General features: G+C 41.8%; 5 protein-coding genes across 8 annotated transcripts; 2 read left to right on the forward strand and 3 right to left on the reverse strand.

The window, feature by feature from the left end:
• Positions 1-5,016: 5,016 nt before the first annotated feature.
• Positions 5,017-64,081, reverse strand: mdn1 (midasin AAA ATPase 1). The gene is made up of 101 exons (XM_070987059.1): positions 63,845-64,081; positions 63,319-63,545; positions 62,014-62,238; positions 61,740-61,847; positions 61,257-61,449; positions 60,968-61,177; positions 60,351-60,482; positions 60,038-60,141; positions 58,894-59,008; positions 58,502-58,686; positions 56,335-56,416; positions 56,031-56,126; positions 55,685-55,797; positions 55,127-55,275; positions 54,958-55,018; positions 54,094-54,305; positions 53,906-54,009; positions 53,510-53,654; positions 52,635-52,731; positions 52,157-52,270; positions 51,072-51,219; positions 50,673-50,780; positions 49,633-49,784; positions 49,154-49,332; positions 48,015-48,223; positions 47,174-47,320; positions 46,922-47,063; positions 46,705-46,839; positions 45,085-45,223; positions 44,207-44,339; positions 43,841-43,971; positions 43,259-43,397; positions 42,866-42,980; positions 41,892-42,152; positions 41,601-41,798; positions 40,670-40,878; positions 40,464-40,586; positions 40,112-40,309; positions 39,290-39,397; positions 38,956-39,144; positions 37,322-37,411; positions 36,965-37,228; positions 36,607-36,871; positions 36,351-36,510; positions 35,901-36,017; positions 35,560-35,768; positions 35,302-35,450; positions 34,440-34,639; positions 33,386-33,609; positions 33,109-33,222; positions 32,737-32,866; positions 32,247-32,353; positions 31,968-32,101; positions 31,111-31,277; positions 30,728-30,848; positions 30,319-30,532; positions 29,010-29,250; positions 28,790-28,913; positions 28,094-28,258; positions 27,801-28,015; positions 24,752-25,139; positions 24,496-24,608; positions 23,160-23,835; positions 22,863-23,024; positions 22,242-22,527; positions 21,859-22,097; positions 21,312-21,407; positions 21,036-21,130; positions 20,709-20,833; positions 20,119-20,271; positions 19,082-19,191; positions 18,893-18,966; positions 18,573-18,756; positions 18,318-18,459; positions 17,305-17,578; positions 16,757-16,862; positions 16,459-16,574; positions 15,552-15,959; positions 15,233-15,459; positions 14,970-15,107; positions 14,186-14,382; positions 13,725-13,886; positions 13,468-13,605; positions 13,132-13,267; positions 12,578-12,747; positions 12,296-12,424; positions 11,563-11,704; positions 10,332-10,651; positions 10,080-10,238; positions 9,854-9,955; positions 9,540-9,738; positions 9,259-9,432; positions 8,946-9,100; positions 8,614-8,703; positions 8,392-8,507; positions 8,123-8,297; positions 7,465-7,538; positions 7,171-7,285; positions 6,869-6,935; positions 6,281-6,423; positions 5,017-6,199 (listed from the first exon to the last, which is right to left on the reverse strand). Exons 1-101 carry the CDS (start codon positions 63,938-63,940, stop codon positions 6,014-6,016), a joined length of 16,602 nt encoding a protein of 5,533 aa, XP_070843160.1. The 5' UTR covers positions 63,941-64,081; the 3' UTR covers positions 5,017-6,013.
• A 323-nt stretch (positions 64,082-64,404) lies between these two features.
• On the forward strand, positions 64,405-79,795 carry casp8ap2 (caspase 8 associated protein 2). Its single transcript, XM_070987625.1, has 10 exons — positions 64,405-64,525; positions 65,935-66,002; positions 66,302-66,376; positions 66,557-66,657; positions 68,256-68,330; positions 69,027-69,142; positions 69,357-71,824; positions 74,942-77,759; positions 78,465-78,564; positions 78,667-79,795. Exons 2-10 carry the CDS (start codon positions 65,969-65,971, stop codon positions 78,727-78,729), a joined length of 5,850 nt encoding a protein of 1,949 aa, XP_070843726.1. The 5' UTR covers positions 64,405-64,525; positions 65,935-65,968; the 3' UTR covers positions 78,730-79,795.
• Positions 79,796-84,441: 4,646 nt separating this feature from the next.
• Positions 84,442-87,989, forward strand: gja10b (gap junction protein alpha 10 b). Its single transcript, XM_070987139.1, has 3 exons — positions 84,442-84,550; positions 84,646-86,076; positions 87,699-87,989. Exons 2-3 carry the CDS (start codon positions 84,667-84,669, stop codon positions 87,735-87,737), a joined length of 1,449 nt encoding a protein of 482 aa, XP_070843240.1. The 5' UTR covers positions 84,442-84,550; positions 84,646-84,666; the 3' UTR covers positions 87,738-87,989.
• A 5,493-nt stretch (positions 87,990-93,482) lies between these two features.
• On the reverse strand, positions 93,483-183,018 carry bach2b (BTB and CNC homology 1, basic leucine zipper transcription factor 2b). The gene is made up of 5 exons (XM_070987940.1): positions 182,716-183,018; positions 122,633-122,884; positions 108,225-109,736; positions 98,040-98,246; positions 93,483-96,188 (listed from the first exon to the last, which is right to left on the reverse strand). The coding sequence occupies exons 2-5, from the start codon at positions 122,870-122,872 to the stop codon at positions 95,706-95,708; spliced, it is 2,442 nt and encodes an 813-aa protein (XP_070844041.1). The 5' UTR covers positions 122,873-122,884; positions 182,716-183,018; the 3' UTR covers positions 93,483-95,705.
• A 19,410-nt stretch (positions 183,019-202,428) lies between these two features.
• map3k7 (mitogen-activated protein kinase kinase kinase 7) lies at positions 202,429-227,901 on the reverse strand. 4 transcript variants are annotated; one of them, XM_070987047.1, is made up of 18 exons: positions 227,679-227,901; positions 226,976-227,095; positions 226,743-226,853; positions 221,667-221,732; positions 221,460-221,505; positions 220,270-220,408; positions 218,185-218,309; positions 216,861-216,989; positions 216,190-216,320; positions 215,745-215,826; positions 215,326-215,456; positions 215,085-215,232; positions 214,216-214,296; positions 210,867-210,934; positions 207,645-207,741; positions 206,978-207,039; positions 206,514-206,629; positions 202,429-204,196 (listed from the first exon to the last, which is right to left on the reverse strand). In XM_070987047.1, the coding sequence occupies exons 2-18, from the start codon at positions 227,066-227,068 to the stop codon at positions 204,016-204,018; spliced, it is 1,806 nt and encodes a 601-aa protein (XP_070843148.1). In that variant the 5' UTR covers positions 227,069-227,095; positions 227,679-227,901; the 3' UTR covers positions 202,429-204,015. The 4 variants fall into 4 exon arrangements, with proteins under 4 accessions (XP_070843148.1, XP_070843149.1, XP_070843151.1 ...); XM_070987048.1 differs by lacking the exon at positions 214,216-214,296; XM_070987050.1 differs by lacking the exons at positions 214,216-214,296; positions 220,270-220,408 and having other exon boundaries at positions 227,679-227,890.
• Positions 227,902-288,358: the final 60,457 nt, after the last annotated feature.

Consider the following 288,358-nt stretch of genomic DNA (forward strand, 5'->3'; position numbering starts at 1 on the left):
AAACAAAGAGAGAATCTCAAATGGTCACAAAAATCATAAAATTATTAGGTAAAATAAATCTGTCTGAAGAAGAAATGAAAGATCTGACGGCTGCACAAGCTGAACTAGACAAAATATGTGAAATATGTTAAGTATTTCTTTAACTTAGAAAAAAGAAATTATGAACAGTCATCTGGGCAAACTCAGAATTAATGATGCAATATGTGATAATGAAAAGGAAATCTCACAATATGTGGCCAAGTTCTATGAAACACTGTTCAGTGCTGACTTATAGTCCAAGATAATATTGATGTGCTCCTAAAAGGCTTAGAAGCAGGTGTTAAAAAAATTGAAGATAACTTTAAGTTGATCATATAAATCACCTGGAAATGACGGGTTAATAGGAGAATTCTATAAATATCATAGAAAGACATAGGCCCCATTTGAGCAGCAATGTTTGAAGAAGCCTTAGAAAAAGAGGAGTTACCTCCAACCCTGAAACAAAGGCTAATTAAACTAATTCCAAAACCAAACAAGGACTTAGCATTGAGAATTAGAGACCGATCAGTCTACTGAATAGTGATGCCAAAATATTTGCATCAATTTTTGCCAAAAGACTAAAACTTGGATTAAATGACACTAGTGATGAAGAGCAATCAGCAGCAGTGTTGGGAAAGTTCACTTTCTACATGAACTAGTTCAAAGTTCAGTTCACAAATTTTAAATTGAACTAGTTCAGTTCATAGTTCATAATTCAAAATTTTGAACTAAGTTCACCGTTCCAAAAATGAACTAGTTCATATTCTTTTTTTCCATTTGTTGCTGTGAGCCATTATTTTTTCAAAATTATTGCCACAGCCCATATAGAACCACAGAAAGCAATTATTTTATCAGTTTTAACATGTAACTATGCGTCAGATTTCATCTGCATATCCAATTTTGAATCGTTATCTAACCAGGGTTTACATTAGCATTGAGGGGACAGCATTTCCCCATTGCTGCTTTAACGCTTTGTTACTGTCCACTCAGTCCACACTAGTAGCAGCTGCAGCTTTCACCCCATGTGACTGAAGTGCGGATTTTCTTTCTGAAAGCCGGCGGGCAAAGTTTGCACAGAAATGTAAGATTTTTCCCATCCTCACCGACCTTGTCATAAAACTCGTTTAAGTGATCAAACGACGCCTCCTTGCTGCTTTTTGTTTTGATGACGCATGCGGCGGTGCGACACTGGTGGCTGCTGTTGCCACATTGGGTGTTTTGGCCTGTTTTTAGCCAGGTTTTCGCCTGGAAGGCTCTATAGAAATCTGGCACGAACGGAGTTAAACTGAGAGCGTGCCGTTCACAGACACCAGAATGAACGAGTTCACAGTAACGTTCATCAGGCAGTAATACAGTACGTTCAGTTCACGTTCACCAAAATATGAACGCGTTCAGTGAACTCCTTCAGGGACAACACTGGCAATCGGGATTTATGTCTGGAAGGAACATAATCAATAACATAAGATTAATATTGGACATGATTGATTATAATCATTATATTCCTGATGAAAGCCTTATTTTGTTTGTTGATTTCTATAAAGCATTTGATACAATCAGTCACCAGTTTATGATTAGAACTATTACATTTTTTGGATTTGGAGAAAAGTTCCAAAAAGTAGTAAAAACTTTATATAAAGGATGCAACAGCTCAGTAAAACTATCATGTGGTACAACCCCCAGATTCTGTATTTAACCGTGGAATTAAAATTTGTTTTGGTTGCACAGGTCATGGCTGTACATATAAAAAAGAATCCATTTAAAGGTATAAACGCTTTAGGCAGAGAATTTAAATGAGCTCAATAGCAGATGATACAACAATATTTTTAAAGGATAAATATGAAGTATTTAAAGCAATCAGCTGTATTGATGAATTTTAAACTGTATCAGGTATAAGAATGGATTTAAATAAATCTGTGCTATTGCCAATCAAAGAAAGTGATCTGTCAGACCTGGATGGTATTCCTGTGAAGAACACGGTCATTTATTTAGGCGTGGTTGTTCATAAAAACGAAAATGATTGCTGCAATTTAAATTTTAACCCAATAACACAACAAATAGCCAAGAGGCTTAATATGTGGTTGGTGAGAGACCTGTCACTGAGTGGTAGAGTTCTTCTTTCTAAAGCTGAAGGTATATCCAGATCCGTATATCTGTCCCTGTCTCTGGAAGTGCCCCCAGCAATCTACAAAAGCTTAGATCAGACTGTATTTAACTTTATATGGAGGAACAGATGTCACTACATAAAGAAACAAATTTTATGTAAGCCTAAAAGTAAAGGAGGCATGGAGGTGTTAAGTTTTGAAATGCTAAACACCACTTTCAAAGTGCAGTGGTTAGCAAACCTAATTAGACAACATCTGGAATATTTTTCCTAAATCTGTATTTAATGATGTTGATGGAATCCATTTTTATTGAAATGTAGTTACAAAATAGAAAAACTATCGGTTAAACTGTCAGACTTTCATAAACAAGCTTTACTTGCCTGGAAACTGATTTAGAAGCTTCTCACAGCTTCTCACCAACTAATCTTTACATTTGGAATAATGAAAATATTCTCTATAAAAAATAAATTGTTATTTTACAGGAAGTGGTTTGATCATGGGATATTATATGTTAAACAACTTGTTAATGATGGAGGACAGTTAATCTCTTACCAAGAATTTATGAATAAGTTTGTTTCCAGTCGCACCCAAACAGTTTGCAGTAGTGTTTGATGCTGTACCAGGGGGTCTGCTGCAGCTCCTCAGAAGCTCAGGAACTTAGGATTTTATTTTTCCTACTGCTGGATCCTTTAATAGCGAAATCGATATAACAAAGAGGAGATGCTCAAACAAATATATTAGAAATTGTATTCAAACCACAACTTTACCTTTAGGACAATCTTTTTGGAACTCGTTTTATGGAGAAATTAACTGGCAGAGAGCATGGATGGTTGGTGAGTTTTGTTTAAACAATAACGTTAAAGAAGTTTCATTTATCCAACACAAAAAATACTGGCAAGGTTTAATATTGACATTGATTTGTTATGTAAATTTTGTGGGAATGAAGAGGAAACAGTTCACCATTTGTTTTATCAATGTGAATTTTCAAAAGCATTTTGGACTGATGTACAGCATTACATAAGGACAATAACAGGACAAGTAATTCTTTTGCAAGAAAAGGACATTTTCATTTATTTTGAAGAAAACCTAGGCAATGATACAGTCTTTCTTGTACAACTAATCCTGATGCTTGGGAAATTCCACATTCATAAGAAAAAATGGACAGATGCCAAACCAAACGCTGACCTCTTTGTTCTGGAATTGCAGCAAAATGTCGCTACAATTGAAGACTGTAAAATAAGAAAGCTGTCAGAACAAACCATGTGCTTCAGACTATCAATATTCATCCCAGTTAATGAGGTATGTGTACACCCTCACTGGTAAACCCTGGCAATACTGGTTGTAATATTGTGCTCCTGCATTGCTGGCATTTTCTTTTGTTTTGCTGAGCTGTTTCTTTTTTTTTTTCTTTTCTTTTTTTTTTTCCTGGGGTCTTTGTGTTTGTTTGTTTGTTTGTTTATATATCTGTATTGGATGTGATCTGTAGCGGTGTCAATAATAATACAAAACAACAACAACAACAATGAAACTCATCAGAGCCTGCTCAATTTTCAACAAGTTTCCACACAAGTAGCATTTAGCTACACTACAGCAGGCATCATGAAGTGTAAAAAAAAAAGGTAAATATAAATAACTATAAAGAATAGTTAAATAGCTGCATGATTTTGTCGCATGATGTGCACGCCTGTCCTGGATATGCTGACCTGGTCCATGTTTCCACATAATGTCCGACTTGTTGTAGGCTGTGTTTCTATTGTGTTGATAGGTTAATTAGAAAACGTTAAATGAAATGATGTAGATATAAGTTCAATTAGGTTGATTTCTAAAGTTTTTCATAAATAGCCAAATTAGAATAAACACCAGTTATTAATTTTCGGTAAACATTTCATTACCATGGTGAGATTGTAATCTAAACGTGTATGACGAGACGTGAATTTAAAGTGCTGTGAAAATATAAATGCTACACATGCATCTGTTAAAGGAAGGGTAGACAACCTCTATTTTATCCATGTATTCCTCTAATAAAAATGTTCCTTATTTTTCTATAAGCTATAATTTAGTACTAGGAAAATTATCTTATAAGATTCAGCACATAAAATACTGCAAAACAATGTCTCATCTGTGAAATGTTTTTTGTTGTTGTTTGTTCTTGCATTTCCTTCATCACACCATCCAAAAGCAGCACTGAAGTGTGGCATTATCTTTTCTTTGAATGGCTCAGAGCACCGCTATAAGATGGCGGCGGCGGAGACGCTTTTCTCAAACCGGAAGCGGCCTGCGCGAGCAGCAAGCCTCCCTGCGGATGTTGTGATAAAGTTATACCAGCCAATATAGTGTTTGTCTCCATCTGGTGGAGCGGAGGACAGCCTGTGACCCTCTCACAGCAGACGTTTCGGCACGTCAGAGCTGGAGCATGAATTCGGGGATCTATTTGGGTTTAGCAGGGTTTAGCAGGGTTCTCGTGCTGCACATGCATGGAACATTTAACGTAACTCAACACGACTGTTGTTAATTACACCTGTCCTTTTCCTAGTACTTGCTCCATCCCATCCATGGGAACTACAAGATGTAAGTCCTCCGATATAATACATAATAATCATCTGTGCCCTGATGATGAAACTAAAATATTTGAACGGAGCACACAAACTGCTGCCAACACTGAGCGATGGCTTTACAAATGTAGAACGCACAACTGAATATTCACCATCTTAATTTTGCTTCATTTTTTTGTGTTTGCAGAGAGCCTAGCTTTTTCTCCCTTTCCAAATAAAACTAACTTTATTACTTGAATCTAAAAATTATTAAAATTGGCAACATATTTGCCACATTTAACAGTTAAAGGATTTTCTTGCAAGGTCAAACACAAATTTCTGCTCTGAAAAGACAAGCACAGACCAACCTTGTAAACGGTTTATTGTCAGGATCATTCATGTCAGGGTTTAACAGATGGATACGATGTAACAACCTCTTAAATATGACCGACGTCTGCTTACATGTAAGTCCACATTACAAAACACAGAGGTGATAATAAACATTTCAACGCACATTTCATCAACACCGACTCTTATTGGACTCAGTGAGGAGTTCTGAGCTCTGGTTTAGCAGAAGTCACACAGTTCGGATGGAAGATGAACACAGCAGATATGCATCTTTAAACCACTAAAATGGGTTTTACTGGGGCATTTATCAAAACTGGAATCTGCAGTCCCTGTGCTTCAAAGTGCATGAGAGCTGATTTTCTACAACCCTGACAGAGCTGTGACCGAGCCTCTGATCCATCAGCCCGTCAGCTCATTCAGGCGTGAAGTGACATGCAGTACTGTTCTCCTCTCCAAGGCACATTATGAAGTTCCTTTGAATGTCAGTCACGACCACACCACCATGCTACTGTTCTGCTAAGGTTCTGCTAAAACACAATCCAAAAGCTCTGCACGGTCAGCTCTGTACATCTGTCGTCGTGTCCACACTGGAGATGAATGATGACGTCGTAACACTGACTAAAACATCCACACAGACATGATTTTGGGCTTATAATACAGTTGGGACAGAGGTATTTACTGACTCTTCACTGAGGTGTTTCACACGCAAGGGATCACATTTTTGTTTCTATCATTTCCTCTCAAACGTGCAAGTTAAAGCAATTCTTGTTACATTACAAAAGAAACTAAGAATTCCCCTGATAACAAGGACAAAACAGCAAAGGTTGCTATCAAACTCTACTAAAATCTACAGTAAAAATAAGAAAATAAAGGCACATGTACAGCGGCAATCCGTCTTTTTTTTGTTTTTTAAGTCCCTTTTTTGAGTTGTGACAGAGGCTAGCAGCAGAGTGGCATTGTGCAGTTGGTTGCTGTCCACGCCTCCCTTCCTGTGAAAGATGGCTTCTCATTGGTCTACTGGTCAGCTGCCGTGACGAGTTCAAACCACTGTCTGAGTGCGTCACTCAGGGTCTCCGGCAAGGCGTTGACATCTCGCAGGATGACGTAGAAGGGGAAGGGGAACTCTTCCATGTAGGAGCGGATCTCTGGCAGTTCTCCTGGTCCTTTGAATATGGGCACCTTGATGTCCAGGATGGAGTCCTGCAGCACAGCACCAGGGTTTACTCACATTTTGTGTCTGGACGTTCAGAAAAGGAAAAGGTCAAGCTCTTCGTCACTTACCCGCGAGTTGGGGTTGTCAAGCACCATGAAGATGATGAACACGTTTGCGCTGCGTGCTGCGCGCACAGCAGCCATCACCCGTTCCTTCCCCTCCAGGTACAACCCCCTGCCGTCAGACACGATGACCAGCAGCTGGGCTGTCTCTGTGGAGAGAGGTCAGAGGTCAGAGGGGAACAGTGAGGGGGGTATGATAACATGTGGTAAGTCATGCAGTTAAAAAAGGTGCCAAATGGTCTGACAGCCTGCAGTGCACTCTATATGTCACTGCCACAAGGTGGGAAGTTTGCCACTGAAGGTCAAATTTGGCATTGAAAAAGGAAACACTGTCACTAAAACATTTAAATTGGAAAATGAGTGTTAGCACTGAAAACTGTTGCACTGAAAAGTATACTGACCATAAAAATGAGTTCATTTGATTTTGATAGTTTTTGTATTTTGATGCATTTTTCAGTGACAGTCTTCTGATGTTTTCTTCATGTCTGTCTTTTCAGTGACAGTTCCAGCCAATGTCAGCTGTCAGAGCTAATGATACTGACTGAGCTGGCTTCTCTCCCTTTTGACTTGGATATGTGCGGCGTGAATAATTACCTGAGTTTACAGATCCAGAAATCTGCTGTCGTGCTGCTAGAAACATATTTGTTGAGGCCTCCAAAAACTACAGAGGAGAGGCATGAAGAGAGTCAGTGTGGCAGGATCACATCATGTTTACCACAGGCCACATCACATATCCATAACAAACTCAGATCAAGAGACAAGAAAAAGGGAAACTAAACGTCTAATAAGGATATTTTTTTAATTCAGCCGTAGTACACTGAACTGTGGTTGACTTAATGGATGGCCTTCCTGTTACTTGCACCTGTAGCATGAACTGTTTGTGACTCAGTCCTCACCTGTGCTATTCTGGTCTTCTTCTGTTGGAACTGACAGAGGCGGAGGATCCGAGCTCCTGACTCATCGTTGAACTGCTGCTGGAAGGGGTGGAGCAGCTGTACCTGCTCGCCAAAGCTGGACACACGAGCAGGTGTTAAACGCCAGCCTCGCATTAAACACGTGTACACAGTGTGACAGCACAAACCGCAGATTTCAGTGTGTTCAATTTTGTGATCTGGCTCCATTAGCTAATGTACACAACATATTCTTCTTCTCTACTTTCACTGTGTCACATTGCGCATGCATCATCTTACCTGCACACAGACACCTGTCCCGCCTCCAGCAGAGTGAGAGCGTTGATGATCACTGACAGGGATTCAAACGCCAGCTGCATCACAGACACACAATTTTACAATTCAGCCAATTGGCTTTTGGCTGTGAACATGTGACAGGAAGTGCTATTGTGTGGATTTCTCTTTATTCCAAGCATGTTGAATGATTAACACTGTTTCATACTGATGCGAGTTTGTAGCGCCCCCTAGCGATGGTGGTCCACCGCGTATTGTTTCAGTTGGTGGTTAATATTATAACTTGTGCCACGTTTTGACCGGTGAAGCCGAGCTGGTGAGTTCATATGTATAATAATGTTTGTGTATGATGATTACGTAATGGGTAATGTATCTGTGGCATTAATGTAGCGATTTTGTCAGTTGATTACCTGCTTCTGTAGCCTACTACTGCTACTGACGGCAAGTTCAATGTTTATACTAGTTCATAGCATGTGTGGAGTTGCTAACGAAGAGAATAAACACCTGGAAAAGGACAGAGATTGTGTCGGAGCTGAGTATGACACGGTTTCACCAGTCAAGATACACCCCATGCGGTGGGAGTTATTAGATTAACCAAGTTAGTTTAGTAAAACCGTACAGCTATACAAGCGGTGTGTACAGTCAGATAAGAGGGCTTCCTCACCTGCTTGGAGTGGTTGTCCACCATGCTGGAGGAGTCGTCCACAGCCAGACAGATCTGGTACTCCCTCTTGCTGGGCTTGGTCCTCCTCAGCCAGATCTTGTCTTTACGGAACTGACTGGCGATGTAGGGGATCACCTTCCTCATGTTCAGACGCTTCCCTGTGCGGTAATCACCTCTGTGAACGGTGGAAAGTCACACATACCTTTAACAACATCACCATTTAAACCTTCCATTGTGACACATGAGGTGCTGAGTGTGCTGGTCCTGACTTGAGTTTGGCGGCCTGTGTGGGCTCCAGGATGAGGCGGAGCTGCTCACACAGCTGCTGGGACAGAGCTGAGGTCAGAGTCTGGTACTGGTGCCACATGGACACTGCTGCGCTCTCCTGGAACACAGACATTAGACAACATGGACTTTATGCTCATGTTCTGAGGACACCTGATTGATATACTTTAAAACATTTCTCAACAGAACTCCAGGGTCACACCCACCTCCTCCTGAGATCCTGGAGCCAGTCTGTGCCAGGCCTCCAGCTGCAGCTCCATCTCCCTCCTGATCTCCTCCGGGTCGCTCTCTGTTTTCTGCAAACACACACACACACACACACACACACACACACACACACACACACACACACACACACACACACACACACACACACACACACACACACACACACACACACACACACACACACACACACACACACACACACACAACCATTGGGTCTAATTTTGATAACTCAGAACAATTTAAGGATTCTCTAACAGCGCTCATAGCAGCAACAAACAAGGCGTTTGTTTGATGCTCAGCAGGTCTCTACCTGCAGGGTGTCCAGCAGCAGCTCAGGAACTGTGTGAATTGTGGACTCTGTGCTTCTCTCTGCTCGCTCTTCTTCTCTGGGATTCTGTCTCTCCTTCCTCCACTCCTTCTCCTCCTCCCCCTGCCTCTGCACCTCCATCTCTCCGCTGTCGACTCCTGCACAAAAAAAAAAAAAGCAGGGAGAAGTTAGAGGATGTGCAGGTCACAAAGCCACAGCTGCATTTTCAAATGCTCTCTGTCAACTCAAAACCTAACACAGCCTGTCCACCAGTCAAAGTCAGTGTCCTGACGGGCAGGATGAGAGGACGGGTCACCTTTCTGGGAGGCCTTGGTGGCGTCCAGCTGCTCAGGCTTCAGCTCCTGGACCTCAGCAGCCTGGAGGTCCTCTTCCTGGTTCTCAATTTCCATGGCAACATCCTCATCATCCTGATCTTCGTTCTGCTCCTGCTGAGGCCCTGCTGCTTTCTGCTGGTCTGCACTGGCAACATCTGGAAACAGCACCACCAGCAAAGATCAGCAAATATGACATCCACTATTCCACTGGAAAGCCTGATGTGGGTAAACTATCTGAGACGCTGTGGAGGTGATTACTGACCGTATGTCTGCGTGTCATAGGCCGTCTCTCCCTGTTTGATGTGTTCATACAGGTCAGACTCCTGCTGGGCGTCACTCTGCCTGCTGTCCTCGGTGCGATCCTTACGGCTCTCCACTGTGCGCAGACGCTTATTAACGCGCTCGTTGTAGTCACCAGTCGAGCGCTCGTTGTCTGCTTGTCCAGGTTTCCTCTTGAAGCTCTGAATAGTACAGGAAATAAAAAGGGTTGTCCAATGGATTGAAAGACAAAGGGAGGCGGATATGGAGATTGATCAGGAAGTGGATTTTCTGGGCTCTCTGATTGGCCAGTTGTACCTGAGTCTTGTTCTCAGTCTGTGTCTGTGAAGCCATTCTCGCTGTCAGCTTGGACTGGTGGCCCTCTGATTGGCTGGCATCAGCGGCTCCGCTTCCATGCTCCTTATAAAGCAGAAAAATGGAAATTGTTGAGGTGAAAGCTCTGCAGGTGACTGTGTTCTAACGGCCTCCACGCACAGGTTCATCTTAGTCATTGTTAAGAAGTGCTGAGTCACCGTGAGAGTACCTCTTTGGCCTGGTCTCTCTCTGATGCCTCTCCTGCCAGCTCCACAGCAGTGTCACTCTGAACGTTCTGCTCTCCAGTCTGGGCGCCTGTGTCATGCTCCTTCCTCTCAGCTGACTCTGGCTGCTCCTCATCCTCACCTGCTCCTTCCTCCTCCTCTTCCTGTAAGCATTACAAGTCCCAAAAGTAACACAACATCAAAGCTATGTGCTTATCACACACTGCAGAAGTTCACTAATTCTTTGACATACACACCTTTGGTTTGTGTCCTTTGTCATTTGGAACAGTCAGATCTTCATCTCGTCCTGCCTCCTGTCCTCTCTCCTCCTCCTCTTCTTCATCTTTCTCAGCAGACTCCTCATCTCCCTCAGCTTTCTCTCCTCCTCCCTCCTCCTCCTCCTCCTCCTCCTCCTCCTCCTCTTCTGTCTTGGGCTCCTGACTGTTCTCCTCTCCTGCCTGGTCCGTCTGGTCCTCCTCCATCCCCTCTGCTCCTGCCTCCTCATCTCCATCTTTCTGTCCGTCCTCTTTCTCATCCAGGTCTGTCGCTTTCTCCTCGATGTCAAATGGATTCTCCTCTGAGGAGGGCAAAATGTTCATTGAGCTGATTCGAATACCAAAACAAACTAGTATTTGACAGTTAATCTTACAGGGACTACATGTAGCATTTGAATGTCTTTATCAGTTTATGGAACTTCCATTAACAGCTGTCTAAACGACAGACAGCCTTCATTCAGCTGGTGTTATTATCTCCATCAGGCGTCATGTCATGTGTGATGTCACGTCAGTGCTGGATTGTTTTAAATTGCTGGTGTTTTGGAACTTGCATATTGTCTCTGCTTCATTCCATGACTCTCGTGCATGTGAGACACACATTAGACACACAGCCTGTCCTGCTCTGACTGGCTGGTGCCAGTCTCCCAGGTGTGAGCATTTGCTGCTTTTCTTTGACTTTCATGAGGTTCAGTGCAGCCCCATCACAGAAAAGGATGTTGCTACCTCTTTCATTTTTATCTAAAATTCTTTCTCTTTTCATTGTAGGAAATGTGTTTCCTCTGGACCACCTGCCGTCACAGATGACGATCATGATCATTGCGATGTGAAATGTGCTCAGTAGTGCTGAATGTGGTGGTTGCTGACAGAAAATGAATTGGTTGTAGTTCTGATAATTGCTGATAGAAATGCCACTCACTATGACTCAGAGCCCATGGCAACATCTTGAAATTGCATGTACAACACCTAGATGTATTCTTTAAAGCAAATGATAAAATTTGAATAATCAGTAACGTCAGTGATCAGTCCCTGCAGCAGTATAAAATGCACTGTGGAGGCCAGCAGAGAATGCCTGTCCACTCGTACATTGTCTCATCTGGTTACAATTTCTATAAGTATAAATGCTCGTGTGACATTCCACTTCATTCCCTCATGCTGTGTTTGAGATCCAAAGCTCATCACAGTTATCAATGGAAATTTTAGGCCTATGTCTCACCATCAGCCTCGCCCTCCCCATCGTCTCCAGCCTCATCATCCTGGTCCAGGTTGAGATCCTCGGGCAGATCCATGGCCTCAGGCTCAGGTCTCTTGTCCTGCTGACCGTGGTAGGGGTCCACTTCATTCTCATCAAACTCCCTCTGGAAAACAGCAGAAGCACAGGTGAGAAAGAGGAAAGCCATAAAATAAGAGATTTGTGACCGTTTGGAAATATCTGACACTAATCCTGAAAGAAACTTGAACTAACAAAATAAACTAGAAATATGGATGCTGCTGCTGAAGCTGCTGCACAATCAGCACAGTTTCAAGGTGGACACCCAAAATTACAGTCACCGATTCAGTATCTGAGCAAATGTGAAATATGGTCCCAATCTCCCCTTCTGTTCCTGAGTCATGGTGTTTAATAATGGCCAGAAAAGTGTTTTTGCACAACATTCTGATCTGACCTTTAACCTTTTGGATATAATATGCCATCACTTCATCATTTTATCCTCTGGGACATCAGTTCATCTTTGAGTCAAGTGAACATTTATGCCAAATTTGAAGAAATTCCCTCCAAGTGTTCCTGAGATAACGTGCTCCTGAGACATCAGATGGATGGACGTCATACAGACATGTACATATGCGCATACAGACAGACGGATGGACGGACAACTGGCACACTGAATGGTAATAAATAAATGCTTAATGACTGCTGCAGGTCAGGGAGTGTAAGCAGGGACTTTCTTCACCTCATCTCCTTGTTCATGGATTTTCTCTTTCTCCTCGTCCATCTGTTCATCTTTGTCCCGGTTTTTCTGGTCTTTGTTGGGGTCTGCAGCGTCCAGGTTGTCATCTTTAGCCACCAGCTCCGACTCACCCTGAGAGAATCAGGTGACATGGAAGTGGTTTCAATAACGAATCACTTCAAAACAGCACCTAGAAGCATGTGACGGGCAGCTTCTCGGGACATGGAAGCTGCTGATCTTTGTGTTCTTCCTGCATGTGTGTCATGCTCATGTTGTGCTCAGTACCTGGTCCATGCCCTGGCCAGACTCTTCCTCCTTGTCACTCCCTTCCTCCTCATCGTCCTCATCATCCCCCCACATTCTCTCATCCAGAGTGTCCGTTTGTCCTTCGCCAAGGTCACCCATCTTTTTATCCAGCTCCTCCTCATCCTCTTTTGAAGACTCATCATCGTCACCTGCACATTATTCAAAGAAGAATAATCCACTGTGCAGCAGTTCTTGTGAAACTCACACATTATTTGTGGTTTTAATGTCCACATCAAAGGCATTTCATTTCTGGTGGTCTTTTGGGAAATAAAGCTACAGTCGCTAGCCTACTGACCTTCAGTAACAACAAAGTGCTCCAGTTCCATTATTGTGTCTTTCAATGCTTTGTCCAGACCAGAATGTGAATGTGTTGTATAGACTAACATCTACTGCTTGTGATCGCCACACACCAACATTTAAGCAAATATCTGAGCAGGTTTATAATGTACTGTTTACTACAGCCAGCAATACCAACCAAACCCCAAAAGGAGCGTGACACCTAAGGACAATAGGCTATAGACAGTGCAAGTTACCTGGTTCATTCTCATTCCCATCATGCATTTGACCATCAAAGTCTTCTGACATCTCGATAGCGTTGTCCTCCGCCTTGATATTCTCTTTGTCCTGCTGTTCTTCCTTTTCACAACCCTCCTGGAAAGTGTCTTCCACCTGGGGAAGAATGCAAAGACAGTTTTATGAAATGTTGGTCAAATGATCCACCGTGTGCATCTGATAAACTCCTGTACTGTTTCAGCTAATCACAGCTACTTGTCTTTAGCAGCTGATGAGGCCATGACATGCAGTTGAAAGCTTGGAAAGAAAGTTAATACATGGACCTCGACATGAGATTATTGTGTAAAAAAATGTACCTGATCTTCATTCTCGATCTTGTCACTGACGTCTTTGGTGCCCTCGCCCTCTCCTATACCACCGCCCTCATAGTCATGAAACTCAGTGGCACCTTCTCCATCTCCCCCGGCCATCAGCTCCTGAGGCAGGCAGAAGCCCTGAGGAGACCACAGCAATCACTAACTCACTGCTTTTGTTTCACTTGAGAACTTTCTGTCTGTGTTACTTTTCTTTAACAAAAATGTGAGTAACTGAGTAACTTGTGTTGTGCTTGTACCTTTTGAGCGAGCTCAGTGAAGATGCTGGCCAGCACAGACAGCAGTTTGCCTGAGCTCCTGTGCACGCCCAGTGACACTGCCAGGTAGTAACGCACCAGGTCAGAGTAAACCCCCAGCAGAGGCTCCAGACGCACCAGCATCCTGCACGCCCTGTCCACCTCCTGAACACACACACACACACACACACACACACACACACACACACACACACACACACACACACACACACACACACACACACACACACACACACACACACACACACACACACACACGCATGCACAAAGACAGATAAATGTAGTTAAATTTGCCGTACTTTTCTAAATTCTGATAAGAGTGAATATGAGAATGGGCTCATGGTGACTGAATTCAATACTCGCTCTCAGACTCTTCTGTGAATACAATCCGTTTTAATTGGACGGTCACATATTCTAGGTTTCACTTGAGCTGTTCTTGGTACCTGGAGCTGTGGCGGCTGACAGGAGTCTCTGTGTGTCCTCAGGTGGCTCAGCAGCCTCTCAAGTCCAGCATTAACATCTCCCAGACGCAGAGCCTCCACTTCAGCTGCCAGCTCCTCCTCCAGGAGCCGAGTCAGGTGACCGGGCTTCAACAGGTCCTCCATAGGCTCTTCATCCTCCTGCTGCTCTTCAGCATCGCCTGAAACATTAAACAACATCATCAGTAGATAAACGTTAATGCTGTCAATTGGATACTGCAGCTGCAGATTCAGGGAGAAAATGTTTATTTCTCGCTGGAAGAAATCACTTCGCTGCAAAACAAGGGAGCGATTCAGATCGTACCGCTAGAGCCAGAGCAGTTTCAAACGGCAAGAAAAGCACATCTCCCATAAACACAGAAGTATCAAACTGGACTGTTGAGTGGTGGGAAAGAGATGCTCCAGCATACCCAGGGTACACCTCGCTGACTGACGGACTAGAATTTGTTGCTAGAAACATGAGGTCATGTAGCCATCCTGTTTCAAAAGTACAGGTTGGAGCTGGCAGCAAGATGATGGAGGAAAGGTTCAGCTGGCACACGCCCTGACACCCTGAAGACACTCTGAACAGCTTGTAATAACTGTTGTTATAACAGTTCATACCTCATCATGGCTACAGTTTCTCCATACTTTGACGGCCTGGTCTAAAGACCAAAGACTGATACCAGGTGTGCCTAACACAGCAGCAATCAGTGTTATACTGTAACAGGATTTTGAATTTGTTCCCTTTGGTGTGCACCATCATCACCTCTCTTGACGTCTCCTGGCTGCTCTCTTTGTTTCTCCTTCTCGCTTCTCTTCACAAGCGTCTGGACAGCACACAGCACTGTACTGATGTTTGTCTCCAGCTCAGCAGAGAACTCAGTGATGAATGCAGGCTGCTGAGCTGTGGGGGAAATAAGGAAGCAAAACTTTTTTTATCCACCCTAAGTTTGTCTTCATGTCTCTTAGCAGGATGTTGGTAATATGTGAATAAATGATAGCGTTAGGCTCTCTGGTCAGTGTATTCACCTGACTTCTGGTGTCCCAACGAGAGCAGCTGGGTCTTCCAGGTGGTGAACTCAGTGATATTAGCCTCCACCTGGCCTCTGACATACCGCAGGCTCTGGGTGATGGCCGGCAGGGTGTCTGTGCTGCCAACACTTATGGCCGGGGTGAAGAGTTTCTCCACGCTGGGCATTTGAGCCACTACAGCTTCCAGTCGGTCGAAGGCTGAGCAGCATGTGACAAAATGGCTCCTGTGCAAAATAACAGAGTTGTTAGGACTCTTTCTGTCTTTCATTACTGCTACATCCAAACTCAAATAAACTCTTGAGTGATTGTGTTTTACCATGTGTGGAGCACTTTTTCAGAGGTCTGCTGTGCAACATTGTCCAGCTCCAACTTCAGGCTCTGAGTCTGCTTCAGCATCACATTCATGTGCTGGTTTAGCTGGCACCAGGTGGCGTCTCCTCTCCGCATCAAACAGCCTGGGGGTTGCTGCTGTGCTGCCAGCGGGGAGGGGCACCTCAGGGTGTGCTGCCTGCAGCTGCTCGCCTCCTCTTTATGCTGGAGGTCCTCCGGGCAGCACTGATGCAGCCAGGCCAGCTGCTGCAGGAGGGTGGTGCACTGGGCAGCCAGCACCTGGCCTCTGCTGACCCAACCCTGGAGAGCTTCCTGGGGTGGGAGGGTGCAGCCTGGGTCCTCACTGTGAGTCTGCAGGCTGGCCTTGATGCTCTGGACACTGTTTGTTAGCCTCCTGGAAGTGGTGATGATACAAGAAGAGATAATGGGTCAGTGCAGTAATAAACAACACGCAACATGTAATAAATGTAATGTAACCAAACATATTATTCCAAATTAAACCAGCAGAAAATGTTTCCATGTTACACTCTCATACCCCAGCTTCTATGATACTATGTTTGATGAAGTCCTAAAAGAGTTAAATCAGTGAAAAAAATATCTTCATCATCATATACACTCCCATCTTAAGAGGAAATCCTTGAATTGAGTTTAGAACTGAATTTTTCTCACATCTTTCATTTTCTATAGCTTTCCTTGAACTTCCTTTCCAGCTACAGGCCAGCTACGGCTGCTGAACTGTGCTCGAGCCTGACCTCTGACCTCACTGTCAATCTCCTGTGCTGGTGAGGGGCACCACCATCCAGTACTGACCTCTACAGTTAATGTATTTCCAAAAAGACTGGCCCTTCGTTCCATACTGTCTTGTAAACACAGTTGTGCGGCGGCAGACTGACCTGAGGTGGACCCACTGCTCAGTGAGCTTGGCCAGTCGTTGCCTCTGTCTGAGGAGCAGCTTGAAAAGGTGAGAGGAGAAACCTCGGCAGCGCTCTATGTTCCCGAGACCCAGCTCCTGAGGACAAATAACACGCACACTCTTTAGACTATAGGGCCAAAATACACAGAGGAACAGCTAAAATTTGCTCTTCATCTGTGACCCCCGGCCTTCACCATCTTATCGTTTAGACAGAGAGCTGTAAGGGTAGTAAATCTGTCATATTGTGGACCACCAGTGAATCAGTATCTGGGTCTCACTTTGGCACTGTGCTGAAGAGCAGTCTGCAGGGCTGTTCTCCTGGCCCATGAGCGGTAGAAGTACTTCTGACATCCATCCCACGCTGTCAACAACTCTGTGAACAACCTGTGACATCAAGACGGCAGAGAAAAGCTTTCAGAGAGCAGAGAATTTTAGAGTTGTCCACTATCTGGATTCATCATTAAACATGGTTCTTTAGTAAAAAAAAATTATAAAACAAATTCAATTAATAAGATCAAGTAGTTGCTGATCAGTGGCCACTGTAGCCATATTACAGGATAGAGGTAAATACTAAATTGTAGTGCACATTTTGATACATTTAGCTAACGTTAGCAACCATATGACACTGGGTATAAGAGAACAAACAAAACTGTAGCAGCAAAACCAAAGTGTGTTACACTGAACAGAAATATGTCCTGTTGCTAGTGAAGGAATGTAAGTCTGTTAACATTAGTTACCATTAGCTGCCTTAAGCTACTTATATTCTTTCAAAAACTACCTGTCTCTATAAGTTGGGGTATTGAGTGATATTAAGTGATGTATTTACATGCTCTCGTCCTGCTCCTGGTTCCTGACAGCAGAGAGAGCGGCGCTCATCTCCAGAGGCTGCATGCAGAGGGTTTTCTCTGGGTCAGCTGTCCTGTTCCATGTCAGGCCTTTACGGTACGACAAGCCTATTTCTGTGAGCATCTTGAACAGGTCTGACAGAGCTCTCTGCTTCTGCTGCAGGATGTGCTTCACCTCAGCCCTCTGCTTCTCTTTCTCTGCTGATGAGTCGATGGTGAGGCTCTGCAGGTCCCGCAGGTTGCTGATGACCTCGCCTGACAAGAAAAAAGCAAAAGGATGCTGGATTAAAGCTGAGGGTTTGGAGCAATGCCACAAACTGGGAAGCGAACAACAAACACATCTCTTCCATCAAAGTCATCCTGAACAAAACAAACTGGACCCTAGAACGCTGCAGTGACTAACCTCATCCAGCAAGGACCTGGTGCCTTCTACATCACATGGTTAATGCCAGTCAAGACAAATAACTCTCCTGTTTCAGAGTTGACAGGTCCCTTGTGACTTTGTTTTATAGATCTTTTATTGAGTTTTTACTTCCTCTTTAATCTGTTTGTACACTTCTCTCAATCTCAGACAGAAACACTCTGTAGCAGCATCACGGGCACTCAACAGAATAGTCTGCCCGATTTACGTAACAAACAGTTGTCAAAGAAAGCAGAATCCATCCCGTCTGACAGCAGCCACCTCCTACACCTAGAGCACGATTGGTTAATATGGTCTTGCTTTCATTTTGGAAGTACTGTGTTTCTATGTTGTATCTGACTGCCTTGTGTGTTTTCTGGATACCGTGTGACTTGATACTTCAGTCTGGACTGAAGTGGTTGACCAACAGACGGTAAAATGTAAATGATCTTGAGGGTGGCACCAAAGGAAAGGCTTTGGGGTCACTCAAATCAAAAGTGTGAATCCGTCTGACAGTCTGACTGTGCTGTGTAAATACCACGTCGATATGGCCATCAGACTTCGGTTTTCACTGTGTGCGAGTGGGTGTCTTACCAGTGAAGCAGTCCAGATCTTCAGCCAGCTCAGGCACCGGGTTTTTCTCCAGCAGCTGCACACACATTCTCTTCATCTTCCTGGACAGAACAGGCAGACGTCCCTGCAGAGAAGACGCTTCAACGCCATCTGGGTCATCATTCTGAAATACACAATTTAGCTTGTATTATTCATTCATTACTTCTAATAAGAAATATTCAAGATCATGAAAAATAAAAAAGGAAATGAGAAGACTCATTTGAGATCATGTATAACCTGCAGATCTCGGCCCTTCCCAGGCGGGCTGCTCCTCAGTGCCTGGTGAACCCGATGGATGGGTGTTTCCTCTGGGTTGGCATCCACACTGTCCAAGCCGGCGCTGCTTCCCTGCTCCACCAACGTGGGAATACTCGGACCATTCAGAGCCTCCTCAAACTTCTTGACAAACTTGAAGAGAGTCCTGAGAGAAAAAAAAATGTAGGAATAACTATAATGGTGGCAGAGCAGCCATCCATCCTGTCACAGAGTCCCTGAGCAGGACGCTAAGTGGTAAATAATAAATATACAGCACAAATCAAATCATGGTAATATCTTACCGATGGGTCTTCTCCACTGACTGTTTGATGGCCCAGAAGCTGACATCATTCCACCTGGAGATCTTGACAAAGTCCTGGGGACAACAATTCACACGGAGCTTAAGAACATGCATGCACTTTATTACCCTGACATATATAGACGAGGTTTTGAAGTACTGGTATGCCACAAAAAAGGAGACTAATATCAACCTTGAGCTCCTTCTCGATGGGCTGTCTGAGCTGACTGATTCTGGTCTGGATGTAGTCAGAGAACTGACTGTAGTATTTGTGCAGGTTCCACAAAACACTGGACAATGACTCTGCAAAGTAAGGAAAGAGTTAGCATGTCACCCCCCATCAATGGAGCAGTCTCTCTCCCAGTCAAAAAGCAACAAATACTGGGGTGGATCAATTATGCTTTGGGCTTGTGTTGCAGCCAGTGGTTCAGGGAACATCTCACTGGTAGAAGGAAGAATGGATTCAATTAAATAGCAGCAAATTCTGGAAGCAAACACACCGTCTAATGCCACATTTCCACTAGCGCGGCTCGACTCGACTCTACCCGGTTGTTTTGTGTTTCCATTAGGGATAGTACCTGGTACCCGATACTATTTTTAGTAGAAAAAGCCACAAACTGAGCAGCAAATACAACATCGCCTCGATGTCCTCCATTGTTTGTTGGCTCTGTTTGCATCGCGTACAAACTGACGTCATGGCAGTTTCGCGCAGCCGTGGTATGACGACCCCGCCTACGTTGAGGAGGTACTATGAAGTACTCAATTGTAATGGAAACGCAACCAAACCAAGTAGAGTAGAGTAGAACCGAGTCGAGTAGAGTAGAGTAGTGGAACTGTGTAATGGAAATGTGCCATAACTGTCTGGCTTCTACACCAGGATAATGATCACACCTCAAAACCCACAATGAACTACCTCAAGAGGTGAAAACTGAAGGTTTTTCAGTGGCCTCTCATAGTCACTGGACCTAAACATCATCAAATATCTATGGATAGGCCTTAAAAGGCCAGTGCATCCAAGACAGGCCAAGACTTAGAAAATCATACAAAGCACTAACATAAAGCACCAGTAGAGTTAACAGTAAGACATGAAATAAGCAACAGAGCATAGGTCTGCAAATGAGGCAGAAAATGACATCGTAGTAAAAAAGAATTAGGATGCAGTCGATGCAGTTACAGTGAGTAAGTTAGTTTAAAGAGACTGGATTAAGATAGGAGAGAGTGATGGCTGACCTTTCCCACTCTGGTTGGGGATGAGCAGGAGGTGGCAGTGGAAGCTGAGCAGCATGGCCAGGCGGGTGTGGAACTCTCCCAGGGTGGAGCCCTCAATGAAGGCCTGGAGGGTGGAGGACACTGAGGACAGGGAGAGGAACTCCACCTCCTCACCTGCAGACAACAGTAACAGGAAGTCCAGGCAGTCAGCTTTTTGAATGGTGTATTCATTTGTTCTGTTAAACTCTTGCTTCACTGTAGGAGAGACTGTGTGCTTTATTTGGAAATCCATACTGATTAGTAATGTTGCTGTAGTGAGCTAATACTGGTGAGCTGATATCATTCTTCACTGCTACTGGTTTCCATTTGCAGAGACACATTAATATTGACAAGCAGGTAAATTGTGCTGAGCTTCAATTCACTTCAAATATATAGCTTTAATTTGAAATGTTTAATTTAACATGTCTTTGAAACCTCCTCCTTAAACAGAAGATTATGGGTGTCAAGCCAAGTAGAAACATAAACAATAATGAATACATCCGGATCATCAGCTGCTCGTCCACCCGAATGAGCACACATTCAGAGCCGTACATCAAGCATTGCGCATGTACCTGTGTGAGCATCCATCCTCTGTTCCTCCAAATATCTCCCGACCAGCTGGTAGATAGAGAACCAGTGTTTGGTTGATTTCTCAGTGTGCCGCTTCATTGCGTTGTCCAGGCTGCTCGACCAGCAGCTGCATGTGACAGGACAGGAAACATTTACATTCTACACACAGGAACAGGAAGCAGCTTGTGAACTGTGGTCATAGTACGATATGCTGGTTGAGAAAAACAGAGGACAAGTTGAAGATTCTGGTCCAGTTTTCTAATTCCAGTTTTGATCTCTCTAATCTAGAATCTAAAGAGTTGGCTGGATTAAAACCCTTTGTGTCTTACTTGAGCTCCAGTTTGCGCCACTGGACAATGAGCTGGGTGACTGGTTCCAGCTCCTTACGCAGAGAGACTGAGCGGCTGGCGTTGTTCTCCCAGTCCTGATGAGGACAGAGGTGATGGTAAATAACACAAACTCTGTGCAACGAACTAACATTTGACACTATAACTTGCAGACTTTTGATATTTTTACCTGATAAATGATATTAAAAATGGATGAACTGTATCAACACTACATGAAATACACTAATGCAATCATGAATGGCATGAGACAGAGATCACCTGTGCTTTGCTGAGCAGTATCTCCAGACCATTAAGGAACTTGGCCAGTGGACAGGCCAGACTGAAAGCCATGATCCTCTCTATCACCACAGTCAGCTGGAAAACAGCACAGGCGAAGAAGATTTCACATTAGAGCAACCAAGAGCAAAGTTTCAGCACTCATCTGAGGAGTCCATTCTACAGCAACAGGTGTACAACAGGGAGATGAGTCAGTTGACAAAGAAGATCAAATAATGAGGAGATAATGTCTGTTTTTTACTGCTCTGGTAACTTAAATACGGGTATTTAATTGTATCTAATTGATGCAAAAACTATGCAAATCAAATGTAGCTATGAAGCAATAGTAGCGAGGTATGATATCACCTCACAGTATACATCATCATTTTGCCCTGTTGTTGAAGAGAACGGAGGAAAAGGTCACTGATTCAATGCTGGGAATGACCAAAGCATGTCCAACAGGCCTTGCTTCTGATTCCTTTCCTTGCTTGAAAACATTGAATGCTCTCATGCTAACTCACTGCAGCCTCAATGTAAAGAGGTCACTGACCTGTACGAGAGCCGGGTGCTCCGGCCACTCCTCCAGCCTCTGCTTCACTGCAACACTCAGCTGCTCCAGGACAGGAAGACAGAGACGGGCCTCGCTCATGTTGGGCTGTTGATAGAAGTCATAAGGTCCTTCTGAGGTGATGCCTAGACCATCAGGACCCCCCAAGCCCTGCACCATGTTCTGGAGGAGGGCAGAAAGCAGCAGGCCACTGCCTGTCAGCTGCTGGTCCAGTTCAGCATCTGAGGGAGGAACACAGAGGTCATCATCCCTGTTCCCTCTGAAGCTATAATCTATTTACTGCTAAAAAACAGTGACAAATGTTCCTGTTATTGAGTATATATGCATATCTGCATATATGAGTGATGGCAAATCAGATCACTGACCAATCAGATGATAGAAGCGTGACATCATAGGAGATGCAATCTGATAGGAGGCGACCAGGGCTTGGATGTGTTCTTTGCTGTCATTGGCTGGTGTTGTGCTCTGGTACCACAGTGACTGTGCATATCCCAGACAGAGGCGCTGATGAACCTGGACCAGTGTGTTCATAGCAGCTGGAGACAGGAAGCTGCTCTTGCTTGACTCCTCCTGTGCTTTTTCTTCCTCCTCCTTACGTCCTGAGTCTGCTGGACCCTCCAGACTTGGTTGGGATGTGATGTCTTCAAAGTCCTGATGAAGTATGGATATATACAGTGAGCTAGTACTTATAAAGATCCTGGAATGTTTTTCATCTTGACTGCAGGGCCTTGGGTTGGCCATGTCACTGCCTTAACTCTTTACACTAAGAAAACTGGACCAAATCTTATCTGGGCAACTGCCAGCCAGACTGGCCAAAATGTAAACATTGCACATATGCAACACATGTAATAACCTAATTTCCAAAGGCAACTGGACTTGGACATGGTTCTGCTTACTTGAAATATAATGCTTATCATCAGGAGAGACAAGATGGACGCACTCAACCAGGTGCACCGTCATCCTAGCTAAGAGATCTATGTGAATACCTGGTTGAACTGAGGGAATTGGCGTCTGAAGTCCCTCTCCTCCTGCTCGTCCTCCGTCAGCCCTGAGCCGTGCAGTCGACTCCGGTTGCGGTACAGACTGGCCTCCAGCTGCTCCTGCTCTCTCCTCCGTCTCTCCTGGTCGTCCCACTCATTCACCAGAGCCTGAGGAGCATCAACTTACAGTCAGCACAGAAAAAATTGCATTGGAAAGTTTGACAAAAATATGTAATTCTTATTAAACAGAGTTAAATGCTAACCCAGAAATAAGAGGATCTAGGTGTAAACTGAAGCTCTGACCTGACAGATGTGTCTGAAGAGGCTGCGTGTCTCTTGGCTGAACTCTCCGGTGGACAGGGTGTGGCACTGCACATACAGCAGAGCGTTCAGGAGCAGTGTGGAGGACTGTGGAACCACATGTTCGGGGTCCTGCTGCTGGGGCAGAAGCTTAACCAGGCAGCGCAGAATGTCCATACAAGGCCTGGAGCAGAGGAAGTCTGCCCGGGCCAGGTAGGACGGCAGGCTGTGTGACAGGGAGGGGACGGCCAGGAGGCAGGACACCAACTTGGGCAGACCAGGTACAGGTGTGAGCGAGGCAGCCAGCTGAGAGGCCACCAGCCTCATGCCGTGTCGGAGCTGGAGGATGCCTGTCCGAACTGGCCCCACCACGTCAGGGTAAAGTGGGTAATCCTCCAGCAGTCTCTGGCAGAAGCGCTGCTGGGAGTTCTGCCACACAGCCTCCTCCTTTAGCAGGCCCTGCACCACTGATCTAGACTTGGTGGAGGAAGAGCTCTGCAGGGCCTTCAGCAGGTGGGACAGGAGGTCTTCCACTGCAGACGCTTGGCCAATGCTACAGAGGTAGTGCTGCAGCTCCTGGAAGAGGCGACCATACTGAGGTTCATGTGGGCGACAGGCCTGCTTCCTGGAGAGCTCAGCGATCTGCTCCTTCACCTGCTGCATACGGATCCACAGGTACCTGCAACAACAAGCATAGGTTCAATGGTATTAATGTCTTAATGCGCTACTCGCTTGTCATATGTACACTGAAAGAACTTTTGTCCTTCCATACTGGCAGGAAGGCGATACCTTCCTAGTGAGAGCATGCTGTAAAAGGCTGCTCAGGTCTCATGTTAGCTTTAGCTGAACTTAAGAGAGAGTGAGCACTGTGGATTTTGTTCCCCCCCGTATTAGATCTCAGCTAACTTTCTTTATAAAACTACACAAACCATTACTGCAAGTAATATCAATAATTCATACAATGCCATAGCAAAACACTACTGTAACTTTAGCTAAGACTCTTTAGCCAGCAAGCCAATAAAGCTAACAAAGTTAGTGATGATAAATGCTAGTAAATTAAAGTTAGGTACCCGTGTTTCCACATAAACTAGCTAGCCACAAAGTCCTCTCATTTGTTCTGAACATTTGAACATTTCATTTTCATATTTATTTCTACGCTGCTTTTTAATTATTCAACTATCTTCTTTCTCATTCCCTGTCTGGTCTGGAGGTCAAAGTCTGAATGAGCATGAGTGAAACAAAGTTCCTGACCTCCCCTGGTAACAATCACACTTAAATTATGGTCACTTGTGAGTTGTACACAAGATTCACTCAATGAGAACTTGCAGCTGTATCTGACCTGACTCGAGGATGCTGGAAGCCATCTGTGATGCTGCTCTCCTCCAGCTCTGCTCCAGTCATGAGCTGAGATGACAGGCTGCGTCCTCTCCACTCCTCCTGCAGCAGAGCCAGCTGAAACACACAGAGGGACATGCCAATCCAATCACCAGTTCAAAAGATTCCTAAAGAAATTTCTAACACTCAGGGGCAGGACGGAATACTGCTTTTTATGTAACAAAATGGGTTGAAAAAACAAAAAACAGGCAGTTGCTGACCTCCTGCTGAGCATAGTTGAGTTTGTAGGCCCTCTTCACAGCTGGGTCAAAGATGGTCTGCGGTGTCCACACTTTGATCTGCAGCAGGCCCATATTGACCCAGAACACTCCAGAGCGGGCCAGCTGGTTGGAGCCTTGGATTTTGCTTTGGACGTACTGCTGCAGGCAGGTGATGCAGGCCTCCACCAGCCCATCAGGGAGCAGATTGGGAGGCAGGAAATCTCTGAAGACAGTCTGGATCTCCTCGGCGGCTATCAGAGGGTCAGGGTCCTCCACCAGGCTCTCACAGCTCTCCATGTAGCCCTCCTGCAGGCTGGGAGGCAGCAGGTCAGCCATGCTCTGAAGCTGCCGACGCAGGACTGCACCCTGGAGCCTAAAGTCTGTGCCCCTGAGGAGGTATGGGGGTGATCAGTAAACCAAGAAATGCTAGACGCTTGTGGAGAAGTTTTTCATAATATGGTAACATTCTGGACTTGATAATTGCAACTGTGTTAAACATTGAAAACGTTTCAGTATTAGAAAGACCTTGTTTCAAGTAATGTCCTGAAGATCATAAATACATATCTGCAAAGAAGCATTCTCCCAGCTCTTATAAATCCCTTGGTAAAGAAACCCAACCTAGAAGGTAATACTCTCAACAACTATAGGCTGATATCCAACCTTCCCCTACCAGTGAGATACTGGAAAAGATGGCCAGTTTCAGTGCAAATTAACACCTTTGTAAAAGAAAATAACATTCCTGAACAAACCCCAGCACTGAAACTGCTATGACTGAAATAATCAGCGTCCTCAGACTAAATTCTGATGAAAATAAGGTCTCAGATCTTGTCCTCTTAGATCTAAGTGCAGCCTTTGATAAGATTGACGACGATATCTTAATCAATCGTCTTAAACAGTTGGTTGGTTTTTCTGACTGTGTGTTAAACTAATTTAAAACAAACATCAAAGGGAGAAAGTTTTACGTCAGTCTGGAGATCATGTGTCTCAGAAACATCTGTTTTGGGGTTGCATAAAGGCACTACCTCAGTACATTACTGTTCTCACTATACATGCTGCCACACGGTGACATCATCAGAGAGCACAATGTACTTTTCCATAGTTATGCAGATGATACACAACTGTACATCTGAGCTGAACCAAATGATGCGGAACCTATATACTCCTTTACTACCTGTTTTTTTGTCAATAAATAAATGGATGAGCAACAATTTCTTGTTTCCTATAAGTCCACAAAAAGAGACAAAAAGAGAAATGCTGTTCAATAATCTACAGAAATTAAATGGATTAACTCTGAGGTTGCAAGTCTTCTGACTAAAACTACTGAGAGACTTCGACTCATTCAAACTTCCTGTAACATTCAGAACTGGTTCTAATGTCCTTCTCCTTGTACACAAAGCCTGAAATGGGCTAGGACTAAGCAACATTGCTAACTCATTTATCACTATTTGCCTTGAAGAACACTGTGATCAACTGCTGCTGGTTTATTGGAGGTAGGGCTGGGTGATAAAACGATAACGATATGTCTCGCAATAGACACGTAGTCAAGATAAATAAAAAATGCATTCGATAAAACATTCGATAATTTTTTTCTTCGTCGGAAGAAACAGTTGCAAAGCAAGGTTGGTTGCATGAACAAAGGCACTCGCTCTCAGGTAACCGAGCAACGTAGGAAGTAATTGCTGATCAGTGGGAGTGACACACTAACACGCCAATCATGTAACAGTATCAAGTTTGGTTGCTTCATCTCGTTGTCTCGTGTTTGATGCTTCGCGATGAGTGAGATGAGAAATAGAAAGTGAGTCCTGCAGCGAGCGAAGAAATTGTCGATAAAACAGGGAAAGTCAGCTCGCCAGTATGGAGTTTTTTGGATTTTATAAGTCGGACCGTAGTCAGACCAATGTGGTCTGTAACTTATGCAAGACTGTCGTCCCCACCAAGACCAGTAATACCACAAACTTGTTTAACCACCTTAGCCACGCTCACTCTTTGGAGCGCAGCCGTATTCGCTAACGTCCGCCAACGTCCAACAACATCTGCAACCGCAGCACCACCATACAAGCAGCAGACCATCATGCAGAGGTATCTGCTTCAGTGCCTGATGACAAATCATCTAAAAGGCACAAAGACATAACGGAGGCAGCGGCATATCATATAGCTAAAGACACGCTTCCGCTAAACACTGAGGAGAAGCCAGGTTATAAACATCCCTTATACATGTTTTTTTTTGTTTGTTTGCAATAAAAATAGAATTGAATAGTTCATGTATGTTTAGAGTAAGAAGAGTGACTAAAGTTGTTCATATGTCTAGGCTGGTTTTATAGTTCAATCAATCTTACTGTGCTGTCTATCATGTTTGTTTACAGATGTCAAGTCTACCTTAGTTTCTGCTATGTTTCCAAAACACTGCACACATTTGAAGACATACTGACCATACATATTGACCAGAAGGTGAATCAGCTTGTGAACTTCCTGCACTAAACCTGCAGAAAAAAAGTTCTCAGGTTTCTCTCTGTTTTCTCTCATTTTTACACTTCTTTTACATTTATTATTTAAGTGTTTTCCATGGTTGTGTTGACATTACCTTTCCTTTCTGCCTTGATAGCTGAGGGGATTATAATCAGAGGAAGGTTAATTTTAAAATAAAAATGTTTAAATTGAATGTATTTTTCTCCTGGTCCTTATTTTAAATAGGTAATAAAAAATATCAATAATTATCGATATCGACCGATATAAAACACTTATATCATGATACAGTTTTCAGCCATATCACCCAGCCCTAATTGGAGGTTTACCAGAAACAACCAAATGAAAATCAGGGTTGCAGTCTTTGTCCATTTACGCCCCAAAGCTCTGGAACACACTACCTACAGATATCAGGGAAGCAGCTTGCTGAATATTTTTGAAAAGAAAGCCAAAAACGTCTCTCTTCACTTTAGCCTTTAAGTAGCTATGACTTCCTTTGAGGCATTTTTTTTTTCAATTCTTACCATTATTACTATAATTGATGCTATTATTATTATTATTAATAGTAGTAGAAATCATAATCTACCTGAAGTCAGCCAATGTGGGGATGGCCATATTGTCCCACAACACAGCAGACACATCCTGCAGCTGCTGTATCCTCTCCTTCCACTCCCCCAGGGTGACATGCGAGAGGGAGAGCAGTGCTACCCCTGATGGTTCCCACTGAGCTCCAGTCTCACTGCTGCTGAGCACTCCCAGCATACAACGTGACCACACTGCTTTACTCAGCAATGCTGGCCCCTGAAAACAACCCGGACATGTATTAAACCACATGTATTAAATACAGTCACATTAACAGGAGATGTTAAAGGCTAGTACCATGCTGTCTGCTCCGTGGTGCAGCTTAGGAGCTGGCTGGGTTTCAGGTCTCAGAGGGTCCCATTTCAGCCAGAGGTCAGGGTTTGATGTCACACTGCTGGTCCACAGGCCAGCCAGAGCCTCTGACAGCAGCTCACACCACACAAACTGCAGCTCCTCAGCCGGCTGGAGGGGAGAAGAATGATAAGCAGCATTCTTTACGCCTGAAGCTTTGAATTACTGTTTTTTTTCCCTCTGTTTTTGTTTCATGTATATAGGTTTCACTCGACCACGAAACAAAATCTTTATTAGGTTTCAAGCTAATAAAGCTTGGAATCACCACTTGTGGCTATATTTGTATTGTTCATTTAATCCCTGTTTTTCACATCCAATAATGGTTTTTCAGATCTTTAAAGATTTTATGTATTGATCTCCTTCAGATGTTTTAAGAGATAAAAATATGCTGCTTTTTTTGTTTCTTTAGTTGTTTTTTCATGAAAAAGTTTAATTACTCTTAAAATGACATCTTCTCCTTCAATGAAAAATCCAGAATCTCTGAATATGCAAATAACGTTCATTTTAAAAGTGTAACTGCTGTTACACTACACTTACATCTAAAATTATACGTTCATACTGGCCCACAAACATACACCATTCTCACATATTTTTGAGTGAGGAGGAACTTTCATCTTATTACTGAAACAGTATGGTACTGACCTTGTCGCTGCTGAGCAGGAACCACAGTGGCTGGAGCTGACTGACGTTCATCGGTGTTGACTGCAGGCAGTAGCGCAGATGTCTGGAGAGTTCTCGACGTAAGCTGTCCTCAGCCTCCTGGTCGCTGCAAATCAACAGGAGGAGTTTATGAAACAATCAACTATGTCAAGATCATCTCTATAAAAATTTCTGTTTTGTCAAGGAGACAATAGAGTTTTACCCAGGAGAAAGAGCCAGGTGGAGAAGGTCAGTGCTGAGCCGCAGCTGGTTGAGTACAGCCAGTTCCTCCATCAGGGGCCAGAGCTGAGCCCTACGGCTGAGCTGCTGCAGCTCCTCTCTGGCCAGGTGAACTCTGTCTCCTGTGTCCTCCCCCTCAGACAGGGAGCAGACCTCCAGGAGCCCTCTGAAGGTCATCTGACGCTGCTGCTGCTCCACACTTGACACCAACCTCTCCAACACTCCTGATGGGAGAGTATAATAAGAGTTTCTATGCAGGCTGCAACATCCATCACACCCCACAATATGAACGTACTGGACAAGATAAACAATTATGAAAGAACAGCTAAAGATGTAATGTTTGTCCTGAGGGTGGTCCTCAGCACATGGAGCGAATACAATCAGGAGGCTTTATGCCGATGGGATGTGCAAAATCCACAGCCATGGACTCATTAGATTCTGACTAAGGCTTATGACTGCCACTTTTTCCTTCTTTTAAGAGAACCAATGGAAGTCAGCAGAAAACACGATTTTCAGCTGCTGAATCTGAAAACTTCTCAGAGCCAATCCCCTAAGAGAGGTCTAAGAAAAGAAAACAGAAACATTCTTTATGAGGCCCCATGTTTTAAAGGAGCAGACTGGTTTGAGTTGAAGTGCAGCGAAGAAAAGTGAAGGGAATGATTTGAAAAAGCTCCTGACCATGAATCAGACCGATGAATCAAGCTAATAGTGATAAATGGTTCAGAGCTTCTGCACTATTTATGGCATTTGTTAAAAATTCAATTTTCACTCTCATTTTTGAATCATGGGTATTCAATATCCAATTTTCTCCTCTAATTTTCTGAAAAATTGTTGGATTTTGGGAGAAACAAAAAACACTGAAAACAGTGAAACCTTCTTGTGAGATACAGCTTCTCATGTACAAGTTCACATTTTGGCCTGAGGATGGCACAAGAGGGCAGAACAAACTGTGAACACTATAGAAAGGGCCCATGGTGGCATGAATGCATTCAGTAAACTTCAGAACAATCTGAGCACTGGATTCATAAAATAGGATTCAAACTCAGTACAAGCAGAAGTTCTGACCTGATGATGGCGCTAGACAACCTTTGGTGACAATGTCTCACCAAAATCATCAGAAGTCAGTCTGAACCAATTGTGGAGGGAAACAGTAACAAATATTGGGATGTTGTGCTGGATTAAAGAACTGAACAGACCACCAACAGACCAACATCACCAGCACCAGTCTCAGGCCCTGTAGCCACCACAGCAGGACCGGTCCACAGCTAGGTCTTTCTGTGGCAAAAGCTCACCTGACTTTTGTGGATCCAGCTGGTTGTTCGCCAGTAGAACGAGACCACAGGCTTCCAGCAGACTCTCTTTGATGTCCAGCCCGAGTCCGGCACCCTGAAGTCGGACCAGCTCTTGCTTCCAAGGACCTGTGGTGCCATCCAGCCTTAGATCGCTCACATCCAGGGCTTTACTCAAGAGCCTGAGCCGAGACGCACACTCTGCCACCGCCTCCAACTGATGAACAAGATGGATAGGGCTTGTGGAGTGACTCACATAACATAAGTTGTCAATGACAGACATTACACTAAACATTAAACACTTTCTTCTCTTCTATTAGACAAGATTAAAGAAACATAAGAAAGACAGTAAAACCAACTGATGATTAAATATCTTCAAAGACTAAGTATGACTGATGAGGTGCCTCCACACCTTGAATGGCAGAGCTTTCCCCAGGGTTTTCTGGATGCCTTTCAGAGCCGTGGCCACAGACACCGGCGTGGACAGAACAGTCTGGATGGCTGCCGAGACCGCCTGCAGCTCCTGGTGACCTCTGGAATACAGCACAGTTAGATGCATAAAGAAATGGAAATGCATTAAGTGTAGAGAATACAATTCTCCTGGAACACAATTAGATATCACACATTAGTAATTTGTGAAATAAAAATAAAAATATTGTATCCACGAAAGAACGTCTATCACAATCTTACAGTCATACCACCTCTGTGATGTTAGAGCAAATATAAATAAATTGATGAAATCATTCTGAATAAATGAAATGAAAATTGTCATTTAGTGTGAAGCAGAGTGTTTACTCGAATGTGGCGTCGTTGTCTCCCAGCAGCAGCTCGGGCAGCCGGAGGATGAGGTGTTTCTGCACCCACTGCCAGTGCAGGGACAGCACAGAGATGCCCTGAGAGTCAGCCGGCAGCGTGCTGCAGACATCCCAGAAACGATCGAGCCACTGCAGCAGCTGCAGGATCTGAACACACAACACAGGTAGAATATCATGAGCAATGCAGCGAAGTTTGAAGCCATTTTAACCTCTGAAGACTTGCATTTCCTTCATGATTATGGAGAAATTTTATGGGGGTGGTGGGGTTTTACATTATCTTATATTCCATTCCATTCTGTGTGCTCTTCCTGCAATGACTAACCTGCAATGTTTATTGTTAATTATGCAGCTAAAAGAGTACAAAGCAGTAGAAATGATTTTAATATTGAAGAGTACAAGTACAGAAGGTAGTATAGTACACACAGCTATTGAACAAGCAGTACCAGAGATATAGGTGTACTGTTATTTCTGTTTCAGTAATAGTGGTTATAGTAACTGCAGTAGCAGTAGTGGTAGGAGAAGAACTGTAGTACTGCAGGCAAGAGTGACAGCAGCAACAGCAAAAGTAGCAGTAATAATAGCAGCAGCTGCTATCAGGAGCCATAAGAGTAGCATTTTTAATAGTAGTAGCAATAATAGTGGTGGTAGCAGTACTAATAATAGTAGCAGTACCAGCAGTAGCAGAACTTTACCACTACTAGCAGCATAGCAGTAAGATTAGTAGTAACAGTATTTGTAGTAGTAGTAGTAATAGTAGCACTAGTAGCAGCAGCAGCTGTAGTTGCAGACTACAGAAAGAGCAGTTGTAGAAAGTTGTAGAAAGACGCGAGTTCTGACCTCAAACATGATGTGGTCTGAGATGTGGGGCTGTCCGCTCTGCACAGCCTGCAGGGTGAACGAGTCCCACAGGTCAAAAAAGGTCCGCAGGTGCATCAGCACTGGGTGGGGCAGGTGACCAATGTCCACAGTGCCTGTTCAGGGGAGGAAGACATGTTCTCAGTTACGCACTGTGCTGCATGCTGCAGAGGGTGGACACTCTGCTGTTGTTTTGAATTGTAACTGTGGGAATTGCACTCTTGCATGAGTTCATCATTGTCCACAGTGTGCTGTGCATACCTTTGCTGAAGGCTGTGGCTATTCTCAGGGCACAGTTCTGAGCAGACAGGTTGATCGCACAAGTGCAGATGACGGAGCGCTCCTCTCTGTCCATCATCAGAACAATCCTTCCAAACACACAAATTATTCACACCTTTGAGAACATTTTCACATTTTCAGTAAAAGTCTCTAGCTTTTACTTCATGGTTCATATATTTAATACAAGATTACTTTGCATAATAAGAAAGAATATCAAAGGTTTTCAATTTCCAAACATTCAAGAACTCTGAAAAAAAAGATGTTATGCATTTCCAGATACCTCTCACTCTTTGCATTGGATATTGTGTTTTGCACTTGATTTATTACCCCTCCACTTGATATGCTGACTCACTCTACTGCAGCCATCTTTAACTCAGTGAGCAGTAAGTGAGTCATGCATGGGCAATATGCCTCAGACCAAATTCTGCATGTGGCAAGCAGCACAAAGCTGACTGGCGACCTCCCACTCTACCTGTTGGCGACGGCGTTCAGTGCCTCCAGAAACTCCATGTATCTTTCCTCGTCTTCAAAGTTGCACTTGTTGGCTAAAATATCCAGGTATTGCTTGTTCCACCGCATGTCCACCAGAATCCTGTATTCATCTGGCAATACAACAAACATCACAGTAGTTCCCTGAGATTTCTGTGTTGAGCATAACCTTAAAACTAGCGTCACTGTGGACAATGATTTACACCTTGATGACAGTATTAACTATTTCTGAAGGCAATCTAAAATTTCAGACTTTCTATCTTATACATTAAACATATTTATACATATTAACATATTTACATATTTATATTTGCTCGTGTTTTTAACGGGAGAACAAGACAACCAAAGAGTTTACCAATGCTGTGAGGCTGGAGCAGCTCTGCTAGCGACTTGCCCTTGGCAGCAAGTTTGCTGCCAAACACGGCCTTCAGAGCCCTGTTTCCTGCCTCCACCTGGACCAGAGCTGGATCTGGAAGATTCAAGACGCACATTGTTTTAGTGGACAGTGCTGGACAATCCTAAATAAAGAAAACTCCCATTTTAAATTCTGCAAGGTTGTCTGTCACTGCTCATGAAAATCTTGCTTTGAGTGTGAGGGTGCTGTGTGTGTTTGTGTGGGCAGAGTAACACACCAGGGACATATTTGTAGCTCTTCCCCAGGTGTGAGAGCCAGCTGCTGCGGAGGATCCAGTCTCCATGAGAGGCTCTCTCTGTGAGCAGCCTCACCGCTGTGGGGATCAGCCTCAGAGCATCGCCCTCTGCCAGATCCACCACCCCTCCAGAGAACACTAGGCCTTCATGGACGCCGCTGCTCTGCAAAGCCCTCTGCAGGTCACTCAGACTCAGTGGACGATTCCTGTGCATAACACACGAGTGTGTCATTATTTTCTAAAAGTACTCGACTTAACAACTTTTTTAACTGCCATTTCAAGTCTTCTCAGTGCTTTAACTTTAACTGAATTTAGCTGCTTTCAGTGCTTACACATCAACTGACACTTCCACTACATTTCTCTTTAGACTTGAGTCTGCTTTTAGTAATTACATTTTAACAGATTCTGCAAATTCTTTGTCCCACATGTCTTCATATGGTTCCTCTTCAGCTGTTATTACAAGTGACATCTTCATTTTAAACAGCTGAACTGATATTTGAACTGAAAACTCCTCCTTCCACTGACACTTTGAGCTGAATATATTCCCCACACTTCCACTGACATCTTAACTGACTGACTGACAGACTCTCACTTCCACTCAAGACTGACTGACGCAAACCTGGAAGACCGACTGTGAGTAGCATCATCATCATCACTATCATCTGACATCAGCAGCCACACCAAAGACTTCCAGTCATTGCATTACAGTTTAGTGTGATGTATGTGTTAAAATAATTTAGTATGGCCATCAGAGATGTTACAAACACTGACATGAGTCTTAGGGGGGAAGGCTGTTCCCCATCCCTGGTTGAGTGTTTGTACTTTAAATGCTTGAACTTGGACTGAATCTTGAGCTTTTTCATGTGAACTTTAGGTGCTTTCAGTGTTTCAACTTCAGGTCAAACTGTGTTTCCTTTCATATCTTTTCCTATGCTGGGTAAGTCCTTCCAGGATAGATTCATAGGCTCATGCTCACAGATAGGTAGTGATGTGTTTCTGCTGCAAGCTCATGTAACTGTATTGTTACCATCCTTACCGTTTGCCCTGCAGGCTGAGGGTGTTCAAGCAAAATGAAAGGACCTGTCCATCTCGGAGTACAGCAGAGAAGCAGGAGTCCTCCGTGGAGAGGAGGGCAGAGGGGAAGCCATCAGGCCAAACTCCAGCACACAGCAGCCCACTACCCCAATCCTCTGTGTCCAGGATGGCCAAGTGCTGCTCAATCAACTGCTGGGCTTGCTGGAGGGAAAACAACGCATCTATGTTTACTTCTTTACCCTCCAGCCAGCGTACATGTGCTCAGTAGATTCCTTTATGCCAGAGGAAGGTCAAAAACACTCAAATTTATGCTGTGAAATCCATGAATACACTAAAGGTTGGTCTCCCCTGGTAATATAGTGCATACTAGGGGCAGCCAGGAGAACCTTGCCTGAGGACTTCAGGCTGCGTTGAGGCTCATAGGGGTTCAAAATATAACTGTGAGCCTGACCATGAAATGCTTAAGGAGTTATCAGCAGGATCTTACACCAGGCAACAGGAGCCAGTGAAGAACGGTTTGTCTTTTTCTAGCCTGGGTCAAGAGCTGGGTGCGAGCATTTTGTATAAGCAACTAATTTAAGGCTGAGACCAGAAAAAAAGGAAATTTAAATAATATAAATCAGAAGAAATAAAAGCAAGGCAAACCTAAGACATTTAAAAATGACTTAATTTTGGCTTAAATCCCCAGTTGAAGGAAGAATGATTGATTCCAAATGACAGGCTTGAGTCAAATATCACACTCGTTGTGCACACTATTCTTCATCTTCAATGGTGGATGACTCAGCTGTGACTGGACAGGAACAGTGAAAGACAAGGCCAGAGAGAACAATCCCTGATTTAGACTGATAAGGCAGCACTGATACCTTCTGGCTGGCAGTGGTGCGTTGGCACAGTGAGTAGGCCTCTCCACAGGCGTGCTGCAGGGCGCTGGGTAAATCTATACCTCTCTGCAGCTGGCACGACAGCAGGGTGGCGGCATGGAGGAGGGAGGCAACTGATGAGGCCGGGGAGTCTGAGAGATAGAAGGCAGAGTTCTTTTTTATTTCACTCTGCAGACTGACTGGCTGACAGCTTATTATCTGTTGTATCCACAGTACAGGCTGTCATTACTCAGTGCTTACCCCAGATAGCAGATTTGATGCTTTTATGTATTTCTATCAGCAGATCACACACACAGTCTCCCGTCACCCCTGCAGTGTGAAGAAGGGTCTTCAGGTCCAGTGCGTCCCAGCAGAGTCCCTCATCTTCCCCTGGGATGTAAATCTCCACCCCTCTGTTCCTCATGGCTCTGGAGAGCTCCCCATGCACAGGGTCCATGGTCAGGAACAACCTGCACAGACACACATCACTTCTTTCAAGGAAAGTCCTGACTGATGCCTGGCCTTTGGGTATGAGCTCTGGTGCATCTCCACATCTTTCATGACTTAAACAAAAGTGAACAGGCAATAATTTTGCATACTACCTGAAGTTAGGATGTGGGGTGATCTGGGGGGTCTTCCCATCTATGACACCACGTTCGTTGATGGTGAGAGATCCACTGGGCTCAAGCAGCGCATTGAGGCGATCTAGGACTGAGGCACTAAGCACAAAATACACCATCAGTGCAAAAGAACAGGATAGTTTACCTAGTTGCTATTTATTTGATTTCCGTGTGTATTTTATTAAGCAAAAAATCCACTATTATCCAAAAAAAGTGATTACAATCTGACAATATTATGCACTGATTGCAGTGCATCTTTAAATGTTTCAAGTCTTTGAGATATTTCACATCATTTCCCTGGATAAGCCTTCTGAGTAGTTCGAGTACATCTGTAAACCTGAGTTTTACCGTGTGTGTGAAACAACCGTCCCTCTGTGAAACTCAGCCCAATGATGTCGCCAACGCACTGAAACACACTGCACTCTTCCTCACCTGCAGAAGTTGACGTTGTCCATGAGCAGCCAGTCACCGGCCTGCAGGGCCTGGACCAGCATACCGTCCAACCACTCAAAGCCTCCGTTTGTCCAGCCATCCTCCAACTGAGCCAGGCGCTCCTTCAGCAGCGTGAAGTCCATCTGCAGTTTGGACATGTCTGGAGGACAAATGCAAGCATGTTACAGCACTGGGAACACATTCTGGCAGACTGACTGCCCTGTGTCTGAGGCAGTATTCAGCTATCAGACATTACCAGTGAACACTTTGAGCTTGGTGTTGAGCTTCTGCAGGAGGAGGATGATGACCTCGAGCTTGTTCAGAGCCTCTGAGTTGACGGTTCCTCCAGTTCTTTGCAGTCCTTCCTCTTTCAGCCAGTGGCAGAACAGACCCCAGGTCTGCAGCAGGAACTCTGTGTCCTGGATGCCAACATCCAGTGACATCAGGCCCCGCCTTATGACCATGGCAACGATGTAGTCGACGCTCTCCAGAACTTGTTGCCATGGCCGCATAATATCCACCTGGAATGAAGAAAAGAGGGAAAAGTGATGCACTCTGCTGTTTTAAGACAATGAAAAAAGCTTAGTAAACTAGAACCCTGACGTCCTGGTTACCTGTTCGAAGCCCCCCAGCAGCTCTGTGGTGTCCATGGCACTGTTCATGGCCATGACCCTGAGGCGGTGTCCCGTCAGCAGAGACAGCAGTCTCACCAGGCTGGTCTTTCCGCTGGCCGTAGGGCCGACCAGTATGGTCATCCAGCCCTTCTCCACACACTTCATTATGGATTCCAGGGGCCGCAGGGCCTGATGTGTGATAGACAGCGGGGGGTCCAGGGCCACAGGGGCTCCACCGCTGCGCTGCAGAACAGAGAAGCCCACCTACAGAGGAAGAAGAAGAACTCTTAACTTTGTCCATATGATTCAAAACATTTGCTGGTGAAAAACAGGACGAGGTGTCATTTTCTGACAAACCTGCAGGTTGAGTGGAGTGATGTGGAACTGTCTGGAGCCGCTGTAAGGCTCAAAGTCCTCCCCAAACACCTTCCTGAACACAGACAGCACCTGTGTGGGACAGGAGGGGTGTTTTTTCACTTCACAAAAGCAGTGAAAAGGAAAAGGCTTCCAAACAGGTCACAAGTCAAGATGCAGTTTACATTCTTGTCATATTAAGCATCTTTTTATGGAAGGAAGTAATCACTATTTTGACATCTATGATTTCAGTGAATAATTTCCAGTGAGAAATATGGCGTCTTCACGTGGAGACTATTCTTCCAGAGGAGCACGGAGGACTGATGGAGAATGGGGTGCACGTAAGTACAGGAGGATGGACAGGCGACCTGAAAACATAACACCTTCTGAATGCAGAAAAGTGAGAGAATTTAATTTGCTCACTGTGTGCTCAAATAGAGTCATGAAGACCGCACATGCTTGTTTTCAGTCCAAGTCCACTAACAAGAGGTAGCATAGAATAAATGATATTAGACTGTGGTGATTATTCTTGTTCAATGTACAATGGTAACTCATTGATAAAGGAAAATGACCCATGCTGGTATAAAACCTCACAGTTCACTTCCTCTGGTGTGATGGTATGAATTACCCCAACATGACAGAGGCGGTCTCTGAGACAATGACCACACTGAACAGTCAAAACAAGATAATTGGCCTGCTGCCTCAAACTTTCTTTACTGATTAATTTTGGTTTTCTAACCAAAAATCTGGTTCTGCTGTTCACTTTCCCAGAAGGCCACACTCTCTCCAGCCAGACGACAGTGTAAAGAACATCTTACATAACTATCAGAGGGTTTGGCAGAGACCATCTTCAGTGTGTCCTCGCTCTTATACGAAACCAACATGTCTGGGTCATTACACATGATAACCACAGCAGCCTGTGGGACACCACAGATCAAAGGCTGACCTCCAGACAGAGGACTCTGAACCTCAACTCCCCGAAATCTATAGATTAATTATGAGGCAAACCATTTTAACACAAATGGACAGAACACATTCCTTCAGTAGCAGACTGTGGTCGACAGCATGAAATGTTTTTGTACGTCATTTACAATCATTCCACATAACTCCTCTGGAACCACGTAACCAACAGTAACACCATAAAAAAATCCATCCATCCATCATCTATACCCAACTATCCCTTTTCGGGGGGCTGGAGTCTATCCTGGCTGTCAGCGGGCGAGAGGCGGGTACACCCTGAACCAGTTGCCAGCCGATTGCAGGGCACATACATAGACACAACATTCACACTCACACTCACACTCACACCTTAGGACAATTTAGAGTCACCAATCAACCTAATGAGCATGTTTTTGGTCTGTGGGAGGAAGCCGGAGTGCCCGGAGAGAACCCACACATGCACGGGAAGAACATGCAAACTTCACACAGAAAGGCCCGACCCAGGGATCGAACCGGCAACCTTCTTGCTGTGAGGCACGCGCACTGCCTACTGTGTCACCGTGCCACCCCCATAAAAAAATCAAACAAAAGAAAAGTATATATCCTTCTAATTAAATTTTGATTGAACATGAAATGAAATTCATGGATAAATGAAGTTTCTTTGGACCCTCAGGTAGAAGCTGTTTTTGAAACTGTACCTGAGCCTTGTCAGCCTCTGATCTCATCCTGTCAGCATACACCAAGGCTACATGCTGGCCTGGGTTGAAAAATCCTGGTGATTGGTCAGCCTGCATCAGCTGACACCAGCGGAACATGTCGCGCAGGTTGAACTCCCAGGGGCTTCCTTTCTGACCCCACTGCCGCTCCACACACACCTCCTGGACAAGCTGTCGAGAGCAGAAACAAACCTTTATGTGTCTTTTGACTCACAGCTTCACACGTGTATGTTGAGCAGTCAGTCTGTAACTCAGCATGTGAAGTCCTTTCAGCAGACAGTCAAAGTCATACAGCAGTAAGGGAAGAGAAACCCACCCTGTTACTGAACTCCACCATTTTAGCAACGATTTCCTTGTCAATGCTGGGGAAAATGGAGTCTCCTATGAACTCCATGTCTTTGCTCGTCAGCTGGTCCACAAAAACCTGAGAACACAGAGGTCAGTCAGAGTTCGTGAACAGGGATGAAAAAGAATCTAGTAGTGCTTTTACTTTGCTCAGTGATTGTGGCTTTTTCTCTGAATTTTATTTTATTTTTTTCATTTTAAATGTCTCATTTTTTCTCAGCAACAGCCTGAAAGCCAAAAGATATTTAGCGTAAAAACATTTAACAAAGAGAAAAGCAGAAAATCATCACTTTTGAGAATCTGCCACAGGAGAAAGTCTCGAATCTTTCCTTGAAAACTGACTGAACTGATTAATCAATCATCAAACTAATTTCTGTTGATCAAAGAATTGAGTAATCAATGAATGAATCAATCAATCATGAATTGTTTCAGCTGTAAACAATGAATGAACAACATATTGTTTTAAAGCATATTATCATTAATGATGCTGTGCTAAGCAACAAATGCATCTGCAGGATGTGAATATCAATGCATTTAAATTTTAATACTGAATGTAATCCATTTAAATGTGTATTGGGACTAACGTTAATTCTATGGTAAATGGCGCCATTGTTCATTCTTAGTGCAGCTGCTGTGGGCCTTTTCATTAATATGTTTTAGTGTTGTGATATTTGCTTTTGAAATAAGTGTTAGGTAAACCAAAAAAAGTCTGAACCCTGTAAAAGTAATGTTCTTTCAAATTCAATTAAACTCTTTACAGCAAAGAAGCAACAAATAAACAGACAAGCCTTGCCTGAGTGAATCTGTTGAGGAAGGATTTGGGCAGTCCCTTACGCCCACCGCCCTGGGTGAAGGGGTTCTGGCAGCCAAAGATCTTGGTCTTCTCATGCTGAACCTGGAAGCTCATGCAAAGTTCAGGAATGTAGACCTCCGCTCGGTGATCAAAGCAGGCGTTCAGACCCTCCAACACTGACTGGGAGGCCAGGTTCAGCTGGCAGAATGAGGAACAAGTCAGTTTAACATCAGATTATATCTCAATCATCAGATAACCATTTATTTTCTGAAGGTTTGCTAAGAGCAAAAAGGCTCCTAGCCATAAAAACTGGTGTTCAAAACTGTACAAATGTCTCAACAGTGGTCCTTACCTCGTCCAGAACAACCCAGTGGCCTGCCTTCAAAGCAGCCAAAAGGGGGCCATCGCGCCACGCAAACTCTCCTCCTTTCCCTCCCTCCACAGGGAGATCAGTCCCAAACAAATCCGTGACATCCTGCCAGAGAGTGCACATCATCAGCATCAGAGCTCAGCCAGGAGCACAAAGGAGAGTGTCTGAGTATTCACAGAAAGGCTTACCGTCTGCTCTGACAGGTTGATTCTGACCAGGCGGTTCCCAGAGGCCTTTGCCAGCGCTGCCACCAGGCTGGTCTTTCCCACACCAGGCGAGCCCTCCAGCAGCACGGGTCTCTGCAGCTTCAGCGCCCGAAGAAGCCTCTGGGCGTTCACGGCGGTGGTGCCTGCTGCGATGGCGTAGTCTGAAAGGTTGCGGCTCTCGGTCTGAGGCCCTGAGCGGAGTAATGGTAATGAGCAATTTGACTCAATCACAAGAAGGGAAATTCAACATCTCAGTCTCAGACTCTTCAAGCCTGTCTTAAAACAATAGTCAGGAGCCCAAATGTACACTGCAAAAGATTTTTCTTGCTAATCTTTTCTTTGGTTGACACTGAAAAGACCCTTTCCTAATGCGTCTGCAATGTAAGTGATGGGGGACAAAATGAACAGTCCTAGTTCATATGAGACTTCAACCGTCCGGGCTACACAAATAAAAATGAGTGTTTTAGCTCCCTTTGAATTCCTAGTTTGTGTAGCTGAGCACTGTCACACTGTCCATGGACACACAAAGAGGACATTTCATACTAAACGGTCCCTTTGGAAAATAACCACTTAATTTGTTTAATATTTGAATAACAAGCTGGTGAGCTACTACCGAAACTGTGTCAGAGCATCATCTAATGTCAGACTTGCATAAATCATTTGAATATGATAAAAATATGCAAATAGAAGACAAGAATTTGGTCTCAAGTCAAAATTGCGAAACTGCATTTTGCATTTTTCTTTGAACTGCAAAAACATGTTCTGGGCAGATGAGGGCAGGTCTTCCACCAGCAGATTTATGGAAGGAACGTGAAACATTTGAATATGTAATATACAGTTTGCACGAGAAGCAGATGATGACATGGGATATGAATGCAGCGGCTCATAAATCTGAATTAATTGGAGTCAGTACCTAAGGCAATGTAGAAGGGGTCAATGCCGAAGAAATCTTCACCCCACTGGGGTTCCCGCGGCAGGCTGCTGTCATAGACTCTCAGGGCGTCCAGCATGTCCTGATCCAGCTTGGTCATCTTGCTCAGCCGCTGTTGCAGGAAGCCGAGGCACAGCCGGCGTGCCAGGAGGGCGCTGTCTGCGCTGGACACTGTGGTCCCTGCAAGACAAGGGAGTCTCAGATCACATGACCTCAAACACCTCCCTCAAGAGAGCAATTCTCAGTAGAAATAAAAGTAAGCTGTCAGCTCACCAGAACCAATGCCATCTATGTAGACGAGACATGCGGCGTGAATGAAGGCAGTGACAGTGTCCAGTCTGAGGTCCCACTCTGCTTCTTCTTCATCTTCCAGGGCTCCCATGGTCATGAAGCCGTCCTCGTCCCGCTCACACACGGTGTTCAGGAAGTTAACCCAAGACAGGATGTCCCTGACACTCAGGATGCAGCGCCGGCCGAAGTCCTGTTGGCTGAGCCACTCCATGAAGTCCAGCATCAGCTCTGCGATATCGCCGCCTGCATTTGAGGCCACACAAACCACATCAGTTTCAACTCTGACCTTATTTGCTGTGAGCTGTCAGTGATGCTCTGAGTTTTCCGAACAGTAAAATGTTGTCCACAGGCTGTAAACACAACACCGGCGGAAGAGTCAGCGAACAGTTGCCTATTTCCAAATACAGCAGACGCACAGCATCATTAGCTGTCACTTGGAGCCATCTTTGTGTCCAAATGATGAATTAATATTCAATCTCTTTTGCCTCTGTTTTTGGTCTCCACCAACGCCTGAGAAAACATCAGGATCTTTAGCTGCTTAATGCTCCACTTTCTCTGCAAGCTAGTCTCTAACTTTGTATGCTGGTTAGTGCTGAGCAGGAAGTGCACTGTGGGTTGATCAGCACAGTCACATAGGAACATATGGCACTTTGCAGGTAGCGAGGGAAACCTGGGCTGACTGCATTGTGCCAGAAAATGTCCCTTAAGCCTTGCTGCTAAAAAATAGAATTTGAATTAGCATTTCAGAACAATTTCATGAGGAAACCAGTTGTTTCTCCAAATCATTTAACACAAAAGATCAAAAAGATTTTATGAGAAATAACTCAAACTTTCAACAAGAATTATGGTACAACGATTATGTAATAATGGCTATGTACAAGCTGTGTGTCTCAAATTTGTCAAGCATTCAAAAAACTAAAATATTCATCATATAATATGAAACAGTTTGAGTTTACCGTCGAGAGAGAGGCCCGAGCGCAGGTTGTGCTGGATGATCTGAACCAGGTCACTGCGGCTGTTGCTCTGAGGACACCAGATCTCTGTGAAGCGGTTCCTGAGTGCAGGAGAGAGCTATGCAAAGACAGACAAGCACAAACATCAGACTCTACCTGCACACTGTCATAGTTAATTACTCTTAAAACACATTCATACACTTTAAAAAGCATGTGAAAGCAACATCTGACCTTCATTCATTCAAATGAATTACAGGTAAAAACAGTCAAAAATCAGCAGGTGGGACTTCAGTGTCTTCTGTGCACTGTATCAGCAGTTTTACTTTTCTGCTGCTTTTGCTACCTTTATCCAAAGCTCCCTTGGCACTCTTTATCTTTTTCCTTTTTTGTTTTTACCTCCTTCTTGCCAAAGTCTCCTCCAGGGTTCATGGTGGCCACTAGACGGAAACCTGCAGCTGCTTCGATCAGCTCCACGTCGTCACTGTCCCCGCTACCCTTCTCTGCCAGTACGAGGGACTTCTCCGTCTCTAGAACACTGACAGCAAACACAACACGCTGCCAGGGGCTCTTCTTCTTACTGTTATATTTCTACTGTACCAGTATGTGGTTGACTATGGGGCAATGTATCATGTTCATGTTGGATTGTTGCTCAAAATACAATGTGAGCTAAACGTGCCATATAAAACATCATACCAAGTGAAACAAAAGTAGACTTTATGGTACTACACACTCACGAGTGTCGTGCAGTACACTGTGTTACACACAATTCTTATCTCTGTTATCGAGATGTGCAATAGAAGCTTGAAAAGGATCAGTGAAGCCAATTTGTGGTAAATAGATTTTTAAAGTCCGTATTTGACCTGAGAGTGGCCTAAATCCAAACTTGTTGATATCACTAATGTAATGAAATGTAAATTAGAATGTGCACACATTTTGGGTCACAAAAGGGTTAGCTGCAAAAGCTGCATGTGTGTCTACCTGTTGAGCCTCTCCAGCACTGAGTCGTCTGCCAGGGAGATCTCATCCATGAGAAACACTCCTCCCTCCTTCATGGCAAGCACCAAGGGGCCGTCATGCCACTGAAACAGCCTGCTGTCCTCACTGTCAGTCTGCACACACACACACACACACACACACACACACACACACACACACACACACACACACACACACACACACACACACACACACATATGCACGCACGCGCGCACGCACGCACGCACGCACACACACACAGCAAAATAACAATAAACAGATTTTTTTTCATATGTTATTGAATATGTCTGATTTATTTCCTGAGTTTTTCTCTCTGATGTTTTCCTTCCACCACACACTTGTCCGTACCTGATGTGTGTGTCTGACAGGTCTCAGGCCTCCCAGGAAGTCAGATGTCTCCATGTGAAGGTGACAGTTGACAGAGAAAAACTTCTGTCCACCCAGAGCAGCAAACAGCTGGCAGATTGTAGTCTTTCCACACCTGGTGAGGGAAGAAAAATAATCACACACTGTGACGGCTTTGTTGTGAAACTATTATTTCATTCTCATTTTACGGGGCCAGCCAAGAGAACTTGACAAAGCTCAAGTCACATATGAAGTCAGCCAACACAAAGGATGTATGCTGCAACGACTACATATTCATACTCACACACGCACGCACGCACGCACGCACGCACGCACGCACGCACGCACGCACGCACGCACGCACGCACGCACGCACGCACGCACGCACGCACGCACGCACGCACGCACGCACACACACACTGTGCTGTCTGTGCTGGCTCAGAGTCTGACTGTCTTGTGTGGTTTCAAATACAGAACAGGGCTATGCAGCCATACAAGCTGCTCTGTGAGGCTCCATTTACAAGCTGTAAGCTAAATGTTAACATTGCCATGCTCACAGTGACAATGCTAACATGCTGATGTTAAGCTGGTTTACCATGCTCAGCATCTTCGTTTAGCGTAAGCTAATTTGCAAATAACACAAAGTACAACTAGGGTTGGTGGGAATGTTATTGGATTTGCAGGTATTTGTTTGAGACAAGGTTTCCTCTCTATCTGTCATGCAGTTGGGATATTTCAGTCTGGACCAAAGTAGAGGATCAACCATTACTGCCAACATCAGAGCCGTGCTGCTAGCATGGCTACAAACGGCTATGTCCATTTCACTCCGATCTTCTCAAGGACAGAATAAACTTGGCCTGGCAGTGACATTTGAATCTCACCCAGTGTCTCCTACAAGCAGGACAGACTCGCCGAATCGAAGCGCCCGTCCTACCAGCACAGCTAGCCTCCTCATTCCATGTGTCCACACCACATGGCGAAACTCCTCTGGAACTCCAGCGATGCTGTCGATGAAGGGACCTGCCAATCAGAGGATCAAGACAGCAGGATACTGTGTTCATCAGACAGGCTAGATGGCTCCATTCTCTCTGTCCAATCGAACAGTTTACTGTGAGTCTATAGGGTCCACATCTTCTTCACCCAAGAAACGGGAAGTTTAATGGGTGGTCTTCAACAAAAACCAGGCTAAATATGAGCTGCACAAAGCTAACAAAATGTATTCAGTTTGCTTATGACAAAATCAAACACACTTTTTTTGAAGGTGCAACTTAGTCCCTGTGAAGGAGGATTGTTACAGGTTACTGACAGTGTAAAAAGAACATATTACCTAATAAAGCATCCTCTTGTAAATTCAGGCTAAACTATAAGTTAAATTAAAGACTATGTAACCTCTGCTGCATAGCGGTCACTAAGGCCAAAAGTGTGAATTGTAGAAAAATGGTACCATGAATTTCTTGGTGTGTTTTACTTCTGTGCTAAAACCATTGAAATGTTCTGCGATAAAATAACTGTGACATGCTAAAACATGGTGGAACAGAAGTAAAGCAGCAGAGTCAGACAGCCTTTCTCAATATGTGTTCTTCTCTGTCCTTGTGTTCTTGTGTACTTGAGAAACGTCATCACTTTGAGTCCAAGTACTGTTCCAATTCAAAAGTCTGCATATCGCCAAGTACACTCAAATACCCGGATGTGTTCTTGCAACTCCCATTTTATCGAGGATGCATCGGATGGTGACTTGTGCGGACTTGGGGCAGCCACGTATCCCAGAATGCATTTTGTAGCAGCGATGGTGGAGGAGAGGACTCACAACTATAAGTTACGAGTTTGGAAATACTGCTGTTTTAGTAGTACAAAATGTGGTTTTAAGATTATTTTATGTGAGAAAGTGGATGTTAGAACTTAAAATCTGTGGTCGATTCATCACGATAGCGCATAGTTTAAAATTTGCTCCAAAGTTTTCGGAGATGTGTCGTCCTGCTAACGTCATCAAGTATGCTGCTGTCCCACCTGCAGAGTGACCGTCCTGCGTCCTCCCGTCCTGGAGAGACTGTACTCCCAGGTTGAACTTGCTAAGTCCGAACTGCCAAGTTCGTAAGTCTGAACTTGGCGTACTTGGTATTGAGAAACGGCTATACAGTCAGTGAAATATGACACAAGTACATCCTATCCGCAGTTTGCTAACATTAGCAACCTTGAGCTAATGATCATATTAAAACATATGAAGCCATACCAGCAAAATACCAAAAGGCACTGAACTGAGCAAGGTATTTCTTTTGAATTTTACTTTTCTATTTTAAGAGGACGACTGTGTCACACTTTCTTTCCAAAGTTACAGCCTCGCTTTAAACGGAGAGTATGTCATGTCTGCCACGAGGGGTCTCTCATTCGAAACAATACAGAAGACGTAGTTGGATGACATCATGAAGCAGAGACACCAAATTAAGGAAATGCTCATACTACAATGTGTTCTAAATTCTGAAAAGGTGATATGTTCCACTTACTGAACTGGCTGGTGACCTGTTTTTGAGAGAACAGGTTTTCAGGGTTCACTGTTCTCTTGAAGTGCTTCTCCAGGGAGGACAGGATGACGGCCTCTTCCTCTGGCTTCCTCACACGTCCTGCCAGCAGCATGTACCCTGAACACCAGATTTATTTTAGGTTCTCAATGGCACACACCTGTTGGTTGGTGATTTTACAGAAAGGTCTGACAAGCCTCACCATCATCAGCCAAATGCTGCAGCCAGTCCTGAGAGGCCACCGTCTGCTCCTCCAGCCTGTAGCGGTCTGCCCAGCGGAACAGATCTCTGAGGGTGATGAAGCCATGTTTCCCCGCAAACACAGAAGATCCCCTGCGTAAGGACTGGAGAGGGAAACACACATTCCACAAACGCAGTTAGAATCAAGCAAGACAGGCAGGTCACACAAAGGGTAGACAGACAGAACTACAGTAACGCACACCAGTGTAGTTACCTGAAGGTCTTGCATGACCTTGACCAGCTTGGTGCAGTAGGTTGGAGGCAGGCTGCACCTCTGGTGGAGGATGGTCTCCAGCTCTCCAGTGGGCAGCTCATCAAAGTGCAGCTCCACGAAGCGGTTCCTGAAAGCCCTGGAGAGCACCTGGAGATCAGTTAGTACGGGTTACTCAGACTGTTTTTAGGTTTTTCTTTCACATGTAGATGTGGAGCGTGATGCCAGTTAGAGACGTCAGATAAGATGTGATCCTAAACAACAATCAGCCTATTCTCGGTAAACTTCCTGTCTACATCTGCAAAATGCCTTCTCCTGTTTCAAACAACTATCAGAGAGTCTTCTGATTACAAGATTAGCTTCATTTCTAAAATCAAGCAACACGTGTTTTATGAAGAGTGGAACTGTCAGGCTCTCTTCTTTAAGCCCTTCAGGTTCGATGCTATGGAAATGATTTTTTCTGACTGTTACTTACTAGAAAAAAGTCAGAAACACATTGACAGTGCTAGAATAATGCTACATGTGCTATGTCCTTAAAATAAACACATTTTCAAATGAATTATTATAATACGACATGAATACTATAAACAAATTACACCAAAATGCTTTTATCTTTCTTTATATTTTCTACTTCATATATTTATTGTTATGCACCAAAATTAAAAGGGTTTATCCCCTTGAAAGATTTCATGCAAATTGATATATCTGTAATAATAACATTAATAATACCAAGAAGAAAAAGAAGAAGAAAAAGGAGAAGAAGAAAAAAGAAAAGGTTCTTGATCTGAACCTACGTGCGGCCAAAGTGAGTCTGAAAAACTCTCAGACTGAGGGAATGGTATACCTTTCTACCACCGTAGAGACCAGGGGGATTCTGGGTAGCAAACAGCATGAATCTGGGGTGAGCCTTGATGACTTCCTGTGTCTCGGCCACAAAGAGCTCCCTGTTGTCATCAAGAAGTCTGTTGAGAGCCTCCAGGACGTCGGTGGGGGCGAGGTTCAGCTCATCCAGGATGATCCAGTAGCCTTTCCTCATGGCGTCTATCAGAACACCTGCAGCCAGAGAGGAAACAGCACGTTAGTCTGAGGGGAGTTCAGTGGCAGACAGGGGCTGACTGGATTTAGACTTCATCAGGTTTTCAATGTTTTGAGTAAGTCAAAAATGTTGTTTCTGTAAACTTCCAAGGCCATTCATCAACTCTTATTCATTGTGACTGACTCTATTGTAAGTCCCACTCTAATTTAAATGTTAAAAGATAAGGCTGATTTATTCTAGATTTATTTGTTGTCAACAAATCTCATGAAAAGACCCAAATAAACAGTGTTTGTCTGTCTCTCAACACTTTCTGACTTCTATACTTTGTCTGTGGCTCTCTGCCCCCAGTGGGCAGCTCACATATACATGTATTCATTTAAAAAAAAGCTCATTTTCAAAACCAGCGGATCACTGTAGTTTTATCAAAAGTTAAACAAGAGGAAATGCATTTGTTGAGGACTATTTATAGCAGTAGATTAACTGACATTTGTAGTATTTGGAGCAGCAGGACGGTATGTGGGACTGAATGAAAATAAAACAATCTGTTCATGGTAAAGAAAGGTAAGTGTCACCCAAGTGTTGACATAAGACATCCCCTGAAAATTTAGTAAAAATTCTGCAAATTGCAATTTCTCATTGTTGAATTCATTGACCTGTATTATGTATTTTCTAGTTGTATGTTCCTGACTTTCTCCTCATAATGGTCAAAAAGTTGATTTCTGGTCTTTCTCTGCTCTGACAGGGATAAAAATTTGTTCTGTGATTTAGTTTATGCATTTCTTAATTTTTCTTTTGAGTCTAAGAAGTACTGTTAACCACTTTTAAAAACTTTCCCACATTATCACTGTGATCCATTTCTTTAGTTTCACAAATCCTTTCAAGTTTAAGTTACACTGCAATGGCCTAATAATTGTGAACCTTGTTCTTTTTAGCATGAGTGCTCGTACCCTCTTTGAACACCAGCTTTCCCCTGGCATCCGATGAGTAGCAACCTATGTATTCCTGGATGTCGGTGTGCTCGTGGTTGTTGATTCTCACACACTGGTTCCCTGTAGCTGCAGCCAGCCAGCGGATCAGACTGGTCTTCCCCACAGAAGTCTCTCCCTGGATCAGCACCGGGTGAGTCCTGTGAAGCCAAATCATTAAGAGAAAGAGTGATTGACATATATCAACTCCCATGTCAACATACTTAAGCGTGCATTTAGTTTGGGACTCTTTTTCAGGATCTAGGCCCATGACTTCCATTTAAGAGAAATATTTATGTTACACCAGGCCATGATATTTTACACAAAGCCAGCTTTGATTTGTCATGGACTCTGATGCATTCCCTTTCCTACAGGGCCAAAATTACCTCTGACAAAATGAACATCTAGACATTCATGAATGAACCTGACCTGATGGTCAGGCTTGGCAACACTTTTCCTACCCTGCAGACACCACTCTGGCGAGGTCACGGAGGTTGAGTTTGACTGAGGCGGTGAGGATGTAGCTGGGGTCTAGAGCCAGCTCCATCTCCCCCTGGGACACCCAGTAGCCCTCCACCTCCACACACAGCCGGTTTGAGGGCGCCGGGATGGGCTGCAGAAAACATAAGAAAATACTTCACCTATTCAGAAATATCCTTGTGTACATAAAGTACGACATTTAAAGCATAGCTATTTCTCTGAAGGTCTCTGTGGTAGTGACGCGCTGCTAATTATGAAATAATTTTACTGAACTGAGTTTCACTTTAGAGCTTTATTTTTGTTTTTTTTTTCCAAATGAAAGTTAAAAATGTAACCACAGTCAGTACATCACATATGCAACTGCTGGCTTCAATACAAAATCAATGGTAGGGACTTCAAAAACCAATATTAGACAAAACCTAAATATTAGTATGTTTTTGTTGAATGTGAATGAAGTGCATTTTATTTACAGATTTTAACACAAATGCTGTTTTCTTAACAAATTATTTTCAGTTTCTTCTACTTTGCCCTTTGTTTAGTCTAAAAGTCAAAATTACTCTCACTGAAAAATCATCCTTCCTGCAGATGTTTCACATTTAAAGCCTGCCAGGAAAGGAAGACATCATACTCTTTCAGCTGCTGAATGTTCTTTCATATGAAACATCTATGGTGGAAGAGTCAAATTTTCAAAAAAAAAAAACAAACAAACAAACAGCTCAACAGTTAAACAAAGGGATTCATGCGGGATGCAGTATATGAAAACAGCATTTGTGTTAAAAGAGCACACTAGCAATAAAGGCCTGTCTCTAATATAAGCCTGTTACAGGCCTGTATCTCTGTGCGATTCAGGTAAATAAAGGCTCTGGACATTAGAGTTTGTACTAATTGCTTCTGTTTTTAAGGTAAGATAGTTCAACAGCTCAAATGCAAAATATCCAAGCATCCATTGGCACAAATAACATTTACTGCAAAAAAATGACAGCAGTTCAAAAGGAAGACGCTAGCTCTCAGAATGTCTTACTTGTTTGAGACACTTGGTGTTGCCTATCAGGATGTGCTGACACACCAGTTTCTGGACCACAGGGTGGGAACTTCTGTCTAGCTGAGTCAGGAAGCTCAGGCAGAAACCCTGCAACCATGAATCAGGGAGATGGTCAACTTGGAATGCATGCAGGTGATGGGATAGAAACAATGTTACAAGATAACAGCAAGTCAAAATAATTCAACCACAAAAACACTGAAATTATTGACACTTATTTTAGCACCTCTCTGTACTAACCCCTGAGGAAAAAGGCAACAATAACCAAAAACACTGGCATGTCTCAATATCACTCAAGGTAAATGAGCAGATGTTCTCCTCTTGGATTTCAGTGAACTGACCCTGGGTCAGTTCAGATCACGCATCTCTCAAGCCTCCTACCTCATAGAGTGAGCGCTGCACACTGATGCAGGGGTTTGCTGCCACGTACTTCAGTGCCCTGCACAGAGTACGCAGGCTGTATTGAGGTCTGTGGCCTGTCCCATCCACCAGATGTGAGTTGGCCTCCTTTCGTACTGCTAGGTAAAAACTGCACACAAACACAATTTACTGTCAAGGATTAAATCAGCATCCTGTTTGAGCCCACTGTGTATTCTGAAAAACGCAACAAAGTAGACATGAAGAGTGAGGAAGGAGTGAGGGTTCTGTTGGAGAGCTGCTGTTTGGAAGAGGATGGGAATGCATCATTTTTTTAAAACCATGTCTTGGTGTTGCCAAAAACTTATGCCTGGTCTTCAACTGTATAACAAACACAAAACAGAAATGCTATACAAATCACTGTATTACTAATGCACTAACCCACTCAAAATCAGGTTTAGTTTTCCTAAATAGAAAACTTATGACAGATAATGTAGCATTAGCATCTTTGTTAGTTTACTGCCATTTGACTTTCTCTACAATGATTCAGTTCTAGAATATATTTCTAAATTACACAAGTGTATAAATAACTGGAATTAGTGCCGTGTGGTTGTATGTCTCCACCAACCAGTCCAGTTGAGGTCTCAGAGATCTTGACCTTTGACTTTAGACCACCAAAATGTATTCATTCAAATTCAGTTCATCCTTCAGTCCCAGTGAACATTTATGCCAAATTTGCTTAAATTCCCTCAAGGCGTTCCTGAGATATCACATTCATGAGAATGGGACAGAGGTCACAGTGACCTTTGACCACCAGAATCTCATCAGTTCATCGTTGAGTCCAACTGAACATTTGTGTTCAGGCTTTACTGAGATATCTTGCTCACAATGGATGGACAACAGGAAAAGCCTTTGGCCACACACAGAGGCATACAAATGTACATTAAGATCTTTTTTACACTCAAAAAACATGCAGGAGCCATTTGTTATCTCAGCCCTGAGCAGTGTCTCTCAGGCTGCATAAAAATAAGGTGGATTTTTGGTTTAACTGTCTGCCAAGTGAAATTTTTACCTGATTTTACCTGTTGCAACATTATGTAAAGGCTAACCTTATGATGCCACTGATGACACTCCTGTGTAGATTCAAGCCCTTGAGGTAGTCTGAAACCAGAATCCGCAGATCCCCCTCATTCTCCAGCTCCTCCACATACAGTTCAGTAAACCTGGAGGACACATGCACACACACATACACACACACACACACACACACACACACACACACACACACACACCGCAGATTACACATGAAACATGAACCATTTCTTTTGCACATCACTATTAGATTGACTGTGACAAGAACTACAGTAACTGTTGCTCTGAATGATATCTCTCGACAAGTTCATTCTACTATTTTTACTATTTTTGAGTTCAGATTTGTCTGGGATGTATCTAATGAAAGGAGAAATGTATCATGCTGTGCTGAGGCATTTCTTTCCCTCTTTAACATCATAAGTTGTTCATGTGTCTTATTTCTCAGAAATCAAATACTAGCTCAGTACATTGAGCCTATGAAATTAAGAGTCTCACCTGTTCCTGAGGCCCAGAGGCAGGTTTCTCTTGCCCACATCAGTGGCTGGGTTCATGCAGGCAAAGAGCCTGAAGTCTGGGTGGCGTAACAGGGGCTCTATGATCAAAAAAAAACACAACAATAGTAGCAACAATGCCAAGGAATATAAAAAACAGTTCTAAATGGCTAATGATCGAAATGACACTAATAAAAATCTGCCAATCTGTGTTATTTTTGCAGGTCATGTTAGCACGGTTAGAAGTTTAGCAGAACTAGTTGACACCTCTTAACTTAATTCCTGTCCATATGTTGAAGTGTCCTTGGGCAAGACACTGAAGCCCAAACAGTTCCCAGCTTGCAGAAAAAACCTTGTCAAGCACTTTGGATAAAAGCGTGTTATAAATGTAGTGTGTCTGTAGTACAGCAAGGCCAACGGAGCAGCAAGAAACGATCCAGCTGTGTCATGATTTACCTCCCACTTAAACTTTCAGTCAAGTTCTGTCATATGCACAACAATTCCAGTGAAGAAGTAGCTGGCAGTCAAACTCTTGTTCTTGTTCATTCATATCATATCAATATTTCTTAATATGTCAGAATCAGGACTACAAGGAGCTACACGTGTGACTTTTAATGTGTCGAACATGCATTTAATCAACATTTCATCTCACGTCATCTACAGGTTGTGAACATTATTTTGACTGCCACTAAAAAGTGTGTCGACCAACAAAAAGCACAGAGCTCAACCGAATCTACAGATGTTAAAAATGGAATCTAGGTGCATTCAACACAGAACTGTGAAGGATTTGGATTTGATAAGCAGACAAAGTACTGAGTTCAGATTCAATAAAATGCTGTCAAAGACCAACCCTATTGTAAGGGTGACAGCAGTCCTCACCAGTGTCTCCACGGTCCAGAAGCACCAGAGATCCAGCACTGCCCTCCAGAAGTCCACTCAAACACTCCAGGGTCTCTGCTGCTGCCAGGTTGATCTCATCCAGCAGGATCCACTGGCCCTTCTTTACTGCCTGAGCTAACGTTCCCTACAGAGGAATACACAGAGGTGACAGCTGTTCCACTCAGGATATACTGCACAGAAAGAAATCTCAGGTCACAAACTCGTGTACGAGACCTGTTTTGCCTTTTTGCCAGTATTTAACAGTAACAGTACAGACAGTGAGCGGGGGCGGGTACGACAGCAAAAAGAACAGTGGGTGTTGAGGTTATGTGCTATGTGCCTTAACCATTAAACTATGAGGGCACCCTTTAAAGAGCTGTTTTTAAAGGTCTTTACCTCCACAAAGGCGAAGACCATGGCGGTCTCACAGGCTCGGATCTGTTGCTGGGTCTGGCTCAGCTTGGCAGCCAACGCCTCCCACTGCTCCTGCAGCACGGCAGCTGCACAAACACACAAGACAGATTCGTCTTTCAATGTGCTACAGTGGCCAGTATACTCACTGTTTACTCCTTCTAGTTCACTACCATTTGATTTCTCCTGCAGCTCCTTGGTGAGGGCAGACTTGCAGACGTGGTCCATGAGTTTAAGCAGATCCTGCCAGCGCTTTCCCCTGAAGCAGGTCTGCACGTGACCCAGGAACGTCAGGTTCTGCTTCCGCGAGTACGTCTGGGAGAACAGGTCCTCAAAGGCCTCCCGCAGGGGGAGCAAGATCTGCTTGTGGTCAACGGGCTTGTACCTGCATTAGACAGATGCATGGCAGATACATTATATCAAAGCGAATGGCGTCGATACAGGATATGTGACCTGTGGCATTTTCTTCTAAATGCACAGTTGCATACATTTGCTCTTTCTCACCTAAATAAATGTGTGTTCTTGGGCCCTAGCATGAATTTTAATGAGCAGAGTAATGTTAAACCGAGGAGTGGGAGGAGGCATAATATAAGGTTTACTGCAAACATGATCTTAGATGCTCTTTGCTGCAACTTTTTGTAGTGTGAAGAAAGGTGCTGGTTCTTGCGCAGTAGATACAGTACATGCAGAGTTGCATGTTGTTCCTGTCTGTCATTGGTTGCTTAGCTCATCACTAGCACAGAGGTAAACGACTCACCCACGCCCAGAGACTGAAAGGATATAATGGTTGGAATGTTCACTGCGGCTGCTTTCCTTAATTCCCTTCATCGTTTGTCGGCTCATTTTTTGAAGACTTTGGTGGAATATGACAGCATGTTTAATAGATGCTGCTCTTTTGCAAGAGGGCTCCTCTGTCACATCATAAATAGTTTTCATCCATCAAAGTAACAGATGGTATTTGATATTGTACAGGCATTAAATTTCCAAGCGATGGAAAACATGTTTATTTTAATTCAGACAATCTGCGTGTCACTCACCCTCCAAGCAGGTCGGCAGTGTCACTCTGCTGGTTCATGTTCACAACCCGCAACCTGTGTCCTGGATTGAACACACAACAGGGAATATTTGAATCAGGAGTGGTATGGACAGCAGATGACGACCCGCTCTACCTGCTGAGCCACAGCCTCGCTAGGTTCCTGAGCTCACCTGTGACTCTGGCCAAATGTTGTACAGTGGAGGTCTTTCCAGTTCCTGTCTCTCCCACCAGAAGAACAGGCTCCCCTTTGTTTACACACACTGCCAGCTGTTCCAGCAGCACAGCAGAGGGACGTGTGGCAGCAAATGTCTGGTTGTCCCTGTCAAAAAAAAAAAAAAAAGTCATAGTCAAGCCCCCTCAACTGTAAAACGTGTGTTACTTTAACATGCCTGAAGGTTAAAATACTTTTTAAAAATCCTATAAGGTTACACTTCTAAAGGTAAATGAAAGCACATTATTTTGTAATTTAAAGCAACAATGCTGTTTTCGCAAGCTACTATAAAAAGTCACACTTTGTTTTCAGTCCAAACTTTGACACCCATTCACATTGACTTTGTGAAAGAATCAATGTGAATATTTGGGCACGTCCTGATGGCCAAGCCATTAGATGGGTTTGTTTACCATAATGCAGTTTGAAATCAATTCAATGTTTATTCAATTTACCAGCAGGGGGTCTATTTGGTTCTATCAGAAGGTGAACATTGGCACAACAACATTGTCCCACTTACACACTCAGCAGCACGGCCTCAGTCTGCTTTCGAGCCAGAGTCACTCTGCCCACAGAGGCCTCCAGCTCAGTCAGCATGATGCCAGGCTGGTACATGTGGCAGAAGTGCTGGGCCTAGAAACAAACAGACGCCACGGACCAAAATCACAACAGCCTTTATGTCATGTAAAAGAGGAAGATTTTTTCCCATATTGATTAAAGTGACTCTTAAATTCTAACTGGTTCATATTGTCTTCATGTGGCATCATATTAATGCCAAAATTTTTTCCCAATGAGTCAAATTTGTTGGGGGGAGCTTTGTATAAGGTCCCCCAAACACAGATGTTGGTCAGAGGCTTGTCAAATACCTTCTCTTTGGAGATGTTGAGCTTGCTTCCAATGATCTCGGCCATTCGCAGTCGACTCTCTGGACGAGACAGCATGGCTGTGAAGCAGTCGAGAGCCTGACACCATGAAAAGGCAGCAGTCAATAAATATAGGACACGCTGAATCACCACAACATACCAACAGTTTCATACACGGGCTTGAACGAAAAATGCATTTTCACTTTCAAATTTAGGAGCGGGCATGAGCAGTACAGTACTAAATAGACTATATGTGGGAAAACTACCCCTTGATTTGGTTACTTTGGCACAAATCTAACCCACTAACCTCTTGGAAGACATGTTGTGCTGTGGCTGATGAAGCGTTATCAAAGTTCACGTTGATCCGCTCACACCATTTCAGTAGGTCCCTGTGGAATCACAATGAAGATGCATCAAGAAAAGGTAATGAAATGAAGATGACCATAACTACATTATTTAATCCTTTTGGATGACAAAGAGATGGGATGTAATTCCTGAATAAAAAGCTAGCTGCAGAGTGACAGACACTCAACTACAGTCCCTGAATCAGCTTGTTATTCTGGTAGATCATATTGTCTCAGGGGGATAAGAATGATTAGAGACGACTGAATCAAAGTTCTACATAGAGAGCAGACCAATCAGAAGATTTAGATAAAATGAACATTTAATGATCCCAGAAGAGAAAGTTGTTATCATCACTAGCAGCGGGACAGGCCTGTAATAGAATATAGGGATGGGTGAAACTATCAGTAAACATAAAGAAGCACGAGTGTTGACCTAAAGTAAATGCATCTTCTTCAATAGCATGAACCCCAATGACCTACACCATGACATGAGCATCACAGGCTGAGCTATAAAGTTAATTACATTGATCCATGAAAAGCATATGTACTATTGAAGTGCAGAGCATGGAAACTGCCAACACTTCCAACTCATTGATTTATGGTTGAATCTTCACCAGCACACTTTGTATGAACCGCACTGAAAGCATATGGAAAACTCAGAAAGCACAGGGCAGATGAGGAAGGTCTCTCAGCCAGGACATGCATAAAAAGCTGTTACCTAATGAGAACGCCCCAGTGCGACCTGTAGAATATGTGATTCCAGCCCCTCGTCCAGAGGACATTCCAATCAATAATCTATCGAACACAGCAGTAGCTAGTGGAAAGCTAATTAAAGTCATGGAGGCTGCCGCTGCAGACTAGCTGGTGGTTTTGATTGGGCGGAATCTGACTGATGTAAGGCCAAAGGGGGGTAAAGCTTTCTATGTGTGCCCCCACTGACGATGCCTGTCAGGATAAAGGGCAGCTGGGAGTTATGGTGCAGAGGACAGATACTGTGTGACAAATGGTTGTTATATCAAGATCAGGTAAATGGCACATGGTCCAGTATGTCCTGTATACCTAACAGCGTGGGAGGAATGAAAGCACATGACCAGAATGAAGGAAAATGAGGCAGTTTGTTAGTTAATCATTCGTGATTAAATTGAGTCAAATTCTTGTTGATTCTTGCCGTAGATCATGTGGCTGAAGTGAAATACACACAATTCTCCCACTTTTTCCTGGTTATCAGTGATGCTATGAACTTAGATGATGACTTTTGTGGAATCAATCAGTTCAGCAGTTTGAATTAACGAACTTTTGCAGTACTGACACAACTACAATAGAACTTTTTGTTCATGATTGCAGCAAAGTGTGTCTGAACTTCGATTGAATGGCTCTGGCTGGAGTCTTAAGCTATTCAGCCTGTGAAAACAGTTACATAATTCTTTGTTAAGGCTGACTTTAAAGAAAGGGAAGGTCTAATAAAGGCACAACTGAGGTGCATTGGGGGAACTGAAGGATCCAGCGTTTTTGAAGTTGTCTCATTACAGAGACTGAAAGTCAGGATAGATCAGCCTCTGCTGCACCAACGGAAAGAAACTTGGTAGAAACTAGATAGTGACAGTAGAGAAGGCTGGGGTGAGCCATGCCCTCTTCATGCTGTCACTGCACCGCATCAATGCATTTGCTCGCTCATATGTTCCACTGATATTGACCAAATACTACATTAAAATTTGGCCAAACATGTTGTTCCTGGCAACAATGATGGAGGTTTCTCCCCAACTGCAACTACAGGAACATAGTCACTTTTCCTACAATGTAATAGGTTGAGTATTCACTCTACTTTAAGTAATAAAATAATAATAATAATAAAAGTAATAAAACTCGATTAATGAATGAAATGAATGATCATGGTCTATATGAGGTTTCAGTGTGGCTTTTCATTTGTAACTGCAAATCTAAGTGCTATACAGCGTAGTTTGCTGGCCACACCAGATATATATGTTCAGCAAAGAACAGCAGGATGTGATTGCTCAGTGGAATGTCTTACCTGAAATCACTGTCTCAGCATAAAACATCACTTTCTTTAATGAAAAGACCAGAAAAAGCAGAGTAAAGGGAGCGCAGAGAGAGCAGTGAGCTGGACCTCACCTCAGTGACAGGGCTCTCCCCTCCAGCGGTGTGCTTTTGTCCTCACACTTGTGCTGCTGGCTGCCATCAGGGGACTGGACGCTGCTTGTGTCCATGTCAGAGTGTCTCTCCCCTGTGAGCTGGCAGTAGATATCCAGGAGACGTTCTGACACCACCGTTAGCCGAGGATACCTGCTGGTGAGCACCTACACACAGAGGCAGCGGGTAAAATAAAATACATGAGGGTATTCTGGAAGAATACTCTAAGCTCTAAGCACTAACACAAATAACACTTAACAGGTTCAACAAAACAAAAAACAACAGAGGCGTGAGAGGTGGTCTGTCAGTGGAAGTGACATCACCTGTGCGGGAGAAGAGTAGGTGTGTGCGGCTTTAAAGCCAACAACACTCACCTTCTTCAGCTCTTCTCGGGTCATGTTGCCCATTTGCAGCTTGGTCCAGTACTTGTCCAGCAGCGCTGCGTGAGAGTTCTGTGGTTTGTACCAACTGCCACTGCTGTAGTACATCCTGCAATACACAAGCATGCTCATGTTCGACAACTGCTGTACCTCTCCAATGCACAGCCGGACAGTCATGCCCACTTCCTGCAGTGATTGGCCGGGTACGTGGAGGTGTCCCTGTAGGCTGGGTTTAAGTTTTCTCTTTTTATTGATCACAGAACTGCTTCTGTGACTGTCTGTGTGTACAGCTGAGTGTGTGCTGCTGTCGCTAAATATATGATTCACTGCACCTCATGCAAGGGCAATTTCTTATCCTAAACCTCTCGTAGAATTCCAAGTATTTCTAGTACAACCCCAATTGTTTGAAGCTTACTGAGACCTGAACAATGCAAGAGAATCAGAGGGGCTGAATATAAGCTGGCTGGTATCTGTGAGTGGGATGTGCATGTAGCTTCAACGTCAAGAGCATGACTTCGTTCATATGAGATCTTGACATGTTCAGACTGTGAGGGGACACGTCCAAACAGTGACAGATGAGACAACCATTTCCAAAAGAGTTGGGATGCTGTGTAAAATGTAAATAGAGATAGAATGTGATGATTTGCAAAACATGAAAACCCCATATTTTATTGAAAATAGCACAAAGACAACATATCAAATGTTGAAACAGGAATTTCACTGTTTTCTGAAAATTCTATCCTCATTTAGAATTTGATGCCAGCAACAAGTTTCCAAAAAGCTGCGACAGGGTCCTGTTTACCACTCTGCTGCACCACCTCTTCTTTTAACATTACTATTTGCCAGTGCAGTGCAGTTGCCACTGTCCAAAACCTTTTGAATCATGCTGCTGGCATCAAATTCTAAATGAGGATACAATTTTTAAAAACACAATGAAATGTAGTAGTTTCAACATTTGATATGTTGTCTTTGTTCTATTATCAATGAAATATGGGGTTTCAGTGTCTTGCAAATCCTCACATTCGGTTTCTATTTGCGTTTTACACAGCGTCCCACCTTTTTTGGAAATAGGGTTGTGAAACTGGGGCAGCCAAGCTGCTGTTGCAGAACTACATTTAGAATGAAATGATATTTTTACCGTCTTGTTGCAAAAAACTGAAATCCAGGAGCAACATCGATGCAATCCTCCCGTCCTGGAATCATCAGCTTTTTATTCTCCATCAAAGGCAGGAGCACAGATATCTAAGAAAGAACATTTCAGTCCAGTTGTGGTTAGTGGACATGATACGTTCACAACTAACAGGTCAAACATTAAAAGGGTTTATAAGTAAAAATATTCTCTTTGTTAAGGATCTATTCAGAAACTCTAAGCTAAAGGTTAAAGTGTATTGTGTGTGAACTGAAAATATTCATGTCTTATTCTATACTGTTCTCAACAAGTCTTCCCTCACCACATCCAGAGGTGCGTGGTCAATGTCTTCCAAGAGGATCCACTGGCCCTTAGATACAGCTTGTGTCAGTGTTCCTGGCTGCCACACAAACTTCCCCGGTATGTCAGTACAACGGTACATCCCTAGCAACATCTGTGAAACAAACAAAACACATTCACTCATTTTCCGTCATCCATCTAAGCTCCACTGATGTTAAAGGGATACCCAGTGGTTTAGTACTGCACTTCCATAGCAGTGGGGGACTCAGAAACACAGTATTCAAAAAAACTGAAGGAGCAGAAGCTTGAATATCCTCACTTTTAGGCCTTAGTACAGGCCACGTTTCAAAAACACTAGATGCTCCCAGGATGTGACTCCATGGTGCCTTTAATTAGACTGTCTCTACCTCCTAAATGTCCACATCTGCAGTTTGTAATGCTAGGACTACAACCCAGGCAGACGTTGATATGATGATAGTGATGCCAGACTTCGGAAAGCTCTGTCAGAGCCATTATGTGAGGACTTTATGTGACCGTGTTCATCGGCTGAGTAGCTCCTCTTGACGAGTAAACTGAATTTTATGTGTATAATTAGTGGAGTGGCCCTTTAAGTTTAGACTGATTCCATGCGCCTCTCACCTTGCTGTCAGTTTGATCCCCAAGCTGGACTTTGAGGATCTCTGTGGCTTTTGTATGTCCTGTGACAGCAGCCATAAACTCCACCAGGGCAGTTTTACCACATCCAATAGGACCCTCGAGCAGCGCAGGCTTTTGGGAGGCCACAGCCAGTGCCAGCCTTCTCACATTACGGCAGGTTGAGTCCACCAGGACCAGATCTTTTTGGTTCATCTGCAAATAGAGAGCAGCATTAGGACCAAAAAGGTCATGAGCAGAGACTATTTTATGCGGCAAACCAAAGAGTGCATGCCTGTTCAGCCTGTCTTGGAATGATCCTGGGTAGGACAACACCACAGACTGCCACAACGTTCTGGGACAGGTCCTCTGACACCACCTGGCCCCTTGTAAACTTATGAGCTTTCTCCTGGCGCCACATCACAGAGCCTTGATTGGTTAACACTAGGGCTTTCTCGACCTCCAGCTGCTGAGTTTCTTCCAAAGCTCTGAAAAAGGAATGAAGAAAGGACATGATTTTTGGTTCTCTACCAATTTCAAGGTGACCAAATGTTGGAATCGTACACTGAGAACTATTTTTTCTTATTGTTTATTCATTCCACAAACAGAAGCATTAAACAGAATATGTCAACAATCACACATATATTGAAATATACTGAAAATGTGCTGTTTCCATTAGGGACAGGCTTCAAGAATAGCACTGACACTAAAGGTTGTCCATAGCACTTGGTGCTGGATATGATCATAGATACAGAAAGGAAAAACAGAAGGTACGTACTTGATTTTCATGTGCAGGATCTCATCACTTGTGAGAACCTTTCTCAGGAAGATGGTTTTCTGATTATCAGTCATATGAGACACCAGTGCTAAACACTGAGCAGTGTACCTGTTAGAGACAGTAAAGGGGATGAAACACATTACTGAGCTGATCTACAGGCACAAAACTATTAAGAATCGTTTTGGATTTCTACCAATGGGACAACTGTGGTTACGGATTTGTTTCCCTGTACGGTTCATGAGGCCTTTTTGGGTTTCAAGAGGAAGGTACTTACCCTCGAACCATGACATCACTGGTGAGCAGCTGTGATACGCAGGGACTCCAGTCCCAGAGAATTCGAAACTTGGCACAATCACTGTGGAGGAAACGGAGGGTGGCACCCATGAGGTCACGCAGCTTCATCCTCCTGGGGCCATACTGAACCGCTGATGACTCTTCACTGCTGAAGAAGAGCCTCTGAAACACTGGGGGGGCATCGTTGAAGTACCTCGCAGCAAACCTTATGGACAGACGTAGAAAATTAGCCATGGTGGAACATAGCCTGCATCATGTCTGTTTGAGTGCATGACGATTCAGTATTTTTGAAGCTTACTCAGAACTAAAAGTCAAGATGTTTCAGCTTCATTTTCACTGATCTAGATCGTCTACATCTAATTTTTCGTTCTTTTTTTTTTCTTTCTTTTTACAGATATTGAACTGGTCATTCATACCATGGGCTCTATGTTAGGAGGTGCTTGGAAGACCCGTAACTCAAGGCTGGATGAGCAACTGGATCAAAGCGGGCAACTGCGACCAGACCTCAGACCCTCAAGGGTCCCAAGAGCCCCATGTTCACTGTGTTTGTACCATAAAATCATGACATCACCTGAACAGATAAGAGTCCTGCATTATCAGTTAAAGGAGTAGTTCAACATTTTTAGAAGCACGCTTGCACTGATGAGAAGGTGGATATCAGTCTCTGTGTCTGTGTGTTCAGTACAGAGTGGGACTCAGGACACTGGACGTTAGCCTAGCTTAACATAAAGACTGGCAGGCAGAAACAGCGAGCCTGACTCTGTCCAAAGTTCAAAACTCCAAAGCTCATGTTGTATCTCATTTAGTTAATTCCCACACAAAGAGGAATGTAAAAACAACAACTTGAACTTTCATTTAAACAATTTGAACTTGATGAAGTAGAAATCTTTCCAACAAACAACCCCCTTAAAACAAAGAATTGTCATCTTTATGTTTCTGTACTATGCTAGTCCAACCATGACTCCATCTCTGTACTTATCACAAAAAAATGAAATTATATCCAATCTTCTCATTTCACTCTGGGAATTAAATTAAATAAATGTATTTTAGAAATGCTGAACTATACTTTTAACCTTGATGTTCTGCGCAAACGAATGATTGTAATACCTTCATTACCTGAAAATTTATTTCACTAACACCCGATTTTTGCTCAAGGGCCCCCAATCAACTTAATCCAGCCATGTGTCCTGATGCAGTACCTCAGGGCAGCACCAGCAGCTTTACAAGCTGGGATGAAGAGGAGACATTTTCCTTGCTGTCTGTGAAAAGAACAGAGTACACTTACGCCTGTGCATCAGGACTGATGCCAAGGAGTTTGCTGAGGGCCACACACAGGCGCTCATGGAGGTCATGGTTGATCCTGCCACCAGCTTTGACCCTCTCTGCATTCCGCTCCAAAAGGTCCAAAACCAGTGGTCGTAGATGTCGAGCAATCAGCAAAGTGTAATCCTTCTCCAACAGCAGCTGAGTCAAACACTCCAGAATACACTGCCTGTCGTGCTGGCTCCATATCTGAGGGGAGATCATATGGCAGAAAGTTCCCAATTGATATATTGATTGGTTGACATAATAGCCACACATAAATCAATATTTCTGCTAAATATTTACATTCTAGGAATCATAAAGGCAGTAGAGTTGTTTTAATGATACACAGTGCACAAAAATTCTGTCATTTGTACAGTGACTCCTGACATGTGAAGGGAATGTTGCTGCATGCTGCACACAGGATACGTTTTGAGTCACAGTGTGAAAATAAAACACTCCGAACGCATTTCTTCTATTCATACAAGCTGGAAATAAACATATCTTACCTGTTTTGAAAGATACTGGCTTAGTTCGTTGTGACTTTTGTCAATATGTCTGGATATGGTGCCCAGTGATGACAGGCTCAATTCTAAATTTTCCATCGTATCATTTGTCGCCTGTGGAGGAGCGATCTACAACGAAAACTAACTCGCGTGGTATATGAGTAAGTCTCCTGATTTACTGTTATTAAACCAAACTGTGAGGTTCATCACGCGCTTGCCTGTCTGAGGTTGTATCACAACACACAAGCACGTTCCCGTCACTGGTGTTAAGATCCTGTCCACATGTGAGTGAAGCAGAAATCCTTCCGGGTCGGAGCTGGATTCCGTCGCGGTGAGATGACGCAACTGGACGGTGACGCCGGTACAGTGGAGCTCTCACCAGCGACTGCCAACAGCTTTCGCTCGAGCGAACTCCCAGATCTGCTGCTATTTTAATGCTTTCGTGTATGTCAGTTAGTTGTGGTGGAATATGAACCAGTGGAGAAGACCATAAGTCGCGGAACCATTGCTATCATTTAGCGGTTGGCTCCCTTTTCAAGAATATTTGTGAAGCCGAGGAGCTACAAGAACACCTCCACGGCGTTGACAGACCGCGGGAAAATGTCGTTACTTCCTGTGCACTGAAGTCTTGGCGCGACATTACATTTGTAAATAACAGGAGGACGCACAACAATACGCAAACAAGTAGGTTGACTAATTCGTAGTTCATAACTTACTGTAACAGTCTTCTTATGAGTGGCTGGCCGGTGCATAGCGCTCCTATTAGCACCCCACATTTACAGCCTGAGCACTTTTAACCTTATGGCTTAACGTTACCTTTTGTCCAAGATAATACTTTGGTAGCAGTTAACATTGATTTGAATGTGGAGCCAATAGTGGTTTAACTGATCCAAGTTTGTTTCTTTACAACAATAAAATATATATTCAGGAAGAAATTCATCTTTCATTATGAAAAAGCACATGAATACCTCGGTGACGGATTGTACATTTGAGTTAGCGTGAAAGGGTAGCGATGATAAAACGTCCATCAAATAACATTAATAAACGGCAAACTTGGGTTTACTGTTCATTCTGTCTTCTCTATTAGCGACTGTTACTTGCTTCAAGCATAAATTCAGGAGAAGGACGTGTGAAGTCGGATAGTTTAGGACGGGACTATAGTAGCTGTAGTAATGATAGTATTAGCTTGATGCTGCGCTGAGCAGAATGTCAAATATCAGATTTAGGTCAGGGCAGAAAATTGAGGAGATATTCAAGCACGACGGTTGACATTAAACTGAAACTCAACAGTATAACTTAAGATGTCCTCATTTCTGTCTGCCTAGCTGTGTTGGTGGCTTTGTTCTCTGCTGTCTTCTTTGTTTGGACAGTAGCGAACAAACGGAACAAAAGAGATTTATCTGAACGACCTAACCCCGATTCTAATAAACTGTGCTACACTGTAAAACGTACATAAGAGCGTGTGCAGATTAGCCAAGTATCACATGCTGTTTTATGTATGTTTTACACAGCGTCCCAACTTCTTTGGAATTGGGGTTGTATTTATCATGCGAACAACACAGAGATTCGCCTCAGTTTGTCCACCAGAGATAATACACACAGACAATATGTTCATTTTAGTGCTTTTGTATTGTACACAATCTGTAGAAGTGAACAATGTGGATAGATCCTCTATTACAGTATATTGTATTTTACTTTGCTATATCAATAATAATGGTGACATAGTGGTTCATTTTAAAATCAGTTGAAAAATGAAGTTATTCCACCTTTCAAAACAATGAAAGATGGACTTTACAGCACTAAGGGCAAGGTATAAGATTAAGATTAAGAAGTTATAATTTATGCTTAGGTTGGAACTGTTTCAGCTGGTGCAACCCTTAAAGTGTTCCTAACATGTAAACTTTAGGATTGGTTTATCAACTCTAGAATGAATTGTTGATTAATTATGTATGTTCCTGATTCATTTTGGTCTTGCCTGTGCTTTCAATGTATCCATCAGCCAGGTGTTGAGGGTTAATCTCCATCCTATGTAAAGTGTGTTATGGCTGATGTAGACTGGTAATAACTTGATTTTCCTTAACTACTGTTATCAGGAACTCCCTAAGAGCCCTAGAAACACTTGGAATAATGGATAGCATTGACACGAATGGTGCCTCTGGTCGTAAGTATAAGGATATCACATTTACATACAGTGTTACATTTAGATTTAGACTTTCTGGTATTTGTGTGTCATGTGGAATTGGGTTTTGCAATCAGGCTATTTTAGCATATCATATTGGTGTGAATAACTTAATGTGCTGTGTGATACCTTAAAAACATTCCTCAAACAGAATGATAAATGTAGCACTAGCCAAAGCACGTGAGTGTGAATGTGGGAGTGATTTCATGTGGGAAATAGGGTAGATTATAATTGCACATAACTGATGACATACATTTATAATACATGTATAATATCCACAGTCTTGGTACCTGATCTCAGTGAAGATTCTGTGGATATCTACGATGGCTTGGATATCAGTTCTAGTAGCAATGCAGGTAAAAGTCCTTTTTACAATAGTTTCACTTTGGTCTGCAACAGCACAGTATTATTACTAATAATCGTAATATTTTTGTATTTGTGTGCTGGAAAAATAGCTAAGCACAGATTCTTTTTCCAACACTGGGACTTCATACCATAATTTCACATATTTCTTGTCTTGTTTCGGTTTATTACAGAGAAATCACATCCAAATTCTTCTCAGCTGAAAGAGTCGATGGATCTTTATGAAGAAATTGTCACAGAGGAACAGCAAAGCAGAGAGTCAGTGTACTGTGAGGTGAGGTGCCATGTGCTCAATGCTTCCTCGTTCTCTCTCGGTCTTTTATAATAGATGTCTCAAACTGAAGGTGTGGTTTGAGATAAGCCTGTGCTTATGGTTTATGTGCAGTGATCAATATGCCTGTTTCTTGCTTGGCTCTGCAGCTTTGTTCCCAAGTTAAATTTTTTGCCAGTTGGATGATGCAGAGTTGTGGTATAAATAAGCAAACATGTTTTTTTTAAGCAAGTATAGGGTTTCTACAGGATTATGTCAGAAAGGTATGGGTACTGTTGTTACATGTTCAGGGTTTCCCTCAGCTACTTAAGCAGAGGTGGAAAGTCAACTAGACAGGGAAATCTCATGTCGTTAATCAGTGAGTAGACAATATCATATCTATTATTACCCATCCTTTAAATAGAAATGTTTAATGACAGTGAGACATCGTCTGTATGATAGTATTTTTTATTTTCAAAAACATCCATGATCTCAATAATATTTAATATACAGAACAAACTCAGAGATTATACAGTACATTTGTAAGGTCATAGAAAGAAAAGATGAAAAGATGCTGACTGTGCAGTGACTTTTTATATTAACACCACACAAAGCAGATAAATGATTCAGAGGGTTGTCGTTAGGATTTGTGTCCTTGTCTCAGACAGACGACTTCTCATTGCCATTTTAATTTTGTTCTGAAGGCTGAACCTGCACTCTGATGCCACACTGGAGAGTGGAATTGCCAGCACCAGTTCTGAAGTCATGTAACATTTCTCCCAAGGAAGTGTCAGGAGTCATAAGACTCACTGAACATGGGATTTCTCGTTACTACGAGCACTCATGTTCCTGGGAGGAAATCCCTCAGCATGAGCTCCCTCTGCACCAGGGGCAGCATTGCACCCCTCAGTGACCCATAGTGGTCATGGATGTGCACTGAGTTTATAATAATAATAAGTGAGAGTTTTCTAAAGAAACTTTGGATGCTGAGCTACCATGATATTTTACAATAGTTAGGCTATGTAGTGATATAACCTACAAATGTGATGGCCAAACCAACCTAGACAACATGGCCATACATATCAGATCAAAGACAAGATTAAGTAATAAGCATACTCCCTGGGGTCTACATGTGGTCATTTACATTGTTGCATTTGAATGACTTAACATTATGGTTAAGTAATGACCTTCAGATTTTTCTGTCATTGTGAACAAATTTCTCTCCATGATGGAAAATATTCAGTTTATGTGACCCTAGGTCTGAACAATAGCAATACTCAATAGCACCTCTGTTCTTTGCAATGAAGGCTAATGTTTCTTTTATAAAATTGGCTCTGTTTTGTAGCATTGTCTGAGCTCTCCACTGCATCTGAGGGGTCTTGAAATGATGGAAGTTTCATTCTTAGGTCACAAATAGTCGTATATGGGGTGAAAAGCAATCTGCAGTAGAATTTGCTCTGACCAAAAGTCTGGTGTGAATTGTCAAGTATGGGTTGAACCTTTGACTATTTTCCTGCTCAGACGCAACATTTGTGTGTTAAAGGATTTTCTGATTAAAATGAAGAGGGCGACTGCCAGCTGGCCAGTTATCTCACAATGGTTTTCCTTTTCTTTGTTTGCAGTTGAAATCCAGATTCCAAGCAGCTCAAAACCAAATTAAAGAGTTGCGCAGACGACTAGAACAGGTGGAGATGCAGGTTTGTTTTAGTTTCCTTATTTTTCAGCATTTGAAAAAGATGAGCTTTATTGCTTAAATATTATTAAGCTTCATACAGAAGTCTGAAAGAATTCTAATTCTAAAAAAAGTAAATTATTAGATATTTTTGACTGATATTCCATTTTAGTAGTCATTTGCCAACTGCTATTTCACATATACACATATACACATATGATTATCAGTCACAAGATGCCAAAGCAGTTTTTTTCTGATCAAAAGGCATCTAATGCTGCAATGAAACACAGGATTCATTAACAGATCTCTTGAGCTTCACTGCTTTTATCTTATATACCCATTATTAGCCCCCATCCTCTCACCTAAATGACACACTGCACCTGTTCATCAAGGCTTTTTTTTACTCTAGTACAGATAAATTTGAATATGTTGTTTTTGCCTAACAATATGCCATCATATGTACCCACTCTGTCTGTTTTTCCCAAACTTCTACTTTTATTTGGGTCTGACAGCATAGGCTTTGTGTACATGAATGGCAAAAACCGAAACAAAGCTTTGTTGTCAAATATATTTGAAATAATGGTATTAGGCACCCACTTGAACTGACCTTGGTGAGGAAACGTGTGTGTTCCTGTGAAATGGTTGTGAAACTCACCTCTGCAGAAAATTGAACAGCACTAACATGGTGTGCTGTCTCTGTCCCTCTCACTGTTTGAAACAGAATACAGGGTTGAACACTGAGAACTGCCGTCTTAAAAAGAATATCTCTGCACTCTTAAGAACAGCTCGACAAGAGGTGACACGAAAAGATGCTGAGATCCAGAGACTGAATCTATTGTAAGTGATTAAAGATGAACTGGTGGCTCATTGTAATTGTACTCTATGTTTCATAATAATCTATAGGGCTGTAGGTTAATGTAATGTATGAAAAGCTCCATAATACATTAATCTAACAGCTCCAAGTAGTACTCCTAAAAGATCATGTTAGCAGGTAAATTAATCAGTTTTCATTAATGAGTTAATCATTTGGTAAATCATTGTATTCCTCCAGGTCAGAAAAAGTTCGCCATCATCATCAATCTCACATTAATAATCTGCGGGATCAAAATTCATCCAGTCGGGCCTCCGCAGACAGTTCCAAGAGTAGGCCACCTCCTCTACCACTCTCCAGTCCTCTACCTCTTCCCCCTCTTCCACCTCTACCAGTTTCACCTCCCAGGAAGGATTGTCCTCCACGGGAACCCCCTCAACCTTCCAGAAAGGAAAGTGGAAGTTCCATCCAACAGCCCAGCGATTCCTGTATTGAGGCAAGAGCCTCAAAAGCTTCTTCTCACAGTCATTCAAAAAGTTCATCAAGAGGAGATTGTGATGTATCTGACAAACAGACTGAGCACTCTGTCAGCAAATCCAGCAGCTGTTCATCAACTCGACATAGTGAGTCAGACAAACACAAGTCCAAGAGGAGAGAGGAAAAATGTCAAAGTGAAAAATATGAATCAACAGATAGGCGACATAGAACCAGTTCAGATCCTAACAAGGACTGTTACAGGTCTCACAAAGCAGACCGAGACACAGGACGAAGACATGACTCCAGATCATGTAAAAGCAGTAACTACCTAAATGTTGAGGGGCACCACAGATCTGAGAGGACCAAAAGCCCTCTACCAGTGATTTTACAAAGTGCAGCTTCTGCTGAAGATAAGAAAGAGAGAAGTCGAGAACGCAGACAAGATAAAGCCAAAATGTCAACAACAGAATCTGAACATAGTGCAGGTCACAGGTCTAAAGAGAGTTACAGCCAAGATCATAGAAAAAGCAAGATTAGTGATGGACATACCAGAAGTTCAGACTCAAAGGACGGGAAAAAGTCCTCTTCAAGCCAACGAGATTCCTCCAAAGACAGGGAAGGGGATAGACTGTTAAAGGATTGTCAAAGGAAGGAGGATAGACTACGTAAAGATAAAATCAGCAGAGAGCATAAGAGGAGCACTGAGACCAGCAGAGAACATGAGAAACAGAGATCAAAAGAATCAGACCAAGGTAAATTGGCTGTCTGTAGTAAGGCAAGAAAAGAAAAGACACAAGAGGCCTTAAAAAGATCATCTAAAGAACCAAATTTCACAGAGAAATTGTCTGTGGAGGACAATAGTCCAAACAGGAAGCTGTGTTTCATGGAAACATTGAATCTTACCCTTTCACCAATTAAGAAGTCAGTGGTCCCGATCAATGCCAGCCAGGGTGACCTCACACCAGTGGATAAGGTTGTTGAAAACAGAACAGATGATGAGAGTTCACAATCAAACGTTGAAGACATGTGTGTAATCGATGAAGTAGACAGCAGTGAATTAGAAGCAGGGCTGGAAGATGTTGCCGAGCGATCTCAAGATATCCCCAAAACTCCAGGATCTGAAAAGACACATAAGAAGTGTGATGATAAGAAAGATGTCCAGGAAGAGGACAAAAACCACATTCAAAATGCTGCAGCTGACAAGCAACTAGAAGACTATTCAGTCCAAACTACCTCAGCTCATAGCCAACCCCTAGAAACTGCAGATAATCAGACAGCTGCGTGCCTCACACAAAAGTCACCAGAGAGTAGTTCTGTAAAATCAACAGTAATATCAAAAATTTCTGAGGACAAAGCCAAGCTGGTGTCCGACAGCCGCAAAGATGAATGTGGACCTTTGGAAGCTACAGATTGTGTCAGTGACACATCTGGAGGCATTTATGAACAACACAAAAGCAATTCTTTGCAAAAAGTAAACGATACTGATCAGTCTGTTGCTGTGACCTCCTCACCTATTGTGCTTGATTCAAGAGTTGAGCTGAAATGTAGTACTCCTAAAGCTGCAGTACAGAAAAGCTTCCCTGTGGATTCAGTCAAAGAAGGTGCAGCTGATTCACCCTCAAGGGGATATCCTGCAGCTGAAGATGTTCCTCACAAGGCCAATCCCCAAGGTCAGCAAATTTCACCTACTATCTCGCTTCAGGACTGTGAGCAAGGACAGTGTCTTCCAGCTTCCAGTTCCTTTCATGAGAAAGCTGTTGATCGTATGCAAGATGGTCCTAAAGATGCAGATGCTGTATCAAGTACAATAAGCCTGGAATCACTTCCACAAGAAGGCCTGAGTCTTCCTGAGGCGATTTACGTTTTAACTAAGACAAGTGAAGACACCAGTGACAGCAGTACCATCACAACTGAGCCAAGTTCATCCACTGGCTGTATCGCAGTGTCCAAAGTCAGCAGCACGACAGAGGAGACGGCCCTGTCAGAGAAGTGCAGTGACCTCACTTTCACACCAAAGAAGAGCTTCGGTCCCGGAAAGAGTCACGAGAATAACTTTGAGCCTTCCAGCTCTATGCCATTACTCCATGATGAAGACTCCATGATACGCACGCTGAGCAATCTGAAGAGGATCCCTGATGCCATAAGCCCTCTGAGGAGTCCAGTGCGGATAACCAAGAGAAGTCATCTCCATGTTCATGGCAAGCCAGGTCATGTCAAAAGTCTTCAAAAAGGTAAAGTTTGCCTGATGTCAAAGTCATGTCCCAGTAAACATTTTATACATATACATCAAGAAGGTTGCTGGTAATGTGTGAGGCCTGTTATCTTGTGATCACAACTATAATGCCTAGTTATTTCTTAGGCAGACAATTCACTCATTATTCTGACAGATATATTTTCAGAATTACACTAAATTATCTTCTTTACCAAGGATGGCAATTTGAGGCCATAACTTCACTGATGTTACACATCAAAGTGTGTTTCCAGGTGTTTGGGAGTACTACGGCATGTGTGTGTGAAGTCTCATAAATGTCCTCAAATTATGTTAGTTGGGTCTGCAGAATACAAGTTTGAAAAAGAAAAAATCTGAGCTGTGGAGTGAGAAAGAACTGGGCCAACCAGACTGTAGTCTGCTCCTCATCTCAGCTGCAGGCGAGAGGCTTGATACTACATTAGCTACATAACACACCCAAATCTCCAAATGCACTGTCAGCGACCAAGTTCTATTGTGAGTGATGTAGCTCCCAGAATTTCAGAAGGGAAAAAGAATGCGTGGAATGAAAAAGACATCTATGGTTCTGGTGCATTGATTTTTTTCCTCACTGTCCAAACATCTGAGGCCAACAATGTTGTAAAGTAGATAAAGCAGGATAAAATAATGCAAAATATAAAACAGCAAAATAAAAGGCATCATCATAAGATGAAACCTGATAAGAACGTCAGAAGAATCTAAAGGTCAGTTAAAAGCCTGATTAAAAAGGTGTGTTTTTAACCTTCTTTTAAAAATATCAACAGTCTCTGCAGTCCTGAGGCTCTCCGGCAGGCTGTTCCACAGGTGTGGAGCATAGTGGCTAAATGCCGCCTCACCGTGGGTTTTTGTTCTGGCTTTGGGTATGGATAAGAGGCCAGTGCCGGAGGACCTCAGGGTCCACGAGGGTTGATACAGTAAAAGCAGGTCAGATAAGTAAGAGGGCGCAAGGCTGTTAAGACATTTAAAAACAAGTAAAAGAACCTTAAAATCGATCCTGAAGCGGACAGGGAGCAATGCAATGACTGTAAAACCGGTGTAATTCATCAACACGCGTGCGGCTAAGTTTTGCAGTAATTGGAGGTTTGAAATACTCTTTTTGGGAAGACCAGAGAGCAGGGCATTACAATAATCTAAATGACAGGAAATAAAAGCATGCATTAGCACCTCTGTGCTGGCCTGAGAGAGAAACGGGCAGACTCTGGTTATGTTCTTCAGATGATAAAAGCCGATTTTTGTTATATTTTGATATGTGGGATAAAAGTCAGCTCAGTCAAAAATCACACCCAGGTTTTTTACAGATTGTGTTGGTTTAAAATCTTGTAGTTTTGGTAAAAGTTCTCAGTCTACCAATGAACCTGTTTATCAGGTGTTTTTGGAGCATTCCACATCTTCCCCAGTCTTTTGTTGCCCCTGTCCCAACTTGTTTGAAACGTGTTGCTGACATGGAATTCAGAATAAGCAGATATTCTGCTTATTCAGTCTTACCTCACTTAGGGCCCCTTGAAGTCAGTTTAACATTTTTCCACATGCATTTTCTGTTTCAATTTTTCTGAATTCTGTGTTTTGCAATTTAAGCACATATTCTTATCAGAAAGAGTGCCTAATCGTGAATAGAACTTTTCAGTAAAACAGTTCAACAATACATAAGAATTATTCAGAATTTAATGAATCAATGATTTTGATGGAACATTGCACTATTTCTTATCAAACAGATCCTCTGCAGGACAGCCTTAATGTGCAGCATGAACACATTTGGTAAATTGTCTGACGGAGGTTACTTTAACATTCGGGCAACTCTCCTCCTCCACCAGAAACAGATGTAGCTTTATCATTTCTTCCAACAGAATATCTGACTGTGCATACAGCCGTGAAGTCGCCAACAAACTCCTGTCTTGCATCTGTTGAGGTTGCTGCACTTCTAAGAGTTTGTTGAACTGTGTTACAGATCTTTCGAAACCCTGACTTTTATAAATTCCATCCATGTTTTGGCAGATATTCCTCATTTTACACCTGATTACGTTGCAATGGTCAAATTCCGCTAATCCATCCATGTTTTCTTCGTACAAATCATAGCGCCCTATTTATCCATCATCTCTATCTGTATTGTCACATCCAAAATACAAAACTTTCCACACATAGCCTCTGGAATAGTTTGTTGTTATCATCACCTGTTTGGTGTGGCTCACACAGTGATTTTGAATTCAGACAGATAATTACAGATCAAATAGTAAATGTTTGAATTTTGAGTAAAAATTATAACGTAGCTGTTCTTCCTGTGCTTGTGTGGGTTCTCTCCGGGTACTCCGGCTTCCTCCCACAGACCAAAAACATGCTCATTAGGTTAATTGGTGAGTCTAAGATTGCCCTTAGGTGTGAGTGTGATCGTGAATGGTTGTGTGTCTATATATGTGCCCTGCGATCGACTGGCGACCGGTTCAGGGTGTACCCCGCCTCTCACTCCAGCCCCCCCACAACCCCAAAAGGGATAGTTGGGTATAGAAAATGAATGAATGAATGAATGAATGAATGAATGAATGAATGAATGAATGAAGTATAACGTAGCAGCAGGGAGTAATATTAGCTATGGGATGTTGTGGCTTAGCTAAAAAAGGGAACTTTAAGTTTTAGCTGCAGGATTGGGGATATGGTTCATTACGGATGAGTCCATCTAAACACAAATATCTCTCCATGTGACCCTATACACAACAGCATCTCAGATTCAGATGCTACATCAACTCTAGTGGTGATTTAGCAGGACCATAGACTTGCTGGAGCTAACCTAAATAGATTAGAGTGTGTTTTGTCCTAAAGATGTCTTAACAATGTTGCCATAATACTAATAATGCTGTTTACTCTATGTAAGTGACATAAATATGTAAAAAAATGACATAATAAATTTGACATGATAAATGCGAATTACATTAGGTTTTGTCATCATAGCTTTGGCCTCTCAAATGGCACTGACTCTTAATCATGTTAAGAGTATTGTATCTCATAAATACAAGATCTAGATCCTTGCATTATAGAGGCCTTATGAGATGTTGTTATAACTGCCAGAAAAAGTCAATACAAATGTATTTTCTCTATCTCTACTGTGCAGATTTCTCCAGCACAGCTGTTGATGCCGGCTCAAAGAAGTTGGATGTAAACAAAGAAAACAAATATCCAGGTTCTCCAGCAAACAATGACACACAAAACGTGGTGGACAAAAAATCTGACCTGCCTTTATGTCTCTCTGACACTGAACTGGAGGAAGGGGAAATTTTAAGTGAAAGTGATGAGACAACTGCAGATTCTCCTGTTCCTGCAACAAAGAGGGCCAAGTTGGAACGATCAGTCAGAAATAAAGCAAGTCCTCAGACTGCCTTAAAGAGGACATCTGAAGAAAGGCGTGTTGCATCAAAAGAAACCAATGAAATGGCTGGTGTATCGACACGAAGTCCAAAGAGTCGTTTTAAAACAGTTTGTCCTGCAGCAACCAAAGCTTCTTTTTCCACCATAGAGGAAGTAATGGAGACATTCAAGTTGGTTCGTACTGAGATCCGAAAAAAGTACATGAAGCTTCATAAAACCTTTCCCAAGAAGAGTTTCTATGGTGTGATGGACAATTTCCAGGAGTCTTTTTTGGAATTTGTTGATGGTGCTCATTTTGGTCAGTTATCCAGTCAGGAAGGAGAGCTCAAATCCAAGCTGAAAAAAATGATTGCACTTGTGTTCAGTAAAGTATCAAATAATGGTATTGTGAAACGCATTTTTGAGCAGCAAGCAGTCAATCTGAAGCAAAAGCTGTGGGACTTTGTAGATGTCCAAATTGACTACTTATTTAGGGATGTTAACACAACACTGAAGAGTCTTTGCAAACCAACAAGAGCTCAGACTGAGGACAGTCGGCACAGTGGAAGTGAGAAAGTATCTAGACAGGCACAACTACAACAAATGGATGCACATTCGGGTTCGACCAACGTGAATGGAATCAAGCCTTGTGCTGTGGTGCCTTATAAAACAGGCCTTGGTAGCAGAGGCAAAGATATCAGAATCACACATGTGGAAAAAGACAAGAATGTTGACCCGCATCCAACAAATTGTCCAAATACACAAACTGTGGTAAACTTCCTTCATCCGAAAAACATTCCTTCAACTCCAGAGAAAAATAACTTGTCTTCTTTGGTTGTCTCTCAAAATGGCTCTTTGCTTGACAAAGCTGACTTTGAGCTACTCACAGAACAGCAAGCCTCCAGTTTAACATTCAACCTAGTAAGAGACTCTCAAATGGGAGAAATCTTCAAGTGCCTCCTGCAAGGATCTGACTTACTAGAAACCAGCGGCATCTCTGGAGACAACACAACCTGGTCTCTAGGTACACCAAGGAAGGACGGAGAGAGGTTTATCAGCATCACCACTCCAACAAAATTTGATTCTCCATCTAAACTGCTTTCGCCGGCAAAATTTGATACCCCCTCCAAACTTATCGCAACATGGTCTAGCATTTCACCTCGCAAGATGTCGTCTCCAAGGTCCAAAGATCAGATCCCACTGAATCCAGCTTTATTTGACGAAAGTTGCCTGTTAGAAGTGCCGTCAGAGAAAGCAATGCTGCAGTCAAGCATGCCTTCACAGAGGTCGTATTCCATTCTAGCTGAAGATCTGGCCGTCTCCCTTACCATTCCATCTCCTCTCAAGTCAGACAGCCATCTCAGCTTCCTACAGCCATCAAACATGCACATCACGTCCCCTCCAGACAGTGTCATCAGTGCTCACATAAGTGAGGATGCTCTACTAGACGGGGAAGATGCTACAGAACAGGACATTCACCTGGCCCTCGACACTGACAACTCCAGCTGTGGCTCTAGCAGCAGCATGGCCTCAGAAACTCTTGCCACACCTTTCATGTTCAAGCCTGACCTGCCCATGCAGGCGCTGGTGATGGAGAGGTCCAACGATCATTTCATCGTGAAGATTCGTCAGGCAGCCGCAGGTCCAGATACCACACTCACTGCTGATGATAGCTCAAGTCAAACACTAATAGAAGAAGATCAGCAGTATAGAGAAGACAGCATGGCAACTGAAGAAAGTCAAGCAAAAGTTGTTTTCTCCCGCAAATTACATAACTGTACTCCTTCAAATGCGTCGCCATCAGAGAACAACCTGTCTAACCTTTCTGAAAATTCTGGGACCTGTCAGGCTGCCACCAGGGCAGGTATTCATCTCACAAAAGATGAGAGCTTAATATTAACAAAAGATCCACCCCACACAATAGAGGACAAGCTAACTCAACAGAGTACCTCAAACGTTTGTTTTTTTGATGATTCACAGAAACCGTCAGAGTATCTGAAAACTGTGCCCAAAACTCCTCCTTCAGATAACAGTTTGCACAATGCTGCTCAAAGCTCTGATGGACTCTCTGGGCAGATCATCCAGGCACCCGGCAGAGAAGGTATCACAGCCCCTGCTGATGGGACTGCAAGTCGAACAGGCCACAGAGAAGGCACAACAACTCAACAAAGTCCCTTGAAAATTATTTTGTCTGAGTCTGATAAGAGTCCACATCACCCTGCTGAAAGCTCTGGAAAAACTAAAAGAAGCCAAGTGTTGGCATCACATGTTTCAGATTCAGAGAGTGGTGAAATTGAGGTGTCCGACTCGGAGAGAAGTTTTGCCTTTACAAAGGTGAACACAAGCAGCACGCCAGAGAAAGACCAAAGGGACTGTGGCAAAGGTAGTAAACGGAAAAAGCACAGAGAGGAATCGAAAGCCAAGCGGTCCAGAAGGGAGGAAGAGGGCAGTGCAGAAGAGATGGTGTCTAACTGTGAGAAAGACGATGGTGAATCCAGGTCCTCCCCAGCATCTCTGTCCCCCAACAGTCTCTACGCCAAGAATGTCATCAGGAAGAAGGGCGAGGTGGTGATGTCTTGGACCAGGTCAGTAGTTGGTTCAATCCTGTAACACTCCCCCTCCCCTGGAATTTGTGAATAAGAGATCTAATACATGTGACGCATCGTCATTATTTGCATTGGCTTGCTATTTTGTCCAATCCTTGCTGCATTTCAGCACATCTGATGAATGTTACAGAAATACTCAGCAGAAGACTTTTCTACTTCAAACCATTTCACACAGAATCACTGATACATGGTGATGCAAAGTCTCATGTTTGTGTGTTAAATGCAGAGCTGGAGTCAGGATGTGGTTAGCCTAACAGCATAAAGACTGGAAACGGGGAAACGACTAGCTCTATTCAAAGTGTAAAAATCAACTATCGACACCTCTGAAACTCCCTGATTAACAAATTGTACCCAATTTGTTCAGGAATTTACACACAGTCACTGCACCTTGTTCACAAGAAGTTCCAGCATGCAATTCTAAGTAAAACCACAAAATGTAATTTGGACATTTCTGTTTTGGTATGTATTGAGATTGAGTGTGTTAATTAGTGAGCTTTAGAAGTTGTGGTATATTTGAAGAAAGTTTTCTCTCACATTTGTGTACAGTAGGAGACACTGTAAGAAGTGTATGTGGCTGTATGAGAAGATGTGGTGATAGTAGTAGCAACACATTTTGATTGCTATGTGAAAACCAATGTTCCTGAAGAGGATTACTTTCCCTGACACGTGTTCTGCTTCTTCCAGAGATGAAGATCGAGCTATTCTGATCGACCTGAAGACAAACGGTGCTTCACGTGAGACTTTCTCTGCCTTGTCAGAGAAACTTGATAAGCCGTCATGGCAGGTAAGTTCATCTCTTGTCTTCTTTGTTGTAGTCGTGTGAAATGACTGTATGGGCTGTAATGAAAGTGCATACAATAACTGTTCACTGTTTTTCTTTTATCAGATTGCTCACAGATTTTACCAGCTCATGAAGCTTTTTAAGAAGCAGGAGAAGATGGACCCTTAATGGCTCTGAATGCGTGTGCTCTGTTTTATGCAAATAGTTCTTGTATTAGAACATTTCTACACACGTACAATGGCACCAACACAGGTCTGTAGGCTGCTGTACATGTGACATGGTGCACAGTCCCTGTGAGTCACAGCATGGATCCCCACATAAACTGCTCTGTCCAGTAAGATGTGGAGGACTTTTAGCCAAGCTTTGTTTTTCAAAGGAAGGTCAGAGATCCGGTCACTGTCCATGAAGGTGTGCTGTTCTTGATATTCAACTGTACCTGTTCATATTGTTTGCACAGAATTAAATGGTGAAAAATAATAATTCAGATATAACCTTCTTCCTTAGCACAACTGACAGCATAGATTAATGTCAGCTGTGAAACAGCCACTCAGTACATACAGTTAATATCAGTGTTATTGTTTTGATGCACTTTTTGCTTTATAAGAATCCACACTGCAGTGGTGCTAGATATTTTCTGATGTATGGTCCTCTTCTTTAAGATAAGATAGACTTTATTTATCCCACAATGGGGGAAATTCACCTTTGCAGATAACGATACGTTGGAAAATGTCTCAAGTCCTCAAGTTCATCTTACGTCTATTCCTAAACTTGTGTGTTTCTAAGACAGTGGGGAAAAACTGCCTTCAGATTTGGATAGTGTGCAAGTATGCTCAAATTCTTCTTAATGATGTGACATTTTAGTTCCTAAAATGAGTGGATACTCACTGGAAACAGCTTGAAGCATCCCCCATCAGTACATCTTGAGCTTTTGGTCTGAGAGGTTGGGCTGTTTTATTCTAATTTTGGGTGTGATATTCTGGATTTGTTTTAATGGATGTATTTGTGTCATGAGGGATGTGCTTGATATATATGTTTGAAGGCTGTTCAAAGGTTTACATGTCCAATTCTTGTACAGGACTGTACATTTATGTCTGTTAATACAAATGAAGCATTTTATCTGTGGGCCTAAATGGTTTTTCTTTGACTCATCCTATTGCTTAGAAATAGCATGGAATATGCAATATTGTCAATATTGTGCGGAATCCTTTACTGGAAATAAAGTTTTATTTATTTATGCTGGTGTCTGTTTGTATTGTACTCTTTGTTTATTGACAGAATTATGCAAGTATTATAGTAAAAATACTGTGTCACCATGACACAAATATTCATAAAGTAAGCATCAAAGTATGGAAATGAAGGCCAGTGCCTTGGGTGCCATTTGTATCTCAGTTGCAGGTCAACCGGTGACATGAAGTGGAGGACAGACACTAACCGAGATGATGCTGAGGTTTTATGCCACATTTTGGATAAATGTCCCACATTTCATTGTCCTACTTCATACTCTGTCCAACACTCAGTGATACAATTATGAATTATTGATTAAGTGTCAGGCAGTTAAGTTAAATCTAAGTGAAAGCTAATTGTTTTGACCAGAAATGTATGGATAATTGAATATTTTACCAGAGGTGAGTGCAGGGTTTTTACTCAAAGTCAAGTATTTTTGTGGTATCGGTATTTTAAAGTACAGTATTACCAAACTGTCCTTAAAGTGTCCTTAACGCACTCTCCATAATGTGTCCCCATATAGCTGACTGATCTATGATTTTATTGGATTGTTAATACTGATGCATCGATGTGTATGCTGCATTTTGCTATTGTAGCTTCTTGAGGTGGAGGTAGTTTGAACTTCTTTATTACAAAGTTAATTAGTTTAGTACAGGGGTCCCCAATCATGAAATGATTGATGGGAGAGGAAGAAAGAAAAAACTAAGTTCTGATGCATACATGAATATATATTGGACTTTTTCTTAATCTTTGCCATTGTGATTATTATTTTACCTCTTTGAGCATTTAACAGTTAATTCCATGTAACCATGTGAGAAGTTCAGAGGGGAAATCACTTTTGGTGGAACTGCTAACAAATTAGCAACATCTGAAATGTGTGAAAAGTGGCCCCAACTTGACACTTTATAAGGCCTTGCAGTACAAAAACCACTGGCTTAATCTAACAATACACTGTGCTCTATAAACTTATTACATAGTTTTTTCTTCCTTCATAGATAAGACTGACTCAGAGACAAGATCACTGGTCCACACTGCTTTGATGGATGCAGGCACTGTGACTTGGACCAACTGCTCTTTTTCACAGTTAGTATTAGACCGTAGACCATGTAATCTTTTTAAGGAACTGCTTTCTGTTTTAAACACTCCCATTTTAATTAATACCAATAAGTCACTTTCCGTGGGCTCTGCCCCTTCAGCTTTTAAAACTGCCATTATTAAACAGCTGCTTAAACCTAAAAAATGATCTGCAAATTCTGAACAATAACAGACCAGTTCCTTTCCAATGTCCCTATTATATCAAAATTACTTGAAAAAGCTGTCACTGAACAATTTAATGCCTACTTATCACACAGTCTTTTTGGCCTCTGATCCAATTCATTCTATTGAAGCTGCTTTGACCAGCCTAGTCAGCAATCTACTAATTACTATTGATTCTGTCTTTGACATTATTGTTGCTGCTTCTTGACTTCAGCGCAGCTTTTAATACTGTGGACCACAGCATGCTGACAAGCTGGTTGGAGCATCAAATTGAATTCAACGTGCAAGTTACAATGATATTTGCACAATCTCTTTATTTTCTGAAGTAATGTTTAGTGTCCCTCAGGGATCTGTCTTTGGTCCTACGCTCTTAAAAAAAACCTTAAACTGAATGGAATGTATGTAGTAATCAAAGCAGATCATAAATTCAGAAGTGGTGAATTCAAGCTTTTCCGACCTGTGTGTGTGTGTGTGTGTGTGTGTGTGTGTGTGTGTGTGTGTGTGTGTCTGTGTGTGTGTGTGCGTGTGTGTGTGTGCGCACACACACACACACACACTTTGTGCCACCCCAGCTCAACCATCAAAAACCTTGGAGTGATTTTTGATTCTCGTCTAACATTCCAGTCTCATAACAAGGCTTTTGCCAAGACAGCATCATTTTTTTCATTTTAGAAGTATTGCCTAAGTCTGTCGGAAAAGGATTCACTGCGTGACATTGAAACGTGACGTTGAAACCATAATCCATGCATTTGTAAGCAATTCCAGACTTGATTATTGGAATGCCCTTTTCACTCAGTCATTAGCTTGTTCAGAATGCTGCAACTAGACAATCTTGACAAAAATCTTGACAAAAGCTGGAAAATTTGATCATACAACACCCACTCTGGCCTCTCTTGGGTAGTTTGGTTGCAAGCTATAACTGATTTTCAGGTTCTTTCAACTTTGAAGGCCTTGAATGGATTTGCACCTGACTTGTCTGAGTTAATTATACCAGATACACTGACACACTCTCTTGGCTCTCTCGATGCTGGTCTCCTGGTCATTCCTTCTTTTCGCAAAACATTGGCTTCAGAGCATTTACTTATCATGCCCCTTACCTCAGGAATAGCCTTCCATTACATGTTCAGTTAAAATCGTTAAATTAAGACTGAAAACCTACTTTTATTTACTTCATCACATTCTAACCTGGAACTCAGAACTTAGTTGGGTCTGTCACCTTTTCAAACGTTATCTGTGATGTTTTTAATGTGATTGTTTTAATTTAATTTCTATTTATTTGCTCAATACATTTTAAGTCTTGTTTATTTTTTTGGAATGTGAACTGGGACCATGCTGCATGGTGATTCTGCACTTTGAAAAACTGATTGATTGATTGATTGATTGATTGATTGATTGATTGATTGATTGATTGATTGATTGACTGAATTTCATCTACATTTTTAATCTGAAAACTATATACACCTGTCAGATAAATGTAGAGGTGTAAAAACAAGGTTTTCATCAGAAATGCAATGAAGTAGAAGTATAAAATAAACAATACTTTCCACCATTGCATTCTACCCATTAAAAACAGAAGCCAGGAAAAGACAATAGTTCAGCATTAAGAATGATTAAAATCATTGAGCAGATATATTTACTTTAATCAAAAGCTTTAGCAAATAATACCCTGATTTAAATGAGCTGACAGTTGGTGCAGACCTCAGGTGTGCAGGGAGAATGTTCCACAGGTGAGGAGCATAATAACTGAAAGCTGCTTCACTTTGTTTGGTTCTCATTCTGGGAACACACAATAGACCTGTCCCTGATGACCTGAGAGCTCTGGATGCTTCATATGGGGTTAATAAATCTAGAATATATTTTGGTCCTAGACCGTTTAATGCTTTGTAGACCAACAGTAAGATTTTAAAGTCTATTCTTTGACTCACAGGAAGCCAATGTAGTGATCTGAGGACTGGTGTGATATGGTGCATTTTTCTGGTGTTTGTAAGGACTCGTGCAAAAGCATTTTGAATCAGCTGTAGTTGCCTAATTGATTTTTTGTTTAGGCCAGTAAAGACTCCATTGCAATAGTCCAACCTACTGAAAATGAATGCGTGAACGAGTTTTTCCATGTCTTCTTTGGACAGACATCCCTTAATTCTGGTTATATTTTTCAGGTGGTAGTAGGCTGATTTGGTAATGAGGTTTAAATGATTGATAAAATTCAGGTCAGAATCAATAATTACACCAAGATTTCTGGCTAAATCTGTTGTTGTCAGTGACATGGAGTTAAGGTGAGCACTGATCTTTGACCTTTCATTTTTGGGGCCAAATACAATCACTTCTGTCCTATCTGCATTAAGCTGAAGAAAATTCTGGCACATCCACTCATTGATTTGATGAATACACTCACTCAGGGGAAGTAAGGGACTGTAATCATGTGATGACATAGAAATATAAAGTTGTGTATTATCTGTGTAAGTATGATAAGAAATATTACAATGCTCCATAATCTGAGCTAGGGGCAACATGTAGATATTGAAAAGAAGTGGTCCGAGAATGGACCCTTGTGGCACCCCACACATCATTTTTTTGGGTTCAGACACATGCTCACCAATTGACACTAAATAGTCTCTATCTTGTAAATAGGATTTGAACCAGTGTAGTACAGTCCCAGTAAGTCCCACCCACTTTTCCAGTCTGTCAAGAAGTATGTCCTGATCAACTGTATCAAAGGCAGCACTGAGATCTAATAAAACTAAGACTGAGGTTTTGGAAGCATCATTGTTCAGATGTATGTCATTTAAGACTTTGATAAATACAGTCTCAGTGTTGTGGTATGGACAAAATCCAGACTGAAATGCATTAAAAAGATTAAAAAATCTTATATAGAAATAGTTCAACATGTGATTCCAAAACCATGAATATTCATGTGCTGCTATAACAGCTTCCACCTGGCTGCGGGGAATTGCTCCCATTCAGACACAAGAGCATCAGTAAGTTCCAACACTGATGTGGTTTGATACCGCCTGGCTCACAGTCTGCGCTCCATTTCATCCTGAAGGATGGGACTGAGGTCTGCGCTCTGCAGGCCAGGAATGTTCTAAGTGGGAAAACTATTTTTTCGAGGAGTCAACCATATTGAAACACAAAAGGGACAAACAGACTATTGCCACAAGGTTGAAAGCACACTAGTGCACACTATTGTACTTTGTCAGCAAGAAAGTTGAACACATTGTACATGGCTGTGTATTGACATCTCAGTTGGTGCAATTCCCAGTGTACTGCCCTGTTAAAAGTGACAGGATGAAACTAACCTCAGGGCATTATAGGGCCGTGTGGTGGATCAATGACTTCAAACTAGAGCCCTAGTTTGCAACACCATTGAAATAGTGTCAGCTACACTGCACAGTGGGGTCTCGTCTCTCTTCAAGGGATGATAAATGAGACCCAATGTCTCCACAAATTAACCTGCTCGTTTATAGAGGCTTTATGCTGAAGCACATGAGACAAGGACCCTAGAAAACATGTAAGTACAACCATTTATATTGCATTCCTAGCTTTCTATTTGATTAAAAAAAAAAAAAACTACATCTACTCACATGTTTCTTTATTCATTGACAGATAATAATAATGTGACAGAAAATGGGGGATTGGAACTTATTGGGGAGTATTTTAGAAGAGGTCCACATTCATTCCACCATTGTGGGGAAGATCTGGCTCACCATCCTCTTCATTTTCCGGATGCTTGTGCTTGGTGTTGCGGCAGAGGACGTCTGGGATGACGAGCAGAGTGAGTTTGTTTGCAACACAGAGCAACCAGGCTGCAAGAATGTCTGCTATGACCAGGCTTTCCCCATCTCACTCATTCGCTACTGGGTCCTGCAGATCATCTTTGTGTCCTCTCCATCCCTTGTCTACATGGGGCATGCGTTGTACCGCTTGAGGACCCTTGAGAAGGAGAGGCACAGGAAGAAAGCCTGTCTGAAAGCTGAACTGGAGGGGACAGACCCTGTCCAGGAGGACCATAAGAGAATTGAGCGAGAGCTCAGGAAACTAGATGAGCAGAAGAAAGTGAGGAAAGCTCCCCTAAGAGGCTCCTTGCTGCGTACATATGTTTTCCATATCTTAACAAGATCTGTGGTAGAGGTAGGTTTCATCATAGGTCAGTGTGCTCTGTACGGCATTGGATTGTCTCCCCTGTACAAATGTGAGAGGTTGCCTTGCCCTAACAGTGTTGATTGTTATGTATCACGGCCAACAGAGAAGAACATTTTCATGGTTTTCATGCTGGTCATTGCTGGGGTTTCATTATTCCTCAACCTCCTGGAGATTTTTCATCTAGGGGTGAAGAAGATCAAACAAAGCTTGTATGGATACAAATATGGAGATGATGACAGTGTGTACAGGTCAAAGAAAAACTCCATGGTCCAACAGGTTTGTGTGCTCACTAACTCCTCACCCCAAAGGTTGATCCAGCTAACACAGAAGAAGTGCTCTGTCATGTCCAATCCCCATGGGGAGACTTTGCCTTTGAATCTGACCCTGATGGCCCCTCAGAATCAGGAGGGGTCAAACAGCTTCAACAAAGAGCCTGTGGAGACATACCTGCTAAGCCAAGACATCCATGGTCTACAGCAGCTGGGGGCTGTGGACCGGCGCTACACCCTGGACAACAGGAAGCCCTCATGCAGCAGCGGTGAGTCAAATGGACCTCATGGCTCGGTCCAGCCACAGCACACAGGACCTCGACCCACAATGATGGCCGGCCATATGGAGAGCCCAGCAGTCTTGAGAAACCCGCAGAGGAAGCAGAGCAGAGTGAGTGTCTGTAAGGAGCTCAGTGACATGAGTGATTCTCCTGAGAGTGACCACTACCCCACAGCCAGGAAGTGCAGTTTTATGTCTAGAGGACTGTCAGAGGGCAAGCTGGCCTCTCCATCTGACAGCATGGATTCTCAGAGTGGAACAGACATGGAGGCCCAGCACCTCAACCAGGGAGAGAGTCCAGTGGTGACCCCACCACCTCCAGCCAGTGGAAGGAGAATGTCTATGGTGAGTACAGAAAGTGAACAAAGCACAAATGTCACTATAGGTTATCTGACATGTAATAATGAAGTAGCACACTGTCACTTATGAAAGACTTACAATGCCAAAAATAATAGTAAATCATATGTATTTCCTTTTCACATATGGCTGCCATCAGCTGGTGTCAGTAACACTAACACTCCAGGCTGTGACTGGACAGTTGATGGTTTTAATTTTGGCATGTCTCCATTTCAGAAAAGATAAAGATGCCTTGCACCCCCACGTGAATTCTAATAATAGTGTTTTGCATTCAGTACAACAAATACAACACATCTCTTCACTTTGCTTTCTGTGTTGTAATTTGATTTTAGTGTGGCACAGACAATTTGTGTTACAAAAAACTGCATGTAGTTATTAAAGATGGATGTGGAATGACTGGCACTAATTGATGGCAGTAGCTCAGTCTATTGGAGAACTGAAGGGTGATTGGTCCGAATCAAGCATGGATCAGTAGTCAGAGAGGTGCCAGTTCATCTTTACCTCCTTGGCCAGGTCGGTGCATGCCAACTAAGCCTAATGTACATTTCCATCACTTTAATAAATTAATAATATAATCATGCAATTTTCAACACCTTGTTGTTCTGGATTACTCAAGCATTGTTGCCTATTTCAGTCACTGTGGGTGTATGTGTGGTAATGTGTCAGCAAAACTGTATTTTGTAGTAATGTAAATTGCAGTACCACCAGAACACAGGTATCTGAAGAACCACAGTGAGGCTCAGTAACAGTGCTCTGTGTTGGGTTTGTGTTAACAGCATAATGCAGCAACAGAAATTTAACAGGGCACACAGGAACAGATTAGAAAACAATGAGGGTTTGTGCTAAAATGTGACTAAATTTTCTTATCTGAACTAGAAATAAAGGCCTGTTATACAAGCCTGCTTCAAATAAATGTCCGGTGGTGACTGCAGTTGTGGCAAATAAAGGCACCAGCCACTATTTGAGGAAATACAATGCATGTATGTATTTTGGGCCCATGTGTGTAAAATGAGAAATATAGAAATATCTCCAATAGGGATTCCTCTTCTTTTAGTGTGTTTTTAATTGAATCATGACATTAAATTCATACAGAAAAAAACAAATATATACAATATGTATTGCATGTTCTTTCTTTGCTTGATTTACTTTTATTCAGGCATTGTAAAACTTCCATATTCACTGCCCTATCTGGTTGGAAGCTTTTATTTTATTTTTCTGTACCTTTGACCACACCTGGGCGCAGTTGGGTGTGGTCAGGAGTGTGCTCCATCATACCTGTAACCACACCCACCAGTGATGTCATAGTGTTCGGACATACCATCCATTGTCTATACCCGACTGTCCCTTTTTGGGGTTGCGGGGGGGCTGGAGCCTATCCCAGCTGTCAGCGGTCGAGAGGCGGGGAACACCCTGAACCGGTCGCCAGTCGATTGTAGGGACCGACATACCATGGAGTGCAATTGTACATTGCTGCAGCAACATGAGAAGTTTAACCACCGACTGTTAGAAAAAACAAGATTTTCAGCTGCTGTTACATGTAATAGAAGTGAGTTTGTGTCTGTGATGTGAATAATAACCATGTACTGTCCACACTTCTTTCTGTCTTTCAGAGCATGATTCTGGAGCTGTCTTCAATCATGAAAAAGTAAATTTAAAACAACCATTTTGGGACTAGGATAGAGGCACATGGGAGTTCTGAAGGGATCTTGATCGCAAAGCGAAACTCATCCTGTCTCTCAACTTTATGTTTTCACACTATGTTTAGACAGTATGTATTGTGCTTGAGCATGAACCAATTCAAATATGACATCCCACAGACAAAGGATGCTTAATGCTTCATGTACTGTGCAAGTAATATCTCCTGTATCTGATTTCTTTCTATTACGAGTGCTGGATAGTTTTTCAAGACCAAGACCATTTGGCTCAAAGCATATGTGACAGCTCATAAAATGAGACCAAAACCTTCGCATTGATGTTTGACTGAAGATTGTAATCAAGATTGTGGAATTGGCAACCACAAAGATGAGAGAAAAGATGAGAGAACTCTCTAAACCCGTGTTTATGATTCATACAGAATGAGCTTAAGAAAAGAGGGCTCTGCAATTTCAACATTTTGTTTTGACTGAGAGTAGCCTAACATTGTTTAGGAAGATATCTGACAAATTTAAGCTTTTATTGTGAATGTTTCTATTATCTTGTGAGATTTTTTTCTATTAAATCTTTTTCCCTCTTCAGCAGGACCAAACTGTTTTGTCTGAGTGCTTTAGAATTGTTCTAATGAAGCTTAGCTTTACCAGCTATTGCTGATTCCTAAGGATGGTGATGCCAGCTGGTTGGCCAGCCTCTGTCCAAAACTGTCCACGGCAGAATATCTTAACAGCTATTCTGCTCAGATTATCACAGGATTTCCTGTGAATATTCATAGTCCACTGTACATAAACCTGGCTGACATATAGCCCCATGGCCTTTCCCCTTGAGCATAATTGAAAACAAATGAGCAGATGATTATACTCACTCTACTAAAAGGATTTGTCACTTGATTTTATACACTTAATAACAAATGGGTAGAATACTATAAATTTAGTGGTAGACTCCATTGAGTATGCATTCTGTTGCATGCATTCTTACAGCTGTACTGAATAATATTTTCATAAGAACAACTGGTTGAATGACTATGTGTAATGTGACATCCTGCAGCTTAACTCTTTTGGTTCAGTTTCACTGCTTTAAATGAAAATGTTCTACAGTAGATTAGAGTTAGTAACTAGCTGGTGAACATAGTGGAACATTTAGCAGCCAAGGAGTCACATTTTTCTCTTAGTTTTCTCTTCTGATAGTGGAGAGAGAAAACTGAGCTAAGCAGAGGACACATTTTAGGCTCACATTAATCAGGTGGACACAAACAGGACTCCAAAGGAATGACAAATAATGCTCTGTGTTTGTTGGATGGGTTAGGCAACTGTTTGTGAACACATTCACTATATCGACTTCATAAGATTTCAGACTTTGTAAGGTTGTATGTCAGATTGTTGTGTCCCAAAAAGATCAATGAATGCAGCTATGAAACTGACCGACATTTTGTCATCCTCACTAAAACTTGGACTTGGAATTTCCCATTGCGGGCAAATAAAGGTTATATTGAATTGAATTGAACTGAAAAATCCACAAAACACAAGCCATGATATGCACGTTTCTTTATTTCATAAAGAGAAATGGTGTCTAGACAAAAAAGTAATTTGTAGAACACTAGCAATTGAAATGAATGAAAATGGGGTTTGCACAATACCGTATTTACAATGGTTATTAAGTCATTTTAATTAATTAGGGTCATGTAGCATTTAAAAATTATAAAGGTAAGAACTCTTAGTAGAGAATAAGCAAATAACAGCTATTTCAAATTGACAATATTAACACAAAACAATCATCTAGAAAAATGAAAGAAAAAAACAACAACTTGAACTACAAGTTTAAGAGCTATTACATTAAAAATGATGCACCAAAATCTACTAATACAATAATCCATATAGTCTGTGTAAAAAGCATGTAGAAAAAACACCTGATGCAGTTTGCTGATACAGTCATTGACCAGTTATGAGAGGTATGAAGGATTTCACAGGTAGATAAGTGTGAGAAAGTCCGCACTGGTGACTCGGGGATGGGGGCCCAGGCCCCTGCATACACTCACTTCACTTGAATGTGAACGATGGCCTCTGCAAGTTCTAAGGCAAATATCGGAGGTGCACTTGTATCCATGTAATGCTGACCCATCCCAAACATTAGATTAAAGACAAGGTGAGGAAACTCATTCTTTGTCTCTTTACACGACACCAAGAACCAGTCCAATTGAACCAAGCATTAATTTTACATGGCAAAAATCAAACATGACATGACACCTATCTGTAAACATTTTCCATATTTATATTTTACTCAATGATCTCAGCCTGCGCTTTCAACCAGGATAACAGATTTTTTCTTCTTTTTCAATAAAGTTGAGGAATCTGTGAGAAAGGCATGATTTTTGTTCATATTCTTTTATAGAACAACCTTTGGAGTTGACAAGCCAGTGTTTGTTTCAGAGAAGCAGCAACAAAAAAAAAAGTTTAACAAGACAAATCCACGGCAAAAAAGGTACGAGAGTTCAGTTACAGTTACAGCGTAAGCAAAGTTGTTCACTTCAATCGATCTGCTGTAATGGCCACAACCAAAAAAGGGTTTGGCCTGCACAAAGTGACCTGGAGGATTCCTCATTTCATAAGGTATCAAATTCTTCCATTTATTTTAGGTGTTTTCTATGCATAGAATTATTAATACACATTTTTTAAAGCTGCACTAATCAAGATTTTTCTATGACCAATGGATCAGATGACTATTTGTTTTGTGAAAGGTGTTGCTCATAGTGATGAACCAGCTGAGAAATATTTTGTTTGGGTTTTGGTTTTATAACCAGCAAAATTCAACTGTCATCAGTCTCGTTCCCAGCAGCAGCAGGCAGCTGTTTAAGCAAAAAGCTTTAAAAATCACATTGTGTGCTAAATGCCCATACAAAATTAGCTACTGGCTGGCATACAAAGTGGAGGCTATAGCAGCTAAAGAGATGATATTTTTAACACAAAACAAGGAGACATTTACCAGGTGGACACAAACACCGTCTGTGTAAGCTGGCAACTGTTTGCTCATATGTAAGGCATTAAACTTTGCAAGGTGATAATATGTCAATGTGATGTTTATATCTTTTTCATTCTGCTGCTCCCAAACATCCATTAATGCAGCTTTAAAAAATATGAACATATTATTTAAGGGGTGTTTTATTTGACTGTCAAATAAAGCGAGAAAAAAAAAGAAAGAAAGAAAGGAAGTCTGCTTCAGAGTCATATAGAGAGCAGGTTCAAATGCTTGGCACCCTGAGACACAAAAGGATCAGTTCACCCAAATGACAAAAACAGACCTACTAATGTACCTCTACTGATAGCTAGCCAGTTTTGGTTTCATTGGGCAAAGTTTGGGGATTGTCTGAGATTTCTGCCACCACCCCAACTGAATGGACGTGAATGGACTTTGTTGAATTCATTAAAAAAAAAAAAGACAATTGATTATCCAGAGCAGCTGGACACTAATTCTGCAGACGTGTTGAATTTTGTTTAAATCTCATTTTTCAATGATGTAAGCACCACATATGATGTTCTTCCATTGTATTAGAGTGTAGGCAGAAATGTCAAGCCTGGAGAAACAGTTTCTAACCCATACAAACCAATTTATCTGGAGCACTAGATGCCACAAGAGGTAAGTGAGAATTTTAGCTTTATTATTTTTGTCATTTGATTGAACTGACCCCTTAAACAACAGTAGACCTGTTTTAGATGCTGACTGTTAACAAAGGTCGGTGTTGGAGCATGCAGCAAGACTCAAAGGACTTAGAGGACAAAAAGCTTTTCTGACTGGAAAGGGTGCTTCAGGGGCCACTGTTTGTCCTATCACATCTTTATCGTACAGCTCTATAGAAATCTAAAGGTTTGTCAAGATGAATTATCAACATTTAATAGGTATAACAGAAATTCTCCTATGCAAGAACAAGAAGGTAATCATATTTTTAGGACATCTGAAAACAAATTGAGGGGCCTTTGTTACAATAGTTTTGCTACAACACGAACGTCATGAATTCATATTCTCCATCAGAAAAACATAAAGTCAGAGTTGGTGCTCTCTAATGCAACGCCAGGCTTCCCCAATTTATGATCAAGCAAATGAAAAAGTACGAGAATATAAAATGAGTTGCATACTGTTTGCAGAAAAGAAGCTTGTGTGACGAAGAAGCTTGAATCTGGTAGAATCTGCACTGGGTAAATACTGTTCAGCTTCAGTAAGTATGTGTACAAGAATGAAAAGAGCACAAATAGGAAAAAGGGCTGAACCATTACTGCGCCACACTCAGGCTGTGCCACAATGTATGGACTGTGTGTGTATTGTATGAATATGTATGTATGTGTTTATGTGTGTGTATGTACTCTACAAAGTAGGGACCAGTCTTTTAACAATTTAAAGACGGGTTCAGAAAATACACTTAGTCTGCTTGGCTGTATAACACGTGAGATCATTTTAAACTACATCTAAAATTTACATCATTTAAAATCAGGGGGAGAACTTCAAAACATTTCTTTCAAACTTTAAAGCCCCAATCCTACATTTCTTTTTTTGGACCAAAAAAATACTCACATAGATTTTAAGAAATGATTTTTTTCTGGCTTCAAAATAATTTGAAATGGTGATGAAACATTATGTGTCAGCCTGTTCTGCATAATACGCACATTTAAAGAAATCCCCTACTCTGGGTGAGGGAGCGGTGTGTCTCTGTGCATCTGATTAATTGCAAGGTTAGCTTATTAGTGCCACCACTCAACCTGCTATATCTGGCTATGTGAGCCTTACTATCCATATTCTAAGGTAAATTACTATTTACTGCAACATTTTCTGTTAGACGTTTGTGGTTCTAACAAAGTAAGTGTAGTTCATCACGGGCTGCACGTGAACCACATGCCACTGTTAGTAAGGTAATGTTGCTGGTCTGCATTGTGTGTGTGGTTTTGAATTGGCTATTCCTTGAACACAATCCAAACACTCAGCTTTAACTGTGTAGACTGAGAGAGAGAGCTGAACCTGCCTTCAATAGTCAGGGGTATAAACATTGTGTCATGTCAGATTAGCTTGAAATCATGGTGTGATGTCATCAAAAAGTGTGTGGATATGTAGTAGTGGTTAAATTTGCAAAAGGGGGCCAATTTAATCTGACACGTCAAAAAGCCTTTTTACTGTATGTGTGTGTATGAGCAGAATCAGTCCTATGTGAATGTTTTAGATTTCCTTTTTGCTCACATGAGGATACATGGAATAAAATGACATTTGTGGTGACGTGAATGAGTAAAATCCAGCCCTACAACATAACCAAGATTAGCAGGCTGCTGTGTGGTTCGCGTCAGCACAGATAAAGGAAGGTAGATTTAAGAGTGGCCTTTAACAAACACCATTCCTCATAAGGTGAGCACCTTCACAGCTGAGTGTCACCAGCTCCACAGAGGAGCAGTTTGCAGCACGGTGAAAGCTGAAGAATGTTTTTTAGCCAGCAGGGATCACTGCAAAGTTACAGACATCAGACATTGGAGGAGAGTGCGGGCAGATATGGATGGGGAGAAACAGTTTCAATCATTTATGTTGGTTGGTTAAAGTTTGCGGAAGCTGCAGGTTTTTTGCATGCTGATTAAATTGTTGTTGTTTAGCTTCTTTAAAAAAATAAAATAAAAAATCGCAAAGGGTTATTGGTTATGCAGCACTTGCATTTTTAATGCATTTTTAATGCAAGTGCTGCATAACCCAATAACTATTTGCGATTTTTTTTTTTTTTTGCATTTTTAACGCAAGTACTGCAGATTTGTCTATGACTAAGGATAGTAAACGTCAGCTAGCCGAATAACGTTAAACTAACATGGAGGGCCAGTTTGGATTGGGGCTTTAAAGAGCATTGATCAAGCTGCACATTCCAATTGAAATCAACCTCAGTTCTGGAGTACGGCCCTGCTTGTGCATAAAGCCGACCTCTAGTGAGGGTTGAGATAATTCAGCTTGTTTATACATAGAAATTGAAAAAATATATTTAAGCAGACTGCTCCAGAGAGAACTTACGAGGCAAACAGAAGCTAGACAAACTAACTAGGCTTATAGCTATAGGTAGCATGCATTCACATCACAAAGTAGGATGTTCAAACAAATGCACAATTAGGGCAAACGTGTTACTATCTTATAAGATTGTTACTTAATCATTTGGACAACACATACACTGTCTTCACGTCAAATAAAATCTGAATTAGCTTATTCAATTCCTAAAGAAATACAAATATAAGGTGTGAATAATCCTATACTAAAACATTAGCTTCCTTTCATGTTTGGGTTTCAGATGCGTCTTCTTCATAGAGATATTTTTAATTGTATATTCTTTTAATCATATTAACAAGAAGTGCCAATTTAAGTGCTCCAGTCTCAGACTTTCAAGGGGTCTGAAACAAAGACAAAAGACCCTCATGGAAGTGCTAAATGGCTCTGAGCGCTTGGGACCAGAAACAAAGTGCCTGAATTAAGTCAATTTCTTTCTTTCTTTTTGTCAATATGTGTTTTATCTCATTCAGGATCATTGTGAAAGAAATGAAAGTATCTGTCACTTGGATGTTAGCTGCACCCTCTGTTTTCTCTCTGAACATCAAACAGCAACACTGAAGAAACCCAAAGCACATCTGCAAGAGTGTACACACACAGCATCTTTAAATACTGATAAGAAGTAAGATTTCCTCCTGAAAAACACAAGGCAGAACTCTTTTTTCACATTTAAAGAGGAGTCAAAGGTGGAGAGGAGCTGGCCTGAGCCACGTGTTTCAAAACACGTCCTGTATGTCAAACTTTTATACATGCATGGGGCTCAAAATTCTACGTGTGTGTGTTGACGCATTTGTGTCTGTATGTACTGTATGTGTGTGTCTACATGTGTATCAAGCTGATTTCCTGAGTATAAGAACACCCTCCCTAATGGGGAGTATTCGTTAGGCAGGGCAGGAAACAGCAAAGCAAAAGTTTTTCCCTTAACAAAAAGGTGCTTGATATAACCCCGGTGAAAACGAAACATCTAAGCCTCTACCTGTACAAAATCACTGTTACAGTCATCATGCTCCATACTATATACATTTCTGCCAAACAAGCACTTGAAAGTCACCATTACAACATCCAAATACAATGGTATTGCTGATGAGTGGGAAATAAAAATAGCCATTTAACCGCCTGCAAAGACTTTTTTTCCTTTCAGTTCAGTGCTGAGGAAGGCAAAGGAGGAATGTTTTCGGTTACAGCCTGTACATAGTTCTCCTGTACAGAAATACAAATGCGAGACGCTTGAAGACATTTTTGCATATGAACATTTTACAGTCTAACTGCATCGTAACTTCCTCGTGGACAGAAGCTGTATTCTCATTTTTCATGAATTAGTTTGAACATTCAGAGGATTTTTTTTTCCTGAGTTTGAATTGCTGTGACGAAAAGGGCCACTGAGATATAGCAAGAGAAGAACCACAGACAAAGAGAAAGAGAGACCGTGAGACAGAGAGAGGTAGAGAAGATTTATAGAGACAGAGTGGGAAAAAGAGAAGAGCAAATGTGAGAGAGAAAGGCAGGAACAGAGACACTGTTGGTACACAGAGAGACAGAGAGCTTCTGTTTAGGTCCGATGAGGTTCAACTTTGAGTTGTGATGTGTGACGCATGAAGAACAGGGTCTCCACTGTAGAGGTTGCTGCCGGGGCGAGTATAGCACCATTGTAAGGGTTTGGTGAGAAGTTCCCACTCTGTCATGGTAAGAGGAGAATACCTGGAGAACAGTATTGCTGCTGTTAAGACAACTTTAGTGTCAACCGTTCCAAAAAAAAAAGAGAAAAAACAGCACAAAAAAGACATAAATACAAACAAAGCTTGTTTTTCAGTGAACACTGGCGGAGGCTGACTGTCTCAACAACCCCAAGAGAGGGTTTGTCAGAAGAGTAAATTAAATAATAATAAAAAAAATCAAAACAACAACACAGAGAACCACCATTACTTAGTACAGTCCTTCCTCGGCTGCTCATCAGTTGTACATTTCTCAGTCATTTCCTGGCAAAAATCAACTGTTACCGTCTGGTTGGATTTTTCCGTGGACAGGCCTGACTTTGTGTACAAGCTGGTGTCGTGGCCATCCATATCTCTGTCTGCCCCGTTTCTAATGGCTGAGTCGGGCTCGCTCTCTGAGGGGCCGGGCGACCCTTGGAAGCTGGGCTCCGGTGTGGCCGAGCCCGAGTGGGTGGTGAGGTCGATGCTGGTGGTGGTGTTGGTGGCGGGGCTGGGCGCAGCGTTGTTGCTGGCAGTGGAGTTGGCGGGCCGCAGCACGGGGCAGTAGTGGTGTAAAGACTGGACCTGCTCTGGGCTCAGCTGGACGTCCCTGCACACCTCCTGTGACAGGCAGGAGAAGTTCTCCCACAGCTCCCCCATACACGCCTTCAGCTGGTTCCTCTCCGTCAGCAACTTCTCCTTCTCACACACCTGCACGCGCGCGCACACACACACACACACACACACACACACACACACACACACACACACACACACACACACACACACACAGACTCATTTTTAAAAGTGCAGTTTGTCTGCAGATTTTGACTGTAAGCAGCAGAAAAAGTTCCCGCTCAACTGCTCCTCCAAACTCAACTACAAATACATCATTTCGCCTTCCAACAGTGCCCAGATCTCATGACCTTACAGTCAGGATGCCATCATCTGTCAGTGCCTTCCAAAACTGTTAGAACAACACTTACTCATCCACCATTGTTTCTCATCTTTATTTTTCTTTCCTCTATATATTTATGTTTTTTAAAGATGACTTTTTTGGCCTATATTAGACAGCAGAGGCAGAGAGATGTTCCCAAGATGTTCCCATTCATACATTTCTTCTTATTCTACATATATGCTTTCCTTTCTGCAACATTAAATCTACTCAGATCACACATGCATTAGATCCAAACATGAATTTCTACATCATATCAACCGCCATCTTGCATTTATGTTTTAAGTAATGCTTGTCATTGTACATGGTTTGTGGATGTGCCGTTAAATTGCTCTTAAGGGAGCTCTAGTGTCCAGTCCAGTTTTTTCATGTTTTCATTGATGTCTTTTATTGGTCCAACTGTCTTTTTTGGATGTATTTTTCTTATACACACACTATAATGAAGACCTTCAAAAACAAATTGACCTTGTTTTTGAGGATGTTTGTTATTTCTTAATCTTGATCTTTCTTGAAGTTCAGTGGAGATAGAACAGGAACCAGTATCAGAGCCAACACAGGTTCTGAAATGTTCACTGTTAGATTCACTGCATGATGGAGATGCTATCAGAGCAAAACCAGCTCTACTCTTAGAGCCACAAAGCCTTGCTTTTAGGCCAAAGATGCAAATATAAATAAATAAATAAATAAAAAAAATTATTGGTTGACATGAGGAAATATTGCTTTGGCATTGCTTATATAGTTTCCTTGTCTGGAATGAAAAAATATGACTGATTATTTGTTGTTAACAATCTGAAGAAGAGAATTTTTTGATAAAATTGCAGTTCCTACTTAATACCAGCAGAGGTAGACAAAGCCATAGTTAGATAGGTTCACACTTTTCAATGTAAGCGATGGGGACAAAATCCAAGTTTTATCTGAGGTAAATATCAGAGATATTTACCTCAGAGTAAATATGTCTGAGTTAGACAGATCGGGTGGATATCTTCTAAAGTGAGTGTTTTAGTACAAAATTCCCTCTTTGTGCTCATCAGAGAAATAGTGAATTTTATATTAAAAAGACCGTAACTTTAGAAGATATCTATTTGATTCCTAAAACAGGGACTGGGATCTTGTTCCTGTCACTTCCATTGGAAAGGTATTAGAAAGAGATCTCTCATATGGTCTACTGAAATCTCATGTTGTCATCAAAGGTCAGCTGTACTATGAGGTGCTCAGTTGTCAGGTTGGATTGTTCTTACATTATGACACTCTCTGTCACTGCATACAGCTGCAGGGCAGTCTAGGAATCCTTCGAGTTGCATTTCATGGATGAAAAGTACTCTACAATATAAGACAGTCTCCAACCTGCAGACTGAACCACAGCTTCACCAGCCCACCTACTGCTCCACACATGCAGCATGGCGACTCTGATGGTGCTGATAGAGTGGAGCTACACTCAACAATTTCAACCCATCTGCAAGCAAGTACTTCATCACATCATCATTTCCTTTGCTTTGCTCTGGTGGTGGTTGAGGTCATCATTATCCTTAATGACAAGGTGTCTAGTGATAAGACAACAGTCTTGTGGACAGAGGACAGTTTGGGACACTTAGTCACGGTAGACTCACCAGTTTTCTTATCTCACACTCCAGGTTCAGGATGCAGTCGAGCTTTCTCTTGCGGCAGCGCTGTGCTGCAATGCGGTTCTTACTCCGCCGCCTCACGTCATGGATAAACTCAAGCTGTTCCGAGGTCAGTTTGTGCATTTTCACCAACATTTGGAAATCATTCCTTGGAAGATTTGTGATTTGATCTACGGGGAAAGGCAGCTTCACCTGGAAAAGGAAGAAAAAGACCGTCAAGAAGTTTCCCCACACCTCAGAGGTGCAACAAAGCCAACAGGAGAGTGAAGGAGATATCAATGAAACAGACTCTGTATACACCAGCACAGACCTGAGACAAGGTCTGATGTAAGTGAAATCACCTGTGTGGGTTTACAATGGATGTGCAGGGCCTTGATTTAAAGATTTTATCTATGCTTTTATTCGTTTTACTTTGATGAGTGAAGTAATGCCCTGGCTGCCATTGTGTCCCCTTCACACAGTAGCTGCCACCAAGATGGGACTGTTTCACGTTTTAAGTACCTCAGGATGAAGTTACATTATACACATGCACAGATGCTGCACATGATGGGTTTTCCAGAGGGGATTCTGATATATACTTATACACTCTGATATATTCTTAAATACTCTAAAACACACAGGATTTATCATTTCTTATATACAGTAACTGGTTGTGTGGAGGTGGTTTTGAAGCAACTCATCAGTATATTTCACTAACTTCTTTTGGTGGGAATCATGGGCTCTGAATACATTCAAAGCTCTTCCTCTCATCTTACCCTCAGTCAATACAGTTGTCTACACTGTCAGCATAACAAGCTTGCATTTCACTCATGAGTGTCTCCCAGAGGCTGTATGTATAACCTGCCCCTGTCTGTGGCAAGCGGAGAGGACAGCATAGAATATTCCACATTGCTGACAGTTGATTTCTTGTTTTTAATGTGTGAAACATGTGGCTAGTGTTACGGCCACCGCCGTTTCCTCCCTGCCTGTGTAATTCCTTTTGTCTTGTAGTTTCCGTTATGCTGATTGCAGTGAGGCATCTCTGACTCGTGGTTGGCTTCTGTGGAGGGGAGGCGTGGCCTGCATCAATCTCGCTCCTGCGCTGACCACCTTAAGAGTTCGCCGAGCAACCAGTCGGGGCGGCTGTCACCTAGACGCACGGCTCGCCATATGTGTCTCTAAGCCATATCTTTAGAGTCTTTGTCAGGAGGCACCTTAGTTATGTTGTGAGGAGCTGGGTCAGGCAAGATCCAAACACTGATTCTGATTTGTACGCCTGGTAGGAAAGAAACCCTTTGTATTAGATTACACTAGGCACAGGGGTGCTGACTCTTTTGTACTTATGTTTTACACCTGCACAGAATTTGGGTTTGATCTCCCCTTAGCTGTTGAGCATTTATCGTGGTTGGCTCAATTTTAGTGGGTCCTCTTTTGGTTATATTTAATTCTTTGTTTGTGTACTTAAAGTAGTTGGCTCAATTTTAGTGAGTCCTCCTTTTGTTATATTTATTTCTTTGTGTTGAGCAGCACCCTTCGGCCCTGTCTCCTCTAGTAATTGTTCTCTCAACGCTTGACAATTACTTGGCTTGTGGTTAATAAACGACTTTATTTTTACCAACTACATCTGGTTTAATGTTCGTTCCCTTTTACCATCACGAGCTAGGGGGTCGTAACACTAGACAATGTCACAGATTTTTTTCTTTTAGTTTTCATCACAGAATGACTGGATGTTCTTTTTCCCCCCAAATATTGCCTGTTCTAATGACCACTGCAGACTGGAAACAATTTCCTGTGTGATTCAATGAAGGAATTAATGATGGACAATGGCAAAATATACCAGGTACACAGAAGAAAATATACCAGGTGAGTCAGTGTGTCATTGTACCTATACTTGCTGTAGGACAGTTACTATATTTGACCACAAGATGGCAAAAGAGCACTGCTCTACATGCCTCACAAAGCACGACTTGGTGAGCCCTCAGCTCTTGCTGCCTCATATTTAACATGTAGCACATTCTCAAGCAGAGGGGAAAAGGTGATGCAAGAAAGAGTCCCTCTCCATCTGTCCCATAGCACCTGGAGGGGTGCCAGTATGACAGATTGAGGGGGGCAGTGACTTGTCAACCTGATCCAAATCAGTGTCAGGTGATTTCTGGGGGCATGAATATCTGCACTGGCAACTAGCAGTGGTCGTCACAGGCTGCAGAACAAAAGAATTAGTGGATTAAATGCAGCAGTGATTTGGCAGTCGAAACCAAAATCAGAAAGCTGTGTGGTATCTCTTCACTGATATGTGAACATATCAAGGTTGTTTGTGTTTATTCTCTTTTTCTCAGTTTGGAGAGCAACAATAAGTCAGTCTCACTCCCTCAGGTGATGGCAAACCTTATGATAAGCACATCATAGGCAGATTCGCCCCAGTGGTATCTGTGTGCACCAGGGAGCTGTAGCTTTAGGCAGCGAGAGAAGCGGTGGAGGCATAACAAAGAGCCAGAGGAAGACAGCCGGAGAGCTTGGCAGAGATGAGAGGAGCTGCAGCTCTCTTTCTCCTCTCCTTTTCCCTTCCCTCCCTGTGGCTGCCTCTGCGGAGTGCAGGAAGAACAAAGTCAAACAAAGGAGGAAGAGAGGAGAAAGAGGAGCAAGCGATGTGACTCCACATTCCCACTGTACCTGCCTGCTTGAGCGGGGCCAGATGCTCCCCTGAGACCCTTAACCGCTCAGATGACTGCAGACATAGGCTGCAGCAGAGGCAGCTCAGCTCTGTTTCTCCACCAGACGGTACACAGCAGTGGCTGAAGCATCACCTGGTGTAAGCACCACACACTGGGGGCTAAAGCAAGGTGCCTACTCATGACAGAACTCAAGCTATTCCTCACTGAAGAGCAAATCTAGATGTCAATCTATCCCTGAGAGAGAAAATGGCTTGAGTTTCCTCATTAGAGGTGCAGCCCTCTGAGCCGCCAGGAGCCCTATTTCTCATCTCAACTCGACATCTGCATGCAGACACATGAATAAATAATGGCCTGAGCTTTCAAGGCCACACAAGGCTCTCGCTACTTTGCCAGGGCATGACAACTCCAGCCTCAAAGAGAGGCGCGGAGAAAGCTATAAAACATCAGTATGAGCTGCCAGCATCGCCTAAAGCTTTAATGTTTGTGATTTGATAGCTTGTGCACCATAATGCACAGTGGTTGCAGGACTGTGAGCGTTCACACCAGAGGATCTGATGAGACCTTTCGACAAATCAGGCTAGAAAAAGAAGGGGGAAGGAGACGCTGCGACCTTGTGATGGCTTCTTTCTCCCCCTCATCCACCAGTCACTGGTACGCAGGGGACAGCTAAATTTAGCCACTCCACTACAAGAACCAGTTCAGCAGCAAGGCTGCAATGACAGAGTATGCTTCAACGGTGGTCATAAATTCACGCCCAACTGTTCTGGATTTACATTTCTTTCTCAATTCTCTTCATTCCTCCTCCCTACCCTCAGTCACTGCCTTTCTCTGGGTCATTATGCTGCAAATGGGCCACAGAGTGAAAAGTAGGGCTCATCTGTTATCAGGACCAGCACTGTGCTGAGCCTCAGCCCTGACACTGTGCACTGTTGAAAAATAATGGATGTTTCAAACTCTCAAATTCAGACTCAAAATAGTATTTATGTGACAAGTAAAAATTCAGTTGAAAGATTGAGCTGGTCAACAATTACAAAAAAAAACCCAAACTCTTTTAAAAGCAGCAGTCAGACATTTTTCCCTCATAGTTCCCAAAGTCAGATGTGAAGATTCATTGTATGTTTGCGCATCCAGAGAGAGTTCTGGGATATGGTGGAACATATGGAACAGTTTCTTTAAAAGAAAGTAATATTACCTAACTACTAATATTACGGATCAACCATTAAAATTCAACATTTTGGGAACTCACTTATTTGCTTCCTTTCTGACAATGTCATATCACTCAATGTCAATCTCATGCCTAAAATCAGTTGACCTGGCTCTGCTTAAAGTGAAAAAACCTACCAGCACATCTAAAGCCCACTCATTAGGAGATTGTATCTAATCTGTTGGACCCATAGATGAGCAGAAATGTGAAAAAAGTTACGTGAGTTACACACTGGAACTATTTCTTGATGAGCAACAGTCAGATGCAATAACTATGTGCAGCTTCCTGGAGTCGTGTTGTCACAGTGAGGATTCCAGATTTGCTGTCATCGTGCCTGAATAGAGAACAAAACCCAAACCTGTGCTCGCTGACTGTATCTGCTAATCCACACTATGGCTGGAGGCAATGCACAAAAGTACTAAGTGGATGAAGAAACTGCTGTTTGTGTAACATCCAACAACAACAACAACAACAACAACAACAACAACAACACACGTATGCTAATCTAGGTTAACCACATCCTGACTCCATTTAACACACAAACATGACACTGATGCCACTCTTCTCCTCTCACATTTGGAAAGAAAGCAAATAAATCTATCTCTCAAGATGTGGTTTTGCAATGACATAAAATTTGAGTAAATTCTTGCTGCATCCTGGTGAAATGATCTGTTCCAATAGTGTTAGATTTCTGTAGATGTGAGGACTGGTAAAGTAGGATATTTTTACAGTGTGTGTGTGGCTGGGCAGCTGGCAGCTTGCAGCAGGTGGAGAACTGAAGTGAGCTGTTGCAGGGTGGGCTGACTGGGTTGGTTGACCTGGACTGTGAGGGGTCAATGAGCGCTACGCTCACCTGCAGTCTCTTCACCTGCTCTGAAGCTTTAACATTCACTTCATTGCCACAAAAGCACTTTTTCTGTTCAGAGCACTATCATATAAGACCCCGGCGTATCAACTGGCAATTTGCTTTAAAAGCTGAAGCAATTTTCTGAATTGACTGCTGCCCCAGACCTCTGGTCCAGGTCTGTGTTCCACGTGTCTCTTATCTAATCCAAACTAAAATGAGATTTTATCTGGTGAAGTGAGACTAAGACTTCTGCATATTTGTGTTTCTCTGTAATTAACCCTGTTACATCTCACATGCTTGTAAATGGGATTATAAAGCAGCAGCAGCAGCAGCAGCAGCACACGCACACGCACACACACACACACACACATGCACACACACACACACACACACACACACACACACACACACACACACACACACACACACACACACACACACACACACACACACACACACACACACACACACACACACACGTCCTGAGTCAGATCTTAATGGAGATAATGCTGATGTTCAGCAGTAACTGTTTTGTCCTGGGGGTTAAAGTAATAATCTGCAAAATTTTCAGATAAGTAGATTATTGTTTTGTTGCTCTTGCTGAATAGTATACTCATGACTAATATTACTCTTTACTAAGTTCATAAAAAGCTTTATTTATGGATGAAACAGTCAGTGTCAGATATTTCCATGGAAAAATCCTCTGATGCTTTTTACTTTACTGGCAGCAACAACTGTTTATTTGGAATATACACAAGTACAGTAGAAATGAGTATTTAACTCGGAAAAATGTGTCAAACTTCATCAAGAGCAAATCCAACAAACAACCCCGACAAACAAAACTTGCAGTATTGGATACACTGTTTGATTGCCAAGGTATTTCTGGGAATTTGGGTGCAAAAACACCACAGCACTGGCCGCCAAGCTGCAACGACGCAGCCAAAATCAACATAACGAGAATCTCACAGATTACCACTGCAAGGTAGCTGGACGCTAAATGTCTCAGTGCTTCCTAAGGACCACCAATGGATGTAAGGCCCTGAGGAGGCATAGAGTCATCTCTGTGCTCCAGCTGACCCTGAGGGCCCATGTACTGCAACAGCATCCCGGGCATCTCCACTCCATCCAGATCACACACTACATGCATGATCTACCCCTCTGTCGAAGAGATGGTGCAAAAATATGTCCTCTGTTTGATCCTTATATTTGTCGTGATCCACTCAGTGCTCTAGAGAAATGCTGACTTTCCTCCAGAGGTGATCTGGGTGTAATGAAGAGGCACTCTATCTCCTTCCCTCCTTTGTAAATTTTTTGTACACGCATCTAGCTAAATAAATATAGATTACAAAGTGAAAATCTTGAGTAAACAGTACTCCTCTTACTCAAGTTGAACAAGTCTCCCTCTGATAAAATAAGGCTCTCTGTTTTACCATAAGTACATTTTGCATCATCCTTGTTAAATATATATTTAAGAGGGAAATGAAAGGGCAAACATGCCCTGAACATGAAACTTGAAGAAGCCTCCTTTCATATATCACACAGTGTGCAAACAAGACTCTCTCTTGTCTTTAACAGCTACTGCACCCAAATCTACTTCCAATCGTTACACTTATCATCAAATTTTTGATGCTGTGTTTGGATTCTACTATATTATTTAAAAAATATTGTATTTCTGAAGAGCATTTCTAACACTGCTATGTGTCATGTTACACATCGTGCCTGGGAATGAAGGGGTAACTCACTTGAAAAAGGGACCAGTTTTTGGCATTCCATCTGATATCTTATGTATATGCTATTATCACTATTGGATATGACTAAAACAGCTGCACAGCTAACATTATGAATGGCACACCAGACTCAGACCACAGCCACATCATATCTAGAGTAGAGCAAAGGTTCTCTGGTATTGTGCAAGGGTAGCAGAACTGATATTAAGGTTTGTGCACTTCCTGTCACACGTTCATTCTATTTCATGTTTTACCTGATAAAAAACAAACAAACAATGTGCTGATGTATGAGGACTACTTCCTCATTCTTCCCACTCGCTCTGAGATCAATATTTGCAATGCTGTGGCCAGACGATATGCTAGAATGAGCTCAACGCCTACACTGCAGCCAGGAGCTGGAGCTCTGAGAAACATAGAGAGAGAAGGAGACAGACTGAGGTACAAATTGTGCTGTGTAGAGACACATGATACATTCTCAGCTGAGATGCTGCTGGTGGTAGCAGCAAGGTCTCAGCACTCCAACTCTCTTTAGGGCTGTCCAGTCCAGTTGAGATTGTGGCAGCCTACACAACTTTAGCTGTGACCTGTGTGACTGCACACTGTGATCTCCTCACTGACGTGAGACCTGTCATGTGGTTCTGTTTAGAAGCCATTGCAAAAGAGTTCATCTCAGGGCAGTTAAAGTAAGCCTGTGTAACCGAGGAGTTATAAAGTCAGTGAACCGACTCAGTATTATCAGTCACACTCAACCTATTCAAAATTTGCTAAACATTATCCTCCATTAGCATACTAGTCATACCAGACCGGCTGTGTAGACAAAAAGGTCAGAGGAAACTAAACTGAGCAAGACTGTGTTTTATTCCTATTGTATTTCGCAATTTGCAGCAATAATGAGATAATGATGCTGAAACATGATGTAACAGCAGCAAAAGGACAAGGAGTCACAAAGCCAGTGGGCTGGCTCAGTGTGGTCAGTTACACAGCAATGTTTCTTTTAAGTTTGCAAACATTAGCTACCCACCTACTGGTTACACCATTTGCTTCTGAATTCAACTTTTCATTCTTTTTTACACTTCATTAAGTTCTCTCATTCAGTTTAGTAAACATCAAGCAAAAAATCCTCCATCCTATATCCACCTGGCTCCAACTTCTACCACTTGCACTAAATCCAGACTAAAGCCATTATTTTTAACTTTGATTTCTAATTTTCCTTATCTTAAATTTCACCAGTTCCTTACTTTTTGATGAATTCTGACTATTTTTTTCTTTTGAAGTGGAATTTAATCAGAGGTAATTCCATTACTCCTGTTGTGTAGGCGGTAAGTCAGACTTCCATTGTGGCAATATACATGACTGCATAAGTGTAATAAGTGAGGTCAATTAACTCTGAGACAGATCTAAACTACAGTGGGACAGTAAATCAGCACATATACGGCTGCTGTGTAAAGCTGCTGATGGGTCTCTACACAGATGTGGCTCATATGAATGCAACAGCCCATAACCACAGAGCAGGAGCTGCCCAGAGACCTCAACTGACTCTGGCTACCTTGAATGACTAGGCTTCGTTCAGACTGGCCTGCACTTTAACAACTTCCTTCCTCATCGAGACTCATTGTGTCCAGTCCACAGTCCTGGGCTGGAGCTATTTTTACCAAAGCTGCTTTCCCCCTCTGCCATTTGCTCTGTAAACACAGTGAGGGCAGCCTGTGTTTGTTTGCACGGCAGAATTATAGAGAGCGCTGGAAGGAAAAAGAGTGGCCCAAGATGCATGACGTAGCATTTCTTCACCACATAAAGGCCAAGGGGGAGTAACCTAACTCTGTACCTCTCTGTGACCCCACCAGTGCAATAAGCTGTAGAGCTGACAGATCTGAGAAAAATTCATTCATGAAGAATCTTATTAACAGCCTGTGATAGTGAGTGGAAAGCTGGCAGATAACCCTATGTAAGAGATTTGACAGAGGATATTGTGAGGAGTAATGGAGCACCTACAGTGGCTGACACATTCATATATTAACAGAGTCATACCCACACAAAGAATTGACAAAGGGAACTGAAATGTCTCCTAGTTATTTTTGGGCTGCTCTCCCAGTTGATAACTCAGCACTGTAAATCAATCACACATAATTTACAGCACCACATTCAGCAGGGTCCTCAAAGGCCCATAAATCTGATGGCAATGGGTGTAGTGTGCCACACTATGAAGGTAATAATTACACATTACTGGTGAGCCTCTTTATCTTGCAGCTCTGTTTGTGCAGTGGAACTGAATTCGTTTCAAGGAAAAGCACAATCCTGTCATGTATCTCCAACCCTTGCAACGCACCGACTTGCACTGTGAATACGATCACCATGGCAACACACCACTTTCTCTAACTCTCCCTTACTGCTCCCTCTGTGCACTTAGAGCAGCCCTCTTCACCAAGCTCATCAAAAATGATGGTCTGGTGGTAACATGCAACCTCCTGGAGCTAAAAGGTCATAAGTTAAAGCGCTGCAACAACCAGCTGCCTGCAAAGACATTGCTCGTGTCACATGAAAACCTCATAGCTAATTGTGGTGATGTATAATTTATTGTAAAAGTATTTCAAATCCCAGCCAGGCAAAGAACCGTTGCCAAGCTAAGAACAGAATTTGAGAGACATTTTGGAGATACAAGGTTTTCACCTGACAGCAACAGCATATGTCAGTGGAGGGCAATAAAAATGGAAATTTTAATCATTAAAGTGAATAAACACCAGCGCTACAATGAAGCAAAGCTATTCTTTGTGAATTGTTTTATTGTCTTTCACTTTCCCCCAGGTCAGAAATCTGCTCATTTGGATGTTATTACACCTGCACTGTCCTCAGTCCGTAAATTAGAGGGTCCCTCACTGATCTTTACCCAGTAAACAACAACAGTCGTCTAGTCTGCAGCTTGGAGGACGTCTGCCCAGGTGGATTAGGGGAGGATGATTAGAGGATTAGCTATTCATCCTTGTCAGCACTGTCTAGCTGCATTATAGTCCCGTCATGACACCAAGCCGAACCTCTTGCCCACTCACATTCAATTCACTGCAACCGCTGCTCAATTAAACTTTTATGGCCATAGCACATTGCTGCTATAATGTATTGGTTGTAATCCCTTTGTGGCCCACCGCACACCTTTACTGCAGCTGAGCATCATAGCTAATTTTTGATACATCAGAAATGTCAGAAGTCGGTTCGGCTACACTGATAATTAGCATATGCATATTTATAGGCAGATCGTGGATGTTAGTGTTTCTGTTGAGATAAAATGAGCTAGTTAGTTTGGTTGGCACTGGCAGGGAAATGTATTCAGCCAGAGAGAATCACTTGGGCCATTCTTCCCTGGGAGGACCCTGACCCTTCAATCACCTGCAGTGCCACTCTCTCTCACACACAACTCTCAGCTAAGACGATCAAGCAGTCAGAGTCTTAAAAACAGCATCACAGACTTCTGCATTTAGACTGTCCTACTGCGTTTGGGCTCACATATTCAGACTCATTACGCAGATCTCCAGCAGTGCATAAAGCAGATTAATAATACCAAAGCACATCTGTGCCCTTTGGTGGTACTGTAAATCTTGTACTGAACACTCTTGCTTCAATTACATGATGATTTAATGACTGCTAATGCAGACCTGGAGAGCAGGCCACTGCGATATAATTAGCCATGGTGGAATTGAGTGTGATGGCAACATTGTGTGTTACATGTGAAAGAAAATGTTTTACACTCACCTCTGGCCCTCGTTCCTGTACATGGCAGGACTCGCTGTCTCCCTCTGAGAAGGAGCCTGACTCGTCGCTGGAGTTGGTGCCATAGGACTGCTCACATTTGATCTTGGGCCGCACCTGGTTAAAAAGGGCATCCCCTCCCACACTTTGCTCCTGCTGGTCCACGTTGAGGCAACGTGCCACGTTGGAGCATGGCGAGGAGGAAAATTCAAACTGGGGCAGGCTGCAGGGAGAACCTCCACTGCCATCCTCCGCATAGGAGTATGAGGAGCAGGAGCTGGAAGTCCTGGTGCGTGTCTCACAAGGCGGCGAGCGTGGGCACACTCTGATTGGCACTGGGCAGCTGGTGTTGGGTCGTGGGCGGCACAGAACTGGGGGCTCAGAGGAGGTGGTGCTGGGAGAATAGGTTTGGGAGGTGGGGAGGGACTGGCTAGCTCCTGCCCACATGCCCTTTGGCATGTGCTCAGTGAGCTCCATCTCCAAAGAGTTCCCACCAGGGTAGGAATGCGCTGGGGTTCCCTGACGGTTGCAGGCCCCTGAGGAAAATATAACACTACGGCGGTCTAGCTCAGCTTCCTGTTTGCAGACCCCATCACAGGAAGTGGATTTGAGGGACAACCCTGCAGGGAAACCGTCCATGTCCTTTGGGGATGTAACAGACAGACCAAGCTCCCCAGTGAAAGGCCTGAAGTCTTTTTTATGATCTCCCTGAGAGTTTCCTTTGTCCTGGGGGCAGACAAGTCTGTTGGAGAGTAGCTGCTGTGATGTATTGGGCAGACCAGGGAGGTCCACCCCTTTCTTAAAGAAGGCTCGGAGGCAGGAGGGGGACTTGGTTCTCTTGGTTCTTTCCATAGATATTGGGTTATCCATCTCCATGGCTGTCACACTGTCCTTACCCCTGACGTCCTGCTCGTCCCCTGACAGACACAACGAGATGGCCTCTTCCTCTGCCTGTGGTTCAACTTTGATCTGGGCCAAAGGCAGCGTGCCCTGACTTGGCACTGCCCCACTAATGCTGCTGTCCTTTAATGTGCTTGGAAAACCTGAGGTACTGGTGTCTGAAGAGGTGTCATTATTGTGCTTGTTGCAAGCCCACTGGTATTTCCTGTACTTGGGGCATCGTGGCAGGTCTGACGCTCCATGCCGATCAAAGTCCAGCCGGCCATCCATGAAGTTGCTGGGCACAGCCATTGCTAACCGATCATCATCAGAGTGTCGAAAGGAGGTGAGGGTGTCAGCACATCGGCGTGCCCTGGGGGAGGTGGGCCTTTCCACCTCTGACTGCATACTCTCATCCTCTGAGTTGTTCACCTCCGCCGCCACCTTGTGGCAGAGCAGCAAGCCGTCCTCCTCACTGCGCAGCTGAGCTTCCAGGAAGCGAAAGCATGAGTCCTCGAGGTTGTGCATGCGCAGGAATTCAGCACAGCGGATGACCTCCTGGATGTTTTCTCTGCTGAGTAACAGCTTAGCAGTGTAGGCAAACTGCAACAATGGGGCGAATCCCCTGGCAGTGACCTGCAAAAAAACAGGGAAATTGCCAGAATTACCATCAGCACAGCCATTGTTCAGAGCACTTGGAGTGTGGTGAGACAACCCGACAGCTCCAACGACCATAAACAAACACTGTAAAGTACCGGTTAATCTTTTTATCGTGTCAGCACTGAACATTCTATATAGCAGTAAATAAGAACTGGTGCTCTGGGGACGTTGGCAGGTTGTGTGTCCAGCCTCATGTTCATAATAACAACCTGTGGGACATTCCAGCAGTCTACCACTGTCTGCTCTGTGGTCATATCATTGGTTTTGCCTTTGCCTATTTGTGTTACCACTTTGCATTTGTAAAACTTACTTGAGGTAAGATGTCACAAGTGCTCCTTTATAGTCTTTCAATTACATGTATTCACTGTTGGCAGAAGGAACCCAAATAGAAAAAGCTGCGTAAAGTGTTTTGCTGGAAGAGTCAGATGATAGCCATTTTTAATAAAGAAACTACAAAGATCTTTGTGACATGTTCAGTGAATAAGGCCTGGTTTTGAGTTTTAACCTCAGTGCTGAAATTTGGCATCAGTTCCTAGAATTTTGATACTGGTACCAAGCTAATACTAGTTTGATACCTTACACATTAAACTGTTAATTAAACAAAGGAAGCCAAAGTTCTTATGAGCTAAATATTGGATAAAATGATCAGAATCTGCAAAACTCTAATTTAAATCGAAAAACTACTCAAAGAATTAGTAAATAAGATCAGGGATCTGACTTCACATATGATTCCAGCTTCTGGCACTTCACTGTAAACCGCGAGTGCTATGAACAAAATATTTTGGTTTCATACTCAGTCCCTATACCTGGGACCTTCAGGTAAAAACTGATTTGCTTACCCCTTGTGCCTTCAGCACATTCATGACATGAACACATCTAGCAGTGCTCTGCACTGTTTGTGCTCTGATCAGGGCACAGCCTCACTTTCTGTGTCAGTGCTCTGCATCCTCAGGTCAAGTGCCTGTAAAGCCTAATGGTTTGTAAGACTAAGGCTTATCCCTGTTGTGGCCATGTGGTGTAGGATGATAGAGGGAAGCCTTCCATTTAGACTTAATGCCAGATAATTAGGTAAACTCCTGAGCCTGCAGAAGTCCAGGCTGCCCTCTGCTGCTGTTGTCACTGAGCACACAGACTAGAGAAAGGAGCCAGAGGAGCCGGCTTTAATGCAAGGCTTGTCTGCTGTTTGGAGATCAGCGTGAGGTTCACACTAGGTTGCGTTCATCACTTTACTCAGAATCTTGCACCCAATCCCTGCAGCTTTATCCTGGTTCATTCTCTGGTGACAAACAAATTACTGTTAAGCGCTTGGGAAATGTAATAAAACCACAGACAGAGAAAAGGTGTGTTCACAAATGCAATTCCAATGGGTTCACTTTGAATCTTGGATGGTATTGTTTGCTCTACAAAGCACCCTTTCAGAGGCTGAGTGATGTAAAATCTTTCTTACAAGACTTAACAGAGGCCCGGAGATGTAGGGGATGAGCAACACAATGTGGTTTTTAATGAGGCCACTGTTTACTGATTGTTTTGCTGCTTTTGTTGGGGGAAACAAGAAGATGAATTACCCTAGGTGGAATGGTATCCACTGTGTGAGCACTGCAGCAGTTTCCAGAGGTCTAACGGTCTCTGCCAGACACCCCACTTGTAAAACAGGATTTTCCCTCCAAAGCTCAAGCTTCAAAAACCACAGAATTTACTCTGTGGATTTTTCCGCCTGGAAAAACAACTAAGCAGTATGCATGAGGAAACACAGTGTCAGTAAAAAATAGCTTGAGGTCATCTGAGTGAGTCTAAGAATGTATTAAATCATTTGGCTTTGTGGATTTTCAGGAAGATGAATAAACATGTGCATCTGGTTGCTGCTTTTTGTTTTATGGAGGTTTAAAGCTAGTAGCAACAATACTTTATTTACTTCTTCCTTATTCACTTTCCAAAAATGATGCATGAAATTAGAGATAATGCATGCTAGAGGCTCAGAACTCAACAGCACAATGGAGAATGTGTCTGTGCCAATTTGAATGGAACATGACCCCAAAATACAGAAGGGGATTATGTGATTAAGGAACAGATATGAGAATTAGAGCTTTAAATTGTAAAACACCCAACTTGACTTTCAGCTAAACTCAATGATCTGCAAGATTCTGTGTTAAACAGCTGTACTAAAGAGAATCTGGACTTAAACTGCGTCTCGATGATACTATCTACATTGCCTCAAGCACACACTGACGCTCCTACTGTGCTTATTTGTGATGATCTTTATACAACATACAGTACATGTTAACAGTGCTTGTGCAGTGTCACGGCCAGTGTTTTACAAATACTGAGATCTTCCTTTACAATATAAATAACAGGCAACACAGTTTATATTTCTAGTAATTTAGTTTTTTTTTTCATATTTTATCTATGAACTTAACTGTTCTATTAAATTATCTGTAAATTTTAGTTCCAAACATTAAGGAATAAAAATGCTTTTTCAAACCATTAGCAGCACTGCTTGACTCACAACCTTTCTTTCAACCAAATCCCACACTTTCACTGGTCTAAAAGTAGTCAGATACAGATATACTGAGTCTAGAAAATGTTAAATGCTAAAACCCCCAAATTCCCAGGGAATATCTGAAGGAAATGACCTCAGTGCTCTCAGTGGCGGCTACAGCCCTGTGCTTGTGATTTTGGTGAAACTCTAGCTCAGTTACAGTTTACTTTCAGTTTTAACCACTACATGTAGATATTGTGTGGTGAGAGAAATTGAATTTATACAGACTAGTATGAGACTTGCTAAATGCTTGTGATTAATATTGCTAATTTCCAACCTTGTGTGTATTTTTCTTATCCATGGAATCAAATTTTAAGACCCACTACAATGAAGATTACCTTCAGAAAACAGTTCTGAGACTACAAATGCATTTTAGAGGTAACCTATCAGCTGTTTCAACACGTGTGTGATTTTTAATCTATATAGATTGATGTCAAAGTCTCTGAAGCTAAATATTCTATTGATTGGAGAGTACTGTCTAAGCAGTTGCTCCAAAATCTCCCTTTGTTTTGCTTTGTAATCTGATGACTGTGAGGCATATGAAAAGTCAAATTTATCATATCAGGATAAACTTCTTGAGATGTATCATCTTATTTTTACGATGTATACATGTTACAATGGATGATGTTAACTTATGTATGTAACTTCCATTCCACCATGCATTCAGCGTGTTGTCCCTCCATTACACATTGATCTTTTCCATGAACCACAATGCCTTATTAGAAGCCACCTCTATCTGTGAGTCTCTGTGGAAAAGCTAGAAATAAATGTGATTCTTATATCATAATGTAATCACAGCACTGTGAAGTGAGCTGCTTCTTCTTGACAACTGCAGCTTTCAAATCTTTGGACATTTCTTTCAGCTGGCCGTGACAGCTTGAAATATTTCCCAGATGGTTTTATAAGTCAGTGTTTTGTGGCCATATTTCCTACCTTGGCAATGCAGCGGAGGCTGCATTTGATCAACCATGTTAAAAAAAAAAGCAGTGTTAATTTACACTTGCATGATTAGATGTGTTTGCTGCTGCTATGTCTGATTTTTGGATAAAATCTTAGTTTTCATGTTAATACAATCTGCTGAATTTCTTAATTGCTGTGATATGATTACAAATAGTCCAGTGTCTATGATGAACACATCATACCAGCACCAGCACCATCTTAACAGATATGTGATGTACCCTAAATATGAATATGTTTGCATCCAATTAGAATGTGATGTAATATAATGTGTGATGGGACCCCTACAAACACTTAATTTAAGATATTTTAGTATTTTGTTAACTGCAGGCTGCATGACAGCTGGGTCTGGCAGTTTTTAGGGTCGTTCTGGTGTTCGCCCAGTATATCCACAGGCTGCAGCCTCCCAGCATGCCTCTGGTCTAAAGCACCTTGCAGTGAGCTAACAGACAGCCCAACAGCAATGGGCATATCAGTCATTGTTAAGAGGAAGCTGCTGACTCTACTCCTCTGTGAGGGGGGATGGTGTGTGTATGCGCGTGCCTGTGCCAGAGTGTGTGTGTTTCTGAGTGTGACGGATTGGGGGGAGGGTAGAGGCTTTGACTGCACTATCTACTCTTCTGATGAGCGCAGCATATCCACTACACTACTGCTGCAGCAGTGCTAAGGAGCACGGATAAACACACACACACACACACACGTAGATCAAGCCATGCCGACCGTAATGGTGAGGCTGTGGTAGTTTAAATGAGGCTGGGCGGCCGGCTGGCTGCATCCAGGGCTGCTGATAAACAGCAAAGCTGCTGGAGGAAAAGTGCTGAGCGTACTAGGGATCTATTTTCAGCTAGTATCAGCAGCTGCTGCCTGCAGGAGTGCATCTTTATGTGTGCCCTGCACCATATGTGATTACTCCACTGTTACAACCAGCACAGCAGCCTAATGAAGGAAAGCATTAAGGGAGCAACACAGGATGGAGGGAGGGAGGGGGTAAATACTGAGGGAGGATGGACGGAGCACAGAGGAAAATGAGAGGAAGGGAGATGGTCACAGTTTAGGAAACAAACTGCTAAAGGAAGAAGAGGGGGACAGGGAGGATACACAGTGTGTTTCCTGGTCATTAGCTAACTGCCATGATGTTTGAAGCATTTCAGTTGTTAGCAGCACTTAGGGTATGAGGTAAGACAAAGAGACAAATTCATCAAGATGACAGATTGGGGCCAATTTAGGCTAACACAGCCCTGCTCTGTGTCTGGAGTGGGAGACGATACCACTACAGGGCAGGAAATTATAGGCAGTGGCCAGTTACAGGCTGGGACAATTCGCATGACATTTTTAGGAAGCCTGCCAAATATCCTTTCATAAACAGGCTGAGCAATACTACACCATCCTCCCCTCTCCATCCTAAATGACTCTCCCTCTCCTCTCACCCAGTGATCCTCTCGTACACTGGCCTTTTGCCTCTCTAGAAGAGAGGGCTAATTTATGCAAATGTTCTCCAGTGAATTCCTGCATGTCATACATGCTAATGAGGACATGGCATGACATCACAAAGGAGTGCTTCCCCACACAAGAGAAAACACTCCATCTCCATTGGAGGGAGCAGCCGATGCTTTTAACATCAGATCTGCTGAGTAACCTGACATTAACCTCTGTGTTCGCAGACAAACAATAAGGAGCCTGAGTCACAGCACTAATGGGAATGAAACAGGCACAGTACTGTACTGTAGCATCTCATGACGACATTGTGAGTTAAGCTGCTATGCTGGAGGAGATGACAGGAAATGTGCAGGGACAATGTCCTGCTACAGAACAGAAAAGCTCTTAAGCTAAAGGGAAGTCTTTCAGAAAGAGAGCTGGAGCAGACTCACAGTAAATTATGACCCTATCAAACAGCTTCTATCTGTCCTGCAGCTTGTATCAGAAATACATTATATGGAGAAACAGATATCACAGTGTATCATTGTATGGGTAAAAAAACAGTAAAATCGGATATGCCAAGCTACTTGTATCATATTAGAAAAGTAGGTAAAGTGTCTGTTTACCATAACAGATTCTGCACATTCACATTTACATTTAAAATGTTTGCAATCATTTTCAAAACATACCATACAAAATTTTTTCAGATTTTAATGCAGTGGTGACCACAGAGTAGTTTGAAAACTCTGCACCATGTTACCAAGCAACAATGTAACTTTTACAGATGTTAAGTCAGACATGTTCTTCATTGTTATAGGTTACCCATCCATTTGTAAACGTATTTCAAGTATCTGCAAGCTAAAGTATGAAATGAACTGAAATAAATGGCTGCCAGAGGGAAGGAAGAAAGAGAGTGGTACTGTATGCTTGGAAAATGCGCAGCAAAAATGTAAAGAATACCCAACTTTAAAATGCAACAATGCTGGTATAGTTCTTCAGATTGACCCATACACTGTACCTAAATGATCTAACATGGTAAATGATGCAGCTCAGTGATGTTTGGGTGCACCTGTGCTGTTACTGAGCACTGTTAATTGATTGTTCGATGTAATTCACTGTTTGTTTTAAGCCTGCTGGTTATTTGTTTTACACTATGTTTTATGTTGTTTGTTTTACCTTTTTTTTTTTTTCAATTTTTTTTTTACAGTTTTGCATTAAGTCTGGTATTTGCTCTTTTGTGTGAAATTTCTACACTGCTGTCTTGGCCAGGGCCTGAAAAGAGATTCTGAATGTCAATGGGAATATTCCTGGTAAAATAAATAGCTAAAAATAATTAAGAATCAAATAGAACCTGACTAATTTAAGGCTATATTTAAGAAAAACTAATTTAAAGGCAAACAAATTTTAGTTTGGCCCCTCACATTTAAATTAAAAAACAGTCAAAATACATCACATGCAGCCTATAAAAACAAGCCAATATCGACCTGCTGCCATATCAGTCAGGTTCTATTAGTTGAGTCCAACTCTTCAGTAAAGGACCTGAACCTGTACGTGGGAAAGTTTGGTGCACATTAGAATCAGTGGTAACAGTGAAAAGAGGTTCTAGGCACACTGACTACATTCTCACATTGATGCTGACAGAATTGTAAACATAAGGAAAGTGTCATCTCAGTGACAGCAGAAGCTCAGACGGTCTTGTAGCTGAGCTGTGGTTAAGTAAAGCTCCCCCTGAAGGTGGATTAAATCAGATAGTGTACGTCCTAATCCTCTCCTAGTGTAGCTTACTGTACAGGCCAGACACTGGGGAGGACATGACCACACCTACACTATTTAAGAAACAGGCTGATTGTGTTTGGGCTGTTTGTTTATGACCATACTAGATCCTTCAATATGTTCAACTATATTAACATGTGCCAGAACTGAAAATGTGTTATTTCATCTCTCTGTCCAGCATTTGTTTTGTTCACCATGCTTGTATGGCAGTTTTGTCTGAGTATTCCTTTCATTAAGGGAAATATTCATTACTTGTCTGTGCTGAGTTTGGAGGTTAAACACATAGAGCATGAACACAGGGATCACACCGCAGGCTGTGGCACGGAAGGCTGGCTGCTCAAGGTGCTCCTCTACCCAGCCTCTCACACTCAGACAAAGACCCTGCATTTTCTCTGTCAGCTTACCACATGAGATGTGTCCTTGTGTTGGCAGAGAAAGAGAGACCCCCTGCTGGACCATGGGGGTTGGGTATTAGTGCCAGTCCTCCCACTGCAGTTCATCACTCCTCTCTCTACTGCTTCCTCTTCATCTTCTACCACCCAACCCCCATCTTAAAGGAAGGAAGGGCTCCCACCATCTGTCTAACAGGCAGTATTTGTGTGCTAGTGTCCTGGCCAGGCACTCAGTGTGGGGCCGGTCCAAGTGCAGGCCCCTCAGATTAGCCATCATTGTGTTGGTTGAGCCCTGATCAACTGTTTGACCTGAGTAAGTGGATGGATGTCACTCATGAATGCTCCTTAATCACCTCAAGAGCATTGCATTTGTCTCTGTTCTATCCCAAAGCAGCAAGACATTTTAGTCCAACAAGCCCTCATACCCAAACAACAAAATAGGTCTTTGGCAGTTGCTTTCAAAATGACCAATACTGTATGGGGATTTTCTGACCTGCCACCTCTACGGTTAAAGTCTAGCTGAATGTAGGTAGCTAGAACTACTGGGATTAGGCCATGATCATGGTCAAAGAAAGCAATGACCTTTCCTCTACAGCCAGTATTTGCCTTGCCAAACATTTTGTTACGTAATGAGATCCATACTCCTGTCTAAAACTATCTTTGTCTTGGATCTCTAACTTTCTGCTCCTGGTCTTTACTGGACCAGTCTGCCCTCACCCCAGCTGTCTCAGCTTGCATTCACAATTCCTCCTAGATGAATGGAGTCCACATGATGTGTGGAGTCTTGACTGTCATGTGCAGGCCTGTGCTCACCTTTGGCAACCTGCCAAACTGCCTAATCAATGGTCTTGGGTGGGGGGAGCCACCCAAGACCATTGCATTTTTTTTGCTGTTAACTTTTACATCACCATTAAAACAAAGTCCATCCAACATTGTTAATGTCTGTGGTTTGAAGAACACTAGCCTTTAGGGCTTTTAGGACTTTATGATGTTTTAAAACTAAGATGTGAGTGTGTGTGTGTGTGTGTGAGTGTGTGTGTGTGTGTGTGTGTGTGTGTGTGTGTGTGTGTGTGTGTGTGTGTTTTTAGATGAAAAATGTGCAGTGTTCCATGGCTCATGACTAAGGAAAGAACTAACAAACACAAGGTGGTTTGAGGTCTGTCAAGCTGAATCATAGTGCTGCCTCCTTTTTTTCCAGGATAAAAATCAAGAGAGGGCACATATGGGGGCATTGATGATCCACCACCAGCATTCCAGCCAGTCAGAACATTCCCACACTGGAGGTCAGATGTGCAAACAGGTGGAAAATGCAGTGGCCAATCATTGGGAAGACTATGTGAATAGTTATTATTTGATTGGTTCAAGTGAATAACATTATGCAGTGATCTAATTACTACAATACATTAGGTTTCTGGTGCAGTTGAGTAAAAACATACAATAATGAGGATCATCTGATTCTCAGGATCAACTTCTTTTACAGAAGAACAGAGCAGTTTGCTGTGATCATGGCACTCAAGACTGAATCCAAGTTTTGCACACATTTCCACAATATGGAGGTCATTTCTGTTTGTCACAGTGATGACGGCTCCTCTCCAGTGGAGGGCTCTCTCCCTGGCTGGTCTTTGTGGTATGCTGATTCTTATGAATCCCCCTTTGTTCTTACATTCACAAGAAATATGATGTAGAGAAACACTGTGTGTATTTGTGAAGCCTCCATCATCCAGCACGGACGTCGTGCTCGTCTGTTTGTTCCCCCTGCTGGCTGGCCCGGAGGACAGCATCACTGAGATAAAGCGGGATTGTTTTGTTCCCATGATGTGATGGCCAACAAAGCCCCTTGATGAAACTGGCTGCCCCTCTGCAACCCCACAATCACATTAGACATAGATGATGTCACTCACCCGCGCCAGCCCCGGCTACTCCAAGGGCAGCAAGAGAGAAGAGGTGGTGGGGGAGGTGGTCTTTGTTTCACATTTCATCTGCACCAGCCTCCCCCCCTCTTTCCCTCAGTGGCAGTCGAGGTCTGCCTAATTTGCCCTTTATTTCACATAGGTGGCAGCCTTCAGTAGCTGCTGAAGGAAAGCTCTCCATGACTGGAGGCAGACACAAAAGTGTCAGTGAAGTGATGCTAACCTAGTAAGCTGCTACTCTGAGCTGACACAGACCAGTGGCGGCTGAGTAGACCCAGCCCTCCCCCCATTATCAGAGAAAAGGCAATGTTCAAATCCAAGGCACGGATGCGTCAGCATGCTTCAGTCACTGACTGTAAAGCAAAGGGTGACAGGGGACCTTAAAAAGGTTGACTGGCCACATCACTGAAATGACATTCCTCCATGATGCGGCTGTGACTTGTCTAGACATTCAGAAAGGAGAATTTCACCTTAAATAAATGACCATAGTCACAAAAGAGTCATTAGCAAAGTAATTTGGCAATTTGTCGTTACTGTTACTTGAATTTCCTTTTATGCCACTTTATACTTTGACTCCGCAATAGGCAAATATATAAAACAACATACAATAGTGAAAATGAGCTCACCTCCACCAGCTGTAACATTTAAATTCCTCTTACATATGAATTAATGAATGAGTACAATTTTTTCTACTACTTTTCTACTTTTACTGAACACAGAAGTTTCACTTGTATTTTTTACATTGTGCTATTACTACTTTACTCAAGTCATTAAAGCATGAACATTGCATTCACCACTGACAACACCAGATATGATAACCGGTTAATCATTTTAATTCAAGACATGGCTCCTGCAAAACTGCATTGTTCCTGACACTACATTGATTAGATTAGTGATGATGAAATAACTGTATTTTGAAATGCAAAAAACTGCATTTTTGCATTTCTTCACAGTATATGATTGCATTAGCAGGATGCTGTTTAAGTCTTCAATGTGACAAAATAAAGCCAATGTGTTAATTTTATGTTGTTTTGCCTTTTAGATAAAAGGTTAAAAAAAATATGTGAAATATGTGAAATGTTGTCAAATAGAACACGGATGGAGAAAAGGGAAGAAGGCAAGGTGAAAACCTCAACGGGAGTATCTCTCTCTCTGGCACATTAAAGAGACAGTCATTGAAAGATGTTACTTTCCACACTCCATCTCACACCTGAAACACGCAGCAGCTCATGCGTTATTCATGAGCGCAGTGAGTGAATGAAAGGGATGCTGCTTTGAGCATCCAGGAGCCGTTCCCTGCAGTCATTCTTTGAGTTAAGGAGCAAAATAAAAGCCCCTGATGCTCATTTTACATAAGACGACAATCTGACGTTAACTTCTTTTTCAATGAGCACGGAGACAAAGTCGTTTGACAGGCGTTACTTTATTAATGTACGCTGGCCCCAGCATGGAGCCGCAGCTCCACAGCACATGCGGGATGTGGCCCAGTTTTCACAGCAGCACATATATGTATGCATGTGTGTGTGAGTGTGGGTGTGTGACATAAATACGTCAGAGGGGTACTTTCATCATGTGCTCAGTGGAGGAGCTCTGACGGGGATCAGTTGAAAGTGACAATGTGAGAGCTGAGGTGGGCAAGAAAGAGTGTTGCTGAACCTGATGAGCGCTGATCCCGAGGTGGCGTTAATCTCGCCACGAAATGCTACCTGCTGCTGACAACGGCGGTGGTGGCGACATCTGACAGGTGCTAATTGGCAATTACAACCCTATAGGCTCAATAATGCACTTTCTCACACCTTTTGTTGAGTCTTTATCCTCCAGTGAATGACAGAACAAATTAAAACACCATTTTACTACCATCCTCTCTGCTGACTGAAAAAAGGCTCTGAAGATAGAAAAGAAACCAAAAATAACCTTGGAAATCATTCAAAAGTCAACAATGAAATTAAGTTGAGAGGTGATAATATATCAAAAATGGAGCAGATTAAATAGAATTTTTAAAAATAGCATTATATTTCTAGCTTAATATTTCAAAAGTTTTTATTATAAAGTGGTAATATTTCTAAATCAAAAGAAGCATGAAATTCACTGTTGGAATTAAGCACAAAAGGACCCTCAGCTAAGACGATCTTACCCTGCCAAGTTATTTGGTAAAAAAAGGTTTTTTAAGATGGCCCAGCCAGTACAACAAAACAAGTCTGTCTTCTGTAGACATTAAAACTAGACAGGCACGTTTCACAAAACATGAAGCACCTTACTTTAATCGCACAAATTTTACTGTTGTGAAATGTAGTTTTAAATAGTTATCGCACACAACTGTATCAACAATAGCCGGAGCTCGCTAACAAAGAATGAGTAAGGGAATTGTCCCGGATCAATCAGAAGTTAATTGTGAAACACAGCGACCACTTAGTATCTTCCTGCAATATTAAGCTACAAAATGCCTCCTTTTGTCTTTAATCTGTCCAACTGTCAGTATTAATGACATACAAAGCCAATCACAGTCCTGACTAATAATGCTCAGGAGCAGTTGTTTCTTTGTGAGCCTTTTGTGACACCAGGGAAGATCAATATTCTCCTTAGGTGCAGTAAAATGCAGCATAATTTGCTGTCAGTCACCACAATTTGACTTCCCCTGTGGGTCCATGTAATGCTGATGATGCAAGATGGTAGCCGCCAAAACTGTCTAGAGAACGAGTTACTTGTTTGTTCCAAATGACTTCAAATTTATTCCTCTGGGTTGTTTTTTAAAAAAGCAGTGTGAACACAAATCAGCCCAGAACTAAAAGGCGACATTGTGTCTTTTTTCCCCTTGGTCTGGACCAAATCACCAGAACTGCACACGTGAAACAGCCTTGAAGGGAGATGTGAAAATAAATCTGAAAAATATGAATAGATGTTGAAATACTGCTCTGACCTTGGAGTCCCAGAATGTCAGTGCAATGGCATTAGAATCCAGCTCGCCTCCTGTGAGCGGCAGCTGCTGGGGACATCAGGTATACCAGCTGAGGATTCATGTGACTGTACTCCGGAAGACAGCTTTCACTGTTCCTTTGGACAAATGCATCTGCATGTGTTATCAGTTGGTGATTTGGTCGAGACAGTGTGTCCCTGTGATCCCCTCACTCTGAAGTGTATAGGCTATATTATAGTATAGAATTCTGTATCATTGTATATAATCTAGAGAATATTACAGATCCTAGATGAAACTGACAAAAGAGTACAACTAAGAGAAAAAAGCGCAATTACAACTACATTACCGTCTGTTCCTTCAGCACCACGGACAGTGCCGTGGATTTATCAATACACAGAAAAGCTAGGCTACTGATGTTTCCGAGCCGTGGTAGATTCAAACTTTGTCAAACTTCAGTCAGATAAAGGATCAGTGAGTCAGGCAGAATAGACTAATATACTCAAACCAACCAAACCCTCTGTCCCCACACTCTCTGCTACTAGGGGATGGAAAGAGGGGCGGCGGGTTAACAAAGGGGGGTTGCCACCCCCCCTGTTGAAATTGCCTGTTGAAATTGCCTACTTAGTGTGATACTTTGCAGACATCAAACTTTCCATGTTGACAGATGCCTTTTTAAGCTCGGACCTGGATTCTGCAATTGAAACAGCTTGTCAGTACTGCAGTATCAGATAGCTTTTTTTATGTGATGAACTTATAGTGGACATGGTACATTGCACTGCTTGAGGTGAACAGTTCATAGAGGGCTTTAGACCAGTGGTCACAGTTCATCAGTGTTTGTGGCTATGGCTGCTAGGGGAAGGTGCAGAAAAACCAGTGTCAGCTGGGAACTTTAGTGTTGCATTGTTTAGAAGTTTATAGCAGTTCTCCTATGCAAGAAAAAACTGTCATGGAAATGGTGTATTTGATGGACATACCTCTTCCGGAAGGCTGACAACCAAGTCATTCTCCTGGCCTACCAGTGCCTGGAGGAAATACTCGCTGCAGGCAGCCAGCACGGCCCGGTGCCCACGAAACTCCTTGCCCTCCACCAGGACAGTCACATCGCACAGGATATCCTGCTTCCGCTGGTCGTTGAGGCAGAGGAGGATATTGGTACAATGAACCGTTGACTCATACACATACATGGGGGCTTCAGTCTTCTCATCCACGGACATTCCGCTCACGCCCTGGAAATAGAAACACAACAGAGGGGGGTCAGCTTACAGTCGAATCCAGTGAGCACATACCGCAGTGCTGACATCAGCCCCGGTGGTCTGCTGCAGCCAGCCTCAGGATTCAACACATACAAACCTGACTGCTCTCTTCACATGGTCACTGCCCCTTTAACATTTTAAAGCCAGAAAAATGCCATTGTGCATGCTTGCTCAGTGTGGTCCCATACAAAAAAAAATCTATACATGAATCACACTTACACACTTCTTGCTGCACATTCAAATCACATGCACAAAACCCCCCATCAACAAATAAAAACGCTCAGAACACCCTTCATTTGAGCCAATTACATTTAAATGAAAGGTAGAAAATAGAGTCTAGACTAAAGTGTGCTGTACTTTTTGCTTTAGAGGTCCACATGTGTTTGTAATCTAAGACTCACTGTAAAGGTATGCTGAGCAGCTTGGACACACTATGCAAGAGATCATCAGCTGCAGAAGGGTAAGAATATACATAAGTACAGGAGCAGTGTCCTCACAAATGACAGCAGAAAGGTTGATTTTTAGCCACGAGAATAGAAACACTTCAAGAACTGCTTCACTCCACTATGCTAAGCTCAGTTTCCTACATCCTGACTGCATGCTCTGCATATCGAGCTTCTCATCTCACTCTTTGAGAGAAAGTGATGTAGAGCATATCGCAAAGTTTTGAACTATTCCTCTAAAAGTATTTAATAGCTTTTCTTGCAGTTTAGGTTTTTTTTTTTTATTTTGTTTTAATTTTGCATTCAATCAAATTACCACAAACTAAATGACAGGCAGACAATCTCAGGGCAGAGAGGGCAAGTGCCCCGGATCACCAGGCCCACTGAGCCCAGTCGGTGATCTATCCTTGGATTTACAATAATACGTACAGTAATAGCTTCAGGAAAAAGGTGGAACATTGTTGTCTCGGGTCAAATTAAATTCTCAGGTGTATTACAATAAATTCTATCAAATACAAAAAGTGTTATGATCTACTTTGGCTCCAGCATTATTGCTTGGCTAGAGTCATGGTAGGTCAGTGAAACTCTACACTTTCATTCACAGAACCCACCAGACATACACACTAACACACGCACGCACGCACACACAAAAAAAACAACTGGCTGGCATTGGCTGACACAACATTTTAAACAATCCAGATGACATTTTTTATGCTTGCTGGCCTTGGTGTCTGGTTTTGGGTGATGAGGAGTTAAACGACCCCAGAAGAGAGTAGATTTCTGAACTTGAGTTAATGTGTGCTATTTCATTAAGTAAAATTGCATTTTCTGTCAAAATCAGTGCCTTGACGTGAGGTGACTTTGTCCTTTTGTCCTACTTTTATACAGTGCTCCAAATTAGATTTCCTCAGAAAAGTTCCCATCAGTCTAGCAAATGTGATTACACTCAGAAAATGTCCTCATTCCGAATGGAATTGTTCTAATTAAGTTTGTTCTCCTGTTGTATAACTTGTGTTGCATTTGATTGACAGCTCATGGGTCATACGGGCTTCCTATATAGGGAATGGAATTCCATATCTAAGAAGCTGGAGGAACAGTTCACCCCCCCAAAATTTAGCCATCTACATTGCTACTTTCTGTGCAGTGATACGGTGAGTGATGCGGGGAGTGTGGTTCAGTTGAAAAAAAAAAAAAGCTCCTACATGAAACTGCTCACAACAAGGTCTGTGCATTATTTTGAGTAACCAGATTGTGATTTCTATAAAGAGATATTGCTGTTCAGTATTTCCGATGTATTCTATGGCACTCTGAGCAACACAACCAGAGTGCCATCCTGTTCCATTATGTTCCAGAGAGGGAAGACATTGCTACAGCCGATATCTCCAGAACTCGGCAACTCACACCAAAACAATCTGGCTGAATAAACAGCCCTAGTGGCAGAAGGAATCAAAATGTATTTTGTGATTTTGAGGTGAACACTTCCTCTAATGGAACAGAATCCTTTGCTAAACTGACGTCTTTTTTTAATTAATGGTTTTGCGTAAATAAAGGGAATACACATTACACCTTAACTTCTTAGTGTTAGCAATGTCCAAATAACAAAGTTAAGCAAAGGACACACTCACTGACTCATACCTTTATGTGAGAAAAATGCTTAGCAATGTATTACTGAAAATGAAGAAGCACAGCTAGCATCCCTTAGGTTAAAAGAATAAACAAAATCCGACACAGGGATGAGTGCTATCACTTGCCATACCACAATATTTCCCATCATCCAGGATTCTCAGAGGCAGTGGATCTGCTATCCTCACACCCACTTCAGGCCTCAGGAAAGATGGTGTGTGGAATGATGCAAGTGTTGCTACTACTCTAGGTGTGAAAATGGAGACTGAGAGGCGTCTCCACCTTGCAAACAGAACTAGCTGCTATCTTGTGAAAAAAGGAGAGTATTATTGTGTAAATGGAATGGGATGAGGTGGAAATGCAGTGAAGATCTCTCACCTCAATAGTGCTGATCAGCTGAGACACTGATCACTGATTATGGCTAGATGGGAAAAGAGTTTTCCTTCTGAAGGCAATGAATCTGGTTGACACTTCCCACAAAAACATATAGGAGTGCTGAATGAAATCATTGGAAAATGCATTCTGTTTGTTTCCCTGTGCCACAGTTAGCAAGCATCCTGTAGGCACCAGATCAGTCTTTGAACAACCTGCATCCAGTATCATTGCATTGCAAATATTGTCAAGGTTTAAATGTGGAATAAAAAGCCAGCAGGTACATTTCAGGGAGCAGGGAGATCACCCAAAGAACAGTTTCCAATGCTTAGCCGAACAATGTAGGAAGAATATGTCATCCTTAACCATTTCCTCAATGTATGTACACCACATTTACAGATTATTGGACTAAATTCTAAACTGAGCAATGTTGGAAAGGCATGGCATCGCTGAATGGATGACCCATTAAGATTTCACTGATTCATTCGTCCAGAGTTTTTAGGCCTTGAATCAGCTGAGCCTACCTCATATAACTGGTTTGAATCTTGCTTAAGGTCAGAGTTACAGTGAGAGTCAGGTAATAGTGTTCAGTTGATGACTTGTATTCTTTTAAAATTCTCAAATGTCAGGACAATCTATATAGGCTAGGTACTGCTGATGAAATTGACCCACTTGTGACCTCAAGTTTATGAAGAAACTCATTTAGACAGTTGACAGCATTTCCCCAACAATCAAAATCTTTGAAAACCAGAAGCAAAGACTCATCACAGCCCGGTCAGTGGTGCTTTTGTCATATCAGGTGCAACAAGGGATCATGTTGATGTCTCACAGGAGAGCACTTGTCAATCACACTATCTACTGTACAGCCCACTAGAAATGACGTCTGACAAGCAAATGCGCACTTAGCCTAGACCACAATGAGGGAAGTGAAAATTGTGGGCTGGCTTTGTGAAGCTGCACTGAGCCCTGAATTGCATTAAAGTCTTTTAATATCAGGCCTTTTGTAGATTCAGTTGTCACAGTACTGACTTGACTGGAGCAATATACTGCTACAGCAGCCTGGTGTGGGGGTTGTTGTGGAACAACCATGTCAGTCCAGACTCTCCTGTGGTTCTGGCTGGTCCAACTGTTGTATGGATTGCTTATTTCCAGCAAACATTTCTTAGCTGGCTTCCTTGGTCTTCCAAGAATAATGTTTCCAGATGCGGTTGTGAGGTTCAGAACAATCCAAACATGCTATTTCTACCCTGGAATGCACATTCGTTTCACTTGGACCTCGGATGGTTTGTTGCAGTGGGAGGAAAATGCAAGGATGACACAAACACATAGTTCACACACACACACACACACACACACACACACACACACACACACACACACACACACACACACACACACACACACACACACACACACACACACACACACACACACAAATACAGTGCAAGCATATTCACAAACACACAAACTCATACAGACAGACACATACCCAGACACACACACCACAAAATAACAGGTTGTGGTAGAATTCTGATTGGAAGTGCTGATGGATGCAAAAGAGTTCCTTTTTCTTTTTTTTTTAATTCCAGGGTCAGTTGTTGATGGCAACTCTTTCTGCCACACTAATACAGATGCCGCCAACCTTCTTGTGAGTTGCTAACATTCCTGCGCAGATCAAAAGTGCAGCAGGACGGTGATGAGTAGGCTCCAGCAGCCGTCAGAGTTGACTTCTTGCTCCTGGAACAAGGCTGCTCATCTGAGGGAGGCTGATGAAGACTAGTGTGGCTGGAGACCCCTTGGCTTTGCACTACACATTACAGCAATTATGCTTGTGTTGTTATGATGCACTGCTTATAGCATGTGTGTACAGCAGCCCACACACTGCCGTACTGTATAGAGCTGCAGGTAACCCCCCGTACTACACAATGCTTTGAATAAGCTCATTATGCTCACTTGTCACTGTCACAGCCTTCATGTCTGTACTGACTGTACCTGCTAACCATCGTCCTTTGTCTGACTGCTTACTAACACTTTTTTTTTTAGCCTTCATGACAGTGACAGCTGAAGGAGTGACAGGAAATGGGGCAGAGAGAGAGGGGACGACAAACTCACGGCAAATGAGCCTGCGGTCACTGCAGAGGACCGGCCTCAATACATGGGGCACACACCCTACCAGCTGAGCTATAGGGTCGCCCCAAACACATAGTTTTTACCACTAGACAGCAGCATGGCTGCTGGAGGGCAGTTACACTGTTTGATTCTTTGGTTCATGGTATAAAACTTTACTCTGTTGCTTGTTTGCTTTAAGTTTGTTACAAAAGTCATGCCCTGACTGCAGAAATGTTCCCTCTCTGGAATTGGACAGACTTTGACTATAACTAAAATGTATTGAACAGTCAAACGTTATATATCTCTCTCTGAGAGACATGAGAAAATCAATATCAGTGTTATATCATGGTGTTAAAGGTACAAGAACTGGCCATCTGTCAAAGGTTGCTTCAAACAAATAGGGGGCAGCATATCACCAGAACTGCTCCCTATACTATTTGCTGTAGCTACCTTGGGCTGTAGCTGGTTAGCTGGCAAGCTCATTCAGCAATGCAGCTTGTACCTATTCGCTGACTGGAGTCGGCCCCAGCTGAGAGCTCGGAGCACCAGGGGATTGTTGATGTTTGCACCTTTGGCAACGGAACTGGGATTAGCAGCTTCTCAGTGAACATGGCTGGATTAGGAACAAACACAGCCTTAGAGACCAAAGGAAAACAGTGTGAAGGTGATTTACAGCATTTCGACCAAGGCTGTGGGAACAGGAGAGTCGTGAACCAGGACAGCAGCGAGAGGAAGGTCGGTTATCACCAGCAAGGAAGAGCACTGTTGTACTTTCACAATCAAACCAGAGTTTATGATTGTTGGAAAGGCAAGATGGTTTTGAGGAGGTTCATTCTGTCAAGTTTGAATGAAGCATGCTGTATGATGTGTAAACCTGGCAATTAAACTTAAACATTCTGTGAGTTTATTTTGTTTATTTATTGGACTGAAAAAACAAAACAAAAGCCGAGTGTACTTGAGAGTGTAACGTAACAAACTCACATACATCTCCGAGCTGAAACTACGGGGGGCTATATTATCAGACTATCACCTCTTGAGGTACAAAGTGGTGTTACAAGACTGTACAGGCCACACCTAGGCTATATAGGTGGAAACAGGAAGTGATTACCTTACGTTAGTATTAAGATTGGAAGCTGGTAGAAAAAGCTATCTTGGCTCTGTCCAAAGTAAAAAAAATTCACCAACTCCTCTAAAGTTCACTGTTACATGTTGTATCTTATTTACTTTACTCAATGTCAATATTCTCAGAAAGAAAACATATAAGCATATTTTCCCAAGACGTTCTATTGAGTAAAACTTTGAATTACCATGCATTCTGGATAAATTAAAGATTCTTGCCAAACTTAAAAACACGGTGAACTAAGCAGGGCCACAACTAACAGTGAAAAAAAAGTGAAAAATTCCCATCCCATATTTTCCAAAGTAGAGACAGTTTCTTCAAGCCACTTTGCATTTTATAAACTGCAAATATAAACAGCAAATCATCACATTTAAGAAGTTGTAACATGCTAATGTGGCTCTTTTGCTTGATAAATGACTTCCATTATCTGAATAGTTGTTAATTAATTAATGTTTCATCAAGCAACAAAGAGAACTTGTCCCTACTGGAAGAATTTAACAGGCACAAGGAGACAAGCCAGAAAGAAGCAGCAGCAGAAATAAAGACATTTCTACAGGATTGCACACACCACAAATTGTGAGCCATGTTTTCCTCGTTTTTGTCGATTATCAGCCAGTCACAGGTGTCACTGACTATTACCATGTAATACAGCTGAGATCATTTATTTTTCTGCATTACTTCATATGAAGAGGAAAACCTAAGACTGGACTAACTCAAACCAAGCAAACAGTAGTATTTAGAGAGGGAAATTTCCTTTTACATAGCCATCAGTGAGTTGAACAGGACAAGCAACAGGATGTTTTAGTCAGCTTTGGCCTGACTGTATCATATGACGTGGTCTTAGTTTGGGGACTTTTAAATAGGTGGGGTGAGAGGGTGGGGTGGGGTGGTAGTGTGTGACAGTGCGTCATAATGTGCTCTGTGATGTGTGTCCTCACTCTCTCTGGGTTTAAGCAGAATAATGCGCAGGCTGTGTGGAGAGAGGAGGCATAGCTGGGTCATGGGGAAATTAAATACATAAAGGAGTTAGGGCAGGACACCATTAAGGGAGCTCACATATGTGTCTTCAACATATTCCTCTCAGATGCTCCTCCGCACTTCTCCATCTCCACATCAACAGCACAAACATGGGCCTAAAAGCAATGCTAGTTCTTTTAACATTGATGGATGACAACAGTTGATTGCAACTTGGGCCTCTGAGCTTGACCAAACAACAGTTGACAAACAATCATCACTCAAGGTCCATTTACTTGCTTGTCAAGGGGATTTCCATCTTACTGCACTGTTAGCTCAGTTGTCATGTATGGTAGCTATTGAAATTTTATCAACAGTTCCATGTTCATCTGCTGGTAAAGACTCTGTGATGCCAGCAAAGGCTCCAGACCAAGTGAATTAGTAGACCTAGAGAAGAGGTTGTTTGAGATTGGCCATCATTTCCATCAGCCATGATTGCACTGTGCTCACCAAGGTCATTGCTAAGATCTCAGAATGCGGTGCTTTTATTGCTCACCTTTGCTTTCTTTCCGAGTAAATTTGGTTTGTCTGACTTGTTTCTGGTCTCTTTGTGATTTCTTGTAGAGATGTAGCTGTGTTCTCAGACCTCACCAATTAACTAGGCAAGCGCAGTGTCGTTCTTACAAACACAATGCAATCCATGCTCAAGACTACAAATAAGAAGTTTTTGTAAGGGGACTATCCTTTAATGGAAAGGTAAAATTTCGTATTAATTCCATCACCAGTCCATATAGTTCACGCAATTTTGATAATGTTTTCCATAATTTCCTGACAGATTAGCGCTTTAAACAATGAATCAGCATGGAGCAGAACAAGGCCCACAGGCACATTCATGAACACCTGTTGCAAATGATGAGTTGTTGCAAATATCAAAGTCACAGACAGGAAGTCTAAAGCAGAACTGACTCTGGGACAATCATTTCAGAATCTCATGAGTTATCGAGATGATTTTTGTCGAATGGTACATATGCACAACATGCTTTGACAAAATACAAATGCATCCTGTGGCTTGTTGTAATAAACAAGGTTAGTCTCAAAAGCTGCTGCTACATTCTAATAACATTATCCACTGAGCCAGTACAGTCTGAGTGAGACTAACATGAACACTGTCACTGTACACAATTAGGGGGGAAACTCCTGCCAGATGACTGTAATTACACTGAGGATGAACATGGTTTTAATTGGAATTATCAAATTAGGCCACAGCAACAAATGCCCTTGGAGGTGTACAAGGTGGCAAATGTTAACATGGATGGTGATGATGATGATAGGTAGGTGAATGGAAGTGCTAATCTGGGCTGTATACTAAGATGTAAAGTTCAAATGAAAATGCCATGCAGGTCTGCTTGACAGTGTCCGCAAGCAAAATAAATGCAAGCAGAAGCCTTTTGGTCAGAAAATAAGATACAAATATACTGTCTTTGAATGTAACATGCAGGTTAGTACATAGTGCTGGTAGCATCTTTCCTTTAAACCCTGTCTGTCCAGTTTGTCATGCAAACTTTCTGTTTCCTGGCTAGTTTTTTGACTTTGTGTAAAACAGATGAAATCAATTTAAATTCATGAAATTTTCAGTTCACAAATTTGAAACGACATTTCAGTTCATGTTTAAGATGGTACCAGCATCTTGGAACATGTACACATATCGTTATACAGTGCATCATACATATTATTGCACCATAGGTGGTCTCCTTTAATATTAATATAAGGGCGGTGCTAACACAGGATGTTGCTTCTCTGCAAGACAAACTGCAGAGATCATCAGAAAGGTTTTAATTGTTCATTATGAGCATCAGAAAGGGACACCAGGCACAGGGATTGATTAAACAGGGAATGCTCTATCTGGGCTGCAATAGAAAATATTAATGAGGATGGGTCACTCTTTTCAAATGCCCCTGTGGCTAATCTCCTCTCTGTTTCTTCACACTCATTTTTTAGATTATTCAAGTGCAAATGGGAAAATATGATTAATATATTTCTAGTGAATTACATGATCCAGAATTGGATGTGTAAAAGCTCTGATACTTGGTTTTCACTTTCCAGATTATGTTTCTCACTGGTATGTTGTAACTTCAGTAAGATTACATGGTTGTCTGTGGGTTAACACAATTCTCTGACCTCTGTGGCTTATGACACCATTGCACAACCCAGTGAATAGCATTAAATGTGCTCTGTTATCAAGAATAGAAACAAGGCTGTTTTTGGCAGTCCCCCCCACCCACCCACCCACCCAAAAAAATATTGCTCAACATGTATTTCTTCTGCAACTGTTGGTATAAAACTTGGTGCTCAGGCTCTATCAAAGACCTAGAGAACGCTTTTGTCCTGCTGCCAGCATTCAGCCAGCAATGATGAAACATTTGTGTGTATATCCCTTTAAGACTGGGTATAGCATTTGCATGCTACTCCGTATAGACGCGATGTGAGCGCGTTTCAGATGATGTCATCATTTTGAGGATATGTGACCGATGAAATGCATCATTATTCACTGAAATACACATGGGGAAAGTGAAATGCATTCGGGCATGTTGTTATTTATTCATTTATTTTTTCAGCTTTCTTAGCCTTCCGTAGACTCTGTGTGGACTGCAACACATTTTCTAAAGTTATACTTGAAACAGTGACAATGGCTGATGACCTGAGTGAGCGGAGGAATGTTGATGAGTACAGAAGTTACTTTGGACAAAACAAATGACTGGAAAATGTGAACCCCCCCCCCCCCCCCCCCAAAAAAAACCATTTCCAATTTAAGTTAAATGTTTAAGCTCTCAAATGGTTTTTATTTCCTGTTTCTATCTGCTACAGAGGCTGGAAATAAAGGTTTTTGTGCACTTTAGAGAAGTTTCTCAGGTTTTAGGAGGTTGTTTTCCAACAATGCCTTAGGTTTAAGAATGATTTTTTAAGAGGGCACCTTAGGTCACAATGGGTTAAATCACAAATGAATCATCTGTAAAGGAAAGGCTATTCTTAGTAAGCTGAAGGAAGGCTGACTGGCTCTCTATAATGCAACAAGCAATCTGTAACTGAGGAAGTAACTGAGTAATGACTTCCAAATCTGAAGAGGTTTGAAATACAAAAAAGAGAACTAATCTGTGAGTTGCTTCACACCTTCAGGAAAGAGTGGTGAATGTTCATTTAAATAAAGAATGTCTGTGGTGTTTTGTATCAAAACAAGCAACACGACATCATCCCTGAAGTAAATTCCTCCGCTTAAGATCGTAAGACAAGATTGACAGCGAGCAGCGTTTATGGGGCTTTCCAGCCCAACCACAGAGAGTTGACTAACATCCATGGCAGAGGCTCCTTCTTCTCCACACTGTTGATAAGGTAAACAGCCTTTCAGAAGGTCACTGGGTTGCTGATATTGATCCTGAGATAATATATGCCAGACAGCCACGTCTGAGACACGCTGCTGATGCTCACCAGGCTCTGCTGATTACTGAGGAATGTGGGAGCATAATGAGAGTGTTTCTTTGCCACGTTTGATCACACAGCCATAGATGTTTGAATACATTTTCATGCACAATTGAATCCAAAACATAGGTGCTTTCATGAAATACACAATATACACATATCCAAAAGGTCTACTGGGTCAATGCAAAGACAAGGTCCTTCACACTCTGTGTATGCCAGATGTGACAATTGAAGATTTTACAATAGACAATGTTCAAGAAAGTTAAAGAAGCCTAACATGGAAGACACAGAGTCATCTCAGGCTATGGCTAGGGTCACTATGCTCAAAACCATCTACAATTGGATCAAGTGCTTTTCGCTCCAGGTAGAAATCAATACTGTCTCCTTGCACTTCGACTGGGGGACAGAGCAAAGACAACACAACATCAATTTCTGAAAAAGAAAGCTGGGCCCAAATGAGGTATTCATGCACAAGACTGAACAAGAAGAGAAATGTTGTCCTTGATCTAATTCAAATGTCTTGCCTGAGGAGGAAGCTTCTCTGGAGTCCCTTCATGTGATGCCCTTAGCAACACTCAATGTGGTCAGCTTTGGTTGAGCCCCCTGGCTGCAGACCATCCTGTGGTGCTCCTGCTGCTGACACTGATGAATGGGACTGGCAGTGAGAGTAAGCATCCATCGGCAAGGAGCAGAATACACTTGGAGCACTGCACAAACCTGCATCTATCTGCAATCGGCCTAATTAATACCAGAACTACTTCATCTCCCAGCCACGGAAAGGTCCAGGCAGTGACCTCAACTGTGTGAATCAATACTCAAACCACTGCAGAGATTTACCTTTTAAAAGAAACAATTAGTGTGGAGCACAAGCCACATGGAAACCATCAAAGACAGCTGGATTAAACACTAAGAAACTCATTATCAGAGCAGCCATCATCTGCATTAAAAATGCATTGAGGCTTATGTGTTTGACATCAGGAAAACAGAAGGCAACAAAAAGACAACTACATGCAGAATGTCTAAACTGACGGTTAGGACTCTTAACCAGATGTGTGAGCAGAAGTTTCTAAGAATTGTCTTGTGTCAGTCTAGTGTCTTGCACAACAACACACCAACAACACTCAAGAAGCTATTCATGGATGTATCTTGCTGACTAATCTTTCTTGAAAGACCTGCTCACACTGTAGAACAAAACCTATGGGTCACTATGCAGCCAAATCAGTTTACCTCAGCAAAGATATGTATACTCTTAAGGAATTTTTTGCATCACTAAAATGCAGTGAGATCAGTTTCATAGAAGCCACCTGTTGCATAGGACCAGACTTGAATTTTATATCTCAAGAATCATCTATTCAAAGTCAGATATAGAAAAAAAACAAGGCGTGAAAGCGTCAGCTGCTAGCGTACGTTGGCATTACCTCAAAAAGGCATCAGCACAGATCCAGTCATCTTGTTATTCCAGTCTTTGCTCTGGCAACTTTCTAATGTCTCTCACTGTGTGTTACCGACAGCATCTGAGCCTATTGGTGTCTGTGGGTGGTGAGTATGACTGAGCAAGTGAGGTATGTGTGAGTGTGTGTATGTGTTTGTGTGATGGCATGCCAGAGTATTTTTGGGCCCTGCTTGCTTAAATGCAGCTTGCATGAATCATGACTTCCCACATAGTAGGTCAGTGAGCAGGGTGAGTCATATTGCTGTCTTATATGGTAACACGCTGCACATGTGATAGAAACACTGGGGTTATCTATAGACTGGGCTTGCTGTGGTGTCTCAGCTCTGCTTTGGTCTTCAGATGATATTAGAACGCATTTTCCTTTGTTTAATGTCAGCCTTTGCATGTCTGCTGTTTGTGAAATTGATTTTCAGTTTTGAACAGTCTGCCCAACATTTTGGTGTGACACTCACCATGACTCAGACCCACTTCGGTTTTCATTTGACACAGCTTCAGACTCACACAGGACAAATATACCAGAAGTGTTTTACAGAATTTAGAGATATAACAGATAGTCAGATATTCACACAGTCAGTGAAAAGGTACACCTGCACACACAATAATCTGCTTGTCTAAACCTCTTCCTGTGCAATTGGCTGAATCAACAAGGAAATAAGTTGGGTGTTTGCTGACACCTCAATCTGCAAGTACAGAAAAGCACCTCACAGCGGAAGCAAAATACCCCGAAGTGATCACTACCAAGAGGGAAAGAGCGATTGGATTAGGATATGTAGGGTTGTTTTCCAGCAGCAGCCAGAGAGGGAGCAGTGCTAATTAGGCCAGTGATTGGCAGGCCAAGGGGCTGCTAGCATGAGTGTGCCCAAAACTGGATTATGTGCTGCATTATTAATGGGGTCCGGTGGAAACGGATGGAGTTGGGGGCAGGGTTGAGGTGGAAGCCTTTATTTGAAACAATAAATTCAGCGTGTGCATGGTGTTAAAAATTCAACTGTCAGTTTTGACAAAAAACTCACGTTCAGAGCACTCATGGAAAAAAAGGCAAGTGGAAAGTTTCCCCACAGGAAAGAGTTGACACAGAGGCATCGCCCACGTCAAAACCTTCAAAAGCCACGACTGTGCGCATGTATGTGTCTGTGTAGGTGTGCGTGTGCAAAGCCAAGAGTGTGTTTGCGTGTGATTATGTACGTATGTGTGAGTGGGCTGGAGGGTACAAGTCTGTTGATAAGGCAAAGAAAAGCAGTTTTTCACACACTGCTCTTACGTGCACAACATCTCAAGTTTTAAGAATACATACAAATGCTCTTGTTGTTGTAGCAACATGCATAAATGTGCAAAATCGGAGCAATGGTATCAATATCCAGCTGAGATCAAAGGGCCACAAAGCCATGCTGGGAGAAAGATGAAAGACAACATCTACTGATCTGACTGAATGTATTACATCCTTGACGGGCACAAAGAGACATCAAACATTTTTGGAAATTCAGGGCTGGAGCTGGACGCCATGCTGGTGTTTTTTCACACAGATTTCTTCCTTGTTGTGTGCGCATCTTACACATGACCAGAAGGCCACGATAGTAGTTCCCTTCTAGTCATTCACAAACAAGCTTGTTTAACAGTGCAGCTCTTGTTTCCTTCTTTCACCAAGTCAAAGGTGACTGTGTGTACAGCGGCCATTCATACTGGTTGTCACACACACTGCACAAAAGCACTTAACAACATCTTGTTACGATATACAAACAGTTTAAAATTTAGATACATAAACTTTTAAATAGACTTTAATTCATCAAGAGTGATAACCACTGAAAATCACGTCTTAGTATTGTTCTCAGTAGAAAGGACATACAAAGGGTAGTGGTGTACAGGATAACTACAGTACATCCAGTGATGAAGCATATAACTATTTATTCAATCTTTTTAATCAAGTTACTCATCCTCTCATCTCATCATTTGTCATCTCATCACATATTCTTAAAAAACTGATATTTGACAGTTATTTTTGTTCTTTAGCTCTACTTGGTCCTTCCAACCTGTGGAAAAGCAACCTGAGACACAATCTGACAGAGACCCAAGACTTGACGATAACTTGTCCTGATCCAAAATGTGGTCGACCCAAACACCAACCACTGGCTGCTGCAAGATGTGCCAGCAATTAAGGAGCAGCTGTGGTGGAAGAGACTATCAGAGGCTTGTGTCAAAATAAATGTTTCTCTTGTGAACATTATGACACAGCATATGCTCACAGTTAGTAGAAAGTCTGCTGGATCCAACCAGGTAAGATACATGATGACACACAGAATGGAGACCTGGAGCAACACAACAGGACTTAAAGAGACACGATTAAGCTGTGAAGACCTGTCCCTGACACTATATCATCTTACTGCTCCAGTAACACTACAGTGTACTGTATTTCCCAAAATTTCAGACAAAATAGAGGTTGAGATGAAATGATCTGTTGTTACACAGGAACCTAAGATTGGATTTTATAATGAATCTTCAGAGGACTTAACACCTCCAGTACATGAAAACTAAATCTGTACTTCTGTGCTGATTTTCATCTTGTGACAAACTATGACTGTGAAGAGTGTAACCGTCTTGTTTCACCTTGTTGGCTTACCTACTCTATGGTAATCAGACGTGTCCCATAAAAACTCATTCAGGCAGTGCATATCGAGGGATCTGCTGAACAGCCGCTGCTGTCAGTTTACTCGATGCCAGTGTCAGGGGCATGAGGGAGGAGGACACATTCACATGTTCCAACACTTGAAGCTGAGCTTGAAACTCAGTCACATTACCCAGCCAGAGAATGGCCATACCGGGTTAGATGACCCACTGGCAGCAGCAGCCACAGTGCAAGGGAGCTAATTTAGGAAGTGATGTGAGGGTGAAAACACACACTCACACACACACACACACACACACACACACACACACACACACACACACACACACACACACACACACACACACACACACACACACACACGGGGAAGGGGACTGGACTGTGTGACCAATTGGCGTAGCAGAGAGACAAGTGTACCAACACATGCATACAACGTTGCAACATCATGTTTTTAAATAACAAGAGCGCTTGACAAGCAGCTTCTCTGCAGAATAACATACTCCTAAAAACATATAAGAATCATAAGACAATGGCACATAGAGATGCAATTATCAGGTGATTATCATGTGAAGTAGTAGTAATTTTGGCTAGCAGCACAACTCTGGGTTAGAGTGAGGGAAATAATGAAAGGAATCATAGTACAGCTCAACAGCCTTCTATGTAATACAAAAACGTTTTTGGCGAGGAAATTTAGCACTAGATGAACATATTTAGTAGGATATAGGGTTGGGACTCAATAGGTTGCACATTCTTCAGTAAGGGTTGGGTACCTCAATACTCGATGACTGAAATATGTCTGCAGATTGTGTTGAAAACTGTCAAGTATAGAAAGTTGGCACTGAATGCTTGGTCAGATTGTTACCCTTGTTTCCTTAATCCTTGATCAATATTTCCTTTTCTTTAGACAAAGCCTGAACACATTTGTTCGGAAGCTTTTCACTGAATGAAAAAAGGAAGTTGTGAAACACATGTTTACATTCTGTGATGGTACCAAAACTCAGGTATTAACTTTGCACCTGTGTCAGAGGACTGAAAGAATATCCAGCCCTAATAATGGTAGAATCCTCATATTGGCACAATACGTAGCAAATTGAGCTAAAAGACAGAGAGAGAGAGTGTAAAAAGCACATATATTGCCTGTGTAATAGAAATACTTTGTGATATCGCACACACAACCACTCTAGCTGCTTCTACTTGTCTGTCTATAATCTCTTCAATCTCAGTGGTTTCTGTAACCACTGTGCTTATTTCACAGAATTTGGTGAAGCACAGCTGTCTGATTCATGTGCAAGAGTTTGCAAGTTTCATACAAAGCAATCATGAGTCAGCTGATTTGGTTCACTTAAATGCAGGCACCTCCAAAGTCAATGTTGGCCTGACATGACTGAGAACCACAATGTAACATCACACAAGGAGTCACAAATCCAGCATTATGTCATTTAAATATGTGCTTGTCAAGCACCTGTCGGCTCTCATAACAGGCATGATTCAAGACAGAAGATACATTTCTTTAACTACTGTAAATCATCAGTGTAGATCATATATCATAGGTCAATCAAAGCAGTCAAAGTACGTCAACATGCACTCTGACTGCATAAAATCAAGTGCGAAGGCACAAAATGAAAGGTTATGGTTTCAAGTGTGCGCGTATGTGACACAGAGTGCGGTTAGTGGCTTTTGGGCAAAAGTCTTGATGAGTCAACCTGAGAGGAGAAAGCAGTGCTAATTGTTTGGACCTCTTCGCACACCCGAGCATCACAAGTCACAGTGGAAATATTCACAGGGAAGAGCGGCTGTATCACCAGTAAACAGTATCAAATGTTTGGGGTGTTGTTTGATGTTTCATCACTTAGTTCTGATTGAAAATAAAACATAAACTAGGTTACATGCCTAAATGTATTCAGGAAAGATTCCTTAAACTTCCTTCAAACTCTGAGCCAGTCTGCACTGATGTCTGTGAAGCAGTTTTAATTCCACAACCTGCGACATCAACATTTCTTCAGTGATAAAGCCCTCCTTGGGTAGTTATCGTGTTGGATCAAACCTACAGTATGATTTATTTACACAGAGGTGGGCTAGCTGTGTTATGCATCCATGAGAGCAATGTGTGACCAACAGTGCTGCCATCTAAATATTAATGCTCACATTATGATAGTGTGCAGTCTGGGTGCTGCATCTGCACACATGCTAACTCATTGTAAAAAGGCTAACACATTTTGTTAAGGTGCACCTACACTTATTAATGCTTTATCCTGCATGACCATATTCTATAACCACTATGCCCTTAATTAGGAGTTTTCCCTCTCAAACTTCCCAATTACTGCATATTGATAGCAGGGAGATGTTGTACATGGATTCTGATCTAAATGGTCTAACCCCAAACAACCCTAACCCGAAGACATTAATAAGTGCTTCATAATTACAAATAAAGAGCCAAAAATGCTACTAATATATATGTTGAACATGTGTACCTTAATATAAAGACCAGTAAATCTTTACAATGTGGTACACAATACTTTGATTATTTACCAAGAAATTAGTTAATCATTAGTGAAAAGAAAAACAGACTTTAAAACACTATGTTGACACTATGCTTAGTTACTCAATATTTGTGAATCAGTTTATTCCTAGTGATGTCTGTGTTTAACAAAAAGGATCGTGCTCTTTAACAAAAAAGGATCCTTTCCATCATAATGGACAAAAACAAGCAACGTCAGTGAACAGTATTCCCGTTCAATAGGACCAGTTTTTAAAAATGTTGTGCCCATTAGTCACTCGCCTACATGGGAAAATATGGTCCATAAACACAGATAATAATTGACAAGGGACATGTGGACGGACAACAAATACGAAATGCTGCACATTGCACTGCAGTAAGTAAAGTAAAACTTAAGTGTAAACTTCCGTACTTATTACCGTTGGCGTGCAAGAAACAAGCATTTGACTCCCTACTTGACTTGGTGCAAGTAAATTCAGACTTGGCTTGGAAATACCTTTGAAGTTTGTGTTGTGAATTGTTGCAAAAAAAGAACAGAAAAAAGAATCAACAAAACTACACAGTTCACCATACTGTACATTTACACCTTGACAGCATGAACACATTCCACAAAACCTTTCCTCTCTGCTGTGCTTCCAAACAGCCATTGGGTGTGTCTCTAAAGGTGCACGCACTGCTTAAATGACTCGATAACTTGACTATTGAGAGATCAATTTTATCCCTGGGGTTTTTTGTGAAGTTACTCCCGCAGAAATCTGAGCTCATGCCACCACTGACCACAGTTCAGCACCACACAGACACTGATGATTTGTGTATACTCTGGATGACATTTTTCTGAGCAATGCATGGTCGATTTTTCCATGGCTTAAAATGACTAATCCAATAATCGGTTGAAAGCACCACATCTATAGGCGGCACACAGTAAGTTAGAGCTGGACTATTTGTTTTCGCACATTGATCCTCTTCTGATGTGATTTACTTTTCCTCACACACAAAAGGAGCCTCAAATAAAGAGATTTTTCAGGGCAATGAAATAGTTCTAGTTATTCATTATCCAGTGCAGAAAAGTCTGTGGTCTGCCATTTGTTAGTGTCATTACGGCTGAGAGCTGCAAGGCTGATGGATGAATATAATGTCAAACTGAATGTCTCATATCTTTCCACCTCCTTGTGGAGATAAAGATATAAACCTATATTAAAAGGAGAGTATCTCGATGTGACGGAAGCCATTTAGTATTCACCTGTTTCAAGTCCTTTTCTGCATGTGAATTTCCCTTTCAGAGCAAACATGAAAAGAGAGAGAGGGAATTTTTTATGCTCTGTTTTATTCCCCAGTCAATCAAAGGGGAAGTAATGTTACTCATATGCAAATGGTTTATTTTAAGTGTAAGTAGTTCAGATTTGGAACCAACTTCCCATCAGTTGTTGTTAAAGTCAGGGTCAGAGGGCTGTTCAGTTTTTCCTTTAAAGGAGCACTAATACTTTTCATTTGAACATTGCATCAAATTACTCTGTATAATGCGAAAAAAGGTTGGCATTAGTGACAAACCTACAGATAATCATGCCACATACATGTCATATCGTTGCGACAGCTACGATATCTCTATATTGACAAAAGAAAAGGAAAAGTGTCACAAACCTGTGGCAAAATCACTGGCATTTAGGCTACAGCTAAATAAAATTTAAACTTGGCACTCTATTCCAATTAACTTGGCTAATTTAAAGGGAGCCATACTGTTAGGCTATTTGAAGCGATAGCTGCTAGCTAGCAGTGAAAATAAGCTTTTTGGGAAAATACGCTCCCAAAATGGAATTATGGGGTTTTTCCTGTTCTTTCCATTCTACATCAACATTGCATGAATGAGGCATTATGATCCCATTCTTCAGGGATGCTAAAACCAGAAAAAAAATCATGTGCAAATGAACATTGTTCACCTGTGGTTTTATGAAGTAGTCTTGAGTCCACATAGTAATATTCTTTATACAATCATGTGTTCACAAAGTGGTGAACCTCACGCCTACCTACCTCCTACCTGTGGAATGTTCCAAACAGGTGTTTTTGGAGCATTCCACCACTTTCCTAGTCTTTTGTTGCTCCTGTCCCAGCTTGTTTGAAAAGTGTTGCTGCATCGAATTCGGAATAAGCAGATATTTCCAAAAATCAATGAAGTAGATGAGGTCACACTGTGAATCACTTTTCTATTGGTTTATTTATTTTGTATTATGTCTTTGATTTTGCTGTGATTTTTTTTAATCTCTGAGTTACTTTCCTGATTAAATGAAGTTCAATCATTAATTAATGAATAATAAAAAAGTCTGATTAATTGATAATGAAAATAATCATTAATTGAGTGCCTAATTTTGTCCACCAACTGTTACTGCCAGAAACACATCAGCCGTCATGTGCTATAGAATTGCTGTAGGAAAAACCTATATGAGTGTACTTTAATACTACACTTTCCAGTTGAATGGGTAGCAGAAATATCCAGGGTCATGGGACCCTGAACTGTGTCTCAGAAGTCATCCTCCTCTGCTGCTCTCACCCAGCCTGAAGTCAAGTGCAGAGCAACTGACTGAGGAGGCTAGCCTTAATTTCTCTCAGATCAGCCCTGTGGAAACCTCTGGGGAAAAAATGCAGACGCAGGCTGCTGCTATTTGTGGATGAGAGACAGCGTTGGCTGAAATGACATGTTGGATGATGGTCTGTGGGAGGACATTGGCTTTTCTAGTGGCACACAGTTCTTGGAAGGCATGATTGATGCACATCCCTGCTTGAGCGTCCTAAGCATTTTAGCTCATCTGTGGCCGTGCAGCTGCCGCACAGTGGACGCGGCCTGTGAGAAGGCCAATCTTAAGCTCCAAACAAGGCTAAATGGCCCTTCTTTATCCTGCCGCTGTTTCCTGACCGAGGTCAACCTCTCTGCACACCACAAATTACTCCCTGAAACGCTGGCAGACAGATCTGTGGAAAAATTGCCATTTGTTTGTTTATGGTTCAGACTGTGCACTAAGTCCCCTATCGTAAGAGGCTATTTTTAGCTGCATAATCCTTCAATGGATTCATAATGGCCTAGACTGGCCAGATGACAAAAATAAACATAAAAAGCCTCATGTTATAGAATGTACTGGGTTTATGTGTGATCTGTCATTATGTTTGCCTTTTAAATTTCCATTGTGAAAAAAAAAAGACATTCTGCATCATGTAGTCATGGTTATGAAAAGTCATATACTGTATATATACTGTACATATGCCAGCGTTATTATGGAACTTTTATGAAGAATTTCTGGGTCAGTGACCATGATGTTTATGTATGATGAATCAGAGCTACTAGGAGGGGGATTTCAGCACCAAGTGTTAAAAGCAACAGGTTCTTCATGGAGGGCATCTGATTAATTTCTTTCACAAATGCTGGACGCATCTCACACATACAAGGACATTCTGCTCAACTAAGCATTAACTGTGCAGCTAATCTGCTGAGGTGGGTGGGAAAAAGCATGACCACACACAGATTATATGAACCTCCCCTCTCAGGCTTTTCTCAGGAACGAACTCTTCCAACTGTGTAGATCCTGCAGACATTAACATTAAGAAGCTGGTCTGGGCCTCAACCTTTTCCCTTTTTTAGTAGCTTTAAAGCATCACACTGGGACCTGGGCCCTGTTTCCCATCATTGTACATCATTCCATCTTGCTTGGCTGGGTGCACTGCTGCGGGCCAGTGAACCCTTCAACAATCCACAGCAAAACTGTTTGATGCATATTGTTTTCAACACATTTACACATGATGAAAGATGCATTTTTTCAATTTAGAACTTCATTTATGATCTATGACCTACACAAATTTCACCAATAGATAGCCATTCACAAGCAGCCAGCACAAATGATGCTAAATAAGATCTATGCTGGCCTTAATACAGCCAAAGAAAGCATGATTTTAGCTGATATTACTGTTCTTGGACTGAGGTGCTTTGGTGTTGTACAGGGTGTTAAGTTCACAAAAACCAGTATCAGTCACATAATATTCTGATTACCCTTAAGGATATTGTTGATTTATTACAACTTAGAGTATTTGTTATGATTCCTACTGCTTACTATAAAGTGTAAGTCAAGACACAAGAGCTTGGAAACAAGCCAACAGTTCACCCAGATTATCTGAGCAAACTCAAAATTAAAGTGAGTGCAGCTGAAATGTCAGCATTAGGCCTTCATTATACAAGAAAACTGTGTGCACAGAACTACAGTGTTGCCATCAGATATCAGCAGTTGACTTGGTGTGCCATTATGATTTGACATTGCTGACATGCAGTTAGTCCTCACAAGTCTGTTGAAGGTAACAGGAAAGAAGCCTTGCCTCACAGAAGCACTGCCACTGGGAAAACTAGGGCTGGACAACTCTGACAATAATGGCTGATGATGCAATGTTTGCAATGATGTTATGAATGAGCAGAGATGTTGTCCAGCACAACAAGAAGAAAATAGAAAAAATAAAATTTCTGAGTGATGAGCTGAACTTTCCACACATCAGTGAGATAAGAGCATGCACTCAAGGATGATGGAATAGCAGGTCATTTATTTTCCAGAAGTTGATGAATGGATGCTGCTCCACATGTCAGACGTTGGTAACCAGCTGTCCTCTCTGCCCTCTGTCTATGGTGAAGTCCAAGTCATGTCCCACTTATTGCACAGCCCAGCTCGCTGCTCAATATGTTCTAATGTAAACCCAGCCATCGACTTGCAGCCTACATGAGCTCAATAACTCTGAGGTCACAAATGCCTGCCTCAGCCACTCTATAGAGTGAATGTAATCTGGTCTAGTTTAACCTCTAAGAACGGGGGGGTCATTTTTCTACCTATCATACTGGCAGAGGCATTGATCAGGACCACTATCTATCAGCATCTGACCTCAAAGTATACAAGTGTTAAAATCTCACCTAACCAGAATTCTGACTTTGAAATATTTCCTATGTTTAACACCTGAAATGAGGGTAATGCTGCTTATTAAGACAAAACATTAATCAATCATACAGTCATTTGTGACCACAGTTGACTTGGAATGTCTTGTGTTGGTTTTGGGTGTTTTTGGTTTGTCTGTTGAGATTGTTTTCCTCAGTATGGTGAGCAAAACCTTTCCACATTTGACTCCTTGTAGGACATGGCAAACAAGTTTAAGTGAATTCAGTTCAAGGCAAGGTAGACTCATTTACACTGGATGCTGCCATATTTTCTGATGTTCGTTGAATTCCAGTAAAAATTTGAACAGAGTTTCAGTCAAATTCTGAGAGTTTTTGAGGACAAATTTTGGAGCCTCTGGCAGAGCAGAGGCTTGTGGATTTTCCTTTTTCTTTTTGTTAGTTAATAACTGGGCAATATTGTGTTATTGTGTCCAGGTTACATCTACCCTTTTTCACCTGCATTTGAATGAACATCTAGCATGATCTGTGGGATATCCTAGATATACAGCAGTCATTTGCAAAACTGCAGGAAGACAGTTAAAAGTGAAATACTTCACATGCAATGCCACTGCAGTAATGGTGGCTTGGATACATCTGTCTACAATGTGAATTAGCCGGTTCAACTGTAACTGTCGTGCAAATGTCCTACAAACTGTGCTTGTTCTGATTTGTTATGCATTGATCATGAAGTAGCAGTGAAAACGAGGGACTCAACATTCTTAAAGTGTTTGTTTTGGGGCAGGTATCACAGTCTCTGCACACAAGTTTCAGCAAGAGCACAGTTTACCAGCACAGCTCAGCAGTGCCTCTGGTCCTCACTTGTCTCATTTGGTGAACTTTTCTCACCTCTGCAGCTCGTATAACTCGCAAAGGTCCCTGCCCAGACTTCACCTGTCAGAGCAACAGCTCAGAGTGAGTCATGGTCCATTCATCAGCCCTCCACTGACTAAAGGTTACTACTGGGAAGAGATGACATCATCTAAACTGACTGCTGCTGTTTTGCCTCAGAATCCCAATTTTAAAAAAAGATCCACTGTGGCCTCTTTGCTTGTGATCCAGGAACTGACAGTCACAGTCATCATGGATTATGGAAAAATGGCCGATCTGAGATTATTTGATAGTATAAGCAACAATCAGGCTTATTCTGAACTCTTTCACATCCCATGTGACTGTCCTAATTTGGCTTCTAACAGTTGCTCAGGCTCGTCACAACAAACTCTTTAGCGAGGTGACGGGGGTTGGGGGAGGAGCTGGGATGGTTGAAAAGGGCTACAGAGGAGGCTCATAAACAGCTCACAAAGCACCAGGGTTGCTGCAGGACATAAATCCCCTCCCATTCTTCACAGAGACACGCACACACGCACACGCACACACACACACACACACACACACACACACACACACACACACACACACACACACACACACACACACACACACACACACACTGATGGAGGTGGAGGCAGTGGGGGCATTTGGACTCTGTTTCACTTCCCCATTCCCACAGATATAGAGCAGTGCAGAGCCACACACACATTTATGCACCCATGTGAAATGTCCATACTGTGATGGAGGAGTACTCAGTATGAGAAAACAGGTTGGTTTGGCATTAAAGAGGCTTATCAGACCTGTTTACATTGTTTCATTTTATTAAAATTTCAAATCAATAAAATCTCCATCTTATCAAGTAGTTTTACTGAGTCCTAAAATGTGCATTTTCCCTTTTGAACATTACTGGAAGATATTGCAGAAAGCAAAAATATTTGAAACCTTTGGAACTGGTTAAAAATGTTGCTTTTGAACATAATCAGGGATTTTGCAAAATACTCCAATACTGACTTTCTTGTCTGGTCAGGGTTTGAATGTTTATGTGAACACTATGCTATAGATGGAGTTTACTGATTAACTGCACTTCATGAAGGCAGTTTTTCCTTTCCTTGTATCACCTCTGTTACGTATTTCCAATATTTAAAATTCCTGATGGCTTTCTGTATTGATTTGATATGAGCTTTATATGTATTAGGATCTTGGGAATTGTATGAAAAACCATATGAGCGCCTTATTTAATGTATATAAAATATTTACAAGCTTTGAGATTTATTTTGGCAAACACCTTTGTCAGGTCTAGTAGCTGTGATCTTGATTTATAGCTGTGTTCTGTGTACATTTTGATTTAACATAGCAGCGAAAGCACAAGTATAATTAATGTCCTTATCGATGGCTGAATTCCATTTGGGTGCTTCCTGCTATCTTTCAGGTTGCATGGCATACTGCAGTGGATCTTTCATTAATATAAAAGTTCCACCTGTACTTTTTCTAAATGCCAACTCAGTAGGTCTGTTGTGAAGGTCTGTTAAATAACAGGAGAACATTCCTTTCTTCATATAGGAAACGGGTTCAAATTAGCTCACCACACTGATAGATTCATCCACTTGTTGTAAGGAAATAAGTCTTTAAGGATGAAGGACTTCAAGGATTTTTGGAATGCAGGTAGCAGTAAAACGCTGTTCTAAGGTCAGGAAGGTAACCTAAGGACACAACCAATGAGTTTTTACACTGCTAGGCATTTTTCACATGCTCAGACTCATGTAAAAGCTTCAAGTAAAACCCGAAAAGACTTCTACGCCTAATGGGTACTGGGTGCTGACAGGGTTAACACTTTCAGAAATGCATGGCTCCATAGACAATCTATATTTTATAAATTAAATTCCAAATGTTCAGATTAATAACTCTCTCACTCTGTAAACCAGATGCACAGTGATTTCTTGGAACAGCCACAATAATGAGAAAAGGGAAAAAAAAATCTAGAAATGTCTCAAGATTTCACATTTGTAATCTGATTACATAATTTTCTGAATTCAGTACAGACTGCTTGCATTAGCTCTCTATCTCTGTCTCACTCCTGCACACAGATACACGCAAAAGAATGCTCTGAAATCTGAAACCTTTTTTCACCCTGTGCCTCTGAGTCATGATGTGAAGGAGGAAGCCAGGAATGAGTCAGAAAATGTTCCACAAGCCCAATAGTACATCTCAGTGTAGCATGAATGACAAGAGACTGTTTGTCTCTTGACACAATAAATAGCTCCCTTGACGAGTCTGAACTTGCTGTCTGGTGACATGTCTTTCTCCAATAAAAACTACTATGGACAAACACTGATCTTGCAGTACACTGCAGTGAGAAAACATGGAGTGAGGTTTCCTGAAGTGAACCAGTTTTCCTGCGTGTGATGACCATCTCTTATGACTGCATTTGTTCAAAAACTTCTAATCCAAAGCATGTGCATTGTCTGTGGTAATGTAACACCATTCTCCACTGAAAAATCGGAAAAAAATATATACAGCGCTCTCTACAGCCATTCTTTGAAATTCTACTCCACACCACAAATTAATTGGCTTTGCAGATGAAGGAGACGTGCATTGTTAAGTGCTAAGTGTGGAATTGAGAGGCTTAGTGGAGCAGCATCACATCAAAGTTCCACCAATTACATCTGGTGTCCCCACTCCATTGAAAGCAGCGAGGCTTGCCTTGAGGGGGGATGGAAGGCAGAGTGGAGGATCCTGGGTAGTTATCAATTCAAGCTTTGATTCAAGAATGTCAGAGGAGCTTCTGTCCATCCCACTGGCACTCCATCCTCCACATGAGAAAACGCAGGCATCATTTCCAGCCTTGCTAATAATTTCAATCTGACTGCATATTCTATGGTATAAGCTATTCTTTGGCTTCACCTATTGAGGCTGATTTCTGTCTCCAGATCAGATTCAAAGCAGTTAGCTGACAGAATGTTGATATTGGACTATTCTGCAAAACCACACAATACATTATTAGACAATGTTTGAACATATATGTGTATCTAACTGAAACACTTCAGGGTTAGGGAAATATCTTGGGAAGAGATTCAACATTAATTGGTGGATTATGACAGAAAATGAAAAGTGAAATGTCAGATTTGCACCACACAACCTTTCTATGCATCCTTTAATTTGCCCTTTGCAACATAAAGGGCAAAGCACAAATATCAGAGCTGGACGTGAATGTCTGTTTACCCATAATCCTGGATCCCTAGTTCAAAATGACAGGTATTCTGTTTACTGCCAAAACTGGCCCACTAGAGGATGACAGATAATGAATTACCACAGCTATCGAAACGAAAACAAAATGGACTCGGGACAATGTCCTTTAACTCAATGGCCTCACTCATTCATGCAACCTGTCTCATTCCTTGTAAGGAGAAGGCAGATGATTCCTAACATTTCTACCTACTGTGGTGCTGCATGAATCACAGGGGAAATGCAGCTGTTCATCAAACTGCTGGGCAGCTCTTGGGAGAGCAGAGCCAACTTGGTCAGGCTCATTACCCATCAACGAATGTGCAGTGAGCGCAGGGAAAAATAATGACGTGGTAAAGCAAAAGAGGGTCTTTGCATCTATCTTGTATGGAATCAGGGATTTTATGGCAGCTTTTTGCAGAGACAGATCTCTGCACAGCAGATATTTTAAGTAATCCAAACTAAACACCACATGCATGTCTTGAATACTTCTAAAGCCAGATGTTTGGGTCTTTTGAGGTTTCTCTCTTCAGTATTTGGCAGAAATATGTCCATGCAGATCTTTTATTAACTCCACATTAGAAATTATCCTAATGTTAGAGCATTTATTTGTTTTTTGACTCTTACATACTATTTTTCATTGTCGAATATCACTATTAGAATACAGCATTTCCAACAAGACAGAGAGTCCACAGTCTGAGGTGCTGTTTTGAGCTAAATGCTAACATCACCATGCTAATATGATGACATGCTAAGGATACTTGCCATGTTTACCATCTTAATTTAGCATGTTAGCATGCTAACATTTGCCACTTAGCAGTGAACACAACTTGCGGCTCAGTTTGCAGGTATTTAGTCAGAAAAAGTATTGGATTTGATCTATGGCGGCACTAAAGGAAGAGTCAAAGGATCGCCAAAGTCAATATGATTCTTCCTCTGGGGACCGTGGATGTTGCATCATAATTTTGTCTGAATCCATCCAATATTTGTGATCCCAAAGACGAAAGCGGTGGAGCAGTCACTGAACAAAGGACTACACTGACTGACACACTGCTTTTGCAATTTCTAGAGACACATAGCTAGTATGGCTGAAAAGTGTATATCCATTTATGGGAAAAAAACATCATTTGCAGATCACCACACAATTTATGGTATCTATGGCATGAAGTTAGTCATGAATTGTAGAAAAAGATGTTGATGAGTTGATTCATTTCTTTCTTTCTTTCATCAAATCGTGCATGCAAACTCCTGCACACCTTCCCAGTTGGAAAATGAAAGCTGTTGTAAAATCAACAGGCCTCAGTGAAACCCTAACCTTCCACAAGGAAGACCACTCAATCACCCACATGAATCACCCCAACGGACCATCAGTGATTTATTTCACAATCCAATAAAAATGCTGGCCATGGAAGTAGTGGAGTGGAGGGGGGTGTTTGTCCATCAATGTCACAAACCACTAAGATCTAGTTGTATTTGACTGCTGTTCGACCAGGTCTCCTTGTACCCTGTTGGCCAGCAGGTAGAGTCCCCCTGTTGAAGGGCTGACTGTGTAGGAGACCCAACAATGCACAGAAGGGACCCATCAATGAGTTCCTTTCTCCCTGGGGAGCCACTGTTTACTCAGCACAGGGCAGCACAATGGTGTTGCTGGGCCTCTGCGCCTAATATTGATGTCATACTACTCATCTCCACATTATCCCTGCTATTGATTAGTCTGATCTCAGCCTGGAGTGCTGGAGAGCAACAACAAACAGAGCTCTTTTTTCTCTTCTCTCTATTCCCGTCTCATCCTACTGACTCCCACATACTCAGAGAAACCGAGCTGATTCTTTTCTCCGGCCTCCTCCCAGAATCCCCTGCATCCTCTGTTCATGGTTTATCGATCAGAGCTTTGTCAATACTGCTGAGATTCTTAAGTCCTGAAGTGCACGATCACACAGAATAAGTAGAAGCTGTTCAGCTCTTCTAGCTAAATTGGTTCTGCAACAAAGCGATCATTAAGAGGACACGGTTTAGTGGTCATGCTTTCACTCTGCATTGTGATTTATTTGCTGAAAGCAGAGTAAACGCTCAATGAGAATATAGTGTTTATCTATATTTTTATGTTTCTACATGACAGCATCTGCATTGATTCAACTTGTGTCAGTTGTTACTATGTACAGATAAACTTTGAAGATGCTAACAGCTAACAAATTATTCACACAGAACCCTCAACTGCCAGGAGCTTTACAGTTAGTGGAAAATGTGAATCACCCACTGTAACGCTTCAACCCCCAAAAAAATCAGTGGAAATGTAGGCTGCGCCCACTATCCTCATTGTTTCCGTACAGGAAAATGTACAGGGGTTTTAACGTATTCATAAAATCAGACTGTATGACATCCCTGACTGCAGCACATCTGCCTCCACTGAGGAGGGAAGTGGGCAGAACACCATTTAGATCTGACTGATGAGTAAGTGTATGGCATTTAGTGAAAGCATCTATTGATACAGGACAAAATTTTGTGCCAACACAAATTCATGCCAATGCTTCACACTGCTTACTGTTAGGGGTCATTTTTTTGATCACAATGACACCATCAAAAAGCTGAGATCTGATGTCTGATGGGGCAAGAAAGGTCAGGTGGTCAACAATTTATCCAGATTATTTAAACAATGTACAATACTATTGTTAAAAGTACAAAAATAAGACTCATATTCTAATAAACCTAATGGTACTTGCTTCTACAGCAACAAAGTTAAAGATTGTTGCAAGACAAGTCATCTGTGATTGGGCCAGCATGAAACTGAGGCAGACAAAGCTCAGACAGGCAGTCCACATTTATTTCTGACTCAGATATATTCTGAACTACATTTCCACTGGTTGCAGAAATTCTGTTCCAGAAAAGAGGAGACACATTCTGTGTCTGTGATTAAAGAGCTGATAACAAATTTTGCAGTGTATCTTTGATGCATGAACTCTGCAGCAACAACACACAGCACTCTCTCCAGCAGTTAACCTCGCCATGACAATGATGTCAATGACAGAAAAATAAGTCAAATTAAAACCACATTCATGTCGGGACAGGAGCTCCCCAGACATATTGTTGTAGCTTTACTTTAATAAATGTTCAAATGCAGGATTTTTCTTCATACAGGAATATTTTTACATTGTTTTATTGCTACGTTTGCTTGCTCCTTCCATTACTGCTTGATCCTAGAAAGTTCTTGAAACACGTTGATTTGTGTTGGAAACAGAGCAGGGTTTTTGGCTTTATAAAATGTGACTTTTGGACTTCATAGTAACCAAAGTGGCTTGTTAAAAGAGAGATTTAAGATGAAATTCTACTCTCAGTGTTGCTGATGATCACGTCTGAGAGCTGTAGCTCTGTGGCCACACAACTGTGGAGCACAGAGTCCAGATGGGAGCAGCAGTGACACCTCTCACTGTGTGACACAGGAACACCATGCCCTGGCTCTTCCTGTGCTCTGCTGGCCCTCTGCCTGGACTCTGCCACTCACTCGTGTTGCCTTTCAGCCTTGCCTTTGACATCAGCACTGCTCACAGGGCTGGGTCGCTGTCTAACTCCGGCTCAGCCTATCTAGGGTTTCACGTGAAGCAAGGTGTAGTAGGAGGATAACTTGTCCTCTGATGTCTGGCAGGTCACAGTATCTCTCCGAGCTATAAATACACCCCTCGTGTGTCCGACTTCATATGCAGGGAGGGAAGCCCGCGCAGGAGGATTACAACCAGTTTATTGATGACGGAAAAACAAATTAGAGCCATCTCTGAGCAGCCAGCGGAAACAACAAACCCCCAAGTGTGCCAATGTAGCTGTCACATTGATGGCTCACTTGGAAAATTCCTCAACCGGTTTCCTCTTTCAGATCATGCCATCATTCAAGCTGAAATTTGAAGATTTCTAAGAGTAAAATGGCAGGATGTGATCACTGACATCAAGCAGCTGTACTCCACACACACACACACACACACACACACACACACACACACACACACACACACACACACACACACACACACACACACACACACAGTGCTGCCTTGTGTTCTTAAATATACACCTGGTTAATTATTCACAGCCCTGAGGGTCTGCAGTCTAGCAGGGTAGCTGCCTGCGTAAGGACCTGTCTTTCCTGATTTTATCTCTCAAGATTTCGTTATTCTGGGCACGGAGTCAAAGAGAGGCGCGTCATCACATTTTTTTGGTTTCTAGTAAGGGAGGGGAGGAAGGGGTCACAGAGCAGTTAAACCGACAAACCCGGCTGATGGAGTGGATAGGTGAACGAGGCCTCGGAGTGGGAATGGTGGGGGAAAGGCCGGCGTGCAAGGCTCGCTGGAAACAGATGTCAAACAGGAACTTGTGTGTTTAACGTCTCCTCTGCAACAAGCTTCCTGGAGACACAATCTGCCTCGATGGGGGCTGGCCAGCAAACTGCTGCCTCATACTTTACCTCGGTCAGCCTGTGACCTACTTTCTGCTGGGACGTGGAGAGTCAAAACAAAAAGTGCAAAAACAAAAGACGCATTCAGTTGCTGGTTGGTTTGGAAAGAAGACTTTGTAGAATGTCTTGGGGGAGTGTTGGGACGGTTACTGCCCCTTACTCATGGTACAAATGTCATACAATACTCTTAACTAATAAAAAACAGGAGAAGGAAAAAGTTTAATGAGAGACTTGTTATCTCAAGAATCCTCAGTATTTTATCAAATTGAAGCGGCCAGTGAAAGCCATCCACAGTCTAATTTTAGGTAGTTCAGAGTCATGATCTGTTCTTTTCAATGTCTCAGCAAACAACAGTTTGATCTCTTTTCAGTCACTATTTATCACAGAATTTTGGCAAAGGTCCAGTAGGTAAACTCTGGTAGTGTCTGTTCCATGTGTACCTACATCTTTCCCATCAGCCTCTGGCACTGAGCTCAATGCTGTCAGCTTGTTCTGACTGATACCTTACCTGTGCCTGAGGCAGGTTTAAGAGAGCCACAGCCTGCCAGGCTAAAACCACTTTGGTATTAAACATCTGGCTTCACCTGGCTGACACGCAGATGCAGACAGCATGAAACTACTGTTCCAACTTCATTTCCATAATTAGTTTCTTGCTCTCTACTAACAACTGAAAACAATGATGTAACTACAGTATCTAGAGTTTGGCAAAGTTTTTACACTTTGCTACACATCACAGGAAGTGATGCCTTTTTTACACGACCACAGGCAACAGAAGCAATGTCTCAGTACAGCAAAAGAACAGGGCCATTACTACACGCCACCATGAATGTTCAGAGGAAAGGGTTCCACTTGTGCAAACAAGTACAAGGGAAGAGACATGACAATACACATTACACTGTTTGACTGACAGGTGATCTCTGAGGTGCAAAAAAACACCACAGCAGTACGTCAAATCCACACTCAAATATTACGCATTACAGATAAGTAGTGCTGTAGGGTTGATTATAAATCTGCCTGATTGTTTCTTACTATTTGTCTCCCTGGAGATGCAGAATGACCTGCTAAAATCCACTGCATATTCAAGACCAAAGCATACTAAGAGGTTCTAAGATATATTCATTTCCAGTAAATACTAATGGCTTTGACTCAATATGCTTAGTAATAAAAATGTAGTTAGTGCTGAAAGAATCAGTACATTTATTGATTAGTCAAATTTTGATCAAAATTTGGTCAAAGACAATATTGTTAATCAAATAATTGTTTAAGTTATTTATCAAAAATACTACCAAACCTATGCTTACACTATGCCAATGAGAGTATGTCATTTTTTATCTACATCAAAACGAAAACTACTTTTTGGGCAGTTACTCTGATACCATGAGACTAATAAATGTATTCAGATGCAGCACATATCAAAGTGTAAAGTTGCTGCTATAATGCCTCAGCCTGTGACACGCATCAGTCCAGCAGCCAGATGAAGGTGCTAAAGTGAGCAGGAATGGCACCCTGCTGAACACATCCATGCTGGCTGCTGACGTGAGAACAGCTTGTTCCTCACTGACTTCTGACTGAATCATTCAATATCCATGGTCAGGTGATCCTCCTGAAGACCACACACATACACAAAGACACACACACACACACACACACACACACACACACACACTGATACAACCCAATAGAGCACAAAAGCAGACAAAGGCAAAAAAAACCCCTATGCTGTTATTATTATTATTATTATTATTATTGCTATTATTATTATTATTATTATTATTATTATTATTATTATTATTATTATTATTGTTAGTATTATTATGTCTTCATCAAATATTGGTGTAAAAATCTATATCACCTTTCAGTACTAGAATAAATGACTTGTTTAGCTGTCAGTGTTCATGCAAAGCTCCAGTGTCAGCAGCACTGCACTCAGATGAAGACCACTGACATTTGCCAGTGACAGTAATTGACATGAATATCATTGACAAGACAACCCGGGATTCCCACAGTCATGGAGTCGTGGATTATTGTTCTCTCATCAGACCAGCGGTCGGAGAGAAAGACTGAAACAGCTATTAATGATTCCACCTCCTCTCATGGTGCTTCTCTCAGGCTCAGGATTGACTGACTGCCACCTGATCCTGTCTCCATTCATGTTCAGATGTAGAATCTGTATATTACTGGTTTATCTGCAATAATGGCATTTGGCCACTTGAACATAGGTGTGCTTTATATAGATGTTCCATAATGACTTTATTCAAACAGGACTGGATGATTATTGAAAAAGCCAAGTCCTCAGACAATATACAACAGATTTTGCGATTCAAGTCCTAATTAAGGGCACTGTTCACTCCAAATACATTTATGAATCAGCTTAGTTACTAAAGACTACTTTTTCTTTTTGTACAAGGTTGATAGCACCCAAGCATATTAAAATATCAACACATTAGGTTGCTTCTCTCTTTTCATCTGTTTGTTCACATGTTGTATGTAAAGCATACTGTAAGCATGAATGGAAATTGGAAATTTAGGGAACTATTGATGGTCTGTTGTTTAATATGATTTCGTAAGTTTTTCTTTTTAGTCTCCTTGCCTTCAGTGAAAAGGGACTAAAATGAATGAAACAAATTCTGCTGATCTGGTATAAAAGGAATATCCTCAACAACTGAAAATTGGCTCATTCACTGTGTGCTCTATTGTTTTCGTTAAGATGACGGCATTCAGTTCAGACTATTGGAGATGCTGTGGAAGTGTCTATACAACCTGGCGAAAGCTGAGGTAACTTTTAAGAACTGAAGTCCTGATGTCACACCTGAGCTAGCTGCTGATCCACCAGCTTCTAGCTTCTGTGACACAATGAAATCTGTCATTGAGCATGTGTAAATGTGTGAAACCAATAGCCAACTGTTCTGTTCTGTCCACCAGGTCCACCAGAGTAGACAGGGGTGTGCATCTTTGCCTCTTTTTTTTTTTTTTTTTTTTTTTTAATAAAATCAACAACCAGCTCCCTGTTTGAAGTGGGCTTTGAGGAAGGGTCAAGTCAGATTCACTTGACAAACTAGTGTGTGTGGTACTTCCTGTACCCTGGCTGTACTCCACACACAGCCCAGCTAGACTCACATTCCCACTGACATTTGTTTTGCACTCATCATGAGTTTATGACCTCAATGTTTGCAGCTAGAGGGTGAGCAACAGGGTGACAGGCATCAGGTGGGGGCTGGATTAGGTCGCTTGGGGCATGAGCGAAGATGCCAGCCAATGAGAAGCCAAGAAGCATAGTGTCTGTCAGTAAGAAGATGGAAGGGGAGGGGGGAGCAAACAAGGAGCATTAGGGTAGGTTAAAGAACAAAGCAGAGAGGAAAGTGGGAGGGAGAGGTGGGACAGACTGGCCGTGGTGGAAGTGGCTGACTCAGGCAGGGTTCACTGAGTTCAGCTAGTAAATAAGTGACTGACTCCTCTGAGTGCATTCCAAGGCTCCACCTCATCCTCCCGCCCAGCGTGTTCTCGGGGGGATTCCTGGGGTTTCTGGGGCTGCTCTCTGCTCCGTGTGTCAACATTTCCAGACCTCGATGCCAGCAGTGAAGGGGGGTGGGGGGTGGCTGCTGTGTGGCTCATTCACTCTAACATGTTTGCTACAGATGAAGAGGGGAGGGTCCACATAACACCCCCTCCCCTGTCCCCTAAAAAAAACACCCCGAGGGTCCCAGTCAATCGGCTCACCGTGGTAAATGAGCCAGTTCCATCAGAAACCCCACACACTGCTGGAAAAGGCTGACTTTCACACTCCCATGCAGTCATGTAACATACAAAAATATTTCTCACAGCCAAACATGGCTGTCACTTGTATATGCAGATTAATACACCCCTGAAGCAATGCAGAATCTGGCCTTGGCACCATCTGCCTCGGCTTTTGCTAATCACCTCAGCCAGATGGGTTAGCAGATCTTTAGGAAGCTTGTTTTCCTGCTCAATAAAAATGTGTCATATCAGACTATAACAGAAATCTAAGGGTTTTTTTTAATCTAAAAAGGAAAAATAGTATCACACTTATTTTTGCCTTTGAGCAATCCCAGGTGACAGGCTACAAGAATGCTGAGCGTTTCAGGTATCAGAGCCTATACTGCCGACAAAACACCAGAGGGAAATGTCTGTGAAGGGCAAAGAGGTAATATTGCTGTGAAAGAGAAAAAAAATGATACTCAGAGCAGTTCACAGTTTGTTCAGTAGGTAGGGCTGAATTAATGACCACATACACACACACATGCACACACACAGCTTGACAATTCAATGAGAATTCTGAATCAGCGGCACCTTTTCACTGAAATTTGATACTCAGCACATCTGCTCCATACTTAGTCTTCATCTTTGAGTTTTTGCCACATCGGGAAAAACAGTGTGCGGTAATTTAGCTCTGCAGTGCCAATCATTTCGTTTCTCTGATAGAAAGTCGAAATTGAAGTTTGGCATTGCTACGGCCTGTATGAGTCAATGAAATTAAGCTTTTCCATTTGATTGCTTTGGAATAAAAATAGGCAAGGTGAGAATTTGGAGCTTTGCTGGTGGCAGGTTTGTGGGTTTCATCCTGTTTATTTGAGATTTCAAACCTCAGCTGACAGCTGCTGGGTTGTTTTTACATCTCTGCATGGAGAGACAAGCTATAGGTTGAACATTCCTGAGCCGATGCCTGAAATCCTGAGAAGAGAGCCTGAAGTAAACTAGCTCCAAGACAATGGTAAGAGGTTGAAGGTGAGGAGAGAGGGGCCTTTGCAGCTACTAATATATTCCTAGGAGATTTCTAAAGTGCTCAAACGCCAATTGCCCCACATAATGGTTTCCATGGTGATGGGTCCTTGGATCCAGGGCTGCGGTACAGAAATGAACCGGCAGAACAATGACCCCAACTTCCACCACGTTACGGAACATTTTTTAGCAGGATCCTTTTTCCGTTGTGTGTCAGTAGGTAAGCAAACTACGATTTACAGAAAAGAAAATCCGCTTTTGTCTGTGTTCCGTTTCCACCGCTGCTGTTCCCATGATCCATGGCGGCAGCCCCAAACTTCCTAAAGCTTTTTTTCCAGAGGCATCCTTTCAGCCTAGGGTCTTGACAACACGGTAGGAATTTGCATGCATCAATAGCTTGGAAGAAAACAACATCCTCAACAGAATACACAAATCTGGAGAACCACAACCCTTTGGTCATTTTGATTTCAGCGAGAGCAAAATGACTGAAAATTTTACATGATTGATTTGAAGCAGTGCTCGACCCACTGTACTATAAGCTATTTATGAAGCCTTTTCATCCACATTGCCTCAAGAAATCTAAAATTGATTTAATTCACGTTAAACTCAACAGAAAGAGAACAAGGCAAAGGAAAAAGTCTGTTGAGAGAAGCTACTGAGCCGGAGGCTGATGACTGCCCAGCAATTGTATGATGTCACACCGAAAGGGAAACATGGGTAAACTTTGGCACTCACGCCACCTATCATGCCCTGTCAGACACCCTTGGTTGAAGGCTCTATTGGTGGTGCTAGGAGCTTTGCAAGGTAATCACTACTTGCAAGGCTATGAGGAATCACCGTAACTGGACAGCTAACCATGAACACTTCATTCACACATCCAGATAGAAAGCAGTAGCCAGTTTTTAGCAAGTCCACACAGAAGGAAGTGTTTATATACCGTATATATATATAAATTACTAGAGCTATCTATCAATCTATAACTACTTCTATATGCTGAGTTTTGAAATGACAGTTTTCAAGTTCAGTTTAAGGGATGTTATTTTAAAGTCTTATTTGTGCTGTTTACACATGCTTCAAAAGTATTTCATTTCCTACTAGTGCAGTATAGCAATGGTACTGCTTGTTTTTGGAAATATGACTCATGATATACAGTCTTAAGGAGACTATGCTTCAACTTTCTTCTTTCTTCATGGTCTAGTGTTGAAAAAGAAGACACAAATCACAACAAATTGTAATAGTGAATTGCAATACTTGTAATATTGCAAAACTTAAGAAGTGCATAGAATTGCAATACATATTAAAACAGCACACAAGTATTGTGATAGCACTCCTCTTCTGGCTCTTGCTTGGTTGTTGCTTACGTCAGAGCAGCATTGGAGGACATTTGTATACAGCTGAGCTTTTTTCAGCTTTCACCTTTAGCATCACAGGGCACCTTTGGAGGCTCTGTAGTTGAGTGGGTGGTGCTGGGCTGTAATACCAGATCTCATTCACCACAAATAGCAGTCTATCGCTGTCCAAGCTTTGAATCTATGTATGAACAGCCTGTACCACACTAGCTAGCTGGGAGCACTTGTCTGCAATAGCAGCTCTTCCAACTGTTGGCTTGCTCATTGACTTCAAATCAACTGCCTCGCTTCAAATCAGCCACCTAGCTTGGTTGATAATGGAACAATAAGTCAGTAAAGTCTATTGAGGCGAGTATTTGACCATTGATTCTTGTACCCTAATGTCTTTTTGTGGCTGTTTGGACTCTGTGGTTCTTCAATATAAGCAGCTTTAAAGCTCACTAGGTAACTCAGCTGACACAATAGGGACAATACGTACAAGAGCTCTATTGTACAATAATGAGACATGAATAATAACATCAGAGTTGTGGTTTTGATGTTTTTGTCCCTATAAACACAGTATCTTTCTTTAAAGCTTCATATGGAACATCACCTCCCATCCCCCTATGAACATACATGGCAGCATGGAAGCATATTTCAAGTGTGACAAAAAGTCACACATGCACAGACGGAGGATATACAGCCTCTTGACAGCTCTAACTGGAGTGGGAAGACAGGCTATAATGGAATCTAAATAACACTTGTGCTGGCTCATTAAAATGGCCCTGTGTGCTTGGTCATTAACTTTCTTCCTGCGTGACCTATATCACTCAAGGTGGGGTGGAAGGGTTTGCCACTGCAGTGCACAGCCTTGTTTCCAACACGCTTACGAACACCCTGCAAAGACAGACTGCTGATTTATGTCCTGTGAGAGTGTCACCGTTTCTTATAGGCTATAAAAATTATTAACCCACTGAATGTCCTCTAAACAGTTTAATTCCTCAACAGAAAATATCTGACATGTAAAAAAGCCACTGCCTGTTCCTGCAATGCTAATACAGCAAGTTAATGTAAAACAAAAATGAATTTTCTCTTCATAGAGTGGATTTTACACCCAAGCAGCACTCAGTGGGCATCACTGCCACTGGCTTCCAGACATTAAGTCAACATTGAACCTGATAGCAGCATCCCATGCCTGCCCAACTCAAAAATTAGCTCAGATTCAATTATTGATGCTAGATAGACATGCTTTCTCTCAAGACTAAGAGCTTACTTAGAACTGTTATAAATACTAATGTCTACATACCAACATGCTCACAATGACAGTGCTGACACACTGATGTTAAAAGGGAAATGTTTATAATGTTCACCCTCTTAATTAACATCTATGAATTAGCAGTAAATATAAAGCATAGCTGATGGGAATGCCATTAGATTTGCAGGGATTTAGCCATAAACCAAGTACTGGACAAATTAAAAATTTGACCTGAAAAGTCAGTAGTTCCCCAAAATTATGACAATTCATCCTGTGGGGAACATGAATGTCTGTACTAAATTCCAAGTCCATCCATCCAGTAGTTATATATGAGATAAATGGGAGTATGAGATATTTCAGTCAGGACCAAAGTGGTGTACAGACCAACAGCATGGCTACAACCAAAAGGTAAAAAATGGAAAAAGAAGAACGACACTGGCACCATGAAACCATCCTTAACTGTTTCTCTGTGCTGAACTCTCAGCTTAAAGCTATGTAAATACTGGAGAACAACTAGTTGATTAATCAATGAGCCAACTGACACGAGAATAATCAACAACTCTTCTTTTTTGGACTTTTGGACTTGCAACTGCAAGAACGTGCTGCAAGAATGTGCTTTCACACGCAATCAATAAGAATTTAAACAATTTTGGAGTATCTACCTGATGAAATGTTTACTCAGTCAATTCCTCAGAAAAATAATCAATAGAATGATTATAAAAGAAATCATTACATTACATTACAGCTGTAATTGTATATAATTAGTCTGGTAAGACATCTTTCGATATGAAACGTGATGCATAGATGTATTCTTTCAGGTATGAACCTAGAGCAGACCCCCACCCCTGTGCAACATAGCTACTGTAAGGCAACTAAACGGTGTCACTGCAATGCTAAATACAAGACTGGCATGCCAAATCGAGACCTCCCTGCAGTGCAATTATCTCAAAACATGCATCTGTCAGAGGAGCTAGTCCATCCGTATGGAGAGAGCATGAGGAAAACGAGTTCAAACAGCATTCAGGGGATGGAAAAACAATCCAGCCTGATCATGCAGATTAAAAGGCCAAACTTGGACTGAAACTTGCCTCTCTTCAGTGTTTTTTATTCACCTGTGGTGGGTCTGTCTACTAAAAAGTCCTGTCTTGTCCGAAGTGTGACAGTTGTCCCGGGACGAGCTGACCAACTCGGCATCCCTCCCCCCACTGGCAAGACCTGCCGTGTATTAAAATAAATCTGTGCACACGTCCCACCCCAACATGCTCGCTAGACATTACCTTATACAAGGCTAGTACCAGCACGTTCTGCTGTCTGCTGGCCTGTGAGCAGATTTTAGCTGCCCTGCTGCCCCTGGCTTTAACCCCACCCGCCTCATTTATCCTGCAGCCCCCTCCATGTTCAGCCCCCACCTCTCCTGTATTTCTGTGTACATGATCTCACATGACTCAACAAAAACCTCAGGACTGGAGCAGGGCTGTCCAGAACTTCTTCCCCAGAGGGGAGGAGAAGATTGACTTTGTGGAAGGGACCTGGAGTGTTGCCCTTGACTTGGCCCAAATTGCTCCACTTGTCAGACCTGATGGATTTTGGCTAAAAATAAAAGCGAAAAGGGGCCCTCGACAGGCAGATGAATGAACTCAGTGGTGCTCCTCATGCGAACCGAGCCACCACATCGTGCAAGCGTCTCCAGGTCCCTAATGCCTGAAAGACAAGGATGGTGTGCATGGCCCTGAGAGCGCTGTGTTTCACAAACAAAACATCCCCTTTTCCATGTGTGGCGGGGGATATTCAGTGAAGGGGTAGAGCAAATGCAAGATGAGCCAAGTGAGTGGGAATTCCTGCACTTCTCCCCCCCTCTGTTACCCCCGCCCCATGTGCATTCCCCTGCCACATTCATAGCAGCAAAAATGTGAGCAAAACAGAGCACCAGCAGCAGCAGACTGGAAAGGAAGATCATAACCCAACCCAAACAAATACAGCAGCAGACAAGCCTGTGGCCTTTTCCCTCAAGAAGACTGAGTCTTGTCCTGATCACTCACTAAAGCTCCAAAGCAAAAGAAAAAAAAAAAAAAGTCACTTTCCAATTGTTCTTTTTGAGTGGTTTATCACTGAAAGGTATTATTTGACTGCTTTTTATCTGCCTTTCATCCTTCAACCCTTTGATCCCTACAGACTGCTTTTGCTCGCTGAGCTGAGAAGGATGCGTATGTGTTTTTACTGCAGGTTACATTGATGGGGTTTGAATGTATAAGGAAGGCCTAAGCATGCTTTAAAAGAAGTGCTTGTCGGATTGTCAGTGTCTGAAACCCCTTCTCTGACACCTTTCTGAAGTTGGAATTAGGGGGCTGAAAACTGAAAACTCAACTCATTACGATGGGCTTTAAGCTGCCTTCTTTCATTCTTGGACAACCACATTCTGGGTGCACAACCCAATGCGACACCATGAAGAACTTCAAGGAGAGACTGGCTGAAGGTGTACGATGTTATCTTGATTTTTTTTTGACTCCTAATAGTACAAACGCATGGACCATCACTTGTTTACACTGTGACCCGGGTACAAGGCTCCTTTAAATATTCCTTTACTGTTTGCCATATGTGAAACTCGTACGAGGTCTGCACGGGTGTTCCAGACTGCCATCTGGATCCTATCAGAGACCACAAATACAGATGTAGTGAAAGCGCCTGGTAGCAGCACAGGCCGCCCAGCCTAATGAATGGGAAGAGCACATTTTCAACCCCTGTAACAGGTCAATGGCAGGCGTGGGCTTCACCTCACCTCACACACATGAAGGAGAGGGAAGATCAATTGTCGGGGAGAGGTTCCGCCTCATCCCGCGTCTCACGCTATCCGAGAGTGTCCCGAAATATCCTCCTCACTGAACAAAAGAACAACAATATGGCAAGAGGTGATACATGATACAGCAGGGTTAAAAATAGACTGGCTGCTGACGGATAGGGCAGTGTTTCATGACCTCTGCATAGCGCTCTTGGTTTACACTCCTAGTAGCTGCGGCTAAGACTCGTACAACTCAGCTCAGTATTAAAAAAAAACAAAAAAACAAGGATAAGCATTTCTTGCACCACTTACAGACGCAGAAATAGAATCAGGAAGCCTCACTTCTATTAGGATTTTTTCTGGCCTGGAACTTGAGAACAGAGAGAATCAAACGTTCTCACGCATGTCAAAGCAAAGAACGTCCTGTTTAGGGGATTCAAAGGGTCTCATGGTATGTGAAGCATAAATGATCTGGCTGAGAAGACAGAGAAGTCCACCTTTTCAGGGGGAGGATATTTCTTTTGTTTTGATGTCACTGCACATGGCATACTACATAGAGGATCATTAAAACATTACATCATGCAGGGAAAATCCATGAGAGAAGCTGCAAGCTTTTCCAACTGTGCTTTGCTGCACATCAATCAAAGCTTAGTGAGAAAGGAAAGGAATTAGGGGGAGAGATGTCCTGAAAGCCACTTGTTTTCTTGCAAAGTGTTAACAGACCGCTCAATTCAGAGAATCGGACATCTGAATTGGGCTCTGGAGGTGGTCTTTGCTCCAGGTCAGGCTGAAAATGAAAAAAATCCTCAAGGCAGGAAGGAAATCAGCATAAAACAAGGTGTTGCTTTAGATGTGAAAAGTTGTAATATTGACTTTTTTCTTTTTTAACTTGCTTTTTGTACTGTATAATGCATTGTTTGTTTGTTTTTTCTATCACACAAATAAATGAGCACATTTGTAACTAAAGGACTTTGTAAATCAAAGCCTGCTGAAGAGCAGCATTTATTCATACAGAACTGATTGATTCAAAGACATTCCACAAGTATAATGGGAATAATTTCTCCCACTCTGTGTCATAAGTGCATGCAGCATGCCTCAGAGTGACATGAACAATGGCCTCTTTCACTGCCTTCGCCAGGCTGGAGATGGGGAGGTGCATCATGGGAAGCAGACAGGCAGACAGGCTCGTACAGTTGAGCGAGGATACTTCAGAGAGGCCTCAAACAAACCCAGGCAACGAGCAATGGCACTTAAACTTCCAGATATGGGCCATGTGTGAATTATGTGCTTGGATTACTCCAGCTTTGTAAAACACACCCTGCTAAAACATTCTGCCTGCTTTCGAGGGCAGGCAGTTCACACACCTCTTCTAACTTTTATGTAAGGAAAAATACAGCGTGATGGGACGTTTTCATGTGTTTTTGATGCCCAAGCACTCATTTGAAGGATGGACTGCTTTCTGCTTTGCATGTTTTTATATATTCTACCTCATTTCAAGATGCTTTAACTCGATCAGGACAAGTTGAATAGTCTCACTATTGCGGCAGTTTTCACACATTCCACTGCAAAAATTTGCTCAGGTACATAAAACATTTTAAAAGAATGTGTTCCAAGTTCTCTGAAGGTTTCTTTATGAACAGGGACCTGTACTACAGAAAGTTAACTTCAGTCACTGCCTTAGGAAATATCCTCTATGGAATCCCTTAAAGTCTGCATTCCATTGTACAACATCCACAACAGCAGAGATGAGGGAACTGTTTGCTGACAAACAAAGCGTGTCATGGATGCTTTTTGGGGACAGAGAAAACCCTTTGGACACTTGGGAGTCAAATGTTTTTGACACATTTGTCTCCTGAGACTATAGACAGTAATTTTGGATTACAGTTACTTTTTTCTTTTGGCATATTTGTTCCCTCCTCAGCCCAACTAGCCTCCCTTTTGTCCTTGTTGTAAGACACCCTTTTAATAACCACACATTCAACTGACCCGACCAGTAACAGGAAGCAGGAAGTCATTCAGGATTTCAGCTTCCTGTCTGAGTCATTTCTTACACCCCTAAGTGGAAAAATTAAGATATATTAAACAAGTTAAAGAGACCTGCAAAGATGTTCCACTTGGTTTCACTTCACTTGAACTCTCCTCATCATTTTTGGTGTAAGGAAAAATGCCAATACCACCATTATTGTTCATATTGTTCCATATCACATCAGAAAGTAGTCCTGATATGAGTTATGCCTTCAAGTAAAGGTATCCACATTGAGCCGCTCTCAAGGCACGACTCTCAGATGCCAGCACTCCACGTGGTCTGGGCTAAGTAGTCTGACAACTTCTACTACAGCAGCTTTAACTCTACTACATACACTAAGCCACAAACTCTGGCTATGAGACTAACAGCTCCAGGACAAAGAATAGCTTTGTGCTTGCTAGCAGATTATTTAGAAAAGCAGGGATAAGAGTTCTGACTTTATATACACGTGAGAGCTGCCCACAATGGATCTGTGCGCAACATGTCACTTCAGACTTATAGATTGCCTTTTTACAAGCACAAATTCAGACGGAAATTTTGCCCGGTCTATGATTAGACGGAAGATTTAAAGACATAGGCTTCCTTTATTTATCGTATGAGTGAATCACTGGGGTTGTTAACAGTCACGAGGCTTGCTGAGAGATTTACACTAGCATAGAAGGGTACGCAAGACACAGTTGGATTAATTATCATTGCATATTAAGTCTACTACAGCCGCTATTCTAGCACCTGCAAAGGAAGTCAGAGAAGGAAGCTTTATTTCCTTTGCAACACTAAGTTATAAATGGAAATGCGCACTTTGTCAAGAATTTATTACTTTCAAACTGTGCGGTTTTCTCTTGTTGTCTGAGAACATAGAGTGATATTATCAGTCTTCAAGAGCATTCCAATGATGTTTTCTTGGCCAAGATTTGCCTTTAGACTCCAAAACTATTTACTTCAAAGCAGAACGGAATCCATGAATTATCTTACAGCAAAATAAATAAATGAGTCTTCTTGTCTTTGTCTTCTCGCTGGCATTCTAAATTCTCTATCAAACCCAGATTAATATAGACTGCGAATTAAAAGAATCAGTCTACAGCAGCGTCTCAATTTTTGTTTGTGTGTGTCACTCTGATGAATGTTTGCCTCAGTTTCACGCAGTCTAACCACAACAGGAAAAAATAAAAAACAGCCTTCCTGCCAACAGAAAATAAGGTTTAGACGTATAAAAACAACAGTTGGAGTAGGAACAGTATTAGTGCTACTTACAGACTTATCCTTCATCTTCCGATGGTGATTAGTGATAATTTATCCACAAGCAGTATACGTTCACACTGACACATGCACATCACGATCAGTCAGAAAGAGATCATGATTGGCAGGTCGGTGGTGCATGGGGAGGGCGTCCCTGCAGCGTGAAGACAAACCCTCCAATCATCCATTACTCATCCAATATCACAGGAAAGCGACAGAAACATACTGCACTGCAGCCGACTCACACGATGTTTCAATGTAAAGATACCAAACAGAGGAGTTTGGTCAGAGCTGACGGCTGCATAATCTGTGAGATGACAAAGCTTCTAATTCTTCAGGTTTCTAACAAAATATATGGAAAAAAATCACATGCAAGACATGTACAAGTACAAAATGTGAAATCTTTTAAGAACAAGCTCAAAAGCCATTCACACTCTTTGAATTCAGGTTTCAAGACCAAATGAAAAATGGCCATCATAACTGAACTTCAGTAGGATTACACTGCTCCTTTTGTTCTACTTGTCTGAGGAACTTGCTGAAATCAAGACTCAGAAATAAAGAAAATATGGAAGATGGATCAACTCAGAGAAAGGAAATGGTATTTGATTCTGAAATGTGCTGTTACCGAATAGTTAATTTACTTTCTAAACAAGGGACATACAGCTTTTAAAATTAAACTTAACATAAGATCCCTTTTACTATCTCCTTGCTGAGCTTCAGCTATATCTCATAGAGGAGGGGTTTACTCCATCTGCTGAAGAAGACCAAGAAATGCCCAAAAAATATGCTACAAAGCAGACTTTAAGTTAAGATTTTGTGTATCAGATTAAATTGGCTATTCTATTTTGAGTTTTATTTTAGTGAAATTACATTTCTATTTCATGTTTTAAATATTTGATTTGATCTGTGATTCAGCCAGAAACATGATTATATTTCTCCTCTTTTTCTTATAGATTTGTAAAACTCCACAGTAACAAAAAAATCTAGCTGCTTTAGCTCACTAGTGTGTTTGCTCTTGAAGATATTCTTTTTAAATATCTCTGTCTCTACTTAGAAGTTAAAGGAGTTCACACAAAATGAGCCAATGAATTATCACTATAATTAATTACTAATTTATCCAAAAATAACAAATATTGGATTTCTCAAAATTGAGGATTTGCTGGTTTTCCAAATTTCAGCCTGTTGGACAAAATAAAGAGTTTAAAGACAGCAAATTAGAATCTTGGAAATTACAATAGTCTTTTTTTTTTCTTTCTTATTTTCTAAAAACATTTTAACGCTAAATAAGAGGCAAAAAGAAGTTTCAGTTGCGTCTCAGTTTTCAGCACTGGGTGGAACTTGCTCATTTGTCATGGAAACTTTATTTGCTGGTGAAGACTGTGAGATAATTGAAAGCTCCAGAAAAAGCTAGTAAATGGATGTTGAGTTGAGATTTGGTTCATCATCTAGTATTTCCAAGATCAAAAACTCTCAATTAATGAATCCAGTTAGAAAAAACAGATTAATCAATAATTCAAAAATATTATTAGCTGCAGCCACAGACATTACGTCACATTATTTGGCTTGAGTTATAAAATCTTATTTTCTCAGAATTTACACACATCCACCAATGTGCTGCTGAGAAACTTTTATCTGCTTCCAATGCAAATAAACTCATTTCCAGATTTCAAGATAGAATTGAACTCATTTGGTATTAGTGTGGTTATCTGCCTCATTGTGTCTTATTTCAAATGCTATTCCTGAAACAATGGAATTATCCTTGAATATCTTTTCCAGCCTATACAGTACAGACGAACCAGAGTCACATGACAGCTACCATGGAGCAGCAGTGGGAGCTCAGAACACTGTGCCTCTGTTTGTGCTGGTGCTTAAAGAAATCTTTCACTTTCAGGATCAAATCAGCTGTGAAATCTCCCTTTTCCCTTCTCTTCTGCCACCAGTGTCTGATAACAATCAAACAGCTCGACCTAAACGTGTGCTTACAGCTGCACGTTTGTGACAGAGATATCATGATGGTTACAGCAGCCCGTTGATGAGCAGAGCGAGACAGATTAGCCTGTTTGTGGTCTGTCGCTGTGCTCTTGGAGGAGAAGATGACAACGATAGCTGGCTTAAAGTGCAGCATAAATGTTCCTCTTGTATATCATCCTGCAGGAGAATACATCACGATGTTCAAAGAGACTCAGCAATCAGATCAGACTGAGCAGCACTTGCTTAGCATGATGAGAACCAATTTGCTTCCTCCCCTCCAGACACGCTCCTTGAGTGAGATGAAAGGGAAACTGTGCTACTGTAATTCATCTAAATGGCCGGCTCCTGCAGCCCTCCATGCTGCCGCGGCTATTGATCTCTACTCTCACTAACTCTCTCCATGTGTCTGCCTTTGTTTCTCAAATGTTCTTCTTCTCTGCCCTTTATAGGAAAGCCTCTGTAACTGGACTTTAATCACGCAGGATACCTCATCCCAGAGAGCTAAAATCATGCTCTTGCAAATTATTTTTATTAAAGTAAGTATAAAAAAACATTGAATGTCTGCTCAAATTTGTAATCTTTTTGATTTATTCTGATTTTGACTATTTTCAACTTCTATTCATTCAACATTCTTGTATTAAAATTCTCTTCTTAAATGAATAAAATGATTCTGTATATGGTCGAGACATTACAAAACCCCAAAACGTTATCAAAAACATATGGAACATATATTCAATTCTTTCAAGACCTTGGAAATAGTAGTCAACAACAACAACAACAATAAAAAAAAGCAGTGTAGTGAGTATAGAACCGAAGTCTTCACATGAAGCTGGACCCTATCAGCTGACATTCCAAACTCCTGCGGCTGTGCCTCAGTGTGTAGAGCGGTCATTCACTGATCAGAAGGTTGGTGGTTTGATCCCTGGTCTCAGCAGTCTACATGCTGAAATACCCTGAACCCCAGAAACTGAACAAATGTGTGTGTGTGTGTGTGTGTGTGTGTGTGTGTGTGTGTGTGTGTGTGTGTGTGTGTGTGTGTGTGAATGGTTAAGGTTCATAATAAACCATGGTGTGAATGGGTAGATGTCCTATAATCTGAACAGTACCAGGTCCTCTAATTGACACAATAATACATCGAGGTTAAATGACAGAGAGCAAATCTGAACTAACACACACCTTCAAGTAAAAACTTAAACACACACACTCACAATGAAACACATGCTGATAAGAGAGTGCTTCAAAACCGCCTGACTGCAAGGAGCCAATCAAGACTGAGACAGCTCAATGTGGCGTCTAACCACTGAGACCAACCAGAAAGATAATAAAATGAAATTCATATTAAAAATCTCCCTTTAAAATCGAACATAAAAGCTGTGTGTCAATGGCTGGAAAGTCAGAGGCAGGTAGCAGCTTCGCAGGCGCCAACGCTACGTGGTTTTTCACAGGCTTGGCTGACGCAGATCTTGTGACTCAGTATCAACAGTGGATCATCCACAACTTGCCTTGTTGACCTTTCACCATCTGTCCTTAATGACACGGCCCGGCCAGTGGACTGCACGGTGCAGCATGTGACTGCTGCAGGTACACAACAAGAGTCTGCTTACTCACTGCAGGTCAGCGGGAGACACAGGTGGACACCTGCTGAACTGACATGAACTCAAATTACACCTACTGCTTCTTTCCTTTGCTGCTTTACAGCTTATTTGGGTCATTTAGGTTCACATTTCCTGCCTGCAAACGCACCAGGGCTCAAACTGACTGGATGATTTTTTGCCATAATTTACCTTTTCTAGATGTCACATCACTTAAAACACCTTATACTACGTGAGGTTGTGCAAGAATGAGTAACTGCTGGCTACGGAATGTCAACATCTGTCTTTTTACTCCCATAAACCCTTGTGCTCTGGGGTCATTTCCTCAAGTTACTCTGGTTACATTCTGAGCTGTAACTAGGAAGAGAAAGATGGGATTTGTAAGCTAATATTGTTGCTGTGTATCATTTAGTAACTATGAACAAGCCATAAAGAAAACAAGGGTGAAGAATTGAAAGTTATTAAAAGTTATTAAAAAACTAATCTACTACTAACTAATACTGCATTAAAGCCATTTCCCTTACTTAATAACTCAGTTAAATATTATATACACACAACCCATTGCTGGAGATTGTAAGTGTGTCTCTGGAGAACTATAGTTCTAGCCTAAAAGTCCAAGATGAGGGTGAACTGTAGGCACAGTGACAATGTCAGTACGCAGTATGAACAGAACTAGGCACTGTTTGACTAACCAGTGAAAGATGTGTCATTCTGAGGGACGGATGGGCATGTTACCTGTTTACCCCTGATACTGGAGGTCTGGAACCACATTGCATCACATCAGCAGTCATCTGACTGATTCAGACACTGGCAGAACTTTAAAAAGACTCATCGCTGAACAGAATCTGAGCTTTTGCAGAACTTCTCAATATTCCTGTGCTTTCTGATATTTAAGCATCTGTAAACCAATAATTAGTCTAGCGATGCACCTGACAACCCCCATTGAGCTAGACATGGAGGATGATTGGGTTACTTTGGTGCCGTCCATGTTCAAATGACATCATTCTCATCTGACCAATTGAGCCAAACCAACAGGAGCAAATTCTCCAAAATATGATGTGAACATGCCCTGAGGACCTGTGAGCATTATGTTTTTACCAGCTCATTCACTTGAAATTACAGGATCAAATCACCATAAAGCTGGCTGACAAGTATCTGCGTACAGATTACACCCCCACAGGAAGGGCTGTATATATGGATTTAACCCAGCACATAGCCTTTCAGGTTTTCCATTCCACATCTGTGAGCAACAAATGGAAAACCCACTGGGGTAAACGTCATGCTCTCAGTTTTTATGCCTTCAATCCACAACTTTTTCTTGCTGTAGAGTTAATGTTCCTCTTCATGCTCCTTTCTCAGTGCCATGATTTAAAAAAAATCACAAGGAAAAGCAGAAGGCACAGTGGGCCAGTGGAGTGCACAGACAGGCTCTCCACCTATGGCTGCCTGCTGTGAAATGGCAGGAAGCCACCACCAGCAAATCCTGCTGATCTCTTTGTAAGCTTACTGGTTTACAGTATAGCACGGGGGCTCGGTGCAGGAAGTGGGCGCATTACTGCACTTCCACGCCCACAACCTCCCTCCTTCCCTCCCTCCACTACACCAACCCCCTCCCAACCACCTGTGCTGGTCTCACAGGATGCCCCCCCTACAAACCTCCTCTCCTGCTTCACACAAACTCCTTTACAGCTGCACTTCTTTACCAAACCACACGCTGAACAGGCTTTGTTGTTTTACACTCCACTGCTTCAACAACATCAGTGACGATATGATTCGATTTACTGTAAACTGCCTCAGAATGCATGCAGTCGTTAGGAGGCTGCTTCACCCAGAACACGAAAAAAGATCTCACCTCCAGTGAAGTCATGCGGACAGTTTTGGCTTCATTTAACCTGGTTGTGAGAGTCAACATTTTCATTTAAATTATTTTTCTACAGTAGCGCTTTATGGTCTGTGTGATATTCATAATAATAGGAACAATGGGTTTGGAAAGATCTTGCTATAGAATTTTTTCCTGACAAATTTTTTTCTGAAAGTTTATAAGCACCAGAAAAAAAATCCACTCACGCCTTCAACGATTTAAGTAAAGCACTTGGTATCGAACTTGCAATCATTTTCAGTCAATTTAACTCCAGGACTCTACAGTATTCTGTAAAACAGTCAACAGACAAGCTTGTACCAATTATCACTAAATTATCTTATTCTTTGTACATAAAATGAATCGGATGAGATGATGTTGCTTACATTCTTCCATGGTTGTAACAAATTTACATTCCAAACAGTTTAGCTCATCTGTATTAAGATATTACAATAGTGGCACATTATGACACCACTGTATGGTGATAATGACAAACTGCAGTTGAAACCTGATGGTGAAAAATGGTGAAATCTGACTGACAACCTGACATCTTTGCACTATAGCTGCTTAAACTAACGTTAGTTTTTTAGAGTGAGAAAAAAATTCCAAAGCTTGGAGTTCCGAATTCAAAGCTATTAAGGTTAAAACAATCATATAACATGCTTAAGAAGTTTGACACATTTCAACCACTCGTCAGTTTGACAGCTGCTGCTCATTGACTTGACTTGAGTAGCCTACCTGTCGGCTAACGACGTGATATGTGAGATAGTTCAGAGAAAAACTCACCACTTAGCTGGTCTTTTGACGAGCAAAACCACAAAGTCCATTCGGTCTTTTCTAACATCAATATGACACACAGTGGTTGGGTTTCTTACTTGGAGAAAATAAAATCTTTGGCCAAGTGTGAGACATTGGTAAACAGACTGCATTAATTAGCAACAAGAGCTAGCAACAGTTAGCTAATTTTAATGATTTGAAAAATTCACTCATTCAAATTGCAAAATTGATATAAAACAATAATTCAACTACACTGTATTGCGGTTCAGGCAGAGACTTCTCAAAACCAGGACAAAGCAAACCAAAGCTAACCTCATGGCTCGATATCACGAGGGTTAAGAGAAGAAATACGTTCTGTAGCACTTTGAATGAACTGTCACTTAAGTTGATTGTCATGCAGCTATAACGATGTGCATGAACCATGAGCATTTCTCACTCATCTCTGATGTGTGAACTCACAAAACAAGCAAGAGATCAAATTGTTGTGTTTACTGAATGATCAGTAGTTCTTCCCTGACACGTCGTTTACTAAGCAGACTTATTATTCTTTATTTGCACAGCGTTCATCAGCCATAGATGTCAGGGCTCCGTGTTAACATGCCTCACAGACACAATGGGAGTGTTTTGGTTTTACAGGGTGTCTCTGATGTGCAAAGCAGTACAAATAAATCCATCTAGGGAGGAATTCTGACCTCTGCCACAGCCGGTGTCACTTCCAAGTTCACAGCGATCACTGAGTAGACTCTGGCAGGCGGACAACAACGTCCTGCCATGGGGTCATCCCAGCCCCCCCACCCTCCACCCCCCAGTAAAACAATGATCTCACTCCCTGTACCAGGAATCTGCTGATTGTTTGAAATACCTTCCACTATGCTTGACTGAGCACCACTTCTTTTTCCCATCAGTCCAGTGGATGGAGAAAGAGGTGAGGGAAAACAAAATGACTGGGGCAGGAAATATCTAGGATGAAGGCCTTCATTTGGCCCCTGACAACTAATGCTTAAATTTCAGTCAGTGACTACAAACTTTTAACTCAGTAAGACTCACTGGAAAACACAGAGAATGACTTGATGAAGGTAAGATGAGCATAAAATACGTGTCCAATATATCAGCTAATGCTGTTTTTTCTTCACAAACACATAATGTGAATATTTTGCAATACAATTTTACAGCTGAACAATAAACTTAATTATCAAAATTAACACTGACAGTATGTATATGATAACAATACATTTGAATGGTAAAAACCACTGGAATCAAAATCATTTGACTAATAGCTTTATATAAAAAGGTACACTGTTTTTTGGCACAGAAAATAAATTGTCCATTGCACTGATTATTGATATCAGTCAAGTGGCAGAGCCTGCCATCACCTTATTGTCATCTTGTTGTGAAGAAGCTTCCAGGTTAAATTTTTAAGATTATATTATTAGTTAACCATATCATCAAGTGATGACGTTTTAGGACTTAAAAATTGAAGCTTTGAGCCAGGAGAAGTGAGTAAGTAGACCCTAAATGCATATTATTTTGTCAACTTGATTGGCAAATTTTAAATATAGGCTACAAATATTTTTTCTTACTACTGGGCAATTTCTGTTTGAGAATCTGTCAACATACACACCATGATATCAGCTGAAAATATCAATGTGCTAGTCTGCCTCTAACAAAACAAAACAAAAACAAAAAACATAAAGAATGGCTGGAAGTGTATCTGTTCTTTGAGGAAAAGAGAGGCGGGACAGTTTCAGTGTATCCATTGAGCTCAGCTCATAAATGACCTGAAATGCACTTTATCTATTCTATTCTATTCTATTCTATTCTATTCTATTCTATTCTATTCTATTCTATTCTATTCTATTCTATTCTATTCAGATATTCTTCTCATCACAGTATCTTTGACACCCAGGCCTTTCTGGAGACTGCCTGGGTTAAGGATGGAAACAGAAACTCTAAACACTCAGTGGTTTTACGGCAAAAACTCCTTTTCAGTCTTTTCAGTAACGGACTGTAATAAGTTTAGCTCTAATAACTCAGCAAGAGGGAGAAAACAGTGATCACTGCAGCAACAGAAGCGAGCCTCTCACTGTGGCAGTGTGCATTTCACTGGCAGTAAACAGAACAAAGGGTGTCACATACAAGGATATGACCTCAAACTTCAGAGGAAGAAGCACATTGTCTGTCTGTGCAGGAGGGGGGAGAACCGTGTCAGAAGTAAACTTTTTATTCGAGCGTCATTTACTTGACGTCTTTATATTTAGAAACACAGATGCTTGTGACCGGCAACCAATATCTGTATTCTGTCAGGTGCAGTTGTATTTACAGATCTGTTAAGCATGTCAGGTGCAATTTGGCTAAAAGAAGGGGAAGTGCAAATTAGTACGTTTTCTAACTGAAAGTTTAAAAAAAAACATGTTACTTTTTTCAGTCAAGGTTAAAAGAAGTAATCCAGCATTTCCATTACTTGTTTTTTGGACTGTTGTCTACATTTTGTGAATCTCAAGCACTTTACGTAAGCTTGTTCCATTACTGCAATGTTCTGTTGTAACTTGTGGATGATATATGGGTTTTCTGACTTGTATAGTTTCTATTTTTATTTATTTACTCTCTAAATTTTCTGTCCTTGTCCTACTGTAACACCCTAATTTTCCCTTTGCCAATCAATAAAGGCACATCTTATCTTATCTTATCTTACTATATCTACTTTTACTTGACCTCACTCTTGCTATATGTGCAGATTAATTCTATTTTTACATCTTTATTAGAGCATAACATTTGTCTTGCTTTACTTAGGTTGGTAAACATATGTTGTAATACTTCCACCAATAATGTTAAATTTTTGGCTCCTTTTGTCTATTTATTAGAATATCACAAAATTTCAAAGGAATTTGGTGTAGGAACAATTCAATAGATTTTGGTGCAGGTCCTAGAATTTCAAAAGATATAGTTAGCCCTGATAAGCTACTTGAATTAAATATATTTGAATTGAAACATCATATATTTATAGTATTTTTTGCATTTTTTGCATTTTGCATTATAGAGAACATTTTGATAGAGATCTAGATTCAGATTATTTACTTTTTTTCTGTGAAATAAACTGTTAGACAATTATGCAGCCCTGGGGGAGGTATGCACTCTCTTCTGGCTTTCTTGTGTAAATTATTATGATATCTAATATTCATACTATTATGGCAACCAGAACAGCTAATAAATGAACCTTGAACAAGATTGCTTCAACTACAAACATAGTGTGTAGAACAAAAATTCCAGTTTGATTGTTCTGTACGTCACACAGAACCTTCTAATCAATGTAAAGGCTCTGCCAGTGAAGAATGTATGTGTACAGCTGTTCTCTGGTCAGGTCTACAATAATGTGTGACTCAGCAGCTGCAAAGAGTAAACTGCTGACAGACAATAGGAGGAGCTTAAATTGGAAATACTACTACTATTACTGTGTGCTTCAGTGCTCCCCAGGGGGACACAGAGAAGAGCTGCAAACACCACAGGAGGCCTAACCCTGGAGACACAGTCTGTTTACATCACCTTGTTTTCATAGCAAACTGCTCTAATTTGATATGGTATGCATATCATTTCTAGGGGGGGAGCAGGGGATGGGCTCTGGGGACCACACAGACAACAGTATTTACTATGAATAACCTTAGCAACCCTGAGAAAATGCAGCATGAATATACAGAGGAGCTGGCCTACCTTGATGCCACGATAATTGCTCTGTTACTGTTACCAAGGTGAATATCTAGACACAGCTAAGAATGTGATGTGGCTTTATGGCTGCCGTTTTCCCACTGGGCTCAGCGGGGGAGAAAAACTGTAGCATGTCATTCACATTCAGTGAAACTTGGAATAATAAAAGAAAGATTGCATACAAGTCGGTGGCCCTTGCTTATGTAAATATGGAGGTGCATGTTTCATTCAGCACTGGTTGCTCTGCAGAGTTCAAAACCAACCGTAACACATGCTAAAGTTTCACAGCTATTTTTATCAACGTAGGTGTCCCAGAAGCAATTTCACAACTCAACTGTCCAGCTGGCAACATGCAAATGGTCAGGTATGGAAGACACTTAGGGCTATGAATAAAAACTATTTGAGTTCTGAAATGAATTCTGAGAAAGAAATGACAACAAATTTCATTTCTGAATCCCAAGTACAAAATGAGATGTTTGAGAAGTGACATTTAAGACAAGGAAATTATTAGAATCAAATGTACACTAATTTCTGCGAACTAACCCCCAAAACAATGTTCCACATTTTATTTGGATTTTTTTTATATAGTGTTGTGAATAAATGAATGTAGGAGTGATTTTAGAGACAGTAACAATTTATTATTTTTCTCACAAATCTAAATGTTTCTGAGCTGAATTCATTTTCATTTGAAATTTTTGTAACTATCGTGAGAATAAAGTCAGAATAATGAATAATGTCAGAAATCTCAAGAAAAAGCATGTGAAGAAAAAGAAAACACCTGAAACTGTGAAATTAAATCTAAGATCAATATTTGACAAAAGTTGTGCTAAAGAAGACATTTTTCTTTTTAATTCTCAGTTTATGCTCAATATTTGGGCAAAGATTAGGCCACAGTTTTTCTTTTCTTTTTTCTTGTTTTTCTTTTTTCTTTTTATTTGTATTTAATTTTTCTTCAGAATCTGGGGAAAGGTAAGGGCTATAGGAGTAAAACTGAGTTTCTGACATTAATACAGTATAAGTACAAAACTTGTTTTAAAATTGAAGAATTCCCAGAATCTTGTCAGAAAATGCAAAATTCAGAATTCAAACTTTTCATTATGAATTTAACTCAATGTCAATTCAGTTCAGTGGAGGACCAAAGCCATGCAAAAACACTGGATTGAATTCTGAAATATAATGTTATAAAGACTAATTTAATATTAATTTCAGAATTCTGAGATTTGAGTCAGAATTCTGTGAAAATTCACAAAAAAATTAATTCAAACTTAAATCTAAACCAGTATTAAAACAATGGCAAGAACAAACTCAGAATTATGTTGAAACTGAGTCTGCATTATGAGAACACTTAATCCTTCAAGATCTAAATTCTGCTAATAACCTGAAAAGTGGCTGTAGCCTCAAGAGTCGTCATTTTTACACAGAAACCTTACGATTTGCTTCTAATTCTTGGTTTAACCATAACCATTTCATTAATTTCTAAAAGTAGTTTTTAATTCATTGGTGTGAGCTGTCTTCCATAGATGGTCCAGCCTGGCATCTTCTGACTGAGGAGCTAACGCTGTCCAAGCAGCAGCAGTGCCATGTTTAGCTGTGAGCACCTCCAGCTCACTGAATGTATGAAAACCAAATGTAGCTGCAGCTCCTCTATGCTGAACTCTCTCCTGCTCAGTGCGTGCAAGTTTAAACAGAACTCTGCAACGCTCTGCAGTCAACAGTAGTAGTAGTAGTAGTAGTAGTAGTAGTAGTAGTAGTGGTGCGTTAATCCAATACAAACAGGTCATTACACTGTGCTAAATGTTTTCACTGAACGCCACTTCACACACGGCTCATTCTTCTAAACAGTTTAATAACTACTCAACCTCCTGCCCCCCATGTTGCACCCTTACAAAGTTTTAATTTCAAAGCGATTAGGACCAGATGTGCATTATTTCATTAGCGCAATATGTTTTGCACAGCTGTAACCTTATGGATGACTACAGGAGGGTTAGTAAAGAGTATTAACTCAGAGCTCAGAGGGTGAAGCTCTCTGCTTGAGGCAGTATGACAGGCCTGTGAGGTCATCAAATAGGTTTGACGCAGCTATCAGGATGATTTACGTGCCCTGATAATTTCTTACAGGCAACACAAGAAAAAAAAAACAAAAAAAAAACAAAACAGAACAATCAGAAATCAGCCTGTGGTGTTTTAGATTTGATAGCTTCTTGGCAAGTGTCTCTGTTGTGCAGCAAACACACAGACAGGCAGTGAGTCTGCAACCGCAGACTGATGGGAGCTGGAATGGCAGGATAATGCAATCTGATTTCACATGGTGAGCGATAAAGCCAGTGCACATCGCTGCCGTGAACGATGGAAGAAGAATAATGAGCAGCCATGATATGACAGAGAGAAGGGATCACAACAGACTGAGCAAGAGAGAGAGGGGAGAAACAATAGCCCTTGGTGTAAAGTGCAGGATCTTAGATTTCTCCCAGCAGTGCTGTTCCATCTACGCCTCACACTGGCAGCAGCCCAGTCAAACATGCCTTTGTGCTGACGTGGGAGAGCTATGGGAACATGTTTTCTTCTTTTTTTCCTGGCCAAGGCACTGGCTTGGGATGTTGAGCTGAGCTGGTGGGGGTTACTCAAATATCCTCAGTGATGCAAACGATCCTTTAATGATGCAGGAAGAAAAAAATTGATGTGAGAGATGGGGATTTGCAGCTTTTTATTCATTTCTTTACGGAGGATATGCTTTGCTTTGAAACCACACTCCTGCTCCTCCTTCATAAGAATCAAAAATATTGCTGCTTTAGAACCTTAAGGGGTTGCTAAGGATTCTTCTGCGATTGCACAAAGAGATCACTCAATCACATCCTTCTCCAACTGCAATTTCATGAATCATTAACCCATAAGTGCTTGGTTACTTTTGAACACAAGCAGCTTCTTCTGTCATCAGGATTTTAATTAGCTTGATAGGAACTTCAGTGACATAAAACATGAGTACAATGGGCTCAGGAAACCTGAAGGAGCTACCCCAGATGGTACAGTCCAGAATGGAAAGCATGAAGGGGGAACCAGCAGGGTCACATGTAGGGATCCTGTTGCCGTGTGGGATTTCAGCTGTGGCTGGGAACCCTGAGGGACTCATTATGTCGAGATCCCCAAAACAGCCTCGCTCAGACTGAGAGATGTTCCCAGGCCAAACTCAGCTTGGCCTTGATATATAATAACAGTCATTTTGTCCAACATAATGACTTATCTTTCTAAAGGGCTGCAGTGGAGTCTTGCTGAATTCATTTGAATGCACCTGCAGTTACAGAATGTTGGGACTGGACAAAATAGAGGAAGAGGAAACTGAATGTTGCAAAATGTTTTGTGCATACTTTTTACTGCTATAAACTGTGGATGCCTGAAAAGAAGGGTTCTTAGAGAGGTGAACCCTCAAATAGGGTTATAGCTCCCATTTCGGGCATTATGTGCAGGGTATTTTTTTTATTTCTTTCGCAACAAAACCTACCAGAGTATTTCACAGGCTGATTGCATCACCTTTACAGTATTAAATGATTTAACAATTTGAAAGCCAATGACATAAAAATACAATACAATAATTAAATACCTCCCATAATCATGTTCCTGGTGGTGAGAAGGCTTTAACAGCATTTTGACCTTAATATCATCAAATATACAGAAAATAGTATATTGGAAAAATATCTGAATAAATCTAATAATAATAATAATAAAAAAATAACTAGTTAGAAAAAATTCCTTCCTCTTTTTTCTTCCAAAAGAGGTAGTTAATCTCATTTCATTAGATTATGCAGCAGTGTTTATTTCCAGTGTCTTGTACAAAGCGGCAGGTGTAATCTGTCTGTTTGTATTCTTTCTGGCCTGATGAGGAGTGTGATGTGATGTCAAAGTGTTCCATGCTTTAACCAACATGTCTGACTATTAAAAGGCTTTTCATATAACTTCACTGATTTGCTCTACCAAGGAGTGCCTAAAGAACTTCTTTTGTCTGGTCAAAATTCTACACGTATGGGCTGGACGGTCCCCAGAATGCCTTAAATCCTGCAACAGCCCTAAAAACCAACCAACATCACTCATGTTAACTTTTACATTGCAGCTTTTACAATAATGGAAGGCACAGAAGAAAGAGGAAGTTCAAAAATGTGATGCAACAACTTGGCAATAATTCAGTGTCATTACTGACATTCAGAGGAATGATATTATTATCAGAAAAGAAAACACTAAATTCTTGTGAAACCGGAAACTTTTGACTGATGATAATGTTTGTTGAGACTATATTTTGATGTTAAAATTCAGGGGAAATGACTAATTTTCAGAGTGTATTATTATTAGCATTATGATATACTGTAGAGAATTAGCTATCAAGGTCAAAACGTCATAATATGACAAATTATGTCAAGTAATTCCTCTGTTTATGCAGCTGGACAAAGAAAACAGTGATGCAGAGAAATAAACATCATTTGATATTTCAGATGACAGAGTGATCTAAGCAGGAGAAATAAAGCGCTGGCAGATCGGATGAAATGGCATTTAAGCCTGACTGAGTCATTGTGGGGTTTACAGTTTTGGACACCCCTCCTCCCCCTCACAATAAGCAGGGGATTGCCATGCATGGGAAAAGAAAGGCAGCGGGGCCACTGAACAGAACAAAAGGTTCTGTGCGTAAAACTGCGCATGAGTACTGCCGCCATGCACGTGTTGTGAAAGCAGAGCGATGTCAGTGAACGACAATGTGTTTTCATGTCAGCTCCCTTTACAATGACAATAATTAGATATTCCAACGAGACCGAAATCCTCTGCTTTCATCATGCATTCAAAAACAACTCCAGCGCGGAAAACGATGGAAACCAGTAATTCCAATATGAGATAGAAAAAAAATAAATAAATAATTGCAAAAATGCGACACATGTGAGAAATGGTTGAGGAAGGAGGGTGATGCTGCGATCCCCTCAGTGCCATCATCGCGTTGCATCAGCACAAACAGACAAAGAGGCTGTGATGCCGGATGTCACTGCTCCTCAAACTGCTGTATCACCGCATAAATGGCAGCATCACTCACTCCCCTCTGATTTCAGGCACCTCGTCGCCAAGTCAAACACGTGGCGATCCAACAATAGTATCCCGAAATAAACACATTTATTCTGCCTTCTCATGCAGCCAAGAAGGAGCACTGGCTGCCTGGACACTGAGGACACAAGCTTCATTATTTTATCCAACGACAGACTCTGCAAAGCAAACGTGGGCGCCGAAAATGAGATGAAGCTTGGAACACGATTGATTCTCATTGTAAACTTCAATGTGTCAAAGAAAACACATGTAATATCAGACATTCATTTTTAAGACGTTAATGGATTGTACGTATAACAGCATGTGTCACCAAACTGCTTCTTTATAGGATTTTTTTTACGACAAATCTTCATATCAGGTTTCCTCTTCTTTTCTCAAATCGACTTTATCTCCGACCTGCATCACAGCATAATTCACTGACTCCAACATAATAAGACTGACAGGCACTGACTAAGCCACTACTGCAGCATCCATTCACATGACAATGCAGGACCGCGCGTAAAGGCGCAGCTGTTTTCATCCTGTCACCGCTTGGTGAAAAATCAGCGATGTGTTCTCGTATTTTCGGCAAAGTGACGGGAGCCGGGCTTGTTCCCCATCTTTGTCACATAAGGGGTTAATGATAATGAAAATATGAGCTCTTAGGCGAGCGATTGAGATGATTCCATTGGCTGTCGGAGCAAATAAGGCTCGTCCTTACACAGCAAATATTTTGATGATTTTTTTTTTGTATTAATGAGGAAATGTGATCGACGATACGTTTCAGATTTGGAAAAGATTGAAAAAAAAGCGCTGTAATGCACTGAATAATAATAATAATAATAATACATATTCTGTTCCGTTCCAAAGTAACTGGACGGTTGTGCATGTCGTGGCTGAGGGAGGTGTTGAGTGACGCTGCAGGTGACAGGCTCGTCTTTAATGGAGCAGTGCTCCTCCAGCAGCAGCGGCATGCCTGACCCTCCTCTGGGATCACCGACGCATCTACTTCTCAAAAACAGAGAAAAGGGAGCGCACACGGCGCGTTGACTCAAAGCATAACAGGATGTGGTACAGAGTTGAGTTTCACTCCTGAACCCGCGTTCACACCCCAAAACATGACATCCTTAAATACTCGCACCGCCGCCGAGCTTTCAGCATTCATGCATGCGGTTTTCTCTTTTTCTATAAGTGACTTTCTTCCATATATCGCAGGGAGGGCTCTCTGTAGGCTGGAGCCCACCGCTGCGCCACTTACACAAGTTTGCAACTCGGTTATGAGAGCATCAACAATAGACTGAGATTGACAAATGAGTAATTCATAGAAATAACAGCGAAATGTTGTCCAGAGAGGGGGAAAAGACGCTCGGAAACGTGCATGCCAGCTCACCTTTTACTTTCTATTCTGCTCGTATTCCAGCCCTTTTGTGCGTTTCCCACATAAGTTCTTTCACATGATGACTCGCTTTGTCGTTTCCTCAACGCCTCCCGGCTGCAGATAGGTGACTTCTTCTCCCGTAACTGCAACTCGGTTATTTCTCACTTCCAAAAAAAAAAAAAAAAAAAAAACCAACGTCGGCGATTCTACAGTCTGTTGTTGCCGCTGTGAGTACGACTGCGCGCGCGTGTGTATGTGTGCGTGGTGATCCAGCGCGGCGTGCCGCTCCGTCTCCGCTGTTTGTTACACTCGACTGGAACGCCTACTCTCAGTCGCTACATTGTTGACATTCGGCCGCTGACGTCACTCTATCCCCTCATTCACAACATCGTTAGCGCGGGGCGGCTTTGCGTTGGTAACGGCGGGAAGCGCGCGCGTACGCCCTCGTCTGTGCGCAGCGGAGCTTGGAGAATCGCACTACTGGCTGCTCACTCAAATCCCTCCCCTCGTGCTCGCTGCTTCGGCTCCCCGTTCCTTCCCGTCCTCTGCTCCCGGTGCACACAGCGGTAATATGACGGTGAAAGATGACACAAGCCGTTTTCACAAGCTGCAGACTCGACAACAAATGTAGTCTAGAAATCGCTTTGAGTCAAATCACCTTATAACTTTTAAAGTGGAGCTCATTTCCGTCGAAAGCACTCTACATAACATGACTCTACACAACTTAAAAGAAAATGCTTGAAAAACTTCTTTGATCTATTTAGGCCTATATGATTTGTAGTTTTTTAAAATCAGAATCAGGTTTATTGCTAAATAGATTTTCACACACAAGGAATTATTGTAACTAAAAGTCAAGAAACATATGGAAAATATGGAAACTGTATTATTAAAAGACATGTATAGTGTACAGTATGCATGTTTTTAAAATGGGGTTGTAATGATTCAACATGTTTTCTTGTATTGCTTTTTGTTTTCACAGAGGCACAGCTTCACACCTCGGGCAGTGTGAGTGCTGCTGGATTGTTGCTGTGACTGGTCCAGGTCCAGATGATTCACTCATCATGCAGAAGGCTTGGCAAAGCCTGCTGGAGGTCTCTGTTTCTTCACATCTTAGAAATGAACAATTTGGGGTTTTAAAAACTGCTGAAAATTATGGTGATATTTCCTGGCAACAGAATACCATAAAAGAAATGATTCCCAACCAAGGAGTTGCAAAACAAATCTGAGGGGTGGTGAGATGAACCCTGAGAAGAGGAGTTGTTCCCAAGGTAACAAATACTGGGAATGGCAATAAACAAAAAAACAATAACAAGATAAGAAAGAAGACAATACTTTTAGTTTTCATAGTTTTACTTCATCAGGCCTTTAGAAATTATTAAAATGAACCAATTTGAGAAGAGAACATAACTTGCTGAGTGACCTGCTGACAGTTTATGCAAGAATCAGAATCAGCGTTATCGGCCAAGTATGTGGACACATACAAGGAATCTGAATCCAGTTTTTTACATTTCTACTCTGTTCTGCTTTGTGGAAATGTAAAAACTACTTTGTAGATATGTATGTAGATTTACTTGAAAGATTTGTTCCGTCTTTCATCGGACCATTTCAGACCAATCAAGGGATGATGATGATGATGATGATGATGATGATCAGGCAGTTAAAGTTGCTGATCTGTGTGAAGCAGGTTAAGATAAATGAATAACCTAATGATGATTCTCACAACAACAACATGATGATATTACTGATACTAATGCTAATACTACTACTAATAGCTGATGGAGCAGACACTGCTGTGTGATGTCATGCTGCTTCCTCTGCACTGTGTTTGAGAATACAGTTATTAGCATGTTGTCAGGTTCCTTTGATCCGTGGCTTTATCGTCTATGTTCACTAAATTAACTTACATTGTGGATGTAGTCTTTTTTTATAGTCTTTTTTTTAATGGGAATTCATGCCCCTTAAACTTGGCGAAGCAGACAAGATAGAACTCTTTTCAAGAAAAGTGGCAGCAGTGTAGAAGCAAGTGTAGAAGTGAGGGAATAATATGTCAAGTTGCATTATTATTATTATTATTATTATTATTTGGCTTGTATGGGCTCTCATTAACCCTGCAGCAGACTATACAGTACATGGCAACTTCATTATTTGCCCAGAGACCATTCAAGGGTCCTAAAGAAACATATTGGTATGATGTTATAATATTGTACAGTAAGATGGAGGGTCAGACAAAGTGGTTGTTAGTTGGTGAGAAAATGATTTATGTGGGGGCTGATTTCTTCAATTCTTGAAGTGAAAACACCAGAACAAACAAACAAACAAACAGACATGCAAAGGCATGATGGTAAATGAGCGGAGCGAGGCAGTGGGAGGGAGGTAAGCTGGAGAACGCTTTTCGGCTTAGACATCAGCCATGTGAGGGAGGCAGCGTTTTTGTTCTGGAGGGAGCTCACATCCTATTTGGACAAGCGAACACTCACAGGAGATGTTTTAATTCCTAATGTAAAAACTACCCCCGGGGAGTTTGCATGTAATTATGAATTATCACAGCACAGCAGACAGCCCCTTCTTCATGGCAGTCGTCACTTTTTACTGGATATTCCATGAGTGGCATTCAAAGAGCAGCTCCCTGTGCTGCTGCATGCATTAAAGCAGCGATTTAAGATGGTGCTGCCGCTGACATCAAAACAACACCACCAACAGGCATTTGTTAGTGGTGTGGAGAAAGCATCAAAGTAGGTGAGATTCAGAAAAAATGTCCATATGTATGCAAAGGGGTGATGATGTCGTTTTACGATGGTGAGTATGGCAACTTATGAAATACAATGCAAAAAATAAAATAAAAAACAGGTCTAAAAATGGCATTGCAATTGAATTCCTATCTGTAATGCATGAATTCTTGATTGGATAGGAACCAAATCATTCTTCCACAAACCTTATGTATATTTATGCAATACATTCTCAAGAGAATGAAGAAATGCAGAAGCAGAGGAAGCACAGAGTGCCCTCACTGAAAGAAAGTTTTGTATATGTATCTGTTTTGTATTTGCTTTGAATTATGAAGTCTACCTATTTGCTCCAAATTGCTACTAAAAACAAGAAATGTGAATTTTCTGCAGTAACACCGCCCTTTCATCAGTTTCCTCCAGTGGATTACAGCACTGACATCATACACTTTACTGTTGATTGGTGCAATATCTGTGTGGATCTCCACTAACAGTTGGTTACATCACTTTATTTTACTCCATACAATGCGTAACCATCTCCGTATGCTACTCTGTGGGCTAATAACAGACAATGCTTATTCTCCTGTCACTGTACTGCAGTTTTTAAGCCACAGCCACAGCCTTAATTGCTAACTGTTGATAACTAACTGTATATGGACCAAAAAATGGGGAAAGAACACAAATGCTTACTCTTAAAATAAAATAAAATCTGTGCAATAGCCGCACTATTACTAGGCTATATTTTATATATCCTTACATAAAGAGTGAAGAGAATTCACATTTCAGTTGGACTTTAAAACCCGCTGCTGCAATTTGCCTAATCCAAAGGGTACTTTTTTATGTGCGAAGTCAGCTTACTTCTAAGAACTCAGATGACAGGCACAGATTTCATTGCAGACACATACTGTAACTTGAAATTAATATGCATTACTCATAATTTAAAAGTCAAATGTGACAGAGGAGAATCAGAGTTGCCCTGAAATAAGGAGCTAAATGCCAAATAAAAAGTGCAGCACTAATGCAGAACTACAATCCGTCAAGGGGTGATTTTTGGGGTCCAGAGACACAGTTTGACAATCCAGCAACTAATCCCCCAGATTAGTGAAGGTATTCATATTCATATTCATCCACTCAGAAACCTTTGGGACATCTGAGGGTTTTTAATTCTGAAACCTAGAGTGGTAGAGATCCAAAGCCGGGCTGGGGGCCTTCAGCAGGCAGGAGCAGCCGTGTCTAAAGGGGCTGGGAGATGAACCCCGACCCCTTTGTCTCAGAGCAGTGCATTCACAGTCAACATCTTGCTCATGCTCCCAATGCTAAATGCACTAAATGCATGAGGAGAATTTAATTACAGAGTAGAGTCCTGACTGGCACGCGCGCGCACACACACACACACACACACACACACACACACACACACACACACACACACACACACACACACACACACACACACACACACACGCACACGCACACACACAACGCATAGACACAGAGTAAGCGGTGGCATTCCTGTACCCAATGACCTCTCCTGGAGGCCCTTTTAAGAAAGGCGGCTGATGAAGTTGGGTGGCGGAAAAGGGAGAAGTGGGGGATGAATGGGCTGGTGGTGGTGGTGGTGGGTGGTGGGGGGGGTGAAAGAGTCTACAGTGCAATGGCAATGGCCTAGCCCCAGTGCTCACACTGTGGACAAACACTATGTTCTTATGTCAGGAAGTCTAATTAGACTTAATAAAAGCAGCATGTGAAACGGCTACCATTCCTCCATGACAGAAAGAGGAAGCTCCATGCAGAGGAGGGCCCAGTCCATGTAAATTCAGAAAGCCTCAGTACAAGGACAAAGCAATGCTGGTGATTGTGCAACAAAGGTGGAATGTTATTGTTTCATTGATAGGTGTCAGAAGAACATGTGTCCTGTCATGCATGTTTTACTGAGAGGCAACCAAAACATACAGCATGTCCATTCAGCTCAACGTTACTTTTTAACCAAGCGTGCAGGTATGTCACTGCGCTGGTCCTGACCCGACACACAGTATGTCCAACACAGTTAACAGCTGTAGTTGACAGGAGACACATCGAGGTAGTTGTTCTCCAAATAGTTCCTAAAGGCTCCATTATGAAGCCAATATTTCCATATTCAATCAGGTGTTTTATCAGCTTTCACATTGTGTGATTAATCTTTGAATACAGTTCATACAATATTTTTGTAATTATTTAATACATTTTTCTGCGTGTCATTTTTTCATTGTAACATAGTCATATTGTAAGATTAACGCCCCTGTCTGTACTGTGTCTTTCACTGCTTTTAATTTATAACATAACTGGTACCTGGAACTCAATTAATGCCATTTGTTCATGTATATCTTATGAGTGTTACCATGTTATGTTCAGTTTACTTTACTTTGTGTAATGTGAACTGCAACCTGAATGGACAGTATATATTGGACAATTCGTAATCCATAATGATGGTGTTTCATTTGGTCACCTGTCAGTGGCGTCATATGCCCTTTACCCCTCCCGCTGGTCTAACCTCTGGGGAAACGCAGGACACACCAGATGATATGTTGGGGAGTGAGGAGGGAAGCTGACAAATGTGACCAAACTTAACATGAATGAAATGCTTCAACATTTCTGTCTGTCTCATCTAAAAGATTTTCACTGGCAGTGATGATTGTGTAACAATGAAGACAACAACTCCCATGATCCCACAACTACGAACTACATGTTTTGCTATTGTTTTGATTGAGAAACCCCGAAGAGGCAGAAATGACACACTGTTCATTTTAAAACAAGTGTGCATAAGTTGTTTCCAATACTAATTTAGAAATGTCTGAAAGTGTCATAAAAATAATGTTAAAGACTAGATAATATGGAGATTTGTGTTGTTTTCCACGCAGATTTTGCCTTCCCATGCAAACGTACATCTCTTTGATGCAGCACTACTGGGATGCACTTGAGTGACAAAGTCAGATTAGTCAACACATACTGCTGTTTAGGAGGGCTTAGATGAAACATAACATCTACAACATCACTTTTTGTATTCATTTGTGCACAAACAGACATGTTAACTGCAGCTGTATGCAGCTTATTCAGGAGCCTGTCTGCACAGAGAAAGGGTCGTTATTAAAGCGCTCATTACAGCCATTTGCAACATATTGTGCAACTGCAGTGTATGGTTTAATGAACTCTGCTTTTCTTTATTCAGCAATTTGGAGATTTCATTGTTCTTTTCATGCAGTAAAAGCAGCACACTTCACAGTTCATATCCAGAGCAGTAAATGTACACTCTTTGCGCTGCACTCTGTGAACAGGCACATGTAAAATCATGCATATGCTCAAGCTATGACTCATAAGAAAAGCGTTCGAAGCAAATCCAGAAGCATGAAAAAAAGCCCTGCTCAGAACGAGAGACACGTCGGTCAAAGAGTCATCACTTCCACAGCAAGGATGACTCACTTCCCTGTGATTCATCAGGGTTTGCGGTCACCCAGATAGGATCACCAGCCAAAAAGAACTTCCACGAATTTGCTGGCTAAGGAGAGCAGCGAGTCCAGGCAGAGGCACAAAGACGTAAATGCAGCGTTGTTGTCAGCCAGCGAGCTGGCATGTGACCCAAAGCCGAATGCCTTTGATTACATCAATTACTTTGAGTCTGACAGTGCCTCAGGGACTGATCCAACCGCCATTCATAACAGCGGCTGCCACAGAGCGACCTATCAGGCTCAGGTTCCCTTCAACTCCTCAATTCCTCGAAAAAACATACAAACACGCACAATGTTACACATGAAAGTCAACACACAAGTAATGCACTTTTCAAACCCACGTGTTATTACTGTCAACAAATTCACACATGCACGCACACGCAACAACATTCAGGTAAACATTTAACCTCTTGACCCCTGTTGAACCTTTACATCATCTCTGACGCAGCTAGAATGTTAGAAAAATATTCTAATGTGACACATTTCTGTATCTACTTATTTCAGCACTACAGCATATGTTTAATCTGCTAGTAGTAAAATATTCAAAGCATGATGCAACTGCAAATGAAGGATGCCGAGCAGGAAGTGTTTGAACACATTTTAATATGAAATGATTGGTGTCTTGAAAAGTGTAAAAACACAACCTCTGAGGTTAATGCAAATAAAAACATGAATAAATAAAATGATGCAGTGAAGCATAGGCACACTCATCATTTCACCCTGTGTGAAAGCAGGACATACCTGAAGTTATGTGATGTGAATTATTGAATGTAATACATCATTTCAAATACTAATTTATGTGTAAATAGTTATTTTTTCCTGAAATGACAGTTGCCACCCCCGTCCTCATGAAGCAATGAGTTCATTTCATTTTGAGTCAATGATACAAACATGAGAAGAACGTACATTTAACACTGTGTTTTGAATTTCAGTTAAACTTTTTTAATTTGTTTTTATGTAGACATTTTCCATGCTCTTGTTCTATCTTTGATTCATTCAAATGCAGGACTCCGTGTTTTTATGGCAGCATCATTCCATCACATGGACATTTATCCAGAATTCATGCAGACTTATTTGGTGTCTTTGGAAAATTTTGGATCTCCACAAGAATTTCAAATCAAGTTCTGTATGTGAGTTGGTCATGACTCACTGGTGGGTCAGTGAAGTTGGAGGGCTTAACCCTTTTAAGTCATTTGTTTTTCTCTCTGTGGCAATCAGAGAGGACAGCAAACAAAGAATTCCATTATGCAGCTCAGCTTTCTCTCCGTGTGTCTGACAATAAAGCCTTGAATCTGTTTGTGGTTGCATCAGTCACTGGAATGGAAATTATTCTCAATGTTTTAGTCATGTTTGGTCTCTTTGGAAACTTGAATAGATTTACTTCTAACAATGCTTGAGTGCACAACAAACTGCGCATTTGTAGTAATGAACCCACTGCTAGGTTTTACGGGGTCACAGAGGCTAACAGACAGAAAACATTGGAATGATGCAGGAAAACCCAGGTGCAGGAACTTACTTACTTAATGTGTGTTCTCTGAGGAGCTACTGTTCGGCTGGCTGAGTTTAAGGAACTGCAGGGTCAATCCTCACCTCTGGACTGCCACAGGATTCATCTGATAAACTGAGCTAGTTTGCAGCTCTCTCCATACCTCAGAGATTAAAAAGTAAAAGCCTCAAGCTCTGCAGATGACAGGTTGTCATTGTGTGTTTGTCAGGTGTGTACAAGTGCATGGCATGCTTGTATGTGGGTGCTGAGTTGAAGAGTTGTAGAGTTCAGATGGGCGGAAAGCCAGTTTCTTGACACATAAACACAAACATCTTTTTTTTTTTTTTTCTTTTGCACAAGCAAATTGGACTTGCAAAGCAGGAATATGACTGTCCAGGGAGGAGGGATTTCTGTACTGGTTTTTGTTCTGCAGGTTTAGAAAATGCTCTGTAAATCTTAGCTTGTATTTTGAACCTCTGGAGAGGATCTGAGAGGTGGAGATTATGTCATGCAATTTAAGGTACAAGTGTTTTCAAGGCAGAGGCTGATCTGATGTCTTTCAGACTGCAGTATGTGTTCTCACCACGCCCGTTAAATCCGGCTCGTTCATATCCTGCAAATACCACAAAGGTTTGTATCATACCCAGTGAAAAGTCACAGCAGTTTTTCAGAACATTCTGTGAATTTCTGTGTCTGTCAAACACTTTTTAAAGTTGCACAAATCAATATTTTTGTTTGAAGGTTAGATCAACTATGTATAAAGTGAAAAGAGTCACATAAGAGTGACAAACCCACTGACAATTATCCCTCGGCTCTGCTTTCCCTCAGCTCTGCAGAGCATTGAGCCTCTTTTAGTGTACTGTTTCTACCAACATCATCCTTGTTTTTGACAGCAGCTGGCAGCTGGTAAAGCCACTGTGCACTACCTGCCCAGCAGCAAACAGCACACAGACAAGTGTAGCGAGTAGCTGGTGAATACAGTGGTGCATTTAGCAGCGACAGTGCCAGACATGTTTCTCAGGAGGTGTGGACACAAAACAGAGCAAAGAGGAGAGTGAATGACTGACATTCATCAAGCGGCCAGAAAAAGATTTCAGGTGAATGATAATGTTGCTTTGTGTCTGCTTTGTAAATAATCATTTGTAAAAAAAAAAAAAAATCACAGAGATATATCTGAAAACCACACTAACTGTATGGTAATTTATCAAAATGTTCCAGTTCTTCATTAAAGCAAAGTATGATTCCATCAAATGGATACCTTTTGCATCATTTTATAGGTTATTTCTTCAAAACCAAATCTAAATACACCCACATTAAAATGAATAAATGTAATAAGTAACGGTAAAACTGACTCTCCTTCTCAGTCCACTAAACAGAGGCTTACAGTCTGTCAGCTCTGGAGGCTGTTTACATGGGAGGTGGACCTGGATCTAACTAAGCAGCTTGTGCTGAAGTCTAAACAGGTGAAATCTTTTAAGACGGCCTGATCATTGGGTGACAGTTCCCTGTCTGTCACCGCTCTGGCTCAGGCTGTTGATGAGCGGAGTAAACAAACAGGAGTGAGTGTGGTGTGAGAGATGAGTCATCAGTTCTGGGCTCGCTGTGCCTCTCTGTGTGCTCTGCGTGCCTCAGTCTGCTGAACATCCGCTCCCCTGAAGGCCCTCGTCACCGCAGGCATACTTCAGCAATTACCTTCTCGCCCACACGCTGTCAGTCACATGGGCCATAATAACAGGCTGCCGCACTGTCCCACTCCAAAATCACTCGCCAGCACTCTGCAGCTCTCTCTCTCTCTCTCTCTCTCTCTCTCTCTCTCTCACACACACACACACACACACACACACACACACACACACACACACACACACACACACACACAAATACACATGGTCTACTATGCACATCCTGAATGTGGGGCTACACGCAGTGATGCTAGGTTTTTATTACATTCAACAGATTTCAGTTATTTTTTCTTCCCCCTGACCAATAAAACATATAGACGTGATTAATGATTAATGATCACCAGCTCTGCAGATTCTTCGGTTCTGTTGAGCTTTTTAGCCTCTTTTAGGCCTTTTTTTTTTTTTTTTTAATTTTTCAGCCGAGCAAACTCTGCTCTAATCAACATTGTTCCAAGCAACAGGTAGCTGGTTTTCAGTGGAAAAGCTCTAAACGCACGCTATACACAAACCTGCTCAGCACCAAACCGCAGACAGACACACGAGAGGCTAGCTGTTGAACATAGTGGAGCATTGAGGTGCTAAAAGGAGAGTAAATATTGGACTCATGTTTGTCGACACCAACATGACATGAAATGAATGCTAATACTACTCTGTGTCTGCTGGATGTGTAAATAGGCAACTGTTTGCTAACGTATTTTTAAGGCGATAAAATGTCAATGTTGGCAAAATAAATAAATAAGTTAGTGTTGTGAATTTGATATGAATAAAAACATCTGAATAATCCGAAAAATATGTTTCCCAAGGTGCGACTATTTCCCAGCTCTAGACGGTAGCAAGGCATGCCACATCTCTTTGATTTCTTTTAACAAAAATTGAAAAGTTCAGTTATCTTTGTTTACATTCACACAACTATACTTTCATATCTTTCTTGACTGTGAATGTAATGGTAATACATGAGGCTCAAACATCGCTGACATTTACCTACACGGCTGCTTTGCGGGAGTGCAACTTAAGTCTGAACACTGATATCAAAATTCATCCAACTTTGACTGTACATTAGCATCCTGGGTGAAATGTTTTTGGTACTGTGCTGAATTATCAAAATTCTTTGAATACAGTGGATCAGTGCAGTTGAGAATCGATGTATGCATGAAGGCAGGTCAGTGGGGCCTGTGATTAGCTTCTTTTCTAAGTTGCAAACCAGCTGCACAAATTATACCTTCAGCCCCCTTGACATTTGACTTTGCTTTTCCTAGACCTTTGCTTGTGGAAAAGTGTGCGGGTTGATGTAGGCTTTGTGTTTACATGGCAAGAAACTGGCTTGTTGTTGGTTTTAAGTCCACGGCCTGCCTCCTACAGTCAGTTTCACCTGCTACTGAAGGGATGCTGTGGTCTAACTGTGGTATAGCTTTAAACCCTACAGTGGAGAATGTTAGTAATATAGCATCAATACAGCCTCCATAACATCCAGGCTGAATAAAAACCTAGTTGACACACACTACATATATTACTCACAAAATATCAACTTAGGTGTAAGGGACTTGCTGATGCAGTGAACAATAGGCTTTTTTGTGTTATAGTGCTGCTCTCATCACTTTCCACTCATTCTATCCTGAACCTGAGGCCATCTGGGAAGAAGATGTTCATCTTACCGTGACACACAGATGCCTCACCTTACTCATGCAGTGCTTTCCAGCATGAGGCAGCAGCATGCTGTATTCTGTGGTCAGCTGTTCACCGCTCAACACATTACAGGCAGGTGTTATAGTGGCCGGTGGTGATAAATACAGTAATACAACTCATCCGGTTTTGTCCCACAGTTAATTGATTTGGATGCTTTTTTTTTTGCCCTTTTACTACTTTCATACAGAAGCATCAAAACATTCAGTTTCCGTAGGACTTCCTTTTGTGTGCATCTTCTAACATTTGTATGCAAATCAGCATACTAAGCCACAAACTTCATTCAAATGTGTACAGTGTCCAAGGCACAGACATAATGACTACATAAGCAGAAGTCTGTTATTGGCCCGTTGCCCTGCAATCGGCTGGCGACCGGTTCAGGGTGTACCTCGCCTCTCGTCCATTGAAGCTGGGATAGGCTCCAGCCCCCCCGCATCCCTGAAAGGGATAGGCGGTATAGAAAATGGATGGATGGATGTTATTCGCCCAAACTACCTAAATGTTGGTGCAATCCAATTGTATACATTCAAGAGCAGGAGACATGCAATCAGTTAACTGATTGTTTATTTAAATGGGTTGGTTGTTGCAGTAGAGGATCTGAGGAAAGAAAAATGCTAATAATGATGATAATGATAAAAACATTTCACAATAATAAAGGCGAGTACACAGAAACTGTGCACACAGATTTAGTTGCAGCTATCTGGCAAGGAGACAAGTGGTGGATGAGCCATGAGCCGCTGCACTGGTTCTAAACAACTGATGACTCACCAGCTAGTACTATACCTTTTTCACTCCAGAGGACAGAGGACTGCACAAAAAAATGATGATGACTCTTTGATCAATGAGGTCATAACACTAGAGAGGATTCGTCCCGATGACAAAGATAAAAATTTCATGCAAGACAAGGTGAATAGTCCATGAATAAACTGAAAGTAGGCAATGAAATTCCTTAGAGGCATGCTAGCCAGAGGAAACAATTGGTTCTCCCTTCTGAACTGAAACAAATGGTTCTTAAGAAGATGTCATGGGACATGTGGGTGCTGACAAAGCAGTTCACCTGGCAGGAGAGAGGTTCTTTTGGCCTTTCATGCAGAAGGAAAGAGAGGATTGCATGATCAGAAGGTGTGCTTGTATTAAGCAGAAGTGGTCTTGTGTTCCAAACAAAACACGATGGGTTCCATAACTACCAATGCCTCATTTGAATGTGTCTCAATCTACTATCTCTACCTTGAGCCAGGCAAAGGAGGCTATGGATGCATACTTGTTTTGGTTGACCATTTCACATGCATTGGCCAAATCTGTAAATTTAGGTCATTTACATTTTCTATATTTATCATTTCAGATCCTGTGTAAATTACCCACTGAAGCCGCATATCCTCATTTTTGGAATTTCATTAGCTATACACAGTGCCAATAATCAGCACAATTGGTTGCAATTGGCTCAGTTCTTACACAAAAGAAGAAAACCAGACACCACCTTTCAGTGCAGACTCTCATTGGCTATTGTAGGCTGTGGACATGGATTATAAGGAGACTTTATCAGTGAGTTGATTGTACCTTGGAATGGTTTGCATCAATGATGTATTTCTTTACAATTGTTACATAAGGCGGGTAGAGTACTAAAGAAATAAGGTGTCAGGAGGTGAAGTGCATCAACTTCATTTTTCTCTCCCATACAAATACATTCAAGTAACTTTGCAGAATTAATATTTTAAGACATTTAAGCAGTTTCCAATGTTTCCACTGCAGTTTTTAAGATAAAGGACACTTTCTCTTGCCATTTCAAGTTCTGACACTTACAGTAGGGGAGATGGTTTTGAATCTGTGCCTTGATGAGTGAGTGGGTGGATGATGGTCCCTTGTCAATCTCCACAGTGATGGAGTGGAAATTCAATCACTGAGTTGTACCTGGTGTCTTCCAGCAGGCTGCACAGAATGCTTTGACCCTTCTCCACTCTGCTGCTACCATATCACAAAAGGCTTAATTCAGCCTTGCTTCCATGACTCATAAAATTGAGCAAACAGAGGCAGCATACTGATACACCAAGCTGATAAAAATGAGAAAAAAAAAATAATAATAAAAAATACATTTGTCAAAGCTTTTGCTCCCAATTTTGCATCAGAAAAGGAGCAGCAGCTCACTCTCCCTCCCCTCACCCTCATTAGTGCCCCTCTAAATAGAATGAGAATGACAGAGTTGAATGCTGTTCCAAATAAATTAATTCATGATCCCAATTAGCATACTTACTCTGTTACTGTAGCTAAATGTAATGTGTAATTATTACATAATGCATGAAGTAGAGTAAACAAAGAATTTGATGCTAGAATGTGATGCTCTTTGACTCTGCAGAGGAGTCCTCATCAAGTTCTTAAATAATCGCCTGCAGCCACTTTGAAGACCAACCAGGGATTCATGCAGATTAATGGAATCCTAACTGGCACACAGTGCAATTTATAGACCAACATGCAAGATATTATGACCCAAATTCTGTCCATTATTAAAAACTGCAACATCTCTCTCTGCCACTGCTAGCCTATTTATGTCACCCAGTTTCCATGGCTACCATGCCATAGATAAAATCTAAAGCACACACAGGTTTTCAAGTGCAACATCAACTTTCCCTTGCAAAGAGGGAAGAGGGCTGACACTACAGCCGCACATTCATTAAAGCGCTTGAACAAAGGCACATCAGGATGTTACCGTGCATCATCTCATCATTTGCATGAATATCAAAACGAGTAAACACATTGTGTTTATAAAGGTGGAAAAAATAAACACCCTATCATGATGGCAGTGTTTGCCAGGATACCTTGCCAAATGGTTGCAAGTTTAAGGCTCCAGTGCTACCGAAGCACCTGTCAATAAACGCTCATAACCAGGTTTTAGTGCTGCTGCACTAAGTGTGAGCATCTGTACTTTTCTGATGACAAAGTGTCTCCAGGTATCAAAATCTGTCAAGTGTCAAATGTATAATCAATTACTCATTCTTTGATCAAATATTTCCAGATTTCATCTAAAAGTCATTTCAGACTATATTTTATTTTGACACCAACCATATTGTCAGTGTTGTCTTAAAATTTAAGATATGACCTTTGGCTCTGACCAGAACTCAGGTATACTGACAGCAGTGGTCCAGAAAATTCTGAAGGATTACCCAACTGTCTACACAGAAACTGAGAGAAGCAGGTCCTCAGTAGTCATTGAGGTATCATCTTAGCTTACATACACAGTCAAAGCACCACAAACGGACAGTAGCCTTCTTTCCTCTCTCCCTCTCTCACACACACATACACTCAAAAACACACACATGCACACAGAAACAGACCATCGCCCTTGATTTCCTACCAGTCCACAGTGGGCCAAACACTACATGTCCTTCTGAGAACAAAGGAGCACAGGACAAAGCTGGCAACAATACGCTGTCTTCCTTGTTTCCACCAGTTCAGGGAGGGCAAGCAGGAGCACATACACAATACCTGGCTGGAGAGGGAGGATGACATCATTTCTCCACACTAAAATGACTCATTGTTCCCAATTTAGCTGTCAACTTCAAACACAGACAGTCACAAAACAGGCATCTTTGTCAGGAGAATGCTCAGATATTTTCAACCTGAAATGTAAACCAGAAGCTTGGGCTGTTTTACTGCCAACAGACAAACAGGTCATATTCAGGGTCCTCACTATCAAAGACCAGACACGGCTTATGTAACTGAATCTATTTCTGCATTAGATAAATCAGCTCAATTCAAAAGAGTGTCTGCTCACACAGTCAATAAAGTAGGTCGGACTGGGCCTTGTAACATGACATAATAAGGATTCACTTTGATCCCGGCCATTGATACACTGAAGATGTATGGTTCTTTGTCTGTGGAAAACAGCTTCGCAACTCTGTGGTAATGACAAAGACTGGATGTTTAGCACCACCTGCTGGCTGAAGGGAGACACTGTATCCAGGGCAGATAGTGTTGACACTGTACTGTCCTCCAGATGAGGGTCTGCTGTGTTTTCTGAGCAGTGGAGCACAGAGCATGCCTGATAATGATGACACACACCTGCAAGGACTGAAAAATGTCTTTGACCTTGCCGGCACATGAAACAAAATCAAAATGCAATGAGGCACATAAATAATTGGATACATACTGCTGAACAGCAGGTATGTAGCAAAAACCACAGTTTTATTCAAAAGCAATAATGAAGGGAAATATGATAATTAGTCAAAAGTTTGTGGAGACCTGAACATTAAGTATATGTAATATCATGCTTTGTTGACTCAACAGTCCATCATGATCCTACATTCATTTAACAATGATAGAAAACAGGTCCAAGCAGCAAATCGTCACATTTGAGAAGCTGCAGTCAGTAAATCAGTAGATTGTTCAGTTAGGTCATCCCTTGTTCAGTGTTTTTGCTCATCTAAATGGCACGTTGAGTGAGTGTCTATGGATGGCCAGAAGCACCACACAACGATTTTTAGTATGTTTTTCTGCTATTAACTTATTTTAATTTAGCAATTCTAGTTACATTGCTTTCATGACTTGTAATTTTCATTTTGCAATATAATAGCAGAGCCAAGCAGATAAAATACAAACACAACTTTTCCCCTTTTCTCATCACGGAAACTAGAAGGGTCAACTAAAATCCAAAACCTCTGTCAGAAATAAAGAAATAAACTAAAAAAAACCCCCCAATACAGTGATGAGAAAAAAAAATCCTATCTCCCATATGGGTCAGTGTACTTCCATGTCATCCCTTCACTTATGCATTCATATGGTATGTTTTATGTTGTCCGACCTCTATCATCCAATCCTGAATTACATTTTCTCTTGAATCACTAAGCTGGGAAAAGCAAATTGTCATACTGACACAGGAAAGAACAAAACACAATGCAGTGGATTTGTTTGTAATGACTGGACCTGTGACCCCAAAACTTGTTGCTAATATTACAAACATAGCAAGACAACAGCAAACAGTGCCATGATCAGCTAGACCTGATGTAGAAGAACCTGTGGTAGCTTACAAAACTTACTAACTTACAAAAAATGCTAGAAATGCTACTGTAGAGACATGGTGGTGCAACACAGTGGATGTAGCTAAAAGCAGCTCAAAAATTATATATATATATATATATATATATACACACACACAATGCTGTGAAAAAGTATTTGCCCCCTACTGTATTTCTACTGTTTTTGCTTTTTTGTCACACTTAAAAGTAAAGAAACTTTAATTTAAGAAAAAGACACTGAGAGTGAACATAAATAGCAGCTTTTAAATGATAATTCAATTTATTGAAAGTGAAAAATAATTCAAAACCAAAATCACCAATGTGAAAATGTAATTGCCCCCTTAACTTAATAACTGGTTGTGCCACCCTTTGCTGCAACAACTGCAATCAAGCATTTGCGATAACTTGCAATGAGTCTCTCACATCGCTCTGGAGGAATTTTGGCCCAATCTTCTTTGCAGTACTGTTTTAATTCAGCCACATTGGATGGTTTTCGAGCATGAACAGCCCGCTTAAGGTCATGCCACAGCATCTCGATCGGATTCAGGTCCGGACTTTGACAAGGCCACTCCAAAACCTTAATTTTGTTTCTTTTGAGCCATTCAGAGGTGGACTTGCTGGTGTGCTTCGGATCATTGTCCTGCTGCATAACCCAAGTGCGCTTGAGCTTAAGGTCACGAACTGATGGCCGAACATTCTTCAAGATCTTTTGGTAGAGAGATGAATTCATGGTTCCTTCAACCACAGCAAGTCGTCCAGGCCCTGAAGCAGCAAAGCAGCCCCAGACCATCACACTACCACCACCATGTTTGACCGTTGGTATGATGTTCTTTTTATCGAATGCTTAGATGTAACAAGACACACACCTTCCAAAAATCTCCACTTTTGTCTCATCAGTCCACAGAATATTTTCCCAGAAGTCTTGGGGATCATCCAGGTGTCTTTTGGAAAATGTGAGACGAGCCTTTATGTTCTTTTTGGTCAGCAGTGGTTTTCGCCTGGGAACTCTACCCTGGATGCCATTTTTGCCCAGTCTCTTTCTTATGGTTGAGTCATGAACACTGACCTTAACTGAGGCAAGTGAGGCCTGCAGTTCTTTTGATGTTCTTCTGGGTTCTTTTGTGACTTCCTGGATGAGATGTCGACGTGCTCTTGGAGTAATTTTGGTTGGTCGTCCACTCCTGGGAAGGTTCGTCAATTCAATTCAATTCAATTCAATTCAATTTTATTTGTATAGCGCCAAATCACAACAGAAGTTGTCTCAGGACACTTTCCATATAGAGCTGGTACAGACCAAGCTCTTTTATCTACAAAGAAACCAACAATTCCCCCATGAGCAAGCACTTGGCGACAGTGGCGAGGAAAAACTTCCTTTTAACAGGCAGAAACCTCGAGCAGAACCAGACTCTGGGTGGGCGGCCATCTGCCTCGACCGGTTGGGTGAGAGAGGAAGAGCAAGAGAGGGGGAGTGAGACAGACAGACAGACAGACAGACAGACAGACAGACAGACAGACAGACAGACAGACAGACAGACAGACAGACAGACAGACAGAAAAGCAGTCAGAGAGAGAGAGAGAGAGACAGAGAGAGACAGAGACAGAGAGACAGACATGCAATCACAGTAACAGTGACAGTGGATTTAATAACAGCAGTAGCAGTTGCAGTGGATGTCAGGCAGGGCCAAGGCAGGAGATGCAGCTGAAATCCACAATCCAGATTCAGCCACTGTCCATGGGAACCTGCAAGACGACAAAGCACAGAGACTCCGGGGAAGGAGCTAAGTTAGTAACACGCCGTGGTAGGACATGAGAGCGTGCGGATAGAGTGGGACAGAAGGACAGAGGAGCTCGCTGTATCTTTGGATGTGCCCCGACAGTCTAATCCTATAGCAGCATAACTAGGGGCTGGTCCAGGACAAGCCTGAGCCAGCCCTAACTATAAGCTTTATCAAAAAGGAAAGTTTTAAGCCGACTCTTAAATGTAGAGACAGTGTCTGCCTCCCGGACAAAGACTGGAAGATGGTTCCACAGGAGAGGAGCTTGATAACTAAATGTTCTGGCTCCTGTTTTGCTTTTTGAGACTTTAGGAACCATAAGTAGACCTGCATTCTGGGAACGCAGTGTTCGAGTAGGGCAATAAGGTACTATGAGCTCTTTAAGATAAGAAGGTGCCTGGCCATTTATGGCTTTGTAAGTAAGGAGGAGAATTTTAAACTCTATTCTAAACTTTACAGGGAGCCAGTGCAGAGTGGTGAGTATTGGAGAAATATGATCTCTCTTCCTCGTTTTGGTCAGAACACGTGCTGCAGCGTTCTGGAGCAACTGGAGAATATTCAGCAGCGAATTTGGGCAGCCTGATAGTAAAGAATTGCAATAATCCAGCCTGGAAGTTACGAATGCATGGACTAGTTTTTCTGCATCATTTTGAGACAAAATATGCCTGATCGTCACTGTTCCATGTTTTCTCCGCTTGTGTATAATGGCTCTCACAGTGCTTCGCTGGAGTCCCAAAGCCTTAGAAATGGCTTTGTAACCCTTTCCAGACTGATGGATGTCTATTACTTTCTTTCTCAGCTGTTCTTGGATTTCTTTAGATCGTGGCATGATATTTGGCCTTTTGAGATCTTTCAGTGTACTCCATATTGTCAGACAGGTTCTATTTAAGTGGTTTCTTCATTGTACAAGTCTGGAAGTAATCAGGCCTGGGTGTGGCCAGTGAAATTGAACTCAGCTTTCCAAAAGATGTTGCTAATCACAGTTAATTCATGATTTGACAAGGGGGGCAATTACTTTTTCACATAGGGCCAGGCTGATTTGGATAACCTTTTTCCTTTAATAATTGAAACCATCATATAAAAACTGCATTTTGTGTTTACTAAGGCTATCTTTGATTTACATTAGAATTTGTTTGATGATCTGGAACATTTTAGAGTGCCAAATGTGCAAAAAACAAGAAAATCTGTAAGGGGGCAAACACTTTTTCACAGCACTGTATACACACACACACACACACACACACACACACACACACACACATATATATATATATCAATCACATGGTGGATGATTGTTGAGATATACTCTATCATTTAAATCATTCAATGGGTTGCCACGAAATTTGTTCCAGATGTCCAGATGCCCTCGGTATGAATCCAAATGACTTTGGAGATCCAGTCTTTTCACCTGCACCACCATGAGGTGACATTCAGTTTTGAGTGAAATGCATCAACAAATATCAAATGGATTCTCATGACATTTCTGTTCCCCTCAGGGTGAATCGTGATAACTCTGATCCCTTTTCCTAAAGCTCCATCAGCAGGTGAAAATTTCACTTTGTGTAATAACTTGATTCAAAACCACTTACCTACAAAACTAATGACATGCCCATCAGCTTTCACTGTGTGTGACATTAACATTATCAAATGTAAGCATGCTAACCTAAAAAAAAAAAAAAAAAAAAAAAAGATATCTGCTAATCATCAGTATGTGAGCATGTTGGCTTTAGCTTGTTTACAGGCACGATATTCTAAATTAGCTTAACCTACATTAGCTCATGCTATATGCTGTATATCCTTATGAAAATAAACTCTAAATAAACTTGTAATTCCTGATCATCACACATCACACTGCAAAAGCATCTGACACAAACACTCACACAGGAAAACGTGCATCTTTTCACCATTCCATTTATTTCATAATGCCTTGCTCACTGCCATATACTGTACCTTAGTTCCCAATAACTTACTAGGAAACACCTGATAAACAGTGTGCTGTGTGTTTGGTAAATTCTTCGTGAACAGAAAACTCATGAGGAGATCCAGTGAAGTCACTCCTGTACAGACGCAGATTTAAAAGTCAGACTCGTCAAGTCTTACACTTTTAAAAACAGAATTGCTTAAAATAAAATTTGTACATGACCAGACAAAACAAAGTGATTGTGCAAAAATACTTGAGGAATATGAGACCAAGAAAACAAAAATCACATCCAATGCTTCCTTTAGAGTACATGTTGTTGTTTTGGATCTTAAGCTGGTGGGAGACATTTACATTATTACAGCTTTCTGACATACATCCTTCTCACTCCCCTCTAGAAAGAATTTCATTCAATGTCCTTTACATTAAAAATAACCTTTTTTAAGCATTTATCCCCACTAAATGTCACATAAAACAAGCACTTAAAATGCAGGCAACTTCTAAGGCAACATGTGAACTAAAAACAAACTACATAATGTATAGGGAGCTACAGGCTCCACTATTTTGTCCGTAAGGGCATTCCCAGACCAATAAAATATGTCCTAATGCAAAAATGACACAAGCTATCATACAAAGTGAACTACTGAATAGAAAAGACTGAAACATCTACACGCAAAAACAATACTGAAGTCAAAATGAGAAGTGAATCCACAGCTCCCTGCGTTTGCTCTGGAAGCGAGCTGTGAGTGTGTTTTTAAGAGCATGAGGAGCAGATCATTACAGCTGCATCCACGCTTACAAACCCCGAGCTATTCCTTTTCCTCCTATGTCTGACATGAAGCGCATCCCCCTCTGAACCAAATACATCAAACACTTTGAAGACGTAAACAGGTACAGTCTGTGGAAGGGCTCATGCTCACGATTAAAAAAGGGCGGTTAGAGCTAAATGTGTTGATTTAAGGGGTGTATGTTTTGCATAACAGGGATTCCACGCACACGCTGCAGAGCAGGTTTCAAACATCCTCACTGCTCTCAAACATCTGCATATGATTCACACATTCTGCTGAAGAGCCTTTGTCTTGGTTTTCACATTGTGGAGGACGGTGTGGCTGTCAGCCGCTGAGGAGTAGTCACACGGGCAGCCCAGAGGCCCTGAGAACAAACATACAGGAACACACAAGCTGCACTCATCGGCCTGCCATCACACTCAGACGACACACTGCCGCTGAAGAGAGGTCCATCCCAGTGCACAGCAGCACAGTCTGGGGGGATCAGGATGGGGTGCAGTGATTGTTTGGTCTGCAGTCACAGAATACACTGTGAGGATGTGCAAAGGTATGTACAGAGGACGCTGTCTTCCTGCTGGACACAAGTAAGGGTCTACAATGCAACATGCAGGACACAGTAGAATGCAGGTCTCTTTACAAAGCTGGACTGGGAACAGAGTGTGCGTGTGTGTGTGTTTGTGCACAGAGCATGAGAGTGGGTAGTGTTATAGTGCTGGGGTGAGGAGGGGGTGGGCAGGGAGGGGATGGTAGCAGTTCATATGTCTCTGTCTCATCACGATGTGCCCTGTCTTTTTTGTTGCTGGACCCGGATCAGCTCCAGCTGTTTTTTGCACTTCTGGTAGTATGTGGACAGACTCTTGTTCTCCTCCAGCAGCTTTTTGTGTTCCTGCACCAGACGGGACGTGTTCTGCTGGTCCTTCTCATCTTGGTCCAGTTCAGCAATGAGCTCCTTCCTGCACAGAGAGGACATGAAGCAGTGTTAACCCTCTGAGCCAAGCTGTCTTTGATTTGTTTACACTCCAATGACAGACTTGTAGCACAGTCTCTACATTAGGGCTGTCACTTTTTCAAAAGTTGGAATGAATTCAAACTAACATGAACGTCAGAATGTGCTACGGTGGTCTACGTTAAATAATCCCACACTTGCACAAAACACCGGCAGTGTTGCTGGTTTTGGACAGGGCCTGGTCTAGATGCAGGCTGCTTACTGGTAACAGCTTTTTTCAGGATTCTGATTAGAATAACTGAATTCATATAATGTGAGACGTAAAGATAATCTGGGCTGCCAATTCTCCCACAGTAACTGTAAAACACATTCCACAATATCTATTTTCACATACAGTGTAAAACTTTAAGCAGCACAGGCAGGCAGGAGTGACTGTCAGTTGCTATGGTTACAGGATGCTCTCTGCCTTGCCTCTCTGTAACTTTTTTGTGATTTATTAAATTAGTATGCCTATGCAAAGTCATGAATATAATAAATTGAGAAGATCCCCAGATACCCTCGCCGGGTTTGATTTCCTGATTCGGGTCATGATGTTGAGAGGTCAACAAGCATGCTGATCAACCACATTTATTCATCACTATGACTATGAAGCTGACATGGTTATTATGAGCCTGATCGCTGTGGTGGGTAATGTTACAGAAGGCCTTCTCACAGAATGAACTGAATCTCTGAAAATGAAAATAATTGATGGCCACAAAGCAGAAGGCTAAAAGAAGATAGCAAAGTGCTTTCAGGCAGCAGTTTCCTCGGTTTGTAATGAAGTTAATAAATGGCAGTTAACAGGAACAGTGGAGGTCACGCTGAGGTTTAGCAGACTCTTGAACAACACCCAAACGAATATGACCTTCAAGAGTCCTCAGAAGAAAACCTTTCCTGTGTCCTCACCACAAAATTCATAGTCAGAAGTCTGCAAAGGAACATCCAAACAAGCCTGATGCATTCTGCCAACAATGACTGATGAAGTTACAACAGACAATTTTGACTATAATGAGCAAAGGTTTGTTTGGAGAGAAAACCCTCTCCACGGGTGGACTGATCATGCTTTGGGCTTGTGTTGCAGCCAGTGGCACAGGGAACACCCTCACAGGTAGAGGGAGGAATAGATTCAGTGAAATACCAGCAAATTCTGGAAGCAAACATCACAATGTAAAAAAGCTGAAGATGAAGAGGATGGCTTCTACCACAGAACCATGATCCTAAACACAGCTCAAGAGGACCAAGCTGAAGGTTTTACCAAGGCCACGTAATGTTCCACAAATAGTTAGAACAGTCAATACAGTAGATAAAAAAGCAACGGTTATAATAATAAAATTAGTCATATTCTTGTAATATAACTTTTAAATTGTGACTTAACTCATATAATCACAAGCATATATTTTTATTATTTGTACAAACATAGAAACAAAGAAACAAAAAACCCCCACCAATCTTTCATGGGTTTTGTCACTTCAGTTAGCGCTCTTATTTCTTATTTATTTTTAAATTTTGCCTCTTTCGCTACCCATCATGCTTTGGGTGACAAAGAGTAATTAGGTCAGCTGCTGTGTCCAAAGCAGGTTTTGAGTGTGTAGTATGTAGCTGCTGTATTCCTGAAAGTGAAATGATGTCAGATCTAAATTGAACTTGTTGGTCTGTGTTTCTTTATTCGCAAAGATCATTTATAAGGGAAGAAGCATCACTCAGTAACATCAGCACACACCACGAGTGGAATGAGCGCTTCTGTAGTTCCAACAACTCCAACAGAGGGAGACATCATCTCTCTAACCAGCTTCTAATCCATCACTTACTCTTTTATGGACATCATATCAGTGATTGAGGACTATTGGCTTTAAAGTTATAAACCAGGACCTTCAGAATTTTGATGAAGTAGCTTCTGAAAAATAAGCTGAGTCTGATTTAGGACTGTGGATTTGGCCCCTTTTACTTACAGCAAAAAGACTTTAGGAAAGGATCTTTCAGCAGATGTTTTGTGTCATTTCATGTCAGCACACTGCAGTACAGTACAGTCTGCTATACTGCGTACACTTAGTAGCTAGGACAGAATTTGGTCGCAGCAAGTGAGTTAGCTATGAGCTGCATGCCACATCCGAGCTTTTAGGTGGCTTTCTGTGTACACACACACACACACACTAAAATGTCTTTATCATGTGAGGTGGCCTTGGTATGGCTGTATTAAGAAGCACACCAAACCAAACCCTTTCTAGGCATAAAAAGAAAATGAATGAATGAAATGAAAACTGGCAGATTTGTGCAGCTCAACTTACTTTCTCTGGATCAGGAGGGCGATCTCTGTTTGCACTTTCAGGTATTCCTGGGCCATCTTGCAGTGCTGCTCAAACACGGCCATGGACTCTTTGGAGTTGGGACAGGGAGCGAGAGGCTGGAAATATACACACATGGTGACATGACTTCAAAATGGTCTGCTCAGGCATTAATGTATGCATGTATTCATATCAGCTGTAGGCAGATAACAAATGAATACATCAAAGATCTCACTGATGCTGACCAATGTGTTTTTACAGTCACATTCCACTTTTTAGATAGCATCATGTTTTACAAGATAATCCCTTCATAAGCAAATTGGTACTAGCAATTTACAGTGTCCTTCAATTTATCTTTGAGAGGAAGGACACAGTTAAAGCTGACTCAATGCAGCGCAGATCTGACAATAGGTAAATAAATGACTTGTATGCAGTGTTGTTTGCTGGAGGCTGACTGGTTGGTGTACCTGTAGCTGGTGATCCAGGGTGAGATAAGCCATGGGAATGGAGTTGTCTGAGCCATTGGTGTCTGAGGAAAGGGAAAGAGTGTCAGGGCTGTTTGGTTTTAATAAGACTGCACTGAAGTGCCGGCTGTCCACCACAGACCAGCACTGCAAATTATTGATAACATACACAAGATGTCTCCAGTGCAGCCAGAAAGACTGACATTCATCCTCTGTCCACAATGACATGAATGCTATTATAGCCACCACGTTTAAAAGGGTGACTAACGGGAGTGGCCCTTTTCTCAATTGATCAACTGAGGTGTAGTTCACTCACCTTCACTTATTTTTCTTAACCATGAATCAAAGACAGGGATCTTTGAGGTAACGGTTAGCAAAATGCAGGCCAGTGAGGTGGCTTTAGCACCTCATCTGTTGGGCATCTCAGTCAAGGTTTTAAGCACTAGGCTTATTTTATTTTTCTCAGGTTTATTGAGAGAATTGGCAAAACTTAATTATTGGTAACTACATACATATATAGTGCAGTCTGTCAACTGACCTTATTGAGCCAGCACTGTAGACATATTGGATCTTTTCATAATATCTGTCTCTTTCTGTAGGGTGCGTGTGTCATATCATCTCGTTCACCCAACTGGCCCAAGGGTTGTGTTGTGAAAGGCTTAATGAGTACCTGTGGGGTCATCAGGAGAGAAGTAACCTCTGCTTGTCTTATCAGGGGGCATCATCCTCACACTCGGACTTGACGAGCGGCTGCTGTTCCTGCTCCCCTGCAGGAGGACACAAACACTGTCAGACGCCTGGCAAGTCAGACGTAGCTTCTGACGAGGCAAAATGTGATCTGGACAACAACAAAAATAAAAATGAAGCAAAAGCAACCTGCTTATCATCCACACTTGGCAGCATATCCCAGATGAAGCTTACTGGGGTGAGTTTTGATTTGGTCAGGTTGCAGTTATCACTGTGGAGTTCATGCAAAGTGGCTACATGACAGCTGACAGCTGACAAACTCTAACCAGGAAACACATTGAAAATGAAAGGATTGGACCAACATGAATGTGGTTTTACATCTTTTTCAATTTTTAAATAGCTTGCAGAGGCTCAAGCACCACTTTGAATGAGTCAACCTTCATTACATAGCTGACACTGCAGTACATTGCACTACATTTCTTTAACATTTATTTCCTGAGTTAGTGCCTTCAGGACATCATTTAATGGATAAATGACACCATGACCATGGAAAATCAATTCCGATTGGCCGGCAGCAGTGGACTCATTTTCAGTAACCTGAAGGGATGACTGAACACCTCTGCTGCTGGTGTTTATTTGCAGCTCTCAATGAATGCTGAGCATTTCTCTAAATAAGGAAACAAATACTTTAAGACAAACACACAAATATAATTTGAAACATGTTTGATATCTGTGTGTATTTAGATCAGTAGGAGCAGAGAAGAGATTTACAATCAATTATATTCAGCCAAATTTAACATCATTAACATAAAAATTATGACTTAAGCTTAATATGCACCTAAAATCGTTCAAAACCAAACTATGAATGTTGGTCTAAAGCGCAACAGGATTATTTTGTAAACAGTGGTATAACAACATATACCATTAAATCTGAGGTTAATCCAATGCTACCAACAGACAACATTTCATAGTGTTTCTCTAGATCCCAGTGAGGGAATTAAAGGATCAAAACGCTAACAGAGCAAATACACACTAACAAAAGTCCATGATCAACAGCACGGTCACATCACTGGGAATCTGGAGGACAGGTTGATCCCACAGGCAGCACAGAACAATAATCTGCTTAAGCAACAGCATATCTGTGCAGGCTTTATGCACTGAACTCTAAATGAACTTTTGACTGCACAGAGCTGTGGGTTAGCTACTAAATAAATGAAGACAGATGTTTGGGAAGCAGGTGAAATACTGTGAGCCAAGGAGCTTATTTGAAGCTGTGCGTGTTTGAGGAAGAAACGCCGGGCTGTTTAGTCTTCATATTCTTGGAGCTGACATATCAAACACATCATATTCTGTGACATTTTCTCTCCAAGGATTGACAAAGAATATACCATGTGCTTTTGAAATACTGCATCAGTCAAACATCCACAAGGCTTCACAGACAGAAAACAAAGATGAGAGCGGCATATAAAAACATAAAGTGCATGAGGAAGGCAGAAATAAACCTCTCTGGTAGGGTTCTGGTGGGGTTAAAGTGTTGTCTAAAACTGATTATCTGTGCATCATTGATCTCTCATTGAAGAGAAAGCATTAGCCATCTTTGAATCATGGGTGTGTATAACTCTCGTGTTAAATAACCTGAAGTCATCCCTGTCTGCTGTCAAAATGATGTCAAAGGGATTTTGAATTGATTGTTTTTCACCATTGACAGGAAATAAGGTCTATGGAGATACCTCATAAATGCTCCTTTAATCTCCAAGCCACCGCATGGGTGTCCTGTGCACATGTTTGATTGACAGCTGGTCTAGCAGGAGAACTGAGAAATTATATTTAAAAAGAAATCCTTGCTATTAACTGCAGTTTACGAGCGAAAGCCATGCTAACTGTCTGCTTGTTTGGTGGTGAAGAGTAAAGAGCACAGTATCTAGGATCCCAACTGACCGATGTTGAAATTATGTTGACTGATGTAAGATTTTGAGCAGCTCAGTGTGCTACAGCCGATTAACTCAAACCATCTAAAATGCAAAATTGTGTGAACTGAACACTTTAACCTTTCTGGATATTACTCTAAAGTAGACGTTAGCCAGAAAGCTACGGTGGGTTGCAAATTCAAGTGTCAGAGCAGCCGTCTTGCTGTTAAAATGTGTTTTCAGTCAACACAAGGGATTGACAACCTGATGTCTTACATGCAGGTTCTGACTTATTGTACAGCAATGAAGTTCACACACTGATGCAACTCCCGCAGCACTACACAGATGTATCATACTGCTCGTGATCAGGCCACTTTCATATCATTCAATTCATGATATGAGCGACAGAGGGACATACATATTCACAGAACTGGAGTTTCGTGTAATATCTGTCATCTGATCCAAACTGTTTTCATTCATTGTGACAGAGCGTGATAGTAGTTAGCAGGTTTGCAGTGGAGATGGTTTTTCTAGATAAGCCTGTTTTTAATTTGCAGCATTAGAATCCAGGAGAAAATACAAGCAACCCAAGCTGACCAATCATAGCTCCTGTGGTCCTCATGTGGTATATCCTTGCAGCCAAAATACATGGGCAACGGACGTGGCGTGACATGTCTGCAGCTGCATGCCCACAGCAGAGCGTGTGCATTATAATCAACTGAAGCTGCTACACTGACCACAGACGCTGTGCAATCCACGCAGGCATCATGCTGCTCATCTCTACTTTTACATGCCGGGCCTATATCTATATCTGTAACAGTGGCGATGCCCATACCCACAGAGCAACCTTGTGTGTATTTTTGCATTTCACATTATAATAAATCAGTCAATCTTATCGTATTTATGATCCTGTTGTCAAATCATTCAGGTAATCAATTCAGTACTGGTTAATAAAATCTATGCTTCCAAACCTTACTTAACCAACTGCATTATCACTTGGCAAAACTCATTACACACACAGTGAAGCTGACATGCAGCCACACAAAACTCCTCTCTGTCCTGCCTATGTGATGCCTGTGACCCAGGTATTTCATTTTTTTGTCTTTTACTGAACACGGGATGTGTAATTTATAGAGGACATCTGTGGTTAAAAGCATGCAATTTGACTGGAGTTAGACTCAGTAAATGTAACACCAGCTACACAGATCAGTTCAAATCCTTGCCTTAACAGTGACTTATCATCAATGAATGAAACTTCACAGACCCTCTGCCACTCACTTCCACTGTCTGTGTCTTACCTGGCTGGACTCTGTGCCGATGCCTGGCAGGTCCTGCACAGATCGGCGTCTCTGAGGCTCGCATGTGGCTGTGGACAGGATGGACAGAGGGGAAAGAATGAGACCCAGAAGAGTTTGTGGACAGTCGTAGTGGGAGATCGGTACCCGTGTTTACGTGAAGGATATCCAGACCTACACATGGACAGCTGCACCGATTCACCCCTCTATGTCCTGGCCTGTCAACATATGCTGTGGTGTGGCTGGAATGTGACCACAGTGCTAAAAACTCCCAGCCCCACGGACAGCACGGACAGCGCACGCACGCACGCACGCACGCACGCACGCACGCACGCACGCACGCACGCACGCACACACACACACACACACACACACACACACACACACACACACACACACACACACACAGTATGTATACACAAACTTATCCATAAGAGCAGCAAAACCAACTTATGTGGCAGGTTGGCGCTGACTGGCTGCTTTGGGTTTGGGGCTGTCATCACTGGCTATTGTACTGCCCAGATTAACACCAACATCTCTGAGGTCTCACCTGAAGAGTAACCACAATTAAAAGATGTCACCTGCTCCACCTGCTTTAAAGTACAGAGTCTGTACAGCCACGTCTTCATGTCCACTGAAATGTCATGACAGCTGTTGTGAATTACGGGGTTTTGGCAGTCCTGATGTCCTCCACAGTTTTTAGTATCTATCTCACACACCAACACTGAAGCATATGAGTTAGTGAAACCCTCATCACTGTGTAATGATTCCAACAGTATAATGTAGTAAATAATAGTTTTCCAATTGCTTTCTAAGCAGGCTCATACTAAGTCACTTTTGTTTACAGCGTTTCCTAAACATGACATTCTAAAGTTCTGTGTGCTTTCTGGACCCAAATGTCACCACAGGATTTGAAGATTTGGATTTGTTCAATATGAAGCATGGCGATTGTTGCTAATCAGTAGGACTGTTACACTTTGTCAGTCTTAACTGATCTAAAACATACAGCATCATCATTGCTGTTAGGTGAAAACCTGGCATGTCCAAAAAGAGTTACTGAGGCTTTTCCCAACATCATGACCATGCACTTTTCTGTTTGTTTTGTTCATTCAATCAATCACACTTTTTAATCGTTAACAGATGCCCAAACATGCAGAAATGGATGCACAAATTTTAAATGAAATAAAATAAAATTTGCTTTCCAAGGTTTCACATAACAGCAATATGCAATATGAGCAATCGTGAGGTGGGACTTCATAGGGGTTTTTCCACAGTGTGTGTACATTTCAAATCTTTACATGACCAGGAATTGATCAAGCTGATTGTTTCACACTTACTCACACTTCAGAACTCATACAAATGTCTGGGTTTATCTGGTCTAGGCTCTATGGCACAATGAAAACACAGCACAAAGGAAACACACAAACAAACAAGCACTTGAATGAAAACACTAGGAACCTGTTGGATCTTTATTTGCTATATCTGATGTTGTTGCAATAAGCTGAGTGGAACACTCTGCAACTGTGGTCATGAAACTAAACTGAATGTAAATATTTTCTGAATTTCTGCATTTACAACTGAATACATGCAGTGTTCATAAAGTAGTCTATTGTACAAATAAGTAATGAATTTGGATGCCCATTATGAACTTGCAGCCACAATTTTTCAACGGTTGGTAGAAGGCAGGGGTGTAATGGTACATGTATTTGCCCATACGCAGCCATTCAGTGCAGGTTGTTTTGTTTCTGCCATCTGCCTGTTGATTTGCTCTGATGCACTCTATCTTAGTCTATCTCTGGCATGTGGGGAACATATATTTTGAAAAGGAACGGACTAAAACTGTGTACGACGTTGCTGAACCAAGCTTTGCTATGTTTCTGGTTCATTATGCACAATCTACAGTTGTCCAGGAATTACTCACTATCCTGACAGCTGCTCTTACTGAAGACAGATGGCCTGATAATCAGACCGAATTGGCATTTTCTTTCACTTAAATATCTGTATTGTAGAAAATACTGAAGGAGTCTACAGCAATTCACATAACCGTGGGAAACCCATAAATGTCGAGCCTTCAATGACATGAGCGCAAGTGCTAAATGAATGTAAAAAGTTTAAAAACACTCTAAACCAATTCTAACCCTGTTAACTAATCTCTTCTTTATGTTATGTATGTGTCAAAATAATTTTGAGTAGTCAAATCCAAAAATCCCTCTATGTTTGAGTCTTTTGCAAAAATGATGATGCATTACTGACATACCGACCTGTTTTCTTATGGTCCATATGCCAGTGTTGTAAGCAGTTATTCAATGTTTACATTTTGTCAAAACAAAAATACAAAAAAACAGTTTCTTTTGTGTTTCTTGCTGTATTGAAAACATCTTGCACCATGACCCCATAGTTACTGAGGTACATACCAAACTCTGAATTCTGTATACCGTTATACTCCTACTCAATGGCCACCAGGGATTTATGTGCTGAGGAGAAGACATGATGTCCAGGTGTGCAGATGCCATGATAAGTGCCCTACCTTTAACAAGACGCACCTCCTTTGACACTGGATTAAATTAGCTCATTTAACGTGTCTCACACAGCTCAAAAATAGACGCCTCCTCTGACATCCAGAGCTGTCCCCATTCCTTTCATCTGTATCTCTACATGTAATAATAGTTCTGACCCTCAGTGTGAGACAGATTAATCAAAATGACTTTTTCCAAAGTTAATGGATGTAAAGACAGCAAGAGGGGGGAGAAAAAAAATTAGCCATGCTTTCTCTATGTCCTCTATGCATGAAAGGCAAGGACAAGCTCAAATGCAGAGAACTGGCGCAATGATTCACTCCTGCTACCCATCTGCTGCAGCCAAGCCAGAGAGATGGCAGAGAGGACAGGGCCATGAGTTAGGATGCTTATCTCATCTGTGTCACCTGATCTGATGCATGACTCCAACAGATTTCTTGAAGTCAGGTTAAGATTTGCTGTTGGTGAAACAGGTGAGAGAAAGACTCATCAACCTCTGTGGAAACTTCTTTAGCTGGAACTAGATTTGGGGTGTAAAGGCTGACACCAGATGAGAATATTAACTCATGTTCTGCTTCTGCCAGCTAAAAATCACAGAGGACAGAGCGACATAAGGCAACTCTGTTGTGTGTTACTCCAAGACCAGCTCAATTTGATCCTTTTCTTCTATAGAGACTGCCCTATGGCATGCAACAATTCTAATACGAATAAACATTCTGTGGTTGTTATCATATGGAGTGACACACAGGAGAGGGCCATGTCAGAGCACAGCAACCCACAGGCTCAGCCAAGCCAGCTCCACCCAATCACCAGGAAGCCCAGTGGTCCAGTGATACCTGTGACGACGATCTTGGGGACATCCAGAATGGTGCCGAATGATGCCGTTTTACGGTGGCCTCGTTTATACTGGGGGCGTGCTGCGAAAACACACACATACAGCTGCGAACACAACAAGCATGCAGATGCAGACTGACACAGACTGGGGGCCCACAGCTGGACTGGAAATGTGGGCCACACACATGCAGGGCATACAGTTAACGTGCAAGGGCAGCATGCACCCCGTCATTCCAGACACTGTGGAGGGGTACTGCACAGACCGTCGGCAGCCACTGTACTACCTTTCTCAACCCAAACAACAGCAGACATTCAGCTCCAATGCTGTTTGGACAAAAAGCTCCACAATTCAGTCTAAGAACAGAAGATGTTGATTCTCGAATTGCAGGAGCTCTATTCATTAATGTTGCATTAGAGTCTGAAAACATGAAGACCAACAACCAAAACCCTGAGAAACACTCTGCACTCAAATCAGAAGCTCCTGAGGTTTAATTTCAGCCTGACAGCACTGGTGAGTTTGCTGCTTTCTGTCAGTCTTTAAAAGAGGGGTGATGGTTGGCAGCTGGGTATGATGATGGGCCTCGGTTTTCAGGGGCATGTGGATGAGAAATCAATTTTCACCTCAAAGTTATAAAAGCAAATAATAAAGAACCTGCCTCTGGTGTGGGGGGACGAGCTTCTTGTAGACTTGAAAAAGGCTTCATTCCAACAAGATTTGCTTAGACAATAACACTGCATGCATTTCCTGTGCAACTTTTCTTATCAAATGGAAAATTCAAAAACTCGTAAGAGCGTGCCAGATTGCCTTGATTCGCTCCTCTTCCGCTCTGCTTTAATGTGCTGTTCTGTACTGTGTAATGTCTGGCATTACCTGCAGGTGCAAATGGCATCTTGGGCTCCAGCTCTGACAGGTCAGCACTCATTCTTTTGCTGTCAGATGATGCCAGGCACTGTGTTCGTGCAGGCAGACTCTCAACGCTGCCCCCCCTGGACAGAGGCAGAGTCCTCAAAGGGTCTCCCTGAGAGAACAAACACAAACATTTCACGACAGAATCTTGATTTGATTTCACTTGTTTTGATCACAATGGCAGAAGAATGAGTAAGTGATCTACCTTTGGCTTGAAGTGAGGAGCAAACTGAGGTGTTATCTTGATAGTATCATTGCTCCCTTGAGAATCACTGTGCTCCATGTTGGCATCGCTTTTGTTGCTTGCACTGGTGCCAGTGTAGTCCAAATATGAACCTGTTAGTCCCAAACACACAGGACAGGTTTCATGCTTTCTCAACTGTGGTGCTTTTCATGTAAGATCTGATATAATTTTTGTGGCATTTTCTGCTTTTTATCTGATGGTTCACAACACTGATAACATTTTGACAAAAGCAACAACCTCAAAATAATTAAGAAAAAGTAGTTGTAGTAGTAAATTGGATCTTGAACCCCGATGCATTCAGTTATTGGTACTATTTTAACATGAACTTCCTGTACTGGTTTAAAGTTGTGAAGGATTGAGTTTGTAGAGGATTCTTGTACCTGTACTAGTTGCAGAGTTGCTCTGTCCCTCATCTGAATACTGGTATGGATATTGCAAAGGTTCATCATATCCTGGGAAGTACTGCAAACAGGAGGAGGAGGAAGAAGGAACAGCAAATTACACTGGATTTAACAAACAGTTAATTCAGATTTTCATTCCCGGCAACACACTCCTTGATTGTGTTCAAGTGAACCAAACATACACCTTTCTACCTAAGCTCAATGTGTATGAAAAAGTGGGGTTAATTCCAGTGTAATAACTTTAATTCAAGTGTTGTGGTATGGACCAAATAATTGGGCAGAGGCTGCTTGAAAAGGTGGGTTTTGGTCCACTTCCAATTGGACTCTGGTGCAATCATCCACAGAATTTTATGACAGTGACTGTTCTATGATTTAAGTATGAATTCAAAAGCTAAACTACTTTTAAAGAGCCATGTGTGATTACCTTCATTAGATGAGTCATGATCTTCACTATCTCCTCCATGGAAGGCCGCTGAGAGGGGTCTTTAGACCAACAGCGAGTCATCAGACTCTCAATGGGCTTGGGCAAATTTTTGATTAAAGGAGGTCTTGTGCCTGAATGTTAAAAACAAACACACAAAAAAAGAAATGAAGAGTCACACAGAGTCAAAGGAACAAATAATCAGAATCAGATATACTTCATTGATCCTCGGGGGAAATTGTTTAATAAACAGGAGCAACTGCAACAGGCTGCATGCACGGTTGGCGCATGTGCACTATGTATATGGGTTAGCATCACACCTGACAAGCAAAGAAATATGGCAAATTCCTGCTAAATCCCCTGAGTCTGGCTGCTCGAGACACTAATGACTCAGGCGGGGAGTTTCAGTGGTGAAAAATATTAACCATGTCCTCAGGTATTATTAGTGTCCCATTAGTATTCTCCTCCATCCGTCTCTGGATCAGAGGAAACTGCAGGGGGTGCCGCACAGGTGAACATGCTTCTTAGCTGCTCTCTTCTGGCAGGCTCTTAACTTTGACAGACTCCCAGCAGGCCTAGCAGGGCAGGCACGTCTGAGGACTCACAACAGATGACAGCTGGACCCCCCCCACCCCCACACACACACGCACACAGTGACTGTGTCAGTGACTTACCGTTGTGTACAGCCCACATAATGCGAAAAGCTGGTCCTCCAATTTCATCAAAGGGCTTCCTCCGAGTGATCACCTCCCAGAGAATGATCCCCCAGCTGAACACATCACACTTCTCGCTGTAATTGCTGCCTGTATGTACAGAAGAACACACAGCAACTGTTAGGTCCTTTTCAAAGAGGGAAAAAAGGCTCTGTTTGACATTGCTGACGGGCTGATAAAGGTAATTCTCTGTGGCACATTTGAGATGAGATCGAAGATGTGCCTGGGAATGCACAACAGCTTTTATCTCATCTCCGCTTTCAGGGGGGAGGAGGATGAAAATAAGGGAGCAATTTTTTTACTAAGGAACAGCTCCTGTGTTGCTTAATTACTGGGCCTATTATTGCAAAATTAAAGTGCACAGCACACACCTATTCTAAAGTTGCTGTGCTGAGGCTTTCTCATAGCATTTCACATGGATGCAAATTAGTTGTAAAGAGTTCACTGGGAGGGCAGAAGTGAGTTGTTTAATTGCACTGGAGTCTTGTAGCTTGCTCCAAAAACAAGATAATGACTAGGGCTTAATTCATCTTTCCTCCTGACCCTTTTGCCAAGAACATGTCTCATCATGTAGAAATACATTAGGCTCCTGGCTGAATGTGAACACAAATTCTACACTGTTGTCTCCCAGGGGAAATAAAGCCACCAGCATCACTTCATTCATCTTCTCACTATGCTTGGGAGATTACCATCAATAAAGCAGGAAAGTAAGGCTGCTGATGATAAATCAAGAATTAATGCCTCCATGCTGGAAGTGCTAAGAAGCCATTAAGGCAAAAGGTGACAAAACAAAGCTGGGTACAAGAAAGAGCTCATACAGATGGGTGGGCTGGTTCATTGGATTGTGGTGATTATGTGAGCATTTATATAAATCAAACAGGAACTGGACACATATGAGCACTTTTTAGTTAAAAAACAACTGACACGGCAGGTATCCAAAGCCAGTCAACTACTTTGAATGCCACTCATACTCAACGCTTTCCACAAGTGCATACGGTGAGACGGGTGAATAGCAGCCAGCAGCAGACCAGGACCAGACCATGCTCTATGAAACATGTGCGATTGTCAGTAGGAGTGGTAAAGTAAAGGAAGATCGTCCACAAGCTAATCAATCAAGGGTGGCACCAGATAAAAAGAAAAAAAAGGAGCTCTTAAGGGTTGCCAGATATATTTTGGCAGCTGTTAATATACTGGGGCCACCCGTCCAGAGAGAGAGAGTCGCCCATGTTTTAATGTCCGGCCATCCGGCCAACAGCTGGCGTTTATGGAAACTCTGCATACTTACCTTCAAATACCTCTGGGGCCATCCATGCTGCACTTCCTTTGTTGTTGGTCATGTGGGTCTGAATGTCGCATGCTGTTCCAAAGTCACATATCTTCAGCACCGTGCCGCCTGCCACTAGAAGCAGACTAAAACAAAGAAAGCAAGAATTAAACCACAAGAAATAACTAAAAGCTTTCTGACTTAAAAAAAGGGCTGTACCTAGCAACAGGTACAACATACAGGCACAGTTCCTCTTGCTTCATCAGTGAATGATTACCCATAGCCAACCAGTCAAGAGGCGGGAGGTCTCAGTGACCTTTGACCACCAAAATCTAATACGTTCATCCTTATGTTTCTTGTGAACGTTTGTGCTAAATGTGAAGAAATTCTCTCAAGGAGATCCTGAGATGTCTGCATACAGACAAACCAAAAACATAATATGATAACAACATATAAGTACACATAACATATTAAACATCTTTTTGTTTAACAGAAATATACAATTTTCATTCTTATTCCTTTAATTATCTTGTGAACCCTTTGAACTCCTTTGAGAGGGAGGGGGAGCGCATCCTGAGCCCCAGATTGGGAACCAATGAGAAATGTGCAGAAGTGTGATTCCAGATACAAGAGCCGCAAGATATATTCTAATGTGATAACACACCAAATGACAGTGTAATACATGTACTTTAAATGGCAGAACACATCAATATTTTAATGGAAGGAAGGAAATGAAAGCTCAGGCTCAGGAGTGACTGTAGGAAGAATCATTAAATAAAGTAGAAATAAATAACCCAGAATTGACAATCTGTCACAATGCATGACCTCATTATTCCTAGAAACTCCACAACAGTTCTCTAGGAAATAAACCAGCTGGTCATTTCCAGAGAGTCGTGCCAAGTCTTCTTTCCACCAGAGTAGAGAAAACAACCTCTGGGTTCTGAACATGCTTCAGTAACACTATGTTACTGGGTGGTCAGACTGAACACCACACAGCTTTAAAAATGCAAAGGGCTTCATTGGTGGGCGCATGATGCCTCAGCTACTTTTGAGATAATGGGATACGATCCAGTAGCCAGTGTGAGTAATAGATCCATCCGTCAGCTGCCAGAACACTGTCCAGCAGTGTCTAACACTAACACAAACAATTTTAAAACTCTGGAATTATCACAATTACTTTTACACCCTGTAGCAGTGAAGAATTTTGAGTAACGTAACATGATTTAATTTGCCAATTTGGTACATTGAAATTACAGTTTTTTTGTATTCACTGCAATGCATGAAGGGGCACAGTTTTTTGAAACAGCGCTAATGTTGGTCTGTACCATCTGAATAATGTATTTGTCACTATGAAAGAGAAATGAGTCGCACTTGACCAAAAGTGCTTTTTCCTCGTGCATGTTTTAAAGCAACTTTTTCACACCTCTACAAGCCAAATTTTGCATCTAAATAGGATCAAATCTGGCAATTAATGGTATTAAAAGCATTTTAAAACATTTAACTCTGCCATGTGTGATATGCCAGACCCCTTTTTCTCCTGTACTTCATGTCCTGCATGCTGTTTTAAAATTCTATTGTCAATTCTACTGAAAATGTAATAGTAGTGTTAATAAAACTTTAAACTGTCAAAGAAATATTTTTAAATGAATAACTTGAATACAGAAAGTGCTAAAAATACGAAAGAAAAATGAAATAGTCTTGCTAAACTGGTCTTGTACTAACACATGGGAAAGGCGGTTGCTCCAATACAATGAAAGGTTAACATGAACCATGTAAATGCTATTAAAAAAGAGCTTGCAGGAAAAGCTAAAATGCTGCCTACTTTAACACTTCTGTACAACTGGCTGCACCTGGTAAGACACAAGAACTCCACATGTACAGATGTAAAAACCTTGCATGACAACATATTTTGATTAAGTGGCTTGCTATACTACGTGCCTCAAGAAAAACATCTGGCTCACAATATCAAGCAGACTGACCAACTTAAACGTCAAATATTTGTTGAACAACATGAACTTAACCCAACAAATATAAAGAAAACCACAAGGCACTTCGTTGGGACAGTGAAACAGAAAACAAGAGAGTGTGAGGTGAGGAGGAGCATACTTGGGTGGCTTGAGGTCCCTGTGAATGAGAGCCTTTGGTTTCATGCCATGGAGATAGGCCACGCCCTGGGAACACTGAAAACACCAGCTCATGGCATGGGAAGCAGTGTAATAGGGGAGGGGTTCAGCACCATGCAGCACTGTGGACAAGAGAGCACAGTCACAACCACTACCACCACCACCACAGACAATAAATGCCCAGAGGAACCGCTCACACACACAAACACGCACGCACACACGCGCGCACACACACGCGCACGCACGCACGCACGCACGCACGCACGCACGCACGCACGCACGCACGCACGCACGCACGCACGCACGCACGCACGCACGCACACACACACACACACACACACACACACACACACACACACACACACACACACCTTACACACAGGGCCGCCTACCCTTTTCTTAGAGTTTCTTTAACAACTTAATTCCAGGAGGGAAAACTGAGAAAACATTGTTCAAAAACAGTATTCACAACTCAACTGAATGAAATCAAAGTTATGGTACAATAGTGTAGGCCCCAGAAGTAACTTTGATAGAGATTCAGTAAGTGGGGAGGGGAGATAATTGTGCAGTGTAAAGCACAGCAGAGTCATGTGCTGTGGGATTCACATCCTAGAGAAACTTGCCAATCTGAGCCTTTTGGGAGTGAAAGCTTTTCCAACCACTGATGTGTTGAAACTAGCTATAATGCCTATTTATAGTATGAAACACTCATGCATACAATAATTACCTAAAATGATTCTTTTAGAATCAAGCAGCCTCTAACTGCATGTATTAACAATGAAACTGTGTTGACTAATTCCAGTTTATTACAACTTACTGAGCACAAGGTCACAGTTTGGTGTGATTTTTGCACAAAAACTGACACATCACCATATGTATCTTTAACAAGATGTTTCAGCACTACTGCATTTTGTTGTCTGTTACACCTCATTATTTCCCTGGCCCATGTTTGATATTTCATGCGGGGACAAACGAGGTTGTACTGCATGTCGCTGTGCAAAGACTGGCTCATGGAGGAATTGGACAAGTGACTGAACATGCAAACACAGGGAGGGTCAACTGAACAGGGCTGCTTCTCATGACTGTGCAAGGCTGTGTTCATTTCACTGCTAGCAAAGTGGAACAAATGCTGTCATCCGTAATAGAACAGTATTGTCCTCTATGTAGACTCACCATTGTACAATGACCCGCCTTCAGCATATTCCATTACAAGGCAGACCTGAGTTGGAAGGAAAATAATCAAAAATTCACACATTCAACCTTACGGACATACAAACATACAAGACTACATTGAGACACACCTTTACTGATGAGCTGGATCATTGATGTGGCTGTGTAGTTACGAGAGCTTAACACATAATAACATTTCAGTTTACTTACCGGACTGTGGCAAGAGCCATACAACTTCACGATGTTGGGGTGATTAACACGTGAAAGCTGCCGGAGCTGGAGACAAAGAGGAAATATTATGCACAATTCTATATACATACGTGCAGTTCAACACTTAAAAGAGGCCATAATTTGCTTTTTCTGTTATAGGGACAGTCAACTGTGAAACTGTGAATATTAAGCCTCATCTGAAGCCAAATAAATAACGGGAGTACCAGGTTTGATGCCAGTAACTGTTTTCTCTTGTTACTATTTGTCTTTATCTTGCAGTGCTAGCTCAGCTAACATTAGCTTATGAGGCTATTCCCAAAGACTGGGGGCGATGTTGGACTAATTCTGTAATATTGAGTGCCAGTGAAGAGAAGCAAACTAAATAATAAGAGCAGTAGGTTTATTGCTGATAATTAGGAATGGGCGATATGACCTAAAATTTACATCACAGTGTTGTTTTGTTTTTAAAATAAACAGTATTATATCTTGGAATTACAAAAATGTATAAGATACTCTACTGAAAACGTGATACTACCTCTTGTCACTTTATTAGCAATGCAAGGGAAGGAATTTCAAGAAAGACAAGATGCATTCCAGTTAACACATTCATTTACTGGAATAGATGTGTTAACATGAATGAAAATGAGGTACAGTCCTAAATCCACATGGAAAGTACAGCCTAGTGCTGTGCAATATTACGATATATGTCGTAGTGCGACAGAAAAATGTCTAACGTACGATATAATCCTCTATTGTTTATATCGTAATTTTAATGTAAATGAAGCATGAAGAACAGTATAGAGACAGCGTTAAAATGCGACAAACTACTAAAGTTAAACCATGAAGTGATAAAACTGATTGCACTACCAGATATTTTTGAATGGTATTTATCCATTTGGTATTTGTGTTTTATTTATTTTATTTTTAATTGTTTTTTAATTGTCTAGTAACAAAACAGAAAGTAGTAACAAAAAGAGGGACTCTGGCACTAAAAAGACTTTTTATTGTTTTTTAATTGTCTTGTCCCTTTATATATAAAATATGTATTTTATAAATAAAAGGAGAAAAGATCAGAGGAATTGGCATTCATTTCATGGGTGTATATATATAATCTTAAGTAAAAATACTATATCTGGATATATATCGTTATCGGGATATAAAATTACCTATATTGGGATATAAATTTTTGTCCATATCCCACAGCACTAGTACAGCCTACTCCATAATGGAGGTTAATTAGCAAATGTAATGTGGTTCATTCTCAGAGTTGGACAAGGGGTAGGATTAGACATCTCAACAGTATTTATTTGGCAGAACACCCAAAGTACTTTATGTCAGCACAATAATTACTGTACCACGGGGCATGTCTATCAAGTGCATTTACATACTGCAGCAACAGACACACATACTGACACAGCACACTGCAGCAGGGCTGTCAATAAATATAAAACCAAAGTGTAAAAAAAATGCAGACATTTGATAATGAAAATTAATATTCAATTATGGAAAAGCAGCACTCACTGAATGCACTGCATGACGGACAGGAGTAACAAACACTATGTTTCCGTTTTAACAGAAAGGTCTCTGTACAGACCATAATGTTGTCAGACACTTAGGGCATATTCACACCTGCCTTGTTTGGTTTGAACCAAACCAAAAATATCACTGGTGCAGACCATTTGGACTGGTGTGAATACAAACCATTGAACTCTGGTGCGGACCAGACAGCCAGACCGAGACCCAGTCGGGGAGGTGGTCTCAGTTTGCTTCCAAATGAACCCTGGTGCAGTTTGCTTAATATCTGAAAGCGACTGCGCTTCTAAAAATTATATGCCTTTTTGACGCAACAGGCTCCCATTGCTGCGGGCATTATGTTGTGCCAAATGCCTCTGATGCTCCAAAAGTTCTGCAAACGTTTGCAACTGAAACAAATCAATATAAGCACGAGTGCAACACGCTGAATCTCCATAATCTCCATAGATTGTTTTCACTGCCCCCCCAACCGTTTTGTCCAACGTTTGAACGATCTTGCAATGGGAAAGGAACCGCACCAAACCAAAAAAGAAACATTGTATTTTGGTCTGCACCAAAGACAGAGCACCAAAGGATCCTGGTCTGAATATGCCCTTAGTATAACAATCTGAGCCTGTCAGTAGCAAAAACAAACTATTTAAGTGGACATACAGTGATGTTGTGCAAACACACAGAGGGATCATATTGCAGCCTGTTTGGTTTGGTTCGGTTTGTCTTCATAAGATATAATGTGCAAAAACAGATATGTGAACGGTTCGAACCCTGTGAACTTCATTTTGGTAAATTTTGACAGCCCTACACAACGTGTAAAACAACAACGTGTAAAATGTGGAAATAAAAGGTCAGTGTCCCATATCCAACCGCCTACTCCGGCTATTTAGTTATAATTGGCTTTAAATTAGGTTTAACACACAGAGATTCTCTTGAGTCTCCCACGATATTAAATCCTTCAACATTGCTCCGGCGTGTAGGTCTACAATAGATGCTGCTAGCTACATAAGCTGTGGAGCGTGCTAACACCTCATTCACACTTCATTCCCAGCAAAGCATATTATTTCTAATATACTAAAGTTTTTAAAGCTTTTATCATGATATTGATAGTATTGCCAGTGACAAAACCGGTATACCACCCACCCCTACCAGTGACAGCATTTCATGTTGCTTTTTTGAGTTTATACTGGGCATAAGTTTAGCTATTTTGGGACCTCACCATGTGGATGAACAAGGACAAGCCTGCATGTAAAACCAAAAGTCTGAACAAAGGCATCAAGACAAAGAACAAGGAATAGCTTCAAAATCCTGTCAGTCCTTGCAAATCACACCTGAGTATAAGATTTGATCTGAATCCAAATCCTGGTTTCTCAATGGACAAGACTCATCAGAACTAAAGGGAGTCCCCATGACACGGCCATGACATCAACCAAGAATATTAGAATCAACGCTTCCAGCTCCACCTCACCTTACCACTCCAAGTTGCTACAGGAGGTGTATTGTTTCTAGGGCTGGGCGATATGGCTGAAAACTCTATCACGATATAAGTGTTTTATATCGGTCAATGTCGATAATTATTGATATTTTTTATGACCTATTTAAAATAAGGACCAGAAGAAAAATACATTCAATTTAAACATTTTTATTTTTAAATTAAACTTCCTCTGATTATAATCCCCTCAGCTATCAAGGCAGAAAGGAAAGGAAATGTCAACACAATCATGGAAAACAATCAAATAATAAATGTAAAAAAGTGTAAAAATGTAAACAGAGAGAAACCTGAGAACTTTTTTCTGCAGGTTTAGTGCAGGAAGTTCACAAGCTGATTCACCTTCTGCTGAATAAAATGTTTTCAAATATGTGCAGTGTTTTGGAAACACAGCAGAAACTGAGGTGGACTTGACATCTGTAACATACAAACAAACATGATAGACAGTACAGTAAGATTGACTGAACTATAAAGCCAGCCTAGACATATGAACAACTTTAGTCACTCTTCTTACTCTAAACATACATGAACTATTCAATTCTATTTTTATTGCAAGTGTGTTTAAAAAAAAACAAAACATGTATAAGAGATGTTTATAACCTGGCTTCTCCACAGTGCTCAGTGAAGCATGTCTTTAGCTATATGATATGCCGCTGCCTCCGTTATGTCTTCGTGCCTTTTAGATGATTTGTCATCAGGCACTGAAGCAGATACCTCTGCATGGTGGTCAGCTGCTTGTGCGGTGGTGCTGCGGTTGCAGATGCTGTTGGACGTTGGCAAATACGGCTTCGCCCCAAAGAGTGAGCGCGGCTAAGGTGGTTAAACAAGTTTGTGGTATTACCGTTCTTGGTGGGGACGACAGTCTTGCATAAGTTACAGACCACATTGGTCTGACTACGGTCTGACTTATAAAATCCCAAAAACTGCCATACTGGCGAGCTGACTTTCCCTGTTTTATCGACAATTTCTTCGCTCGCTGCAGCGCTTTCTATTGCTCATCTCACTCCTTGCGGAGCATCAAACACAAGACAACGAGATGGCGCAACCGAACTTGATACTGTTACATGATTGGCGTGTTAGCGTGTCTCTCTCATTGATTAGCGATTACTCCCTACGTTGCTCGGTTACCTGAGAGTGAGTGCCTTTATTCATGCAACCAACCTCGCTTCGCAACTTCAGGTTTCTTCCGACGAAGAAAAAAAAAATTATTGAATGTTTTATCGAACTCATTTTTTATTTATATTGATGACGTGTCTATCGTGGTTTTACCGCCCAGCCCTAATTGTTTCCAATCAAAATGTTCATACTTTCATTAGCCAAGGCAACAGTCCTTTAACCCATTGGACGAGTAACAGACTGTTTGTGTTCATCAAACATATTTGGATCCTGAAACAGATTGGCTGTTTGTGTATCTGGTGATCTCACACTGCCTGCACACTCATTCTATCCTCCATCGCCTACAACACATATGTCAAACTTATTCCACAAAGGGCCGAGTGGTTGAAGGCTCTCTTTCCAACCAAGCAGCAGCACACCACTCATTTCATTAGCTCTCAGTCTTCAGACAGCTGATTGGTCAGACTGCTTGCTCTTGATTGGTTGGAGGAAAAACCTGCAGCCACATGGCCCTTTGTGGAATAGGTTTGACATGCCTAGCCTACAAGGACCAGCCTGTCATTAAACAGCTGATGAAGCAACACAATGCCCCATCTGAGCTCAAACAGGCACCGGATGCACTGATCAGAACAGACTGCACTATTCAGTCTTAAGGAGGACTGGAGATAAAACAGAGCATTTCAAACAGAGCGAAAATCGTTGCAGCAATGGGCAGCATGAGACAAAGTGTTTTTTGGAACATTAAGGCATGAAAACCTATTCTAGTAGATCCATCTAGTAAATGGATGAACCTAAAAATTAGCATAACATGGCCTCTTTAAGAAGTACTCTTCCCTGCTACTACAAATGGCAATAACATGAAGCAAAGCAAACAAAACCTTAATATTAGATCTTGAAATGTATCAATTATATCGGGAAGAAAATTCTGGTGATGACATCGGCAATACCTCAACAATAAAGGCCTTCCTCTCCGATTCACTCTCGATGGTCTTGATTGCAACATCTTTGCCTTTCCATTTGGCTTTGCAAACAACCCCAAACGCTCCTCTCCCCACCACCTGTGGTGGACAAGAAAAGGTACCACAATCATAGGCATACACTTCTGCACCTTGTCTTCTGAATGATCACGAAGAGCATTAATCAAGGACATGGACAGACCACAAAAACAAACTCCACCTACCTCCTCAACTTCAATATCCTCATAGTTGATTTCTTCAAATGGATATCCAGGAGGTGTTTCAAGTATATCGGCGGATGGTAACGTTAGAGACATTACTAGCCAACGTCAGCTAGTAACTTACTGAAAAGACAGCAAAATGCAGACAAAAAGCACATATATATTAACGTCTCATCACAGTTAAATTTGGCACAAGGATGTGCAGGCTTGCTTCAAGCAATCTAATATCATAAAGGCACAGCAGTATTGACGTGTTTACACAGGTACATGGCAAGTCATAGAGCTATATACAATAAATACGTTAGCTGCTTTGAAAGAATAGCAGCACGGTTAGATATACACTCTGTCGTAAGATGTCAAACAAAATATAACGCTTAACGTTAGCCTTGTCTCAGCTAGTATGATGCTGTCAACCAACTAGCTAACCGCGTAGCTTAACTAGCAGAGCGAACTCTAGCTGCCATGGAAAAACTCATTGAAATTTAAGGGTCGTCAAAGTTGGCTTTTAGGATACGTAAAGGCAAATTACATTCATAGAGCATCACTATAAAGCGGTGCTGACAACAATTTCATATTTATATAACGCAACCGCAAGTCAAAACAAGCTACTCAAGGCCTACAACGTATTAACTCGCCCGGTGGCGTTAGCAGGCTAGCCTGGTTGCTAACGCTAGCTTACAGGACTTATTAGCTTCAACAAACTAACCCTTCGCAGTTGCCTTGTCACCAGTGCCGGCTCTCTGGACATGGGGATTTTTTTCTACTATTCACGTACGGAAAACCGAGGAATAACGTCCATTTTTAAAAACAGCCTCTCTATATCCACTGGACAGCCAGACATAACTTTTTCACAACTCGTCTAGCTGGCTTGCTAGGAGTGTATTTTTATTCTTCGCAGGAGCATCTCCATCAGGAAGTGTGTGCGTACTGCAATTCTGTCCGCTGCTCGCTGAACTGGAGCACTCATTCCAACCTGGATGAAGGGAAAGCACTTTAATGTTGAAACTTTTTGAGGTGGATCTAATTTTAACTTACTTATAACTTGCTGGACATTTTAAAATCCGAGAGAGCATAATGTTCGTAATTTAAAATTTAGCTAGTAATTATTATAGTGGTCAACGGAATTATATTTCCCTCTGAAATGTAGAGGACTTTAAGTCTAAAGTAACTTTAAATGGAAATTCTCAAGTAAAGTACATGCACCTCAGAATTTAAGTAGCCTACACAACAAAAGTAAATCCAATTGTTTGACAAAACATTCTTAATTAATTAATATCAGTGACAGAGTCGGTTGGTTGGCTTGGCTCTGCTCCCCACGTTGGGTCCCCTCATATGACAGTGGAGCCTCTGGACAACTGACAGTTCTGACACATGAACTTCATTGACATTAATATAATGTAAGTGCTGCTCACATGTCGACACATCCATATCTAATATTATAATAGATTATGACAATGAAAGTGAACTTGATGCTTTGAATATGTTTCAAATATATATATGATTTTTTTTTTTTTTTTGGCCACTGTTCTGTTATATTCCATCTTTTTTACTTTGTCTTTGTACTAATTGGTACAGCTTCATTTTTGGTAATTGCCACTTTACTGGTCCTAACTCTCTCTTTGATTTTCCCATTTGGTTTTCCTTATGTGCTTGGGATTTTTTATTTTTGTAGCTTACGCTTACGCTGGCTCATCTTGAATTTTCACAGGTCTCAGTGTTCCTGTAAACATGTGATAAAGACTAATAAATTTGACTTATCACTTGACTTTGTGTGAAATACAACTTGTTGGTTTGGAGCACCTTTGCCAGGCTTTCTCTACAAGCTTTGAGTTCGGGGAAGATGAAGTTCTGCTGACCTTTGATTTGGCAATTTAGCCTCTCAAGCAAGACCCTTTGTGATCAGGCAAGTAAAACTTATGTAATGTCAAAATTACATTTGTGAGGAGGGATGTTATATAAACACAGCACTTGATGAATGCTAATTACATGCTCCACTCACAGGGAGTAATAAAGCAAGTTCCCAATGGAGGCTTTCCAAACCACTAGGCAAGCACAACTCATACTAATGAGCGTGAACTAATTTGTTGTGATATTGAACAGAGGGTTGTTAATAGCAGGAGCCATCCCTCTCCCCTGAAATAATTATTCTAATCGCTCATTTCAAAGGTGATTAAAATGCTCTCACCTGGAAGTTTTTCTGGGACTACCTGCATCGGCATATGGCTTCAGACCTGCGGTCAACAGGAAGTTGCATGTTTGTTTACTCTCTTGGCTGCCTAAGATCTTTGAAGAGTCAGACCCGATGACCTGCTCCCGCTGTAGACAGGTGACTTTAGCTGCTTGCAAAGGAGGCGTCCTTGCAGCCATGTGGCATCATCATGCAACAGTGTGATGGAAGTGATGATGCTGAGTAATATCCTGCAAAAGCAAAGTGACATTTCAGCTGGAAATGGAGTTTAATGTGATCTTTGAGGGGAGTTTTTCACTCACTGTTGATAACGACGCCTCCTCATCTGAAACTCTGCCTTGTGATGTATCCAAAAGTTCTGTCCTTGTCCTAATTCAGTTTGTCTCATATGTGAACAGATGATAAGTAGTTTTAAAGTCTCCTATGACCGCTGTGCAGATGTTATTCAATTATCCATGTCACTAAAGTGTGAAAATGTTGCAAAATGTGTGAGGTGATGGAAAGTCAGACACTGAGTCTTGACCAGCATGTGAAGTTTTTGATTTTATCCTTTTTAACATCACGATCTTAGGATTGTATCTCAGGGTTAGATGGAGATGATATTGATTATTTGTCACTGGGTTCACATCAAAATCAGAATCCATTGAAAGAGTCCTGTGACTACTTGTAGAGCTTTGCATGGTCTGCCAACTTCCCTCATTAAAGAGCTACTGCAGCTCTAAATCACCAGCAGATTTCTCAGGTCTTCCGATGCGAGTTTGTTGGTTGTTTCTTATGGAGGGCTTAGAAAAGACTGGCTCCTGGTCTTTGGAACTGTCTTTTTAGGACTTCAGGTCTGCAGATCTGTCTGTATTTTCTCTCAGTTGCTTAATATTTTATGGTGAAGCACAGATGCTGTAACTTACTGGTCACTTTAAATCCTTATACTGTTTTTTGCACACTGGGAATCAGTGTGTTATGTGCACTCATGACCACAGGGTGTTGCTGCTGTACTTCTAACAGTTGGCCTCTCCTTCAATCACAGTTCCCTCTTTTTCTCCTCTTATACCTGTAAGGCCAGTATAATTCATCTGTTTACCACTATACACAGAAATTTCTCACAATTAGAATGTGTTCATTTGTATTCTTATGTCAGCATCAGCATTCTCCTACATGCAAAATAATCTGTTTCCTCCGCTAAGTTGTGTGATTGATTATGGCTCATTCATGCAGCTGATGAACATTTGTCTTGTGTTTATGGCTTTTAAGTGCCACAAGCGCTGCAGGTTGGCATTATGGATATCTCTGTCCCCGATTAGACTTACATTGTTTAATTAGAGTGCAGGGGAAAAAGACCACTGTTTGCAAATATTCACCCAAATCATTTTCTTTAAGTGGAGCAACTCTCACCGCCGCACCCTTGACAAGTAAACACTGTAGACACTGGGGACCACTGCAAAGTCATTTTGCAAAATCATTTTAACTTTATCTAAATGCTCCGTTCACTTACGCTGAATTTATTTGACAGATGAAATACATCACTAGAAAAATAATACCGTAGGCTAATTAGTATTAGTCTGAGAAACTGTTTCTGCCGTGTGCACATGGCTGAATACCCAATAGAGTCACAGTGTGAATCAAAGAGCTACACCTGAAAGAGTGGCTTAAATCCTCTAGAAGCCTCTGTAAAGACTGTACCAATGGGACTATTATAGCCAAGGCATGTTCAGAGCCCAGGTAGAAATGAATGCATTATTTGCCTACTCTCTGTTCTCACTTCAAGAGCTGCTTTGAATCAGATTGCCACCCCAACCCCCTTTCCCTCCTGTTCAGCGGGTGACAAAGCAGCTCCAGCCCAGCACAGTCGGTGGTAGCTGTACCACCGAACAGGCTGACTGCTTGGCAACCAACTGAGTGACCTTTCCTCATTGTTCCGCCAAGGCTCACATCAGCCTTGATAAGTGGCTGAAAGGGGAGAGTGCGGGGCCCACTCTGCCTTCACACGCAGACATCCCCTTCCATCTGATCCCCCCATCCACCTGCCCCAATGCCTGGTGATGAACCTTCCCTTGTTTCTCGCGTAGGATAATTTATCCACTCAGGCTTATCTAAAGGGAGTGGCTGACCTTTTCATCTTGAACAGTAATGCTACCTTTTGGATGATTTTTAGAGCATGAGATGGTGTGCAGGACCAGACATCTGCCTGGTGGATTATCCGATGACAAGCTTAGTGTTTAATATTTTTAGCTCATATTTAATGAGCTAAAAATATTGCTCTCAGCTGCCCTCCACTTTCATTACTGTCTAATATGGAATGTACTTTTATTGAAAAAAGTTAAAATGTCTTGAGGCAAATTACACAAATTTTTGATGTCACAGGTCTTGAAGTAATACTTCATGTTTCTCTGTAAATGTTGCATTGTGCTGAAGCTGTTAAGCACAGGTTGAGGCTGAATTTATCCTCCGAAGAGATTATGGAGATGTTCATATATATATATATATATATATATATATATATATATATATATATATATATATATATATATATATATATATATATATATATATATATATATATATATATATATATATATATATTCATGTTTGCTGTTTGAGTTGAAGTGCTATTTTCTGAAAATTTGAATTAATTGTTGATAGTATGATGTTACATAGTCTTTCCTCTTTTTAAACATAGGTGTGCTATAATGCTAATATATATATATATACACACACACACACACACACACACACACACACACACACACACACACACACACACATATATATAAAGAGTAAAGACTATGTAACATCATACTATCAACAATTAATTCAAATTTTCAGAAAATAGCACTTCAACGCAAACAGCAAACATGAATTATACAAAGACTTGTAATTTATTTTTACAAATTGTAAGAAGATAAAAAACAGCTTGCACATATTTCTGTTAAGAAATACTTTGATCTGAAAAAATGTTTTTCTATGCCTCCTAACCCTAACGCTTACTTATCCCAGTCCCTGGCACCACTGAAACCAAGAATAGGTGCGCCTGTCCATGATGGATCTCTGGGCTGCGCCGAGTTGCAGTTCCACATCTGAATCCTTCAGACGTAGTGTCCTGCCCTCAGGGTTGTCCCACATGATGAACTGCACAGGCTTAATCGGACGTGGGGCATCACAGTATCAGTGTGGACATGCAGACTGAACTGTCTCCATGCTTCCCTTGATATGTAGTCATTACAGGTTGCCCATTTACATTATTATGTTGCCTGTTTCAGTTTCTTGTGCATATGGGTGCAGATGTTTTGCTGCTGTTCCTGCCACCCTGTGCACACCTCTGTATGTGTGTTTGAAGGTATGTGGTTATTTGGCTGCTGTTTGTTTTTGTTTTTTTTTCCAGTGAGCTCATTTATTTATTTATTTATTTTCTGTGTGTGTTTTGTTGCCTGTTGCTTGTATAGGTATAGTTTTATTGTGTTGGACTTTCATGCAGGAGATCTTACATCCTTTCACAGACCTGCATTAAACATTCTCTTTTTTCACTAATCAAAACCAAGATCTTTCCCTCACCTTGACCTATAGTTTTGGAGTTGCCTTTTGTTTTCTGTTAACTACCTTTGTCTTCCCAGTCAAAATTGGCTGTTCCATTCTAGCTGATTATAAATCAGTGAATATATATTTATATTATCACCTAATGTTGTGTCATCTTTTTATCACTCAAATTCTTGTGAACAATACCAATTTTGAACTTTCATTTGCGATTTATGGCCTGACATTGACCCGTCACGCTCAATCACCCACCCATGCCAATTTATGGTCAATGAGCATTATATCGTATATATATGAGATTAGATTAGACATACTGTGCTATTTTTCACAGATTACCCAGTTTCAATGTATAAAGAGGACTTTTGTTTTGGAACCATTGCAAATGATTAGATAGTGACACAAAATACCATGTTCCCGATCAAATCGTATGGTTTGAAGTGGAGAACAAAAGCATATGAACAAAATCAAGACCAAGCAAAAAACAGATCTTATTCTCTGTTTCTCTGGGTCTTTTTGAAAAAGTGAAAAAAAAAATAAATAAATAAAAAAAAATCTTTACAATCTATCACGTCACATGTTTCATCCTCATCTTCTGACACCTCTTTTTCAAAAGCATCTTCAGTGACATTTTCCTCCCCTCTTCCCTCCTCATCAGTGTCATGGTCAAAGACATAATCCGAAGCTTCAGCCATTGTGCTGCCACAGAAATGAATTTTGAGGCAGGCTTCAAAAAGCTTTACATACAAGATCTGCAAGAAAGTTTAGCAAACAATGTTACAAACAGGTGAGGTTCCGGCAGGAGAACGATCAGACTGAGGATAGGTTTGGGATTTTAGACACACGTGCACACACACATGCGCACATACACACAGTACACACACATGTATGCACTCTTTCATGACACACACACGCGCGCGCACACACACACACACACACACACACACACACACAAACCTCTATTTTATACACTAATTGTAATCTTACCCATTACAAGTACATAATTTCAATAAAATATCAAAAATTGAAAAAAAAAAAAAAATCTCAAAATTCATTTTGTGTGTTCAGATGCCATGTGTGAACAAAGTCAAGGAACCTTATGACAAACAGATGAAATTAACTACTTAATTTAGAGAGAGAAATGGTCATTGTCAAGACAATAGGAGGGTTAAGAATATTGCTAAAACCACAAACCTTTCCAAACATACAGTTTCCCTGTACAGATATTGCAGAGAGAGAGAATTTTGAAGACTCTGGCTCTGGGCATAAAAAATGTTGTTAGTGAACTCATTCAAGGGTTCTTCCTATATCAACAGGGCAATGGGGCTTGTTCAAACCCAACACAACCCTGATTAACTCTGGCATTTTGCTTTGAGTATTTTCCCCAGACACTCAAACTACGTTCAGTTTAGCAGGTGAAAAATCAAAAACAGTTGTCAGGAAATCTTGAACCACAACAATTATATTAGCTTTTCTAGCCAAACATTCTCACTCTGTTAGTGACTCTCCACAGGGTCTTTAATGCAATGCTCTCTCCACCCAGGCTGCTATCTAACAAACATGGTAGATTGCTAACAGAGGGTTTTGAATATCAAAAACAATACTTAGTTCGAATGTCAAGGATTCAGCTTTATATGTCTGAAGCTGAAAAAAAAAGAATGTGACCACATTGAGCATAAACAGTATCAGCCAATTCTTCCTTGAAAGGCTTTGTTTGTTTTTCTTTATATATTTTTGCATTTAGCTCCAGTATATGTTTTCCAAGGGAATCAATCATATTTAAACAAATTGCAAAACTGTTGGATAGTATCAAGAGTTGTAGATTAGTTCTCCAAAGAGCTCCCATGGGATCCATCTCAGTAAACACTACATTTCATCTGGAGCCACCAGCTTGACAGGCCTGTCTGCGGATTTGTTTTGGCTTTGGAGTATATGATTATGGAAACAAATGACTGCTACACAGTGGTTCAAAGCTGAAGCGGTTTTACACTCATTTAAAAGCTTGGTGTTTTTATTGGAAACATAAGAGGTTATCGCAGGGCTCATATAGCCTGTGACATCATCCCAGAGAATGTCTGGTAGCCCAGTCTTGAAATGAAGTTACGACTGCTCCCACAGAGTTCCTGATAAAGACTCATTTATCAAACCTATTTTACCTGGCTGTGTCCTTGACAGTGTATCCAAATGGGCATGTTGAAAGATAAGATTTTTTTTTCTGGTTTGCAGACTTTACACACACAGTTGCTTTCCACATCAGAGTCAAGTTAATACAATCAGTTATTCCTGGCATCTTCTCCATTGGTACTCTGACCGCTCACCCAGTCAAGAGTCTGCAGCTGTGATAAAGACAGAGCCCTTTGCCAAAAAAGCGGCCAGTGCAGCAACACATCAATATTGAGCATCAAAACGCCTTGAGGAGTGGGATAAGGTAATGTCCGTACCCTTGAGCAGGCGGACAGTATCAAGGTGAGAACACAGAGGAGCAGAGTGTGGCAGTCTCCAGAGGGGGGGTCAGACAGGGATCAAGGGCGTTCTTGTTACTTGTGATTATTCCTCCTAGTGTCTGCAGGACAGCTTTTGGAGGTGATAAGAAACAGCGAGACGGAGTGGACGGAGTTTCAGAGCTGCTCCTTCTCAACTCGGAAGCCCCATAAGAAATCAGGACAGTGTGAGGAACTAATTTCTTTTCAGTGCCATTGGGTCAGGTGTTCAACCTTCCAGGGATTTAGGGAGATTATGGCCGCCCCTCAGCAGCTTCTCTCTGCCTGACCACAGACTTTCACTGCAGAACCTGTGAAACACCAGGTGGTGTTCATGTGACAAATATGGAGGAGAAAATCCATGATGCATTTGACTCTGATTCATTTCTGCACAGACACTGTTGGGTAACTGGCTGTTGGAGCATTTTCAAGGCTTGGACCAACATGAAACTCTCCTGACTGAATCAGGAGAGTGTAAATCAGTACAAAAGATGAACAGTGTCTGGTTCTTTGTACCCACAAGACTGCGTACATAAAAACGCAAGTAGAGAAGTCATTACCTTTTTGGTAAAAGAAAAATCCAAAATCCAATCTTTAACATCTGGTGGAAGCTTAAGATTACGCTTTGTAGAAATCTGATAATGCAAAGCAGTTAGCTCTCTTTTCTGGTTCAGTTCACCAGTGTCAATTGCGTTTTGGCATTGTTATTTGTTCATAATTGCAGTATTTAAAATTTGCTACAGCTCTGATTTGCACCTCTGACTGGCTTTTTTACTCAGCAAAAGTGGATAAGGCTGATTTCCTAGGAGGTGACAAATAACTGATGGGGATAAAGTGTTTAAGAGACTCCTGCAGTTCATGTTAATGACCATTGGAGATATCATATTAAGAAACTTATTTTCCCACATGTTGAAGTGGAACCAACAGCTCCACTTCACAACTCTACTGGCTCAACTTAACATGTATTCTTGACAAAACGTACTTCATTATAATTTGTAAAACAATAGTTTAATAGAGCATTTATATATATGTATAAACATCAATTTGAGGAGTATTGGCAGCATGCTGCAAGCCAATTTACAACCTCTTGACAACAATCTGGACAAACTACAATGCCGGATTAGCTCTCACAGGGACATGGACTGTTGCATGTTCTGATTTACAGAGATCTGGTTGAGCCTGCACACCTGACAGGACTATACAGCTGGACAGCTTTTCTGTGCACTGTATGGACCATTCCATGGGGACTACTGGCAAGGCAAATGGAGATGGTGTATGCTTCTATCTCACTTCTAAACCCTGGATTAACAGTGACATTCAGCTGAGACTGAGGCAGTGCATGCTTGCTATGAGACTGGTAGACAAAGAGTGCTACAGTACATGAAACGTTGGTAGGACTCACAGAGAGCTATCAAAGCCACAAAGACAAACAAGAAAGTGAAGTGACTACAGTGGCTGTAACTCATGGCACATGTGGAAGGAACTGCAGGCAATTACAAATCTAAAACCAACTTGGCTACAAACACCCCTGCCTCTCTCCCAGATGAACCGAACAGTTTTTATTCCTGCTTCAAAAGCACGCATCTTGGATCCAGTGAAACAGCACAGTGCCCAAAAGTCGATGCAGTCGATCGACAGGTGACAGAGGCTTTTAAAAGACTTTAAAAAGGTTCAAGGCTGGCAAAGCTGACTCAGGTGGCGTACCCTCCTCTATCCTTAAGTCTTGCTACACTTTGCTATCTCAGGTTTCCACAGATGACTTTAACCTGTCCCTGTTGTTGCGTGTGGTTTTGTATATGTTTTAAAAACTGACAATGTGTCTGTACCTTTGAAAACACCTTTCACTTACCTCAATGACTATTATCCTGTTGCTTTGACCGCTGTTATAACAACATGCCTGGAAAGACTGGTGAAGTCATTTATTAAATGTAACATTCCTGCTACCCATGATCCATTGCAGTTTGCCTACTGGTCCAATAGATCTGTAGATTATCTAACTTGCTCTGCATAATGTTTTAGTTCACCCTGAAATGAAAAATACTTATTTGAGAATGTTTGTTGATTATAGCTTATACCATCCAAACTGGAGTTAAAACTCGGGGGCCTTGGCAACTCCATCTGCAGCTGGCTATTTGATTTTTTGACGAGCAGGTCCCACACTTTGAGAGTAGGTAATACATACTCATCTACGATAACTCTTAGAACTGGCATGCCACAAAGATATACACTCGACTCTGCTGTGAAATAGGACAACAGTAGTGTTAAAAAATCAGCTGATGACACCACCGACTGGACTGATAAGAGACAGTGATTAGGGAGCCTGCTGGAGAGAAGTGGTGTCATGACAACAATCTCTCTCTTAATGCCAATAAGAAAAAAAGAAATGATTGTTGACTTCGGGAAGGCCGGAGGGATTCTGTCAAAATGGTTGGCAGTTTTAAATTTGGGCACAGACATCACACACTTACACGGTCCCCCAGCACCAAGAGCACCCTTAAGAAGCAGAAGCCGTATTTCCTGAGGCACCTCTAGAGCTCTAGTTGTTACGATCCTGGCTTCTTGTCTCTCCCTGTGTGTCTCCTCTCCCTTATCCCTGTGTGTGTGTCTGTCTGTCTACCCCTGGATCCGTGGCTGGGCAGCCCCTCACCTGCTGCCAGCTCCTCCCACTGCTACTCACCTGCAGTCACTCTCCCTCATCAGGGAGAGTATTTAAGACGTGGACTTCCAGCTCCTCGTCGCCGGATTATTCCATTGAGCTCCTCGTCTTTGTTGGTAGTATGGTTCGTAAGTACATGTCTTTAGTCTCTCTCTCTAGATCAGAATTACGTTTGTTTGTTGTCCACATTTTCTCCAGTCTCTAAGTGAGCTGTGTTTTTCTTTGTTTCAGTGCCTGCCTGCCGCTTCCACGCGTGCCTCGTGTCATACCCGCTTCGTCGGTGCTCCTTTTGTTTTCCACTCCTTTTGAGTGCGTCTTTGGTTTGGTATTATCCGCTCGTTGAGCGTGTTTTCTGTTTCCCTTTTTATTAATAAATTTGTTTTGTTTTCACACAACCTCTGTATTTGGGTCTGCATCTCTGGGTCCTATTACATAGGCTATACAGCCCCTTAACACTAGTATTTGGAGCTGAAGCTCTTGTTAACTTTTATTAATGTACCATCGAGCCTGTGTTGGCAGACTGCAGCCTGACTGGACAGCACAGTAAAAAACTCAGAAGGACTATAAGACAGTAAAATCGTTGGCATGGAGTTACCACAGCTTCAGAACATTTCCAACTCTCACTCCAAAAAGAAAGCCCATAACATCATTAACAACGCCAGCCATCCTGCTCATGGTCTGTTCTACTCCTTCCATCTAAAAAAAATGTAACCAGACCATCAAATCTCACTCTACCATCACAGTTTATTCTGCAGATGATGAGCTGATGTCCTCACATACACTGATCACTCTTTATAGTTTGTATGCAGTGTTACATGTGAGTGGGTGTATGTGTGTGGGATGCAAGTCTTTCTGTTATGTGGGCTGTAAATATTGGGAATTTGGATGGTATGTATTTATTTATGTACACTAAGGTTGAGACAGCCAGGGCACAAGCATTTCACTGTACTTGTACATGTGACAATAAACTTGAATTTAAAGTCAGGTGGTTACGGAAATGCTCAAAGCATGGAAAAATGACGTTTGTCACATTTCAACAGGTGGAAATGAGCAGAGGGAATGACTTTTGCATTTTGCTTTTTTCAAATGATACTACAGTCCAACAATAAACATCAGTTCACATAACTGACATAATGAGATTTTCAGGCCTTTGAGTCGACAAATAAATTCATAAATTACTAATAAAGCAAAAGCCATTTTCACCTACAAGTGAAATCAAAGACTAATGCAATAATTCACTCTTGGCATTTTAGTCAGCTTTTCAGCTGACTTAGACAAATTAGAATTGAACAACCACTCAAATGTTTAATCATCTATGATCAAGAATATTTCAGGAAGAAGAACATGGAATAAAAATGATGATATTGTGGGTTTTGCTGTATCCGTGTTTGTTACGCAGGCTGCGCCACTGGCGCAGTAGTATTTTCAAGTGGTGCAGGCAGGCGCACGGCACACTTGGTATTTTGGTAAACCGAGGCGTACAGAGGTGCGCCAGGATGGGCGTTGCGGTGCAGTAGGGGGGAGGTGTCAGCACAATGAGCCGGCGCATTTGGATTTTCGACCATTTTGGTCTGCGCCAGCGGTGTAAAAGTGCGCTGAGATCGCCACCTGAGACCTGATCAACTCTGTGCGCCAGCGGCGCAAGTGGATTTTCGTAAACCGGCGGAGTCGTGCGCTCATGTCACCAACACCTCACAGTCAGGTTTGCACAGTGTCTGACATTTCACTGTGATCTATTATTAGCAACAGCCGCGATTCAATGCAACTATCTGAGTCAGCACATACAGTCAGACCTAAATTTATATATTTTGATCCAACTCTCATCTGACCACATCGCAAGCGCGTTCGGCACGCGTAATGGTCACTCAACCTGACCGAATGTACACAGGTGAAACAGGGATGCGAACTAATCGGTTAACGTCGCTGTGCCAACCAGAAACAGCCGTGACATCCTACAGAGCATATATACTGCATCTATCTCAGAACACTCGAGAGACAGGGAGAGACAGAGACATGGAAAAACTGTAAGTGATGATCGTTGTCCGCTATTACCCACGTTATTTCATTCCAAATACAAATGTTATCGTTGTAATGCTTAACGTTATCTACAAAGATGGAGTACATCATTGCTTTGAGGAGGATGAAGAGGAGGCCGAGGATTTACCATCTAAGGACCTCATATTTAGACATCAGAATCAGAGTCAGAAATCTTTTATTTATTCCCGAGGGGAAATTGTTTTTGTTGCAGTGCTCCTTACAAGAATAGAATTAGAATAAAATTAGAAAAGAAAGAAGAGAGAGAGAACTATATATATAAAAATCAAATATAAAAACAAAATATTTAAATTGAGAATATATATATATATATATATATATATATATATATATATATATATATATATATATATATATATATATATATATATATATATATAAACAAAATATACCACAAAATATAGAACAGAATATAAAACAATATATATATACTGAGAAAAAATAAACAGTATATACAAACGGGTGTGCAAAGTAATACAAACGGATGTCAGGAGACATGAGTGACGTCAGTCTCCTCCTGGGAGAAGTTTGGGCGTCGGACACTTTCCTGCCCGGGCTCCATCATCCTCGAAACTTGCCATGCGCCTCGCCAGCGGTGTTTTTAAAGTAAAATACCAAAGTCTGCGCCGCCACGCCCTATCGGCGCAGCGGACCTGACTTTGTGCCATGCCTGGGCCGTGCCAGCGGCGGAATCGAAAATAGAGCCCTTTATGTTCAAATCAACCACTCAGACTGTCTCGCTCCTCTTATGCTTTTTTCTTTCTTGAGAATCATTTTTCTGAAACAATGTCTTATTACAATAATTTTGCACTGTAATAAGACTGAGAACAATGCATTTACATTTATATTAATACTAAACACTTTATGTGGGTTAGTTCACTCAACTTCGTAGATAACAATTACCATCTAATTTGCTGACGTGAATTCAAATGAAATGTGGGGCTACTGCACAGACGTCAGAGTTGGCTGGAGTGTTTCCAGAGCTCTGCGGCCCAGCGTATATCTCCACATGGCTCCTTTGCAACAGAGGAGACTTGTGGCAGCTGCTTAGTTTGCCCCTACCTTGGCATGGCTGATGAACTGTGACAGCTGATGTCTGAACAACCAGTCAAAGAAACTGCCTGTAATGAGGAGTCTGCTGCTTGAGAGACAGATGCCATCATATTTCAGATAAAGTTATTCCCCAGCACTAGTGGGGCCGCACTGGCTCTGGCAGGCTCAATGTGCCGGTGGCTGTCACGTGGTAAGTTCTGAGATCACTGTCTGTTTATGTGGGGGAGAAGCAAATATCTTGGCCCTACCTGCGCACGTCAAAATGTGGCTCTACATATATAGCTTTATAGAAAATGCAGAATCTGGCCTTCAATCTGGCTTTGGCCAGCTGCCTGACGATGAACCAGGCCAAAACGGGATTCAAAGCCAGACTGCTGATTTAGACAACAATAGGAATCAGTCTTGGCTGGAGCTATACGTGCAGTCCTAATTGAAAAGCTACATTTCCCACTGGTGTAAAGGTGACTCAGCTATGTTAAAAGTAGTATGACTAATGTCTTAAATTAGCACATCATTAATGCGCACATCCATCTGTTTAAAACTCACAAAAACAACTTCACTGTGGTTGGAGATGCTCTCCATTCTCCTGCTAGGTTTGCATTTTCAAGCACTGAAATTTCAGCATACGCAGATATACAAATATACAAATATACAAATCCAAGTTTTGTAATGGCTGATTCAAACACCATGCTTCTGAACAACATTCCACACAGACCTGTCACTAGTGCAGATGTTAGGATTTGCAGAAAGATACAGTTTAAAGGAGCATAGTGGTGTTTTAGCTCCTTACTCCAGTTATTTAGTACTTCCACTCGGGAACAGAGAAACAGATTGGAACAAAAACAGCAGATGCAGCAGAGGCTGAGTTATCCTTCAGGGACTTCAGGGTCAAGGTCCACAAACCCTGTATACACCTTGCATATTACAATTCAGCAGCGCCTTTTGTTAGACCCTTCATGGTAAACATCCATATAATTCAGACTTCATGCCCTCGGACACTCTAATGTTTTGAGAATTAAGTTGCAATAAATTATTAGTTTATTTCAGTAGCGTGAGAGCAGTCTGTCACTTACATGTCGAACAAGAGTTTTGGTTCCCCGGCAAGCACCTTATAGTCAGAAATTTTAGGATACTGAAATCAAATGATACCAGTGACAATGTATGAGTCACATAACCAGATGTGCTATGAAGCAGCTGTAGAGTACAGCTAATGGCATCACACAAGGATGACTCTGGAGTTGATATGAAAAGTAAGTGGTCAACTGTTGTAGCAGTGTGCAGTGCATTGAACAAATGCAAGTGCTCCGCTGCTGTCTTGCTAACTAAGTCCACTCTAACAGACATTCTGTTGTAGACTCGTATCGTCAAGTGATGGGGACACAGAGGTGAAACAGCTTTGAGACAAACACTAGATTGGCAGCGACATATAATGTGTACAATGTAAGTGAATAGTCAGGGAATGGTAAAGCATGCAAATGTATTCTCATTGTGCAATTGAATGCAATTTAATAACAGGAAGTGTGTATGACACATTGTTCTCAAAACATAACATCCATCTTCTTGGGACAGAGTGGAGAATATTATGATTTGACATGAAAAATAATCTAATAAATTGTGACTCTTTTTCTCAGAATTCTTTTCCTGACAGCAGTGGTGGATAGTAACTGAGTACATTTACTCAAGTCCTGTATTTACATACAATTTTGAGGCATTTGTACTCTCAGTATTTTCATTTTATGCTACTTCTACCCCACCAAATTTCAGAGGGAAATATTGTTGTTTTCACTGCACTAATTTTTTTGACAGCTGTCCTTGTTACTTTTCAAATGAGGTTTCTAATGTTTGGCTTTACCCATTATGACAAAGCAGGATGGGATCCCTTTTCATGTTTCATATGTCTATGAGTTGTTCCACTGAAGAGACATTTCCTCTCTAAATTCTGCAGACGGAATTTTCATTTTCAGAGGACCAAAGAGGTAAAATGATTCAATATTTCAAGATAAAGAGAAAAAGAAAAGAAAAGATGATCTAGTTTTCCCACTTTAGCTTCTTTTAGTACATTTTGCTTCAGTATTCAAGTGCACTTTGAGTGCAGGGCTTACTTTTAATGGGGTATTTCTTGTTGATTTTGTAGTTTTACAGAAATAAAGGATCTGAGTACTTCCTCCTCCACAACAGCGGCCCAATACTCTGCCATATTGCAGCCGTCTGGCAAGCAATACAGAAGCATCTGCTGCCATAGCACCAAACCACATACCCCTCAATTCATTGTCTGCACACTACAACTTGTGTGTCACACAACCCTGTGCTGTAGCATAATAAATGAATGAACCTGCACATCATACCACAAACATCACACGCAAGTCTCTCCTGCTCATCAAAAAAAGCACAAAATGTTCAACAATGCACAGAGCAAACCAGCCCTCTCAGGTCATCCAGCGAGGGTCAATTTAGGATCAGGTGAAGCAGCTGTTAGTCTTTATATTGCTGATCACTGGATCGTGAGTATGGGGGATGTGCTCAGACTCATCTTTTTTTCTGTTACCTCTCAATGAATGAAACAATTTGACTTTAAGCACTGAGTTGTTTGTTTGTTTGTTTGTTTGTTTGTGTGTGTGTGTGTGTGTGTGTGTGTGTGTGTGTGTGTGTGTGTGTGTGTGTGTGTGTGTGCGTGTCACTGTGTGCTTGTTATAGAACAGTTGTGAATGGCTCTACAGTACTTCCCCTACATCTCTTTCTGCTTTTAAATTTTCACATAAAGCAAATTGTTGTTGTCCCCTGTGCATGACATGCGCTTAATAGTCTGGAGAATAAATAATGTACCACGGACTTGTTTAACCTTTGCTCCACTGCTGCCCCTCTAGTGACAGTCAAATAGCCTAATCTGTACAGTTCAACTGCATGCTTCTGCATGTTTTTCCTCCATTGTAAGGAGTCAAAGGTAATGTCCATACTTTCAATGTCATCAGTTAAATGTTGTGTACGTATATGTGATGGGAGTCATCTCTTCTCGTGTAGCAGTGAGCTGAAACGTTGGGTCAGGTCCACTTAGAGGCAAATTTGTAGTGACGTTTGAAATTAATAAAGGAAATTGAGATTCATTTATACATGCCGGCCTCAGCAGGCACATCAGCAAAACTGTCAAGCAGAGGTCACATATATCCAAGCTTCCTATGGAGGAGGCCCTAAGCCAAGTAGAAAATTGCTTATTTTCCAGTTCCAACAGGATGTACTATTCTCTATGGCCAGCAGCAAACATCTATTCCTATGTAAAAGCAATAGATCAGCGCTTTTAACAGAGCTTGTCAGGGATCGCTTCTTTGGAGTTTAGTGAAAGAGCTGACATGCTACAGCCAAACATAGAAATGTCGTTCTGATAGTGCTCAGGACATCAATCAATCAATGCAAGCTACAAAATGTGTTGTTTTTCATAGAAATCCACTGCTGGAGTGTAATAAATTACATTTATTTCAATCTTTTCTTGTCCTCATGTCAGGCCCGAACTCAAAACAGGACTCAGGAGCAGAGAATGACAGTGAGCAGACTTTTATTGAGTCAAGACAACCTCAATGCAGAGCAAACAAAGGGGCTATGAAACCTGATCTATGAAAATACTCAACTACTCTAGAGAAAACAAAAAACACTCCAAAGGAGGAAAATATCTCAATCACGGATCTATAAAAATTATCAAAATCAAAATCACTCACAGGGAGGAAAATCAAAAGGCTACAAAACTTTAAACTAAAGTCTCTCCGAATGGAGAAAGAGCTAACAAAGAAACAGAAAGAACAGGACAGAAACAAAAATCTCTCCTAAAAGATGGAGGCTAGACTCACTACAACTATGAACTATATGAACTGAAAATCACTCCAAAGGGAGGCAAACCAAGAAAGCAAATTACTCAAAAGACTATAAATGCTAAACTAAACTACAGAAGTTACAACAAAAAATCACTCTGACGAGGAAACAAGACTTACAAATACAGACTGTGGCTGTGAGCTATGATGCAGGCTTTGGTGATCGGACATAAGACGAAACACTTCGGCACAGGACAAAGGGAGACGCAGACTATTTAAACACATGAGGGTAATGGGGAACAGGTGGACACAATCAGGAATCAGGGATGACGAACAGGTGACACAAGAGGAAGGGCAAGTGATCTGAAACGAGAGGAGAGTTAGACTTTCAAAATAAAACAGGAAATGACAAGACAATAACCCAAGACAGGACGACCTCACCGCAGTGTGACAGTACCCCCCCCCTAAGGGCCGACTCCTGACGGCCCAGGAAGTTCAGGATGGTCCCTGACAAAGTCGTCTATGAGGGACCGGTCCAGTATGAAGCGGGACGGGACCCACTGACGCTCCTCTGGGCCATAACCCTCCCAGTCAACCAGGTACTGCTTGCCCCGACCCCGGGTGCGCACTGCCAGCAACCTCTTGACCTTGTAGACAGGACCCCCGTCTATAACTTCCGGAGGAGGAGGGGGCGGGGGGGCCGGGACCATGGAACTGTCCTTGACTGGTTTGACCTGGCTTACGTGGAACGTGGGGTGGACACGGAGAGACCGGGGCAGACGCAGGCGAACTGCTGCAGGACCAATAACCTTAGTGATGGGGAATGGCCCCACGAAGCGTGGTGCCAATTTCCTCGAGGTGGTTCGGAGGTGAAGGTTCTTGGCTGAGAGCCACACTCTCTAGCCTGGCTGGTATGCAGGAGCGGGCCGTCTTCTCCGGTCCGCGGCCTTTTTGACCCGGTCTCCCTGGCGGATAAGGAGCTGCCGGGCGGCCGCCCAGATTCGTCGGCAACGGCGGATCATGGCATGGGCGGAGGGCACCGACACTTCAGGTTCCTGGTCCGCGAAGACAGGAGGCTCGTAACCATACGCACATTTGAAGGGTGAAAAACCTGTGGCTGAGGTGGGCAGGGAGTTGTGGGCATACTCGACCCAGACCAGGTGTTTGCTCCATGTTGAGGGGTTCTGGGACACCAAACATCGGAGGCCGGTTTCCAACTGCTGGTTGATGCGTTCGGTCTGGCCGTTGGCCTCCGGGTGATAGCCTGAGGTGAGACTAGCCGTGGCCCCGATGAGACGACAAAACTCCTTCCAGAAACGTGACACAAACTGGGGCCCCCGGTCAGAAACAATGTCCCTAGGAAATCCGTGGACTCTGAAGACATGGTTAATCATAATCTCAGCCGTTTCTTTGGCTGTGGGCAATTTGGGCAAGGCTATGAATCTAGTCATTTTGGAAAATCTGTCTACCACCGTAAGAACCGTGGTGTTACCTTGGGAGACCGGGAGCCCCGTGACGAAGTCCATGGAGATTTCGGCCCATGGTCTGGAGGGGATGGGCAGCGGCTGAAGAAGTCCCATACGTGGCCTGGAGGACGTCTTATTCCTGGCACAGACCGAACAAGCCTCGACGTACTCCCGGACCTCCCGTTCCATGGATGACCACCAGAACCTCCGGGAGATGGCATACATGGTGCGCCGTACCCCCGGATGACAGGAAAGCAGCGAGGTGTGAGCCCAGTGGATCACCTGTGGGCGCAGCTCAGCCGGGACAAACAATCGATTCTCGGGACACCCACTAGGTGGCAGGCTCTCACCGTTTGCATGCTTAACCTCATTTTCTATCTGCCAAGTCACCGCTCCAACCACACAGGTCCGTGGAAGGATTGGCTCTGGTTCTTTGGCAACAGGCTCGGGGTCGTAGATTCGTGACAGGGCATCGGGCTTGACATTCTGGGACCCCGGCCTGTAAGAAAGAGAGAAGGAGAAGCGGTTAAAAAAGAGTCCCCACCTGGCCTGGCGAGAATTCAGTCTCTTGGCTTTACGTATGTATTCCAAGTTCTTATGGTCGGTCCAGACAATAAACGGATGTTCCGCCCCCTCAAGCCAGTGTCTCCACTCTTCCAAGGCCAGCTTGACCGCCAGCAGCTCCCGGTCGCCGACGTCATAGTTCCGCTCCGCCCTGGACAGGCGCCGCGAAAAGAAGGCGCAGGGATGCACCTTCCCGTCCTGTTCCGACCGCTGGGACAGGACTGCCCCAACCCCTTCATTGGAGGCGTCCACCTCGACCACAAACTGCCGCAGAGGATCAGGCATCGTGAGAATGGGAGCCGTGGTGAAGCGGGTCTTGAGGTGCTGAAAGGCTGCCTCTGCCTCCGGAGTCCAGAGGAATGGCTGCTTCGTGGAGGTGAGTGCATGGAGCGGAGCCGCTATAGCACTGAAGTGTCTGATAAACCGCCTGTAAAAGTTAGCAAAGCCGAGGAACTGCTGGACTTTTTTGCGGCTATCAGGCGTGGGCCACTTGGCCACAGCGCTCACTTTAGCCGGATCCATCTGCACCCTTCCAGGGGCTACAATGAAGCCCAGGAAGGAGACGGTGTCGGCATGAAACTCACTTTTTTCTGCTTTCACATAGAGCTTATTCTCCAACAACCGTTGGAGGACCTGGGATACATGGTTTCTGTGAGTTTCAAGATCTGGTGAGTAAATGAGAATGTCATCCAAATACACATACACAAACCGGTCTAAAAAATCCCGGAGCACATCATTAATCATAGTCTGGAATACAGCTGGGGCATTAGTGAGACCGAAAGGCATGACCAAGTACTCGTAGTGGCCGCTAGGAGTATTAAATCCTGTTTTCCATTCATCCCCCTCTCTGATCCTGATTAAATGATAGGCATTGCGTAAATCTAGCTTGGTAAATACCTTAGCCTGCTGCAGCTGGTCGAAAACAGACGTCATCAGGGGCAGGGGATAGCGATTTTTGACGGTGATGGCGTTTAGGGGGCTGTAGTCGATGCAGGGCCTGAGAGATCCGTCCTTTTTCCCTACAAAAAAGAATCCGGCCCCAGCTGCTGACGAGGAAGGACGAATAAGCCCCGCCCTCAATGATGACTCTATGTAATCTTTCATGGCTGCTTTCTCTGGCCCGGAGATGGAGTACAACCGGCCCTTGGGTATGGGGGAGCCAGGAATCAAGTCTATGGCGCAGTCGTAGGGCCGGTGTGGGGGAAGTGACAAGGCCTTGCTTTTGTTAAAAACCTCTCGGAGGTGGTGGTAGCAGGAAGGCACGGAGCTCAGGTCGGAGGTTTCAGAGTCTGTGGCAGAGGTGACAGAGAAGTGATTAATAGCAGTCATGTTATTCCCCTGGACCGGAACCGGTTTGCGGTGGTCCACACAATCCTTCCCCCATCCCATAATAGCCCCTGTTAACCAGTTCACGTGGGGGTTGTGTTGACATAACCAAGGGTAGCCTAAAACCAGAGACTGAGAGGGTGAAGTAACTAAGTAAAGGGTCAGGAGTTCCCAATGCCCCTGGATCTGCAGATCCAGTGGTTCAGTGGCGTGAGTGATCAAAAACAGTTTTTTACCGTTGAGAGCCCTGGCTTTGATGGGGCTGGCCAGGGGGTTCGATTTTAACCCCAATGTCTCCGCCAGCCCCCAGTCAATTAAGCTCTCATCGGCCCCAGAGTCTATGAGTGCCTCAATGTTCATAGTGATGGCATGGTGCGTTACCTTAACAGGCGTCAGGCTGCGCGGAGCGCGGTCCGTGGCTGGGGGTTGACTCACCTCCTGGATCTTTTTGGCCGGACAGGTAGCGACGAGGTGATTAGATTTGCCGCAGTAAAAGCAGCTGCCTTCCTGCTGGCGTCGTCGTCGCTCCTCCGGTGTCAGCCGTGTCCTGCCAAGCTGCATGGGCTCCTCTTCCCTGGTGGGGAAGGAGGGAAAACGGTGCTCAGGCGGTGAATCACGGAGAACTTGCCCCCCCGGGGCAGGAAAACACGGAGCCCTCTCCGACCTCGAACCACTGCTCCGCGGTTGCCGGAGCTCACGAACCCGGTTGTCAGTCCGGATGGCAAGCGAGATGAGTGAATCCAGGTCCGCAGGCAAATCCAGGGGCAACAGCAGCTCCTGGATATGAGTCGCCAGCCCCTTCAGGAAGACATCGTACAGGGCGGTGTTATTCCACCCACTCTCCGCCGCCAGGGTGCGAAAGCGAATAGCATAGTCGCACACCGAGTCCCGGCCCTGTGTCACTCTGCTCAACTCCCTGGCCTTTTCCCTGTCAGTCGACACAGGATCGAAAGTCATCATGAGAGCAGTTTTGAAGTCTGTAAAAGAGGAGCAAAGCGGAGAGTCTCGAGCCCACTCAGCGGCGGCCCAAGCTTTGGCTCTCCCTGTCAGGTAGGAAATCATGAATGCAATTTTAGACTTGTCTGTGATGAATGCGTGCGGGAGCTGTTCAAAATGTATAGAACAATCAATAAGGAAAGCCCTGCATTGTCCTGGTTCCCCCGAGTATCGCTCCGGGGAAGCCAACTTGATTCCCATCCCGGCCACGCCCTGGGACGCGGCCGCAGCAGGAGCTGGGGGTTCCGGCGCCGCTTATGGTGGGGCTGTCTGCCGCAGGTGGTCCGTCAGCTCCCTCACCTGGGCCGAAAGCTGGCCAAGCTGACCCACCATCGCCGTCTGGAACTCCTCCTGACGAGAGATGCGGGCTTCCTGAGCCTGTAACGTGGCCGCCCACCGGCCAGCCTCTGCTGAGTCCATACTGGCCGAAGTGTACTGTCAGGCCCGAACTCAAAACAGGACTCAGGAGCAGAGAATGACAGTGAGCAGACTTTTATTGAGTCAAGACAACCTCAATGCAGAGCAAACAAAGGGGCTATGAAACCTGATCTATGAAAATACTCAACTACTCTAGAGAAAACAAAAAACACTCCAAAGGAGGAAAATATCTCAATCACGGATCTATAAAAATTATCAAAATCAAAATCACTCACAGGGAGGAAAATCAAAAGGCTACAAAACTTTAAACTAAAGTCTCTCCGAATGGAGAAAGAGCTAACAAAGAAACAGAAAGAACAGGACAGAAACAAAAATCTCTCCTAAAAGATGGAGGCTAGACTCACTACAACTATGAACTATATGAACTGAAAATCACTCCAAAGGGAGGCAAACCAAGAAAGCAAATTACTCAAAAGACTATAAATGCTAAACTAAACTACAGAAGTTACAACAAAAAATCACTCTGACGAGGAAACAAGACTTACAAATACAGACTGTGGCTGTGAGTTATGATGCAGGCTTTGGTGATCGGACATAAGACGAAACACTTCGGCACAGGACAAAGGGAGACGCAGACTATTTAAACACATGAGGGTAATGGGGAACAGGTGGACACAATCAGGAATCAGGGATGACGAACAGGTGACACAAGAGGAAGGGCAAGTGATCTGAAACGAGAGGAGAGTTAGACTTTCAAAATAAAACAGGAAATGACAAGACAATAACCCAAGACAGGACGACCTCACCGCAGTGTGACACCTCACAATTCAATAGAAGATCAGTTATGTGAGGCAGCAGAATTAACTAAATTAATGGCACAGGATGTTGTATTCTTTTACAGCTTACATTATACAAAAGCATTCGCAAATGTGTAATTGTTTTTTTTTTGCTAAATAGGGTTGCAGTGGTACGCTGGTTGCGATAGGATATACAGTCTTCATTTGCTTAGCTTTGCTATTGAATTCTTCTGCAACATTTCAACTTTTTAATCAAGTTTCATGTCAGCAAGGACATAATATTTTGTGAAATAGGGTTCAGGTTAGGGTTATGTCACGCTTAAATGCTGTTATCAAAAGGACAGTGTCATACTGTACTATAAAGAAAAGGAAATCTGGGAAGTTGTTATCATTATCAGCAACTGAAAAGACGATGAAGTGAGGAAGGAGGGACATTGGTCCACATTTCAAGGTAAAGTAACATATCTGATAACCCATTAGGTACCATTAGACAACAGCTAACACATTCAACCACTTCATGGCTGACATTACCATTGATAGTTATACATGATACCATACATTCATTCTGAAATATCAATGCACATCTGCGACAGATTTATTTAAGCCTGGAGGTAAAACACCCAGGATGTAATCAAGCTCACAATGTAATGTAACATAATGTAACGAAGCAGGCATATCTCGTCATGCCACGCAAAACACTCACTGCTAAAGTGCATGGTACATACTTCTGTGTTGGATGTAATTTGTATGAACATCACACAGAAACGTGTGTTCCAGTGAGCATAATATCACATAACATTACTGACTTACCCAGAACCTTTCTGAGGTCAGGTGAAGAGTCACCAAGGCAGTTAATGTTACATTGCAGGCTTGAATCATCCGGTGCAGTCAAGCCTAATCAATCGACTGGTGTTAGAGTCTCATTCAAGACTGTTACATCTTTAGACTGCCACACATTCATGCCACTCATCACACTCCCCTGAAACTGCCACATGTTAAATACAAGCCTGGTTGGCACAAGGAATATGTTGTGTCATGGGCTCTCTGGTTTTTTGTTATGAAATCTAAGATGAACATGATGACTCTGATAGTTATCCACTAGATACAGTATTGAAAGACAGGAAAAGAATATTTCTCTTTTTACACACAAGTACTATTTTTAAATCTTGAATACATCTTACTTAACACTACATTATTTTCAGTATCCTGGGTTAACGTAAGCAGTTACTATCTATGGGCTCTATTTTCGACTCCGCCGCCGCAGGCGCGGCGCAAAGTCAGGTCCGCTGCGCTGATGGGGCGTGGCGGCGTCGAACGCGCTTGTGATGTCGTCAGATGAGATGCTGATCAAATTTAGGTCTGACTGTATGTGCTGACTCAGATAGTTTCACTGAATCTTCACTGCTGCTAATTATTGATCGCAGTGTGCATTCCATGACTGACCGAGCACTGCTGAAAACACTGTTAAAACCACGCTGCCGTCTTGTTGACGATGTGATATATGGCGTCATCAAGCACGTTTTCAGTGGATAGCCGTTATCACCTAGCAGCCACCCATCCAGAGGGGTGTCCCCCTGAAAGACTGTAGGGATGCTAGAATTCGCCAGGATGAACGAGTCATATGCCGACCCGTGGAAAGTGGAATACACATTTGTCACCAGGCAATCTGAGTCACAGATCACCAGACATCCCTGTTTCACCTGAGTACATTCGGTCAGGTTGAGTTTGCGATGTGGTCAGATTAGATACGGATCAAAATATATAAATTTAGGTCTGACTGTATAGTTGCAGATAGTTGCATTGAATCGCGGCTGTTGCTAATAATTGATCGCAGTGAAATGCCAGACACTGTGGAAACCTGACTGTGAGGCGTTGGTGACATGAGCGCACGACTCCGCCTGTTTACGAAAATCCACTTGCGCCGCTGGCGCACAGAGTTGACCAGGTCTGAGGTGGCCATAGACACAATATACGTAGACGCCTCATTACGTGCTGGAGCGAAATCCAGCGTCGCCGCCATATTGAGTGGGTCTCCGCTACCACCAGAGCCAACCGAAGTCAACGTAAAGAGCGCAACAATGCCCCTGTTTTATTTATTTATTTTATTTTATTTAGCTTCCCAGCCCCAGATACAAGCTTAACAGGGTAGTGTAAGACGCTGGAATGACCTGGACTTTTAAAGCTAACTTTTCCAGGCCTTAAAAAAAAAAAAAGAAAGAAGGAAAAACTGTACTGAGCAGGTATATATGGGAGCTTTGTATGTATGTATGTTATGGCTATTATGGAATCCTTGTCATCCTAAAGCTGTGAACAGTTTAATTTTTTTTAAATTTAGACACGTCAGGCCAGACGGTGTGTGTGTGCGTGTGTGTGTGTGTGTGTGTGTGTGTGTGAGTGTGTGTGTGTGTGTGTGTGTGCGCGCGCGCGCGCGCGTGTTTGAAAGCAGCAGTGGACTGTGGGCCGACACACATGATGATCCTTGTTTCGACAGTTTGTTTTGGTGAAGTTTTATTCCAACACAAATGAGTATAAAAACTTACTCAAAGTTTAATAAGCATGTCAACAGGTTATGCGAGATGTCTGGTTTTTGTGCGTGTGTTGTGCGCGCGCGCACGCGTGCATGTGCCTGTGCTTAACTTTACATTAAATAAACTCAGCGCACAAAAACAAAAATGAAGAAATTCTTGTGTTATTGGTGTGTACAGAAGGGCCATGATTTTGTGTGTGTGTGTGTGTGTGTGTGTGAGAGAGAGAGAGAGAGAGAGAGAAATCAAATGAACAATCAAACTGTTTCTTTATTAAAATCTAAAATTAATTCATTTATACATTTATTAAAGGGCCATACCATATGTCTGTGTTATGCTCTTTAACAAAGACAAAGTATTTCAGCATGAAAGCATTTGTTTTTAATGTGTGACAGCGTCCTGTATCATAACTACATCTCTGACATTTGTACCAAACCAAACTGTGTGAAAATCGGGTAAAAATTAGAGGAGTTATGATGATAATTGTAGCTGGACATACACTTTCCTCCGTAGAAATAAATGCACTGGGGACGCATGGGAGACCCATCCAAGATGGCAGCCGCGCTGCATGTCAGCTCCAATAGGAAGCGTCAGTCAATGAGGCGTCTACGTATATTATGTCTATGTGAGGTGGCGAGCTTTCAGCGCACTTTTACACTGCCGGCGCAGACCAAGGCTCATTATGCTGACACCTCCCCCCTACCGCACCGCAACGCCCATCCTGGCGCACCTCTGTACGCCTTGGTTTACCAAAATACCAAATGCGCTGCGCCTGCCTGCGCTGCACGAAAATACTACTGCGCCAGCGGCAGAGTCGAAAATAGAGCCCCATTGTGTTTAGTTCATAGAATATACTACTGCTTTGTCTCATGGTTGAAGACTTAACTACTATGATCTGCTCTTTACATTTACCGCTTATTTTGGCTAAGAGTGTAATCTTATACAGACAGAGGACGTACTGTGCTCTGCCATCTCTATACGACTGCAACTTAACACCCCCACTTAACACCAGTAAACAGGACTTATTCAATACTTCAGTGTTTTCTCCGTATATGTCATATATCCTCCATGCTGTGTGTTGTACACTGTAGTAGTCAGGAGGTGGTTAGCCTAGCTTAACATAAAGACTGGAAGCAGGGAAAACAGCACCTCACTGATTCTTTGTTTGATCCAAACATAAACAGAAATGTAAAAAAAATAAAACGAATAATAATAAAAAATATTTCAAATATGTACCTGGCAGAAAATGTTTTTCAGTTTACAATTTCCAGCAATATTTGTTCAATATTTGTTCGGTATGGTTAAGAGTTGTTTTGTTATAGAAACTAATACAACTGATGGTTTGAAAAAGATCATGATCTCGCTTACATTAGAAAATATCAACAACTGATTTATAGATACAATGGATGTTCACTGTGGAAGGCCACAATGTCTGTAACCTCTCCACAGCCTTTTCACTCAGTATGCTCTCCATTCTGCTTATTGTTATTCCTGATCAGTCAATGCATCTGCTTTTCTTTCTTTTTTCACTTCCATATGTACATCCATTCAATGCAGTCTCACTCTCTCTGTGGTTAGTATTTAAATGACTGAATCAATCTATTATTTATCAAGGCCACATCCATACCAAACCTCACTTTCAAATACAGAACAAATGTACCCTACATGCATATTGCCGTTGTGTGTAGTATACTGCAGCGCTCCTCTGATGCATTACCACTGCCCAGGACCGTACTATTCACTTTACTAAATGAAGGTTTCAGCCATTATACAATATATGATCATATAACAACCCTGACTTAGCCCCCACCATGTACTTAGGATGCAGCTGAATTAGCTTCTTCAAAGCAGTGTTACTTTGACAAACTATTCTGCACTGAGGATCGTAACAGTGTAATTTGATTTCTTTCAAGTTGTTAGTCATTTGGTAAATTACAGATTTTGAAGTCATTTCCCAACAGCAACAGGCCATGTTTTTCTCCCTGATGAGGTGAGACAGGCTTAATTTCCTCTTCAGAGTGGCTCCCTCTTGGGTCATTGGACACAACTATCATTGTTTCTTATCCTCATCTCAGTTTGGTGCCACAGTCAGCCTCATATGATAACATGGATTAAACATCAAACTCCTTCAACCCAAGTCGATGTATATTTTATACTCCACAGGAAGAACATAACTGAGTTACAGTTTTCTTTCCTATTTTCCCTGCAATGTTCAAGTCAGCGTTTTCATTCTCCTTCTTCATTTTCTGCATGTCTCACTGTACTATGAAAAATGAAATCTTTTGCCTTACTTTTCCTGAATTCAGCAGAGCTTTAATCGAATTTTTCATCTCATCAGATTCAATCACATAACTGAAGCTGGTGGGCAACTTTAAAGCGATCTGGAGCACATTGCCAACAGCATATATATTCTTACTTGTTTTCAAGAGTTGAACACATTGCTTGAAAAAACTTATTGTATTATTAAAACTGTTCATTTACTCTGAAACAGGAGTTACAGAGCGCGGCACCAAGAAGAACGTGATTTACAGAGTGAACATTACGGTGCTGACCTTTGCTCAAACATCATGTTTTAGTTCATCTCAAGCTTAACTCAGACAGTGAATAGTCTTAGTGAAGAAATGAGTGAACACAGCTTCTGAATGGTCAAACTGTAGTGAGTCATACAGTACAAAACACTATGACAATAAATGAACTGAACTGGAATGAAAAGAAGAGTATAATATATACACAATATTGACAAAAGTCTGACAAACATTTTACTATATATAAAAAGGTTGGACACACACTATTAATCTATAATGTAGAATACAATACATACATCCAGGTTGTGGTACTTCTAAGTGCTTTATGAAGGCAACTGGACTTTCTTGAGGCTGCAGAAGATATTTCATCTCTCATCCAAGAGGTTTCTTCAGTTCTAGCTGACTGGTTGAGGTCACATTTGAGTCGCTGACCCACCCAGCCACCATGCGGGTTGTTGGGGGTCACATGATTCATGGTGTGAATGGGTGGTAAGGGTCCTGGGGAGAGATCTCAGGACTGCATTGTAAGTGGCTGATATTAGTATGTTATGAAAGAGGTGAGGGAGGCAACAAAACTACTAGGTTTAGGAAAAGATCAAGGTTTGGGTTAAACTCAACAGTGTCTATTAGTTTAACACAGGACACGAACAGCAAGTTTCTGACATTTATTGACGCAAGATACCACATTGAAATCGGAATATAAGCACCCCTTCTGAATATTTTTTTTTTATTGTTGTTGGCCATAATTTATTCCATGTAAATGTCAACATATTTTAGCACTATTTAGTTGTTCAAGTATTATGGTCAATTTGAGAATTTATCAACATTCAGATTAAAGTTTGAAAATCTCAAACGTACATGAGCAGGACAAGGAGCAAAAATCTATGTATATCCTCATAAATTGATGTTTGATGTTAGGTGTGAAGATGCCTGCTGGCAGTCCATTGGTCACATCCAGCCTGTCACATTCTCATTTGGCCCACAGAATATTAATGAGTTCAGAAAATGCGCACATCTAATGCTAACCACCAGCAGAAGAGGTCCTCTCCATCGTGTGAGTGATGGTTGATCAGCTAAAAAGTCTGTATTTCATAGCTCATCCACTCTATGGACACTGACAGAATCACTCAGCTTGTCTATTAGATCCAGGAGGCATCACTTGGGTTTGTTTTTGTTGGCCAGCTGTTGTATTGAGTCTCAAACTGAGTTTTTGCTTGTTTCCTTATCCTTCAGATGAGGTTTTTTTTTTTTTTTGAGATAAGGACTCATTCATTGGTGGTTGAACCATGGGTTTTGTAATGAGCACTGACTGTCTCCTTGGTGGAGGCCTTTTCTCATTCAGTATCTATTCATCATTATGGATTTTTCATGTTTTAAGGAGTCTGTTTACTGAGTCATAAAAATATACTTATTTATTTATTATTTATGCTTTAAGTCCATCTCCCTCAGAGGAATTCTGGCCCTTTGACAAATGTAGTTGAGGATCCCTGCCACCTTGTGTTATGAATGGGCTACAATATGTTATGAAATGTCTATTTTGGAGTGAATTTACTATTGATCAAAAATTTGTTAGTGATGTTGGATATACAGTGGATATACAGCTGTATATCATTCACAGTTACCCTGCCCCCAGTTGAACATGAATTTAATGTGGTTTATTTCCCTATAGTTGACATCTTCTCTGTCATGGTGACATTAACTGTTGAACAGGTGTGTTGTGTGTTGTTGCTGCTGAGTTCACACATTACAAAATACAGAATTTGCTATCAGTTCTGAAGTTGCTGATAGTTTTCTCTAGGAGACAATAAGTAGTGTAAGTGTAGTTGTAAGAATACGTTTGAGTCTATTCTGTTGAAATATGCCCTCAAGCAGTGTTGGGAAAGTTCACTTTCTACATGAACTAGTTCAAAGTTCAGTTCACAAATTTTAAATTGAACTAGTTCAGTTCATAATTCAAAATTTTGAACTAAGTTCACCGTTCCAAAAATGAACTAGTTCATATTCTTTTTTTCCATTTGTTGCTGTGAGCCATTATTTTTCAAAATTATTGCCACAGTCCATATAGAACCACAGAAAGCAATTATTTTATCAGTTTTAACATGTAACTATGCGTCAGATTTCATCTGCATATCCAATTTTGAATCGTTATCTAACCAGGGTTTACATTAGCATTGAGGGGACAGCATTTCCCCATTGCTGTTTTAACGCTTTGTTACTGTCCATTCAGTCCACACTAGTAGCAGCTGCAGCTTTCACCCCATGTGACTGAAGTGCGGATTTTCTTTCTGAAAGCCGGCGGGCAAAGTTTGCACAGAAATGTAAGATTTTTCCCATCCTCACCGACCTTGTCATAAAACTCGTTTAAGTGATCAAACGACGCCTCCTTGCTGCTTTTTGTTTTGATGACGCATGCGGCGGTGCGACTCTGGTGGCTGCTGTTGCCACATTGGGTGTTTTTTCTGCTACATATTAAGGCCTGTTTACGGTGTGTTTTAACCGGGTTTTCGCCTGCAAGGCTCTATAGAAATCTACCACCCTATTAAACGAAGTTAAACTGAGAGCGTGCCGTTCACAGAAACCAGAATGAACGAGTTCACAGTAACGTTCATCAGGCAGTAATAGATACGTACGTAAGCACGTTCAGTTCACGTTCGCCCAAAATATGAACGAGTTCAGGCACAACACTGCCCTCAAAATATATATGAAAACTGAGATTTAAACAAAAGGAAGGCTCTGGGACAGTGAGCATTTTCCTGCTTACACAACATATTTTCTATTTATCTGCCAGATGACAGAAACTGGACCAGCATACCAGCACATAGAGACTCAATGTGGTATCTCAAAAAATTGTTGTGAACCACAGCTACTGGAGCCTGACATACTGTATAGAATATATTCAAAGGCCCAAGGCACACAGTATATCTATCAATCACCAGTCACTCAAAATTCAACACATTTGCACATAGTTTGTAAAGCCCAATTCACAGCTAGCTGGGTCCAATTATTCCCTCCTGCTTGTGTATTTGCAGGGTGCAGCACCCTCTCAGGCCGCTTGTGTTTTTATAGACCTCTTCTCTGTCACTGGGCTAGAGACACACCACAGAGCTGGGAGTGTGGGTGTGCACAGGAAATATTTCCTGTAATTGTTCCAGGGCTTGTGTTGAGGAACATAGAGCACATAAATCAGTGTTTAGCAATTTCCTGAAAGCCACACCATTCAGTATGCAAGCCGACATGCAGTTGACTCACTGCCTGTGTTTTCTCTGTGCATGGAGGGATTTTCATTTGTATATTAAAATGACACGGTCTCAATGGGCTGTCTGCCACCGGGGCCGAGAATGGAAGTTAGCATGTCGTGCTGGTGTGTGCATCTATTTGATGACATGATCATGAGTGCATATAGGTATGACCAACAAGTGCTTATCTCCATGAGAAACATGCCATACCCAGAGCCAGTCATATCTCTGCTGTGTGTGACTATAATAAATGCCATATCACTGGAAAATAATTGTGATTGCTTTCCTGATAAGCAATAGCAGATCTCCCACTGGTGCTTTTACATGCTGCAAACCAGAGCGAAGACTTTGAACCTCAGATTCACTGCATTTATCTCGATGCCTCACACTGGGAATGTTTTACTTGCAGGTTAAACTAAATCAAGCTCTCCTTGTGATTTCCCATGTCTTCAGATTGTATTTAACTGTGCAGTCCCACATAGACAAATGCACGTGTAACAAACACCGTCTGACTCATACGGAACTGATTGTCATTGTTCACTGTCATTGAAGATGCTCATTCTGTAATATGTAAGCATTCTCAGTAACGGTTAGGTGACATAAATGACATATGCTGTTATTAGGATTTTAACCACCTCTGACAAAGCTAACAACCCTGACCTGCTTTTGAACAGGAAAAATGCATTAGAGGGAGTAGAGATAAGCCAGGAGGTGAGATAAAATCAGAGCATCTTCCTGCATGTATGAAAAAAAGAAACCTTTTCTTATGGCTGATATGAAAACTCAAAGAAAGGATTAGGAAAATAACTGAGAGCACTGCTGTTTAAATTGTAGTAAAAAGGTAATCCAATCCTTTCAGCTGGCAGAAACAGTACCATAAAAGGAGACCAGGAGACTTTGTTTGTAACGTTTCAAATTTCACAGTGTGAAGAGACTTTCATTCTGCAGCTACAAAGGCCGCTGAAAGGAGAGCAGCGAGATGCAGACAGATTGTCGTATCCACTCCTCTGGTATCAGGACATGAAAAGAACACAAACATGACCTCACATTCACTTGAAATGGCCCTAAGATGCGACCTGCATACAATGTCATGCTCCAAATCCATTCTCATTTTAATGAGAACACCAGTGAGTGACAGCTCTGAGGAAACGCTCCTGCAGATCCACATTTTAGGGTAATCTTATGAAGGTATTGAAGAGGGCAATCTGGAATGAACATCTCTTTTTGCTCATAAATGATGAGTAAAAATGATATCACAGGGAAGCAAATCCTCATGAATAATATCATATTTAGTCCTTATCAGTTATCTGTCATCAGTAATATTGAAATCTTTAAAGATGGATGATGATTTATGAAGATGTTCGGAGTTTTGAATCTGAAAACAGTCCCATTTGTAATCTGCTAGACTAATTGCAAACTTTTATAAAGGGAGACTTATTTAGAAATGGTATCCAGACTTAATTTGACCCTGTACATGATAATATCAATATGACATCGAACGCATAGATTAGCATATCATATAAAATATTAGAACACATTTTAAAATTGAAATGACAAAAACTGAGTGCAATCAAGTTTCTTTTCAACTTCCTTGAAATAACCAAAAGACAAAACAGTGCTGATGATGGTGGAGCTGCAGTCGAGAGCAGAGGAGTCCTCCCTCTCTCAGCAGTAATGATGATGGCGTATACAGTATGCTGGCTTGTAATTAAGGAACAGTGTCTGGGTCATGCCAGACTGTGGCAGTGTATTGCACTGAACTGAGCATCATTAACAGCTCACTCATCCCCTGTTTAAACCAAATGGCGACAGTGAGTAGCGGGCATATGTGGTAATTAGGCAATTTCTAACCCATTTTAGCAATTAATTACCATTTGATATGTTAGGGTAGAGTGTTAAAAGATGAGGGATGTTCCCGTGATGCCCCCAGCTTATTGGCATTGATTAACACAGTGATTTAGCTCATGGAGATGGCTCAACCTCTGTTTCCACACCTTTTTGTACAGCATGTTTTGCAATTTGATTATACATCCAATGTGAACTTCAGCTGAAATTCAAATACAATACAACATGTCAGTTCCATTCTTGGGATGGTTGCGGCAATGGTGAGCTGTGCTGCACACACCAGTACTTGCCTCAAGGCCTTTTCTGTGCTTGGTTTTTCATCCAAACTACTGCATATGCCAAAGTATGTATTCCAGAAAATGTGTGATCTGTTAATTTTATCTTCCCTCAATTCCTCTACAAGTAGGGATGATTCATCTCACACCTGCTATCCAACTGCTTCATTTTTTACATTTAGCCCACACAAGACAGAAGCGCAGCCACTTATTGGTGCCAGAGATGACCACAGAAGTTTGAGAAAACCTACAGTCAGAACAGAAAGTTCATTAGGGTTTTTTTTTTTTTTTTTTTTTTGCTAGAAAAAAATGGAATTTCAAAGTAGACAGATTTGTCCTATTTCCCCTTCTTGGTGGTCAGTTTCGAGATTCCCCAAACCAATGAAATCCAGCTCATCCTGATAAGAAAAAGAAGAACTCATTTGAGGAGACATGTTGGTCAGGCCATGCTGTGTTAAGTATTCCCACTAAGCCCTTTGACACAGCATCTAGCTGAGAGCACGCAGACTTCCACTTCTTCAGCTGTAAAGACTGCCGTCTTACTCCTCGGCACTGCAGAAGAGAACTTGTGTTGGGGATATGAGACGCAGAGGAGAGAAGAAATATTTAGTCTCAGCTTGCTAGTTCACCCAATGTGGATCAAGCAAGGCGATTTGGAGTAAATAATACCATTTCCTCCCCCCAGGCAATCAAAACACTATCTCTGTGAAAAATAACATGGGCACACACCAGATGATTGCTCACTTTCTCTGGCAGAAACCTACTCACCAAACTTGGGTGGTAGTGGCCGACAAAGTTTCTCCCTACATCCATTTTCCAGCAAACAACTGGAGAGAAGCTGTTAGATGAGATGCTGAAAGGGAAAAGCTTTTCAGAGCTGCAGTGCAGATCATAGACAAGGAAATACTTTTGCTATCAGAGTTTAATTTAGACATTTAATGAATCACCTTTTAAATAAACTGCTGTAAGTGTACAAAGCTTTGCGTCTAAATTGACTGTTGCTCAAAGATCAAGTAAAGGGTTTCAATTCCAGGCCATGTCTGAGTTTTCTTTTAATCTAGGGCACAGTGGTGGAAAGTATACTGGGAAGAACATTTACTCAAGCAGTGTACTAGAGTGCAGTTCTGGGGTAATTTACTTGTGTATTACAATTTTATGCTACTCTTTATAACCACATTTATCTTACAATCAGAATTACTTTACATATTAAAATGTAATAATCAACATATAGGCTATGTAAAGTTCTACTACTGTACCATATAGGAGCAGCGGCGGCAGCAGCAGCAGCAGCAGCAGCAGCAGACACCTGTTTTCTGTGAGTGAAAAAGCTCTGCCTGCTACCTGCTCAGCACCAAACAGAGACTGAGGAGGAGTTAACTTCTGTCTGTTAGCTAGAAGCTGGCTGGTGGAAAGAGCCAAGATATGTTTCTCAGGAGGATCAAAACCACTTAAAGGAGAATAAATGAGACTTTCCTCATCAAAGTTTTTACCAAATCAACTGTATAAGGCCACATCATGTGAAGCCTATGTGATTTTGGGCTTGTTTCATGCTCTGGCCCAAATCACAAATGTGACAAAAGATTTTGCATTTTACCTTCGGCCTTCTCTATATTTTGTTTTCAGGACATCCCACGGAGAAATACTAGACCCTTTTCTGTATGACGTGTGTTTAACACTGCTTTGCAGATAAAGGATTTCAAAACACAATGCACATAAGATGCATTGTTATGTATATAGTACATTATATTATCCAACAAAAATACTTCCACCAATCCACCTTGACAAGATGCAACACATGTATGAATGTATCAGAAATGACAATCCTCCTCTGACTCTACGTAATGCACGCTTTTGTTGATAATACTTTACTGATATTATTACTTAAAGCTGCACTAATTCTTTTTTTTTTTGACAGTTGGGGGCAGCAGAACAACATTAAGATATTATCACCATATAAACTTGTTGTAGATAATCTATTAGACATTTTATACCTTCAACTCCAGCAGACACAGAACAGCATTAGCATTCATTTAGAGTCATGTATCTGTCACCTGATCTGAGGTCTAGTATTCACTCTTCTTTTAGCTCTATTTTGGTCAACGTGCTGTCAGTCTGCTGTTTGGTGCTGGGCAGGTAGTTGGGTTTATCACAGCTTTTTGGCTTAAAGCAGCTGCCTTCTGCTGGTGGATATGTGGTTCATGGAAACTGGGCTGTGCAACAGAAAACCAAAGCAACAAGCAAAGAAGCTGAAATGCTCCAAAGAGCTGAGTGGAATTGATTACAGAGTTGGTAATAATTCTCTGTGGATTCATCATGATGAGCGACACCTTTCATATTCCACATTTGACCGTTGTTGATAGAAAAACATTGATTAGTGCAGCTTCAAGTACAATTTTGAAGACAGGACTATTGGAAGTGTTTTTTTGCATTGGGGCATTGCTACTTTTACTTAAAGCGCTGGTTATCAAAGAGGAACATGAAGGGAATGCTGGTGTTATAAACAATTTCTTTCAACCTTGTATGGGGACAGAAGAAGGAGAAAGATTAATCTGCAGATCTGACAAAGTGTGCACTTCAGGTTTGAGACCTAAAATGGACTTGAGCCTGCAACATTCAACTATTTTCTATGGTTTAGTCTTCTGTACTTTAAGCATCATTCAAAGGATTATTTATGGTTGTAATTCACGAGTTTTGCAAGGCATTAGCAGAGCAGCTGGGACTTGAAAGACAGAAACAAACATGGGCCTCTTGTCTGAAATTGGAACTTTCAACATAATTACATAGTGTTTTGACAGGAATGAGAGGGCACAGACAGTGTTCTTCGTTCCGCCATGAGAGCGAGGAGCGACGCTGTGGAGAGTGCCATGCTTCATGCAGCTGGAGCAGATTGTTGTGAATAGAACAGGAGCCACGGGTGATCCTGCGAGACTGATTAGACTTCCTCCATCTCCCCCAAATGAATTCACAGTGATTGAGTATGAGGCGACAGCACTCCTCTCCTTGTCACTGTCATTCCTTATTGCCCTACCTTGCACCATCCAGCTCAGTCTGGGAAGCTTCCATTGCAAATACTGAAGGACGTCATTGCAGAGGAGAGAGCTGAAGGGCCCTGTCCTGTTGTATGACCAGCTGCATCACTCACAAGTGGACCTCGGCAGTAGACTTACAGTGATGAAGTGTCTGGACCTTTGAAAATTGATTGTTCTTATTAGGATCAGACTGGGTCGTATGTGCCTAAAACACATTGAGAATATGTTCTGTAAGCTAAATATTTCTGATAAATATTATGAATATATAGACTTGATATGGAAAACATTTTAGCATAACTGTTACATCATGCAGGCACATAGCAACATTAGCATTTGGAGTTGTGGTTGTATCGATCTGATGAATGCAAGATAAATATTCACTCTTTTAGCTTTGTTTTGCTCTCCACCAACTCCTTAGAAATATATGTCTGTAGCTGCTAAACACTTCACTTTGTTCAGCTAGCTGCTAACTTTGTCCACTGGCAGGTGAATAGTGAGAAAACCATGGTGATAATTCTCTTACAGTTTGTCTGCAAACACAAAGTTTTTCTCCTTCTGTCACCATCAAGCCTCTTCATTGTGTTCCAGTTCTACATAGCCAAGATAAGATGTTAATTCATATACCAACAAGTCAGACAGTGTTTTTCTATTTTTAGGTTCCTACATGGTACCATGAAAATTATGTATTTGGATTATCACATTTTTATTCCTATTCCTGATGCATTGGGTATTTTTATGTTGACTGAAGAAATATTACTGACTGACAAACCATCAATGTTTCCTTTTGCTCAGAAACACAGTTGGACTCTGTATTCCAGTTTTTTCAAATTAAATAGTAAAGGCTTGCTCACACCAGAAAGTGGTAGAATGAAATTGGGCCCATGTGAAATTCCATATTAACGTGCTATTGTGTGTGGTGAAATAGTATGCGCGATATCTTAATATGTCTGAAACTGTAGTATGAACAAAACGGTATGTGAGGTGTTTAGTATTTCCAGTGAATATTTCAGTACGCAAACACTTGACACTAAGCCATCGCAGATATCTCATGATGCAATGTGGCACTGATAACAAGAACATGTCTTTGGCTTCAGAAGCTTGGTGATGTAGTGACTATACTTGCAGTGCTAGCGGGTGAACTGATGTAGCTGGCTAGCTAACTGCTAATTCACAAACCAGCTGGGCAGGTGGGAAGTCAGTCATTATTTTGTTTTCTCCCCCTTGTATTTTGTCCACAAGCTTACTAACAGTCAGTTTGCAAACTTGTTAGCTCATTAGCTTAGCTTAGCTTTGTCACTAATGGGACAAAATGTTCAGTTGACTCAGAAGACACATTGTACCACTGACCCCTGTCTCATATCTGTCTGCAAACCATTGCTTTTTTGTGCCAACGTGAATTTCACTGTTTTAAAAGCTGATGAATGAAGCCATGAAACCAATGCATTCAAAAATTTTTGAATAGACTGAGTAACAATCCCATAACAAAGCTCAACCACCATCCTAGAGTTTTAAACAGTTTCCCTTCTTACCTACTTTTATACAACCCTTCACAAAGAATCTTCAAAGTAATTGAAACTTCAGAATATGAAGTTACAGATAATATTAAGTAACTTCAGTGAGAAGTCAGTATTTTGGTATCAGTACTAAAAGTACTAAACCGTTGTTTAGATGCACTGGACTGTGAACACTGAACTTTTTGAAGTGATACCGAGCTAGAGAGCAAAAGTACAGAATACATCTAACTGTCTTTTCTCTTTTTTAGCCAAACATGGGATAGTTGAAACATCCATGGAAGTCCTTGACAGTTTTTTTGTTTCTTACAGCTCTTCTCTTCTTCTTCTGTTTGATTTCAGTTATACACAAGTCTCTGAGATCACCTTTGTGTTTTGTTAGAGATGTTGAAAAGCGAGGAGGGGGAGGAGGAGGAGGAAGAGGAGGAGGCACTCACAGTGAATAGCTGCTGGCAGCTCTTCATTTGAAACTATTTAATTCACGGAGAGGTGAGTGAACTGCTTGGGAGAACAAGGGAAGACGTTGGAGACACAGACAATACTGTAGACAGCCGACATATAGTGAAGCCACAATGGATCACTGGGGGAATCAGAAAATTTTCTGGCTGGAGTAATTTCATGGTAATAGTTGCACAAGGCACTGGATTAATTAAATCCACTGGGTCCTATGTTTTTTTTTTTTCAAGTCTCACAGTACTGATGATAAGAGTGATAATGAACTAAGATTCTTGCATCCCTCTCCACTTGCACAAATGTTATTTTTCTTAATTTCATGGAGCGAAATCATTCATTATAACGTGATTGAATCATGGTAAGCGGGAGCCATTATTGAAAACTTCCATCTCCTGTTATTGTAGCACCTGGATGCAGAGGAATTCATTATATACTGCAGCCCAGGATGCTTTGTTTGACATTAACTTAAGAGTTTATGTTGAAGAGCTGAATTAGTCAAATAATCAACATGGTTCGGCCAAAAGAGATTCTCACAGCTGCTGGTGTTACTTTACTACACACTACCAGAATCAAACTTCTCATATGTAAGATAGACTGGGTGTAAGGGTGTAGCCTAATGCTTCAACATTTGCATACAATTACAGATAACAACTGACATTAAACAACTGTAGTTATTTTTTGTTTTGTTTGAATAAAATTGCTGGTTTAGCTGGCATAGACACAGCTGGAAAATGTCCCAAAGTGTTGTTAAAAGTACCTGGATTTGTTGCAACAAACATGGCTCTCTGAGCTATCACACCAGTGCTCCTTCTCTTAGTCATGAGGGAAACTCAGCTCATTTCATGGACTAGTCACCTGAACTACATCACAATTGGAGAAAGAGTGATGTGATACATATGAAATGCACAGAGTTAATGCATCCATGGTTTGCAGAAGCATACAATGCCAACATTTCATTCTGGCTTTCTGGCTTCCTGTTTCACTGCTGAAACTTTCATAATCTTATGTAATGTTGCAAGTGCACGTTGTTCACCTGTTATTTAATGCTGTTAATCATGCTTACAGCAGCTATACCAAGTGATCCCATGTCCCACTGCATGAAGTCTGTCTGTCAGCTATCTGAGCCACATGTTTACAAATTTCCTCACTCTAAGAGGTTTATCATTTTTGTCACAAAGACATTTACTTCCAATGGTGGATGCTGCATTGATGATATTAACTTTATTTACATACTGCCTGCTTATCAGTGTGATGCAGACACATTTTTAAAAGTGCTTGATTCTACCTTAATCCACTGACTTATCTTGACTGTGGGACAATGCTATAAAAATATTTTCCATGTTGAAAGCTCCTACTTAAGGTAAAGTGTGCCCACAGGCATGAAATAGTCTGAAAGTCGAAGCTGTCTCCTCTGCTAATTTCAGTCAGTCATACTTAAAATGTGGCTTCTGTACTTTCTGTTTCTTTTTTAAACAACAACACTGTTTCCCCACGGATGAAATAATGCAATTATATAAAAGGAAAATTTTACCCACTGTTAATTTCAGGAGCTTATTTGTATCATGTGTAATGTGTCATATGGTTTTTAAAGAGGCATTAACTTTTAAGATTTTTTTTTTTTTTTTTTAACCATTTTATTTTATTTTATTTATTACCATGTTATAGTTTCAAGCCTGTTTCACCTCTGGCCACAACTAGCATTGCAGATGGTTGTGGTCAGAAGTGTGCTCTGTTACACCTGTAACCACTCCTAACAGTGATGTCACTGGGTCCTGACGTACACCTGAACATCACTGTAGAAGGTGAGAATCACTGGACCTAGAGATTAAAGTTATATAGGTATATACTCTCTATATAAGGTTACATAGAGAGCATATACTATATTCTATTTACACTATATAGTATCTAAATATATTTCAGATGTATTTTTATTTTTTAATCTAATCAGTATTCTATAGGGGTGACTGAGTAGAATTTATTCGATAATTATTTTACCATATTTCCTTATTTCTTTCTTGTGTGTGTTGCTGAAGGATTTTTTTTTGTATTTTGTTTATGATGATGTTTATATTGAATACTATTATTGTTTTTAAAGACTTGGCCCAGTGGGTGCTGTACCAACCTTGGGTGGCTTTAGGATGGGCCAAGCATGCAGCAAGATTTATCACATCAGTGTTCTTTTATTGCATTTTAATATAGTGTTTCACCACATAAAAAATTAATAACATTCACATTTATATTTTCTGTTATATTTCAAACATTTCAAAACAGAAGAAAGAGGTAATAAATATCATAACCAATGTATTAAATATGCAGCTGTGCTAACACGACAACCCACAATTGCCGGTTACCATGGTAATGCACCACGCTTTGTGGCTGGCTGGGGACTTTTTCAGGATCTCCACAATAGTGCCGGTCAGAGCAGTGATGGAAAGATTTGATTTGGTGAACAGAGCTTGGGAACTGATACATGTTAGCCCTCATCACAGTCTGACAGGACTGAGTCTGAGCTCAGCAGCCAAACTAAAATCAGACTCAACATTACTCTGCTCGCAACGGACAGGTTTTGGCTGCTCGTGGAAGACAGAGACCCAGTCACTGTGGTATTATGCGTTCAAACTTTGTGTGTGTGATCTGACTTTCTCATGGCTGGAATACAAGAAAACAAGACAGGAAAGTGCCTGTCAGTGCAGCCGACCTGCTGGTTTCACTCTTTCACCTCACATCAACAACAGCCTCACGTCCCACTAAAATGCCTGCAGTGTTTGTTTTGTTTGTTTGTCCTTGCACACCTTTTGAGCTGATTCTAATTTTGAACAACGTGTGTGTGTAGTGTGTTTGATTGTATTAACTGTTTATTTTAAATAAAACATTGGTGTTTGTGTCTTCTGAGTGACAGAAAATAGGTCTATATCATTGAACTTAATAATTATATAATGTAATATAACAGTATTAAATCTAAAATTGTTAAAAATTTGAATCATGTGTGCTGTTAGATGAACTTTAGATAAAACTGAAAGGTTAAAAGGTCATCAGCGTCATGAAGTATCATCCTTGGAAGAATCAGTGGTTCTTGAGATGTCTTGCACATTAAGTAGGAGCTCTGACTCTTGTGGCCTTGATATGTTCTCTGGTGTTAACTGCAGCTGTGGATAGCATGGAGTTAGTGCTGCTGGATTTTCTGGCCACACTTCCTTCTATAGGCTCCTGTTTTGGATTTAATCATGCTGGGACTGAGGCTTGAATATTAAATATGAAGTCATGCCCTGCCCAAAGTAGTTAAGTGTAAATACATGATAAAGGCTTTCACCACAGGGCGTCTCAGTCATCCACATACTGTCTTCATAAACACACACACGCGCACACACACACACACACACACACACACACACACACACACACACACACACACACACACACACACGTATATACATTCAAAGAAGCTTTTGCAACTGCTCTGTGGGCTCACCAGCAACATGCTGCATGTCAGTGTTTCTCACAGCTCATTCCCATGGGTTTGTTCATAATTGGTGAATATTTCCTCCATGTAGGGGGCTAGCAAAACTCAAAGTGACAAGCCTCAAAGCCATAGTAGTAGCAGCAACATGAATCATTTGAAATGAACTGAATTCCTGAGGATTTTCTGTTTGTTTGTTACTGAGACTGAATGAGGAGGTTAACAACAAGAAGGGAGTGCAGAGGAGGAGCGAAAAAGCTATTCGTCTTATTTCAAGATTCACCCTGGCAATTACAAAAAGTCATTTAAATGCTAACAAGCTAGATGGGCAAAACGAAACAGGACTTAAAAGACTAAACCTGCAAATAATCCCTGTGATCAAACAGGAGAAAGGACACACTCGAGTCACACTAAACAAGCAGGCGCACACACAATACATTTCAAATGACTGTAGATGTCTTTAGAGTTGTTTTGACGCTGGTATTTTCATCTGGGAGTGAAAAATGTCTCAAAAATCATTCAATTTGATGTGACTGCCACGTGTCCTCTTGAAATTCTTAAGCAGGACTCTCGGGGGGGGGGGGGGGGGGGGGGGCAGGGTGTGCACGCGCAACTGTTTAAGTGTTTACACACATAACAAGTTAAGCTGTTGACTTGCACGAGCAAAAATCTTTCAGGCTAACATGTACAGACTGATTACCACTTACTTTTATTCAACATGTTATTAATGATGCAGCATGTTTCAGATACTGTAGACGTTTGTGCTATCTGTCCTCATATCAGTACTTTCTCTGCATACAGCGTTAGTTTTTAACTATAACCCCCATAAGTTAACAGTGGGTTAGCTGCTGCTCTGCATGCACAACAGGAAACCAACATTCTGTTTCAACAAGATTAAAAAAACACTGGATTTACAAGCAGAAAGCCCCAGGTGGTATAAAAACCAGTGCCGATTCAGAGTAAATGCACACGTGCACAGATAGCATACAGCTACACGCTCCACATCGGACACATGTATACAACATATTGTTTGGGGAGGAGGGTGCTTCTTTTTGTATATATATATTCTTTCTGGATTTATATATTTTTTTTATAAATAAACATTATAAATACATTAAAATATTAATATTTTTCACAGGTCAGGACATTTGTTCAGGAATTACTCATTAACGAGTCACTGCTAATGAGTTTACTCCTGATTCATTCCTCACTCGTTCCTTAGTAACTACTTACATGTTTATGTAACACATTGTGATTGTGTTACTGTTAAATTCATTTTCATTTTTCTGAAACTCACTACTTGTTATTTTGTTATATTTATATTCTGAAATGCACACTCAGCACTGAAAATCATTGCTGACTATGTTCATTGTTCCACCGTTCATTTTTACTGACTTTTATATATTTCTATTACATTTTATTTTATATTTCATTTTCAATTCATCTTTATTTTAGTCTTTTTTAGTCTATTGCAGGTTTGGTAACATTAGCCAACATTAGCCCCCATTAGCTACTGTTTCTTGAAGTATTATTTTTCTTTGTCTTATTTTAGTTTGATAGTTATGATAAAATAAAAAAATAAAATTTGTCTAACAGTGAAGAAAAATTCTGTCATGGAGAAAAATCACTGCTGTGTCCAAAGTCATTACATTTAGTGTAATACGTTCAAACTCTTAATGTGCAAATTACATAGCACCCTAAAAATTCCACAATAGAAAAAGAACTTTCTGCTAACAATCCCACAATTCACTGGGCCACATCTTATAAATGCAAAAACTACAGCTGTGTGACTCTAGACTGATGATTAAGAATGATGATCGGAAGCATCTAGAATTTCAATACAGTGCTGAGTATGCCATTGAATGTCCATTACAGGGAGAGTAGTGTGCGTAAAATTTGAGGAGAGGTGCGTTTTATCACTTATTGACAAAACTTTTCATTTTTAGGATGAAGACTTACTTTTCTCATGCACCAACAAGCCAGGAATTTAGAAGTAGAAGAAGAATTGGAGGGACAATCCCCTTTATTGGTCATACATACATGCAACACACGCCATGCAATTTAGTGAAATTTGTCCTCAGCCTTTAACCCATCCTGGTCGCCTTCCTCCGCAGCAGACCAGGACCCAATGTCTTTCGTCACCATTGGTCAGGTGGCGATCTTCTTGCATGTTTTTAGTGGGGGTATTTTTATGGAGGATACCCCAGGTGAACACAGGTGAACATGCAAACTCCACACAGAAAGGCCCTTTTTCCTCGAGCAGCAGGCACCGAAGGCATGGTGGAGGACACGTCCCCAGTGCCCACAGCGGGATTTGAACCGGGACCTTCTAGCTGTGAGGCGACAGTGTTACCACTTCTTCCACCGTACCACTGTAATTTACTACATCTATATAAAATAATAAGATATTCCTATTATTATTATTATTTTTATCTTAACTATGAACCTAACATTGGTGCCACATGGCAAACATCATTTCACATCTACCTCCCTTTGGTAAGAGCAAATCACATGGGACATATTTTGTATTTTACATGTAAATGTGGAATCAATAACTGAAAGTGGACAAGACACAAAACCCACAAGTGACAAATATTCAAATTTTAAAATATATGTTTCTTTTTTTATTGTTGATTTTAAACAAGAACAGTGTAAGAGTGAAGAGTATGCATATGATATGCAATAAAGATAAGCATCTATTTGAATGAGCTTGTGGGTGATAGTGATGACTTTATCAACACCCCCTTTTGACAGCTGCAAAAGATTGTTTTATCATTTGACAACCCTTCTACATTTTCTGAGGAACATGATATAAAATCTGTTGCTCTTAAGCCTGTGCGAAACACTTTAAATACCCAATATCACTTAAGACAACAACAAACTGATGCTTTAGGGATTTATTGAGTATTTGCTTTGACAACTGTTTCTCATTAAGTGTTTTGCACTGATTAATTGGGATGCTGCATAAAAGGTGTTGCGGGGAATTGTGTTCTGAGGTGAACAAAGGTGTAAAGCAAGAGCCATTTAATTAAATATTGAACAGTCTCAGATGGATGTCTATGTTGGTGACCTAAACTACAAGCAATGCTAATTAAAATTTCTCTTCTGTCAGGGGACCTACTGCGGATCCTCCCTCAGCTTGCTCGCTTGCAAAAAGCCTTAATTCCAGTAGATAAACATGAAAGAGTCCCATTTAGAGGCTATTTAGAAGAACAGAGCTTTGTACAATTTGTGCTGATGATACAGAATTTTTTTTTCTACACGAATAGGAAATTCTGTAAATTCTCAAATAAAAGTTGGTGTACGACCAAAGAATCTGTGAGTCTTGAAGAATTGAGGACTGGATACTAATAGGGCAGAATAAAAAACAAAACAAAACAAAAAAAGCTCAAGATCCCAACTATAGGTCTGAAATCTTTTGTGGCCCCAGGTACCGTATTAAAACAAAGCATCACCTTGCTAGTGAATAGTTTTTTAATGACTATTGAGTTAAGTAAAAAGTTTTGAAAAAACAGTTTGTACAACAATGTCCTTTAAATCCCACGTCAAACAAATTTCAAGGAGTGCCTTTTTTCACCAACATCACGTTGCAAAAATCAGGCAAATCTTGTCTCAAAACAATGCACGCAAACTGGTTGGTACATTTGTTACTTCCAGGCTGGATTATTGAATTTCATTATTATCAGACTGCCCCAATAAAGACTCTTCAGCAGATCCAGTGCACTGCTGTGACGAAAACAAGGAAAAGAGATCATATTTCTCCCATATTAGTCACCCTGCACTGGCTCCCTGTAAAACCTAGAATTGAAATTAAAATCCATCTCCTTATTGGAAAAGTCCTAAATAATTAGGCACCATTGTATCTTAAAGAGCTCATATTACCTTATTACCTCACTAGAACACTGCATCCCAGAATGCAGGATTACTTATGGTTCCTAAAGTCTCCAAAATCAAAATGGGAGCCAGAGCTTTTTAGCTATCAAGCTCCTCTACTTCCATCTTCCAGTCTCAGTCCAGAAGACAGACACCCTCTCTACATTTAAGAGTGAGCTTGAAACTTTCCTTTTTGATAAATCATGCAGTTAGGGCTGGCTCAGGCTTGCATTGGAGTAGCCCTTAGTTATGCTGCAATAGGGTGAGACAGGAGCCTTCCAGTGATACACTCCTCTCCCTCTCCATTTGTATGCATTCATGTCACATTAATGCATGTTACTGACTTGGCATCCTTATGGTGGGTGACAAAAGCAAACGACCCAAAACATTTCCATTAAGGGCGACCTGCTGCAGCTTCAGAAACGATGATAACTCAAAAACACATACAAAAATGTAAATGGCAAATACATGGCAAATACATAATTAATACAACTCTGAAAATAAATCTCTCTCTGTCCCTCTTTTTCTGTCCCTCTCTCTCTCAGTTTTTCCACTTAGTGCAGTGCTCCCCCTACAGGCCTGGAGAACTTCTGCTGTGTTGAGTTTGTATTTCTGCCATGTTGCACTCCACCTCTCGCACACTGAAAACATGTTCCCACAGCTATGCAAACTGTGATGCTACTTACAACATCTGAAACACAATATGTTGACATTTATTTGAACTCATCATATAATGTTATGGTTGTGGTTTCATGTTGCGCTGCAGCTTCAAGTCATGAGTGGGACAATCATACAACACTGGCAATTCTCCTTTTGTTCCAAAACAAAACTCATCCACTCAAACTCACAGATGCTGTCCTTGTAAAGTGCATCACACTAGAATGAATGAGTCACCCACAAATCACAAAAAGACTTTATTCCCTCACTATCTAAAACAAGGCTGAAGTCTGTCTCCTATATCAGTCTGTTTCAAATTAAGGTCTCTCTGTGTTTTTAGCAAATAAAGACCACTAATTGAGATATTGTTTTGTTTTGATGACATCCATGACCTTAGAGTCGTCGTTGACCTGGCGCAAGAATATGCAAAATCAGCTAAAGTTAACAATTTATCTCTCATTTGAAATCTTGAGATTTTTTGCTCAGATTACTGGTTGCATCTGTCTGTTTTTCAAATCCACACAAAAGAACAAATATGTCTTTCTACTGTCAAAAATAGGAACATTGTGTGCGGCAAAGCCTCCACTGGCAAGGTAATAAAGATGTCTACTGAGAGCTCAAACTATGGGAGTCTGGAGGAAAAAGTCTGGAATTTTATTTTTGACTCTGCAGAGCCAAAGTGACAACCTGTGTCTAGCTGAAAAAATAATGAGCCAGGAATGCTCGCTCATCACTTTAGGAGCAGCATCTCTTTGTTGTTAGACAGGAGCAGAGTCCGGCCCATCCACGCTCCCTGTACCGGAGTGCTGTTGTTTCTGGAGAACTCGGAAAGTTACTCAATCATGGCCCACCCCTGGGAGAGCAGTCAGGTACTTCACCTTATGAATGCACTGCTGCAGCAGTCACTTGCCGGCTGAATGCCTCTGCAGAAAGCCTGAGCGGCATGCAGCTGTATAAAAGGAATGATGAGACGGACTTCCTGTCATGGTTGAAAGTCAGCGGCTTGTGTAATAATTTCAATTGTGGAGCCTTTTCTCTTTCCTGTGACCTGTATGTAAATATGGCAGAAGAAAATGGATGTGGAAAAACAGCAATTATCAAGCAGGTTTCACCTGTGAGTGCTCTCTATTTTCCTGGACGAGCACACAGCCTTATGTGGCAAATAAACTGAATAAAATAAGATTTCTCCTTTTTGCCACTAGCTAAAACATTTCTATTGGAATTGGAGGTGAATGCAATAGGCATGGTGTATAATCCTCTCCGAAAGGATTGCAGAGGAGTAAACCTGCCCGGCAGAAGCAAATTAAGATGTCAGCAGCAGTGTGTGGAAGTGGAAGTGCGCACAGTCTCAAGAGTACAGATGTGAGACTGTTTTTGAAAGAAGCAGACGAGGAAGATGACCTCAATCACCATTGCAATTCCCTTATTAAATCAGACTCAATAACAGCAACACCAGTCCCATTATGCCACACTGGCTTTTACATGGATTCCTTATCAGGCTTAACAACTTCAATTTACATCATGCTGTGTGATGGGGGCTGTGCTCATTTCGGATAGTGCAGCGATGAGGCTCAACTTAGTACCAGGTGACAGAATTTCAGCAGATTTATTCTACCTCTGTGTACCATACCTGTCAACATTGGGATTTGGAAATAAAGGATTTTTTCTGGCGTCCTGCCCAGGGTCATCCCACCACTCTTTAGCACTGTCCACATATCCCCAACATTTAGACAAGGCTACACACAGTGAATCCTAAAATCACCAGGGAACCACTTTTAAAATATGTGACTACAATAAGTGACAATTAGGATGTCAGAATCAGATACCTGGTTGGAAATGAAATGCTGTGGACAGCACTAAGTTTATTTATGAATGACTAGGACGACATGTGCGCATCCCTTACAAACCATGCTTCACTTTTGACAGAGGCTACTGGCAAGAGAGACAGTTAGTAGCAGAGGGCGATGATGAAAATGGATGGCAGAGACAGTATAAATACAGTCATTTGTGGAGCAGGTTTCTGCTCTTCTTGGGTGAACTTGTGTTTGGCAGATTTGTTACTTTCCCTGTGATACATTAAAATCCATTTGACATATTTTACAACAAGCATGACTTTGACTGACGTTGCTCTTCATTAAGTACGGGTAAGCCTCCTCCCATTTGGCAGAATACTGGCACAAACTTTTAGCCTTTTTGTGCAGGTACTCTGTTCCTCTCAAGTTCATCCTTCTTTGTCTTGTTTTATTAGTAGGTGCTTTTTTGACTGAATAACTTCTCAATAGATGTTACAGCTAATGTAACTGCCACCTGCTGTACCAGAGAGGGATATAACAGCCACATCAAATAGGCAGTTATACTTCCTGTCAACGTTGCAGCCAATCTTATTTTTTTGTTTTGCAAAACTTTACAGTACTTAAAGATTTGCAAGAAAATATTTAAATGGGACAACTGTGAGAGAAGGGTAAAATACGGCAAAATCCCAGGAAAATCTCTGCAACATATTATCAGACAAGAGCGTAGATGTTGGAAGATTCTGCAAAAACCCAGATAACGCTCAGACTTTTTTTTCTTTAACTTCCAATGCCAATGTTTTTCTAAGTTATTTCTTATGGTATGGTTAAGCTTAGGGAAAGATCAAAGTTTTTGTAAATAAAAATGCAAATCTTAACCACTGTGAAAGATTTGATTTTAAATTTTAAAATGCCATGAATTTTCCATGCCATGAAACAACACTGAAACGCAGTACACCTCTTTGTTTTCTGTGTTTTGAATTTATTTAAATATAGCCTGGAAAATTCATGTCACAATGAAAAACAATTCATTCAATTGTTGAATACAAAAAGCTAAATAATTTTCCTTTTAAAATATTTTTAATTTAATTATGACTCAGGAGGAGAAATACTAATGTTATTTCACTTTTATTTTCATTTGCTTTGTTTCCATTTAGGCAGTTAAAATCTTCCATAAATTGCAGATCTGTGATGGAAAGTGAGAAATGCTACATATCCATCCACTCCCCCGACCTGCTCACTCTGCAAGTTACGCCTCACTACATAAAAGATGCACTACTTTCTGCATTAGCCGTAAATGTTGCCATTGGATGTAAATCAGGACTCTCTCAAGGAGTCTTTATAACCTGTGAGGGTCAAGTCAATGACGGAGACAGCCGACAGTGTCGGTGGGCAACTGGTTTGCTTAATGGACACAGACATGGCTCTAAATGAATGCTAATATTACTATGTAACTGCTGGATGTGGAAATAAGCTGGGTTTTTTTTGTTGTTTTTTTTACTACCAGTGTTGTTCTGTAGTGTATAGCTAAAGTATGCTCTTTAACATTCTGAGTGCCAGTGAACATTGGAAGAGGAGGAAGAAAAGAAGCTGGATAAGAAGTCTGTGTGTTACTGAAGTTCATAATCAGATTCCAAACATCCCCACAGTGCAACTTCTACTCTGACCTTCAGGTGAACCCTTTTCCAACAGTCTATTATCTTCTACATCTACTTTCCACACTTCAGTCCCACCTGAAACTCAATCTTTTTTAACATCACTTGGCAATAAGTATCTGCACTGGACAATTCAAATCAAGTGTGACCCAGATTCCTCTGTGCTGTATTTCACCTTCCTGCACCGTGTAGTCGGTAACAGATAGTGAAGTGCTTCTTTATTTAGCCTGCTCTGAAATGTTATTTAAAAGCCCCTTGGGATACTTTATCACACCTGGACAAATGTATTTATTTCTCTTCTTTTTGAGCTGTTATCATTTTTACTGTTATGCTGTTATCATTTGACTCCTATGTTTTATCACTAAACTACATTCATATAGGACATGGATTTGTCTGGCCAGGGAGCTGATTAATTCAGTGAAAGTCCAATACATTGCTGAGTAGGCAGCGCCTCTAGTGCCTGCTGACAGGAAGACTGACTTTTCAGATTCTTGTGAGAAAGACAGCCTGCCATTTAGAAGTCACCTTCAATAAAAAGAGTGCTGTATGCAAAGAATGGGCCATCAACCACCACAGTGCGTCTCTCTCTGGAGGGCAGTTTTACAGTTGTCAGGCCTTTATGTACGGACTGTAATGTGGTCTGTGAAATGTGAGGCTTCCACAGAAGATGCATCAGGGATCACAACAAAACAAACGGCTCTTTCATGCTAATGTTTTATGTACATTGGCAATATATTGGGCGATGATGGCAACATGATTTGGCATTTCTCTCTGCAGACTCAGGTTACACGCTGCTGATAAGCGTTTGAAAAGAAATGTCAGTCAAACTTTTCAAAACAGCAATCCGTCATCATCTCAAGTACTTTGTTTACTTGTCAAGACAGCATACTCAAGATGGCTTGCAAAATTGTCAGTGATGACAGGGAAGTTTTAACAGGCAAGTCAATGTCAGCTTGCCTGTTTTTCCAATGACAGAGAGGATAGGAATGTTTTCTTTGTGAAGAGTGATTGACTAACAACAGTCAGCTTTTGAAAAGAAGAGAAAATGCCACAAGTGTTGAGCTTTGCAGTGAAATGTAAAAACGTTTCTTGTGTCCACAGCTGCTGTACTGTGTAGATGTGTTCTCACTGCAGGATTTACCACCTGCTGAATTACACAGTCACACCATATGCTTAAAAGGACCTGTGGAACTACTGCAGATATCAAGCGGAAAAAAGGAAAGATGTTGATTGGGGGACTGAAAGTCAGGCTGCATTCACACTACAGGCCTCCCTGCTGCTGCTCCTATATATGTGTGTGTGTGTGTGTGTGTGTGTGTGTGTGTGTGTGTGTGTGTGTGTGTGTGTGTGTGTGTGTGTGTGTCTGTGTGTCCAGTTCTGTGACCCTGTTTTGTTTTGTATTCTATTCTATTCAAGACAGTGTAGAGAGCTCCACTACACCAAAAACATATCATTATTTTTTTGAATGAACTAATGTTAGTGTATCTATATTACAAACCTCTCATGACCTTGTCTATATATGAAATGATGGGTTTCAAACATCAAGGTTGAGAAACAATGTAATACATAACAGAATAAAGATGTAGGAAGCATAAACAGTAGGTAAAGGTAAGAGTTAACGCTGCAACTAAGAATTGTTTTCATTATCAGTTATTCTAAGGGGAAGATATCCAGTGGCCCACACAGGAGGTTAAAGCACATAATATACAGATACACAAAACACCACATCACTAAATGACATCAGGGTCAAATTCATTTTCATAGCATTTTAATAATGAATGGAAACCAGTGGCTGTCTGGAAGGTAGGGACACATTGTCTGACATATGCTTTATGAGATTTAATATTGGTAATGGTACGGGGGTGGGGTAAGGGTTAGAGAAGTGAACTTGTGTCTGGCAGGTCATTGGTTTGATTCCCCTGACCAGGATAACAAATCTGTAGAAAATGAAAGGCAACACTGGCTTTTAAACAAGGCCCTTAACCCTTACTGCTGCAGTGGAGCTGTTCAGTGGCTGTCAGATCACATTGTGATTGTACTGAGCAGCTTCCAGATCTGAATCTGTAACTGTGTGAATGTGATGGTAAAGGTGAAAAAAAAAAAAAAAAATATATATATATATATATATGTAAAATGCACCTCTGTACGTAAAGTATAGATGTCTCATAATGAATAATGGTCTTAAAACACACAAAAGGATATGTATGATTTGTTCTGATATCCTATCTGTTAAGCTTACTTTTTTTTTTTTTTGCTGCATCACAGCATCCTGTTTAAAGAGTTTCACCCAGTTCCTGTTTCCAGACAGATTAGCTTCTTTAGTGTCTTTCAGTTGCTGGACCTCGTTGTCCTTTGAGTTAATGTAAAAGTTGCATTAATTAATATTTGTACACAATGGGCAAAATGACTAACTATGAAGTAGAAGAAATGTCCATGGTGACAAACCCAGAAAAAAATTTGAACAACCTGCATGTCGCCTACAACAGCCTAGACTCTCACCTGTTGAAAATAGTGAAGCATTCTACAGATGGAGCCAGATATTTTTCTCAGGAGGTATTCAAGACCAAAAACAGAGCTAAAAGGATAATGAACATTGGGCTTACACTCATTAGGTTGCCCCAAAAAAACCTGACACCAAATGCCAATGAAAATTGCTCCATGTTGTCTGGATTTAAACAGATTGACTGAATTATTGCCTGATTACTTCTGATTGAGGCAAAAAAGAGAGAAAGATTTAAACCTTGTTTGCATGTAGGCTGTACACTTGAGGATCACCTTTTATGGTACAGTTCATATCATTATCGGAGCTATGTGACTCTATGCAGCTTTTTGCTGTTTAAACTGATATCTTCTGGTGTCGTCCAGCCACATCCAGACACTGTATTGCCCTATCATATCCACGTCTCATATATATCTGTTCAGAATCTTCCATGTTATTTATTTGCTCTATCTATATTTTAATCTGCCATTGTCAAGCTGTGCGTTCCAGCAAAAGAAAGCCTGCCCTCATTGTGTCAGACTGTCAAACGGAAAAGGTTTTGAAACTAAATGAACTGAAAGTCATCCCAAAGTTGTGTTTTGCTTAGCGATCATTTTAAAAGTGATATTCCAGGCAGCAGGAAATACACCTTCTCTGTTTCATGCACTCATCAGTTTATATTCCCCTGAGAATTTTAAGTGCATCACACTTCTCCTGATTACTGCACACATCTGAAAGCAACTGGTACTTATTAAGGGTAACATTTATCACTCGACTCATGATTTTGTTTAGAATAATAAGGTTTCATCATTTAAATCCAACTGTATCAAATCCTACCCTGAAAACATAATTTCTCAGATACTATGAATGTAAAATTGTTATATTTGCATATCAGTAAAAAGTCTGCTTGAAGCTGGACATGTGGACGTACAGTCTGGTACAGATCCAGACAATTGGTTTTGGCGACAAACACAGTGGCAGATTTGTATCAGGTTCTAGCCGGAGGGTCCAAATGGTAATCAATGAACAAAACAAACTAGTGTTTACACTGCCCACTCATCTGGGTGAATCTTTCAGGAACACCAATCAATTTATTTAGATTAATTAAGTGCCCAAGCCCTTCTCAAAGTTAAAACTCTATAGCTTTCGTTATTGAGAACTGTCTGTTATGACTGGTTATTATTGTCACATCCCAGATGCCAAATCATAGTGGATCACATAATACTTAATAATTAACTAAAAGTTCTGCCTGAGTCCTGAAAATTTTTACAGACTTGGAACGGTGTAGGAACATAATGCAAATCTACACCATTACAATGGTTTCCAAACATTTTACACCTCCACATTTTACCACCACAGTGACTTCTTTACATTTTGCTACCTTCACAGCTATACATTTAACCATTTAAAGACCTTATTTTAATAAAGTAGTAAAACCAAAAAAATACTATACTAAATTTCATTCATCTGTTACAGTCTATTTGAAGGATATGCTCACATTTTTTCAAGTCTGACTTAAAACAATATTCAGGTGCCGATATAAACACTCAAGCATGTTTTGGTCACTGTGATTGTTCCTCCTGTCAATACTGGAGCTATTATGAGGCTTCAATAATCTAAATTAGATAGATCAAGTGGGGATTCTCCAAAGTTAGAGTAATTTTAGTCCAAAATGTCCTTGTTTCTACTGATCCTTTTGCAAGTTTTGATATGTACCGGGCCTACACTGATACATACTGCCTCTAGGTAAAGGGCCACATGCTCACATGCTAAAGTTTGACTGACAAAAGCTCTCCCCTTCTCCCACTTACTCTCTTGCCAGCCATCAAAATGAAAGCATTACAGCCTTAGTGTTACAAACTCACTGAGTTCTGTGTGACAAGTTTAGCTTTAAGCGGTGCAGGTGGTGACTGACTGATAGATGTTTTCCCCTTCTGCCTTGTTTAATCCTCTGGAGGAGTTTAAGTTCACCAGCCCAGGAGACTGGCTGGAATGGAAGCAAAGATTTTTGCACTTCAGGACAGCCACCCAGTTAAACAGAGAGGATGGGGAAGTCCAGGTCTGCTCGTTCATTTATGTCATAGGCAGTGAAGCTGACAAGATATTCAGCTCCTTTGAGTTTGAAGAGGAAGAACATTAGAAATACAGTGCCGTCTCAAAAAAATATGATACCTACTACTTCATTCCAAGACAGAATCTAATACGTCCCCAATTCCAAAAGCATTGTGATGTTGTTATATTATTAATTGTTAATGTAATATTATAATAATATATATTAATGTTATATTTTTCTGATCCTTTTTGACATGTATTCAATTGAAGTTGGGAAGGAGCAACTAAAGACTGCGAAAGTTGTGGAATGCTCCAAAAACACCTGTTTGGAACATTCCACAGGTAAATTTCAGGTTCATTGGTAACAGATGATAGAATCAAGATTGGGTATGAAAGGGGCATCCTTGACAGGTTCGGTCTATCACAAGCAAGGATGGAGTGAGGTTCACAACTTGGTGAACACATGATTGTGTAAAGGATAGTGCTATAGTGCATGGGTGTTGTTGGTAAACACTCTCCTTCTATGATGCTATCAGGCCCACTGTGGTGTTAGCTGACTCTACCATTTGTGGGCTTGGAGGGGTCCTGCTGCATCAGCAGGACTGGACATGTTCACACTTTGAAAATTACCTGTTTGGACTTGTCGACTTTAAATTGATTGCTGACCACAAGCCCCTGGTACCCTTCATGAACAGTGAAGACTTTGACAATGTCCCAATAAGGTACCAGAAGCTTCTGATGAGACTGACACACTTTAAAGCACAGGCTGTGTACGCACCAGAACGACATCTGAAGAAGAAAATGCTCTCTCCAGGGGCCTGGTGCAAAGTTTTTGGGATGAGATGTCCAGCAACACATATAGACTCAGTCCTGAGCCATGTCCTAGCTGCACCACAGTAGATTCAAAAGACCAGAGACTGCACAGCCAGAGACCAGTCTGGCCAGCTTATGAAAGGAAGATATCTGAGACAGTCAGGAACTTCTTTGAGGTGAGAGGAGAATTGACAGAAGTAGATGGTTTAGTGGTCAGGGGTAGCCATATTGTCATTCCCACCTCTATGAGAGAACAGAAACAGTAGGAGGATTCATGATGGTCATCAAGGTGTTAGTCAAATGCAGCGAGAGAGTCAACCAGTCAGTGTAGTGGCCAAGAAGCTCAGTAATGGACAGGCAGAGAGGGCTACGGGTAACAAAAAGGATTCTTAGGCTGGACAATCCCCTCCTGGCTGTGATGATATACAGCACCATGCATTCCTCAGTCTTGCAGTCTTGGAAGCCAGTTCCACTCCTAGAATTGATGTGGTGGGCAGGACAGACAATAAAGATGTCATGTGCTGAGTGCACCAACAGTATCGACACACACACCTACAGCTAAGGAGCAGGTTACTGCAGAGGGGTCAGAAGAGTCTGGGAGTGAAACAAACAACAATGACACAAACAGCTGGAGCAGCTCTTATAAGCACACAAGGGACAGCTATTATCACTCGCTCAGGTCAAGTGAGTAAACCAGGTCCTGGTCAGAAATCAGAAATCAAAAAAAGCTTTATTGCCAAGTACAATTGAGGAATTTGTTTTGGCGGTGGCAGCAGTGTACCAGATGGTGATGAAGGAGGTGAGGATGGACTCCATGATGGCTGTGTAGAAGTGCACCTCTGCTGTGCTTTCTTGATGAGGGAGCTGATGTTCGGCTCCCACTTGAGGTCCTGGGAGATGATAGTTCCCAGGAAGTGGAAAGACTCCACAGTGTCAGTAGTGGAGTCACAGAGGGTGATGGGGGCAGGTGAGGCTGAGTTTTTCCTGTAGTCCACAACCGTCTCCACTGTCTTTAGAGCGTTGAGCTCTAGGTTGTTCTGGTTGCACCAGGTCACCAGATGGTCAACCTCCCACCTGTAGATGGACTCGTCGCCATCAGAGATGAGTTCGATGAGGGTGGTGTCGTCCGCAAACGTCAGGAGCTTGACGGACTGGTGACTGGAGGTGCAGCTGTTTGTATACAGGGAGAAGAGCAGAGGAGATTTCCTGCCGGCTTCAAGAGTCGTCTCAGACAGATTTGTCAGAGTTCTGTTCAGTGATTACTGATTTACTGATTTTCACATACACTTAGTTATACTGTTTGTTAGTTTCACTAGGATTAGGGGTGCTATTTTATTTTGTATTTTGGTTTTTCGTTTTTCATCAGAACTGTAGGCCTCATTTAGGAGGATTTTATTTCCATTTTGTTTTGAGTGTGGTTTAGGCAAGCTCTTCCTTTTGAAGAGTTCTCTTTTAGTTATAATTAGTTAAGCTCTCATTTTTGGAGAGTTCTCTTTTGGTTTTGATTATTTCATTAATTTGAAAAGCACCCAAATTTCTCTTTTCATTGTCTTGGCCTTTTGCCTTTTGTGTATTAAAACAATTCAAAACACTTTGATTTAAATAAACAACTTCTTTTCAACCACTTCCACCGGTTGTTTTTTGTTACTTCCTTTCCCCTAGTGAGCTGGGTCGTAACAGCAGCCCTGGGGGGATCCGGTGCTGATGGTCTTTGCGTCAGAGACATATTTCTTCAGCTTCGCACACTGTTTCCTGTCAGACAGGAAGTCTGTAATCCACCTGCAGGTAAAGTCAGGCACGCTCAGCTGGGAGAGCTTCTCCTGAAGTCCATTGATGCATTGGTGTGTGAGGATGGAGACCTTGTACTCAATCCTGGTGGAGACGGGAAGCCAGTGGAGTGAGTGGAGAATGGGGGTAATGTGCTCATGTTTCCGCACTCTCATCAGGATCCTAGCTGCAGAGTTTTGGATATACTGAAGCCTCTGGAGACTCTTGCTAGGGATCCCAATGAGAAGTGCGATGCAGTAGTCCAGTCTGGAGGAGATAAAGGCATGAACCAGCTTTTCAGCATCTGAGAGGGAGAGAATGGGGCGAAGTTTGGAAATGTTACGGAGGTGGTAGAAAGAGGTCTTGCAGAGGTGATTTATATGAGCTTCAGAGGTGAGTTGGGAGTCCATTTTTACACCAAAATTTGGGACTACTGATGAAAGGGGGATGTTGGATCCAGAAAAGGTGATGCTGGTTATGGATGAAGATTTGGTCTGGTGAGGGGTGCCAACCAGAATGGCTTCGATTTTGGAACTGTTGAGTTGGAGGAAGTTGTGCTCCATCCATGCCTTTATCTCCTCCAGACAGGTGGTGAGTTTTGATGGGGATGACTGTGAAGGTGGGGTTGCAGCTGTGTCACCGGCATAGCAGTGGAATGAAATTTTGTGATGGCTGATGATTTGTCCAAGGGGAGTGAGGCAGAGGATGAATAGGATGGGGCCAAGGACTGACCCCTGGGGGACACCTTTGTTAAAGTCGCCAAGGACAGTAACTAAAGAGTCCGGGTTGGTCCGCTCCACACACAGTATCTAGTCAGCGAGTTGGCCTGTGGCGGGATGTAAACGCCGACCAGAATGAATGAAGCGAATTCACAGGGTGAATAAAAAGGCTTACAGTTAATGATGAAAGATTCCAGGTCAGGAGAACAGTGCTGCTGGATCACTGTCATGTCGTTGCGCCAACCACTGTTGATGTAGAAACAGATTGGTGGTGGAGCTGGAAGCCAGCCAGCTGCAGCGCAGAGTCCGGTATTAATCCACAGAGTCACGTCTCGATGAAGCACAAGACCGCAGATGAAGAAAAGTCCCTGTTTTTACCCAACAGCAGTTGCAATTCCTCCAGTTTGTTGGGCAGTGAACGCACGTCAGAGAGAAGTATTCCCGGTAACGCTGTGCGTAGTCTGCGCTGGCGAAGGCACACGAGTGTGCCGGCCCATTTTCCTCTCCTCTGGCGTTTCGCTGCGTGAGCAAAGGTGAGCGCACCTTTGACCAGGATGTCCAAAATTTCCAATGTTGGGAGCAGAAAATTAAGAAAAAAATCCTCTGGTGTTGCTCCCCTGATGTGCATGAGCTTGTTAAGTGTGTGGACACACTCGGACCAGAAGAATGAACTCAGAGTGATGGAACTCAGAGAATGCACAGGAGAACAGGTTGATAGCAAAATCAATTATTTTAATAACAAAAAGTGTCCGCAAAAACTGGCAACAAAAGGCGAGAGCATAAAACGCTCTGGTAGATTGCTTACTAAATAATGAAACAAAAGATGTCCAGAAAACGGCAACAAAGGGAGAGAGCAAAAAATGCTCTAGAAGATCGCGATCCAATTCCTATCACTGGCAAGGCTGGGCTGGGCTGAGGGCTTAACAGGACGAGGCTCCTAAGGGCACAGTACAAAAGAAAACACTGGGTAAGTACAAGCAAGCAGTTTCAGGAGGAGGAAGACTGGCAGAAGAGCGGACGGGTGTACCACTTGAGACAAGCAGACAATCTGACAAATACTGGTGGACTGAGCCAGGGTTAAATACACAGCTGATTGATCGTAGATGAGGTGATGACTTGCAGGTGCAAGAGGAAGGAGGGCTGGAGGAGCTGGACAGGTAGGAGCCGCCCACAGCACAGACCTGAACAAACAGGGAAAGACAGACAAGACCACCAGGGGGCAAGGACACACAGGGAAAACACAAGGGAAGAAAGGAGGGAGCCCAGCACTGCCTGACAGAGCTCTTCTCTGGTGAGAGAGCTCTGGGTACTGTCGCAAAAAACAGATTTAACACACAAAACAAAACAAAACAACGCGCACCAACAATACCGAGGCAGCCGTCCGTGGCACCATCTTGATCATTCACCTTATTTTTCCTGGTGAGGACATTCTTCCTGGTAAGGCTGAAGGACACAGAATGCAGGATACAGGAAAGAATGAGATGTATAAATGGTTGTTAAAATTTAAAAGGACTATTTTGGGGTACAGATTTGTTACCAGTTAAATGTTAAGATTGATTTATGAAAAAGCTGTGACAACTGTTACAAACTTTAGTGGAAAAAATAAGGTTATTTATTAGCTGTAGCAATGTTCTAAGACAGAATGCTGAGAGAAAATCACACCACAGAATTATTAGTAAGGTATTTTGTGTGATAATTCTGAGGAATATATGTTTCAGGAGGAGATAATGAAAGAATGGAATTTCCTATAGTTTGTGGGCATCAGTGCACATCTTTTGATACTTCAGGTATGTCAGGTAGGACTGTGATTTTTCTGTGTTGCCAATGTACAAGCAGTTTATTAACACACACACACACACACACACACACACACACACACACACACACACACACACACACACACACACACACACACACACACATTCTTGCTAAGATTGAATATGATTTAATGAGGCTTGAGTAAAGTAACATACAATCAACCGCTGCATGACCGGAGAGAGAAATTTACTGTAGTTTTCCCTGGGTGTAAATATCAGATAGAGCTGCCTCATACGATAGTACAATGATCATAACACCTTGACAGACATTGATATGGATATTGTTAAAAATGGGGCTGCTCAGAAATCTCTCATCAGATAATTTCGGTGTAGGAAATGAGGGAAAACAGGCTCTGTTATTCTGGACTGTCTGCTGTGGGTCTCCATAGACTTCTGATGCCCAGGGTGAATATTTCGCCCTAATGCCTGAACAGTACCTGCATAATTTACATCACGACTCCCCCTGCCTGTTCAATGTCTTCACCCAAAATCTGCTCCCCAAAAGAGCTTTATATGCCTCCTCTGATGTGAAGGGAAGAATCTCACACTCATTTTGTGCAGACACACACATGCACGCACTCACAAGCACACACACGGACGGAGGAACTTCCATTCCCCTCTCTCGTCCCTCAACACTCTCTCGCTTCTTGCCTCTGGCTGTACTCCAGCAGCCAAAGCTGGACCTCAGTATTTCATGGTGAGGCTCGCCAGGATGTCAGGCTGGATAAATGTGCAAAGTGTCTGTATTGGTTGTGACAGTCAGCAGGGATTGCTATATAGTGACTGTAAGGGAACGCACAAGTAGAGGACAAAATCATTATGTCATTAATTACTGCTGATTGTTCTCAGGTTTTTTGATGTCAGTCAGTTGGCGCTGTAGGCCTGTTGGTCCACCAAATATGTCAAGAGCAAGACAGCTGCTTACAGCTTACAGTACAGTAAAGGTCCCTAAAGGATTATTTCCAGTGATTATGGTGACTTTTTTTCAATGACTCTATGACAATGGCTTGCCTATTACCATTGTCAGGTCAAACTACAGTTTTAGTACTGTTACTGAGCATTAAGCACTGATTTGGCACAGGTTGAAACATGTCCAGACATCTATTTTTTATGTTATTTCAACAGCATTTCAGTTACAATGTTTCAGTTTGAAATGAGTCCTAACTACAGTTGTACATGTAGAATTATTCTTATGCAACCTAGATGCCTAAAAATCCCTTCTCTGGCAAATTTAGCCCAGATTTCAACCAGGCTGTCTGGATGATTTGATTCATTCATGACTGATTTGCAAACCATCAAATCAGTCATGAATGAACAGTGGAGGGACAATGTTATAATTTAATGTTTTCACGGTGGGGCAAGCAGGTAGTGCGCGTGCCTCACAGCAAGAAGGTTCGATCCCCGGACGGGGCCTTTCTGTGTGAAGTTTGCATGTTCTTCCCGTGCATGCGTCGTTTCTCTCCGGGGACTCCGGCTTCCTCCCACAGACCAAAAACATGCTCATTAGGTTGATTGGTGACTCTAAATTGCCCCTAGGTGTGAGTGTGAATGGTTGTCTGTCTTTTGCCCTGCCTCTTTTGCCTCATGTTGCCATGCAATCAGCTGGTGACCAGGTGGGTGTACCCCACCT

This window comes from Chaetodon trifascialis, chromosome 19 (genome assembly GCF_039877785.1).
Source record: "Chaetodon trifascialis isolate fChaTrf1 chromosome 19, fChaTrf1.hap1, whole genome shotgun sequence".
NCBI lineage: Eukaryota > Metazoa > Chordata > Actinopteri > Chaetodontiformes > Chaetodontidae > Chaetodon > Chaetodon trifascialis.

Bases quoted from the DNA above. Each gene is read 5' to 3' on its own strand.
- mdn1 (XM_070987059.1), bottom strand. From the start codon at position 63,940: ATGGAAAATTTAGAATTGAGCCTGTCATCACTGGGCACCATATCCAGA. The intron at 62,239-63,318 runs GTAAGTGTACTC...TCTGTCCATAAG, and splicing joins ATCAGTCCTGATGCACAGGC to GTTTGCTGCGAGGTACTTCA. The intron at 61,178-61,256 runs GCATGCACTCTT...CTCTATTTGCAG, and splicing joins TTCCAAGACAGGCTGAACAG to ATGAACCAAAAAGATCTGGT.
- casp8ap2 (XM_070987625.1), top strand. From the start codon at position 65,969: ATGGATAGCATTGACACGAATGGTGCCTCTGGTC. The intron at 68,331-69,026 runs GTTTGTTTTAGT...TGTTTGAAACAG, and splicing joins TAGAACAGGTGGAGATGCAG to AATACAGGGTTGAACACTGA. The intron at 77,760-78,464 runs GTCAGTAGTTGG...TGCTTCTTCCAG, and splicing joins GTGGTGATGTCTTGGACCAG to AGATGAAGATCGAGCTATTC.
- gja10b (XM_070987139.1), top strand. From the start codon at position 84,667: ATGGGGGATTGGAACTTATTGGGGAGTATTTTAGAAGAGGTCCACATT. The intron at 86,077-87,698 runs GTGAGTACAGAA...TCTGTCTTTCAG, and splicing joins GTGGAAGGAGAATGTCTATG to AGCATGATTCTGGAGCTGTC.
- bach2b (XM_070987940.1), bottom strand. From the start codon at position 122,872: ATGTCCGTGGATGAGAAGACTGAAGCCCCCATGTATGTGTATGAGTCA. The intron at 98,247-108,224 runs GTGAGTGTAAAA...TTCCTTTTCCAG, and splicing joins TACAGGAACGAGGGCCAGAG to GTGAAGCTGCCTTTCCCCGT. The intron at 96,189-98,039 runs GTGAGTCTACCG...GCGCGCGTGCAG, and splicing joins AGTGTGAGATAAGAAAACTG to GTGTGTGAGAAGGAGAAGTT.
- map3k7 (XM_070987047.1), bottom strand. From the start codon at position 227,068: ATGTCTCTAACGTTACCATCCGCCGATATACTTGAAACACCTCCTGGA. The intron at 216,321-216,860 runs GTAAGTCACTGA...TTTAACATTCAG, and splicing joins TATGTGGGCTGTACACAACG to GCACAAGACCTCCTTTAATC. The intron at 207,040-207,644 runs GTACTCATTAAG...CCCTTTCCTCAG, and splicing joins CTCTCCTGATGACCCCACAG to ACACCAATGGCTCAGACAAC.